Source organism: Streptopelia decaocto (assembly GCF_964273445.1).
Source record: "Streptopelia decaocto genome assembly, chromosome: 21".
NCBI lineage: Eukaryota > Metazoa > Chordata > Aves > Columbiformes > Columbidae > Streptopelia > Streptopelia decaocto.
Genome location: NC_138676.1, coordinates 895,699 through 1,150,008, shown reverse-complemented (window position 1 = coordinate 1,150,008; position 254,310 = coordinate 895,699). Strand labels below are relative to the sequence as shown.

The following is a 254,310-nucleotide window of genomic DNA, read 5'->3' as shown; positions in this document are numbered from 1 at the left end:
TGAGATGAAATCTTACTGATGCCCCTATTGCTGGGACAGACTGGTTGTTGTTACGAATGAAACCGCACTACAACATCACCTCCTCTCCTGCAAATACTCAATAGCTTTGTGACCCAAGTGACACTGGACAATCGGAGAGGACGTGGAGTGCTCTCATTAGGGAGCACGCTCTGGTGGGCTTAGGAGAGTGTTTCTGGCTTTAAGCCAGATGCCAATGTAAGTGTTCCCTTCATAGTGTCTTCTTCCTTGCTTAGGAGTGAATCTCAACAGCCCACAGAGAAGAGCTGATGGTGCCACCGCTGGCCAGGGAGGTTCTTGTGTCATGGAGTGGGTTTTGTTCCTTGCGGTTTGTAGCAGCAGCGGAGGCTGCTGCCGTTCTCCCTTCAGACCCTGGAGGCAGCCGGGGTGCGGACAAGCCCCGTGTCAAGAGAGGGGACTGACACATACACCGTAGGTTTCTGCTTTGCTGAAGTGCCAGCAAGCGCTGCTAAGCCTGAAGTGAGCACTGACTGTGACGTTGTTAGGTATGACAGGCTCCAGGTTCCTGGAGCTCCTCACGTGATTACATGAGATTTCAACTCTTCGTAGCCAAATAAAAGTTAAAAAGGGAAGAGAGAGACAGAGGGGAAGTTCCAGGACTTGGAAGAGAATCACAGATGACGCAGGACACATTTAATCTGCATTACAGTTGCTCTTTTTCCTATTTAGAGGTCAAGAAAATACATTTTTGAATCCAGGAGCTGAGAGAGTTGCCAAGGAAAACTCAGTGTTCTAGAGGCAATGTTGCTATTACACTTGAAAAACTTGAAGTTTCTGTAACAACTAAATGTAAAACAAATGTGACATAAGGAGGAGGAGGAAAGAGTGGGTGGGAAGACGAGGAGATGAAGTGGAAAGTCAAATGAGGGTTTAGCACAAAGTCCTGAAGTCAGCTACGTCCCTTTAAAGCACAGAATTTACAACGTTGAGTTGCACAGAATGCAGGTGGAGAGCTCGGTGCTGGAGGATTCCCGGGCCAGGGACTGCGTGTTAGGCTGATTTTGTGCGGCACTAACAGTCAGTAATAACGAGAAGCCATGATAAAATAACGTTCTCAAAACGTGTTGAGTTTCTAACTATACCAAGTACATTTACATGCTGTTTTGCTGGCAGACATGAGTGTGTGCTGCTCGTGTTCCAGCTCATGAGCCTGGCCCAAGGCACAAACGAAGCAGCTACGTTCAGAGGCACTGAGCTCACACCAGTATTCCTCCTGTGCAATTCTTGTTCTCGGGAAAGGCTGTCACTGCTATTCATAGAATTATCATTTGATTTTTGATTTCCAAGCAGAAGAAAAAGGGCGTTTTACAAACAGCTGAAAGGATCGAGTCTTACACAATGAGAAACGTGTACTCCTCCTTGTGCAGCCTATACGTACAGTCCACCCGCACACACAGTACACAGGCACTGAGCTGCTCTGGACAGGTACTTGAGAGAGAAGAAATTGAAAGTATATATAAATCTGCAAGAAGGCAGGCTCTACTTTCCTCCTCTTTTAAGGTATGTGCCAATAACAACACTGTCCGGAGCATGTATGGAGCGAGGGAGCAGCGATGCTTGCTCAGCGGCCACCCACAGGCTGCAGCAGCTCCAAAGGAGTCAGCCTGTCCCCCTTGGCTTTCTGCAGCAGCCCTGGCCTGGGCTGAACTGTAACTCTGACTGTCCCCAGCAGCCTGTGTGCCCTTGTATAGGATTTAAGAGTCAGCACTCCAGGTAAGAGCATGCAGGACAAAAGCATGAACAGAGGATTGGTCCCCTCTGCTCACTGTGGCCCAGAGCCTGGGAGCTGGGGCAGTCTTTACCCAAAGGCAATATACTGAATACACGACAGTATTTTCCATTCTGTCACGTATCTATCAATTGATTTTCACTGGCAACAAATGCTCTGCTTTGGGGTTGGCGTTAGCTGCGAGTCGATGGGGTTCAAACGTCAGCAGAGAGATGGTTGGATGGCACTGCACCTGCACGCCAGGACTGCTCTGACTCACTAGTGGTTGCACACGCGTTTTGCAATTTGAGTTCTTTAGCCTGTCTTGAACTCGTTATCGCGGCCTGCCTGGCAAAATGACTGTCCCCATGGTCCCAGCTCTCCGACAGAGGCTGATTACTGAAGAGAGATGGGGAAAGTGTTCCCGAAAGGGCTGATGAGAACACTGATGCTGGCAAGTGAGAGGGGGCCTCCTTTCTGCAGTTGTTCGGGTAGCACAACATAAATCATAGGACCTACTGCAGATATACAGGACAAATTTTAGTGGGGCAGAATGTTTTTATCAAAGGGGCGTGAAGTTTTAGTATATTTGACATAACATTAAATTTAAAAAATTATTGACTGCTTGTAAGTGCAAAGAAATTAATGTATGGTTTTAAGTAAGAAATACAGGATAGGTAATACTGCCCCATAAACACTTCGTTTGGGCACAGAGAGACTATTTATTTTCATGATTCTTCATACCACAAGACAGAAGAGTAATTGTTCGAGTCATGTATGATGAAATCTAATGTTGTGGTATAATTTTTTCCCATCGATTGGGTTCTAGCCTATCCGGGATGATTTATAGGAATAACTAGGGGCAAGGACTTCCTGCAGCATCGCAAGGGCCAGTTAGGTTTATGTGCTGTACTGGTGTTCAGAGTTAATAGATTTTAAATTATAGTCTGTGTAGTACACGTAGGGATGCGAGTGTAGCTGGAGGGTCTGAGCAGAAGAGGTGGTGGAGCAGCAGCTGGCACAGCTGGCAGCCACCTCACCCTTGGGAGCCGCGTTCGGATCACTTGGGTATGGCCAGTTATGAGCAGGAAAACAGACCCATCTGCGCAACTTCTGATTATAGCAAAAAAGGACCAGAGCTCGAGGGCGTAACTCAGCACTGCGTAGTTAAAAATCAATGGAGTTATAGTGACCTATGCTATGGAGGGTCTGGATCAGAAATTTGAAGGCAAAGAGGTTAATATTCCCTTCCTTTAACACAAAGATGGAATACAGAACCAGTGCAGCTGAGCAGTCTTCAGAGAAACCAAGTTCCTGTAATCAGACCTAAAAGACGGCGTAGAAATTACAGCCACTGCTACCAGCACCATTCACGCTTGCAGCTGTCACCTGTCAGACGTACCGTCAGCCTGACAGTGTGCACACACGCACACCTTCCCAACGGGTGTGTGTTTGCACTGCCGTCTCTTCTAGCACTGAGTCAATCTAACATGCTACAGAATCAGAAGAACACTTTGCACAGGATAAAATGCAAGAGAGAACGGAACATTTTAAGGCAACAAGTGGGGACTGAGAAAGCTCAACAATAGCACCTGCATACTGAGGTATCTCTCTGCTCACTGGCCCATCAGCAGAAGTCGGTGACGTGTCCAGGGAAGGCAGCTCAGTAATGCACTGTAACCCATGACCCTTGGGAGAAAAGATGAGAATACTAATTGCTCGGAAACACACCAGAGAAAGTGGACTAATGCTGAACAGCAATGGGAATTACAGCACGGACATCATCAGGATCCATCACAGCTAATGAGATTAGAGTGGCTACCACAAGCATTTATAATGATCCACTCAGTGCCCCCAAATTTTTGCCAGCGCCTCTGAGCCAGGCTTTGCTCTTCTCCTGCCCTCTGCTTGCACACTTCGAAAGTACAGACAAGGGAGGACCCCGGGAGCCTTTCATCCTGCTCTGTACCTCTCTTGTACAACCCTTGTTTCTAATTGTACGCAGGCACAACAGCAACAGCACTGACTTCATAGCAAACCCCCTTAATGAATAAATCATCCCAATTTCAAGGCAAAGTTAGTACAACCATCACTGTGTCATTTCCATGAATCACAGTGATAAAGGACCATGCTTGCTGAGACATTGCTTATGCAAATGCCATACAGCACTAATGAATGTAAGCAAAGTCCTCCAGTGCCAGGACAAGGCGGGCTGGTGCCAAAGCTCCTAGGAAGCGGCTGTTCCTTTGTTCAAAGGAATAAGTGATGGGCTGGGGCAGAGGGGCTCTCAGGAGCCTGGGACTGTACTATTCAGTCATTTCAGATCCAAGGTTATGGTCCTTGTTCTTCAGGGACATACTTTCACAGCAAATATTTCTGATTTATGAGCAGTGATGCCTCTCTTTGTGTTTCTGGAAAATTGCGATAGGGGAGGAGGTATTGTGAACCAGGATGATTCCAAGATCAGCTCTTTTATGATGAGATAGCAGCATATTGGGAGCGCAGTGTAAGGCACTGGAAAAGACCCACAATACTCTGGATTTCCTTCATTATTCTCCAAAGCCCAATCTAATTTAACACCTCACAAAGCGGGGCTTTGCTGAAGAGGTGTCTCTGTTTTCAAGCAGATCTCTTTGCTTTTGTATCTGTGCTGACGTTCGGAACCTTGATGGTATTGTTTGTATTTTCTAGAAGCCTATAAAAGAGGTCTAGAGCCAAACAGGGGTTAGTCATGCGGTGCTGGATGATTTATGAGTGAAGCATGAGAAAAGGCCCTGCCGCAAACAGCCAGAAGGACAAAATAGATGGGCGAGGGACAGGACAGCGGAGAAAGGCGGAATGATTTCCTCGGGGTCACACGAGTCACCGTACGAAGCTGGGAACAGGCTCGATGATTCACAGGGAAGGGCAGCATGTTGTACTGCTGATGCACGAGTCTGATATCCCTGACTAACACACCACAGGAAGAAATTATCCCATGCTCCAGCATTCTCTGGCACCGAGTATCAGCCAAAAAAGGTCTAAAACAGTGAATGGAACTCAATATATGCCACCAAAGGTTTTCTGTTCCCAACAGGTGCCAAGCACAATTGATTTTCATTTACAGTTGCTTTCTTTGTTAGATGATGTCACAGATTATTTATCTCTCAAAGCATTAAATGATACAAAGCACTTGATGAGTCATTGGGAAAAACGGCCTTCAAGTCTAGCTGGTGCAAGAAGAAAGGACCATAAATTCCCCAGCCTCGGTGTTTCCAAGACTTGAAAGCAATCGCATCAGTCTCATATAGCGAATGCAAGGAGAGCAGCCCTCTCACTATTCCCAAGTCATGTAATTGAACAGCTGGTTCTTCACCGCTTGGTATTTCAGTTCAAAGCCCAACAGTGTCACTTGATGCTCCAGAGATGGGCACGTGAAGGCTCCTTGGGCTGATGCTGTTGACTGTGCCTCGGTGGGCCAGGGCTGGGGCGTTAGTGCTGTTCAGTCTGCAGCTGAGCCAGTGAAAGGCGTCATTTCCCCAGCGGGTAACGCTATTGGAATGCTCGACCTGCCAGGTTGGTACCCCCTACCATAGTTCTGTGTTTTATTAGGTTCATGCAAACCCCTTTTGCAGCCTCAAAAACAAAAACATGCCTCAAGCACACTGATAAAGGGCTTTTGAATGGAGACAGATGAATCGCGTGTCACTTCACAATTAGCGCTTTAATTTTGAACAGTAATTAGGGCGCTGGTGGTTGGAGAGTTTCGTTCTCATCGACCCACTTACATTGTTCAGAGGAGGCCTAAAGAGATACCGAAGTTTGCAAACAAATCAGTAAGAGAAGTGAAAAGTCAGTAGCAGCTGCAGCTGATGGGCTGAATAGTGGTGACCTGGGAAATGCTTCACAGAAAAGACTTGGTCACTAGAGCATGGAAGAAGCAATAGTTCAGTTACAGTACGCAACACTATAGGTGGGAATCCACAGTCCAGCTTTGGTTCACCAGGTAGTTCTCTAGGCACTATTACAGTTATCCTATCAAGCTCTGACATCCTCTGATGTAACTTATTTGGTGGTGTAAACACAATAACTAAAGCCAAAAGTCTGTGAAGAGCCTCGGGTGTGAATTCATTACGAATACACTCTGATTAAATGAGATTTACTGGCTCTTCTTTGCATAAGGAAGTGGAGTGAAGTCTGGAAATAGAGACAGATGGATATCAGCACATTCCAGCCGCAATATAAACAGGACCCGGACAGAGCTGCTCTCCGAGGATGTGACCACGCAGCTGTGGGACGTGAACAGCTCTTCCTAGAGGCAGAAAGGAGGTGACAGCTGAGGTAAATGCGTGTTAAATCAATAGTCGGCTCTGGTAGAAGCGAAGGCAACTATTTTGCCTGTATGACTCATATAAGCCAGAGGCCTCTTCCTAAATGCCAAACTTCACGTCTTTCTCAGGGTCAAAAGAAAGATTTGTACTTGTTGCTTTGATTCTCATTCTTTTCTCAAAAGTTTTGTATGATCCTGCTCTGGAAAGGGATATATGGGCAAAACCGTGTATCTGATTTACTGTCTCCAAGAGCACAGATATCAATGCAAACAGGCTTATTTGTTTTACAAGTGCCTGTACACGTAATATTAAAATCAAATATTGGTTCTGAAGTGGCGACTCGTAATGGGATAGAGTTTTACTTGGCAAATATAGCTGGGATGTGTGGGGATTCACATCAGGCTCCGCACAAACAAACCCAAAGTAAATGTTTGCTGATCTCGCTTGGGACTCCGGCTGCTTCACCTCTGGAAACGGGACAAATCCTGCACCGTGGTGTGGGTTCACCCTGTCCGTTCGTCCCCTGGGCAGGCGCAGAGAGCAGGACCGCCCGAGCGGGGCGGAGAACACGGCTCATCCTTGCGCTGGATCAGTGATCCATCAGGGAACACAAACAGCAACAAGCGAGGCTGAAATCAGCCGCTCGGCTGCCTGGAAGAGTGAATTTCCAAAATATTTAAGTTCCTCCCAGAGCCAGGATGAAAACACCTTTTGCTTTAGTCCTGCTGCTTTTCTCTTTTTAGCTGGAGAGAGTTTGCAAGTACCTGAGAGCAATGTCACTATTCTGACGCCATCGGAGAGACTTTGTGCAAAATGAGCAGCAAACCGGTTCTATAATCGTCCCAATACACCAACCTACTAAAATGCATGGACCAACTTGTTAATTAAAACACACATGGCACTTGGACTTTCTTTAAGAATGGCTGTATTACTTGTTTTAAATGTAAAAAACAAGTGTCCAGAGGAATCTAAGGTCTGCAGAGAGGTGGGCTGGAATTGAACTCCAAGACGTTGCAAAGGGAATACGCTGCCGCCCTAAAACTGAATTCTTCCATCTTCATTCCTAAAGATTACATCCATTAGGGCCTTTCCTCCCACTCTGCACTGATTTTTCTATACACGGATATATATATACATATACACACACATACAGTTACTATTTTAAGTGCCTTTTAAATACAAATGTTGCCAATTAGCCCATGTTTTGCACAGTGTCTGGAAAATATAAAATCAAAGTATTCATCCAAATCCACATATGGCCAGATCCTTGGTTGGTGTCAATGCTTGCAGCCCTGCTAATTCTTTTTGGAGGGGGGCCACTTTATGCCTGCTAAGGATATGGCTGAGTGGAATCCAACTGAGAGCCTCTCCTTGGCTTCTCTAAGATATAGATCTGGACCATTGTTATTACAAAAGCTTCAAAATATCTGGAATATGTTAAATATTGGGACAGTTACTCTGGTAAACAACCATATGTTGGAATATTCTCCTAGTACCTCAAACCCCACGAAGCAGAAAATGCGGAGCCTGTTTCCTCTCTTCCTGTTTATATTTGCACCAATAATACTCATTTTCAAATTCAATTTAACATATGCCTGATGGCCCCAGCCAAAAATCGCAATTGGCAGCTCCGGTTCCTGGCACGGCTGAGTTCAGAGTGGACCGTGTCTGCAGATCGAATAGAAAGCAGCACCATTGGTGAGGCTGGAATCCAAGTTGTTCCCAGGCATGTGCCCAAATCTTGGGTTAATTGCAGCACAGGTCAGGAAAGTGTGTAAGGAGCAAATTCTGCTACCTATTCAGTCGGAAATGAGAAATCACTCTGAAGTATGTGATGTTACAGGGTTGTATATAAATAGGAGTTTAACAGAAAGTTAAATTTGTGGAAATTAAGATTCAAATCCATGAAAGTTTAAAACACACGGTCAATTCAGATGCTGTGTGCCTTTCCTTAAGAAGTATACTCTCTAGGCAGCATAATTTGGATAGAGCTTTTCACTGGACCGTGAGGTGGAAGCGTTCCTGCCTGGCTTCAAACACAGGCTTTGCAACTGTAGGAATAAATGAAGTTGAACAGTAGCTGAACCCACCGAAGGGGCATTTTAAGACCGAGAGAGGCAGGAAAATGAAACATAAAACAACAAATGGAAGGACAAATAGTAATAATGCCAAAGAAGCATGAAGAATCACACAGTGATAGGTGCTTCCTTACTTCCAGCCTGTTTTGGCTGCAGAGGGTTCAGCAGGGATGCTGCTATTACCTGATCCCCGATGCCGTGGTGATGGGCAATGTCAGCCCAGCTGCATTCCACCAGCCTAGAACCCCGAGAAGGGCCGGGTCTCTGCTGCCAGGTCTGCAGCGCTACCAGTCTAACGTACGCAGACACAAAGGCGCACTCGGACACCTGAACGGGAGGTGGGTTTGCTCCCTTCGTGTCACACACAGCAGCTCATACTCGGGACGGGTCCCTTAGCCTGTCCTCTGATATCCTTTGGCTGGGAGGCATCTCTGCCGTGCCTGGGTTGAGATCAGAGGTGCTCAGCAAGTGGGAGGGAGGACAGTATCTCTTGGGAGATGGTCCAGCACACTCTCCTCATTTACCACCCCTCCGAGCATCTCAGGAATCCAGCTGGCAGCACAATAGCTGGCTGCATACGCGAGATTTAATGGGGCCAAATGAGAGCTAATTGCGTCCCTGCTACAAAGCACAGGAGGCTCCAGAGGAAAGGTCAGGCTGTTGAAGGCTCCAGCATGCTGGGTAGGTAGGAGCTATTTTCAGTCAGATACGGAGATTCCAGCACATCTCTCGCTGCTGCCTTGTTTCTATAGCAATACAGGGGCCCGGCTGCACAGGGACTCAGACAGCGAATGGAAATGTAGCTTCATACAAACAGGAGCGTCGCTGCTCCAGACCACCTGTCCTGGGGTGTGGGGATGTCTTGGGAAGATGCTGCACACTGTGCTAAATGCTCGATGCGGAGAGCTGTTCTGAGTAAAGAAAACGTGCATCTACCTGCCACATTACAGAAAAAATGCTTTAGTATGAATAGAAGGCAGGAAGGGAAACAAGTATCCCAGAATGGTAACGATGATAGCTAGAAGTAATACAATCCCTTCTATTGGGTTTTTTAAAGATATTGATGAATTTGATGCTAAGGATTTCAATATCTGAATACGAACCATCCTGAAGCTGGGTGGTCCAAGCAGCCCATAGAAGAGCAGCTGCAGCATCCCCAGGAAACGTGGGGTGTTTTCCCTCCCCTCTCCCTTTTCTCGTCTGTTTTCTGGCGTGACTCAGCACCTGCACGATGTGTCAGCGCCCGAGCACCATTTGGGGAACTTCAAAAGGAATCAGGAGAGCTGTCAGTTCATCAGATACGCACACACCTAAGGGGCTGTTCTCTTACCACGCAGAACTCCGACTGTGCTGGCTGCTGCGCATTTAGAGACAGTCTCTGCCCCAAAAAGAACACAGCATGCAATTAGGAAAACCAAGGAAGGCTGAATGGCAAGAAGTGCTGCTTTTTCAGCTTAGGAGCTGACATGTACAGGGGTTAAAGCACGCTATAGGCATGCACAGACCCCTATATCCCCGAAGCAGGGGGATAGGGCCCCCAGTTTCATGGGTGTCCCACTCCCTCCAGCCTACGCCGTTATCTTCCTGCAAGCCGCAGTCCCTGCGCTCTGTACATGTTGTTAGAACAGCAGCATTCCCTTCCCAAAGCAAACCGATGTCTGAGCTCTCTGTCACAATTAGTGCTTTCCTGGCACCAGCTGCTCCAGGTAGGAATTCGATGAAATCCACAGGGTTTACTTGTAAGTCACATGGAGAATTACTTGGGGTTTTTTGGTGGGTTGGTTTGTAGTTGGCGTGTGTGTGCTTTGTTTTGTTTGGTTGTTTTCTCTGGTCCTACCAGTAACACCCAGTTCGGTATGGGAACTGGCTTTGTTTCCCCAGCCTGGCAATACTGCAGCATCTGTTCTCACGTGGCTTTCTTATCACCTCTCTCTGTTTCCTCCTCTCCCTCCTGTCATGAACCGTCACATTATGTTTTGTTACTTCTCAGCAGTTCAGCCTCCAAGTCCAAACGTATCCGCACGCCTGGGGACACCAGAAAGCACAGAGAAATTTATCTAAAGGTCTGACTTCGATGAAATTCACCACCAGACTGACCACTGGTGTTTCGGACCAGTACCCTCCCAGATCTGTGGCCACACACAAAGTCTTCCAGAAGTCCCGAGTGGGGGTGTTCGTTGTCCCTCAGCCAGCAGTGCCAGCCTCACACCAGCCACCACCAGCTGCAGCTGCTCCCTGCTGTCAGAAAGGCATTCAAACAGTGGTCGTCACTGCTGATGCTGCTTAATTACATGCCCCCTGTTATATCACTGAGGCTGGAAAGAAATATCTTTTCCTATGCCTAGCATAGCACTATGCTCCATTCCCAGCTGATTCCCATTTCCATTTCCCCTTCAGCACTGCTTTTCTGTTTCACTTGCTTGTAAATGCCAAGCACTTTAAGTGATTGTATAGGGGAGATTGCTGCGGGAAGAGCCTGCCTTCCTTCTGGCTTCATCTCCCAGGGGTTCACAAGCAGCGCTTCAAGGTGAGCACCGGACAAGTTGATTAATATGAGCAGCAGAGGACGATGCTGGCAACATCTAGTGTGCATGACATATGTGGAAGTGAAAGGTCTATTGAACAGTTGCCTAGCCTTGCACCAAATGCCACCCATCACATGCCTCGCAATGCAGACGAGTTCCACCTGTGTGAGAACAACAAACATTCATGGGGCACCACTGCAGCAGCTTCTCTTCCTCACCCCTCTTAAAATCCTCCAAGCATGACATTTGACAGCGTTTTTCATTCCTCAGGGCTGGATGCTAGCATTTCTCCTTATCATAGTGGCTTCTCAGGAATGTGTATTTTCTTCGCTTTGTATATTGTGCTTTTTGAACACCTGTGTTTTCACTGGTGTTGCCCAAGTCCAGCCTCCTTCCAGTGGCTCCACAAGCTGTTTTCCTGCAAAAACCTCATCTTTGGGAACCTCAGTTTATAATTTCGTGATAAACTTCTCTACAGAAACATGCTGTTGGTTTACATCGTGCACTCAAGTCACAAGACAGAAGGCAAGCAGCTTAATGTTCACTGCGCGCAGCAGAATAGACCGAATGAAGTGGTATTGGGAGCTGACATAAAATTTGCACAGAAGTGAAAAAAACAAACAAGAACTGCTAAGAACCAAGAGCAGATCTGCTCCTTTACGTCCTCCACCTCCACTAAGAGGAAGGAGGTGACTTGGGTACTTGAAGTTGCAAAACATGGAAGAAAATAAGGTAGCAGCTGGGAAATGCAAAATCCTCAAGCCTATACTGTAAGTGTAACTTGCATTGCCACACATCGTTCTCTTCTCTAGGGACCAGGTTGTTTGGCTCCAGCCTCACAGCACTGCTTCATTTAGACAGGCAAGGGCGTTAATTAGAAGCATGAATCACCTGAGCCCACCTGGGTTACGCCCACACTCAAACACGGCTCCTGAAGGGTTAGAAGCCAAAAACACCCCCCAAAATAACAAAAACCTAACCCAGAAAACCTGTGCTTATGCCCCACTGTTTGTTATAACCTTCCTGGCAGATAAGCTGGAAACCTTTACTTAACAGGTGAGTCTTAGTCCTGTTTCCCTCCGTTGAACCAGCACTCCTGGAAGAGAGGAGAGGTGAAGCAGTGGAAGAGCAGCATCGAAGGTTAGCTAAAATAACGCAGATTCTTTGGGTTTACTTTGTGGTACTTAAACCTGTCTCTATTCTAGAGCTTTCCATCGTATGCTTACAATTCTTGTGCATCCATAAAGATTCCCAACACCATTTCGGAGCACACGTTTTGTTCTTTGTGAATAAGCGCCATACCCAAAGGTCTGCGAGGCTGCAGACGTGTTGTGCCAAAAGTGACGTGCTGGTTTGGACTCCTGCTCTGCTGTTTCAAACATGAACCCCTTTCTGTGTTGCTGGGAGGGCTGTTCTTTGCTGTTATTGATCAGGAAGCATTCAGAAGTGTTGTGTGAAGCCCTGCCTCTTGTTTCAGACCGAATCACTTTGATGGTATAGGATTTACTTCTCATTATTATTGTGTGTCTGTAGGCTGCAAGTCAGCCTGGCTCCCGAGGGTACTAGGCACACATAGAAAGTGTCCCAAATAAATGGATAGACCAAGCCTTATTTCTGTTTCCTCAGTGTATTTTCTAAACACAGTTAGAAAATAAGTTGATAAATGTTTCTTCCATGAACCTATAAAGTGCATAGTTCACAGACATGCAGCTGCCATGTATTTATGCTTCTTCGAAGATTCAATGGGCCATGGAACAAATAATGCGAGTTTATCAGCTTTACTTGGAGCTAGGTTTTTGTCTTTTTCCGTATTTAAAGATCAAATTCTCTCAGTGTTCACCCTGGCCAAAAATACCTTAAAATCTCCCTGAAACAGCGCTCGAATTCAGCCGTTCTGCATGCGCAGTCTGTAAGTGGAACATGTCTGGAGGTCTCCAACAAACTGGAACAAAATAAAGAATAGAAAGCAGACATTTACCAGCTCAGCTCATTCCTAATAAAGTATCCAGCCAAGTACAGCATGTTCCTCCCTCTGCAAAGCAAGCTTTCCCCCCTTCCTTTCCCAGCATGAAAGGGCCTGCCCACCAAAGCAAACCGAACCGCTGCCTTGTTTGAACACTAGCAGGCAGCAGAGAATGGCCCTTCTGCTTGATTTGGCTGGATCTTTGCAATGGGAAGATTTGGGAAGGCGTAACCGCATCCAGGCCTCTCTTTCTAGTCCAGATTTCTTGCCCCATGCACGCTGGTAGCTGCAAAATTGGTGGGACTGAGTCTGCAGTGAGTTGCTGTGTGGGGAGGGGACTGCCTGGCTTTTCTTGAACAAGGGGCTGATGAGGACGGGGCATTGGGGCACATGGCAAAGTCCGGGGCCTGAACAGTCTATTTGTTTTAAAATAAGCAGGATCCTACTTAAAGCCCTGTTTTAGAGATGGGTGCTAAGTGAAGGGTCCAAGCCTGCAGGACAGGGTAAGTTAAGGAAGATTTGCTTACACTTGCTTGTTCGTCTGTTACATGAACACTTCAGGGTGAAACGAAGACCAAAGGTGACTGCTGGACTGATGTTAACTGGAATAGCTGTCTTTGGGAAAAGAGCAAATGTTATTGAACCTTAAAACCAAGCCTGACCGGCTCTAAAGAGAGAAAACGTGATTGGGGTAGCAGCACACAGTGCTGCTCAGGCACAAACCGGGAGGCTGTCAGGGTGATTAGAGTTTGGGAAAAGGAGCCTTTTAAAAGGTTCCAAAGTACAGGGAGGAAGATTGCTGAGCAACAAATCTTTCCTTGCAGCCACATGCTGATAATGGCCTTTGCTAATGCCCATCTGGGTTTGCATCTCTCCATAGCAGCTCTCTCAGAGCTCAGAACCCTGACAAAAAGCAACAGGATCAGATCAGGAGAGACTGGGCAGTGCTGACAGGGTAACAGGCTGCGGTGCGATGAACCCTGGTCCTCCTGCTACTCTGGGATAGAAAGCAAAATAAGAGTTTTGCCTGGCAAAATGCTTAGCGGTTCTCACCGTATGTGTGTTAGGGAAGTGACTGACAAGCTACATGGTTTACAAGGAACTTAGAGGTTCTTTTGTGACTTGTGGAAGTTCATCCATCCTCCCCTAGGCTGGCCAGGTGAGATGAGCCCAAAGCCAAGTTCTTTCTGCAAATAGGGACCTTTTTGGCTTTGTCTGAGTGGAAACTACTGCCCTTGTATGCAGTAGAGTCTTGTAGAGCTGCCCTGAGCTAGCAGGGCTTTAGCCCTGCCTGAGCCAGCACGAATGGTCTTCAGCTCCTGTTTTCAGCCTGGACCTGATCCGGACAGGGAAAAGCTGATTCAGTTCAGTGGAGGAACAGAAAGGGGATCAAAGCTGTAGCCGCTGAATTGGGCTGTGCCAGAGCCGCACAGCACAGCGTGTGCGTCGCGAGTTCCGTCTGTCTGTTGATACGTACACACAGGCCTCCCTGCGCACATATGTTTTGATCTTAGTTTTGTACTATCAGCTCTAGGAGCTGGTCCAACAAGCTCCGGCTGTGTTTCCATTCATATGCTGTACAAGCTATGCTCTCGTTCGAAGTTTCTGTTTACAACAAGGGGATGAAAAGCCAGGGGTAGTTTTCATCTCTTTTCTGCCTGTCAGTACCATTATTAATTTGGACTCTGGCCCATTCTTGGTCATAACTTCTCACTAGAGAAGACAGAGAAACTGGGACAAGGGGAGCCCCGAGTCCCGCGTTTACCCACTGCTCGCTTGCTTTTCTGGCTGTTGAAGACCTGCAGTCTGGCAGCTCCACTGCTGCTCGCTCCTCGCTGGACCTCGATTTAATCAGGACGTGTCACTAGTGCTGGGAGTTATTAGCTATTTCACCTTCCCGAGCGCAAGAGCTTCCTTGACAAGAACCTGCCAGTGCCACATTTCAAAGGCCTTTAGTCCAGATAAGACTTGAAGGGTGAAGAGGCAACAAAAAGCAGCTAATCCACTTAACTGCCAGTGGAAACTTCACCAGCGAAAAGAGCAAGTTATTTTTTGGAATGACTTCTCGTGTAGTCAGATACTGGGGATTTCCAACAGCTGCACAGTCCTCCCTGCCTGTGTTTTCTAGTAATGAATACTAACGATCCTTCACTTCTATTTTAATTGCCCGCCTATCAGACTTTGTTAATCTTCCCCATTTTCCTTCATCTTTCATCAAGTGTCACTTTTTTTCTGCGTTTCTTCTGGGTTGACAAGGCATTTAAACATTTCACTAAGCATTAAAAATAAAGGAAGGAAGAAAGAAATCCTCCCCTTTGCATCTGGAATGCTAGTTTCCCAGATCAGAAAATAAGTGGCTGTGGTATCTAATTAAAACTAATAGGTTAATTACAGAATATTTAGATCCCCATCCTTTCAAACCAGGAAGACTGTAGACTGCTTCTAAGTCAGACTGTGCTCATAAACCAACCCACACTTAAGCTCAGACAGGGTTTCTTTCATCAACGATGGTTCAGGCCATGCCATCAGTGCATTTTTATCCTGTAAAAATGTAACATCATTTGAAGCAGCAGCAGATTTTCGTTCAAGGGGAAGGTGGGAGCAGGGTGTCAAACAAGCCCTGAGGCCAGCCCAGCTTGTGCACTCTGCCCCAAAGAAAGGTACAAGAACCCCCGTTTTAGAAGGGTGTGAGACAACAGACGCTGCATGTCAGGTCCGCTCATAGTTGCTGGAAGTTGACAAAGTTTTTAAACAGGACACTAAATACCCTTCCTCAAACGTGGGATTATATTGACAAGCGCAGATTCCCATCCCTTGCCGAATCTTGCCGTATTCTGGACTTACTGTGAGGAGTCCGCCAGTTTATCTGCGTATTGTGTAAAACAATATTCCTGTCTACAGCTTAGACTGTTGCATTTCTTCACTGGGCTCTTCCAAAAGGAAAGTAACAAAGGCTCCCGGGACTGTGTTGCTGGCCAAGCAACCTTGATTTTGAGCCACACAGAAACCAAGGGTTACTTTGGAGACTGACACTCAATAGCAATAACTATGCAGATACAGAACTAAAGTTACGAATGCTGACTGCATGAAGACCTGCCAAAAGAGTCCTTGCAGGGAAAGGAGCAAGCAAGGGAGGGAGCTGAAGAACACCCAGCGTGCATCCCCCTGCCATTAATCCTTGGGAACACAGTCTAGATTTCCCTTATCCCATCCCCTGCCTCGCTCTGCGTTTGAGCTTCCTACAGCAACCATGGTGACTAAGGGATTACTTCTCGGTTGTAGCTGAACAACCTGCCTCCTTCGGCATGGAGTCATCTGCCGCCTCACTGTTTACATTGCACTTACAGTTATGTTGCATCAACAGTCAATCTCAGCTCCTGCTTTGTGTTCACGTGGATGTGCTCCCTTCTATGCACAAATGCTACGGATAGCTTGGTTTCCCAATTTGGTGAGGCATCGGAAATTAAACCAAGAAGAAAGAGGTTCACAGAGGAAGTGGGTCAGCAGGCTGCGTGTTGGCAGCTTTGGCAGAGCAGTGAACAAGCACAATGAGGAGTTGCGGGCAACTGCTATTAAGGACTCTCCATGGAGGAATTTGTTGAATGCTGCTCGCAAGGCTGCCGGGGAGGTTTGCACCGTCCCTCCCCGCTCTGGCAGCGAAGGCAAAGCAGCAGCTGTGCGAAGGAGGAGCTCAGGGCCAAAGTGAGAAACGGGAGATTTTGAAATCAGTCACATATTTAGGATGAAAAATCTGGAGTGTTTGTGGCCAGATCCCCGTTCTGCAGAGTTGCAGTGCACGCAGCCAGGTGTGCTGTGCAGGGACAGCCTGCGCTGAGCACACAGTGTGATGCTGACGAGCCGCCGCCTTCTGCTCCAAAGGAGATCTCAGTGGTGGGAGTGAAGAGTGTGGGGAAAAGACTCCGCCACCTCGAGATCCCACAAGAAGGTCCATGGGGAGCAGCGCCTTGTTTATGCACATCTGCTCTGCCCTGAAAGGCCCCGCAGGTACCAGCCTTGTATTCTTACAAGCTCCTGCTGCACTTGCCAGCCCTGGGAGCCTCTCTAGACAGGCAGCTGCTGCTGGCTCGATTAAACCTGCTTTGACCAGCTCTTTAATGAGGAGTTTAAAGCAACGGCACTTCCAAGCTCTTAATCCATTTCAACGTGGGAGTGGAAGACTGTTTGCTAACAAAAATAGTTCTTCAAACTGGGCCACAAAGCACTGAAAGGAGGATCATGGGAAGAGCAAAGAAACAAAGTAGGTGATAATGATACAGATGGGGCTGGTAGAGCAGAGCATTCATCTTGCCGTGCAGAGTCAGTAGTAACAGCTGGCTCACATTGTCAGCTGCTGGAGGTCCGGGAAGTCTCAGTTTCATCTGTCAATGAAAGCCTGTACTTGTAGCAAGCTGATAAACAGCCAAGATCCATGGTGCCCCTAAAGAAAGGACTGAATATTTACAGAAAATTGTAAAATTTACTCTTCATGTGTGTTTCCTCCCTAATTTTTGATAGTCCAGTTTACCTTGGCTTCTTCCACCTTGGCTTGACTTCTGGACAATAGCTCTGGCTTTATACCTCTTGGGTATCACTTGCAGCAGCTAGAAGTGTTTTCCTAACCAGAGTTACTCAGTGACTATTAATCCATGACTGAGCCATTCTGCCAAGCGTCTCTTTCACAAAAGCAAGTCAACGTAACGTTCAACAGGCAAAGTGTGTTAGTTGATGGGAGAGGCAAGAAATTCCAACCATTGAATGATGATTTTGTAGTTTAGATATTTAGAAAACATCCAGAATGTGTGTGCGCTCATATTGAACGTGTCTACTGCAGACCTTCCCAACCTTCCCAAGGTTGGGTGGGAAGGGGATTTGGCTGCACATTTACCTTTGGTTGCTATTTAAAAAAAGAAGAGCTTCATTTTATCTTGTTGATACATTGCATTTTAATTAAAAAACGCACTCAAAAATACATAGAAGGTCTGCTCAGAGCTCAAAACAGTGACGGTTAAAGGGAAAAAGTCCTGATTTACAGTTATTCTCACAGCAGCTGAATGTCAGCAAAGGTCTTTGAACAGTGTTACACCCACTCTGCTAACCTGCTCCACTTCAGCTCCTAATGTCCTACATCAGATAAATTACTTAGTGCCACAATTAAATCCCTGCCAGCCCCGCTGGGACTTGTGTCACAGCCGCTTTAGGAAAAAGGAAGGTTACTTTGAGTTTTTCTTTAAAAACTAAATTACATTAGGAAGTGATTGCAAATTATTATTATTATTTATAACTTGTATAACAGGTAAGGTGTGCACGATCCAAATGCTTTCAAACCTTCCCTGCACTGAAAGGTGAGTTCCTGCAGACTGGTTTATCACCAGACGTCTCTGTGAGGAAGAATACATTAGAAAAACGCCAGTTTTATTGCTAGTCCTTTGTTTCTCTCCCCGAATGGATTCTCTGAGCTTTGCATTTATCATGTGGTTGTAGAGGCAATTAAAGTACAGCTAGAAGGAGGTGAGTAGTCACCCTATAAAACCCAGCGAAGAAGACGACAAGATGTTTGCCTCCCCTGCATCCTCAGGCAGGATGGGAAGCAGAGGAATGCTCTGTATCCTGCTCTTGGTCTGTTCGCGTGGGCAGACATGGCCTTGACCCCATGAGCGAGCCCTGCTTAACCCCAAAAAGAACACGGCACGGGACACCAGTGCCAACAAGGAGACGGATGACTGGGTGCACAGCAAGGATTTGGATCCAGCAAAAGTATTTCCAGTTAAAGGCTGCAAGATTAAACCTGCCAAATTGCTTAGACTGGGTAATTCCCATCCTGCTTGGGTAAATGTGGATCCTGTCCCATCCAGCCTTGTGAGAGGCTGGACTAGAGTCTTCCAGAGGCTTCTTCAAACCACCGCAAGAAACTGTGGCTCTGTAGTTTCTCTGCCGAGACTGCCGATGAAGAAAGCACTAAGCACCGTTCAGCGGGCATTGCTGGTAGCCAGGGACACTGAGAACCACCCAAGAACTGCCGAGGGTTTGAAATGCTTGTGCCCATCTCGACTTGCAAAAGACAGCTTATTTTCCCACGATAACAGCTCACCAGACATCATAAAGTAAAGCTTTAGCAAATCAGCATCTCTCTGTGTAGATAAAAGAGCCCAAGCCCAAAAGGTGTGGGGAGTCATTCATTAAATATTTGAAATGTTTAAGGTGTGGAGGATTAACTGGGTCAGCAACACAGGGCTGTGCACTCCCACCTCTCTGTATTCTCCACTGAGCTTTCTCCTGCTTTCACGGGTATTTCTGATGAAGGCTGGCGCTAGTAAACATCTTCCACTTCAATAACGTCCATTCCAGCATCTGCGGATTTGGGGATATTGTCCAACAAGTTGTTCTCTGAGAGGGGACAAGTGGGACACATATTCCTCTAGGTCCTACACAGCTCTGCTAGTTACTTCTATGTCTATTTGCTTGCAAACAGAGAGTTGCATTCCTTTGATTCTTTAAAGCTGTAGTAATTTCTAACCATCTAGTTTGGCAACAGCATTTTTCTTACCAGTATAAAACTCCCAGACACCTTCCTGCCTCCCCCATTGCTGCCGCAGCTGTTGCACATCTTGAAATGCCATTTCAGCTCTGACTCAGGCGGAATTCCAATGCACCACCAGATTTCGGCAAGTGGACTGATCCCTGCAATACCTACAGCAAGGATCTGAGATTGCAAAGAATGGTTAAACCCATGGCCTGAGAGAAACGACCTGCAAGCCAGCGTGAGAGTGGAGGTGAGACTGTTTCCAACACCCACCACACGTGTGTAAGCAGCGTTCCCGTTGGAGCTCCATCTCGATGTCAGTAAGCTGTGCCTCTTACTCAAGTCCTGGCAATTTTCTTGCTCCAAAATAGTAAACGCTTTTCATTCCCTCCACTCCTACTTCTTAATGTTTCATTTTGAATTGCGCTCAGGCTATTCTTGTTGCGGCGGCTGCATCGTTTCAGAATGCATCTGGTTATTTCTGGTCCCCTCTCAGTTACAAGTGCTCTGCAGTAAGAAGAAGACACTTGTGTACAAGCTGTCACTTCCCTGGTAACAACAGCAGATAGGTGGCTCCAAAGGGAGCCGCTGCGCTCAGGTGTGCTTTCCCAGCACAACATGAAATCACTTTAGATCTGGCAGAAGAGAGGAACAATCGTGCTCTTTTGTTGCCTCGCGCTTGTTTTGGCAAAACGCTTCACTGGTGCTCTCAAACACTTTTTAGGGGCCTCATATAGGGCCATGAGCACATTTCATGCGCTGTGATGTTCAAAGAATTTCTGCTGCTTCTCTACTGATCGGCTTCTGTCCCACGGTCTGAAGTGACCGATAAAAGGGTAATAAGTCTGCAGCTGGCAGCAAATGATGCTGCTTCTGAGGGGATGGATGCTTCAAAAGACTGGGTGGCGATGCAGATGTTAACAGTGCCATGCCCAGCGCTGCCGCTGGCTTCTGCGAAGGCTCTTGGTAAAGCACGCAGCTCCTCTGGGACTCTGTCCCTTTCTGTGACACGGCACAGCTCCCTCCTCTGCCAGCCTGATGCTCAGGATGAGAGCTCTCACCATGCAGAAGTTCCAGTGAAAGGGATCTGACCTCTGCTGTGGCTGCCAAGAGTAACCGTAATATGGGAAATAGTAATGAGTCCGCCTTTCTGCCCTGCCTGGGAACTAGGTGAGGGATATCATCCCATTGACACTCAAAGAGAAAAGCAAGCGCAGAAAGGGGACGGGATTTGTTCCAGGTCATGCAGCAGATCAGTGGCCAGGAACAGAAGCCAGCTCCCACTTCCCTTCTCAGCCCCTCTTCCTCCTGCTCTCTGCAGATCTCTTCAATGTCTGCTTTAATCACCAGACCGTGTTTGTTTTCATGGTCGGTCGTTCCTCCCATAAAGCACGCCCACGTGATATTGGATCCTCGCTGCCTTGGTGGGGCAGGTGGGTGGATAGATGGAGGAAATTATCAGTTCCCCAAGGCAGGAATCCTGCCTGACTTTGGCACCGGAAATTTCTTGGGGAGGCTTCTAAACTTTTGGACCCTTTGTCCCACTAATGCTCCCTTGTCCTGGGGGAAAGGAGGCCCGTGGGGCACCCTAAACCTGAACTGGCAGAGGGAAATGCAGCGCACTGCCTGCAGAACACACAAAGTGATAAGGGGCTGAGATCTGCAGAGTCCTGAAAGGAGGGAGCAGAATAAAACCCTCCTCACACCATGAGGATACATCTGTGTCACTGTAGTTCAGCATGATGTGTGCTGGAAAGGCCTGTGCACTCATTTGTTAGACCCTATTTGAACTCTAGGGGAAAATGAGTTGACAACCTCCTCGCACATCTTGCCGGGTTCTGAGCATAACTTTCAGTTTGAAAATCTAGCACCTTGTGCAAACAGGCTTCCCGTATCTGCAGCACGAGGGAGAGCAGGGGGTTGTGTTTGGTTCTGACACAGCAGCCTGCTTCAGCAAACAAAGAACCCATCTTTGAGAAGCAGGAGGCTGGGGAAGCTGCACCGCGCCGGGGACGCGGCCGAGGGAGCAGAGCAGGGCAACCGGCTTCAATGGGCGGCAGCAGCTCCGCTGCTTCCATCGCATGAGATGCGTATGACAGGACCAGCCCAAGGAGCAGGATGTGGTGTATCCCACCGAGAGGGGCCCTTGGACGCTCAGTTGTATGAGTCAATACCTTTTTAATTTAATAATTGGTTTTAATAATACATACTGTCTACTTCCCTGCCAATCCTTTGAGCGGATGGCATGTAGGCTCTGTTTACTTCACCTCTTCCAGATCTATCCTGCAACTGCAAAGACTCAACAAGCTATGTTAACGGAGGATAGCAATCTGAACAAAGAAAACCCAGATTTAGCTGAGCTGAACTTTATCTCTGAGACCAGTGCCTCCTGTGACACATCGCCATGGCAACGGGAAGGCCTGTCCTAGAAAGGGTGCTGACTGCTTTCTGCCCTTCATCTTTGGCTTAAACCATCACTTTTTCACCAAAGCTGAAGTTTTCTGGGAAAATAAGATGGGGCAGGGCCATGGAAAGAAAGGTGTTTGCAGAGGCAGAGCTTGGCAGGTGTGAAGATAACCGTGCCTGTCCCTGGCAGTCCTGCGCACCCTGTCCCTCAGATGCCATTTGCGCAGTGGTACCTTGCTTGTTGTCAGCTCTGGACTCTTTTATTTTAAATTCCTCGTGTAACTTACAATTCATTTCAGAATGGCTGAGGATGAAACTCTTGTCATCGTGTGTTTTCCCTGTAAAATGGAGCTCGCAGGCTTTGTGGCTCGGCGGGTCCATTCCCCAGGGCTGAACTCGTGCAGGTGGGCTCCCGGTCCCATCGGCTGCCATGCTTATTTGTAACCGAACCAAAGCTAATAGAGACACTTCACAGAGCTCGCTTTTGTGTTGTTTCCCTGGCTGATGTGTGCATTTAGAAATCTGGACCAAAATTGCCCTTTGACAACAGGGAGGCTGCATGTTTTCTTGAGATGCACACTCAAAAAACGTACAATCACCGTGACATCAGACACCGTCAATATGATATGTCTCTTGGGTGCTAATGCCAGCAACCCATTGCAATTAATCACAAGTTCGACTTGCAGGCTGTAAATGACGAAATCTTGCTATAAAAGAGATTTCAGATGTAGGGCACTACGTAAATATTTATGTTATTTCTGTGGAGGAATGCCTTGCAATCAGAAAAAACCACACAAAGGCAAAGGAGCTCATCAAAAGAAACCACAACTGAAAAGCAAACATGAAAAGAAGAGAAACGCCTGCCTTGGAGAACCAGGGCTCCAGGTGGCACCGGGTATTGTCCTCAAGAGGATATCCAGTGTTCAGTTTGCAGGTGCTTCTAGATCATTAACAGGACGGGAAATCTGGCCCAGCCCACGTTAAATCTCAGGGCTCTGGTTTTCCTGGGGGTGCAGTGTTCCTGTGCCCCCCAGCAGAAGGCAGCCTTCATTTACTGGCTTAGCTGTTGCAAAGCAGCGAGGACATAATCACCACTCGCACTCAAACACAGCGACTTTCAGCTGTTGTCCTTTATAAAGTGTAGACCTGCTCTGAACCAAATATTTTGTCTCCTGGTCACAGTTTACAGTCTTTATTCCCAACTAGCAGCAGAAAAGCAAAGTCTGTGCTTTGACAGTTATGGTTCCTTTATTTGCGTTTTATTTTTGCACTTAAGTTCCTCTTGGGACAAATACAACAAGCAGTACAGTAGGACCAGGATTAAAGCAACAGCACAGGAAAGCTGACGTCTGAGCCCAAGTATCTGTATCCCTGCTGGAAACTGGATTTCACCATGGTGATGCGAATCATGACGACCCTTCCCTGCCAAAGGCCTTTGGAAAGAACGGATTTCCAGGTCAAAATACAAATGACCCTCATCTCCGCGCGGCATATCAGGCCGCTTTCGTTCTCTCAGTTTAGGACCCTACCAAGATTATCATACACATCTCAGAATCTGTACAATGATGGATGAGCCTCTGCTTGTGTGCGGGTGAATTTGAGTTAGACCAGGCGGAGCTGTGGTACAGTGGCTTAACTGATTCCCAGGAAAGCGCAAGGAATGTGCTCAGGTGCTTTGAGAACATGAATGATGGGTTTCTGTAGAAAAGCCTGGAGAGTAGAACAAGAGAAGGCGGGGAACTGGAAGGAGCGGTAGGCACTGGATGGTGCTGTGGCTCTCCAGGGAGCCAAAAGCCTGGAGCCACCAATCCTCAGAAACACTTGGAAAAGAACCCACAGAGCAGCATCGGCACGTTTGGCAAACACTGAGACAAAAACGTCACCATCTTGCCAAGCTGGCAGAGCGAGGCCTGATGTGTGACCATTATAGTGAACCCTGGCTAGCACCAGTGTGTCCTTAGTGCAGGCTGGTAAAGGAACAAGGGCCGTTCCTCCGTTCCTCCGCACCCTCCCAGCTCTATATGCCGGCTGGCAGCGTTTCTTCATGTATTATAGTTTCCATACCTGCCGCATCCCAGCCCAAATCAAGAGCTGAAATCTCTTGACTCAGAACAGAACATTTCAGAAATGCAAGTATGAAATATGGGTCTTTTTCTCCCATGCCTCACCTGCAATGATCGTATAATGCTTGCACAAGTCATTGCAGAAGACTGGCTCGGAGTTTCCCTCTGCTCGTGTCACCTCCAGGCGGTATTTTCCTGAACGGAGAGCGAGCTGCTTTTTCCTCCCAGCAGCACATCCCTGTGCCGGGCGCTTGGAATGCTGCGCTGCAGAGTGGAACAGCCAGTTCCAGCAGCACCGAGCGCTGCCATTGCTATTCACCGCGCATCCTGCTTTATTTTCCTTTATATAATAGACATAATGCGGGAAGCAAATGCCACGGCCAGACCGCTCTAAGGGCTCTGCTTTTTACTGATCTGAATGTCACAAGTTTGCTGCGAAAAATTTACACTGGTCAGTCCCTGAAGCAGTGAATGATATCGGCAACATCCTGAGCGTGCAGCGAGACAGGCAGCCCATGCAGCAATCTCCTTCCTTCAGTAAATTGGTGGGAACAATATGTTAATCAGCTTACAGAATAAACTGCCTTTCTATGAGCGGCACGGTCTGAATGCTCGCCTGTCCACTGGCAGCGGCGTGTTTTGAGTTGTGACCCTGTCCGCTCTTGCAGGTTTAGCAGCCAGACGAAGCTCATATCAGAACACCGGAATCCTTCTCAGGCAGCGCCGAGTATTTTGGTAGTGATGTGAATAGCACGTTTTGCTGCCATATGTTGACCTGCTATCACACTGATGAGGCTAGAGGTGTCAGCCTATAGGTGAAGAAGAAACCTTGTGTTCTTATCCTACTAAGTGACTGTAATAAATTAATAAAATTAAAACTCCCATAATGTTATACATGACAAGTACAGTGTTGATATAATTCTCTTGGCAAAGGCCCAAGTCAGGTAATTATTACCCTGTGCCTCCCTCGGTTTGCTCTGCGCGGGCAGTGGCTCGGACGTTTCTCTGCGCCGATGCTGGTAGGAACCGTCAGCTATCGGGACCCTCGCAAAGACAGACACGATGCCTTTATGGTTTGTTCTCTTGTTTACAGAAAACATCTTCGATTTCAAATGGCATCTTTGCTCAAAGATCAGCATTCAAGGGCGAAATGTGTCGCAGCACTCATCTGTGATCGTTTACGTCAAGCACCGACCGAGCGGGGACAAGCGCCCTTTGTGCTGCAGGGACCGGGGAGGGCGAGTGCAAGCGCTGCGGCTGCTCCCCCCGCTCACAGCAGCCCTGGAGTAAAGTGAGTGAGTCCTTCAGTGCGTCCTGCGGGATTTAAAATCCTCCTTGTTTTTGAAGTCGTCAGGGTCACCGTGTTAGAGGAAACCCCCTTAACAACTGTCCGCAGCAAAGGAAAAATGTAACACTTGTTGACCTCAGTTGGAAAGCTATTTCTTAATGGCACAACCCTAGACAGATTAATCCTTCCTCGCTGTGACTCAGTAGTTTTCAGTTACCTTCCCTTGATAAGGTGTGGGGGCGGGTAGAGGGGCCATGGGGACAGACAGGCTGGGGGGGAGGCAGCAGCGTTCCCTGAAGCCACCAAGGCAAGAACAGAAGCCACGCGAAGGCTCCGCGGACATTCCAGATTTGCTGTTTTGTGGGGGTTCTCCACGTTTTCTCATTATGTAGATAGTTACTCCAGCTCATGGGGAAAACAAAGAGAAAATAATCACCTTGCTGATAGCTGGATTGTACCAAAAGAGTTTGGGGACTACTAGTGCCTACAAGTCCCTATTTTGTCCACCCCTATTACGGGTCTGTCCCTCGGCCACTGGCGAATGACCGCACTGCAACCTGCACACAGCGTGGGGCCAAACATTTGTAGATGCATCTTCGCAAAGGTTGTGTGAACCTATTATTCGCGTCCGTGTTATCCGTAATGCCCTATAGTACAATACCAAGGAATGCAGTTGCAACGTTTTGAAAGCCAAACAGTAAATTCAAGTAGATTTCAACGATTTCTTTCATTTTACACAGGTCTCCAGGTAACTCGAAGGGGTAGCTCGGAGGACCCGTGTGAAATGGTAAGTGCCCTGGAGAGTGCTGGCTTAGCTGGAATTTTGCTTGTGTAATGTGGCCCTTTAGTATTTGCTGCCACACAGCTGCTCTGTTAACACTGCAAGCATGCCTGTGTACATTTAAAGTCAAATACTGCTAGGGAAATATCAAGCAGGCCACAGGCACATAGTCGTTGGCTGTCTTCAGGACCAGGCTTTGTTGTGGTAGGATTATTTTAGGAGTGAATCTTGGTCAGAAACATAAGAGAGAAATTTGCAAAATTGGCAGGGAGATTTCCTTGCCCAGTGCAGCAACTTTCATAACACTATTACCTCTTATGAAGTAAATGCTGACATCAAACTTAAGCACATTACAAATGGCGATATTTAAGGCCCTTATTATATAGACATATCTGACTCTTAGTGGTGCTGTGAAAGAAATGCATTGCAGGTATTGATTGCTGCTGTAATTATGAGTCATCTCCTGTGACACAGCGCTCGTGCCAATGAAGGTTACGGTGCCCAAGGGGCTGGTTTAGGCTTAAAAAAAGGAGAAAGGAGCGTGCCCTGTAGAATGGCAACGACTTTCATTCAGAAAACATCATTGCGGGATAGCTTGTCTTTGAGAAGGGATTTACATCCCCTCTAATGCGGAACTGAAATAATAAGAAACAAAACTAAAACTGGCAGAAGAGAGCAAGATACCATACTTCCAAAGGCCTTGTAGCATTTGCTTGAAAGAACAAATCACAGCTTAGATTTGACTGTTACATGAAATATGACATTTAATAGCTTTTAATACAGTGTGACCTAGCACCCCCAGGACAGCCAGTACACCCTGTGCTGCTGTTCCCCTCAGGAGATACTTTTCCCAGATAAATATAATGTCATGTGGACCCAGTTTTCTCCTATGGAGCTTCACACATCTCTTCTAATTGTTCTATCAATGAAAATAAAGCTTTTGACTTGGTGTGTAAGAAAACAAAGGATGCTGTCAGGCAAATCACCTACACTGCTTATGGTCCTTATTAGGATGCTGAAAACCAGTAGTCATGCTTGCAAGTGGTGATCCAGTATGGACTTAAAAGCAAAACAGCTCCTTGATCTCAACCAGACCACAACAGATCCTGTTGTAAACTAATCCCTATTGCAAAAGTCGCTATGGTGAGCACGTAGATAAAGAAAGGGTAGAGGGAAGTCAGTCCACGTTCCCTTACGAGACTCCAGTTTCTCTGTAGTCAACCTCTTAATTGCTCACGTTATTGTACCAGAGCTTTCCACAAAGTGGGGGAGGAGAAATAATGTTTTGTTGTTCTGGCATTTAATTCCATCCTACTGCTTTCAGGATTGGCCTTTTGGTTTACGGTTTAACCTGAAGCTCAGGAGCTCTGTTTGCAGTTCCCTGCCGGTCACAGATTTCCTATAGGGAAGCACAAGGCACGTCACTAAATACAATTTGTCAATGTGTTCAGTTTCATCTGTTCAGATTGTGTGCTGTCCTGGGCAAGACCTCTTTTTTACTGTGCTTTTCAAAATTACTGAGTTTGGTTCTTCTATGCAGTCCGTTAAAATAATAAGGACTTTGGGAAACCGTGTTTTATATTGGCAATCATCACCAAGAGCAAACTAGAAATACAAAATAATATAAAGGAGGATGCTGAATTACGCTACCTCGCCAAGATTGCTGATGGAGTGCAGTGGGATCTACACAATGTATTTAGGTGCAATGATACGTTTATCTTCATGAGATTTATCAAAATGAGCTTTATACCCTAGGAACAAACTGGCTGCCAAACGCAGTGTCTTCCCCTGATCGTCCTACCTGACCAGGATCTCAAAGGCTTCCAAGAGGACTTGTTAGATAGTCTCCTCGTTATTTCCCTTCTCTCCCCGCTCCTCCCCAATGGGCACAGCCCTTCTCCAAAACCAGCCGGTGCTGCGGTGCAGATGGCAGACATCTGCAAAATAATGCAGCGTCTTAGCTCATCTGGCATTGCTCACGTTATCACCACAGGCACAGAGCCAATTACGGGTTACCTAACAACTACCTGGTTAGAGACGAGGCTTCTTCTGCGAAGAGAGCTAATACCACGCACCCAAGACTCTGCCCTAATCCTATTTTGACAGCTTGATTAGCATTTGTGCTAGCCTAAGACCTTTACCTATAAGCGTAGCTACAACCTGCCACATCTTTTAATGCAAAATGCTTTGTATAACAAGCAATGCCCTGCAAAGGGATGAAGTCCCTGTCTACATTCTGTCATTGAGCGTTCAGGAGATTATTTAATATTACATTAATTTGGATTGGAGATTTATGGTACAAGAACAGCAGTGCTAAAATCTGACTGCAAAAATCAAGGAAGGATTCATCAGGCAAACCTTCGGGAACCATAATATGGATTGAATGGGCAACGGCTGCGTTGGCATCACTTGGTGAGTCTCACAAGTGAATCTGGCCCTATGTGTGCTACCAGAATGGCTACGGCAAAGATTGAAATACTGATGTGCTGCCAAAATACTTAATGGCTGAACTTAAACACCCCGAATGAGGCAGCTACCCGGATGTCCCTGGTTAGTCGCCTCAAATCAACCTGATCTGATTCCAGGGTATTATGTATCCCAGAGCCTAGATCCCTCCTTTGGTAACAAAGCAGAGTATATTTGCAGTTCAAGAACAATGATTCTGCCTTCACAGCAAGAATGTTTCAGGATCTTTTATTTCTCACTGCATTTCCATCTTAAGACCATTATGCAAAAATAGAGGCATTGCTTTCCTCATATTTTTAACCTATCTACAGTATTTTTAGAGAAACATAAGGCTGAAATGACACGAAATCAGAGACAGAGATTCTATTACTAGCCTCACTGTTCTATGACTTAAATCTAGTGGCAGCTAAAATGTTGAGGAAACTGAAGGTGATACTGAAAGGCAGGAGAAAACGCTGCAAGTTGCAGTTCTATAGCTGGTGATACAACTGAACAAGCTGTAGGATGACAGAGGACAAAGCCTCTGATGGCTGTTTAAGAGTAGGGTGTAAGTGACACAAACGAAGGGGGACAGTGGAGACTCCCGGTGGGACTGCAGTGCAGATGGGTCTTCTCCAAAAGTTATCAATGTGCACTGTGTGACAGTTATGAACCAACAGGAAAATTATTTGCAGGGCTTCTTTAATGCTGTGTTTTCTTTACACGACCATATTTTCAATATCTATTTATTATCTATTAGTCTACTTTGTCCCTCTAATGAAGACAGATGTTTGCACGTCAGTTACAACTCGCACCCCTCCCCACCCATTGCATTCTGCTCTCATCACCTACTTGTACAATTTTCTTCCCCAGAAATGGAAAGCATGGCAAGAGGAATGTTCTGGAGCCTTGGCTTGAAAGGAATCACCTCTGCCCTCTTCAAACGGAGCAGGTACCACTCTTGAATGTTCCCGGCAGGCATATTTATACTTTTTAAAAAGAAAAGCAGTTTGAGGGCTGGATTTTTCAAGTTAAGATAACCTTTTATTGCTTGCTACCAAAGGTTTAGCCAGAGACACCCTAGCGTTTCAGTCTCCTCTATTCTAATTTTATATATACTGGTTTTACACGTGCATTACTCCACATAATATGGTGATGAGTCTTCTAACTAACATTAGTATAAATAAAAGCAGAACCAGGACAGCTGCTCTTTTAAAATAGGTATCAGGGGTGGCTATGCTATTATTTAGAGGCACTGGGTGACGAATGTGCTTTAGATGCCTTGGCTAATCAAAATACTTAAAATTAAAACAAATACAAGTGATACCATGGGAAGAGTATAAAAGAGCAGGCAATTAATCCTGATGTATTCTTTACAGCCCCCTTATTTTCTGTGGTTCTGATCACGGATATCAGCAGCTATCGTGGCCTTTGATTGCTAGCTGGGATTAAACCATGGCAACTGGATAGATTAAAAAGGTTAAAATGAGACATTTACTGCACACTGTAAGTGTAATGATCTTATATATGGGAGCATAGACATTGAATTGCAAGTTTTTACCTCCAAAGATGGAAGATTTCTTTCACTTCCAAAGCTACATGGGAAGGAACTGCCAGATAACTTGTAGGAATGCCATTAGATCGTTGGTGACATTTCCGTTGTGGGTCAGACCGACAGGACACCTTCATGGAGCGTCTTTCCCTGGTTGACAGCACCCACGGGTGTATTTTCTTGGCTCTGCAGATGGAACAATCCCCTACTCGCACAGGTGCAGCAAGAACAACCCCAGAGCAGCACGAGTGCTGAGGCCAGTGCTGGAGTGTGTTCCAGGTGTGGAGATAGAACACATACGATTTAATGCCAAGATTCTGTATTTCTGGATTGTCATTTTATCTCTCCAATCCTGATGACTTCATCTTCATTCTTGTGGTTTATGACATCACCAGAAGAGCCTGCACAGTTTCGTGAGCGATATTGCCCAAAGGAGGAAGGGGAGATACCAGTATTTTTTTCTTTATTAAGATTTCCTTACAAAGAGAAGAATATTTTAAGGGACTATCCTTGTATTGCCTGTCTGTGAAGAAGAATATTGATTTGAGGTGCATTTTGCATAGTGTTATTATCCATCACCATCAATATCTACAGAGCATGGAGTAAGACTTTGTCCAGAGATCCCACTGGAGTGCGTTTGCTCTGTGTGCCACCCATGGGTGCCCATTTACAAATAAGTAATAAGTCTGCTTTGTGGTTTATAAATCTGGATCTAATGTCTCCCACAGCAAATCCCAAATAATTCTTTGCAGACTACCTCTCCTTAATGACGCTACCTTAAGGGGCACGTTGATGAAAATAATTCCCGTTGCTTTTCGATGATCAGCAACATACAACACCTGTCATAGCAACGGTTATTACGGGCCTGTTGCATCAGGTTTGGATCTTGGGATTTGACCTCGGTGGTGATTTTAGATTGTAGATTTGTCTTCTCCCAGACGGAGCACGAGGCATCGCTGGCAGCTGGGTCATCCCTTTCTAGCTTGGCAGCTGAAGTCCTCTCTTGACCCCACACAATTCTTTAATGTCTTAGAGAATTTCCAGTGCATCCGGTAATAATCCTGCCTCAAACGCCCACCAGTGAGCAGTTATGTCAGGAGAAAGGCAATGCCAGCTGCAGACAGCGTTATTCTACAGCCTTTGTGGGGCGTTGAAGCTGCACCTACTCTGTGTGGTTAAACCCCTGGATCGCTCACCCTCACGTTTGCACAGTCGAAGTAGCGTTAATTTGATAGATACAATTGCTGCTGGTTCTAAACCTGGGAGAAAACCCAATCCAAATATCCTGGTCGCTTTTACGCAAAGTACCCAATGAGGTCAATAACTGAAAGTTGCACTGTCATTTTTGATTTGTGTGTTTGCCCTTTTTATTTCACAGATTGAGGAAAATAAGGGAATGGGCATGGCTCGCAGATGTCAGTTAACGACAAAACAGGGGAAGTGTTTCAGGTAATGTACTTAGAACACCTCATTCAATGTGGATATGCTGGATGTGCTTGGGACCTGTCTCTATTTGACTTTGGTCATAAAATCCACAATTTTGTTTTAAAATTATTCAGAAGCTTTTTGCTGTTCTGCTGATTTGTTTTTTTTTTTTAAGATGACTGAGATTTCATGGAAAAATATCACCAGCGGCTCATAAAAAATGGACAGTTGCATCTTATCAATTAGTGTTACAGTTTCCTCATTCAATTTATAATGACCTGTGCACTGCCATGATCTCTTATTATGAATGCTATAAATGTGACTTTTATAAGGTGTTCGTGTATCTAGACGCTTTTTGTAGCAGGGAAAGCAACGGACACTTGTGTAAGGCCTCTGGGAACTAGAACTAATTCTACAAACTATTTCTGACAGTACTAATAACAGTACGACAACTCACTCTCATAGGAAATGACGGGGCACTAATCTGGCTGAGTGCAAAGGAGCTGGTCTTACTGCTCAGGGTAGAGACTCAGGAATTCCATAGTGCTTGAAATTCAGCTGGTGGAGCTGTAAAAAGAGCACTCCTCATGACGCCGTGTTTCGTTATCCTTTGGGGTCACTCTTTATGGGGCAAACCCATTGGGACAGCTGACGGCAGAGGGGACACCCAAGGAGAAGCAGGTGGCTTGCCGCTATGTTCATCCATGTTTGTCAACCAGCAGTTGAAAGGGTGAAGAAACAAGGCGGGACTCTTCCAAAATGTTCTGGTTTGATGGGTGATGGAGATACTGCCTCTCTGAAACAGCTCGTTCATTTAATCCGCTAAATTTGTGTAATAATTTATGTAAACTCAATGCGCTCTTTCATATAAGAGGGAAGGTATTTAATGTGTACCCAGAAGTCGCGTTACTAGTTCAGGATACTCTTTCTCCTTGGAGTTTTTATCCCAAGCAAACACACCTGGTGAGAGGTTGGCTTCCTATTCCCAAATGCTCCGAGCCAAGCATCCGTATGACCTGAAAAACTTCACATTAATATTGGCATCTTCCCGGCTGGGTGACCTTGTGTTGGAGGGGGTGGGACGCAGAGCTCAGGAATGCGCGTCTGCAGGGAGCGGGGACGGGTGTGAAGCTGGGGGGGCGAGTTGAGTAATAGCACATGGCACGGCTGAGCAAGGTTGCTCTCTGCAGATAATCAATCCAGCATGGGGCCGTGGGCCAGGCAGACCAAAGGAGGCATGTTTTCAATCACACTGCAATAAGTGATTTTGTTGTTTCTTTTAGAGAAGGATTTTTCTAAAATGAAAAGGGGGAAGGGATTTCTCAAGCAGAAAAGGATAAAATAAAAGAATATGATCTGGCCCGGAATGATCCTTTAGACCACTAACAGCAAAATACTGGAATGGATTGACTACATTGAAATATTGTTGGCAATACTGTTATCAATTGTACTCAAAGGGTGTTGGCTCTTTATCTAAGCTATCTTCTGCTTGGCAGTTTGCTGTGGCATTAGAAGTCCTTACATGTTCACAACTACTCCGGGTATTCTGAATTTCATTTTAAGACAGCAACTACAATTAGCCACCTAAGCCAAATTATTTAGCATGTTGTGACGAAGATCTACTTCAGTTGAAGTGTTTTTCTCTAATACTAATGAAATGAAAACACAGACGGTGTGCCATGCATGAATAAAATAAATGCTTAAATGTTCTTTTTTTCCTAAGAACTTTCTTCCCCTTGTTCACAGATCGCAGAGCAATACTGTACTCAAGTAATGAGGGCGCTCAGCAGTTCCTGCAGTATGGGAAGGTACAGGAGGAGCACGATAACCTGAAGAGGACAGGCTTTGTGGATTGCGGTGTAAATCTAGTTAAAAACTGGCTTTTTAGCTTTAATTATCCTGTACACCCAGTACTGAATTGACATCGTCTTTCATACCATGCCTGAGTGCCCACTGCCTCTCAGATCTTCAAGTTGCTGCTGTGGGTGTTGGTGTAGACAACACGTTGAGTGACAAGATATTCTGTGCGTATGTGCAAACACACATGGAAGTCGTTAGCACGGCTCTGGTGTGCTGTCAGTGCGAGCTGGGGTGGCTGGAGGGATCTGCGGAGCCGTGCGGAGGGAGGCTTGGGAGAAATGGTCCGTAAGGCGGCCACCCTCTTCCTTCATCGCTGCATCTCCACGAGCATCTCTTGACCCGCAGTTCCCGCCCGGCTTTTGCCACAACTCTTGGCTGTGACAAAATGGTGCCTGTAAAAACTCCTGCCCCTGGGACTCCGGTGATTTCTGAGCAAGTTCTGCCCCCTCATGCAAAAATGGAACAAAAGATCAACCCCAAGAGCAGGGGATTGATAAAATGATGTTCCCCTTGCTCTCTTCACCTTGCACCTGCCTCCCCGCAGGCATGCTTTCGGCTCGGCGCCGGCCAGACCGGCACGGAAATCCCTTCCCAAATTCCCGCACGCCGGTTGATTCGTTAATTTCATTTTTGGCACTAAACTAGCCCCGAAGCCGCCGCCGCCGCCCTGCCCCGAGCGGGAGCGCCGCCGAGCCCCGGGCGGCCCCGCCGCAGCCTCAGCGCCGGGGGTGCCGAGCCCGCTCCGCGCCCCGCAGCGCCCTCTGCGCGGGTGCGCTGCACTATTTGAGGCGGGCGCGGGTGGAAGAACACGGCGGTGTGGTCTGCCGCGCGAGAGCGGCGGCGCAGGGATCCGGGCCGCGGTGCTGAGGCCGCTGTCAGTCAAGGCGGCGGTGCCGGGACGCGGCCGGGGCGCAGCCGGCAGAAGGCGGTGCGGGAGCGCGGAGCCGGAGCGGCCGGCGGCGGGAGCGGCGGCGAAGGGAGACGGGGCACAAAGCGGAAAAATAACCGAAGGGAGCTGCGTTTCTTTCAGGCTGCAGGAATAGGCTATTTCGCAAGCGGCTTTCCCTTCCCTAGCTGGCTGCGATGCTGCTAGCCACCGTGCTGCCCTGGACGTTGTTTTTGCTTGGAGCCGCAGGTACGTGCGGGGCCGGGGCTGGGGCGCTGCCCGGGGCTGGGGCGAGGTAACGCCGGGACCTGGTGGAGCGAACAATGGGGTCGGGCAGCCCCCGCCGCCCCTGCGCCCCGCTGGGCTTGTGGGGGAAATAACCCATGGTGGGGTCCCCCCCGAGCCGCGCCCGGTGTGCGTGACGGGGCCGCTGATTCGTGCACATTGTTCGCTGTCGTGGAAGCCGGAGGGGAAAGATGGCTCGAGCTGTGCGAATTTGACAGGAGAAAGCGGAGGGGCGGGTGGGTGGGGAGGGTGTGAGCGAGCGGCTCGATCTGCGCTCCGGTGCTGCCGTTCCGCGGGTGCGACAGAGGAGCGGCCCCCCCCGGGAGCCCCCGGGCTGGCGGTTCGGTGTGCTGGGCGTGCCAGACAATGGAGATGGGCACAGGGGAGGCGAGCGGAGCGGAGGGGATGCTACGTGCGCTGTGTTCATGGTGCCGCGGTGCGAGGAGGCGGCGGGTTTGCGTTGTCGCGTCCATTTCATTGTGAATATTGAGGATGCTACTGCGCTACGCAGCGACGCCCACACCCTCCCCTCGGCCGCCGCCGCCCGCCCGCCCTCATTCTTGCAAGCGGTGCATGTGCCGGGCAGAAATTGCAGCGCGGGGAGGGGAGAGATGCGATTGCAATTGGAGGCGGGGGTTGGAGCAGCTGTGGGCAAGAAAACCAGGGGAAAAAAAAAACCCACAAAAAAAACCGCACCAGCAACCAAAATACAACCACAAAAACCCCACCACCGCCCAAAAAGCGGAGGGGAGCGGGGCGGCTGGCGGGGATGGAGCGGGGACGGCGCTGCGGGAGGGCGGGGGGCGCCGGGCGGGGGCGCGGGCCGCGCGCCGCTGCCGTTAAGGGAGTGGCAGGCGGGGCGGGGGGGCTGGAGGGGGCGGCCCCGCGCGAGCGCGGTCGTTAGCGCTCGGGTCACCAACGGCCATAACGGCCCCGCCGCCTCACCTGCCCGCGGCACCACCGCCCGGTGGGTGCGGTCCGGGTCGGGCCACACCTGTGCTGACACCGCCCCCTCGGCCAGCGTGGGCCGCCCCGCGTCCCCAGCGCCGTCCCCAGCGCCGTCCCCAGCGCCGTCCCCAGCGCCGTCCCCAGCGCCGTCCCCAGCGCCGTCCCCAGCGCCGTCCCCAGCGCCGTCCCCAGCGCCGTCCCCAGCGCCGTCCCCAGCGCCGTCCCCAGCGCCGTCCCCAGCGCCGTCCCCAGCGCCGTCCCCAGCGCCATCCTCGTCACCCCGGAGCCGGTGCGCTGTCCTTACCCACGCACACCGCGAAGTGTCCCCAGGGCCTTCTGCACCCACTCTTGGCTGCGGCCGTTTCCTCCCTGTCCTACAGCTCTCTTCCCTCCCCTTCGCAAGCATTTTGGCCTAAAGCACCAAGCCCAATTGTCCCTGTTATCTTTACCTCCAAACTGCAATTGCCTTTACTTCTTGCATTCCCGTCTCAGCTCATCATTTCATAGCTACTTCCCGATCGCTGCTCTTGTAATGCCAGTGAAGCTCTCTGTCCAGACCCCTGCTCTCTTGGGGTAGCTCCTGTGTCCTTGCAACGTACCCCAGGGCACTACTCATTCCCATCACTGCTATTACAAACCTTGCTGCACAGTTTCTTTTCACCCTTCGCTTCGGTTCTGTCCTTAACTACCGTAACTCCTCATTGCCTCACTCCCGCCCAGGTGATTCCTTATCTCCTTAAGCAATTAATTCTGCTGTAGCTGAGTCTGCTAACAGAGTACCAGTGGCTGCTTTGTCGCGGCTCTGCTCAGCTCCATCATGGCGCACCATTGCCACCAGTGCGCCAGAGTCTGTTGCCCAACCAAGACACCTGTTTAACATCAGCACAACACCCGTTCTTTACACCGCACGGCTCTCCTGCGTCATATGCACTACTATATAGCTTCTCTTCATTATAATCTGAGAAAAATGCGTTACTGCTTATTAGAGGGTGTGTATGTAACAAATAAGGGGGACTTGCCGTCCGTTTTCAGCACAGCTCTGCATCTGGCTCGGCCGCGCCCTCTAATCGCTATCTCTGCATACATTCTTAATCTCAGCCGCTCTAAGATGCCAGACTATCTGTGGCTCTGTTCTGTCGCCTCTCTGACACCTTCACACGGGCTTTCTCGGCCGTGGGAGGGGAGAATAAAGCGTTTTTTACAGGGGAAATAGATGGGAGTAAGCAAAGAAGAATTATCTGCGTATCATCTGTTGCCCCACTCGAACGCGTGTTTATCCAATAATAACAATTATGAATTCATAGAGTGCCTAGGGAGCTGCACAGCTGGAACCGGACTGTTAAATCAGCATAAAATGGAGAACAAAAAACCCAAATAAAATATTAAAAAGCTAGAACAAAGCAGCAGCGCTGTTTATGGTGAAAGCAGCACCGAGCACATAGTTAAGCTTTCCATGCTAAAGGATGCTTTGGTCTGCTAAAGCTTGTACCTTTTTTCCCAGCTGACCTCACCACACTCTGATGTGGGGGGAGAGAGGCTATTGCGTGTGGTTTTGGAAGCTGTGATGTTGAAGGAGATGTCAGTGAAAGAAGGGGAGCAGCTACAATGATGCTAATAAAGAAACCCTAACTACAGCTTTACAGCGCCTTAGGTGTAAGAGGAGACACGAGATAGATGCTTGTTAGTGAAGAATCCCTGGAGAGCAATAGTTACTTCTAAGCAATAGTTACATGGAAGGTTCAGAACAAAAGAGCGCCTTTACATCTTCTAGAATAATCCTATATTCCATGGCCTGTGGTAGTGATAATTTATTTAATCTACTGTTAAATTATACGAGAATGTTTTAATTTAGAGGCTGATTTATAGACACAGCAGATGGCTCATCTTCCATTTCCATCCTGAGAACTATGGTTTCTTAAATAACAGAGTATATTGTATAAGCTTTATCCTCTTGACATGTGAACTTGAAGAGTCCTGACTTTTGAGGTTTTCTGGGGGTGTTTCATGTGTGTCGTGTGGTTTTTTCACATTTGGTGTAATAGCAATTTAATGAATACCCCGTTTTTAAGTGTTAAAGATTGTGGCTGCTCTCCAGACTGAAAGTGCCTTCACTTGCCTTGGCTCATCTCCAGAAACTTATTTTAAGGATAGACTCTTTTTGCCATTGGGTATAAGTGATTGTTTCTTGTTGATAGAGGATGACACGGGCTTTTGGGTGTTTTGCTTGCTTTTGGGCGGCGGGAAAGGGGGGTAGTGCCGTGGATTTGCCTCGTCGGGCTGGCAGGAAAGCAGAACCAATTGATGGAGGGGGGAGCGCTGCATCTGCTGCCATCAGTCTTCAAGGAACAGGAAAATAGCTTCAGTAAGAGACAAAAGCACATTTATCTTCTCCTTTAAAAGGCCATCCTGCATTTTTACTCATTATTGAACACACCTGGTGATACTGTTTATATGCAGAATGCACAGTTCTGGTTTTTCAGCGGTTTTCTCGTGTGGCTTTGGAAGCACTGGTGTTGCGGGGCAGCATCCTTCAGCATGGTTTGATCTGTCAGGAACAATTCTAACTCCAAACTTGCAAATAGTAAGATATTGTGAACTTCTCTAAACGCCTGTATGAGCAGACCGGGAGCAGCTGTTGTCTCTGCGAGTGCGTATCGCAGCTTTTATAAAGAGAACGGGCAGAAAATGCAAGTAGGGGCCATGCCGATGTTCTTCAGGTGCAACGGAAAGCTGGTGTCACTTTTGTTTTCCCATTTCCATACCCTGAGGAAGATCTGAAATGTGAGACAAAATACATAAACCGACTAAATTGTAAATATGGATGTTTGAAAACATTCACAAGCAAAACTGTATTAATATCTTTCTACAATATCCATGTGTGCCAGGGCGAATGTCTGGGAGCAGCCTGGCCGAGGGGGGGTCTGTAAGAGAACTGCAGCCCCCAGGCGTCCCCACTTTGCTGAACGTGTCCTTTGCGCGTGTTTTCCAGGGCTGATGTGTTGGTTTTCATCACAACGCTCAAGTCCTGGAGGGGAGAAAAGAGCCACCAGGCAGATAGACTTTGAGGCAGAAATTACAGAAGCAAATTTGAAGGTCAGATCTACGCTGTCTCTGGTTTCTTTTGTTTAGGAAAACACATTACCATGGTTTAAAGCCCTTGCTGATGCAAAGGGATGTAAATGAGGTGGGTTTGGCGGCAGTGCCATTATGCCCTTTCAGTTCATGGTGTTGAAATGCAGCTGCTCATTAGGAACGTTGCCTTTTGAAGTTACTGCGAGAGCCAAGGGGCGGGTTTTGGGTTCCTTGGGACACGTTGCACTCCGAAGTGTTGAGGCAGTCGCTGCTGAGTACCGCAATGAGGTTTTCCTCTGGTTTTTAGTTTGCGATACGGATGCCTAAAGAAAGTAGAATAGATACAAATCAAGGATAAAATTCAGATTAAAATAATTATTTTGCTCCCAGTGGAAGTGCGATAGCTTTCGCTCTATCTAAGATGATGATGGAAGGCATAGAATTGCTGTCCATGCAGTGAGTCATACTTGCGGCTTCTAGAGTTCCAAGGACAAGAGACAACGGGCACAGAGTGGAATACGGGAAATCCCGTCCAAACGTAAGAACGCAGATCAAACCCCTTTATTTTTGTTGTGGAGGGGGTGGCGGAATCCTGGAGTAGGGTGCCCGGAGCGATTGTGGAGCCTCTATCCATGGAGCTATTGAAACCCATCTGAGCAGACCTCTGGGTGACCTCTGGGAGCTGCTTCCCCCTGTTGGACTGGATGATCTCAGGAGGTCCCTTCCAACCTCGGTTCTGTAATTTCAGTACAGCTACTGCTATAAAGTACTTATAATAGACACTTACTGAAGTATTTAATTTACTTTTTCATTTCTGCTTATATTAGCGATATGTGTCAAGGTTGAAATCTTTAAGACAAACAAGAATGTTAATTATTTGCTTACTTGTTGACGCTTAATAATTTACCACGTTTGTTAACTCAAAAGGCCTTTCCAAAGACCTGGCCGGGAGTGTTTAAACCCGTGTGAAAAGGTTGGAAAGTGTATGAAATCAAGGGCTGGAGTAAGAAATGGGTCGGTTAACATATTCAGTCTGCATTTTGAGCTCATTTGGGACAGAGCATGGTAATATATCGGCACTCGAAAGGTCCTTTCCATAGGAGCATCCTGGCTGAGTTGTGCACAGAAAGTGCAGTTGACCAGGTGATCAATTATGAGAAATAGCGCTGAAAATTGTATACAATGGAAATAGAAAATCAGCGTCTTCAGATCTGAATGGGCCTTTCTGGATGTCTTGTGCATTCTCTCTCTTACCCCAAAAGCAACTATATAAAAAAGTACTTTAAGTGTTACTGGAACTGCAATATATTCATACAGAAGTTAGTTAATTGTTACTGAAATTAGTTTGTAATACTGTAAACTATCTTGTTTTGTATTAAAAAAATCCTCTAAATATTTATCTAAAAAAAAGTGCAGTGAGGTACTATGGGTTTAAATGCAGTCTTTTCAACGTGCAGATTGATATACATCAAGGAGTTGAAAATTCAGGTTGTTTTTTTGCCTTCATAGCTAGCATATTCAAGGCTGCATTTAAATATGATACAAAAGATGAAGAGCCAATTTGGTATTGTTTGCACAGTATTGGCAAATTGGTCTTGATGCGTGGTATTATTGCATAATCTCATGTTGAAAATAAACACTGGAAATAATTGAAGAAACCTCAGAATTTGGAAATGCTTGTTGGTGGTTCTTCACATCCACTAAAAAGCAGGCTGCTTTGCATATTAATCACCCTTTCAAAGGAAGTTTGCCTTATTTGCATTGTGCGTGCACTGAGGAGTCCCATAGTGTGCCCGAGAAAAAAGGGGGGCGGGCGGGGGGAGCTGGAATTGTTGTTCTCAAAAGGGTTTTTATTCCATTCAAGTGGAAGGGCTGAATGCGGGAGAATTAGCGCAGTGTTTTGTGGAAGAACGGTCCCATTTGGTCCCCGCGTTTCATGTGGAGCAGCCCTGGCTTGTCAGGAGCCCGAGCGCCCAGGGCGGGTGAGCAGGGGAGCGACCCGCCGCTGTGTGATGTGACCCGCAGGACGAGGATACTCTCCATTAGATGTACAAATACTCCGCATTATCGGGCAATTAGCATTTAAAATGAAATATTGGTGAAAAGTTGAGTGTTTGCCTTTTATGAGTACGGTGGCCAAAACTCTGGGCCCCGATACCTTTGAAAAACACGTGGAAGGTGTAAAGATTGGGGAAATTTTCAGGATGGGGAAGTTTTGGAATGACAACACTTTTTTTTAGGCCTCCATGGTTGCTCTGGTAATGTGGTTTGACGTTACTCCAGCTGTTACTTCGGAGCAGCGTGGGGTGACGTGTTGGTGTGTCTTTGCCTGTGTCTGCGCTCTGTCTGTCCTGGCTGCAGGTGCAGGAAGGGTGAGCTTTGCTGGGACTGTGACATCAGACATCCCTGTGTAATCATGGAAGGTGCCTGACAGTCTCAACAAAACCTCGAACGTTTTGTTCTGAGATATTGAAACGTGAACTTTAGGGAATGATGGAGCTGTTTCAATGAATGAGAGCTCTCAAGCTATCTTGCTTGGTATTATAAATGAGAAGATGTACAGATAAAAGGGGTGTGTGTCCATATTTAAAGTACAATGTACTGGGAATGCGATTTTGAAAGGAGCTGTGGCGTAATAAGTAAGAGTGTTGGCCTGCAAATTGAGTCCGTTTGCGGTGGTTATGAGAAGTTTCTTCTCAAATTTAAGCTGAACCTCCTGTGTTGCAGTTTGCACCCATTACCCCTTGTCCTGTCCCTGGTTGTCACCAGAAGAGCCTGGCTCCATCCTCCTGACACCTGACACCTGACATCCTCAATATGGAAAGGGGGACCTTTCCATATTGATCCCCAGGAATGAGTCCCCCCTCAGTGTCCTCTTGTCCAGCTCCAGAGCCCCAGCTCCCTCAGCCTTTCCTCACACGGGAGATGCTCCACTCCCTCCAGCATCTTGGTGGCTGCGCTGGACTCTCTCCAGCAGTTCCCTGTCCTGCTGGAACTGAGGGGCCACAACTGGACACAAGATTCCAGGTGTGGTCTCCCCAGGGCAGAGCAGAGGGGCTGTGGGACACGGTGTCAATGCCTCACCCAGGTCAAGGTGGATCACGGTGTCAATGCCTCACTCAGGTCAAGGTGGATCACGGTGTCAATGCCTCACCCAGGTCAAGGTGGATCACGGTGTCAATGCCTCACTCAGGTCAAGGTGGATCACGGTGTCAATGCCTCACCCAGGTCAAGGTGGATCACGGTGTCAATGCCTCACTCAGGTCAAGGTGGATCACGGTGTCAATGCCTCACTCAGGTCAAGGTGGATCACGGTGTCAATGCCTCACTCAGGTCAAGGTGGATCACGTCCACCGCTCTGCCACCATCCATCCACCGCGTTATGTCCTCGTAAAAGTCAATGGGGTTGGTCAAGCACGGCTTCCCCTTGGCGAAGTCATGTTAATTTCCATCTGTGATGCATTTTAATGATAGGTACCTTAATATTTAGTCATTGAATTGTTGTGCAAGCTGTGGCATTGTTATGATAACACAATACACTGATACGGTGCACTCCTGTGTATACTTTCAAAGCCCTATAAATAACCCTTTCTAAAACTTCCTCTCTAGCTGTGAGTATAAATAACACTTAGCAACGTGCTTTAAACGCTCATTTTCTGCAGTTCAGGATCTGGCATGCAGAATGCATGCTCACAGTATTGGCTAATTATAATTTTTCAAGAACTTCAAATTGTGTTTTTGAATATGTTAATACAGAGAGAAACAGTCATCAGACATTTGTGTATACCATTTCGGAAAAATATAATCAACAGCTGCTTGTCCAAGTAATATATTAAATTATAAGCCTGCAGAATTCAGAAGAATGGAGTGCTGTAACTGTATTTCAGTTCCTGTGTTTTCAAAAGATAATCCTTTACAAGTATAACGTGCTTTTAGGGGTTGTCAGCAGACGTGCAGAATCGCTCTATAGTCCCTAAATCCTTTTGGAGTTTAATTTCTTAATGATCTGTAGGATGCAACTTGAAGGCATTTAGCTTTTATTGTATTCTCCCTAGTGGCTGGTATTCGATAGGAAAAAATAAAGGCATAGTAGAATACTCTTAAGAAAATTTAATTTGTGCGCGTATTTATTGTGGATCTTAGTCGAAGAAGTAACAGGTACTAAGAAATGAAAATCTTAATGAATACTGTGAAGAGGTGTGAGTCCTATTTAGCTTTTCTCCTACTGTCATCACTCAGACTGCGAGCGGCGGTTCCTCTGTCGCTTGTGCCGCGGTGGGCTGTAGCTGGGTACGTACCCTGGTTCAGACCGGGGAAGCTTCTCGAGCTGTCGTCAGCTCGCTGGCGCTGGTTCTGTTGTAGCTTTTGTCTCTTCACAGCTGGGCCCATCTACAAGAAGAAGAATGAACATTGTTTATCTCTCCGTTCTGTAGCGACCGCTTGTTTATTATTGTAGGGCTTCTGTATCTACAGCTGACTGGCTGCGGAATTGTTCCAGCCTCTGTCTTTAAGCTGGGTTTTGCTTAGGAAATCTCGTTGGCTTGTAAGAAGAGGAAGAGCATATAGAATAGAGATTCAATTTCATATGGATTCACTTCCTGGCTCTGACATTGGGGTTTTTGTGAATGCGCTTTGGCCAGTCAGCTCTATCATTTTTCTCAATTTCTCTCTAAAGTCAGTATTTCATAAAACACTTCATTTGTACAAGCAAATTTTGAGTAGCTTGGGCTTTACGGACAAAAATAACGCAGAGAATGAAGTGCTGCAGTGTGCGCTTGTGTTTGGATCTGGAAAAAGACTAATTTTCCGCTTCAAGCCAGCGTGAACGTTGGCTCTAGATTAGGGGTATACTGCGAAATCTTTCTGTTCAATGGAATAACAGTTATTTTGTCTAGATACTTGGAAATGAGTATTTCTGTTCGTAGGATGCTTTAATCCTAGCAAAGTGTGGGTTTTTTATGCTCATGCACTTGTCCAGTTTGCTTTTGCATGGCATTGGTCATGAGGAGGTAAAACCTGCACTGAGAGCTGTTATCGCATCAGTCGGAGTCGTGTCGCCTGGTCTGATACACTATACTGAGGGGTCCTATCAAACGGGCACCTTGTCAGCGTGATTGCTGTGGAAGGTTCAGAGTGGTCACTTGGGTAAAGACGAATGGATTTCAGCAGGGCAAACTTGGGCCTTTTCAGGCAATTGCTGGGGGAAATGCCATGGGCAAGGCTGCTTGAAGGTAAAGGGACCCAAGATAGTTGGTTATTATTCAGGGACTGTTTCTACCGGGCACAAGATCAGAGCATCCCGACACGTGGGAAGTCAAGGAAGGGAGCAGGAGACCTGCGTGGTTAAACAGGAACTGCTGGGTGTGCTCAAGTGCAAGAGGAGAGTTTATAGCTCATGGAAGGAGGGGCTGGCCACCTGGGGAGAACATCAGGCTGTTGTCAGAGGGTGTAGGAGGCAACTAGGAAAGCTGAGGCCTCCTTAGAATGAAACCTGGTGAGAGGGGTCAAGGACAACAGGAAGAGCTTTTCCATGCAGTGCAATCCCCCATGGAGCAGGAACACCCAGCTGAGCTTACACAGAAGGTGTCCAGGTGGGTTGGAATGTCTGCACAGAAGGAGACTCCACAACCCCCCTGGGCAGCCTGGGCCAGGCTCTGCCACCCTCACCCCGAACAAGTTGCTTCTCAAATTTAAGCAGAACCTCCCGTGTTCCAGTTTGAACCCATTGCCCCTTGTCCTGTCACTGGTTGTCACCGAGAAACTGGAAAGCTATTGAAAGCTATTGAAACAATATCTGCAATATGCTTACCTTGTATTTTTCCTGTGCTCTGTGCATAATCACAGGGCAAACACACTGCAAATATTTATCCTTTTATCAATAACAATGAATTGTTTGCTTATCAACAATAGTAGAAATAAACTTGTTAGACACAAGCTCGTTGGTTTCGTGCTTGCATCATTTTGGTAAAATAACACCTTGTAAATGACTAAAATCTAAGTGCTGTACTATTCTCATAATAGCAATAAATGAAAGCAGTCGCTTTCTTTGTAACATGTACACTTAGGTTTCTGATAACCCGTCTCTCTGTTTCAGTTCTGTCCACCTTTTGAAAATGCAAATCCCCAAAGAAATGACTGAATATGCCAATTATCTACTGATGGAAGTCCTAGTGTATTCTGATTTCAAAGCTTATTCTGGTTAAAAGAAACGCTGTATTTGGAGAATACTTGTTTTACGAGAATGGATCAGGATTTAAATGGAATCACAAACCAAATGTATAGCAAGTTGTTAGTGATTTTTATTGCAGCGATGCGAGTAAGATTCCGGTTTCTTGCTTTTGTGTATTTCCAGCGTGTTTCTCATGAACCTAAATCAGTACATACCAATAAGACTTGAGATAAAAGCAGCAAACCCCACGCTGACTTATTTCGTGTGTTGAGGCACTGCATTATTTATGTATTCAAGCAATGTCTTGTGTGTGCAAATGCAGTTGTGATTTACTGTTTATTAGGACATACAGTAGTACCTGCAAATATTAAAACATAAAGGATAAAGCTATTTTCTTATCAGGTGAATGGTTTTATCTTATCTCCATTTTCTGGAGGGCTGCGGTGAGCAGGGTCCAGAAGAATTCAGCTGAGGTGGCGAGTGAAAGCAATGCAGCTGATTCCCTTGGAATTTAGCGCTTTAAATGGATTAGAACTAAAAATATCTCTGCCTGTCATTGCATCAGGCCCGGAAGCATTTTAAAGTATCTGCATTTACATATTTGATGTAAACTTTAGAAGTGTTGCGCATTTGAGCCAAAGGGCGGCATGGTGAATGTCAGCTCTTTGGTCGCCAGACAAACGCCGTTGTACTTGCCGTCCGTTTCTATAGGTGAGATCCGGCCCTGTTATCGCACAGGATGCTGTGGGCAGCGTGTTCTGAACGCGGGGTAACAATCCTGCTTTGTGCGTGGTTCAAAGCAGTTCTGGACGTGAGTGTTGACAAAGTCAATGTGCAGTCTGCTGGGCGCTGTAGCAACAAATCCCAATCTTAAGCAACATTCACATGAGCTTCTCTCCTCTTGACCTAACTCACAGGTGGGTGGATTAATGATAAATGGTAAATGATCTTGATGCCCTTGCAGAGGGCCTGGAACAGAGAAACACAGTCACACAGTCATAGTACATAATTTTCTTTAATAAGGTGCAATGATACTGCTATGTTAAACCTCCCTATGCATTCTTATTTTCAAAACTGCTGGAAAAATAGTTGTAAATCAATGCAATATTGTTTCCATTAGACCAAATATTTCTGTTGTGGTTTTGGCCCGTATTTGTTGTAACCGCAGGGCTACTGGCTGCATGTTCAGTAGCTCTAAACAGGAGTTTCCGCTGATGTTGAAGAGTATTGGTCTTTATTTGTTGCTTCTGCAGACTTCTAGAAGTTGAGGAAGGCTGAAGTGCGTGTGGTACCGATGTATTTGGTCAGCAGTGTGCGCTGTAGGGAAGACTTGTCCAGTTGTTTCTGCTTTCATTAATGTAGATGTTTGCGGGGTCATGAATACCAGCCAGGTGTGGTGTGGGAGCTCCGGCCAGGTTAACGTCCTGAACTCCACTAGGTGGCACTAATTTATTGTTCTGTTGATCAAGTTGCTTTCTCTGGAAAAAACACTAAATGCAGTTTGTGTTTGGGAACAGGGAGCGTATATAAGACAATGAAGATCAGTGGTACTTAGCTGCTTATCTTGCGTACACATATATATCCTTCACGACCCTGTGCTTCTGAAGTGGAGCAATGGACTGATATTGTGGGTGGGACAGGCAAATCCTAAGTGTATTTTTTAAATATTTAGAACTGTCAAGGCGTATCAGAAGAAATACTTGCCTGGTGTTTGGGTATTTATCTGCTTTGCTTAAACATCCTCTGCCAAGACAAGAAGGCTGCGGTGGATCATTGCGGGCAGTGCGCGATGGACAGCTGGGTTTGCCATAGCGGTGTCCCAAAACATGTCAACGTTGAGAAGCTGGGTCTGACAAGGAGAATAAAGGAGTATTTCTGGTGGATTGTGATTGTACAAGTACTGGCTTTGGGTAGCATCAAAGGGATTTCAGTGTGATAGTGCTGAAGGGCATGGGTATGACATGAGCATATTTTATTCCAGTGCTAAGGACAGAAATAGCAGTGACAGTTTATTTTGGTGAAGTTGATACACTAAGTTCTCAGTGATGATCCCTGTGTCACGCTGAGCCGAGCTTTACGTGCGCTGTACAAAACAACAACCCAATCAGAGCAGCTGGACTGGTATGTTCCCTTGCCATCCTTGAAAATATTATTCCGAGAAACACGGCTGGATTAGTCTTTGACTCAGTTAATAACTGACCGTTTTTGGGTGGCCGGGAAGAAATTTCCCTTACGGCTGGTAGACTATGGCAGGGACAGCAAGCTTTGGAAAAGCCGTAGGCGCTGTGTTGATCGGAGCTGTGGCAGGGTAGAAACGAGCCGGGAGATCCGCAGAGCCCAGCGGGCAGTAACCTCATCCTCTTGTCTTCTCTCCTGCATTGGCTGTGCCATCAGATACTGCCTGTGGCTTCGTAGATGCCCAAGTCTTGGTTTCGAGGACATAGGGGGGATTATTAGGATGCTATATGAGGATAAATTTTGAGTAAGGCTTTGTTCTACCAAACAGTACCTTCTGTTCTTTATCTAATCTTGTTTTCCATCAAGCTGAGGAGGAGTTACATGCAGCGCTGCAGTTTTGCTTCTCTTGACTTTGAATCCAGAACTGGTGGGTGTTTTAATGTGGTGCTACAGGAGAGAAGCAGAGCTTCTTGACGTCTGGGTCTGAACTCAAGAGCTCTTGTGCTTACCGAGTGGCCCTCCAAAGGAAACAGGCTCCCCACTTTGCCATTAACAATATCTTCTCTCTGGCCTTTATTCGAAGGGATGAAGTTTTTCAGGAGGACCTGGAGTCTCAGGGAGGTATAAAATCTGATAGTAAACCTCCAGCCATTCCTCAGTATTGTAGGTGTTGAATGATTTATACCGTCAGGCTTCTGATCCTTCAGTTCTAGCGACGCAAGGATTTTCCTATGAATTGAAATGGCATGTAGGTAAACACTGTAAAAATCCCACAACACGTATCACAAATCCAGTCGTAAATCAGCCAAAAAAGGGGAGATTTACTGAAGCTGATCTAGGTCTGCTTGATTTGTTTTGGTGGGATGATCGGTCGGGTCTGATGACAGAGGTGGGTAGAGACACGCGGAGGGTGGGACAGGACGTGAAGAGGAGTCCAAGGGCTGTTTTCCAGAACAGAAGGTGGAATAGTAATTTATTATCTGACATTCTTTGAAAACAGATGGAAAATACTATGCTCATAAATTTGCAAGGGATAGCATTCTGGAAGCAGGCTTTGCATATGTCCTTTTTCACATGCTTAGAAAAACAGAACAGTTAAGTCCTTCTTTATTATTGCAAGCAAACTTGCATGGTGCTGAGTCCTGTTGAGATGGAAAGCGACAATCCAACCTGAATGTGTTCGATAGGCTGGTCAAGTGTGAACAAAACAAGAATGGCCTAGAAGTACAATGAGTTCCGTGAGCTCTGCATCATTCTCATAGTACAATTAGCATTTTATTAATGTGACACGGGCAGTCGCAGGGAACTCTCCACCAGGGATAATTGTCTCTTGAGGAAAGAGGAGCTACAGTGCATTTCCATTGTAATGGAAGGCTTTGCTATCAACCACTTGTACTGTCATTCTTCTTTATAGCATATTTTTATCATTTGAGTGTTAATTTTAACCTCCCAAGCTCTGACTTGCTCTGTTTTTTTCTTCTTTCCTATATTTCTTTCTCTTTTGCACAGAAAAAGTACAAAAGGGGAAAGATGACGATGCAGTTATTTCTGGTTGGAGGCTAAGCCGGTCCTATATGAGCCTTGTCTAATTCGTTATAGATTACTGCTGCAGAATTAGAAAATGGTGTTACAAGTTGTGATGTCATTTCCAATTAAGCAAATTGAGGCGGGAGGTCCCGTGTTGCTGTGGGTGCCCGCCCGGTACCAACAGCTGCACCGTGGGCTGCGATGGCTTGGGCAGGGACACTGCGGCCACTGCTGTGGCTGCAGCTGCTCTTCCTGCCTCTTTCCTTTGCTTAGCATTAGGCTCATGGTATTGCAGAAGACACAGGGAGAGCAGTCTCTGTAAGTCTTTGGCAGGAAATTGCTGAGCAATCTGTCATCTAACCTTCAATCCTGTGTCAGGATTTTAGCAGAGATGCATTTTGAAAGCAGCAGACTTTTCATGCTAACAAATAAATGAGAACGAAGGGAAGAACAGTTCTTGAAGGGGGAAAAATCCAGCTTGATTCAGAGAGACTCGAGAGGGGAAAAGCTTCTAGTACAGGTTTCAGGAAAACTTGTAATCACAGCGGCAGTGCTTGTGCTTCAGAAATGTGAGCTATTGCTCTCTGGTATTTCGGAGAATGTGCATGTTTCCTGTGGTATTTTATGGACAGGCAGAATCTGTGGAGAGAACTGGGTAATTTACTCTTGATTTGTGCACGTGAAGGGGGTTTCTCTGTGCAGAAGGTTGTTATTTCTTGCACTCAGAGTTAGGCCCCTTAAAAACAGCAAGAAAACAGGATATAATGGATCTATCGGTTAATTACGTGTTTATAAGAAGGGGGAAGCGTCGCATCTGGGAGTTTGTAACTGGGCTGCTGTGTTGTGTTCTACCTGCAACTGAGATTCTCTGACCCTTATGCACCAAATCATTTTCCGCCTAATTTTATGATAGCCTGAGTAGATGTGTGCTAGAAGAATATGCCCCCAGATGTTAATGCTGGGTGTTAAATTGATTTATGCTTCCACGGTTAAAGTTCATGGTTTTCTCTGTTCTGCGTTGGCATCTGTCCTTGTTCTTAGTCCAAGTTGGAATGGTGTGTGAGTCTTCAGCAGAGTCGCTGGATCTCAGCGGCATGGTGCTGCTCCCAGGCCTTGCTCAGTGCTTGTTTGCATTCCTCATGTGCTGTTCTATAAAACAATGGCATGTTGAACAAAGTCAGAATTGTTTGTAACTGTTTGCAGTTTGAATACAGGAGAGGCTGAGCTGTGTCATGGGCCTGTGAGCGGGATCTGCACACACACCTGTGGCTGAGGAGCGATGACATCCACACCCCGCTTTGTACCCTTACTCTGGTGGCCATTGAGAGCGCGAACAGCCTCCGACTTACTACATAGAATAGAATATTTCAGTTGGAAGGTATTTCTGTTTAAGGCTTCCCAGAAGTTTAAGACTTGCTGTTTAGGTCAGAACTTAAGCAACTTTTTCCTTGGACGTGAAGTCCTAGTCCAGATCAGTATCACACTATGGTGACCAGCACACGAACTGAGCATTGCTGGAAAGGCCTCTGGACACACAGCTAAGTTGAGATTGCAGAAAAATTCTGGCCCTGAAGCCACCTGCTCCTGCAATCCTCCCCTTATGGGTACCTGGGTGTCTTGTGTTTGCTGTTCCTACAGATCCTGGGTTTAGTTTACACAGAATACACAACAGTGAGTGACTCTGCCTGCTGGTGAGGGTGGCAGCTGGAAAGATGGTGCTGAAACTCATGATGAGTCTTTTTAGGAAGTCTGTCTCTAAAGTCTGGCAAAACGTTCCACTCTGGTTATAAATCCAGACCACTCTTAATGTGGTGACTATTTGGGCTCCTCAAATTCCAGTTTCAGACATATGTCCCCAGCCCCGAGAGGAGTAATGCTGCAGTATTGTGTCAGCACGTGTCCAGATCCATGGGGAGTAACCGTGTCTGTGATTGTCGTATCAATGAAGCCTGGATGTTCTGCTCCATGTCAGATGTTATTAGCTGTGCTGAGTGTCTTTCGTAGAGTGTTTCTAATTGCCTCCAAATCCATTGGCTAATCCATTTGTTTTAAGAAAACAATAATTCTGCACAGTATCAGAAATCTTTGTTAATATTTCTGTGTATGTTGTGTTGTTCCTCATTGCTTTGGTTTTCACTTGACCAGCCTTAAGGATGGTAGTGTTTGCCAGGATCTCAGGGAGCTATTGAAATGACGTGGGTGAAGGAGTTAAACCAATCTAACAGCGACAGCTATAGAGCTGCTGGTAGTAATACGCTGAATCTTAACAAACGGAGCATTATTAATGTGCAAGAGGTGGTATGTATCATGAAAGCTTTACTCAAAGGAAAAGAATGAGCAATGTGTAATTGTTTTTAAAAAAAGAAAATGCTTGCAACCCCTCGCTGGGTGGTCTCAGTATGGAAGCCATATAGTCTGGAATTTTAATAGCTGTTTAATAAAGGAAAGACAAAAAAGCTGTTAAGACCTGTTATTCCCCTGTAGTTTCTGTAGGAGATGCCTGTGTACCTTACTGATGTGCTCGTAAGAGCCATCCTTTAACAGCTACGAGCTACGCAGAACATCAGAAGTACCTTATTGCAGTGTTATTTAGTCCTGAGGTTTCCTGAGCAGGAGCTCGGGTTTATCAATCCGAGTTGCTGTGCCTGTGGGTCTGTCAGCCGTCCTGTCCGTCTGTCCCGTATGGCAGCAGCCGGCTCCAGGGGTCTGTCCTGGCTGATAAAAGCAGGATTTCCCAGTAGGGGCAGTGTTGAATTTCAGTGGAATAGATGGGTCCTCTGGAAATGCGCAGCAGTCCGGTAAATAACACCCCCACTATGGAACCTAAAGGCTTTTGTCTCGTCTCACGAGCAATTGCGGAAGCTTTACTGAAAGACGTATTTTCTTGAATGTGCACAGATGATATAAAATGAACATTAAAACACTGTTCAGTACAGATGCCCTTTTACAGAATTGACATTTCTTGTGCAAGTGAAGCTGTCATACGCAGCCAAAGAACAGAGAGACGGAAGTAACGAGACGCCAGCAGCACAAGTTGTGTCGCTATCCATTCAGCTGCCTGCCCACAGAGCCCTTCCAGAGAACGTTACAGCCAAGACTCCACTTGGCAGCAGCTGCTTGATTTCTTTTTTTTTTTTAATTATTTAAATGATTGTCTCCTGTAGAAAACTCTTGACTAAATTTCCTTATTTTAAGACTTGTCAAAACTACGCACACAAGATCTTTTACATTTGATGTGAACGGCTTAAAAACATGTGAATTCTCAGCTGTGGGTAAGATTTTGTCAGTACTGTAATTTTTCATAACACCGGTAACTATAGACCGGTAACTATAGACCCGGTCAGCCTCACCTCCATCCCTGGGAAACTGATGGAACAACTCCCTGGTGCGTGCTAGCCTTGTTTATATGGGACCTGTTGAAGGTAAAGTAGATTAGGCTAAGTCATGTATAATCCATTCCCTGTGGAGTTCTAAAAGCCCGTTCCCTACTGTATGTCTATTCTTGTTTGTTCATTTGGGGGCTTTTTTGGTTGTTTTTTCTTTCCTGACTGTGTGTCCAGCCCTGGGGTGTTTTCCCTGTCTGGTCTTTTAGGGCTGCACTCTTCATTGAAGCAAAATGAGCTCCTTGATTCTGTAGAGATAACAACCACGTTTTAATACTTCATGCACTAGTAGATATTGCTGCTCTTTTTGTTGACGACAAAAGGAACTGCAGTGGGGGAAGTTCGAGGAAAGGGCCTGTGTACATCTGAGCTGCTTATGAAAAACTTAGATGCACTTTTGCCTCTGCGTCACCATGTTGTTTGTGATCTTTGGGCAAGCAGGAATACCCTTATTGGATATATACCTGCAGTCCGACCTGTCTACTAACAAACGATCCAAGCTTATGATAAAATGTTTGGCTGCTGGCTGCCATCTGAGCGTGCCCTCTTCTCCTTTGGAGAGATGCACAGAGGATGTGCCTATGGAGTACAAGTTCAGCTACTTCTTTCTCACGTGATTTAATGACCAGTCACATCATGTGCTCGTAACTGTTCCAATTATAACGTGTAACAATGCAGAATCATCTCGGAAGGGTATAATTAATGTGGGATTCAGATTTAGAAAACTGCTGCATCCATTTTGGAGGTCTTTAATTATAGATGCCAGCATGCTGCGTCAGAGAATGGGATCATTTATTTCTTATTAGAAATGTTCTCGTTCCCACACAAATACTCATTTTTAGGAAAAAAAAAAGAGAGGAAAAAAAGCTGTCAATTGTGAAATCCACCTTGGATAGTGCAGTGGAGACAGCGCGTGTTCCTGTCGTTGTCAGAATTCCTGATAGAAATAAAGCACATAGGAGTTCTGCATGCAGCACAGTCATTGTGCAGGAGCTTGTTTTCCCCTCTCAGCCGCTTGCATTAATTGGCTGTGAATGTACACCGTTTATTTTAATGGTTAATCACTAATTTCTGATGTGGCATTTTGCTATGGGGTCTTAAATCATTTCCTTCAGCTCCACTATAATGCCGCTGGCTTTTTGACCGTTCTGATCTGAGAGCTTTTGTCGTGACTGTTTCCGTGGTTGTGGCTCCGTGGAGGATGCAGCACTGATCTTGGGGAGGTTCCAGCTGTGGCGGTTGGCTTGGCCTTTGGCCGCGTGTGACCTTTCGGGAGGCTCTCCATGGATGGGAAGCTCATGTTCAAGTGTCAAGACATCAGTCACTTTGTGCAGCAGCGCCGTCTGATGATCTTCGGTAGCGCTCCCCGACTCACCAGGGACGTTCACATGAGCATTTCTAACGTAGTCTTACTGAGAGTAACAGTTCGTATGCAAGACAACCTCTGTAGTGCTACACCAACCCGTTCTGAGATGGGCGCTGGCAATACTTGGCAACCAAAGATATTCCGGCACTGCAGCGTGCACTCGTTGGCTTTGACTGATGATGAGATCTATCTGATGGAATAGTGGGGCAGGGGTTTTTAGCTGTATTGATCCACATCACTGGCGATTGTGTAATTGGCAGTATTAATAAAGATAGAATTACTTCTGGTTTGTGATTTTATTCTGCTGCTTTTATGTTCCAGTGACTCCAAGGTGAACCAGGGCTCTTTGGAGGCGTTCTTTGTTGGTGAAATCGTGTGGGGGGAAAAGGTTACTCGTGTTTGCTTATAGGTTGTCAGTTCTATCTCTGCTTGATTTTCAGCTGCTTTACTGGTTCTCTGAAAGGTGATAAAGTAAGGCCAAAAAAATCCATTTTCCTTTCTAAACCTCCTTTCTCTGGGCTTCTGAAACATATTTATGCACAGGCCCCCATCCTAACAAAGGACCCTTTGAGGGTCTTACGGTAGTCCAGCATTCCCTTCTTTCACATGAAATTAAGGGCCGTGATTTACTGCAGTGACCCGAGTGCTCTCATTTACAACTAGTACTCCTCGGGGTGCTTTAGTTATGCTAACACACCGTGTGGACGTGAGCGATGGCCAGTGGGTGAAATTAAAGGAGTAGGTGGACTTGGTTTGCCTGTTCGGTTTTCTCTCCCCTAGATTCTGAAGTCTTTTGCTTTTCACTGCGTGAAGAAGGGTGCACAGATTTATTTTTAATTGGCTGTTAGATAGGTTTAGTTTTTGTCTCCGGGTGGAGGTGGAGGGCAGGCGGTGGGAAGGCCCTGGCGGCACTGGAGGCCTGTGGGCAGGCTCTGAAGTGACTGTCACAACTTGCTGCTCAGCACTCTTAGGAAATAATGATTTCTCTTCCCAAAACCCAGGCAGCATGTCCCAGCTCGGCTGCCCAAGCCATTTCTGTTACCGTGGGAAAGATTCTCAGGAGCACAGAGCTGCTTAGTAGACATTGATCTACCGAGATCAGGGGATATGCCACTCAGTTCCCCATCCCTTGTTTCCATCCTTTCCCCTGTAGCATTTTTGACGTGCACTTGCTGTCTTTGCTCTAATTTTGTACGTATTCTTGTGGCATTTAGTGGTAGATTTCAACAGAGCATGTTTGGGGTTTTACTTTGTAGCTAGAGATCTTAAAATGTTCTGCAACAGACATTGCTTAGGGTGCAGTTTCATAGAGAATACTGTTTAAATCAAGGGGCCCCTGCTATTTTTTCCTGTTACTCTGAACATGCAAAACCCCACAAGCCTTTATTTTTTCATGAGGAAACTGTTGGGTTAACCACAGGAGAAACCTGGCAATGCACACGATACCCAAAAGTACTGAGCGCAGCACAAGATGGAGCTTATTCTGCAAGACTGGCTGAAACACATACTGGATGCTGTTGGACTTCTTGCAGGAAAATCTTTTTATAGGGGGATTTGGCAGGAACTTGTAGTGTATTGCACAGTATGGGGCTTCTTCCACTTTTATCACATCCTCCGCCGCCACCTCCTCCTCCTGTCACAATGTTTGTTCCAACAGGTGGTTACTGTGGAAGGCCCAGGAATCTTCTTCTCATGAAACATGGTATTACGACTTATTTTAAGGAGAGTGGGGCAGATAGAGCTGCACAGCCTTCCCTGTCCCTCTGAGGTTTCCCTCTTGGAAACGTTTCAAGACGGAAGCACAAGTTGGACTGAACCAGAGTCTTGTTCATGCCCCCCCAGGAGACACGCGGCGGCTGCCGTAAACGGGTGCGCTGTGACATTCCTGGTCGCGGTTTAACCGCGCGGCCGCTGGCTCCCCCACCGGTGGGACGGGGGAGAGAACTGGGAGAGTAAAAGTGACAAAACTTGTGGGTTGCCATGAAGAGGGTTTAAAAGATAAAGTGAAGGCTGCACACACAAGCAGAGCAGAACATGGGATTCATTCACTGCTGCCCTTCAGCCATCTTCATGAAAGCAGGGCGCCAGCACACATGACAGTGAGGGGGAGACCAGTGTAACTGTGAACATCGCCCTCCTCCTCCTTCCCCCAGGAGATGTACTGAGTACGACACGTGCTGTGGAGCATCCCCGTGGTCACCTGGGCTCAGGTGTCCTGGCTCTGCCCCCCCCAGCCTCTGGTGACCTGGTGCAGACATTGCCTGGCAACAGCCAGTTCTTTAATCGCCATCAGGTTTATATTGGATCCAGCTCCCAGCCTTGAGCATTGCGTTATTTTTCTGACATTGTGGACAGCCTTTAGCTGGATTCGCTTCAAAGTAAAAGGTGAAGATGCAGGTTCTTTTGGAGAATATTGTTGTGAAATACGGTGTGGCAGCGCAGCACAGAGACAGCAGAGGGTCTGCCTGAAAATGTCTTCCTGCCTTGTTCCTATTTATTATGCTTGGCATACAGTATAAATGTACTGAAAAGTCATGGAATTACCCTTGGCAACGTAATTCCTCTGCTTAGTGGTCTGTGGTGCTTGCCATTGTTTTAATAGCTTTTCCACTCAGATTTTCGGTGGGATGCTCCCGTCAGTTGGGCGTTACGGTTGCAGTGCTTTGTCATCTGCTCTTTTTTTCCCCTCTTATTTTTATCTGTCCTTGTCTGTCTTGTCCTTCACTTTACCAGAAACAAAACATCCTTTGTGGCTGTAAACTCAGCATGCCAAATAGTTTGAATAACTGTAGCACTCCAAGAGCGAATGTAAAACATAAAAGCGACAGTAAATTCCTTTTAATGCCGTCCTATAACAACAAGAATTCCCAGTTCAATAATTGGGGCAGCAGAATGGTTGACCTCGTTGTTTGATGCAACCATTAGCTTGCTTGGCTTGGTTCAAAGTCTGCTTACATTCTGTGCTTAACTTTGCAGCCAGTAATTTAGTGTTAATGATGCTGCATTCATTAACATCGCAATGAGACCTCTTTTTCATGCTTTTCTTCGTTAGGGCAAATCATTCAGTTACCTGAGTCTCTGGGTTAACACATGCTAGCGTGGAGCATGGGCTCTTTTACTGCCTTTGTTGTGGCTGCGAAGGGAAGGGCCCGAAAGCAGGCGGGTTGGTCATTTCTGGGGCTGCAGGCTCATTAAGCCTCTGTCACACACAGAGCTGAATCAATAGTTTGATGTTAGAATATGAAAAGGCTAGTTAGCGTTATCCTTAAGGAGATTCTATCGAGGTTTCGTTTCATTATTTTCAGACATATTTCCTGTTGTGAGCTCTTAAGTCGTGTTCGATTCTTTGCGAGAATTCCCTTCGCTCGTTGTCCACGCGCTCTGGTTTGCTTCTCTGAGGTTGTCTGGTTGTTGCTGTGGAGTTGTTTTGAGCATTGGATAGGTTTCCTCCTTAGAGATGGAAGAACATAGATCACACATGAGAAAAGGGAAAATAAAGAAGGTAAATGATTCTGTGGGTATTTCAAAAAAAGGCTGGACTTGAGTAACCGGGTTGAATCTGGGACCACACAGCCCTTCTGGATCCGAGGGGAGAGATGCACAGTGGAAACAGGGCAGCCCGGCGTTTGTGGTGCGTGTATGGTTTTCACAGGCTGTTGACTTTCAGGCCATAATTGCATTGTCAGCTCCGTTCTACTGATTTCTGCTGTGTGGTGCGGGTCATTTCCAGGGGCTCCAGCAAAGCTTTGTTTTGTATCTGAAATAGCACTGAGGCGGGGGAGACGGCGTGAGCAGGCTCCGAGGGTTTAGGTTAGTACGTGGAAAACCTGCTACACACCAAGATGGTTTGTTCTTAGGATCACAATTTGTTCTCTTATCAGGGAAATGGGGATCCTGCTGGCGCTGGACGGTCCTGCTGTTTGTTGGAGCCTTGCTGTGCCCTGGCTAAGCACGTCCACCTAGACACCAGCTGGCCGCGCTGCCAGACAAAGCCGCCGACAGGCCAATGTAGATCAGGTATTATCTGGCTCCTCCTTCCAGTTCTCACTCGAGTGTGCTGGAGATGTCTGTGTGGAAACCGGAGCTAGCGGGTGCCCTTAGAGATCTCAGATGAGTGCATAGAGCACTATGGCCGTTGTTTGAATGGTGGCTTCTGCTCCTGCCTGCGCCCGGGGCTGCTCCGTCACGTCACAGGCGCCAGCTGCGTCTGTTGGTATTTCAGATCATTCATCCTTTAGGATGGCTTTCAGCGTGTCATCTGCACAGAGGCTTGCAATCCCGATGCTCAATAAGTAATCATAAATAGCTCTAAGAACACAGGCTGGGAAAAGAGAACCTGTACGTTGAAATGGAGGCTTTGTGCAATTGCAAGATTGCAATCTGCAAATCTGCGGGGAGAATCGGGTGTTCGTAGGTTTGGTTCCTAGTGGCTTGTTAGTGCCCAGGGCAGCAAGGAGCTCCTGGCTAAAAAGGTTTGCTGAAGCCTTATTGAGGTTGAACAGGCGGTTTTGCAGAGACGTGCTAAGCTCTTCCTTTGAGGTTCCTCTCTGACAAGCGTCTTGTAGCTACTGACATGAGTGAACTACTAAACATGAACCGTAACTCTTAGATAGTTGCTTGTGCACTCATGAAAGCGCATTGGCCAAATTTGTTTGAATAAAGAACTGTCATCAGTTTCCTCGTTTTATTATGTAGGATGGGGAAGAGACGCTGACGGACAGAACTAGGGATGACAGATTTCTTCACCTAATATTAAGCCTTTAGATTTTGATCGGACTGAAACCGACCTCATATTCAGCAGGCGGCTTGCCCACAACTTGAACTTGGTATTTATCACTGTACTTCTCTGGTCCGCATTGTCTTCGTGCTTCTCGCAGCCTGTACTCGCTGCTGCTGCCCCTGACTTGTGGGGAGGGGAGGGTCATCTGGCACATGCACATAGCATTTCATTGTGGAATACAGAAATACATTGTGGCTCAAAATAAACCCATCCATGCTCTTGAGAGTGGAAGAAAGCTTTCCAGACCCACTATGGTCTTCATTACAGCAAAGAAAGCAGTTGTTAGTGGCAGGAGATTGCTATTTCTGCAATTTCAGGGCTGTGCAGCTGTGTGGGGGGACTTGATAATATACTAGCCGGGGGCCCCATCTGTTTCTAATAAAACACGTAGGGGAAAAAAATGCCAGAGTGGCAGGCAGGAGCAGTTGTGGAGCACAGATTGGGAGGCGAGGCCCAGCAGTTGGCTGCCGCCACTTTCCCCTCCCTCCCTTTCTGCACCTTCATGATGAGAAATGAGCGTCTAAGGAGGGATGCGAGATGCCGCAATCGTTCTTCTCCCTTTCTTGTTTTTACTGGGAATATGGATCGTCCCCGAATGCCGTCTGAAGGATGAGCTGCAGGTTGCGTGGCCGCGGTCCCGGGGAGCCCCGCGGGGATGTTCTCTGCGCCGAGCACTGCTCAGCACGGGGCCCCAGCGCAGGTCCTGTCCTTGTTCCTACAGATGAAAGGAGCAGATTCGTTGTCTGCTACTGAACTTCTTGAAGTGCCCGCTCATAAGATGTACCCAAGCGGATCAGGTGGAAGCCTTAATGCAACGTTTTTCACCTTTACAGGAGTTCAAACATGAAGCGGTAGAATTTAAGGCATAAAATAATGACATTTTTTTAGGAAGAACTCGAAACTCTTGTTCGCCTTGCTTTCATATGGCAGTCACGGTTCTTCCTTCCATGTGAAGGCATCTTGAGACAGTGGAAAATGGGGACGTTAAGACCCCTCCTTGCCCTTCCGTGGCTGTTAACCTGTTGTCTCACTGAGCCAAATCCCTGGCTGAGTTACAGTGGCAAGCGTGCTCGTCCTTGACTGCAGAGATAATGCCTCAGTGTGTGTTTGTAATGGATGGAATGTGTTTATAGTTGGACTCCCAGGAGACAGGATGGTAACAGACTTGAAAGCACCCCAGCTTTGATTTTTTGCTTAGAAATGGATGCTATGTGAAGATTAGGATCTTGGTATACTAAGTGTTATGTGAACATATGATAAAAATAACAGGTGGTGCTTTTGGAGAGCGTAATTTCTCTTGGAGCAGAAGAGGGCAGGGTTGGGATGGGTTGAGAAGTGAAAAGAGAACAAGGAGTGGAATGGTTGGAAACAGCCTGGAAGTTGAAGGGACTCTTCATGTTTCCTCATTGCAGAGTGCAGAAGGGAATTGTAGCCATTCACCTTTCCTCAAATGGAATATTGGTGACATTGTCTCATTGCTGTTTAGGCTCCTGCTCATTTCATCACAGTGAACTTGTGGTCTAGAATCCGAGGTTTCATTAGATGAAGCATAACGGGCAGAATGGTAACTGCTAAAACAGGCCACTTTGGGAGCAGAGAAGTGTCCCAGTGTCCTTTCAGTAGAAGGAGGAGCCCAGGCCTTGTGCTGGCTGGAAATGTGTAGGTGAGATTGGCTGAAACGCTGGTGCACGGAGGTGGAAGCAGCTGCTGCTGGGTGCACGGCAGTGACACTGAATGGCACCGGGAGTCCAGCCAAGTGATTGATAACTGCGTGTGCTTTACGTGCTGTACAGCTTTACACCATATAGATATTTAAGGAAATGCATTACTGTCTTTGCTTGCACTCTGTGTCATACCAGCTCTGGTCCTAGTTTGCAAGGACTTGGAAGCGTGATTGTATAATCGTGAATGATATCCCTTCGTAATGCCGACAGCGAGCCACTCCAGCTGCAGTGTGTGCGTGTTACGGGTGGCACAGGGAAGTTATGTTTAAGTTCACTGAAATAAGGGCGGTTTGTGTTTGTCATGCAGTATCCGAATGGTGTGATCTGTGAGCAGGTGGCTCCTGTGCGCAAATTGAAACGGGAGCAAGGCTGCTATTGTCAGAGTGATTTGTGACATGATGCTCGGGTGTCTCAGTGCCTGCAGGAATCAGGGATGCGCTTGAGAAACTGTTGGCTGAGGCACCATTGACACACGAAGAGGGGCAGTGCTGGAAAGGAGGAGCAGCCATTTGTGAACCGATACTAAGCATTCCCCTCTCAGATGAAGCGTTTGCTCGTTCTAATAACCAAGGGATTGTGCAGCTTTCGATTTGCGGTGTGGGTTGGTGTGGGTTGGGGGGGTGGTGTTGGTTTTGTATGTGGTTTGTTTGTTTGTGTTGTGTGTTTTCCTTGCTCCCTCCCCCCACCTTGGCTCAGAAGTCCACAGGTAATCACTGATTGCAGCCTAGGAACCAAATTACTGGGCCTTTGTATGCTAGATCCAGACTAAACAGTAATGTGGCTGAACTGAGCCATTCCAACAGATTCTGCTGTTCTTCCTCCTTGGATCCTTCGAAGGGGGAGATAAGCATTGTGGTCCTTTCTGACCTTAAAATCTATGGATTTAGGAGGGAAAAATAAATCTATATGTAATGTTTCTAGGTGTAATCCAGGAAATTGGCCTGAGTCCTAGTTTTCGTGGGCAGTGACAAAGGATTATTTCATGAGCTTGGTGGGCGCAGGATGAGGGATCTGAATACACGTTTCTCTGTCCATGGGAGTTTTTTCTCGATATGCACGACTGGCACGGCCGTTCCTGTCACAGCTTTCTGCCAAGTCTCTGAAAACCTATTCTTTACAACTGCCATAAAATAAAAATACTTCAGAGGAAATACAAAATAGCAAATTGTGGTGCTAAGCTGGACAGGCTGAATTCTGATCTATTGATTTGGAACGCTGTACATTCCATGCTCTTGAGGCAAATGTTACTATGGTTCTTTTTGTTTCAGTAGGGTTTGCGGAGCTCACAACGTCCTCCTCTCGCTTGTAACAGGACGCACATTCCGCTGCTTGGGGAGCGTTTGAAACAGGAGTCTAGGCACGTTTGATTAGTGTTACTTGCAGGCTCCAAACAGTGCATCGTGTGGCTGCAACAGCAGCATGAGGGGTGCGAGACGTTTATTATAGGAGGGGCCAGGCACATCTAGCACGTGTTATTGTGGTGGATTGCAGCTGATTCGTCTTTGGTTTTAGTACCGTCTCGGTAACAGGATGAACGGGGATTTGCCTTGAGGAATGTTCAGTTCTCTGCATTCGTTGCCACTAAAGAATCACAGCATCCCAGAATGTCAGGGGTTGAAGGGCCCTGGAAAGCTCATCCAGTGCAATCCCCCATGGAGCAGGAACACCCAGATGAGGTTACACAGGAAGGTGTCCAGGCGGGTTGGAATGTCTGCAGAGAAGGAGACTCCACAACCCCCCTGGGCAGCCTGGGCCAGGCTCTGCCACCCTCACCGGGAACAAGTCTCTTCTCACATTTCAGCGGGACCCTCGTTGCCCGTCCTGTCACGGTTTTCTTCTGCGGCGGATCTGCTCCGCGTGCTCCCGCGCGGGTTCCCGCGGCCGTTCCCGCGCGGGTTCCCGCGGCCGTTCCCGCGCGGGTTCCCGCGGCCGTTCCCGCGCGGGTTCCCGCGGCCGTTCCCGCGCGGGTTCCCGCGGCCGTTCCCGCGCGGGTTCCCGCGGCCGTTCCCGCGGCCGTTCCCGCGTCCCGCGCGCGGGCGAGTCGCTCCCCCTGGCGGCCGCGGCGCCGCGCGCTGCGCTCCAGCCGTGCGGGAGCTCCGGGAGGTGGATTCCACGCTGCCAGTGGAGGGTTTGTTTGTTTGTTTGTTTCAAAATGCAAAACGAATAGGTAACTGATCTACCCTTTACTGTTCATTCAGGCAAATAAACCAAGTAGATTTCTTTTTTTTTTTTTTTCCCTTAATTTCTCCTTGCAATAAAAAATGTTTCAATAACTGCTTTGGTTTCTGCTACAAGAATTTCTAGTGCCCGCAGTGAAATGCATTTTGTAGGCTGTAAGTTTCTGAGACCTTTTCTGAGGAGGTTGTTGTTTGGTCCTTACTGACATTCTGTAGCCGTGCAGGGCAGAAGAGGCTTCATGGAGAGCAGAAATAAGGCTTCTGATGTTTCTTCATTTCACCTCTAACAATTAGCACAAGAATTTAAGTGTAGAATATAGCAATTAGTGTAGGATCCTTAGCAGAGAACTCCAGCATGGGTTTTTCTGCTATTGCAGTGCTGCAAGACCCTCCTTTGGGCAAGATTTGTGTCCATCCTTTGCAGCGGAGATCTAGAAAGGTTATTGTTAATGTGGTAGATCGAAAGGCCTCCCAGTGCTACATGTAGACTGTGGTGAAATCAGTTCCTCCACAAAGATGCTTGTTTTATTTATCTCGCATCATTTCAGTGGTGGAGTAATTGCTTCCCTCCGTCTGTCTGTCCGCACAGCTCATTCCATGGGCCGGGTCCCGTGTCTCTTTGTCCACCCCTGCAGATACCCATGGAGGTTTGTGGGTCCTATGGCAGTTTGTGGATGGGAAGTTAAAGGTGCTTGGACCCCAAGAGCTGGCCTTGCTGCAGGGAGGCTCAGCTGCCCGGACACACGGACAGCTGCTGCGGCTTTCAGAGCAGATTGGTAATGGGAATTATTGATCACCTCTGACCATTTTATTGTATCCATTTAGGTTTTATGTAGGACATCATTCTGAAAGCTTTGTGAAAGCCTGTTATACCCTTCCTCCCTATAGTCTCTGGGGGGCTGTTTTTGCACCTTGCTGCTCAGCTGTTTCTCATTCTGAAATGAGGGCAAGAATTGGATGGGTCGAGACTGACCCGTGTTAATTTTTGACTCATGTTGCTGGTGGTTTTTGCAGAGCTGTGGATCTGGGTGAGGTCAGGAGATGCTCAAAAAACAAACGTTGGTTCTTGACAACAGGCAGAATATTGTATCCGGGAGATTCAGACATTGCACATCTCGCTGCTCCCTGGGGGCTTTTTATAGTAAAGAGCAATTAATAATGGTAACAATCATTCTAAAAGGGTTTTTAGTGGTATGTTATCTTTTTCTATCTTTAATCATGGCAACACAATGATAGGTTTGTTATTTCAGCAAGCGTCTACATCGATTACTTTGTGTGTGTCGTCTTTTCTGTTTGAGAATGTTTCCATTGCTCCTGTATTCCCGGAGGACATTTGTCTTGTGCGTTTTCTGTTCTGCTCTATGTATCATATAACAGTGGTGGGTTTTCTGTGCTGTTATTTCCCGTGGAGCAGAAGGCCTGTGGGAGGAAAGGGATTCAGCAGGGAATCCTCAGGTAGCCCGAGGGTTTTTGCCCTCACATGTCACTGAAGCCAGTTTGGGTAGAACGTTCCAGCCGATCCTCCAGCCCTCCCCTCCCTGCTGCCTTTCGAGGTGTTGTTCCTATGCTAAAGTTCTCATACAAACATTTTAAGTAGTGGCAAAATGTGGTAAAGCTACCTAGACCAGCCCTGATACCTGCCGTGTGCCAGGTGTGTGAGACACAGGTACAGTGTCCCCGGTTGTGTCAAGCAGGACAAGCTAAGACAAAGAGAACACAGTGCCAGCGAACCAGAACGGATTGTGAGATGGCAAAGTCTGTTTTGCACTGACATCGGATCGATTCCAGTAAGATGTGGCGAAGAGTTAATTCGGATGTGCGCGGCTCAGAGATGTACACGCAGAGATAGGGAAGCATCAGAATAGATGGGAGGTCTGGGGTGCTCTGCTGTATGTTAGACTTGAGGTGAAAAACTTGTTACTATACATCCAAATAACCGCTGTGCTGAATGGTTGGCCAATAATTCTCCATTCAGTGCTAGTCAGATGTTTAGTTATATTACCACTAATCTCAAGATTTGCCAAATGCAAAGCGAGATGAAAATAAAAGGAGTGGAATGTGGCTTGACCAGGCTGATTTTGCTTCGCTAGGATCATAGATTTGTGCTTACATTTTGGCCAGTAGCTTTGGTAGAGTTGCAGAGGCTCTTGCACAGATTAGTTAGCCCTGTTTTATAAAGCTTTTATGGTTTTAATGCAAGGCTGCCTCTTTGTAATCTCAGTGATTAGCTGTGGGTTAGGCCAGGTTTTCGTAATTTACAACCTTCACCTGTTATTTTCCTTTCCATCAAAACTGCTGTAGCAGAGAGTTCATTTTTTATGGGCTATTTTATGTGTGCAATATAAATTATATGTGCTGAACACCTGATGCCTGAAGCCACTGCGCTGACTGAAGTCATTAAACTCCAGCCAGAGACCAATGTACTGAGATGTGAGTTAAAGTACAGTACTGGACAAGTAAAGGTAACCAACTTTTAGGCATATTTGTGCCTTGGCCTAAGTAATCTTTTTTCTTTCCTGTATTTGGGCTCAGAGTAGTGAAAGGAAAGTTATTTAACTAAAGTTGTTAACTAAAGACGTGTTGAACTTGTGACATTGTACGGATGCTCATGTGCTTCCATGTTCCCGTTAGAGCAGCCGCTGGCTACACCAGCTGCTGAGTTCTGACGGCCTCTGGGCAACAGAAGGGCAACTGGAATTCAGTGTATTCCAGGCATGATCCTGCTGTTAAATTTGGGTTCTTCACACCACTATTGCAATGTGCTGGTTTGACCCAAATCGCTGTTGTGACACAGCTTGTCTGTTTTGCGATAGAAACCTGAAATCATGTGCTCATCGAGGGAATAAAGCAGTTTTTGTTACAGTTAATTTCAAGAGATCAGCTTAGTCCTATTTGTAAGGTTCATGCTGGAGATGGTGTCATCTGCTGGTAGAAATCCCTTTTCTCGGGCCAGCTCTCTTAATTTCTGAAGAACAAATGCTCAGCTAAAATGTTCTTTGACTTGCGTAACTTAGGAGTTGCAGAGATTCAGAAGAGAAATATAACAAGACCGAAGGCAACGGTTGCACATACCCAAGGAGAAGAGCATCAGCATTCACTGAGTTAACTGGCTGATGAGGCCAACTATAACCCCTTAACAAATGGGATTGTCCCAGTAAAAATCAAACTAGACGTCATATGTTTTTTTAAAGCCGAGGTAACTGTGGAAAAGACCCCAAGCGACGCAGAACTGAGCCGTGTCATTCCACACGAATGAAGCTGCTCATGTTTGCTGTGGTGAATTCTCGCTGCGTTTCCAGGAGACTTCCCAGAGGACAATATATGAAACGTTTTCTTGCCTCCTGGCAATCGGGTTACTGTTTATCCTGTCGCTCACAGCTGATGCTGTAGGACATTTAGAGACATCGAGGTGGCCAGGGGCAGGTTTGGTTGGTTGAATATTCTATTTGTTTCTTCCCTGGGATCACCTCTTTTTTAGCTGCTTGGAGCTTGTGTAAACTATTCATCTTCTATATGTTGTAGTGCCTGAGTGAGGAGGGCCGCTAATTTATTGCTTGTAATTTGACATTAGTCTGACAACTAAGTAGTTAAAGTAGTAATGCAGTGGCAGAGAGGCAGTAAACAAGCTCATTTCACTCTTGCCTGAAGGCATTTTCACTCCTGCGCTTGTTGAGCAAATAGGCCAGTGTATTAGTATATTATGCCTCCTAATCCTTTGGTTTCTGTTTTCATTGTATTAGCGCTTTAGGTTTTATTCAAGGGAAAGATGTCATAAGGATGCTAGCAGTCCCAACCATTTTCTGAAGTTCTGGAGGTTCTGTCCATGTGGTAGTTGCAAAGGTCTTCCCGTTAACACACTACTTTAGGTGTCATTACAGCCTACTCACAAATTAGTGGTATTTGCAGAAGCCCTGGGTTTATTTAGGTGTTTCTGTGAATTTGGTGAGTTACTAATGGTCTGTCCTGTGCCGGCGCTTTGTCCCCGGTGTGGAGGTGCTGGGCTTTGTTCACCATCACCGAGGGCTCGTTGCACAGTGAGCGGCGTGAGGATTCCAGCGGCGCTGCGCTGGCTCTGCTGTCGTTGGGAAGCGCTCCGGTTCCCCTCGTGGGGCAGCAGGTGCTGTAACGAAGGAGCTGCGACACACCGATGCTTAGCACGCTTTACACGCTCTTCTGGCTGCTCCCGTGCATTGCCCCCAGCTGTGGCCTTCAGCAGGGAACACGCTCCATAGACACTCTCACTCTGCCGTGTGAAGTTTCCACTGTTAACGTGACGTGGGTTTAGTTGACTTCTTCCACAATATAGGTCCAAAGCGCTTGTGTGCCAAGATTCTGCCAGGGTGAATTTTTATGGCCAAATTACAAATCCTAGAGGCTACAAGTTGATAAAGTAGATGCTGACACAGCACATCCCATACAGCAAGAACACTGCAATGCATCCGGAAAATGCTTTGGGTTACAGATGTGCATCTATGGACTTTACTGGATGTAAGCCAAATCAAGTCCTGGTGTAAGACTGCTGACTTTGCTCATGTTACACTTGCACTCTGTTCGGCCCTCTGGCACTGCACAAGACTTGAGTGGATGTCTCTCTCTTCAAATGGTATGCAATCTTTCATACCCTCCTCCTGTTTTCTTAGGGCTGGCTTTGATTATGTTCTGTGTAAGCAGGGCTTAACCCAGGCCTGATAAGGCTTTTGAAGTGTCCTCCTGTCTGGGGTAAATAAATTTGAGCAGAAGGCATGTATTCTTTGTTTTTAAGATGAAAAGTGTCTGGTTTTGGCACACACTGGTACAGGCAACTAATAGGATTTTTTTAATGTTGTGTCGTGCAAAACCAGTGATCCCCTGTGACTCCTGAGTCCACTCTCTGGCCACTGAGGGAGCTGAGCCTATTAAGTCATGCTGCATTTGAATCTGAAGTGCCGGGTCACTGCTGGAAGGAGCTGTGGAGAGCAGCTCTTGTATTCCAGATGCAAAGAAGATTACAAAAACATGTCAACAGAGAGGCCAGATGTTCAGGTCAGCCAGCATAAGCTGTGCGGATTCCTGAGTGCGGCACGAAGAACGGAGCCGCGCTAACCACGGCTTCTCTGGGACCCGGCGGGAAGGTGGATGTGCAGCCGGAGCACAAACACCCAGGGTCGGAGCCCCCCTGTGGCGGGGAGCCCTGCGCTGAGCTGGGGGGACACGGGGCCGCGGGGCGCCCTGCGCTGAGCTGGGGGGACACGGGGCCGCGGGGAGCCCTGCGCTGAGCTGGGGGGACACGGGGCCGCGGGGAGCCCTGCGCTGAGCTGGGGGGACACGGGGCCGCGGGGAGCCCTGCGCTGAGCTGGGGGGACACGGGGCCGCGGGGAGCCCTGCGCTGAGCTGGGGGGACACAGGGCCGCGGGGCGCTGGCTGCACCGCGCTGTGCTCAGCACCGGGTGCGGAGCATCCTCCCGCACCCCAGCTGTGCTGGAAAGCACTGCGGTGTCCCCTCGTGTGGCAGCAGGTGCTGTGACGAGGGAGCTGCGATACACCAGTGCTTAGCATGCTTTACACGCTGCTTCTGGCTGCTCCCATGCATTTCCCTCACAGCCCCTGGGCCGCTAGTCTGTGGTTTGGGGGTTTTGGTGTGGTGTGTTTCCTTTTGTTTTGTGTTCTCTTTTAATCATTTCTGGGTTTTTTGTCGTTTGTTTGTTGTGTTTGGGCTTGTGTGTGTTTTTGTTCATTGGTTTGGTTTCATTTTTAGGTAGTTTTCCTCTAAATGTTGCTTTGGTCATGTCTTTCTCTTTGCATTTTGTCGTGACGCTACAGTAGGCTGCTGTTTGCTTCCTCTCTGCATCTTTATGTGCTGATATTCCCCCAAGGTATCACCAATCCCCTCCTCTGATCCATGGCAGAATTACCGAGTGGTTACCATGGCAATGGGGAGGAATTGGATCTGCAGCCCAGCTGAGATCAATCCCAGCCTCCTACTCCTGAGCAGTCAGCGTATTTTTAATAAAGTGACTGTGTACGGGAGGCACGGCTTTGTCTTGTTAAGCCTTTGTTGTATATTAAATCCTGAGGGCTTTCACTGTAATCTGCTGAACTCACGAGCTTTACAAATCCTGCCCTGTGGGCATTCGAGCCAGTAGATATTTTTTCCTGATCAATTTTGCTTATTTCTGGAATTTGGTACGCACTGCAGAGTTCAATTGGGGAACCGTTGCTAGAAGCGAAGGAAATTAAAGGCACAGTCTTTAAGAAGTAAAACTAGGGTTCTGCATTTAAAACTCATTTTATCCATATTTTTGTTTGCCAGAAGGCGATGCGTTTTCTCTTCAGTTCACTTGCATGATGCAGGGGAACGTAATGCAGAGGAGAGCAGGTCCGGGCTGCAGCGTCTCCGGCTGTGCTGGCGCGGGCTGTGCCGCAGCTGGATATGGAGAGGGGGCCGGCTGCCCTGCATGGGGAGCTGCGTCCTGCTGGAGGCTCCTGCCGCGGCTGGCAGCCACAGAGGAACGGCAGACTTGTCGCGTAGCACGTGCCGCACATAACAATTCACGCTGTGAAGTCAAAAGGATTTAGTTCTTTCTTTATTCCTGGAGCTCACATCAGAACCTCGAGGGTCGGTGGCAGAGTGGCAGGAGGCTAAAGGAGTCGTGGTTCTATGGGGGAGGAAGGCTGGGGGGTGGACTCGCGTTTATCCCAGGGAACCGTGATGGGTGTAACCCCACGGTAAATTTGCGTTGATGCAGATCTGCGGTGAAGCGTGTTGGGTGCGTTCTGTTTGCGCGGCCCCAGACGCATCTTCGACAGCAGAGTGTGCGTGTGCTGCGTGTGCGGGGGGCGGCTGCAGCCGCCGCGTTCATTCACACTCCGCTTCACTCCTTTGAATTCAGGCAGATATGGAACCAATACCAGCAATTAACACACTTTCCTCTGCTCTAAGTGGCAAGTTATTTACTTAACAGGTAAAGCCTGCTGTGTTAGCCTCAGTCTTAGCCCAGCAGGGACACATCCTCCCTGCCTGTTACCAAAATTATGGCTTAATTTGAGCTCATTTCTTTTGTTGAAATGCAAAACTAATTATATTTAACTACAGATGAACAGGAAGTTGCATTAGCAGAGTTTTTCAGATCAGTAAGGAGTTATTCAGCATTATTTGGGGGCTGGGGAACTTTGCAACCAGATAAAAGATATGGGGGAGGGCAGAGCTATAAAAAGTGTTATTGTGTGATGATGAAGAGGCCTTTTAATGCAGTTATTATGTGATGCTAAAAAGGCCTTTATTGCTCCAAGTTGGAAGTGGAATACAAATGAGCTCCCAGTCTCTATTAAATGAAGAGTGGGAAAAATAGTCTCAGTTTCCCTGAACTGCCAAGCAAAAATAACAATTAAGTAGTGATTAAAATCCATGGCAGTTCTGGGTTTGTTAGCTTGATCATATACTAAGCAATAAAGTTTAACAAGTAGGGAGCAATTGTTTGTGTCGTTTGAAGGCGTAGTCCCTTGTTATGATCAACCCGTTTATCCAGGTTACGAGGTCAGCAGATTGTTCTACTGATAAAGGCTGGTTGAAACAATTAGGGTTGGATTCTCCCTGGTGTAAAATGAGTACAGATGAGCTCGATGCGGATAATTCGGAGAAACGTTTCTTGTCAGATGGTACCTGGTTTCCGTAGCTCAGTGTCCCTGGCCGAGGGCGCTGGACCAGCCCAGCTGTGCCCCCTCCCATCGCGGGCTCTGCCCCCCAGCCCCTCGTGAGCCCCGTCTGTAGCCTTAACTGTAGTGTGCAAACACATTGGGAACAACCACCAGGGTCCAGCCCGGAGCAGACCCACAGCCTATCTGATCTGTTACTGGGCTCCTGCACCAGAGGAAAACACGAGAGACTGAAAAAAGCCAGGTATAATTTTGCTCCTAGACATCTATGGAAGAATGGAAATGTTAAGATTTCTTAGAGTTATGTTTTGTGCCTTTAATAACTATGAGGTGATTGCTCGCTCCACCTAGTGATTATCAATCAGAAGTCTTTCTGCAGGGAGGGATTGCTGACGGGGTTTAAGCAAAGACACGGCGGTCAGATGGTACTTTAAGGTTCTTGTGGCCATTTCTTAGTGTAGTCTCTTGGAGTTCCTTGTGCTGGGTGCAGTAGAGATGCAAAACAAACGCTGTGGTTGCTGCCTAAAGACAAATAAAGGAAGAAAAGATGCAGTTGAGTGCAGGCAGATTTCCTGAGAAAAGTGTTGATGCCTGTTGAGATACTTTATGTGACCGTAACATCCTAAATTATAAAGAGGTTGGTACAGATGCACAGATAATTCTGTGAGAGCGCTCTTGATAAGATGGATGGGTCGCTATAGGAGACCTGCTACGCGCAGCCCTCTGTGCTTAGAGGGTAATGAAAGTGTTGGATAGCATTTTGGAAGCTGCTGCTAAGGATCCCCCATTTCTGTCATCTTGGCAGCAGGATCAAAGTATAGCTCTGTGTTGGTGTAGAACACTCACAGTGTCAGTCATGGGGACTGGAAGGCTGGCAAAGCTGTTTTTGTTGAAGACATGATAGTCTGACCATATTCCTTGTGCTCCTTTCTTTTCCAGCCTCTCTACAAGTGGACATTGTTCCAAGCCAGGGGGAGATCAGTGTTGGAGAATCTAAGTTCTTCCTATGTCAAGGTGAGTGGTGGCTTATGGCATCAGTTGTGTCTGTTTGCTGGGAAGCCCAATCAATGTACTATGGGATAGAAACGCCACTGCCAGCTCTAGCTGCCAGACCTCCTGCTCCTTCTGTCTAATATACCCCTGTGGTTTATAAGAGTGAGCAGCAAAGGCAACACGTGCCGTTTACTGGAAACAATAAATGTGTTTTCCCTTAGGAGCTGGCAACAGAAAGCAGCTCCAGCAAACGGGTTTTAAAATGAAAAAGCAGGTACTGAAGTGTGGTCTCTAAGCTTGAGCAATAGCCACAGCAATGGCACCGAGCGTCATTCCACAAGCCTTTGGTCTTCTGAGTTTAGAATTAAGCCTGTCGTTCTTCCACATCATTTCTTCAATCAGCTGCTGATAGCAGAGATGGGAATGCTGGGTGACTTGAGAGCTGCTGCCTCTGCTACTGAGGATCTTAATGCTGCTAGAAACCTGCATTTCTTGTGACAATTTCCCGTTTGCTGCTTCTCGGGTACCAGAAGCCCTTTCCCTGGGTCAGTCTCCTGCATAGTGCTACTGCTTGTATTTAATTCCCCCTGTGCAGCTTTTTCGGGGCACTCATTTAAATTTGCTCTGTTTTCTTTTATTGTCCCCAGTGGCAGGGGAGGCCAAATACAAAGACATCTCCTGGTTTTCCCCTAACGGTGAGAAGCTGACGCCGAACCAACAGCGAATCTCAGTGGTGCGAAATGATGACTTCTCCTCCACTCTCACCATCTACAACGCCAACATCGACGACGCTGGCATCTACAAATGCGTTGTCAGTAGCACGGAGGAGGGAGACTCTGAGGCCACCGTCAACGTGAAGATTTTCCGTAAGAGAGCGTCTCCGAGGCTCTTTTCTGTTCTATCTTGTGCATCTATGAGGCAAGATTAGGGAGGCAGCCGTTCCCAGAAAAGGCCAGTTCTAAAGGGGAAGGAGGAGGGTGAAAAGAAAGGGGATGGTAAGGAGATGTAGTCATCTCCTTTCTTGCTTTTGAGGGGAAGGTGGGAACTGGGACCTTGGCCTGTCAGGGCATTACCAGCACATCTAGTGCTTAAATTCTTCTGAAAGACAGGAGACCAAGGGATAGAGTGCATCTCTAGTGCATCGTCAGTGTCTGGGAGGAGTAAGCAGAGAGAGCAGCTTTTGTGGATGGCAGGCACGCTGTGAGATAAGACTGCTGTTCGGTAAAGAGGATTGCACGTTCAGAAGGGTTCTAATAAGCCGTCAGCATGTTGTCCGGCAGAGCCACGGCAGCAGCTCCTCCCCTTCCTTCTGGGGAGCTGAGCAGTCCCGAGTGCCCGTTTTCTCTTTGCAATATGGACAGTGAGCCAGGTGAGGGGTGATTTGGTCACCGGGAGCTCGGGCGCGGGGCTGGAAAATGGGGTTTCTGTGTTGCGGTGCATCGACCCCAGCACACCGGTGTCCTCCCCTCGGGAACACGGGGATTTCTACAGGACACGTCCTTTGGGGTTTCTTTGCCGTCCTCGGGCTCGAGGAGCACGGCGTGAGGTGCACCGGAAAGCTGCAGTGACTCTCATTCCCTTGTTTGCAGAAAAGCTGATGTTCAAGAATGCTCCCACTCCTCAGGAATTCAAGGAAGGAGACGATGCGGTGATTGTGTGCGATGTGGTCAGCTCGCTGCCTCCTACCATCATCTGGAAGCACAAGGGCAGGGACGTTATCCTAAAGAAAGATGGTAAGGCACAAGAGGTGTCTTGCTGTTGTCCGTTCGGGGATCAAATGTCCATCTCCCATCAGGGCTCAGATAAGGCTTGCGCAGGGGGTTCAGGAGAACAAAATGGTGGTGGTCACAAGGGAGGAGAGAAGCGATTTGTACCTAACGGTAGGTCTCAGGATGTGAATTTAGTTATTTGAGGTGCTGTGGTTTGGCAGCGGCAGGACAATAATGTTCCCGCAGAAATGGCCGTCAGGCTCTGACACACTTAGAGCAGCACCTCCATCAAATGAGGGGAGCGAAAATTCTGGTACACTGAGCCTTGTCTCAACCTAGAAATGACAAGGAGAGAAGTACCTGTTACCTGCGGTGACTGTTCGTGGGGATCCTTGGATGAACCTTCCTTTTGTCTTTTCTAGTTCGATTTATAGTCCTGTCCAACAACTACCTGCAGATCCGGGGAATCAAGAAAACGGACGAGGGGACGTACCGCTGTGAGGGGCGGATCTTGGCTCGCGGGGAGATCAACTTCAAAGACATTCAGGTCATCGTAAACGGTGAGCGGCTTGGAGCGAGGCCGCTGTGGGGGCAGCGTGTGCAGCACCTGCACGCCGGGCTGCCGGTGGAAACGGTGCTTTAGCTTCACAGCCACAATGTGCCATTAGCTTACTAATCTTGCTCTGCTGCATCGAACAAAAACATCCATGAAATCGACTGTTTAACAGATATTTACAGCAAATATTTTATGTCAAGAGAAACCTTAAGTGTCTCATGACTTAGAGGGAGGTATTGATCTTGTTAGGACTCCCAAGTGGTTTTGTCCACAATAGTGATTTTCTGTGCATCTCCCCACCCCCTGCCCGTCCCTCCCTGTGCTGATTGTTTGGAGAGCTCCTGCATCAAGCCTGGGGATTGAAACCTGCAGGTGATGGCGTAAGGGTTTGAATGAGCGGTGTGTACTGCAGAGATGTACAGGGAGCCTTCCAGGGCTCACTGGTGCTCGCATCCTCTGTCCTTTCTGACTGGGTGTGCATTTCTTCTCTTCCAGTGCCTCCTTCGGTGCGTGCCCGGCAGAGCAGCATCAATGCCACTGCCAACCTCAGCCAGTCTGTCACCTTAGCGTGCGACGCTGACGGCTTTCCTGAGCCAACCGTGACGTGGACCAAGTAAGATGCTGTGTTCGGGTCCTGATGGTGTGTGAGCATGGGTGTTTTCACCAGGCTGGAGGAAAAGCAACGTTTTCACTGGAATGAGATAAATTTATGTTTCTTGCAGGAGAGAGAATGGCCTCAAAACTAGATCACAGTTAGATTCTGTTGTGCATTAACCTGGGTGGGCGGCTAAAACACCACGCTCACTACATGTCCCCCGAGTGGGATGGGGAAGAGAATCAGAAGAGTAAAACCCAACAACTCATCAGTTGAGATAAAGACGATTTAATAGATAAAGCAGAAGCCGTAATGCAAGCAAAGCAAAATAAGGAATTGATTCACTGCTTGCCGTTGGCAGGCGGGTGTTCAGCCAGGTCAGCGTCCCAGCGGTGCCCCCCCAGCTCCCTGTGCCCCCCCCCAGCTCCTGAAATTGTGCAGCCGTTGGTGAATGTTACGAGGACAAGTTGTAATGTCGAAAAAGCTGATGACAACTTGGAATAGTGCCTTGACACGCAAGGACATAAGCTGCCTTCAGTCGTGCTTATAGCTCTTGCGTATAGGCTACGATGTGTGTCAGGAGGTGAAAGGTTCAGCTGCCAAGAGCCCTAAGGCAGGAGGGATTCAGAATAGATTGAAATGTCAGATTTGTAGCCCAGGGGGAAAGGAAAAGGTGGTGGGCCCTCTCAACCTGAGGAGTTTCAGACTAGTAACGCAGTTCTAGCATTAACAACCAGCCTAAACCAAAGAGCTTTTGGTTGCTTCTCCTCCCCGCCCAGCCCGTGTGCTTTGTGCCCGCAGGGATGGAGAGCCGGTAGAGCAGGAGGATGACGAAGACAAATACAGTTTTAACTACGATGGGTCTGAGCTCATCATCAAGAAGGTGGATAAGAGTGACGAAGCAGAGTACATCTGCATCGCTGAGAACAAGGCTGGCGAGCAGGATGCCACCATCCATCTCAAAGTCTTTGGTAAACATGCTCTCACCGTTCCCCCTTTCCAATCCACTTGGCTGTTGGTGTAGGTCCCTAGTGTAAGCTGGAAGTAACCTACTTATCCCAGTTAATGCCTGATGTGCACCTCTACCATTGTGCCAGGCAAAACAGATTCTGTTTGTGTGTCTGCAACAGACGCCAACTCCACTTCCCCTCTGCTAAAAGAAATTCAGTCCTGTGCAGGAGATGGTGTGAGACTCACATGCTGCTCGAGATGTCTTCCAGGCCCAGAGGGCTGGATCCTGATCCAACCAAAGCTGCTATTGAAAGGGCTTTAGCACTTCAGTGGGACTTGGTGTAACCTGGACCGGGAGGTGAACTCCACCCCACCTCTGTATGAATGACCTGAAGCTTGCGGGAATGAATCAGCAGCTTTCCTGCCTGCCCTGAGTCTGGGAGTGTTCAGGAGTGTAATTCTCCCTGTCCCATCCCTCTGCAGCCGCTTGACAAAGCTGCTTATCCAAAGGCTCATTTGAGGCAGAGAAAGTAGACAGGGAGGTGAAAGACTTGGCTGCTAATCCCGGGGGCTGATCATTTGTATGATGATAAATGGGGGTTCTGCTTCAGATGCACCCTCTTCTGGTCCTCTCTTACAAACCTCAGCTGTGAGCATGTGTAGGAAAGGTCTTTAGTTCCCCAAGGAGGTACCTCTGGTCAGAGGGCACTCTGCTCCTTCCCTGCCTGGCAGGAAACTCGTGCCAGTTGGGGAGCCTTTCTCCCCCAGTGTTCCTGTTTCAAACATTGCTGTTTACAGACAAGCTCCATTCTGAGCACCCACTCAATGAAGGTTGCTTTTTCTTTTCAGCAAAACCCAAAATCACCTATGTGGAAAATAAAACAGCCATGGAGCTGGAGGATCAGATTACACTGACCTGCGAGGCATCGGGGGACCCAATCCCTTCCATCACTTGGAGAACTTCCACCCGGAACATCAGCAGTGAAGAGAAGGTATAACCCTTCCCGAAATCACGGGCTCGTTTGCGGGGATCGGTGCAGCTGTGTCCGCCTGGCTCTGGTCCGGAATGCAGCACCGCTGTGCGCGGACGCACGTGGGAATCACGGTGGTTCCCCGCACTGAGAGCACGTGCGGTCCTGCACTGGCTCCTAAAGGGGCAGCTCCGCAGCTGAAGTGATGCCATAGATGTCCTTCTGTACAAAGAGCCATCTCAGTTTATAACAACTGAGGATATACTTTTTAATTCCTGCTCTTATCGCTCTGATTTGAATTAACTTGAAAAGCAGTAGGTCCTGGACCCTATTGGGAGAAGTTTCCAAAGGGACCTGCAGCTGCAGGGAGCTTGTGGAAGGGCTTATCCCCTTCTGTTTCTGAGCTGAGAGCGGGGAATGAGCACCCTGATTCCAGTGTTGTGCATGGTGACATGGTCTGGGACGCTGGCACGTAGAGAGGTCTTGGCTGTTATTTCTCAAAGATGCAGTAGACCAAAAAGAGCCTGTTAATTCCTTCTCGCCCTTCTGTACTGTATTCTATTGCTGCATGTACCCGAAGCACAAAAGCCTGGCTGCCTTTGTGTTCACCTGTTCTGTTGATCACATCAGTGCCATTTTGTTCTCAAAAAGCAAAAATAATTAGCAGTTTTTCTTTTAAAAAAGACTGGGGGGAGCTGTTGTTTTGTTTGGGTTTTGGTTGTTTTGGTTTGTGGTTTTTATTGCCCACAATTCTCCATAGCTGGACAAAATTAGGATGTGGTATGTTACTGCAGCCATTTCATAACAGTTGCATAAGGAGGCGTAGTTTAGAGCCAAAGAAAGCCTGGGCAAGAGTTGGAGTAAGGAGTTGTTGCTTATTAATAATCTTTTAATGCCAGGATGCTTCAAGGCTCAGCTAAGCTGGGCACACTGGGGTTCTGATCCAGACAGACTGTAAAGCCACAGAGGTACCCGCTGTCGGTCACCCATACAGCTGCCGTTCTGCACCACAGCGTTCCCAGTGAGCTTCTCCGAGTTGCCTTCGTGATGTCAGCTCTTCACCGTGCTGTTAACGTGTAACTTATCGAGCAGGGTGCCAAAGCTTTCGAGCCTTAGTTCTTTCTTAATGTCCTTTGGATCCTAGGGCTAGTGTAAATCCCTGCAATGTTTAGAGAGATTTCCATTACCTTCAAAAGCTGTTGGCGTGGACTCTTCCTGCAGCCTGACTGGGGACGTGTTTTGACAGGATAAGGTTATTCATGGTCTTTGACAGGGAGAAGAGTGTAAGAACTGAAATATGACTAAATCAGGTACGAGTTGGTAGGAGAGCCTGTTTCAGAGTCCCGTATGTCCAGCCCAATGAAACTAACAAGACCTCAGTGGCAAAACTGCTAACCATTTTTGAGACTCTCATACATCCTGTTTGATGCTGTTAAGTTGGTGATCAATACTAAGGAAAACGTTAGTACTCTGATAGTTTCTTATATAGGTGGGAAGAAAATCCAAGGTCTGAGGTACTACTACGTGTCTCACACACCGGTTCAAACCTCAGGGCAAAGATCAGTTTTGTATCTCATCCCATGCAAGGGGCAGGAGGTGAGCTATAGCCCCACACCAGCATTTCCACACCTCCCGTAGAGACCTCATGATATCCTAGCACGCATAGCTAAAGCTTCTCCCCTCTATGGCTATGGTCACATAACATGGGACAATGTTATATATATATATATATAGTCACATAACTTCTGGGACAAAAACCCCTTGTGCTCTCAGGGTGGTCTGCAAAGGTAAGTGGCTGTGACTGCGCTCCAGCAAAATCAGATGGTTGGTAACCGTGCACCAACACAGAGGAGTAAACCCAACTTCCAGATAGCGGCATGGTGGAGGCTTCCTCTTACTAGTAAGCTGGCAGCTTGCATCCTCCTGACCTGCAGAAATGCAATTAGAATTAATAAAATAGAATTGCTTATATGTGATTTTGGTTGTAAATGTAGGAACACACTTCTTAGGAGAAACTTTTGCCCTGGCAGCCTGAGATTCCCGTCACTGCTGCAGAACATTGCAAAAACTAACAGACGTGGAAAGTCATCAGCTGGAGTCGAAATGGTTTGGCCTTTTCCTTCCTCGAGTATTTATTTCTGGGCCGTGTTGGGAGGAGGAATGTGTTCTCTGAACGATCCCAGATGTAAATGTTCCTCATTGCCTCCAGTGCACTTCATGCCCTCTTAGGAGTCGTGTTTCTTCTATTGCTCTAGCAGAATACTTACCGTGAGTCAGCGAACAGAGTTTTGATCTGTTGTGTATTGGTGTGTACGAGTTTCCCAGTGTTAGTGCAGACATGCTGTGCTTCCTGTCAGATTTTTGGGTGAGGCAATCACTAACTACTCCTACACACAATTTCATGAAATACTCTGATGTGAACGAGCATTGTTGCAATTCCTTCAGCAAAGTGCTTCTAGATATGATGCAGCAGATCTAACGTCAAAATTTGACTCAAGTTTAGTTTCCTGACTCTTTGTCTTTTAAGTGGATGATATACCTTGAATACAATTCCTTGTCTTAAATTTGTGTTGTACTTTGTACATGAGAAAACCTTTGGATTTAGTGATGCAGGGGATATCAGGCTCACGGTTCCCCCTCTGTTCCCTGCGTGGTGCCCGTAGAGCTTGGGTATCTCTTGGTCTTGGTGAAGGGGAGTTGTTACGAGTCTCTGTGGGATGGAGAGCGTGGTTCTCCCCATACCCGTGAGTGCCGTTATGGACGAACAGCAAACTCCAAGAATGCGGGAACAGGCTTTTTTCCTCCTCCATCTTCTTTTAGGTTGACAGGCACTGAACACCAAAGAATAAAAATGGGTTTTATGGAGGGTTTTTGTGGGTTGGTTGGTTTGTTTTTTGTTTTTGTTTTAATTTGCTTTTAAATCTCTCTGTGCTGACACCGTAGAGACTCAGTGAATAGGACTGGAAGGGGCCTTGCATGGGTCAACTCTTTGGCTCTCCTGGCTTGCTCAGGTACACAGGATGACTGGGACATCCAGAAGGGCTGGTGCTGAGTTAGTATGGTTGGCTGTTCAGCCTTCCAGGAGCTACTGCACAACAGGATATATACAGAAAGAGATGATGAGATGGTGAGAGTGCTGGCCCATGCAGGTGTTGGTGAGCCATTCTTCATGTGGCTTCACTTCAGGCCTCTAGTTACAAGCAATTAACTTGCTCTTATCAAAGGCATTCTAAAAGGAGGCTGTCTGTATCATATGGTAATATTTCGGTCTCTCAATGTTCACTAGAAGCACTGTGGAAGCAATACTGTGGGTTTTTATTCTCATTTCCTAAGCTTTCATCTCCATTTCTGTAACGTCACTCGTGTGTGTGCTGTCATATCCACACATCAGCAATGCTTGTGCCTCGTGTTCAACAATGCCATCGTGGCAGTGACATTAGCAGGTGATTTTTGACTCCTGAACTGTAGTGGATCAGGTTGCAATTAAACTAGAGACCAGAAGAGAGAATATTTGAAAGACAAATTTTAGTGGAAAACCAGAACCCAGCAATTTTGGTCTTTCCGAACTACAGTGAATGCGGTCCAAGCTGTTGGTGGCTTTCTCAGAATGAGACATGTATGTTTGTTAAGGTTTGTGCATGTTTCACTGTCCCAAGCCCAGTAAGGACTGGGTGCACATGTCCCTGAGCATAACGAGCTGGACGTGATGAGCTGGTGCGAGGTTCTGCCTGCTGTCTCCTGCCTGGGGGTGACGCTGTTCCAGTGCTCTGCAGCTCATGGGCACAGTACGCATGCAAAAACGTGTGCAAATGCATGGTCGCATTAACAGTACGTTAATGTTAATCAGTGTGTGCGGGTGGCTAACGAACCAGTGTTAGAAAACCAGTTCCGTAACTGTTCTCGCAATTCAGTGCCCGAGCTCATCAGAACCCCTTCTGGGGACAAGCAGAAATGGTGAGATGTGACGAGGGACATAGTCGCTCGATATGTAGACACAGGAGCAGTCTTTAGGTATCATTAGCCTTTGCTGGACCATTTTAAGATCAATTTATGGGGTACTAAATCTTGAATACAAATCTAAATTGAGGTTGTATTGGGAAATGGAAATTGTGATCACCCCACACACGAGATGTGCGACGTGGAGCCTGCATGTGCACAGAACGCAATGTGCTGCATACACCATGATACCTAAAAGCAACCTTTGATAAACTTTTATTGCTTTTTTTCTGTTGTCGTTGTGTTCTATATCTGTTCTCTCCAGGCTTCGTGGACCCGGCCCGAGAAACAAGAGGTATAAGATTACCAGACCTTTAGCAAACTTCTTAGTTTTTTGGGTTTGTTGTTTTGTTCAGCATTACCGATTAACAAATCTCTAGCCCAGTAACCACGCCAACTAAACCAGTATTAATAACATGAACAAATTAAGTATCAGTACATAAAAGAAACAGCTACTAGAGTTAGAAATTGCTTGGCATGTAGAGATACTTTTTGGGATGAGCAAACCAGCTGTGTTGGGAGTGAGTAATTCTGGTTGTCACTTAAAAGTAAATAAATAAAGACACTTAAAAATAAAAACCAATGTAAAATATGGCAAATCCTGCTTTCAGCATTTTCTTCTGTGCTACCAGTGTGAATTATAGCTCTCTTTTGGAGTTGAAGCATTAGCAGCAGCACGTGTTCTGGGAAAGTGGTCATTTCCAAAGATGAAATCTTCGCTCCAGCCAACTCATCTGGTTGCTCATGGTGCTCCTGAAGTTTGACCTTCTCTAAAAGACAACTGCATCATGTTCCATTTCAAAATCAATGCAGAGAAACCTTTCACAAGTTATCTTTCTCCAGAAAACGCTCCAAATTGCTGAGTTGTTATTTGTCTTTGATTTTCAGGGGTCAGTAGAGGGTGTGGGACAGAGCGGGAACTCACTTTGGTGCAAATGTGCTTTGTTGCTGGTTTATTTCACATTCAGTGCTGTATTTTAAAAATAACAATAACCTACTGTTACACGCACCTGATTTGTAGCATTCTTCAAAATGGACCAGAAAATAAGATTTCAAGCGAAGAACAGGGGTCAGGTAGAGAACAAAATTAGCTATCAGAACTGGGTGACTTGCATTTGTATTCTTAGGATGAATTTTTGGAGGCTCCCAGGTATCCTGAATTCTTTATTTTTAAGCTCTCTTAAATCCCAGACTGGTGTGGTGGAAACACAGCGAACCTCTAACTTAAGTACCATCCACCTTTGTTTCATATGGGGCTGAGAAGATACGGCCAATCTTTTCTTCATAATAATCAGCTGGAATAGGTGAATTGTGGCGAGTGAGGGCACTGGACGTTTAGACCAGTTTGCGTTGAATTTGGAATTTGAGTAGCTGCAACTCTTCAGGCTTCAAGTTACTTCCTATTACATTTGTCTCCATCTCCCCTCGCTCCTGATAGTGTTTCACGGTGGTCCCCGTCTCAAGCTTTTTATTAATATGAGCACTAATACAATTAAGCTTGCTTGCTCTAAATCTCCTACTGCATCTGTGTCTTAAAAGTATCCAGCTGGGGTTCTGTGAGAATGTTGTTGAAGCCGATGGTTGCAGCTTGTGCAGACGCATCTTTAGAGCAGTTAGCGTGGTCTTTCAGCAGCGTGGTCCAGTTCAGCTCTCAGGAAGCCGAGTGAATACTCGGCATTAAGTGTTTCACTCTTACTAATGCATTGTCTGGTTTAAAGTAAGGAGGAAGTATCCACGAGCTTCCGTCATAGCAGCATAAACGGGTGTTAAATCTCACCTTCCTTGCTTTGGAGGCACAATTGCAGTTGGTCCCTTCTTCCTCTAGACCACAACCAGCTCAGCTTACTGTGCGCAGTCCATAATGTCTCAGTTCACCATTCTTGTCCTGCTTATACTGGAGAGCTGCTGGAGGTCGTATTAGCAGCGTGCTAAAACTTAAAATAAAATAAAATACACAACACCACACATCACCAACAGATGCAAAGGAGCACAATTACAAGGAAAATTAGATCTCAGTTATACCACATTTGGGGTGGTGCATTTGTGGTAACTGGAGTTAGTGCAGCCGTGCAAATAGGAGAGGCTGCAGCGGAGTTCTGGTTCGTGCGGTGCAGTAGTAATTGCTGCTATAGAGAACCATCATATCCTGTTCTATAGGGTGGCAGTTGCTATGGCATGAGTTATTGCTTGTGTCCCTTAGGTTGTCTCCCCATTGCTGGGAAGCATTTTGTTACCCAAAATCCTCAAAATCGAGTCTAGGTGAAGGGATGGCAGCGTCCACATCTGGCGCTCAAGTTTCTACCTTTCCAATGCCTCCGATAGTCAGGAATTGTTAGCATCTGAAACATCAATAAAGAAAACTGGTAGCATGCTTTCTTGGGTAGACATTTTTCTCTTCTTTGGGGTGTTTTTCCTGATCTTTCTTTTTCGTTACCGGTGCCTTTGCATTGAGGAACAGAGCTTCATCTTCAGAACCAGCTGCATTACTTGTAAAGTTTGTCATTCTACTGTGACTGCCCGTCACTCTGTTTGTGTTGGATCCTGACGGAGTGGGGAAAAGGCAGATTGACACTGGGTGTAAATTACCTTTGCCATAGTGATCAGGTGCTGGTAGTTTGCCGTGTGTACACTCTTGCCTTCTGATGGGTTCGTAGAGATGAGCGTTTAGAATATACACCCAACTAATGAGCTAAAAGCCAGTGAAGAAAGATAAAAGCAGAATTTGGTTGTGTAGGATACCACAGCAGACAAATGTCGTGTTAAGGGACCCTTCCCTGCTTCCAGGACACGGTGCACACAGCGCCACATGGACACGGGATACAGAACTGATCCCAGCAACACAAAGGACGGAGCACAGGAGACGGAGTGGAGTCAGTAGCTTGTGGCGTTGGTCAGGGATTGCAGTAGTAGAAGAGAGAAGAGAAATACATATAATTGCTTCTGTGTGATCCAAGGATACTGGGTTTGTGCATGTGAAATTTGACTAGCACTAATATTTAGTACTAAGAGAGGTAATCGCATTTACTTGTAGAAACTTCGTCAGTCTCAGAGACTGAGACCACTAGCTCAGAACAGAAAGAGGATTCAGGCCCAGAGGATCTGATCACTTGAGATACCAAAGATACTTTGTGCTACTGTTCAGTGCATTTGGCTGCTTAATATCCCCAGGATTTTTACTCATAAGCTCAGTACTTGTCCTGTATCTTGCAAGCAAACGAATGCTCTTGGAGCACCGATGGCATTAAGTGCGGCAGCCGGCACAGCCCGAGGGCAGCTCTTTGTTTGTGCCACTTTGGGAACCAGATGAGAGAGTTGGTGCTTTAAAGCTCCCGAGCTGAAGCACAAGCACCGGGTGGAGGAAGGAGCCCATAGTCCTCTGTGTTTCTTATATTAAGGGAGCCCTTGGGCTCTGGTCACAAATTGGAGAGGGGGGAAAAAAGTGATGTGGGATGGGATCACTGTGGGGGCTGCGATCCCTTTGAGCAGATGGCAGCCCGGGTCTTGCATTCCTTGTGTCTGCCATTGACATCCACACACTTTCTTGCATATGGGAGCAATTTCTAAACTGGCACATAACCGATGCAGATTGCTCTAGAACTTTCTTGAAGTATCACAGGACTTGGAGCAGGGTTGCCTTTAGAAGGGTCACGTAGTTTTCTTGCTCTCTGCAGTGCCGTGTTCAGGTGAAAGCTCTGAGCTGTCATTTTTGCCTGATTCAGCTCTGAGATCTGGATCTGTTCTCATTCGTGCCGTTTCACGGACATTGGAATAAAACCAGAATCTGAGAGAAGAGGAAGGCCTGAATTTTCTGAGCAGAAGCACAGTGCCAGCTGGGGAGGTTTTTACAAGCTCATGCTGGCAAAAATGTTGTGCCCGTGATTTCACCTGGCCTTGGGTGGTCACCTCGGAAGTGCTGAGGAGCAGAGGGTGGTGTGTGCTAGACTCGCATTCCTTCCCATCCCCTTAGTCTGCACCGCAGGCTCACGGCTCAGCCTCTAACTCTATTTTCCTTTCCTGCCAGACTCTGGATGGGCGCATCATAGTCCGTAGCCATGCCCGGGTGTCATCCCTGACTCTCAAAGACATTCAGTACACAGATGCAGGAGAATATGTATGCATAGCCAGCAACACCATCGGACAGGACTCCCAAGCCATGTACCTTGAAGTGCAGTGTAAGAAGTGGAACACGGTGTGGGGAGGGTGCTCGTGTGTTTAAAAGGGGGGGCTGTTTGATTTCTTTTTCCTGCGATGAGACGGCGGCACCTACAGCTGGGGGAATGTGTGTAGTTTACGTAGGGGGCACAGGCGGAGACATGTTGCTGTGTGGATGGATGCAGATGTTTGCTCTGGCTGTCTCCAGCTGGGATGCTGTTCACACCTTGGGAAGATGATGGGCCACGAATCTGTCACAGTCTCATTGCTGGGTGCGTCTTCCTTGGAGGAATCCCTGGTGCGCACTGCCCCGGGTGCACAGCGCGCTGCCGCTGCTCCTCCCGCGCTGCGTGAGCAGCCTCTGGGGCTGGAGCAGGTTTCCTCCTTCCATCCTTCAGCAGAAGACACTGCCCGTCCCTCCAGATGACAAGACAGCTCCCGTTTCCTGTTCTAGATTCCCTTCCCCATATTAAGCTGGACCCCAGCCAAGAGATCCTTAAAGTGAGGCTGACTGGACTACTTTAGGAGATTTTTCTAGCTGAAATCACCTTGACAAATGTGTCTGTCTTTCAGATGCCCCCAAGCTTCAGGGCCCTGTGGCTGTCTATACCTGGGAAGGGAACAAAGTGAACATCACCTGTGAGGTGTTTGCTTACCCCAGTGCTGTCATCTCCTGGTTTCGGGATGGACAGCTGCTTCCCAGCTCCAACTACAGCAACATCAAGATCTACAACACTCCATCAGCAAGCTACCTGGAGGTGAGGAGGAGGCACGTGCAGCCAGGAAGGCTCAGAGCTATCAAGTGATCTGTGTTCCTGATGCTGAAGGAGTTAAGTCTTTTGTCAGGGCACGCTGTTGCTAGACAAGAAGTTAGGAGGTGTTTCTGGCATGCAAATGCTGAGACCGTCAGGTAGTAGAAGACACCACCCCCTCTTTGTGTTTGATCTCTCTGCCCGCTGTGGTTCTTCCCTCTGCGGACAGCCCTCAGTGTTAGCACGCGGACTTCTATTGCATTCACAGAGTGAAAAGAGTTTTCTGACCCGAGAATGAGCCTTCATTCCTTCCACAGGTGACACCAGACTCCGAAAATGACTTTGGGAACTATAACTGCACTGCTGTGAACCGCATTGGCCAGGAGTCCTCCGAGTTCATTCTTGTGCAGGCAGGTGAGCGTCCCGGGCGGGGAGGTAAGGAAATAGATATTCAGCTCTTGAGCGGAGGCGACAGAACGACCGTCGCGTTGGCGGGGCAGCGGGAGAGCCAGCTGCTGCTTAACAGCCTTCCCCTCCAGAGCGGAGCCTTTTCTCCTCTGTGAAGCCATGACACGGGTGTCTTTAATATTCCCAGTTTTCTGGGATCCTTGTTTCCTGCTGCTTTCTGTGTCACTGGTTGTTTTCCCTTGCTCCCCCAGATACCCCGTCCTCTCCTTCCATTGACAGAGTGGAGCCCTACTCCAGCACTGCCCAGGTGGAGTTCGACGAGCCCGAGGCTAACGGCGGGGTGCCCATACTCAAGTACAAAGCAGAGTGGAGGGCGCTGGGCGAAGGAGAATGGCATTCAAGGCTGTATGATGCAAAAGAAGGTAGGATGATAAAACAAGAGGTTATCTCGCCCGCTTGCAACTCAAATCATATTCTTCCCTGTAGGCAAAAGCCAGAGTGGAGGCTTCCAGAGCTTTGCAATTTTAGCTCCTATATTAAGGCCTTGGACAGGTTTTTAAACATTTGCTTTGCGGTGACACCTTGGATTTTCGGTTGCAAATGTGACCCCAGCTGTGCTGATAGGCTGTCACACACCTACAGCTTCTCTGCTTACAGAGTGCGTTGTAGCACTGTGCTCGTCTCTGTGTCCCCTCCTTGTTCACACCATCCTGGCTGAACAAGGTGAAGAGCCCTGTGGCTGGTACTGAACGAGGTTTCACCTGCTGGCTGGGCAGTGACTGTGCGCTTCCCAAAAGGGCTTTTGTTACCCTTCAGCTCCCCCTGGAACATAAACCCTCCTATTCCAGAAGCAAGTCCAACACCCATTACACCCTGTCCCGTTACAGCAATCTATAGGAATACACACTGCTTAAAATGGATCTTTAAGTCCAGTAAAACAAAGGAATTTAAATTCGGGAGGACTATGAAGAGGAGAGTTGTATTTCAGAGCTGGATCTTGCACTGCTAATCCTGGCTGGAACTGAAGTTGTTCTTTCGGGTCCCCCCGGTCCGCTGCATCCCCTCGAGAGATGCTGTGGCCACACGCCTTTAATCGTCTGTTGGTCACAGCACTGGCAGCTCTGACCTTTGTCTGTGTCTGCAGTGTTTCTGCAAGGCTGGAAGAGAAGGGCTATTGCGTGGGGGTGGCAAAAGTAGATAATAGCAACATGGTGTTTATTATTGACTTAAAACCTGAGCCTTTTTTTGCTTTTCCCCCATTGTTTCCACGACAGCGAACGTGGAGGGCATGATCACCATCACTGGCCTGAAACCCGAAACAGCCTACTCCGTGAGGCTGTCCGCGGTCAACGGCAAGGGCGCGGGCGAGATCAGCGCGCCGTCCGACTTCAGGACGCAGCCAGTTCGTAAGTAAAGCTGAGCCGTTCCTCTGCTCCTCTTTCCTTGCATCTTTCCAGGGAATCTCTGCCACGCATGGATTAAACCTCCTTCTCTTGCAGACCTCGCTGCACCTTGTGTTGTTGTTGTGGTTTTTGATTGTAGTGAATTTCCTTACTGACTAAAAATCTTCTTTGAAGGTAGGAGGCGGAAGAACTATTTTGTTTGCACTAGTTTGTGCCTTCAGTTTCTAGTGTAAACTTGGTATTGTCAAAGAGAAGGGGCTATGCAATGGAGTTTTAATACAAAATTCTGCAAATCACTGCTTATAGCTGCCCATGTAGCACATAAGGTGATTCCCGCTTTACTTGGGTGATCGTCCGCTCCTATGGCGGGATGCTCTGCTGTGGCGAAACCCTTTCCCTCCTGTTTCAACGAGAAACAAAGAGAAAAGGATTAAAAACCAGGGGGTTATTCAAGACAGAAAGGAGAAAAGGAGAAGCAAAGGTGTAGAGTGGGTAGGGGAGATATGACAAAGGCAGGCAGGGCAGAGCAGGACCTGGTACACAGCCTCATCCCGGCACTAGGATCTGTATTCAACTGCTCCCAGTCCCTGGAGTTATTCTTTCCCATTCCCTTTGCGTTTAGATGTACAGCGTATTCTCCTTCCCCCCATCGCACCCATCCTGATGTGCCTGTTCCCCAGCTCTTCTGAAGCAGCTCGGCAGGACCTTCTCTTGCCCGGGGCCGGCGGCGCTCCTGGCCCTGTGCGTGCCCTGAGGCGCTGGAGCCGCGTGTCCTGGAGCCGCCAGCCTCTCCTCACCCCGTTCCTGAGCCGTACGGGCAGCACACGCTCCTGGTGGCGGGAAGTCCCAGGCCCACCCTCGCGATTGACGTCCCGTCTGTTGGGATAACTCCTGTCACCCACCCCCTCCATAGGGCTGGGTTTGAGACGGCTGGTGGTGTTTTGATTGTCCAGCTCCATGTTCTCTATCTCCTCACCTCTTCTACATTTTTTTTTTTCCTATCTCTGTCATTTCTTTTTGTCTGTGTCCATCCATGGGAATCCCGCAGGCATCCCTCACTCACGTAAGTGCCTCTCTGCATTTCTCTCACTCTTTTTGTGTTCCTAGCGTGTTCCTCTAACACACATAACATGAGCTTTCCATCTAGTTCCTTTTTCCTCTCACGGTCTTTAAAAATGAAGTAACTAGTGCTGTCCATCTCCTAACAAGACTGACACTAGAATAGTCATCCTACGGTGGGTGATACTGCACTTCTTAGAACAGAATTAGAGCCTAACATGTTTTTTCCTTGTTGTAGAGCATGCAATTCAAATATGTCATGTAGTGATTGTCTAATAATCATAGCTTGTTGATTACAGAATGGAGTAGTGGAAGGCTTTGTGTTTATGAATCCGTAAAAAAATCTCGAATTTTAGCGAAATGTGGATAATTCAGGAATAGAAACGCAGACCTAGTTCAGACCAATTAAGAGCCAATGAAAAGCCTCAGAATTTTTAATATCTTCACAATTTTTTAATATTTTCACAAAGCTAAGACTTCAAGAAAAAAATGACATTTTTTGCCTCTTCTTACTAACACTTCTACTGTGAGTGGCCTTTGCACAGTATTGCAGAACTTGCATAGACTGGATGCTCAAATAAACAAACCTGATACTAAATAAAAAAATGCATGTTTCCTCATTCCCAATGGAAAGTTAGTTAGAGAATCCAATGGATGCGTTTGTCCGTTGGGTTCAGTGGAACATTGTGTGTTCCACAGCTTTGTGCATTTCAAATGGGAGTTAATCAGAGGCAGCTAAAAGGAATCTCTTTCTCTAAGTGAGCATTGCTGTGTTTATTGAAGTACATGTCCCCGTGGTGGCTGTGTCTGTTCCCAGATTGCATCCCAAGCTTTAGGAAGCTGCTGTTGCATTCCTTGGTATTTTTGAAGCCAAAGTACCAAAAGGAAATATTTTGGGTTTTGCCCTAATTAGAGGATTTGAATCATGCTTGTGCTATTTTTCCATAAAGATTGTTTTATACGAAAGCTTAGACTTGGTGGGATGAACGGATGGATAGTCAAGATGGACGAAGGAACGGACAGATGGACAGACAGCATTGCAAACTGCAGTGGTTACAAGAGTCAGCCGGGGGACGTTTTTCCAGAGCATATGTGCGGTCTGTTGCCTAAAATTGTTTGGAGCCTATTAATTTCACTAGAAGTCATACATCCTTTACGTGAAGTTGGCCATGGTTAGTATCGTAGCTCTCAGGCTAACGCTTTGGTAGGCCCTTCTGAATTGGACATGCTGCTAAACACACGAGGGAGGTAAGAGCTGGGGTGTTGGGTCTGTGTGCAGATCAGCACCGCAGGAAAAGGGGAGAGATCCAGTGAAGAAGAGAGGAAAAAGAACATTAAAAGCTTTGCTCCTCAGCCACAGAGACACCTCTGTCTGCCAGCCCTCCCGTGCATCACTTGGGAACAGGTTCGTGGCTTTGAAGAGCATTCAAAGCCACTTAGAGGAAGAACAGTCACGCTCGTAGTAGAGTTTTCTGCAGCTGTTTCTTGCTGTTGTGCAGGTGGGACTCAAATGTGTGTGAAACCGTGACAGTCTGCGTGTGCATCGTGTGTTTGGTTCGGATGTCAAAATACCTTTATGCAGGTCTGGCAAGGTGCACGCGCTTCGCTTGCGCTCTGTGTCCAGAGAGGATTGATCTGACAAAATCTTACCCATTTGGTTTTAGTTTTCCGTCTTTTGGCAGTGTTTAATGGGATTGACCTCTCCTCCTCACCTTCCTTTCTCTTTCTTTAGCAAGTACTGCTGCCCCCACCTCCCGTATAGCAGAGAGTGAGTATGGTAGAAAACGCTGTGGTTCCGTTTTGCTCTGCATGCATCTCCTCACTCAGTGTGCTGCAGTCTGCCTAACATCCTCGGCTGTTTTCCTTCTTTTCTCTCTCTCTCTTTCTATATATATAGATATATATTTTTTTCTTTTCCCCCTGAGTGAAAACTCAGTCTTCACGTGGAGGAGCTACAGATAAGTTTGATTTCCAGGACAGAGCAGAGCCACAGGCGCTCCCAGGTGTGCCAGGCTCATGGAAGCAGAGACATCAGGAGATGTGCAGTGGACCCTTGCCCGTGTGAAGGCTGGTGGCTGTCACTGGCCTTTGCCGTTGAGATTTCTGGCCCCTTTGTGTTCCATTCTTGCCGACGTGTTGTGGGATGTGCTCAGCTCTTGTGGTATGGAGCTGAATTTCATGAAATCAACTTAGCACAGCAAATAGAGAGTTTAGTTTCTCAGCTAAATAGAGTGGAAGATACTCGTGTGATCAGCAGGGAATGGCTTGTGCTTCCTGTTACTAAGACGCCTTCTGGAGCTGTATAAGAAAACTCATTTCTTTATATTCTACTTCATAATTTTTTTAAAATCTGCATAATCAGGTTTAGGCTGCAAACCACATGAGGGTCTGTCCTGTTCTACCCCCACACCAGCCGCACTGATACCACCATGGGAGGAAGAGAATTCATAGAATCATAGAATATCTGGAGTTGGAAAAGACACATAAGGATCATTGCATCCAACTCACTGTCCTTGCAGGACTGCATAAAACTAAATCGTATGGCTAAGGGTGTCGTCTAGAGGCTCCTTGAACTCCAACCACATCCCTGGGGAGCCTGACCGCCCTCTCAGTAAAGAGCGTTTTCCTGCTGTTCAGTCTGAACTTCCCCTGGGACAGTCTCATTCTGTTTCTTCCTGTCCCATCGCTGGTCAGCAGAGGAGATGGGCACCTCCCCTTGAGGAGGGTGTACACTGTGACGAAGTGCCCCCTTGGCTTCCTCTTCTCCAAGCCAAACGAGCCAAGTGACCTCAGCCACTCCTCATAAGTCTTGACTCATACCTTCCACCATCCTGGTTGCCCTCCTCTGGACACACTAGTAGTTTGCTGTCCTCCTTCTCGGTCCTTCTGTCGCAGTGATCCTCGTGTTGAGTGCTGTGCAGTCCGCTTTGCTCTGGGACGGGAGTGCTGCGCAGGGTCCCCGGGCGCTTCCCTGTCGGCTTCTCCCAGAGCTGCCTGGTTCTCGAGGTGCTCCCTCCCGTTTTCCTCCTCTCTGCCTGTGCCCTGGCCCTAGCGCACAGAGCTGAGAAAGAAGAGTCACTCACGATGCCAAGTTCTCATTAGTCCCTGCTCCTTTGTCTCCTATAGTTGGGCAAGAGCCAGCAAGCAGGTGCTGCTGTAGGGGGCCTCCCAGAAACTCCAGTACTTAATGGGCTAGCAATATGTGAACCTAGGCTGCTGTTTGAGCCGAAAGAAGGGAGAAATGCTGTAGCTGTCTCTGAAATTAGATTCAGAGCTTCTCAGCTTTTCAGAATGAAAAAGCATCAGCAGGGGACCCTTGGAGCTGTAACTTGCTGCAGGAACCACCCGGTGCCGGCTCCCTGTCCCCTGGTGAGGCCGCCCCGGTAGCACAGCTCCCCGGGAGAGGGCTTGGGAAACAGCTCCCTCCTCATTAGACATCACCTCTACCTCTTATAACTTATTTATGTGGTACGCTTCACCTTTACATGTCCTATCTGCCCTTCATGTTTCCATAGCAACTCAGCCTCTTGCTGCATCTGAAAGCTCAGAGCCGCCAAGTGAGTAGAAGGCAACTGCTCCCCTTTGCTCCGGAGTGCTGTTTGTTGTGCTGCAGTCCTTCTATCGAGGGAATTAAAGCACTGTACTGCCTTATTTTGATGTCTCTTAACCAACAGTTTGGCATTAATGTGTTGTGTGAGCATGTAGGTGTTATCAGAACCCAGCATGGTACCACTTGTCCTCCTCTTCCCATCATCCTACCAAGCATGTGGTAAAAAGTGGAAATAGAAGATTTAGAAGAAACATAGAGGGGGAGAAAAAAACCTTAGAATTTCCAAAAGGAATGTTTCTTTTCACGATTTCCATTAGTGATTTTAGCGCTGAAGCCTGCCCTCGCAAAAGGGACATAGACTAAATAATCTTTGGTTGATATTACAACCATGGATGCTGAATGTTGAAAGGACCAAACGAGGAGGCAGAAAATCTTACAGGCCAGAGGACTGTGGGAAGGGGGAGGATCGCCCATCTCACCACTCCTGTCCCGCCTGCATTGAGAGGGGTCTCAGAGTTCACCAGAAAATGGGGATGGATGCAGATTCCCTCCGTTCTTGCTCACTACCTGGTTGGTTAGGTGCCCGTTCCTAGAGGTGCTGCTGTGCTGCATCTGAGCAGTCCCAGGGAAAATAGCTCAAACTTGATTTGTATGTGAAAGAACAACTTTGCAATGTCTGGTTTAGACGTGCTGTTATGAGCTCACTGGCACACCATCCTGACACTGAGCGGATATATCAAGTGTGAGATTTTAATCCCTACTTGTAGGAGATTTATAGCCAATCACATGCCAATATAGGAAAGGTGAGCAAATATTGGCACCACAGTCCTGGAAGATGAAGAAAAACCCTTAAGGAAGATACAGGTTTACATGGTGCATATGTGTGTTTTGACCAACTAATCATTTCTACAAAGCCAAGTGCTTTTCTTTTGATTGGCAATAATACAAAGTATGTGTTTGTGTGAGTATGTTCTTTAAGATAACTACCTGTGTGTTTACCTGTAGTGGGTGAGAAATGGTTCATCACTAAGTGGAAAACACTAAAAGCATGAAGTATGCGGTTGTTTGCGGTTTGGGCTGGAGAGGACAGTACAGTGCACGTTGTTCTTGCTTGGCTGGGGACGTGTGTGTTCCAGGAGGGCTGGGGGTGTTTATTGTTGGGCGGTGAGGCCGAATTTCTTTACAGGTAAACATCTCCATTTTCACCTGCGTTCAAATTCCGGCTCTTACACTGAGCAGCAGCAGATCCGTCTTGTTGCTGCATCATTGTCATTTGTGTACACAGTCAATTTATGCAGACAGACACATGTTTTGTATGCTGAGTTGTTCTCAGCATGTGAATATGATACATTCAACAGCAGAAAAGGGCGTTGGCACAAGGCAGATGCTCTTATAACTGCATCATTTAATTAGTGATGCTGCTGCCGAATGATCCTGTGTCTCACCCTGATCTCACCTCAGCGCTTACATGAATGAAGCCAAGAGCAATTAGAAATTGAGAACTGCTGTGTAGCATCACAAATTCAGGAAAATGAAGAGTGGGTCCAGTTGGATCCTAACGAAGCTGCCGAGTTTCTTCACTGACTTCAGTGGGCTTTTGACTTTGTGATCAGTAACGTATGGGAGGTGTCTATAGTTGCATAAGACATCTAGAAACGTGTCTTTTTGACTTAATCTTGTTAGGTTGCACAGATAAAAAGTTCAGTATTAGTGGCAGCAATGAAGAGTCGTGCAGTGGGCACACCGTTTCACCTCCTTCAGCAGCGTTGTCCTCCTCATGCCATCCTTGTCATTCATTTCCAGTGCAGAGCACTTCATCCTCTCCTCATTGGCACAAAAAGCCCTTGCACACGTGGATCGTTGGTGCAATTCATTGTACGTGGCTCACGCCATTCCTTGAATCCTCAAGCGTGGACGGAGCTTGTGCGCCCCGAGCGACCTCCGTCAGTCTGACCAAGCTCTGCTTGCAGCTCTATCATCCAAAGCTTTGTCCTTGGAAATGTGTACGAAAAATAGGTGTCTTTCTCTTTTCCAGTTACCATTGCTGTTGGTATTTAGGAGGCGTCTGTTTCCGCAGAAGGGAGAACGCGTCGGTGTGAAGTGCCGGGGTTTGCCTTCCCCGAGCTGCGTGGACTGTGATGTTGACCGTTTCACCTCCATTGCCTGGGCTGTTTGTGAATAACAGTGTATTCCCTTTTCTTTCCAGCGGTCTGTGGATCCCGAGTCCTGGCGCACACTCTACAATAACTCTTGTTCCTTCTCTGGCCGGGTATTAATAAGCAGCATAGAGCTCACAGGGTCATAACTCAGCGCTTTCTGTGGTTTAATATTCTTATTTCCAGGCAATTTTACTGTCTCCCCAGTGTTTCTGGTATATACTGGCTAATTTAATTTGTTTCTATTTTATTTAGTCTGTAATTCTGTTGTTGATTTTTTTTTTCCCTTGCCCATTGTTTACATCAGTTTTTTAATTTTTTTGTATTTTCCATGTGACCTCCTCCACTTTCCTTTCAACCAATCATGTGCGTGCGTATCATGTGACTTTGTCATGTGGCTTGCATGGTGCTGATGATGTCGTCCACGCTGGTGAACAGAAGGTAAAATACTTTGTTCTGATGGGGTGCCTAGATTGGGGTGAGGATTCCCCTCTGGTCAGTGACCAGGGACCTCCACGTTCCATCCCTCCAACATCCTCCTACAGCCTTTAGGAGAAGGTGCTCACCACTGTCTGCACGTGGGAACTCAACCTCAGGCTCCCACACTGAGCTTGAATAAACTTGGAGGGGAGAACAACCAACCAACCAACCAACCCAACAACAGAGAGCAACAAAAAGACCAAAAAACCCAACAGAAATCCTGCGGCTCAGTCATTTGCTTCTTGCACTATCGGAGTCCAACAGTCAGCGTCGTAGTAAGGTTCTATAACGCCGGCATTAACACCAATGGCAAACATCCTTTGGCCTTTTGGGGTACCAGTGTGCCAACTACAGACAGCTGGTTGGTGGGAGATTGTGGGTAAGATGCTCAGATAATGTGAACCCTGGATCTCCCGTTGCGTTAGCAACGTTTCAACCCTCTACATTTATATAGATATATATATATATACACACACATTCACACTATATGTATTTAGTAGCCTGTCAGAAGGATCTGAAATGACTTGTTTCTGAAGTTCAGCCCTTGGTAAGCATGTCCCATTATGATTTAAGAAAGAAGTGTTTCTATCATGAGTAAACCTTAAACACAGCTAGAGCAGGAACTATGCTTCTATAAAGTAGTGTATATAGGCACACAGAGAGTGTGTGATGGGAGTGAGACTTCACACAATTTGCATCAGAAGGTGCTACTGAACCTGTGCTGCTAGGGCACCTTATTGCTCCCACTCGGCATCTCGGAGCCTGGCGAGGGATTTCATCAGAACTCGTTCACCAGCAGCAGTTACAGGAGCTGCTGATCTCCATGAAATCAAGAAGCAAATGACTGACCCCTGCAGTTTATGGAGATGAAATCCGTCTGCAAGTAGAGTGTGTGGCGGTCAAAACAACTTCTGCAATGTTAGAGCTTCACTTAACACTCTGTGCTTAATCTGAGGGGGTGGAGGGAGGGAAAGTCCTGCTTTTCTGCTTCCCCAGTGAAACGAGTAATTTAGAAAACCAGGAAGCAATTGGCTCTTCTCAGTCTGTGAGTTCTGAAATAACCGATTGCCTTGGGCCACCACCAGGAAGGGACTTAGGCTGGCGTTTGCCAGGAAAACAGAACTAACAGCAGTAACTTCCCACAGGACTACGTGCATGGAGGCAGCCCCTGTCCCCTGGTCTGTCCCCTCTCTGGCTGAAATCCAGGAGGGCTGGAGACCTGGTTGTCTCGTTTTTGCATGTTCTTCTGGTTTTGTTCCTTATTTGGATTGTTGATGTTTGCTTCTCTTGTGTGCATTCTGCAGACTCCCTACCTGTTCTTTCTCACCCGTGTGTGTTTACCACTTGTGTAGACTTTCCACGCTGTAGGTCACAATCTACTCCTATTTACATGATGTTCAAAAATTGCAGAAATCAGCTACTTCTTTGTTGGTGTGTTACAGAAATCACCACGGATTGCAGTTGTGTTCTGTAAGCAGAGCAAGGATGCAGGACCTTTCTTCGGTGCCAGCTGCGCATGGATTTAACTCATAGTCTGAAGTGCCGCAGTTGTCTGGCAGCGATTTGAGCTGCTTTTCAGAGCTGGCAGAGGGAACACATTGGATGGGAGCAGAGACGACATGATAATGGTCTGTGTTATCGGCACTTTTGGGTCCAGCACCCGTCCAATGCTCCGCGACCTGGGAAAATCTGTGCTAGTTCACACCACCTCAGGTTCTCACTACAGCTGCATCCAGTCCGGAGCTTGTGGTCCGCACTGGAAACCGATAGTTAAAACCAGTTAACTTCTGAAATCCAACTGCATCAGACTGCTATTAGATCAAGGAAGCACTTGAATATCAATTAAACAAAGATGAAGGGATACCAGGAAACATTTTTGTGCTTATTGGTGCCAATGGCTCCGCATTCTTTAGGGACCGCACATTGTGTGGGTGGAATGGGCAGATTTCTGCAATGCCTCCCGTCCGCTGGTGTGAACGGAGATCCCCAGGCATGCTGCACACCTTTGTAATGCGCTCTTGCTTTTCAGCCCCTCCTGTAGCGCGGATGCATGTTCTGTGAGCATGAGCTGCTTCTCTAACCTCCTGACAACCACCTTTTCTCTTCAGCTACTGACACTTTGACTCATTAGAGAGATGCTGATCCTGCTGGACTAAACTTTACCCGCTAAACAACTTCTTCCTTTGTTTGAAACTACACACTAACCCGGTTTTATTTTTACAGCCCTGTATCTGGATTACATCTGCCTGCCTAAGATAAATTCAATGCCATGTATTTATGGAGGGGAAACTAAAGTATTCTCCAGCAGGGTTTGCAGTGCTGCACCGTTGTGTTTTCAATGTGCTGTCGCTGCGGAACCTGCCACACGGTGGAAACCAGCTCTGGAGTGTGCAGCTTGTAACAGGGTACAGGCAGGGGCAAGGATTTGGAAAATACAGCATGGTTAAAGCTATTATTTCCCTCCTTACATGTTTAAGAGAAGTTACTATGGTGTGAAATACAAATGTATGTATCTCACATTAAAGAGCTCTGTGTATCCATGGGTTGAAATGGCCTTCTTGGAACAGTTGGTGCGTTAGAGCATGTGTTAGCCACAAGACAATCGAATTAATCTTGAATTACTGTTTCAGTCTAGTTTTTGCAGTTTGCTCATTCTTTGCAGGAGAAAGGGGGTGGGAAATGGCTTCAAATTACTTCTGAAGATTAACTTTGAAAGATATTGGCAAATTAACCTTTCTCTGGCCAGTCGGAGATGCAAGTGCTCTGTTAGTGGCTGTGGATACAAATCCAGACCGAATAGATCTAGAATTGAGAGGGTTTTTTGGGCTGAAAGCAGCTCCTGTAAATTCCCATGGCTGACGTTATCTTTCAAAGTTGATCTTAATACAACTACTGGCTTGTTATTTCCTTTCCGTTTTAGTACAACGCCACAGAACTGAGTCTCTTGAACGTTCTATTCTAGGCAGCAGCCCGAGCTTTTGGAAAGTCACAGAAGTTATTTCAGTGTCCTGGCTTTGTTCTTATCTGGTTACATTCAGGCTCTTAAGCCATCAATGTCGCCATTTCAGAGTTTGGTATTGGTCTCTGGGATATATTTGAATTGGCTCATGTTTTAGTTGTATTTCCCCACACTTTGGGGTATCTCCGAGCGTGCTCCAGAGAGCCCCGAGCTGCTCTAGCAGAACAGCAACGTGCGTTCGGCCTCACAAACCTGTGCGAACGTTTGGGAGCGTGTTTAGAGTCACCCTGCGAAACGCAGGATGTGCAGTGTCTGTTGTATCCTCTGTGTGTAAATTTCCTGCAGTCGGCTCTAAATGAGCTATTCGCCATTTAGATAAATAAATAGAAATACTTCCCAAGTGCATACGATATACAGAACTGTGGGTCAACAGAGGTGTAGGGTTGTTTTGCCCCACTGTAATTGTTATATAAAATATCTGTAGAAATTAGGACCCTGTAATGAGACCAACCAGCAGAGTGCAATTAATCTCTGGAGTCTGCTGGAATTGCCAACTGCAGCCGATTTCTAAGTTCTAACTTACAAATAATGGCAGCGTTGGCTTTGCTCAAATTACCCATGAAGAAATCAGGCAGAACAGCAGCTCAAGTGTCCCAAGCCCAGAAAGCCTGGCTTAAGCATCACATCTTAACATCACAGAGCTGATACTGAAGAAGTCAGTAAGTGCTGTAAAATGACCTCGTAAGCTTCGGCGAGATTTATGATGAATTTTGTCAAGTCTTACTGACTTTGATTAGCATTTAAACTCTCGGGACACTTCAGGGCTGTAGAAGCAATCGCTCCAGCTCCAGCCTCAGATGGGCATGGGCACAGAGGAGCATAAGCCTTTCTCTGTATGTAAAACGGAGCAAAGCGAGTGTCCAGGCACTGACAAAGCTGTTGTGATCTGAGCTCTCTTGTGCTCTAGTCGCTTTTGAAATGGGAGGCCGGTGCTCCTTTATCATATAAGTTCTTCTGCTAATTTGACGCTGATGTTGTTGGGGACAAGGGGTTATTTGGTTGGTTTCTTTTTGCACAAAAACAAGTAGGTAGGTACTAATGCCTCTTGCGTAGTAAGTTCCCAGGCTGTCAGAGCTCTTCAGAACCAATCGGTCCCTGGGTCAAACGAAAGCGGGAGGGGAAAGCACGGCTCTGGAGCAATGTGCTGCAGCATTGATGAACGGGCGGGGAGATGTAAATATGTAATCGGACAACCTATGGATTTGGCTTTTATTAGGAGAGGTGCCATAGGGAAGGTGCAGGAAGGAGGTTCCTGAGCTGGGATTGGGGACCCATCCTCCGCAGGTTGTGTGTGCAGGGTGTGGAGCAGCAGCTGTAGATGCGAGAGGGTGTGGTGGTAAATCAACGTGCAAACGAGAGTTCGGTTTTCTGCTGGTGTCAGGGATGCAAACTGGGGAAATTTGTATCCTGGATACACTCTGGCCGCCGTGTCTGGGTCACGGTGAGGCCGATATCCCGGCAAATGACTGTAATGAAGTATTTTTCTGATTTTGATTAGTACTTTTTCCCTAATTTTAAACATAAATCCCCCATTGTTTCAGGGGAACCCAGCGCGCCCAAGCTGGAAGGTCAGATGGGAGAAGATGGAAACTCCATTAAAGTGAATGTTATCAAGCAGGATGATGGCGGCTCCCCAATTAGACACTATCTGATCAAATACAAAGCTGTAAGTATGACTGACGCTCCAGCCTGGTTTGTAGCTGAGATCTCGTAGGCGGGCCACTATGGGAATATATGCTGAGTAGATTGGTGGAAGGGTATAGGGTATGAGACATGACATGCACAGAAGCTACATACAAAATCTATGTCTCGTTTTCTTTCCCTTCATTTGACTGTAAAAGATTATTTCTCCATGCTGTCTTCTGTAGAACTGTGAGCATGTGGTAATTACACACGCTTAGTATTATTTCATTTCAAAAACTTCTGAGGTGGGATTGCCAGCAACAATTCAAACAGCTGGGACCACAGGTTCATAGTGTAGAGCACTGTCCACCTTCAATCATAACTGTCCCGTGGTCATTGAAACTGCCGTATTTGATTGAGTACCTTTGGTACCTAATCATTCTGCAGATTATTGATATTCAATGCAGTCAGTATAGACAGGGATAAAGTGACAAATACTATTGGAAGCAGCTCCCCTTTGGGCCTAACTTATTCATCTCTTATGGTAGATCAGCCAGGACTGCCAAATACATGATTCTCCGAGCAAATCATCTAGCCCTAGTCTTGGGAAGGAACATCTCTGTGATCAGCAGTTAGTATCGTTGTAAGCTGAATGTGGCCCTTTTTTGTGTTAGGTGGTAGTTCACGTGATAGGAAAATCAGGAGAAAAAATGGTGGCAAAGATGAGAGGAAGATTCTGAGCAGGAATGTGGCTGCTTCAGTGTCTCTTTCCTCTCCGCCCCTCGATGAGCTGAGCAGCATCTGCTCGCGCAGGGCGCTCCCGCGCTCCCGTTGGGCGGCCGTTGCCGCGTTCCCAGAGCCGAGCTGACGCTGTGCTGTGTTTGCACCCCTGCTCTGCAGAAACATTCCTCGGAGTGGAAGCCGGAGATCAGGATTCCCTCCGGCAGCGACCACGTCATGCTCAAGTCCCTGGACTGGAACGCGGAGTATGAGGTTTACGTGATAGCCGAAAACCAGCAGGGGAAATCCAAACCGGCTCACTACGCTTTCCGCACGTCCGCTCAGCCCACAGCCATCCCAGGTACAGCCGTCACAAGCTTTAGCGTTGTTTTCTGCTTACAATTAATGCAACAGTGCTGCATCCTTTAATGTGCCTGAGTAACCCTGACAACTTGCTTGCTTAAAGCCATTATCACAATTGGTTACCCATCCAAAGCTTAGTTTTTGCCGTGTACATACCTGTACTGTAGTCCGTGTTACAGTATGTACCGCGTTAGCAGAACCGGTGGGAACGCTACACGAGAAGCCTCGTCTGGCTGTTCACGAGGAATGTCGGCTTTTGGAATGAGGATAACAGGATTGCTAGATGGGAAAAGCTGCAGATAGAAAATGCTTTCTGAAACGGAGAGTAGGATTCCCATTTTAAACTAAAGCAAAAGAGACCTTTCAGATCTCCGGGGCGATGCTTTTCACAATGCAGATCTCCATTCCCAATCCGCTTTGGGCTTGCTCACTGCTTGTTTGCCCATCCAGCTCGGCCTTTGGGGAAATAAAGGCATAAAGAGTTTGCTGGTGGTTGGAAAGGGAGGGGGTTAAATCTTTCTCTGAAGGTTTTTTATTTAATAAGATGGAGTACAGTATTTTTAAAACAGTATTTTTAAAACAGCACTGTTTTAATGTCGTCTAGAGCATTAGGGAAAAGTAAATAAATAGCATGAGAATGCTGCTGGAAACTCTCGTTTCAGCCAGACTGTACTTGTTAGCGTGCTCAACAAGCAAGATGGAAGTACAAGTGCTATAAAAGCAAGGTAGGGATTTAGCAGATTGCTGGAAGGTGTTGAAAGGACAGTAGTATTGCTTTTCTGCACATATATTAAAATAACAGTCCAAACCAAACAAAACCTCAGGGGTGAAATTGCTGGACTTGTAAACCGAGGCTCTGGTTGGTTAAAGGCAGATGGATGAGCTTTAAGCTGATGGGTGAGTCAATCGGAGTCCTCACCGCACAGGCAGGGTTGAGCGTGTTCACGCAGGGTCGGTGCTGACGGTCCGTGAAGGGAGCGGTTGGTTCATTCTGCGCTCTGCATTGCCGGCTTAGCCTCGTGTTTTCCTCACAACGACTGGGGGGTTTCCTCAGTCGGCTCTTGCCCTGGGGTTCAGCCCTCGGTCCCCCCCGCGCTGCTCCTAACACCCGGGACCCCGTGCGGTTTGGATGCTGAAACCCCATTTGATTAAGCCAGATAATGTCGTTGAGCATAAAAATGAGTGACCTAGATGGCTTGGATTGAAAAATGTGTGTGGTAGGGGGAAGATGAGGATAGCGAGGAGGGAAATGGGGCAAAAGATTGGGATGCATGTTTGAACAAGGCTGTAGTTTTGGGTGGAAGGGCCCCAGTAACTCATTAAGCAACTGATTCTCATTTTCAACAGCTCTAATACTTACTGCCCTCCCGTATTTGAAGGACAACTGTGGCTGCTGTGGCAGGACAGGGTGGGGGTCATTTGGCAGAATGCCTTGTTTCGGTTCAGAGCTGAAGGGTCACATGCGGTGGGCTGGGGACAGCAGGCGCTGGTTCCTTCTGCACTGTGACACGTCTCAGGGACACTTACGAGTTCCTTCACACTCCGTGTGCAACCGTCGTTGCCTTCCTGTGCTCATATTCCCTTTTAGCTTTTGTTCCGTGTCCGATGGGACAACAAAGCAACTGGGGACAGGTGTATTAGCAAATTTGGGGAATGCTGTCGCCTTTGGAATACAGTGTTCATGCTGTACTCCATGGCAATGGGAGCAGCAATGAGCCCGGATGCCACCGAACCCATGAAATCCAACAGTAGCATGGGCGGGAACCCTCTAAAAATGGTCATTAAAAAGAAAAAAGGTGCCCAGTTTGTTATCACAGGTGTAACTTTGATTTCACTGAAATTATTCCTCAGTCTGCTGTGAAGCATGGGAGGGATCAGTATTGGGGGCTGCCCCTCAGATGTGCACTTGGCAATGGCAGAAGCCCGTGGGAAAGCGCTCGCTCGGCAGGTTTGCGCAGGATTGGCCCAACAGAGGACGCGGCTGGTTCCCGGTGCAGCGAAACTGCTGCTGCCTGTGCTGCGGTTGGGACCCTGTTTCTCCAGATCTTTCCCCTTTTGTTGGGCACTTTGGTTTCTATTAGACCTCCCAAGGTGTTTCCAGACGCTTCGATTCCCTCAACTGATCCCCAAACCAATTATGTTGGGGAAAATATTTCCCAAGCGCAGGCAACGTGCAGACCCGAGGCCTCCGGTGAAATGGGGGCAAGTGTGCTGAAGTGCAGTAGGGAAGAGGCTCTGCGTATGTACTTTCCTTGAGCATCTCTTGTTGTTTTCATGGCATTTAGCTTTTACATTTTGATTTCAAAATGAGCTACACAGGAGGAGTCAGAGTCAATGCTTCTAATGTGGCGTTGCTCTGCTTGACAGTAATAGCTGGGAATTGCCTACAGAAAAAGTCCGTTTATTATGGAGAGTCCTTTGTTACCATCCCTTGCACAGTGTCCTTAAAGTGGTTGGAAAGATAAGGGTGTTATTTCAGTAATAATAATTGTATTAGAGTAGCGTACAAGCAGCCGGAAGGCTGCATGGAAAGTCAGTCCTGTATTCTTGAGACCTTCTTGTTTCTTCGGTGTTGTAGTCACCTGCTCCTGTTACCCAGGTCCTGGTACAACAGGCTTTGGGAAGGACTCGGACAGGCGGGTAGATTGTCTGCTGCACAAAGTGTTGTCCTTCCAAATACCAGATAACCGTTCTCTTGTGCTTCTTGCTGAGCTTTCTGTTCCATCATTTTTAATCCCATTTGCTTGCGAACCCCCTAAACCCTGACTTGGACCCCGCTCTGTGGCTTTGGACGTTGCTGAGCTTCTGAACCGGCCCTTTTGTCGGCGTGAATGTGCTAATGCTCTTCTTTAACCTTTAGCCATTTTAATTTACGAAATCAAATAAACCTTTGATTCTTATGTTTTCTATATTTATGACCTAATTTTTTTATCTATTTTTCTCTCTTTCTTTCTTTTTCTTCCTCGTCCTTCCCCCCCTCCTCCCCGTCCTCCTCTCCCTGTCTGTCGTCATACATGTCACCTTGGATCTCACGGGAAACATCCACGCTTGCCACATGCACCAAATTTGTTTTTAAACAACCATCTTTTCCCTCCTGGGAACCATTGTCTGGCGCCTGCAGCGACCCTGGGAAGCCCATCAACGTCGTCCTCCTTTGTCTCATTGCTTCTCTCTGCAGTGACTCTGCTTTTACTCTGTTAGAAACTCGAAATAAAATAAAGCAATATTTGCTAGTGAGAGGCCCGGGTCCCACCGAGGTGTGGAACAGAATCCTTTGCTACAGAGGATCAGTTCAGAGAGAAAACAAGAATTCTTTAATCTGAAAGAGTCGCTATTTTGTAACAAGGAGAAAGGGTTTAAGCCAAGTTTTTTCTCTTTAACATTTTTTTTTGTTACTTGTCATGAATTTGCCCGTTTTAATGGATGTAAAGAAATATTTTTGCCGTTATTTGCGTGCAGCTTTTCATCAGCGGAAGGTGCGCAGCCCTCAAAGCCTTTTGCTGCTTTCACTGATCCCTCTGCACATCTGGTGCTGATCACCACTGTATTGTGCAAAAAGTTCCTAAAGCCCCGTCCACAGATCTAAACCCACAGACTGTAAAGAGAGAAAGAAGATTTGTCCGAGATAATCCTACTGGTGGCTCGAATGTCTCTGTGGGCTTATGCGTGTGGTTGCCACTCCATGGCCGCGGGGAGGGTTCCCGATGGGGCGGGCTGAGCGCGAACAGCTGCGGGAATGACGCTGAAGAGATTTCCTCATTTCTTATTTATGGGGTCGAATCCTTGCGACTTCATTGGCCCCTTGTGTGCGGTCAAGTATCTCATGACCCGCGGTGGATCTGGGGCATAATAGAGCCCATGGGCATAAGCAGTTGCAATGGATGCTTGTCTAACATTTTCTGGTTTTCCGCTACTGTATTATCAATTTCATTGAGAGATCCCGTTTCTTGCCATTTTAACAGAGAATATTAGCTTTTATCAAGTTACCTGACCAGCTAAATTATCATTATTATTATTATTATTACTGATCATTAACAATATTCATGGTTAACTGTGCATGTGACACTACCAGACAGGATTAATCCAGGGTGGAAATTGGTGCAACATAATCCACCTTTGTTACCGAGATCTGTGTATTGCATTTCCTTGAACAAACTTTAGTTGACTTCTTTCCTTTTCTCTTGTTCTTCCTTAAAAAACAAAAACCAAACCGAAAAACCTGTGCCCCTCATGAATTGTCTGATGGCAAATCCATTGGGCTCTGACACTAAAACGAGTGTTGCTCTCCCCTGTGTCTCTTTCTCTGTGGGGCTGAGGTTGCCAAGGATGAAACTGCTGCCGGAGCCGTTGAACGGCCTGTTCAGAGCTCTCAAATAGGAGCAGTTGTCTGCAATGGGATCAGCCTTTCTAACAAAACTCTGATAGGGGCAACCAGGAAACTCTGCCGTCTGTCTTGTCTAACGATGCATTTTGTGCTCTGCACATAAATCTGCTCTGTTTATCCAGACCTTGTTCATTATGACTTGTGAGCTGCTTTTCTATCGAAATTATAAATGAAAACTTTGTGCAGGTGTTGCACACAAAAGCATGTGGATTTCTTCTAAAAACCCCTCACCTCCAGTGTTTGAGAGTATAAAGAATTTGTGAGATCTCTTGAGTTTACACCTTAGTCTTACTGCAGTACAGCAAGAGTACTAAATAGTACTAAACTGAGTACAAAAAGAGTACTTAAAAATAGTACTAAAAGTACTCTTTGAGTACTAAAATAGTACTAAAAACTTGTGTGACCTGTTTATTAAGTTGAGCCGTAGATCTGGTATCAGCTCATGTTGTGGGTTTCCCCTTGTGCACAGACAGAGTTTACGAGCCGAGGTTGAGGTGTATCTCACCCTCACACTCACAGAGTTTGGGTAGGATCTTTTCAATAACCGTGCCTTTACCCAGTGTTGCGTGGAGAGCGAGCAGCACCTCTGCAGGCCGGTCTCGCCATTCCAGGAGCGGTTTCCAGCGCACACACGCAGCTTTGCCAGCGCGTGTTCCCACAAACAGTCACACGTACAGGCAGCCTGGAACCCCAACCCTCGGAAAAGGTGTTTCCGTGTGTGTGAGGAACTGCGGAGCCTGGTAGGATCTCCCATGGCCCGTGGGGTTCCAGCCACCCCGCCCCACGGAACCCCAGAGTGTCAGGGGTTGAAGGGCCCTGGAAAGCTCATCCAGTGCAATCCCCCCATGGAGCAGGAACACCCAGATGAGGTTCCACAGGAAGGTGTCCAGGCGGGTTGGAATGTCTGCAGAGAAGGAGACTCCACAACCCCCCTGGGCAGCCTGGGCCAGGCTCTGCCACCCTCACTGAGAAGAAGTTTCTTCTCAAATTGAAGTGGAACCTCCTGTGTTCCAGTTTGAACCCATTGCCCCTTGTCCTGTCCCTGGTTGTCACCCAGAAGAGCCTGGCTCCATCCTCCTGACACTGCCCCTTTCCATCTTGATACCCAGGAATGAGTCCCCCCTCAGTGTCCTCTTGTCCAGCTCCAGAGCCCCAGCTCCCTCAGCCTTTCCTCACCCGGGAGATGCTCCACTCCCTGCAGCATCTGTTGTTAAGTGTCTACATATTTTCAAAGACGTTTGTCAAAGCATTACTTTGCCTTCATTTTAGAGGAGGGCTGTGTCTGGTAATGTTCTGCTCCACCAGGATCCGTGGCATTTGTTCATACCTCCTAGTTTCTGCTAGATAAACAGCAGTTTTTGGAGCTCTCCCGCTCTTCACAGTCTGGTTTACTTCTGAAAAGAGTTTCCTCATTACACCAATGGCAGTATTATCCCTCGTAGCCCTGGTAACAGCAAAAGGGAGTTGTCAGAAAGCTTCTCGTCAGGTTGAATGTGCTCTGGATCAGGCCAGAGACGTTCACCATCTATTTCCCACGTCAGCTCTGGCTGGGGATGTACATGTACCCTCGTACACCGAGCATCAGCAGCTGATGCTCAACCTCCTTACTTATACACTGCATTTTTTAGGCCCCAGCAAACTCATTAGGGATATTAAATGTCTAAATATTAGTTTGTTTAAATGCGACATAAATTTAGCTACAGGATGGAGTGAATAGTTCTGAAAGTATTCGTAGATCAATTTAATCAAATATGCCAGCCTGTGAAACTGAATAATATGCTACATGCTTCCTGCATTTTATAGCAACAGCAGCATTCCTTTACGAAATATATAAAGAAAAAAGAAACGCAGCACCAACAGGCTCCAAGTTCATGAGGTCTTTAAGGATTCTTATATTATTCTTCCTTATTGCTGGTCTCTGAAAGATGTAGAATATCAATTCATGTGATGAATTAGAATTTATAAAGTGAGAGCTAGTCGAAGAGATTGGAAAGTTACCGAAAACTGCAGGGCTTTCTTACTAAATCAGGCAACGACCTTGGCCCAGTTTTATGATCTGAAACATGGGATCTGAGAACACACAAAAGCGAGGGCGTTCCTCTGGGGTTTGCCCTTGTTCTCCCGTCTCCGCGTCCTGCGGGCTCTCCCGGCACAGCCTGGAGCCCCCGGGCAGAGCGGGACGGAGATGGCTGGGAAGGGAGGAGGAACCAGGACGGGAGGCTTGAACCCATTCTGGAGGGAGGAACCAGGAGGGAGGCTCGTACCTGTTCTGCAGCTCTCTGTTGGGTGGTTACAGAGAACAGAGGGGGCTTTTTGTAGCTATCATAGCAGAAATTGCATCTTTGGGAGCAGTGAAGGTGATTTCTATTCAACCATATTTGGCAAAGAAAGATATGACATTTACTTTTATTTGGGGATTTCTGTTAAAATTTCCTGTGTTATTCCTAGCCTAAGCTCATCCGTCCTCTGTTTCTGGATTTTGAATCTTGTTGCATCTTTGCTTGAATAAAGTGCCTTTACTGGTTGTACTATTCTGCTCTATACAGGGATAACGACCTCATTAATCCCTGCACGTTTCTTTTTTTAACTTACGTTGACTGACTTTTCCAAGTCATTTTTTTAACTCTTCAACCACGATTGTGAGATTTCCTGAATCGTCACCTTCCCCGGTGTCTCCTCTGAACGTCTTTCCCTCGTTAGTCCCACTGATGCCGAAGACAGCGCTATTGTTTCATTTCCAGCTCCCTGCACCCCTGTTCATACATGTGCCTTGGTGTTGCCACAGTGAAATGGTAACAAGCTGGCCCAGGATCCCATGGGAATGCCCGAACCTTTTGATCCCAGCACAGCAAACCGACTCCTGCACAGGGAAGAAATTGGGTCCTGACGGGTTTGCGGTTTTTGCGGTTCACGTGGGCCATGTGCAGCGGTTCACAGGAAAGGTGTGGGCGATATGGGAGGCTGTTGATGCGGTTTATGCCACAGATAATACCCTTAAGGGGCTTATAGCTGATACTGACAGGTCTTGTAAAAGCTGGTGGGGAGAGGAAGAAGAGAGTAGGACTGTGATTCGAATGGAATTTTCCAGAGGGTATCTTCTAGCACATGAGAAAATCCCATCTGTCCCAGGACTGTTCTGTCTCGCTCCAGCTCTGGTGACTGAGACGAGGTGTATTTTGCAGGCACAACAAGGAGCTGTGATCCTGTCATCCTCTCTCCGATACTCTCCTTACTGCACCTGAACCAGCCTGCCAAGTAGCTCGTTCACAGACAGATGATGTAGATGAGAAGAAAGATGAGAAGAAAGACTGACACACTTTTAGCTTTTTCTCAGGAGCTGGTGTGAACAGGAGCATGTTAATTATTGAATACGCAAGAATCCTGAATACATTAGAAGAGGAAAAATGCATGACATCCTCACTCCCTGATTAATTAATTAATTTAATTATGCAGCTTGCTGCATGGTGCTGGCAGGCATCTGGTCTGTGGCACAAATGTTCTGCTGGGCGTTTAATGGACTTGTGATATAAGTGTCGGGTGCTGTCCTTGTGTCCAGCTGGCAGAGCCGGAGTCGCCCTGGAGCCTCCAGCCCTCCAGCCGGGTTCACGCTGCACTAGAAGAGGTTGCTGTAGTCTGCGTTCCAGGCCTTGATCCAGCAGGGATGGGAAAAGCCCCGTTAGGTCCAAGTCAATCTGTCTTTTCAAGCAGATTGCCCCAAATATCTTTATCCTAAAGTGTTGGTTATAACACAAGGCTGCTAGAGAGAGAATGCACCTTCTGTAAGTTACCCATGCTTAGAACCTAAGCGTAGCCAAATTTGAGCCATCACTAGCCCCAACTCGCCTTTTAACTAAAACGCCTTCTTCTTTTTTTGGTCTCTAAAGCCAGCACTAGCCCTACATCAGGCCTGGGGACTGCTGCCATTGTAGGCATTCTCATTGTTATCTTTGTGCTGCTCCTGGTGGCTGTGGATGTTACCTGCTACTTCCTGAACAAGTGTGGCCTCCTGATGTGCATTGCGGTCAACTTGTGCGGCAAATCCGGCCCCGGAGCCAAGGGCAAAGACATGGAGGAGGGCAAGGCCGCCTTCTCGTGAGTACTGTCACGGCTTATTGATCCTTCTGTTGATCGGTGTGTCCCTTCAGCAGCTCTAGAAAAGAAGCTGGTTCAGGGCGTTCTGGGTTCCTCAGCTCTGATGGGAAGGGACTGAAAAGATCTGGGGCCGCGCTGGGTTAGCTTTATATTCCAGGAAGGGAGCTGTTCAGCTGTTTCTCTGGGGTTTTGTCCCGTTCCTGTTAGTAGCCACCAAATGGCTGGCCCAAATGCTGGATGTCATGGTGGTCTTCCGTGCTGTAGGTAATAACTGGAAGGGGGAGTGACAAAAAGAAGTGATCTGCTTTTTAGTGCAGTCTGTTTCTGTCATTCGCTATTGCCATTTGCAGCACGTGTTTGCAGGAGGATACCCAGTGCGAACGGGAAGCAATCTCCATGTCATTCCCTCGTTACAGGAAAGATGAGTCCAAGGAGCCCATTGTGGAGGTGCGGACCGAAGAGGAGCGGACCCCCAACCACGACGGAGGGAAACACACGGAGCCCAACGAGACCACCCCGCTGACAGAGCCAGAGTACGTTGGCAGGGGTCGATCTTAGCACGGGTTGTTCAGCCTGGAGAAGAGAAGGCTCCGAGGAGACCTTATAGCAGCCCTGCAGTACATAAAGGGTGTCTACGAGAAAGCTGGAGAGGGACTTTTTACAAGGGTGTGTAGTGAGAGGAGAGGGGATAAAGCCTTTAAACTGACAGAGGGTAGAATTAGATTAGCTATAGGGAAGAAGCTCTTCACCCTGTGGGGGTGGTGAGGCCCTGGCACAGGCTGCCGCAGTTGTGGGTGCCTGGAAGTGTTCAAGACCATGTTGGACAGGGCCTGGAGCAAGCTGGTCTAGGGCAAGGTGTCCCTGCCCACCGCAGGGGGATGGAACTAGATTATCTTTAGCATTCCTTCCAGCACAAACCATTCTGTGTTTCTTTATGCGTGTGCGTGAGAAAAATAATTCTGTTCTGTGTGGTTTGATGAAGGCCTTAGACTTGCAGGGAAAGGGATGGGGCCAAGATGAGGGACTGGATTCAGGGGTAGCACTGACCTTGGTGCGTGTTGACAGATGGCACAGGGCTGCGAGCTCAGGGAACTGGTAGAAAGCTTCCTTGTGAGGTCAGGTGGAAGAGGCCGAGAGGTAAGTTAAGCTAAAAGAGAAGAGTCTCTGTAAGTTGGCAGGGTTACTGTTGGCTGAGACTTAACCCAAAATCTGTGTGAGCAAGCCAGTCCTGAGGGATGTGTCCTCTTTACTCTCTTTCTCTTCCTAGTTGTCCTTCAGGCATCCTAGCCAGTCCTTGCTGCCCTTCGCACATCTGACCTCCGAAAGGGTTCTGCTCCCGCGAGCGCCTCTTTGTGTCGTGTGTGTTGTCCCCACGTGCCGTGCCGCTGCTGTGCCACCCCCCTTCTCACTCTTACACTCTGCTCCCTGTTCCCCTGCCGTCGTTTACGGGCTTCATTGTCTCTATTTCTCTTCTACTCCTGTCCCGTTCACAGGCACCCCGCCGATACCGCAGCTACCGTTGAGGACATGCTGCCTTCTGTAACCACGGGCACCACTAACTCTGACACTGTCACTGAAACCTTTGCCACTGCTCAGAACAGCCCCACCAGTGAGACCACCACGCTGACCTCCAGCATGGCCCTGCCAGCTGCGGCCGTGCCCGACTCAAACACCATGTCGCCTGGCCAGGCCACTCCAGCCAAAGGGGGCTCAGTCTCCTCACCACCACCCTCCTCCACCCCCAGAGTGGCCCCCCTCGTTGATCTCAGCGATACCCCAAGCTCTGCTGTAGCTACTAACAATTTGTCTTCAAGTGTCCTGTCCAACCAAGGCGCAGTGCTCAGCCCCAGCGCTGTTGCAAATGTGGCCGAGGCCTCCAAAGTGGCGGCTGGTAACAAGCCAGCTGCCTCGAGCCCTGCAAACCTCACTAGCCCTCCAGCTCCATCAGAGCCCAAGCAGGAGGTCTCCAGCACCAAGAGCCCCGAAAAGGAAGCTGTGCAGCCCAGTACAGTGAAGAGCCCAACAGAGACAACCAAGAACCCGAGCAATCTGAAGAGCGAGGCTGCTTCAGGCAGCACCGCAAACCCCTCCCAGAACGAGGACTTTAAAATGGACGAAGGGGCCTTCAAGACACCAGACATTGATCTTGCAAAGGATGTTTTTGCAGCTCTTGGCACTGCTACTGCTCCCGGTGTGGCTAGCGGGCAGGCTCACGAGCCCGCTCCCTCCGCTGCAGACAGCTCTGCGCCCGCCGCGCCTGCAAACACCGAGTATGGCTGCCTTTAATCTTCCGTTGGTTGTGTGCTGTGTCTCTTGTGCTCTGGTGCTTGTGCTGTGTTCTTGTTGGATGTTCTTGTAACTAATCTCATTGTTTCCTTAGCAAACTAACTCACCTTGAACCAACTAAATAGGACGTGGCTTTAAAGGTCCAGGAGGAAAGCAGGGTAGGCTATGCCAGCGAAGCAAAGACAAACCCAGGAATTTATCAGAAAAGTGTTATTCTTTAGACTTTTATGCAGCTTTGTCTATTATAGGTTATTCTTTTATGAGAAACAGGGCAGTTTGATGCAGAGGAAGCGCTGGGTTCCTGCAGTTCAGTGAGCACAGTGACCCAGATTGGGTTTCCTAACAGAGCAGAACTTATTTCAGCAGAAGGCAGGGCAGGAACTGGTGCCACGTGAAACTGTAGAAGCGCGGTACCTCTGGTTTGTCCCTAAACTGGCTAAAGGATATGGCAACATGTCTGTGGCATGTACATGAATTCTTGGTACGGTGGGACGCAGAGCTGGGCTCTTTCTGCCGCTCCAGCCCCTTCTTTTACCTGCGCTGCCCATCTGATTCCCTGGGGGCAAATCAGTGTTGCAGCCACAGGCTGCTCTACAAAGGCGAATATTTGCTCATTTCCAGAAACACATTCCCTATCACTAATTCAGCAGTTGGGTCTGTATTTCCCTGTCTCTAAACGGTGCCGTTTTGGTGGTTCTTCCTCAGGAAAACCCCAGTAGAAGACAAATGCGAAGCGCAAGCGACGGACACGAAGACGCCTCCCGCGGAAGTGAAGACGGTTCCCAATGAAGCCACACAAACAAACGGCAGCGAGAGCAAAGCATGATCGGCGCCAGGTGGAAACAACGACAGAACAACTTCACCCGAGCATTTAAAACACAAAACACAACACCCATCTCGTTCTTCTCGTGTCTGTTGCCTTTTTTTAAAAAACAAACAAAACAGGAAATGCATAAATGGGGGGGCGGGGGGCATCTCTCTTTTGCTTTTCTTTTGTTCTTTTTCTTTTTCTTTTTTTTGTTTTTAAAGATTTCTAGAAAAGTTCTATCTGTTGTGCACTTGCTTTTAAAAAGTAATGCATTTTAAAACCGGGGTTAAACCCAGCACCAAATCAGGGCTTAGCTGACCCTGTATATATTCCAATAGAACAAAATTGCAAATACCATTTGCAACGTGATTGGGACACTCAAAATCAACTAGTCCTAGAGAAAGAAATAACCCCTGTTGTTTCCTTCATTAGTATAGCAGATATAGCTGCTGTATCGCTTGGTACAGCTGGTACTTAATGAACAAAGTCCACAATTTATTTTTATACTTTTCAGTCGAGTTTGAACTATGTAAAGCCTCATAAATAAGTTATAATTTCTGTTCACCTTGTATTTGTTCAGTATGCAAAGTGTCCTGAGCTCTTTGTGACTGAATTCCGTTCTCCACGTTAGGCATTTCTTTGGGTTTTATCGTTATTTTTAGGAAGAATGCCAAAATAGCAGCTGTGGGGGGGATATATTTCGATTTGCAGTATTCAGACTCTACATTTCTTTAAATTTTATGTTAATTTTGCCAACTTTTGTTCTTTCCAGTGTTTACAGTTGACATTTTTTTAACTTTTTTTGTGTTTAATTGTATGTGTAAAATAGCTGCCTTTTTTTAAAAAGAAGTAAATACGGTCTCTAGATCCTAGGGTAGAGCATGCTTGCTTGGCAAAGGGAGACATTTGAAACCATGGATGTTTACAGTAGTTGTTTCCCCTTTATCTTTTCTTAATTATTGTTCTTATTATTATTATAATTATTATTATTATTTCTTACTGGAGTAAGAAGAGAAGTAACGCTGGGGTTTGCGTGGGTTTCTGTGGGTGGGTGGGGGTATCCAAACCACTTGTCACCAACCAAGGTCTTTATCCAGCAACCCCCAGAAACACATTAACTTGGAATGAGAGAGTTGCTGGTGAGAGTCCTTCTATTCTTAAATTTACCACGAGTTTAAGTCCCTTGCTGGACCTGGGCCTGACTGCATAAGAGAAATATCATCTCTGCTTTTTTAGGACATTCTCCCCTTTCCTTCATGGACCCCTCCTGGAGCTTTGCGAAGCAGAAGGGAGATTGTACAGTTAGGGCTGGTCTGGTCTCATCTCAGATGTTTGATTGTATCAATTCCTCCTTAGTATGTCAGTAAATACGATTTCTTTTGACCCTAGAAGTCTTAATTAAAGGCAAAACCTTTTTGCACGAGGGTGCTTGGCAGCGTGCAGGACCCGTCCTGCAAAGCCCCATCAGCACTGGGACCAGATGGTCCTTGGGGGTCCCTTCCAACTGAACTGTTGTGTCCCATCGCTTGAGCTCGTCCTGTGCAGGGACAGGAGTTGGACACGATGGTCCTTGGGGGTCCCTTCCAACTGATTCTGCTCTGCAGAATCAAACCCATGAAACGAAGAACAAGTGCTTGGAAATCAACGCCAAGACTCCCGTTGATGTCACTTGTCTTTGCATGGTGTCTGTAACAGCTGGGAAAGGGGGCTGATGTAGTACATGTGTTATCAGTGTGGACAGGGGAGGTTATAATTGGGAGTCATGGAGTTAACACTGAGATTTTGGGGTGAAAAGAAGGGAGGCTTGAGCAGAAGGAAGGCAGAGGTATATAGAGGAAGACCAGCCCATTGTATAGAGATGTTCCTTCTGTTGGGCTTTTGCTTTTGTTTTCGTTTGGGTTTTTTTTCTCGGTTTTATTTTCGTTGGGTTTGTTTTCTGTTTTAATTCTACTTTAGATCTGCAAGCTTGTGCACTGTGGGTGCGTGACTATTTTAGTGTGAAATGTGTTTTTCGTCATAGTATTGAAATAATAAAAGCTTCAACATAGATTGGATGTGGAAGGTGTAGCGATAGTTCAGATTAAACAAATCAGGAGGAAAAACAAAGAAGAGAACAACTCTTAGAAGGAACAGAAGCCTTTAAATGACAAATCAAAGCAAGCTGAGTGTGGCACCCATTCCGTGTGCTAAGGCGATGAGCAGGGGATGGTGAGGGCAGGGCAGACTGCGGGTTGGCGCGGGTAAGTTGAGCCCCGTTTATCGTGTATTATTCTGAGTGCGCAGTCTCTTACAGTGGCATCGCGTCACTTCGAACTGTGAAAAATAACGGTCTTGCCACTTGCAGAGTGTGCGGGTTGTTCCTTAGCTCCTGGATGCGATGGGGACGGCTGGATGCGCGGGCACAGCGCGTGCAGCACCGTCCTGCGCAGGGCGCCAGGGCACGGTGGGTCCGTCCTTCAGAGCCTCGTGTCCAGTTTGGCCCTGGCGTGACCCATCACAGCAGCACCAGTGTGACCACGGGTAGTTGGGCCCGTGGTGCCTGGGATTTTTGTTTTCTAAAGAATCAACCCATGAAATACGCTACAAATGCTACCATGGGGTGTCCATGGCTGGGGGAGGACGGGGCAGGCAGCGTGTGCCCCGCTCCTGTGGCTGAGCACCGTTCCAAGGCGTTGCCGGAACCCCGGGAGTGCCCATCCAGCTCCTTTTCAGTGCCCTTGCGACACCTCCCAATATCAGAGATCAATTCCGGGAGAGGTTTTATACTTGGCCTCAATGGCGAATAATTTATTTTAATGTAGAAGTTCCCCATTTCCAAGGTAGTTTAGACTTCGTTGCTTTTGTTTAAACCTTTGAAGAGGGACCAACCTGATGCCGTTTATGCTGTATATGTTTATATATGTATCCATACCATACATATATATCTATATGGCAATGTAGACTGATCAGCTTCTAGTTGTGGAGTGACTACATTTCATGCTGCCGCATACGTAAAGATGATAATAGTGCATCCAGTTGTTCGGCTTTTAGAGTGGGATTTTATTTTCACACTTTTCTATGGAGCCTTCAGACCCCAGGTTTTCACACTAGGCTGTTTTGACAGTTGTTCTCGGAGCTGCCATTGCCATCCTCACCCAGCGTTCCCCACTTTGGGGCCTTCCATCTTGTTAGAAAAAAAGACAAAAACAACAACAAAAAATCAAAAAAAAAAAAGAAAACAGAAAATCTTTTTACCAAGTGAAACATCGATTCCACCTTTATTCCCATTCTCACTGGTGTAAATACTGATACTAACTGAGGATTTTGACTTTGCATTCTGTCAGAATACTGTGTTCAAATAAAAATTACAAAAAACCAAGCTCATGCATACAGTCTGTGCCCTTCTTTAGCTGCCCCACGCATGCAGTCTGTGCCCTGTGTGCCCTTTAGCTGCCCCACGCACGCAGTCTGTGCCCTGTGTGCCCTCCTTTAGCCGCTCCGCGGGTGTTGTGCGCAGACACGGAGCCCAGGGCTGCATCCACGCGTGGGCTTAGCGTGGAGCGAGCGGTCCCACGCTGTCGTGCCCGCGGCTCAGGCTCTGGGCGGTAGACACGGGAACGCGGCTCTCGGCTCAGCAGTGTCAGCAGAGCAGTCGTGCTGCGGCGGCCAAGCTGCTCCAAACTGCAGAAGGAACATCGGTGATTCCACCGACGGGCTCTTCCGAAGTGGTGAGTGTCCCAAAGAGGGGTTTATGGTGTGGTTTAAGACACTATTGCAGCAAAGCTGCTGTGATGGGCCCCGTATGACTTTGGTGCTGCTGTTCCTGTAGCGTCTTAATGAACCATGAGGAGCTCAGGTGGTCTTTCCTCCTTTGTCAGAGATCAATAGAGGGTCCTAGAGCACTTGGCCTCATTTACTGCTGCTGCAGAGCACGTGCCCTTGTGTGAAGAGGGACGAGTTTTCTTTTCCTGGAGTCAGGGTTGTCCCCCATGCCGAACAGAACTGAAAATTCTTTACTAGATCTTTGTATTTCTTCAGCCGTTCACCAGCCCTCGGACCTGCCTGTCTCGGTAATTCTAACTGAGCCCATGGCACCGACGGTCAGTGTCAGCTCGGCCGAGCAGGTCTCCGCCCACCGCAGGCTGGGCCCAAGGGTGAGTCTAAGCTGGGGGAGCTTGAAGGAGGTGGCTGGAGATCTGCTGCAAACAGTTTAAGAGTTGGACTCTATGAACTTCAAAGTCTTCTCCAACCAAAATGCTTCTCTGATTCTTTCATCTCTTCTAGCCATGCTAGATAGTTGGCTTGTCATCCGTTATAAGTGTATGAATATACATGCACATGCTTTCAGGGTAGCATTTTACGTGCTTCTTTACTGAATTGCATGGAAGGCATTAGGCACCGTTTCGGTAACGGTGGCTCTCCCCTCTGCACGTTTGCCCGTTACGCTCCCCACCGTTCATTGCAAAGGGCAGGAACGCTGGCGCAGCCTCGCGGGGGGCGCAGCCACGCTCGCTGAGGGATCAGCAGATCTTCATTTGCTGTAATGAAATCTCCACCCAGCTGCTAAATGAATTCCAGCTCCTGTTTTCCTCAGCTGCATTATCAGCCTCATCGTGCCCGCGGAGGCTCAGGCCCTGCGGGTCTCTGTTCCTCTGGTGCAGCCCACAGCCCCTGGCTGTGCCGGGGATGCTGCCCAGCAGGAGCCCAGGGCGGTACGGCACCGCGTCTGCTGCTCCGGGTGACTCTATAGCAGAGCGGAACAGCGTTGGGAAGCAGCAGTGGCTCTCCATACAGCACTAGCGAATGACGCTCTTTCTCCTGTAGCCCTCCTGCAGAGCCTGATGAACAGGAGACATAAACACTGGATCTGATGGCGCAACGAAATGCAGCCTCTTGAAAGGAGAGAGAAGGGGAAGCTGAATGGGAGGCACACAAGACTATTTGGACGCAGGGGAGTAGAGGCAGGATTTGCCTATAGAGATGCTGCATCTTTAAGCTGAAAGGCTTCCCTCCCGGACACGGAGCCAACGGGGCACCCGGAGGCCGGAGCGGAGAGCGGAGCTGGGGAGCAGGAGGCTGAAGCGCAGCAGCCCGTGCGCCCACCACGACGGGAGAGACGCGGGACCCCTGCTCGCTCCATGTCCCACCAGCTGGAGGTCACTGCTGCGGACTCACAGCCTGGGGAGAACCTGCCAGGCCGGGTTATAACGTGCCCGAAATCACAAAGTCCCGGCAGTGCAGCAGGAACTCGGTGAAGCTCTGACGCTCTTTGGCGACTCACAGCTTCCAGTAGCTGCCACCATCTGGCTATTGGAGCCACGGACGCGCGTGTGCGTGTCCTGCTGGGAACGTGCTTTGTGGGAAGCGCTGGTGCGAGGAGACGCTGGATGCAGCGGCTGCTTCGAACGGCCAGCCGGACCCATCCAGGGCTGCGCGGTGGAAAGGAGGGCGAGGCTTCTCTCGCAAGGGCCTGAAGAGGCTGAGAAGCGTGTCTGTGCCACCGCACGTCCTGCTGGAGCGCAGCCCGGCCCTGTGTGTCATCCCCCGGGCAGACGCGCAGCTCGGGGCGTGCTCAGGCGGGCAGCGCCCCAGCGGCTGGCGGGAGCACGGGGGCTGCTCTGGGGACACAGGCGACAAGGCGGGAGAAGCCCTGAAGTCCCAGCTTTGTGCTGGAGGATGGTGCCACCCTCTGGCTGTGTCGCTCTTGCGCAGGTACCAGCCCCCTGGGGGCTGCAGCGGGGTTCTGACCCGCGCCGGGAGAGGGACCCCGCGCTGCGGGGCGAGCGGGGCTCGGCAGCGCCGACCCGCACGGGGCGGAGGGAGAGGAGCGCACCCCGCGGCCCCCCCCGCACGGGGCGGAGGGAGCGGAGCGCACCCCGCGGCCCCCCCGCCGCCCCGACTCCCGAGGGTGGGCGCGAAATGGCGGACCGCGACGCCCCGCCCCCTGCTTTGCATAACCACGCCCCCTGGCGGAGCGTGCCCGGCGGCCGTGGTTCCCACGGCAACGGCGCGGTCGGTGCGCGTCTTCCGGCGCGGCTGGTCGCGGTGGGCCCCGCCGCTCCGGCCATGCTGGCCGACCGGGAGCAGGAGGAGGATTTCCAGCGGTTCCTCCGCCGTGTGGACGATATCAGTAAGTGACCCGCGGGGGAGCCGCCTGTCCCCGGCCGGGAGACTCTGCGGGGGCGCGGTGGGGACCGGAGGCGGTCGGACATCCCCGTTTTCGTCGGATGGGGTGCCAGGGACTGAAAGAAAAAGGACGTGAGCAAAGGGGAAGCAGAAAACGAATGGAAAACAGGAGAATTCCCGCCCTTCCTTTCCGAGTTTGCTTTATGTGGAGTCTCCTTAGGTGTCACAGGCTTTGCGGATGCCAAGGGCTGCTTTCTAAGCCTGGCAAACTTTAGAATACAGAAGCTGTAGGTAGCTCTCGGAAGCCAGATGGAGTTGTATTTGTAAAGGTTTCCATTTATAGAGGCGCCCCTGGTCACCTGTGTTTTCAAACGCCTACGTCGGCAGAGGCACCACGATCTCCTGTCCTCCCAGGGTCACTGGGAGTCATGTGTATCTCTTATTTGTTCATCCCCGTTTTAGGCAATTTAGTGCAAGGCTTGAGCTCCACAGACCCAGCTGTCCAGGAAAAAGCTATTGCCGAAACAGAGAAGAGGCTCCACGACCAAGAAACCTGCAAGGAGGAAGAAAGCAAGACTGTGGTGAACAGAACAGTCATCAACACACGAGCTTCCGTAAGGGGTTTTTTCCCTTTGAAGTTGAAGCTGCATGCAGTTTTGGGCTTTTAAGTAATACTAATTCACATTCCTGACCGAGGAGAAAAAAAAAACAATTCAGTCCTCACCATCCCGTGTTTAAGTGTCGATTTGCTGTTCCCAATATGCATTAATCTGGATATTTCAGAGACCGTGTGGCTTTGAACAACTTAACCAAGTGTTCTTTGCTGCTCTGGGTTGTGGTAAAATCTTCGTACGTATACATGCGTGTGTTTCTCTCTTTTTAGGATACGGCAAATGCAGAGGCAGCGAACAAAGGTAGGACAGTGCTCCCTAAAATATTTAGCATCTCTTCAATCGATTTTAGCAGCATTGCTGTTACTTCCTGCAAGACCTAATAACATTTCTGCCAAAGCCTTAGAAATAACTGTTTTCTCTACCGTAGATTGATTTTAATGAAGGTCGCTATCTCTCTCTTTTTATTTTTTGAATACCACCAACTCTCCCGATGCCAACAAGGCTTTCTGACTATTTTGGAAAAGGATGCGAAGGAACGAGCTGAACGAAGGAAGAGGAACGAACACTTAGCAAATGGTAATTGCCAAAGGTTTTTTAGCTAATGCCTTCACATACTATTTAGCAGGATGTGGGCTGATTTAAGATGCTGTCGAGCTACTCTGTTATTGCCGTTCTTACACACGCTGAGACAGCGCTCTGGTTATCTGAGACACAGCATTGATGAGCTGTTTTGATGATTATTCCAATACGGCCTCTGTTTCCTCAGTCACCATTTGGGCAAATGAAACACAGATGTTGTTTTGAGTGCCTGTGTGTTGTTTCGCAGCTCTGAAGGAGAAGGGAAACGATGCCTTCAGGAAAGGAGACTATGGCACGGCCATCGAGAGATACTCCGAAGGTCTGGAAAAACTGAAGGATAAGCAGGAGCTTTACACCAACAGAGCACAGGTCAGCACGTGGAAATGAGCTGCCCCTAGACCGCTGTGGGGTCCTATTCTGGCAAAGTAATATTGTTCTATTATCTAAGTGGATTTCGTAAAAGGTCATATATTTGGCAAATTTACACAAAGCAGATCATTAGAGGTGGAACTTCTGCCCTGATGATCCAATGTATCTGAATCCCTGGGGCCTCAGTCCTGCTGCGGCTGCTCCTTCCCAAGGGAGTGCTCGAGTCCCCCCCCTTGGACATGGCACAGATGGACCTTTGCTCCTTCAGAATAAGGAGAGAATAATCATTCTAGGTCATAGCGTTATTTGAATGCACTGATTTTTGAATTATTTCTTTTAGGGGTCACTTTTATAACTGTAGCTTAATAATTGTTTTGCTTTCTCTACTTGCTTTGTATCATCCATATGTGCGTATTGAATTTTGGTTTATTCAAACTCCAAGGAGATGCAGGAGGAATTAAGGAACAGCTGGTAATTATCCTGCAAAATCAATGGCTAAGCAAATAAACCATCTAATCTTTTTAGTATTTTTATTTACTTAACCGATGTGTGTACAGTGGGTGGTGGAAGCTGTTTGCAGTATTCTGACCCCTCTGCCTAGACGATCTTGGTTTATTTCAGGCCTACCTGAAGGTGCATGAATATGAAAAAGCCATTGGTGACTGTGAATGGGCATTGAAGGTAACTGCAGGATCCTGTCTCTAAGCTCCCAAAACCAGATCTGGTGGGAAAGGGGAAGATCATATAAAACGCCAAAGAGCTGAGCTGAAATGTAGTTGCGTCACATCAGCGGTGCCAATGGCTACAACACAATTAGCAGATTATTAATAACATTGGCAGTATCATTTAAAGAAATCAGTGCTTTTCACTTGTAATGGAGCTGGAAAAGATAACCCGATCTGTTAGTGCTGAGCTGGATGTTTCCTCTCTTTTTTCTAATGAAAATTAGTACCTGTTCCTGGCAGAACTCATCAAAAGACATGGAAATCGTGTTGCTGTAGGAGTTCTGCCATTGTAGACTTGATGCAGGCCTTAATGGTTACCTCATTGTATGAGAGTCTGCTTGTGTTGCCCAAAGTGCAGTGTTCTGGGCAGGATATTAGCACCAGCTGCTTTCCACCCTGAACCAGAGCAACGCCTGCGTTCCTCGCTAGGGAGGTGATAATTATCACCTGGAGGTGATAATTCACCATATAAACTTGAGGTACCTCTAGCAGATGGTATTAATGCTCCTTTTCGTGCTCGCAGGCACTTTGGGCAGCTAAAACTATTAGTCAGAAGGCTGGAAAAAAGTATTTAAAGGTTAAAATTTCTAAACACATAATGAATAGTTCCTTTTTAACACAGTGCAATGAAAAATGTATTAAAGCCTATTTTCTGATGGGGAAAGCTCACCTGGCACTGAAGCACTACAGTGAGGTAAGCTGACTAAATCTTGTGCCCCTGGGACCGTGTTTTGTTCTGCGTTTGCCCCAAAGAGACAATCGAGTAAAATGTGTTTCATTTTTTTATCCCGAATTGCTCTGTGCGGCGCATTAAACTGTTGCTGCCTATAACTGAGAAATGATTGCGTGTTATCTGTGCATGACAAAAATCTCTGCATAATTCAGGTTCAGTGAACTGTTAAGATTAAAGATGCTAGTGAGAGTGATATAGATATATATATATGTATATATATATATTCCCAATATCCCAGTGAAATGAATATCAAACAAAAGATCTAGTTCTGCATTTCATGTATGAAACCCTAATGGAAGCGTAAATACTTTTAATCATGGAAGTTTTGACTTGTGCGCCTCCATAAATGTGATTTTTCACGCTTCAGTACCGTGGGCCAAGAACTTTTGAGCTTAACCGGGATGACTCTGCCTGGGTTATAATTGTTATCATCTTCCTATTTTATCTTCCATTGAGAGAGCTGTTCTTTTCCCTGTGCAGTCCAGGCAGTGTTACGAGAAGATCTTACAAATTGATCCCCGAAAGGAAAGCCTATTCAAAGGTGAGAAATTAAAATCGTTACCCTGCCGTCCCTTGTTTTCTGATCAAGACAGAGCTTAATCAAACCCCTGCTCAGCTCTTCGGAACTTTTGGTGGAGTCTTTTCCTGCAGCTTTTGGTTGCGGTTGTTTCCTGTTCCCGCTGTTTCCCTCCCCAGAGCTGTCGCTCGTCCTGCACATCTGCGTGCAGAACATCGTGCTCTCCATGGAGTCTGCTTCATTTTTCACTTGAAACTTGACCCTATCAGAACATTCACCTGACACGCTTTGTTTCCTTATTATTTCCAAGATTGTGTCAACGAGGTAAACTTGGAGGAAGAAAGAACGAAAGACGAGGAGGCGGCAGGGACGGCGGTTCGCTCTGGGGAGCCGGCTGCGCTGTCCGTAGCACAGCTGCTGCAGAGGCTGCGGAGGCCCCGCCAGCACGTCCTCTACTACACGGGGGGGATCCGACTGTTGACAGGAGCCGTCAAAGGCCGTAAGTGTGTGACGCCAAGTTTGTTGATCACGGGAGTCCAAGTAGATTAATACAAGTGGAGGAGTTTTTAAAGGGGCGGAAAAACTATCCCTATATTTTAAACATAAAATCAGTAACGTTTGAAGTCCAAATTTACCGCCAGTAGATGTTTGCATATCATTTTAGAACTAGATGGATGTTGTAGCTGATCTGTTAAGACTTCTTACGAGGTGTTTCATTTGTTTTGGAACACTTGTCATTCTCTGTTAAAGCACACTGATTTGCAAAGCCACTCTCACGTTTCAGTGTTCCTAAACAGCCTTTAGCTTGAAGTCAATCGTCCGTTACAGCATCAGGCATGGGTTAGAGGCCTTTAGCTTCAAAGCTGTTTGTACTTCACGCAGCATTCCTGGAGTCTTTCCCCAAAGCTGTGGACACAGTGACCTTCTCCTTTCACACCGTGTTACAGGAGAGCAGGAGTCTGCCTTCACTGCGATGTATCAGCCAGATGGGCCATAGAGCTCATTCATTTATCTCTGAATTTTTCAGGCACTGAGCAAACTCTGTTTAGAACAAACAATGGATTCAGTATCCTCAAAGACAACGAGGCTGTGAGACGGTAAGAGCTCTCCCAAGGAGAACAGTAGGGTGTTACAGCATGAGAAAATGAAGGGATTGTTCTCAAGAAAGACAATCGCATCTTGAAACGCACATGGAATTATCAAAAGATAATGTAATAACAGATGTTAGTGTCTGAGTGCACTGACTCTTACAGGAACAGTGGTCTCTTAGACGCAGTGAGCAGAGTGAATGAATTTCTGCTTGGGTCTCCTATTTCCGTACCGTTGTCCTTCCTGTCACGGGGAGAGCAACTTTGGGGGAAAAAAAGCACATGCACACCAAAAAACCCAACACACTTTAGCATAAAAGAGCATCTGAAAGCACTTGTTGCTTTAAGTACACCTGGCCAGACTCCCTGGTGCTGTTGGTGCTGTCAGTAAATATTTGGCCATATAGCTCTGTAGTGTAACCCGTGAAACTCTCTAATCCTGTGATCAAGGATGGGGATCATCTCTGGGGACCTGTATCTTCTGCTGCCGTGCTTCCTTGGCTGCTGTCGTATTGTTTTGGTAATCGGGAAACAAATCTGACTAATATTTAGCCATATTGCTTCAGGGTCTGTGTGTGCTGAAGGTAGACTAGATCCTAGATCTGGTCTTGGGGAGGTTCTGGAAAACGAGTCTGATTGTTCTAAAAACGTGTCACCAATGAGCTGGGTTTAGAGCTTATGAACTCCCGTGTTCCTGTGGCAGAGCCTCATCTCTGTGGGCCTTTGCTGATGTCCCTTGCCAAAAAGCTAATGGTTTGATCTGTCCTTTGCTCTTTTTATGAGATAACATTTCTAATTCAGGGCCTTCTGTACAGAGACTAAAAACAGTGCTGAAGTGGATCTGTCTGTTTCTCTTCTCTTCCTTTGGCAAGCTGTCTGCACCGGCAACGGTAAGACTATATAATGAGCGTTAATCATTGCTAATGTACTGTTAATATGGCACTTATTGTGTCTGGAAGCGTCGTTTGGCATGAACGTCACTTTGCCAGAGCACTTGGCTCTAGACACTGTTGTAAACCAAGTTTTAGAGGTCAAGGGCAAGTGTTGGAGGTGTTCTGCTGGCAGCACACAGTTTGGATGGTTCTGTGCGTCATGAGATGAAGCTCATAGTCTGTTTCTGTGGGCATTTTAAATTTGCTGAAGGGGTGGCAAGGAAATTCCCTGTGTTGCGATGTTCGTGCTGCAGGGCAGGGGGAGGCCCGTGTCGTGCTCTGCCTGCGGGTCGCCGGCAGTGAATGCAGAGGGATGCGCAGGCGCTCGTGGGTGAAATAAAGACATTAAACATGTTAAATCAGCACCTAGAAATAAAAAAATATAATAGTAATGGGGGCGCCATTTGTGTGTGACATTGCTCTTAGGTCTTCTCTTTTTTTTCAGAAGAAAATCAGCATCTTCTATTGACTCACCCTGATGTGAATGCACAGCTGCCAAAACTGCTCTCCTCCGGGGTGCCGGAGATCCAAAAGGAGACGTTGGCACTGATTTCTCTTTACTCAGAGAATGAGAACGGGAGGAGGCTGCTTGTCAGGCACCAGGACCTATCAAAGTAATGGGCACTACTGCACCTCAGAAAACGTCCTCGCTGCCTGGGCTCGCACACGTTCAGAACCCGTCCCACAGGCTTCTTGGCAGTGGGCTCGTCATTGGAATGAGCCGAGCCTAGAGCTTCTCTCTCTCAAACTCTTCAGTTGCATTCTGCTTGTCCATCCCCAGGATGTTTGCCAGCAGCAGAGCAGCTCAGCCTCCCGTGTCTGTGGAGCCTGCACGCTGATGAAATGTTACAGTGCTGACAGAAATGGGCACGTGTGTTAAGATTGCTCTACTTGTGCAAGGAGGGATATTGTGATGTTGGCACTTGTGCAAGGAGGGATATCGTGAGAGGATCTGGTACTAACACACGTTCTGCTGGCAGTTGGGTGACCGAGGGTGTTTGAAAGGCCTGGCTTATCCAGCCTGGTCAAAACCCTACTGAACACAATGAAGCTCAAGACCACAAATTTTGTTGGTGCACTTAAAATACGATTTTGATCTTTAATAATTAAACCAAAGTGGACACAATTTGTTTCTTTTTTCTTTTTAATAACAGATGGCTGCAGATTTTGATGACATTTGTCAACCACACTGATGCCAGGGCTAGCAGTGCCATGAACATACTCTCTGATTTAACAGCAGAGGAAAGGTAACTTACATTTCTTTGTTCATTATACTGTTCATTATACTGTTCTTATCTCAACCCATGAGGTGGTTTGGTTGTTTGTTCCCTTTCTGATTGTCTCCCCCATCCCACCGGGGAGGCAGTGAGTGAGCCGCTGGGTGCTCCTAGTTGCTGCTGGCATTAAACCACAACTGCTTGTTGTTGTACCTTGTCTTTATGTTGCTGTTGTGTTGCCTTTATCTGTGATTTTTGTCTAAAGCTTTACACGTCCAAATATGGCTTTCTTTATCCCCCGACAGGTTCAAAACCCAGTGTCGCGTCATGCTTTCCACAGGTGTTTTACCTTTATTCACCCAGCTGCTGGTATGAAAGATCTGTTTCTATATTTCTGGTTTACTTTTGTGTGTAACGTGTCTTACGACCACTCTTTCCAGTTTTACAGCCAGTTGCTTCTAGACAGAACCTCTCTGTGGTAGAACCACAGTAGTTACTGTGCCCATAGTTCTGTTCCCGTTTTCCGTCGCCAGAGGGGTGGGAGCATGTATTTGTGTTTCCTTGTCCCTTGTTCTTGATTCGTTGTTCCACTGCTGTTCTCAGGCCTCTGCCCGGCTGGTGAACCAGGCAGCCCTCGCCCGCTGCATCGGCGCCGTGGGGAGCCTGTGTGCCGACGCGGCCATCCGAGCGCAGGTGGCCGGGTGCGAGCAGTGCTGGCGAGCCTGCTTAACCCTTCTGGTAAGGAAACCTGACGGCTCCCTAGAATAGTGTTTTCAGGCCTGTCTCCTGGGGAAATGGTACTTGTGTGATCGTGTTTGTCTGCCTCGCCTAATAGCTTTGAACCCTCGACTGAGATCTTTCTAATCTAGTAGTTGGATAAAGGTCCGTTGTTCACATAAGGTGCAGATCGATAGATGGGTGGGGGAGAGTGAATGGTGCCTTATTTTAAGTGGCCCTGTTCGGGGTAAGGATGCAGCATGAACTCAGTCCTCCGAAACTAAAGAATTCAGAGGATCTTATTAACTGCCTAAACATCAGATGTTTGGAGTGTGCAGCTTTAGATACCAAAGAGGAACAAACACAGGGATGAATCTGTATTAAAAAGGCACCATTTGCTCTGGTGCTTACAAGACTTTTTCTTCCTTCTAAGTTCCTGGTGCACCAGGGGAACACCGAAGCACCGTGTCAGCAAGCGCGTGTGCTGAACCCTGAACTGATGGCGCTCTGCTCTCCTTCGTGCACAGGGTGAATACTCGGATGTCAGCACACCCCAGTACCAGGAGTGTGTGTTTGCAGTCCTGGGCCTGATGATGAACTTACTGCTTGAATCAAATGTGACCATCCAGGTATGCAAGATCTGTAAACGTTCTTTGGTAGCTGTCTTCTTATAATCACTTTCTCAGAGATGCAGAATTGCCTGAGCAGTTAGAGCACCCTCCTGCCTTGGCACTGTCAGCGGGGCTGATGCAAGTCACTGAAGTCAAACCAAAGCACTCAGATGGATAAGGTTGACAATGTAAGTAATGTAAGTAAACTAAGAAGTGAAAAAATTTACAAAACTTTCTCTTCCACCACCACACCCCATATACACACAGTTATGAGAAAAATACAGTGTATAGAACCTTTCTATAGTGGTATAAATGTTTTGTTTGTCATCAGTCTCCTGTTGTGGAATATTCTTAGATGCTTGGCACATTCCAAAATTGTTTAAGGATTCCCTCAAGAAGGAACAATTTCTTCAGTCAGGTCTGGGTGGTGCAGTGTTAGTGCCTCGGTGCCATGTGTGCCTGCTCTCCCTGGGTTCTCCGGTGTGCGGTACTGTGTGTATCAGCCCGTTCTTCTCTCGACACTTCCAGCAGTCGGCTGGACCTGCCGTTTCGCGTTGTTGTTTCAGTGCGTTGCTGTGGACGTCAGCGGCAGGTGCATGACTCTCCTTGGGGACAAGGACGGGAGGATTGTGACAGTAAGTGGAATATCTACGGACTAATGAACACCTCAGTGCAAACTGTGCAAGTCTGTGCCTTAGGCTTTGGAGCCTAAGACGTTCATAATTGTTAGTAGTAAAGAGATAATATACCCCTTATATTGCTCAGTTTTTGGTATTATTTGATGCAAGAGGTGTTCAATGTTCTCTTGAAATAGACTTAATAGAAGCTCTTACAAATAATTTCATCCTTAGGATTGTGTTCAGTATAAAACTCTTCAAAATCAATCTAGAAGCGAAGGAGCAAGAATAATTTGGGTGTTTAGCTGCTGTTTCTTTTTACAATTGTTGTATGTGAATCAAGCCTGGGAGACTGGACTCCTGTATGTGTGTAAGTCCCACGGACAGCGGGTGTTCGAGGCAGATCGGTGGGAGCAGACGTGGACTCCGCGTCCATTCGCCTCTCTGAACTGACATGAATTCTCCTGATCTGCTTTATTTGACTCAATAGTGCTGGGCTGGTTCCTACTGGGAATTTGTTTCAATAAAAAAGCACACAGGGAGTTGTCCTGTTGCTTGTTGTTCAGTCTCATCTCTGTCTACACTGAGTCTTTCAAAGCTGTGCCGTGTCCTAAAGGGGTTCTTTGTTATGTTTCTGTAAAATTCTCCTTTTATCACTTCAATTATTTGGCTTTGTTCTGAAAAAAACAAAATAATTTGAAAACTCCTGAAAGTTGTCTGGACGAATAAACTTTTCCTTTCTCCCTCGCACTGTTCTGACGCAGAGAGCCGTGGGAGTGCTGAGCCGCGTCCTGCCAGCATCCTCCGCGGCGACAGAAGAGGCGGTGAAAGGAGGGGTGGTGAAGAAAATCATCAAATTCTTGAAAGTAAATGAATTTAACAAAATTCCCTTTATTTTTGCCTGTGTTGTCCCTTCAGAAAACCATAGTTGCCTCTGTGTTTAGCCTCTTTTCCTTAGGAGAAAGACCTGTGCAGCCACTCTGGCTGCCAGTGTCTGCGTCTGTTGGCCATTGTAACTGCTCTCGAGTTTCATTTTAGGCTAGGTAAGCAGGTTGGAAATTAGACCTGGCTCCTGTAGGCTGGTCTGTAGTCCAGCTCTGCTTGCAGGGCCCTGCCAATTCCAGAATCAACTACCGCAGGCCCAGTAGGTGCATTAGAGCTTAAAGTTGGCGTGATCTAATTCGGACCACTGGAGAGCAATGGAGCCCTCGCCACTGATCATCAGTGGCTGCTGAACCAAGCTGGGGAGCAATTTTTCCCTGAATAATGCGTATGTGAATCTGCAGGCACTGTTCTCCCGTGTAGCTGTGGACCTGGGAGAACGTGTATGTACCCAGCCTGATGTGGATTTGAGATGCAAACAGGCTGTGGCGCTCAGCCGGGCTCGTGTCACCAGTGGGCACCAGGGGAGTTGATAGTGGGAAAGGAACTGGGCTCCAGAGATTCAGGGACTTTTGTATGTTTGTTGCTGGCAGGAAAGAGATGGTTCTTGTGTCATTTTCAGCCTGTGTCCATCTCGAGATAGATATGCTCTACAAAGGCCTTACTTTGGTATTTGGGCTTAGGCGTAAGGAATACCTAACTATCCCCTGACTAACCTAAGCTGTTCTGTAAGCTTGAGTAAGTTGGCGTATGGAGTGTATGTTTGTTAATGCGTGCTTTATTCTAATCAAACCCAGGCTGCAGGACAGATCACATCCAGCTATGGTATAAAGACCCTTTCCATCTGCACCAGAAGTAACAGACGAGCTCAAGAAGATCTAGTGAAGGCAGATAAAAGTAAGTGCCAACTTCACTGGAGTCTGAATGCAGAGGTGGGTTCTCAGTATCATCCAATTACTTTCTTCCCCTCTAGACTGGAACTGAACACGGGGTTTAACTCTTGCAAGACTTTAGCCATGTCTTCTAAGTAATGTGCTGGTTCGCCTCCTGAAATAGTGCTTAATGGCCTTAGCTCTGTGTGTGCATGGGAATAGGCACCTCAGATAATAAGCCTGAGATAGAGAAACTGCGCTTTACTCCAGGAAAGTGGCTTGATACGCTTTTTCAGAGCCAGAGAAAAAGTGCTTGTAAACTGTAACAGAATTGGGTTGTACTTCCCAAGGTTAGTGGCTAAAATAAGAGTCTTCATTTAGGCATCTGACTTCCAGAGGGTGAGGCTGTTTATATTTTCCCTCAATTTACAAGTGGATATTTGGCCTGGTATTAAAAGGAAATAGATACGAGACAGACTGATTATATCAGATCAGATGTCTGAGGGTATTTGTGAGTATTTAGCTCTAGTCATGTGGTATAACACTACTTAGATTGCTTTAAAATCTAGGTTCAATTAACGCTAATGTAACTACAACAGAGAATGCCTCAGTTTTATCTAAACGGTTGAACCTGTCAAGAAACTGTCAGCTCATGTAGTTCAACTTGAACCCGAAGGATTTCCACTCGCTAAAAGCCTCTCGGAGCACCGTCTTCCTTTTGTATCCCCCATATTAGTGGCACTGTCATCTGCAGGTGAAGCTTTCGTTTCCTCAGATTAGTAAAAACACTTCACTCTTGTTCTTTCCACCACAGCTCACAAGGAAACTTCACGCATGTGAAAGCCATGGCTGTGTTTTATTTAGAAAGCATTCTGTCCAAGTGGTTCTAGATTCTGTGGCCCGAAAAGTTGCTGCTGCTTGCAGCTGCCAGCGAGAGCTGCACCGCTCTGCATCAGGAGCACACACGGAACACTCCGGTGCTGTACATGAGTGTAGGTTACAGAAGCAGGAGAGCTGAGCCGCGTTCTGTTAGCTAAGGATACAGAGAAAGCTTGTTTGTGTTCCTTTAGTTCAGCTATTCTTGCCACAACAGCATTTCTGTCTTAAAACAGAACCTTAACCTAGAAAAGCACCCGACACAGAACAGTGCTCACTCTCTGGGGGTTTCGGTAAAGACAGGAGAACAAAACTGCGTGCGTCTGTGCCATTAACCTCTCTTTCTGCAGGGTTCAGCGTGCTGCTGAAGCTCTTGGACTCGGAGAATGAAATGATTGTGGGAAACGCCGCTTTCTGCCTTGGCCAGTGCCTTGGAGTCCCTGGAGCAGCAGCGTCCTTGCTGAACTCCAACGTCGTGATGATTTTGTTGAAACATGCTGGTGGTGATGCTACAAGAACTTCAGTGCAGCGGAACGCAGCCATTGCCCTGGGGAAGCTTTGTGTCGCCGAACCAAGGTATTGTAAAAGAACGACTGTTCTCCTGCGCCGTCGGGCTGTTATCAGGTGGTAGCTCTTGAAAAGCTGAGCAGCGTCATATACTCCATGCAATCCATCGCTCTTCCTCCAAGGAGCATTCCCACTTCTGGTACTGTCCCCACAGCTCTGCCTTAGGGTTCCTGTGTTGTTAGGTGTCCCTCGTAATGTGTTTCAAAGAGCTGCTTTCTGCTGCTCCCTGTGCTGGAAGAATGGAAGGAGGAGGAGTGATGGTACAAGTTTCTAGAGGTCAGAGCAATGACGAGAGCAAAACAGAAGTATAAATGTCAGCAAAGAATGTCTGCTGCTGCCTGCCAAGAGTAAGCCAAGCCCAGTTACCTGCAGAGCGCCAGCTGCAGCGAGCTGCATTCCACACGGGGAACTGAGTTCGGCTTGTTCGTACCCATCCTCACCCACCCACGGCAGAGGGCAAGGGATGACGCTTGGCTTCCAAAGTTTAAGCACCTTGCTTCTGCTGGAGATCCCAAATGAACGATAAAGCATCTGCTCTGAGGTTTACAAAACACTCCAGAGATATAAAAGGGAAACCCTTTAGTTACTTTGTTTTGTTAATTTGAAGTATCACCTATTTGAACAATTGTCAAGTATTATTTAGAACTTCCGTTTTCCTTCTTTGGGGGAATTGTAGTCTAGAAACTCTGTTTATCGTGCTGCTTTAGGAGGAATTTATCAGAAGTCGCACTCAGCATCCGTGGCGGTTTTGGCGGGGGGTGCAGCAGAGCAGTGGAAGTTTACACCTTGCTTTGTTAGTCACCTTGGACTCCCCAGCGACCTTTCTGTTGTCTTTCCAGGCACCTTCTTCAGCTGCGGAAGCTCAACGGGCTGGCCATCCTGAGCTCCTCCATGAAATACCTGCAGAGCGCCTGAGCTCTTCAGGAGAGCTTCCAAATGCGCTGGTAGTGTCACTGGCCCTTGAGTGTTTTCTTCTCTAATAAAACTAACTCAAAGCACATCAGCTTTTCAATCCCTTTTCCAAGTGCTTGCTGGTCCTCCATAAGAGCCAGTAAAACAGCATCAATATAAGTACCAAGAGAAAGAAGTTAATTTATTATCTAGGCTAACAACTAAAATAACAGCCTGCGTTAAGCTTTGATAAGTGATGTTGCCCTTTCTCGCTGGTGAGTTCTTTGCTGGTTAACCACTGACCTAGTTGTCTAGTTTACTGTCCAGTTTGGGTCCGGTACCCAGGGTATTAGGAGAAAATAGAAATAAATTGAGTTGTGACATTGAAGAATCGTGTGGGTGTTGTTTGTTTTTCCCCCATATAGTGTCCTGTGCTGGCTGGATTATGATTCACTATTGCACGTGTGATATCACCTCACGCTTTACTTAAACCTTAAACTTCATACTTAGCGGCTTAAATATGTTGGTCTTAATTGGACTAAGCGCTCAGTCTAAATGATAATTCGTGACAATGAGGCTTATTTATCAATTATGGGCTGTTTATTTTAGTAGCATTGCATTTACTATACACTATATAAATTCAATTCTATGCCTTGATGCTCTACTTTTGTGTGGAGTCAGAACAGTACATGACCTTGCTGATCTTAAGCACTTGCTCACGGCTCCTTCTGTTCGTCTCTAATCCCTTTACAGTTATTTGTTCTTTAAACAGCAACACATGGCACATCCTGCTAGTGTTTGTGTTTTCTGCAGAGATCAAAAATGAATTACTACCAATGGCAAGTGTAATTTGAAAAGAAAGGCAGGAATGCGTTGCTCCCACCTCTTCTGTGGGCTTCCAAAGAGGCAGTTTGAGATGCTTCTGGAAAGCGAAGCTGTTGAAGACTCTGCTGGTGGTGCAGCCGTGGTGCTGCCTGTCACATCTAACACAGGCTCTTTGCAAATAAACGGATGCACATAGACACAAATCGATACTAAAAGCTCGTAGAACTTAGGCTAGACAAGGACTTTGGCCATAAGTACAATACTTCTGCTTTTTGCTCGGTTTTGAATGCGGGGAACAAAGGAATATATTACAATTATATGAAGCAGCACAGGCCAGTCATGTTTGACTTTAAAATGACTCTTCAATTTGCCTCCCTGACACCTGTGGGTGTCTATTCTGTATGTAATCTTGTCCCTTCAGAACAGTGGCTGACAAATTATATATCACCTCCTTTTCAAAATAGCAGCTGAATCATCTTCCCACTTCAGGAGAAGGAAATTCTCTTGCGCATGGTTTTTCTCCCCTTGCAGTAAAAGCATATAATTGATAATCCTATTTTAAAGACTCCAGCATCGCCTGGGCAAGTATGTAACAGACACTGTGTGCAGGGCTCAAGTCCAAATAAGTCCTGCGCTCTAAACCTGACAAACACTAAGCATTGTCTTAAGGAAAAAGGTGACAGCATCTTGTGTTAACAGGGGCAGGATGTCAGAGGGAACAGCGGGTGCCATGTGTCACCAGAAAATTACAGGAGAGTTCAAATCATCTTACAAGCCTGAAAGCTTAAGATCTTTCTTGGTTTTGACTGACAAGCTGGGTTTTGCTTAATGGAACCTTTCACATACCAGTTGCTGTTGTTCCCAGAAGAAAACGGTGATCGGGTGACAGGATTGCTGCTGACTTCCTTTCCCAAGAGGTGTTTGTGAACTGGTTTGTCCTCCTCCGAAGGATTGCTATTGCAGAATTCTTCCGAGCACACCAGGTTACCAGCGGGATCTATTGCCATTTGGGGGATGAGAAGTGCACCCCAGCAGTTACAGAAGGGGCACTGGGCCGTACAAGCTGTAGTTCCACGTGAAAAACAAAGAACCTGCCAGCAGGCCCATCTGGGAGTCGCTAAGGACTTACGGAGCACTTTTGTAGCATCTCTGTGCTTGTAAAACCACCGCACTAGGCTGGATGGTTCAGGACTGTCTTGACTGGTATTCAGGTAGGATGGCTCATGCCAGTCTGTGGGAAGAGGTCCGTGCCTTCCAAAGGGTATGTGCTCTGCGGGGACTGTGGGTATACTGACCACTCTTTCTAGGAGAATTATTGCCTTTATTATAATGTTAAAGTTTCTTGCTATTTAGTTTTAACAGTGCCAGGTCTGGTATCCATGCGGATGTACCATGGTACTTTCTGCCAACAGTGTGACGTGGGTAGAGTTGCAGATCAGCAGCTTTGGTTACAGTCCCTAGGATGCAGCAGAGCACGTGTGTTATAATGTAGGTGACACAATAGTACAGACTTGGCCTCACTCTCAGCTATGTGAAACAAGACCAGGCAATGGACAGACCATCAACCAGTGGAAGAAGCAGAACACAACCTGGAGAAGTGGAGCCTTTGGAAACAGCCTTCTCGAAAGCGTTTAACTGTCAGCTAACGTGACACATTCCTGCGTGCTGGTTTTGGGTAGAGGCACCGACACAGATGGGGCCCTGTGTGCCAGGTGCTGTGCAAATACCAGCTGGGATCATTTGCTTTCCCAGACAACTGACAGAGTGGGAAAACAACAAAGTGACCTGACCTTGGTCACCACGTTCAGGTGAGTGACACGGCTGGGGCTGGAAACGACATCTGTCAGCACCAAATCTGCTGTGTTATCTACTAGACTACTTTATCAGTTTGCTGAAGGATGAATACTAGTTTATTGTTATTTCTCCCGAGAGCAATCGCCCCGTCCTCCGTGTCTTTTGCACTGCTTTTCTGAGCTGTCATTACGCTACTTATCTGACTTTTGCTTATTTTTTAACATGTGATTTCCACTGTGCTTGCAACAGTTATGGCCATGGAATAATGTTCTCTCCTGTCTCCTTAATGTGTATTGCTATAAATTTCCTCTCTCCAAGAGTTTTGCTCATTATTTTGGGGTGGGGGGGCAGGGGTGTGCCTGGCACTAAACAGATGCCTCATGTAAGCTGCTTACTATCTTCAGGTGAACATCTGCAAGGACACTGGGGCCTTATGGTTAAAGGTAAAAGGGGTGTAACTATGACCTTGCCCAAGAAGCTTCTGGTTCCTTCTTTGATTGTTATCAAAGTTGAAATTGTGTGCTTGTTGGGCATTTGTTGGGCTTGTTCTTTCACTATGGTTCTCGTTCTTGTCTCACCAAAATGTTGATTGAGGCTGCTCAGAGCCAGGTGGGGTTATTTGCTGTTATAATCTGCTTCTCCCTGTGTGTTGTGGCTTTTGTCCGAGACTCTGGATTTAAGAACGCAGCCAAAGTTAACGCAGGTTATTAAGGACATTGTCCAAATGCCTTTGGAACAGCGACAGGCTTGGTCTCCGATCAGCTCTCTAGGAAGCTGTTCCATTGTGTGGAGAGCCAGGAGGTCAGCCCTCAGCCTTCCTCCAAGCCAGACAAGCCCAAAGTCCTCAGCCACTCCTCATAGGATATTCCTTCCTATAGGAAATCCCTATAGGATATTCCTTCCTATAGGAAGGAATAGGACATTCCTTTCACCAGCTTTCTTGTGCCTCTCTGGATGCTTTCAAGCATCCTTTCCAAACGGTGTGGCCCGAATCCACAAACCGTACTCCAGGTGGCCTTTTAACTCTTTCTTCAGAGACAAAGAGCTGCCTTGCCCAGGAAACCTCTCATGTTTACCATCCCGCTTTCCATCTTTGCCATGAACACACTCTCTTCTTTTGTTGAAAATCAATCGATTCCAATTGGTGCAGGCTTTTTTTTTCCTTTTTTTTTTTGGAACAGATTATTGGTTACTGTCTGGCCAAAGATCTTATAAAGTAACCCAATCCTCTGCCCTTCCAGAACAGGCACAGCTAATGCCCATTGCTGAGAGGCAGCAGCGACTCCTGAGGGAGCTGCTCCCTGTCTGAATACGCTGTTCTTGGGTGACTCGGGAGCCGCTTCACAAGATGCAGGATAAATTCCCCATCTGTATTCTGATTGCAGCTGGACTATTTGATTTATCAGGTGAGTGGTGTGTTTTGTTCTAATCTCAACTGCTGCCTTTTTCCCTTCTTTGCCTCTGTCATCAGTGAACAGAAGAACTGTGCTCAATATTGTGCATCAGCCTGGGTGTGTGACAACAATGGGATGAGGGAGCAACTTCTCTCTGCTTGTGCAGCCGTGCTGTAAGGCTCGAGATTCAGTTTAAATGTTGTTTTGTGGGGGTATCAGTGGCCCCAAACCAGGACACAGCTCTGCTGTTTACCCACGCTGAGACAGCCCATTCCCCTTCAGCTACAAGGGGAAAGCAAAGGACAAACACAGTCACGTTTCATAGAGTAGGGCCATCGCAGCACTGAGGATCAAACTCGCGTCTGCTGAAGTGTTGTTCAGAATATACTTTTCCAGACACTGCACCATGCGATAACACAATGTTCTGCAATTCCCATCCCAAACATACTGTGATACTGTGATTTCTTGGGGAGCAGCTGTGCAGCCAAATATTTCTTGACAGTATGAAATCAATGCTGTTTGTAATGCTGTCGTGGTTCAAACAGTTCCTTGGGCTGCTGTCGCTCATTGCAGGGAACCAGTCTTTCTACCTCTTATTGCACACCTGTGAGCACAGCCTGCAAGTGACCAGGACATTAACTTGGCTAATGTGTCTATGGGCAGACAGTTCTCATCGTGAAGATAAACTGGGGTGGGTGGTGTCAAAGACTTTTCCACCTAGTTAGTAATTCTTCATATGACCCCAATACAGACAGCAGAGGATCAGATTCAGAGCAGCTGGCTGCAAGAATGGCAATGCCAGAGCTGCCCGTCTTCCCTCCTCTGTGGTTCTGGATGGAGTCGGTGGCCACTTCACGTTCTGCTTCCCGCTCAGCCTGTTGCAAAGTGCTGCTGCAAGCTGTTCAAAGTTTGTGTAAAACTGAATAGGCAAAGGGCTTGTTTTCTGTTCATTAGGTGCCTCTGGGAATGAACACCACGTCAGGGAAGCATTAGGCTGGAGCCTTCCTGGAGAAGCCCAACCAAGAGCTGAGAGCAGCCCAGTGCCCAGCCAAGTGTTTGCCATTACGGAAGATAACCTGGATGAGGTGACCTTTAATTTGCAGAGCCCAGCAGTGGACTCTGCCAATGAAATGACGGCTGCATTCATTCCCATCCGCACAGAGACAGCTGCAAACAGCACAGCTGTGCTGCCTGAAGAGTCGCGTAGGAACGCGGAGCTGCCTGAGCAACTGCACACAGAAACGGCAATTTGGAAACCCCAGGATGGACACACATTTGCTAGCAAGATGCTGAGCAGCGTAAGCATCCCTGTCTCCACACAAGCATCCCAGGCTACCACACATCTGGAACAGCCAGCCAGGCCACAGCAAGGAGAACCAGAAAATATTACTGAGGCTGGTGTCAATCCCACCAGCTCCAGTGCAGGGCTGCCCCAGCCCTTTCTCAGCGGGGGGACACATCGAGACTCCCCCGCGCTTACGGCTGCCTCTTCTGTCCCTGTTATCAAGCAGGTGGAGGTGTCAAGTCCTAAAATGCCTCTTCTGACTTCAGTGGTAAATTTCCATTCTTCAAGAAAAGAAACAACAGCATCTTCATTTTCCACCGGAGTTAAGAGTGCTCTCAAAGGGGCGAGGATGGATTGGTTACCAACAGGAATGCCTCCCGCTAGCAAAAGGCAAGAAGACACAAACGCACAAGTCCAGCCTGACAGCAAAGCTGGTGTGACACCTGCGTACGTGAGGAAGACTCAGAGTATGGATGCTGAAGTTACAACTTCTGCGTTCCTACAAAAGCCAGCTTCAAGGGACCTTGTCGCGCTCTATTCCAGAATGACACAGACAAGCGCTATTCAGTTTTCCCCTACTTCATCTCTGAAGCAAGAGACAACAGGCAGCAGAGCCAGAAGCTCAACAACAGCTGTACAAAATGGTTCTGGACAGGCTCCTCAGACACTCCCACAAGGCAACGTACATTCTGCATTATCATTGCATCTGGGAGCTCCAGTTCACGACTTACTGCCATCTCCGTTTCAAGGGCCCGCTAGCACAACCAATAAACAAAAGCCCGTCTCTTTGTCCAGGACTGTCAATTGCACTAAACAACACGTTTCCCAAGAAACCAAGAGGAGCTCTCAGGAAACCACTGCTCTCGTTTTGCAAAGAGATACCGATCATCAGACAATGACAAACAAACCTGAAAAATCCAGATCCCCGGAGAGCCCACAGGCTTCTGCTAGTTCATCCTCATTAAGCCAGTCATGGATTTCCACATTAAAACCTTCCCAAACTACTAAAAAGCTAAGAGGAGCAACATCTGCACTCTTTGCAGGTCCATCTGCCTTTGAGAGCGCATCCCTTCAGCCTATAAGCACGTTGGATGCTGTCCCTGCAGGGCTTCAGCCACCAGGTACATCTTTTCCTGCTTCTGTTGGATTGTGGCTGATGGGTGTCCCCACCTCTGCTGAGAAAGGACTTCACACACCAACTTCATCCACACCTACTGGTTCTGCGTCTCGAGTTCAAGGCATTTCAGCCCATCCTGTATCTCAGAAAGCCTTCTCTATGACGCTGCAGATGAGCACAAGGGAGGACTCCAAGAGAAAGAAAAGTCTCCCGCAACAGATAGGGAAAATTGGTTCTCCCGCACTGACTGCACAAGCCGGCCCGGTCCCCAGCCCCTCCGGACCGCATGACAACGGCAACCAGAGAGTTCCTGTGCACAGCTTTGCTCCTTCGGCCTCCCGCATCCCGCCAGCTGGCAGCCCGGCGGCTTCTGCTTCCCCGGGCAGCCAGTCCAGCCCAACACCAGCACATCCCGGACCGGTGGTGCCCAGGGGCTCAGGTGGGATCCCGGCATATCTGGCACAGCCGTTTGGTGCACATAATGCAGCCACCAAAAACCTCAGTGCCTTTAGAGGCGAACAACTTACGATGCTACCAACATCCCCAAACTTGTCCTTTCTGCTTAGAAGTACTAATGGCATGATCTGCTTGCAGCCTATGCAAGGTTCTCCTCTACCCCCAAGCTTCCCAAACACCAGCATTGGGGGTCTGGTTTCCATTCAGCAAATCCTGGCAGCAGCAAATTCTTCAGCGCTGGACCTTGCAAACCTACAAAACCTGAGTCCTTCTAGCTTAATTCTCGTCAGGCCTGTATTTATCCTTTTGCCCTCTGACAGACCAGATTTACAGGTGGTGACATCCCCTGAGGGTGAAGATGACCACAAAGCTGCCCTCTTCTTCACAAAGAAGCAAGAACCGAATTTGGGTACCCCTGAAAGCAGCCACGATATCCCAATGAAAACCAGCTCCTCTTCTCCCACAAGTAAGTCCCTGAGGCCTGAAACCGCCCTCTCCACTCTGTCCAGCCAACAAGCAGAGAAAACAACAGTAACTTCTCAGCAAGCGCTAACTAATCCTAGTTCCACAGCCCCCAGTGCTTTGTTCCCAGCCGTTGCCTCAGCATCACGCGGTTTGCTGGGCGCGGGGGCCAGGACCAGCGCCGCGGCGCAGGCCGCACGCCGGCTGCCCCCAGAGCTGCAGCTGCGCGCTCCCGCTCTCCCGCAGGACCAAGGGGCTGATTTGCTTTCACTTAACGGTGTGTCAGCAGGGCCCTTCGCCTCCCCTGCGCCACCATTAGCGACCACTGCACAGCACGGCCCCCGTATTTCCCCCAGAGTGTTTGTCACCACTGAAAAGCCACGTTCTTCTGTGATTCCTTTACTGTCAGCAAAGGGACTCCCTGATATTCGAATGTCTGCCCGGCCTCCCTTCACTATCGCTGGGACTGCCGACGGGGTTCAGCACAGTAAGAAGCTGACGTTGCAGACTGCCAGGCAGCACCGGGGCTCAGCGAGCACGTCTTCCTCTGCCCACGCACAATGCGCGGGGTGCTCGACCTCGCGCGCAGCGAGAACCACAGGACACCCAGTGAAGATGTTCACAGGCATCACGCCTTTGCAGTCCGGGTCGCAAGGTCTCCTAAGCACTGAGGCACTTCAAAGGCTGCCGTCGCAAACTCAGCCTGTACCCAGCACACCATCAGCTTCCTCGGTGCCTCCGGCTGGAGATGATCACAAAGACCCAGCAGCAGGCAGCACGGCCTCCTCGGGAGTCACTGTGCACGCCAAAGCTGCACAAACCCGAACCGCTTCTGTAAAACCTGATCTTACCGAGCATTTGGAATTCACTCCCATTGTGCCTAAGCCCTTTATAATGACAGAGAGACCGACAACTAAACCAGCGCACACTCCATTTTCAACAGTCCAAATGAAAACAACAGTTTCTGGGAAACTTCTGGCTCCAATTACCCATCCAAGGATGTATAGAGACTCTCCTGCAAGCCCACCTTCACCTGTGTCTACACATGTTCCCCTGCTATCAGCCATGAAACATGACCAGGTCCATCGAGCCCCAACTCAGCTGTTCTCACAGGCCAACACAGGAGAAAGTACAAAACCAACTGAAATCAGCACAAGCGCAAGAAAAATAGGAACTGGTAAATTCCTGGGAACAAGCATGTCTCTGTCAGCCGCGTTTAACACGAGGACACAGCGAGCCCCCACTGCAGTTCTTGGGAAGAAGGTTGTTTTAACTCCAGTACAACCATCTGTGGCTGCAGAATCTGTTATTGCTCTTGAGAGACAGCCTAAATTGACTCAAACCACATCACAGTCTCCGTTAGCAATGTCTTCTCTCTCTGCAGTGAAGGATGAGTATGTCACTGCTTCACTTAGAAACAAACAAACGTTTCTCCTGCCAACATCAGCTGTCCAGTCTGATCCCAACGTGGTGCTGCCCGCAACTGCCGGAGTGAGCAAATCAGCTGTGGTCTCCAGAGCAATGGGGAAGGGTGAGGACACAGCAGCGCAAGGAGATGCAGCCGCTGCCAGCCGGCTGCCCACCCACTCGTCCTCTCCACATCAGCCATCAGCAAGACGCCCTTTGGTGAAGGTATCACCGGACGATAACACTGCACACCAGCCTGGTCATTCCAGCCCTGCCGCTCTGACGCATGCCACCGGGCCATCTACAACAGCAGCATTTTCTGTCTCTGCTAATAGGCTTGTAAACAAGGTTACTAATCAGTCAGCTGTCTTCAGCAAGGCAGCTGCCAAGGATGCTGAGACGCTTCTAGCTAGAGATGTCATCCTATTCCTTCCAACCCCAGAGAGCCCTTCGTATTCTGCTCAGGGTCTGGTAGCGCTTACGCCACAGCGGAATTCCTTGCTGGGTGTTGCAAACACCGGACAATCTGAGAGGCTGTTCTTGAACACGGAGGCAGAGGAGACGCTTGGAACAAACGAGGTGACGGAGGAAGCAGCTGAGGGCTCAGTAACTGCTCTAACACTGCTGGATTCGGAGCCCAGTGCGCTGCTGAGGGAGTCGCACCCGAGGAGGGGTCTGCAGTCAGATGCTGCCGTTCTCAACGGGTAATTATCTCACTGTAGTTCCTGTTGCATATTAATGCTGCATAATTTAAGGGAGGGAGTTCATATCCAAATTGCTCCATGGGCTCAGTAACATGACTATGCTGCGTTGTGGTTTTATAAACACTTAGTTTGTTCAGCAATGACATTACATTAAAAAAAGGGCGGGGGTGGGGAGTCTTTTCATGTTTTGGATATTAATACTGTCCTTCAGACCTAGTTTTCTTTTTCACAATAGCTTTTGACTCCCTGCCTCTCAATCTGCTTGCCATTCTGCAAGCGGAACATTTGATATTGCTCAAGCGATCAAATGCACCGGCTGAGAAGGTAGATATTCCCACACAGGAAAATGCTTCCAAGGTCCCCTCGGTTCAAATTACTGACTGTGCAGAGAGGCAGGAGGTGATTCTGATCATGGGCAGCTCTATCATGCCAGGATCTACATATTGTTTATTTGTTTCAACTCCCTGTTGAGTTTCCCTGGGAAAACTCACCCTGATGCTGTTCTGTTCCTAACAGGCTGTGAGCCGCTGGGCCTCAGCTTTGTTTCCTTCTTTCCCAAAGCCTTGCAGTTGTGAGCGACGATGCCTGCGGCTCCGGCAACTACAGCGTGCAGCTGAGCCTGCGCCGCGCCGCAGAAGCAGACCCCGCAGCCGAAGGCTCAGCGCCTTCCCTGGAGACCTTCCTGGCTCTGCTGGCCGTGCAGAGCGACGGCAGCCAGCCCGCGCTGCAGGTCCGCTCGTGCTGCGTGAGCCCTTCGGCCAGCCCGGGGGGACCGGGCGCCGCGTGCTGCCCGTTCCGCAGGTCAGGCGCGCGCTGCGGCGCTGGGCACGGCGCCACGCGGGTCTTGGGGCTGGGCTGGGAATGGGCTGATCCCTCCTGCAACCTCCTGCACTTCCTGCTAGGGGACGTCACAGTGGTCCCAGGATGGGAGACGGGCTTCTCCATGGGCCTCCATCTCCTCATCAGCATCTCATGGCTATTCTTGCCAAACCCGTCTGGGTTGAGCACAGGGAAACTGGAGGATTCATGAGCTGATGTTTGTAATGTGTGTTAGAAGTGCTACACATTATCGTCACCAGTAACAGAGCTTTCTGATTTGCCCATATGGGCTATAGCGGGAGATCACCTCTGCAGTGCTTCTGAATTAGTCCAGGGCAGGGGATGGCTATGGCACTACAGCAGCCATTTCAATGGTTGTAGCAAAATCACCCTCCACGAGTCAATCCTGCTGCTCTGCGGCTGTGGCCTCCTCAGCAGGGACAGGCACGGCCTGGGACACCGATACTTGGTGGATTTCTGTTTGGTTCTGATTCCGTAGATGCAGGCACCTTCTTCAGACCTTGTGCAGAGCAGTGTCAGCAGATCCCCTGCTTCCCTGCCTGCACTCAGGGAGCGCTGCCATTTGAAACCCTTTGCCTTTTGTCCTTGCCAGGGTGCCATTTGAATGCAGCCACATCCAGGTCCTGCCGAGCAGTAACTCCGGCGCTGCCAGCTTCACCATCCAGCTGTTCCAGATGCTGAATCATTCACTGGCCTATCTGCACTGCGAGCTCAGTGTCTGTGTGCACGGCAAAGCAGGCTGTGAGCAGGTACGTGTGACGGCTCTGCCCTCACTGGCCTAAGGAGCTGTTGGAAAGATTTGGTGCTCCCAGCAGGCACAGCTGATGCAGTGAAGAATGGTGGTGGTAGATCACCTCGCTCGGACAGTTCGTTCTTAATCTCCTGCGTACTCTGTGTCTCCTAAAGGCCCAGCTCAATTTCTGCTCCCTGTTAGGCTAAGCTCACAGTGCTATGTTTTCACTTTACGACCGCAATTTACCATTGCTTTGTGCAATCAACATAAGAAGCATGTCAACAAATAAGCAATTTGCAACCTCAGAGTTGAATTGCAAGGAAAAGGCTCAGCAGAGCTATAATAATTTCTCACTGTGGAATGACGTGAAAGGGCTCAGATCTGCCTTTTCAAATGGTTTTCGTGTGTGTTTGCCAGAAGTGCTTTGAAGGCGTGGAGCCGCTGCTGCAGCCGAGCGACAGGAACAGCCCTGGCAACCTGCACAACCTGGTCTCATTCGGTCCGGTTTTTAGAACGAGGAACAGGTTTCTATATCAGCCTATGGAAGGTGGGTCTCCTGTGTTTTCTTCTCTCTGTCTCTCTCTTGCAGAAGTTTCTGTTTGACTTTTCCTGCTGTAAGAAAACCAGTACATTTTAACAACCCTCTCGACAGCCACCTGGCATGACCAGATTATATCCCAACGACTCCTCATCTTTGTTTTGGCCTTCCTACATCCCAATTAGATGTTGACCAGCTATTAGAAAGAAGTGACACTGAACCCAGCACATCGTGAGCATGAGAGACTTCGGAAATCCACTGGCCCCATCCCTGACACACCTAATTTCTGTGCATTTACTTGTGGATGCAAAGAATATCTACTGCTGGGATTTTCTGGCAGAGAAAGTAGTGTGTTTGAAAAGACACTGCCCATCCGGATTACTCTATGGAAAGAAACTTAGCCGTACCTGCTTGGCATGCTATAAAGATGAATAGGAGTTTAACCTTCTCTTTCTTCTCCCTCCCTCTCTTAATGCTGTTCACTGCTTGCTTACTTCTTTCCTTATTTTCAGGTCCTGGTTCTGCCATGCTGGTGCCCGTTCTGCTGGGATCCCTTACTGGCTTTGCTGTGCTGGGCACTGCTTTCATAAGCCTTTGGCTGCATCATAGACAGAAAACCAAACACACACACTGTCCACAAGCTGCAGAAATCCATGGCCTGTGACCCACGAGCAGCTGACTGGTCCTGAAGATCCCGACCCACTGCTACACTGATCTGAAAAGCAATCGATTTTGCTTTGCACACTGTATTGCTTTTGTAGAGCTTCTGCTGACCCAGGGAACAAGACACCCAGTCTCTGCTTCAAGCACGTCTCTCCTTCCTTTCTTCCCAGCTGCACGAGCAGTTCCACGAACTACAGGGCAGAGGAAGAACTGTAATAGTGGTCCAGCTGTAAGGGAGAGCGGAGCTTACAGTGCGGTATGTGCGAGCACCAGCACACGGGCTGCTCACAGAAACGGGAAAGCAGACAAGAAATCAGGTGGGATCCATCCAGTTAATTTCCAGCAGCTGGAGACTGGATGGAAGAGCCGGTGCTGCGGGCTGGGCTGTCGGTGCTGGGACAAGGCGCCGAGCCTCCAGAAGATGGCAGAGGTGCAGCTGCTCTGGCAGAAGGAAATAACCCAGCGCTTGCATGTAGCTCTTCAATAAAGCATCGTATATTGTTTTCAAGTGCTCGAGCAGCATCTGCACTTGTTGCCAAGCTGGAAAACATGGCCTACATCTTGTTGGACCTAATGCCGTGTGGACTTCAAGTACCTGCACGCATTCTAAACGTGGAAATTCATGTTAATGAAGACTCAAGTGTGTGTGTAATGAAACTTTATTTAAGAAGTGGAGCGTTTCTTTGCTAGGGTCCCGTGAGTCTGGACTTGATCTCCTTAGCGATGCCAATTCACTTTTCCTACTCTTGCTTGTGTTTGCCCAGTGCCTTGTACTGGTAGTGACTGTCATGAGTACACAATCTGTAGGATGACACTGCGGAAAGGTACCCGTAGTGTGCTGGATACTAACAGGTCTTTCTTTTGACAAGTGTTAAAGATGTGAGGTCATTGCTGAAACTATAACAAGTCCTAAATTGTCCTAGGTAATTCCTGGCTGCCATAGACCCTAAGAAGTGCTACCAGATGGTTCTGTTAGACTTTTCTACTGGTAAATAGTTCTACAGCTGGAAAATGTACTCCTGCATTCTAATGGAACACTTAGAGCCTTGGAAATGAAATAAAAACCTTCTAGTAGCAAGCGCAAGGGTCTGGTGGAGCCGAAGGAGGGTCGGTCGGAAACTAACTCACCTGGTCAGTTGCAAACAGACGGGGGGGGGCGTCTGTCGCCCTCGTGGGGACTGTCCCGATCGTCTGGGGCGGGTGGGGGCGTCTGTCGCCCTCGTGGGGACTGTCCGCGATCGTCTGGGGCGGGTGGGGGCGTCTGGCGCCCTCGTGGGGACTGTCCGCGATCGTCTGGGGCGGGTGGGGGCGTCTGGCGCCCTCGTGGGGACTGTCCCGATCGTCTGGCGCGGGTGGGGACGTCTGTCTCCTTCGTGGGGACTGTCCCGATCGTCTGCGGCGGGTGGGGATCCGCCGTCCCCCGCGGGATCCGGGAGCGCCGTGGGAGGGCTGGGCTCGGGCCGTGCGGGGGCGGCGCGGGCAGCCATCGCCCAGGGCTGCGGAGCGGGCAGCGCCGCCGGGAGCGGCCGGGAGGACCGTTCGCAGTCGCCGCTGCAGAGAGCAGCGAACAGCAATTCGGTGAGAGAAGCCGCTCTGCAGCCATGCGGTGTTTTCCTCCACTTCTAAAACACGGGCATTTCAGTAAAGGTTTGTCCTGCCTGTGCCTCCACTCGAGGGAACGGAGCCCCATCCTGCTTGTCCTTGGCTTGGAAGCTGCGTTGGCAGGTGGGCACCAGCAAGTGGGAGGGCAGGTGGCCAGGCTGGTACCTGGGCTGGAAGCATCACGCTTGGTGGGCAGCTTTTGGGGAACGGCAGGAAATCAGCAGCAATCACGTTAGACTCTGATTCATGTGGGTTGGTTTGTTTGTGGTGGTGTTTATTTCCTAAAAGTGTTTTTTTTGCCTTTTCCTTCTTTCGGTTGTGAGTGATGGGCCAGAGCGCCTGGTGGCAAGTGCAATGGAGACATAGCTTGCACTTCCACCTGGATCACTCTCCCTCCGCTTTCATGTGTAGCTAAAAATTCCAGGTCAAGACACCATGATAATTCCCCTTCAGAAACACTAATTACTATTTGTATTGCAGTAGCACCGGGGAAACAAGCACCACATTATATTTGACTTATCTACAGAGACAGTGCCTGTGCTAAGTCATCAAAAGATATATATATGCACAAGACCCAGACGAGTGTCATTAAACCCTTTCTACAGCTGGGGAGTCAAGACATAAAGCAACTAAAAGCATGCATGCAGTTCCTGGTGCTCTCACGGTGAAACCGCTCAGACCAGTTCTTCAGTATTCTCCTGTTTCTTCAAGTGTCTCCTGCAGGCATTTGACAGCAATGCTTCAGCCCCAGGGCAACTGCTCCAGCTCACTGCGTGTTGTCCTTTTTCCATTGAAGCATTTTCTCAGGTTAATGCATTCATGTTTACCACATGTTAGTTCTGGGGTCTTCTCTGTTTTACCCTTCTGGAGTGTTTTGTGCATCTCCCCCCAGCTCACCCATGCAGTGCTGCACTGTGGGTGTCTCTGGGTGTGAGACCTGCCTGCCTTTGAAGCGCGGTCTGCCCCCCTTTCCCCCAGCCCGTAGTGATGCCCCAGGCGAGGGATCCCATCTTCAGCGCCGTGCGATGTGAAGGGGTTGTTGCATTGCGCTGGTTTCACCTTGTACTCTTTATTTGCTCACCCAGCGCTTGGTATGAGAGAGAAGGGCAGCCTTATGGAAATGTGGACATACACCCCGCCTGGCCAAGCTCGACGCCGTACCTGGAATTAGGTAATGCAGCTCTTCTGCATATCAAACAAGAGTGACACCGAGGATCCACCTCTTAGCAGCAACATGCTCCGCCACAGGTAACTCCCCACCTCCCCGTGCAAGTCCTTTGTTCTGCTCTGATCCGGCCAGAGCGGGAGGCGGACAGACAGACTGCCCTTGCTACCATGGCTCTGGAGAAGGACAGGCAGCTGGGCAGCTTAACGGTCTTTAACAAGGAGGATTTTGAAGAAGACTGGGTTAAAGTGGCCAGCGGGGGCTTCGGGCACGTGTACCAAGTCAAGCACAAGAAGTGGCGAACAGTTTACGCGGTGAAGTGCTCTCCGTACCTGCTGCAGGACTCCGGCGCAGAGAGGTAACCGTGCGGCCTTTTCTAGCTCAGCAGCCCAAACGGGCAGAGCGATCGGTGGTGATTCGGTGCTAAAGCTGAAGGAAATATTCACATGGCTTCTTCTCCATGGGAGGTCAAGTTTCTGGTACCCAAAGGAAGGGGAAAAAACACGAGTGATCCGGAGTTCAGCTTCTGTCTCTTTCTTTCTTACGTGTGTATGTGCAAGTGGGAAAGGAACCCTTTTTCAGGGCAATTAGCGTTGAAATAGGAGGCTGAAATAGACATCTTGAACTAAACATGGGCATGTGGATGAAAGCAGCCTGGTTACTTATTTGCAGCTTTCACTGGACATTAGAGCTAACAGGTACCTATTAGACTAAATGAACCATTTTAAGATCCAGGTTTAAAGCTGGGGGACAGATTTCCAGCTGGTTTTGCTCACGCGGTTCTCTGCTCCCTCGCTCGTACCCTCGGCCACGCTCTTCTCTTTCCACGGTGCATCCGCACCTTCCGTTGGCTTTTTGCTTTGGCTCTCACCTGCAGAGGCTTTTCTGCTGAGCACCTTGGGGCTGGAGACAAAAAAGCCAGATAATTACCACCACTACCCATACAATACAATATATATACAATATAGGCAGCCTTCATGAAGAACAACCAAGTCAGTGAAGTTATTTATTCTAAAATGTTCTTCTCAGGTTGGAAGGATTCTGCCTGGTTAAAATCACATGCTTATATGACTTTTCTTGTAATCTGACAACAACTGAGATGGTTCAATCCAAGCAGTGACTGTCCTATTTAGTTCGCACTGCTCACGCTCTTCAGATGTTGTTTGCATTTAATTCTCTTTGGGGAAATAAAGTGAGCCCAGTTAATCACTTTTGCTCCTGTATATATCAATTCTGGTAGATTTAATCATATGGCTTTCATGGATTATCTCAGCTCCTAGTGTGCACTGCAGAAGAATGGTTGAAAAGAAGAGTTTATAGTGTCACTTCTTTCTCCATGTTCATCATCTTCTGGGAGGGGGAACAGTCAATCCGCACCCTGTACGCCGAGGGCTGCAGCTGCGTTAAGCCTGTGTTAAGCCTGTGTTAAGCCTTTCTTCCACAGTGGGGAATGCAATTCCTGAGATTCCGCAGTCCAGGGGAACGTTTTACAGTGGGGAGCCTGCTAGAGAAGGCTGGCAGGAGGATTTGCTTAGCTGAACTGTGTTTAGAGCTGTCAGTGGCCTGGAATAATGTTGTTGCAAGCCCAGATTAATTCCCAGCGTGTTCTTTTTAAATGCAGCTTCGCCCCTTTACTGCTTGGCTGCAGTCAGCACGCTCTGGGCACCCCGACTCGTTCAGCAGGTTGGGAAATGTAAAGATTTAGTGAAGCAGGTTTATGGACAGACATGTCTAGACTCCTTTTGGCACCGGAATCACCGCGTTCATGGGCAGAAAGGCAGAGGCACAGGAACAGCGATGGCCCAGGGAGCCCTCGGGCCCTGCAGCTCCCGCTGCTCAGGCTCAGCCGGTCAGTGTGCCGGGGACCCTGCAGCTGCCACCGGGGCTGCCCTGGGGACACGTGAATGGAAAAGGCTTTGAATGCTTTCTCTAGGAGCCTAGTGCTTGAATTTTGCCCAAGCAGTCCTCAGCTCATTTTGAAAAGCCATAACATGCTGTATGTTAGATTTTAGTCTGCAAAAGATCACAATACGGTTGCTTTACCACCAGTTCAAGGGACAGAGTGGCATGCACGTCTTTGGAATGGGCAGAGCTGCTTGCAGAGGCTGTCACCGAGCTGCTGTACGCTCACTTAGCCTGCGAATCCACTGCTACCAATTCTTGGTTTCACTGTTTGTTTGGTTTGGGTTTTTTGGGGTTTGTTTGTTTGTTTTCCAGGACCAGTATGAACTGTCTCATGGAGGAGGCAACCAAGATGGAGAAAATCAAATTCCAGCACATCGTCACCATCTATGGGGTCTGCAACAGCCCTTTGGGGATAGTGATGGAATATATGGCAAGAGGGTCCTTGGAGAAAATTCTTCCCACTCACAAAATGTCGTGGCAGCTCAAATTCCGGGTGATCCATGAGATGGGCTTGGCTATGAATTTCCTGCACAGCATGACGCCTCCTCTGCTGCACCTCGATCTCAAACCAGGGAACGTTCTCCTAGATGGGAATATGCATGTCAAGGTACGACCTTACCGCTGTGTTTGTAGGGGCAGGCTGTTTCTCAGATAAGAGAAGGGTTATTTTTGCAAATGACTCCAGAATCCTCACAAGTTAGGACTCAGTTAAAACCACTGGCTACCGTTTTACCAGGGCTTTGTCAACCTTCAGCTCCGAGGCACCTCCTCATATCCCTGGTCACGATGGGTAGAGGTATCTCCCAGCTCATACAGGGGGGTGGGATTGTGAGCATTGCGGGGGGAGGCTTTAATGTTTTCTGCTTGCAGATCTCAGACTTCGGGCTGTCAAAGTGGATGGAGCAGTCCAGCCGAATGCAATACATCGAAAGCTCTGCTTTGAGAGGCACTCTGAGCTACATCCCCCCCGAAATGTTTCTGCAGAACAGCAAACCGCCGGGAATCAAGTATGATGTGTACAGGTGAGGGCTGCCTTGCTGGTCAGAGGTCGCACAGTGTTGCCACCTGGCTCTTACACAGCACGTTGCCTCTTTTGGGTTATATTCTGGCTCCCTGCCTTGCATAACTCGACGTGAATAAAGTGGAAAGAAGGCACAGAGAGCCTGACTTCCACAGGAGATGCTCTAGGCCACTCGTCCCCTATACCAATTCTTTTCCCGAGTCACCAGAGATGCGTGTGATGATTCACAAGACCTTGTCCTTTTGGTATGGGGGATGAAATCCTTTCATCTTGAAGAACTTGTTTCCTAATTTTCCCATTTCTCAAGAAGATGAAAGCAATAAGCGAATTTTATGTTCATGTACATATGGGAGTGATTGCTCATGATCTCTCCTTGCCTGCAGCTTTGGAATTGTCATTTGGGAGGTGCTTATGCAGAAGAAACCTTATGCAGGTAAATATGGACGCTTCTTGTGTGCTCTGCACTTCTGCAATGTCTATTGCAGCCGCCTTCACAGAGAAAAAGCCCAGTGCACGTTGCTCTTTTCCAGGAGCCAACATGATGGCCATAATAGTCAAGGTTGCCGCTGGGAAGAGGCCCTGCCTGGAACCCATCAGCGACGACTGGCCAGGGGAGTGCCAGCAGATGGTTGACTTGATGAAGAGGTGCTGGGACCAAGACCCTCGGCAAAGGCCAAGCTTTACAGGTGCGGCGCTGATTGTGCTATGGATTAGCCGAGGGTCTGCTGCATGGAGTAAAAAGCGGGGGACAAGCTTGCACACGACACTTTGCCAGTTAAATCACCTATTGCATGGAAAAGCTTGGTAGCCATTTGCTGTCAACACATCCTCCTCCTCCCTCTTTCCTTCCTCCTTGCATGGGCAATATGTGGAAGACTCCTGCAGCCTTGGGTTCTCCACGTGTGGGTGGTGTGCACCGCTAACGGTCTTCTTGCTCTGGCAGATATCCCCGTGGAAACAGACATGCTGCTGTCGCTGATCCAAAGCCTCGTCGTCGACCCAGAGAACGAGCGCCTCGTTAGGAAGATGTCCCACAAGCCGGCCATCTCCGGGAACCAGCAGGTGAGGAGGCTCCCGCGCCGCTGGAGGGTCACTGTTCTCACCCTTCTCGAGACTGCTCCTGCCTCCTCACTGTTCATCGTCAGGCAACACGGGCACGGCAGCAGCCTTTGCACAGTGTGTTTGCATAGGTTGTACGTCTGTAATTCATTTTTAAATCCCTGTGTTGCTCTGACTGGAATTAAACAAAACAAACCCCACAGTTTTCAAGATAGTCGCAATTTTAGCCCAGCTACTGGAGGGTAATTTTATCTAGAACTCAGCTTCATACAGTGAGAAGTAGCTGTTGATCACTGTGGCTGTTTTGAGGTTTTGCCTGGTTGTGCGAGAAAAGAGACGCCCGGGTACAGGGTATTGAGGAGGTGGGGACGTTTGGGTTCCCTGTACCACGGAGAAAAGGACCAGCTGGATGCTGCCGTGGGTACGTGTGCGATAAGGAGGGAGAATACATGTGCATTTGGGAGCAAAAGAGGAGGAGGAAAATTTAATTGATATCCAGAGATCGTGTTCAGGCTCCTGCATTCCTGTTAGGGTCGGCATTTCCTTTGCTGAGTTTTGGATGCAATAACAGCATTGGTTAAAAACCCCTCAAACTACAGTACAAAATTCTGCAGAGAAGAACTCTGTGCAAATGCTGTAGAATGCAAATAAACAACTTTGTCTTACGGCTTTTTCTTTTCCCCTTCCTGAAAATGAGAGTGATAAAGAAGAGTTCACCTTCCCCCAGGATGCTGGAAGTGGTGGTAAGTAGGGGACTTTCTTTATAATTCAAAAATAAAGCAGGGGAAGCCTACCAATCAGCCTGTTTCCTCGCTTTCCAGGGATAAGCGTGTGGCTCAAGAAAGTTTTTAATGTGGATGACTTTTTCAGTTAAGGAAAGTGATCCTTGCAGGAAATAGCAGATACAGCTCCTGTGAGGGAGTCCAAGCGTCTCGCTGCTTTCTAAGAGGCTGCATGTAGCGCTCTTGCCTCGTTTCGTCTTCCTTGTCTCTAACATGCCTTTTGTTTCATTTCATCCTGTGAAGATTCAAAGATTCTCCCTCCCGTCTGGTGCACACCAAGCTATTTCACTTGGTCTTACCCTCTCCTGTTTTGTTTCCCCTGCCTTTAGAAACTGATAATCAGGAGGTTCATATCCCACCTTCTTACAGTGAGACTGAACATGCAGAGGACATTCTGCCTGAGGAAATCTGCAGAGTCCATGAGAATGGCCTCACGTTGCTTCACCTCATGGTGATCCAGGGCAATGTGGAAAAGGTGAAGTTTCTCCTGAGCCGCAGAGCCAATGTGAACAGCCAGGTGGTGTGTGGCTACACCCCCCTCATTATGGCTGTTCAGAAGAGGTCGCCGGAGATCTGCTCACTGCTGATAGAGCACGATGCAGACGTCAACATGCCTGATGACGATGGTTGGACGCCTCTTCACTTCGCCGCTCAGAATGGGGACGACAGAATTGTACGGCTCTTGCTGGACCACCAGGCGCGGGTGGATGCTCAGGAGCACGACGGGTGGACCCCCCTGCACTTGGCGTCACAGAACAACTTTGAGAACGTGGCCCGAGTGCTGCTGTCTCGCCAGGCTGACTCCAACACCCAGGAGCTGGATGGCAAAACCGCCCTCCACGTGGCAGCTTGCTTCGGACACGTCAGCTTGGTGAAGCTGCTCGCCAGCCAGGGGGCGGACCTGGAGAAAAAGCAGAAGAACCACAGAACCCCACTTCATGTTGCTGTGGAGAGGGGGAAGTTCAGGGTGGTCCATTATCTGCTAAAGAAGGGAACCTCTGTCAACAGCCTGGACCAAAACCATTACAGTGCCCTGCACCTGGCTGTGGTGAGGGGGAAGTACCTCATCTGCGAGAAACTCATCAAATATGGAGCCAACGTGGAGCTGAGGACAGACAAAGGTTGGACTCCGCTGCACTTGGCGTCTTTCAAAGGACACATTGAAATCATCCACCTGCTAAAAGGCAGCCACGCCAAACTGAACGCCAAGGGAAGCATGGACTGGACGCCGCTGCACTTGGCCACTCGCTACAGCGACGAGCCGGTGGTGTGCGAGCTGTTGAGGTGTGGGGCAGACCCCAACATCGCCGAGAAGTCGCACTGGACCCCCCTCCATTTTGCAGTCCAGCGGGGCTCCTTTATGACCGTCATCAACCTCCTGGAGTGCAAGGCAGACGTCAATGCCAAGAACAAGGTGGGCTGGACGCCCTTGCACCTTGCTGTCCTCAAGGGCAATATGGCCATCATAAAGACGCTGATTAAGGCTGGTGCTCTGCTTGACGTGGAAGATATCACGGGCTGTACAGCCCTCCAGTTGGCGATTAGACATCAGAGAGAAAACATCATTACGCTGCTTCAAGGCAAGGACTCGCTGAGGAGCAAATCGGGGACTCAGACTCTGGTGAACGATGCTAAGATTTCAAGACCCAGATTTGTTACAGGAAGAACAGATTTGTAGATCCCTCAGTCTGGCATTTATGATTTATTTAATATCAGGTTCTATGCCTTAAACCCCCATAGCTTGGTGATTACAGGAAAATACCTTTTTTTAAGAGACGTTTTTAAGCACAAACACTAAAAGAGTTAAAGGAATTGGAGCTGCGGAAGGAAGCCCACAGCTTATTTTCCAGGGTCTGACAAAGCTCATAGAACATTTTAGCTTGGTGATGCTGCCTTTAGGCAATGCTTTCGTGTTCTAACGCGAACTGTGCAGGGGTGGAGATGGGTATATGTATGCTTCCTCTTCATATGGGCAATGCTGAAACTGTGCACAGCAACACACATATGTGTCTTCCGCAGATTTTATTGCTTTTATTTCTTGTTTTCCTACAGAGCAGATTGGTGTAAAATGGCCTTGGCACAGGTGGGAATTGAATCATGATATTCTCACCTGCTGCTGCAAATAGGCACTAAGCATATGGTACGGCAATGTGTCAGATTTTTTGACATCTCATTTGTGAAACAAGAATAAAATAAAACAGGGAAGGAAGAAAAATCACTGGTAGAAAGTATTTAAATGGATGCAACACAGATGAAAGCAATTCCAGAATAATTCTACTCCACCCCGTCAAAAGAAAAGAGCCAAGAGCTTTTATCCTAAGCGTTCAATTTACTTATTGACTGCATCTCCACTTCAGAGTTTGAACACCGAGGCTGTCATTAGAAACATGGCTATAAGGAGAAGCCAAAAAGTGGGTGCAGTTCTGAACCTCGTTCCCTACCATGAGCGCTACTGGTAATCCCCAGTCTTAAGTGCGAAATGCTGCTGTGGGACTTTCATAGACTGGTTGGAAAGTTTCTCCTTAGAAAAGCAGCATCTGTTTTGGGTTACCCCGAATTCTCAAGCACCTTTTCTTTTTTAACGAGCACCTGGGAGGGTTGTCAAGCAATTACTGTGTGCAAACAGGCGGGTGGGGCTCCCAAGCCCAGCTGTGGGTATTGGCTCAAGAGGCTGGTCTCTAGCGGGCTTTGAGGGGATGGCGTCTTCTGGAAGCAGATGTTGAATTCAGTTGCCCCGATTCAACCATTTCTGCTGAAAATACGCTTCTGTTGGTGAGTAGAGTAGAATTTATGACAAGTATATCCTGGTTTTATGTGTGGTCCTGCTTGTGGGAATGGTTTTTGGAGAAGGAGAATGAGGAAGGTCAGGGAGCGGTGTAGGTCTGTGGGTGTGCTGCAGGGTGTTCTGGAGAGCAAGGAGGCTCGCTAGAGAAGAAATCATCACAACGGCTGATACCCCAGAGAGCTGGCTGTCTGCAGGTGAAGTTTTAAGTCATGTCTCTGCTGGGAAATAATTCTTCATCTTCATTGGAAGATGTTCTAGAGCTTGAGTATTTCTCTAGAGAACGTATGGTCTTCATGGAGGTGGAGGTGGAGTAAGTAGCACTTTTGTGTAGCCGGTGGCAATGCTATGGTAATTTGCTAAGCACTTCCAAAACCTGCCTGAGATGATGACTTCCTTTCATCATCTTAACTGGAAAGATATAATCCACAACTCTGCAGGGGAGAAGATGCGTCTTTCCTGATGGACACTGTTGACTGGGAGTCACCATTTTAGCAGGTGTTGCTTTTTATCCTTTATAGATGGAGAAACAGCCATGTGTATTCGTGCGTGCAGTGCACTTCAGGTCCCGGCACACACACCAAAGCAGCAATGCAGACGTGTCATTTGCCTCCCGCGGTGAGGGAACGGTGGGTCCGGACGGGCGGGCTTGCCGGCTCTGACCAGAGAGCTGTTACAGCTCCAGCGCCCGCGATGGGCTGGAACACGTGGAGCTGTGCTGGAGCCCATCTCCTCTAGCTGAGCAGCAGCTCTGCTGGCATTCCAGTGTTGTCTTTAGTGCTTTAGCCGCTCAGAAATGTCCCGGTTCTTCATTTTGTGCAAACAAGGATGACATATGACAGAGACGTCCTTTTCAGCTCTGGCCAGCAACTAGAACTGCTCTAGTGCAGGGCGGTTCTGTTCAGTGGCTTCCTCTGGGCTCGGTGTGTCTGAGAAACGCTTATTGTCCAGACAAAGCTGGCAGTTGTTCGATCGAGACAGCAGGTTTAAAATGCTCTGTGAGGGCTAAGCTGTACTGTGACGTGTGAGTTATAACTATCTCTCATTATTTAATACAGCAGACCTGTTTTTCTTCTCCTTCGCGTTAAAGATTAGGATGATCCTAAACTGGACGTGTGGCTGGCGGTGGCTCCTCTAATTAAAATGTCGTATTTCTCGTATTTAAACAGCCTGGAAATCTCTTGCTGAGACTGAAACTGTTTAGCTGTTGTTAAGCTGTCAAAGGCACAGCATTAAAGACGTACGAGGCACAGACTGATAGCTCTCCCAGGGTGTGACATCTTTACTGCAATGTCACTCTGAAGATGTTTTTCTCAGTGTGATGCTTGAAATTCTGCAAGATGATGGATGTGACTGGCAATGGGGATACTGGGCTCCCTGTACCAGTGACGCCTTAAGAAAAGAAATCCAACAGCCCAAACAACAACCTGAAACCTCAGCGGTAACTTCAGTGTGTCCAGGGAGGGGTTTTGTGGTTTGGGTTGTTGGTTGTTTAGTTGTTTTGCTCTTAAGTGAGTGCTCTCAAGGGCTCGAATTTATGACAGGAACCTCTGGTGTTCATTTTACTTCCCTGAATCCCCAGGTAGCAGATGGGAGGCAGGGGAGGCGAGGCGTGGAGGACCAGCTCCTGCCTGCTGTGCGCAGCGTTTCCTGGCTCGGCTGCCTTGATCGCAGTTGTTGTTTTCACCGGGGTGTAGAGCATGAGAATGGAAAGCAGCGTGGTTCGCTTCCCCTGCCTTCCCGGCTCTGTGCAATTCCCTGCTGATCTCCGTGCACTCCTACATGTGATGGCATTTGTGATAGATGATGGAAAAGCAGTTGAGGAACACGCTGATATGATATGGAAAAGGAAGGACTTTAAATTCTCCCTATATATATTTTTAAGTACCAGTATATGTCAGCTAATGTCACGCGATGCTTTCTTCCTTCCTCCTCTTCTTGGGAAGAGTTGTTGAAGGGTTTAAGGTACCAGAATCCCTCATAAATGCTGAGCAATGTCAGGCATTAAAGGTGTGATTGCTCAGTAAAGATGGTTTGGGTTCTTGATGTTCATGTCCAGCTCTGAAAATTCTGCAGCTGAAACACATTGCTCAGCGTCTTCAGATCCATTCATCAGCGGCTTCTTTCCTTTAGTCTGGCTTAGAGCACGGCGTGCAACCCTTCTCTCTGCACTCTGCTACTTATAACCCCTCTTTCTCTCCTTTTGGGAGGGAAAAATAAGTGACCTAGAGTTTAGTCTGTATCTTCCTTTCTGTAGTTTAAATAAGGATGTAAACAATTACACCTAAAAATGTCAGTCCTGAGTAGAAGTACGCAAAACATTCTCACTTTATGTTACCAGCCTTGGATCACGGGCCAGACTCTCCTGCACAGGCGATTTACAGACTGAGCGAAATCCTCAGAGAACAGAATTAATTCCATAATGATGCAGCGAGGCGGTTGCTCATTGTATCCGTGTTGAAAAGTGTGTTCTGTTTGGTTAGCAAGAAGGGCTGCTGATGCTTTCATGAGTCACCGAGGGCTGCTGTGATTAACACATTGCTCTGCTTTTGCGAGGACGCGATGCGGTGGCTTTTTTTAAAGCAAGTGTCCCAGATTTACCCAATGGAGTTGGAATTTATGGACACGGGTCACCGCACGGGGGTTTCGGGTCCCACACTTGCAAGTGTGCGACAATTTAATGAATTAACCTGTATTTACGAGGAATCACTGTGGTGAGCTTAACCCTGATTTTATTCCAACACTTTTCTGTCAAATGTCACTTAATAATGTGGAAATGTGAGCTCCTGGAATAAATACCTTCACATTTTTTTTGCTCTATTGCAATATCTCTACAATAAAAATACCCCTTTTTAATATACTGCATTACAAGAACATAATGCAGTTAGCAGAGGCAATTTGTCAATGTCATAACTAACATGTAGTTATAATTAACTACCATTTATTTAATGAGTAAGTGTTTAATTTCCATTTTAAAAAGTCTGGTTTGAAAAATCAAGAAGGTAAAAGATCAAAATCATGCTACGGACAGAAGAGTCATCCAGCCCCACAGAACGTGACTTAGGGCTTCACCCTAGAGACAGGTGAGAATGGTGCTTCCGAATTAAATAACGAACAAACAAACACAGCAACAAATCCCACCCTTCTGCAGAAAGACCACGGACTTGCCGTTGGAGAGCAACGCGATGTGAAACACGTATCTGAGCACCCGTTAGAGTGAGGTTGGGTCCAGAGAGCCCTAAGCCAGGAGGATGGTCGCGGCAGCCATAGACTTGACCTGCCGATGGGCAGGACTGCCGGAGCCCCCGGCGGCTCCGCTGGCTGGCGCTGGCGCTGGCTCTGAGCAGGTGGCACCAGCGGCACTGCGGGGGAGTGCGGTGACTGGTACTGCATGGTGACAGCTTTATTCCAAGGCTTTTGGGTTTCGATACCTGTTTCTGAGCACCCTGTTTCATCCAGACAGCTGTTCTGTGTCAGACTGGCTGGGTGAAGAGCATCGCAGAATCACTCTGCTTCCTGGGAAACTTCCCTTGGCTTTTTTTAATTAAGAGGAAGGTAGAATTTACCGGCGTTTTCCCTTTCCCTGGTATCTCTGAATCACATTCCGGTTCCTTATGCCTCACGCTCTGTAATCTTCTTGAGTGATTCTGTTTTCATCTTGTAAGTAATTTACTGAGCTTTCTTATCAAAGAGGCAATCAGGCATGTTTCTTGCAAGATGCCCTGAGAGCTGCCACACAGACCGGAGTGTCTCCTTTGATAGGTGGGCTCAGGCACACAGGCTCGTCTCCACCGCCAGACAGGTTATCACGCATTCACTGAGCCCCAGTAAATCACACTTCGCATCATCTCAACTCGTGGCAAGTGCCAGGCAGGAATGGTAATGTAAACATAATGAAGGAACGTAACCTAGAGCGTTTTCCTATACATCTGCCACCCGCTGAGAACATACACAAACTCCATCACCGTAGCACAGTAAATTGCCAAGCCACGATAATTCAGTCATAAATCTATATCCATAGGTTAATTTGGAGTGACTACTGCATCTAGACTGCACATATATTGCAGAAGATGTTTCTCTGTTCTGTTCTCGTACTGTCATTTATAGCAAAACGGGGTGCAGAGTGGGTATACAGTGCTACAGAGGCACCAACATTTTTCCTGATGTCTATGCTTTTAACCAGCCTGCTTATTAGATTTACATTCTGCAGCCTATTTCCAAACTCATCTGCCTCACTGTGATCAGGGCTCTGTCTGCTGTTTGCTTGCTCACTTCAGCAAGTCTGGCATAAAATCATGCGGCTGATTAAGTGATGTAATCTTTACAGTCTCATCAAAGCTATGGATGCAGCGGCTTGCGTGCAGCAGGGCAGCAATGCTAAGCTTGGCTAATGTGCTCACTTCTTTCCATTACCCCGTTTTTTCCCATGGGCCCAGCATGGCAGCTTGGGAACACAGGATGTTATTCCTCACCTAAAGAGCCCCGGTTTTGCTTTGCTTCTTAACTCTCTTTAAATGCATTTCTAGGTTTGTTAATTATTCATTATACCTTAATAATATTTAGTCCACCCTCATCACACTTTCCTTGGTGAAGAAAGTTGTTATTTATGAGTCAAAAGCTATTTATGAAGCAGACAGTCTGGTATCATCAGAAAGGCGGGAGTTGGGGGGAACAGTTTTAATTATTAAAAGAAGCTTTGATTAAAGAGAGTGAGTTAATGTAACAAGTGCAACAGGTTTTCTTGTTTTTCTGCTAGATGTGCAGAAGAAAGCACATCCATTCATTTGGCAGGCCTGACCTGAGACTGTAGAGCCGGCTCAAATGCTCCGGAGATGGATGGATCAGCTCAAAAACAAGGCTTTGCTGTGATAGAACGTCATAGCAGCTGGACTTTAATCCTGGCAGGCTGGGGCTGGGCAGGCTGAAAACAAGCTCATGTGTGTCCTGTTGTTCCATCTTGGAATAGAATTTACTCTGTGTTGGGGGGACGGTCACCTGAGCACCTGATTTTCTGTTGGTCACGGTGGCATCAAGCGGGATCGTGCAGTGAACTGGGCAGCTTTGGAGATTCACTTACCATACAGACTGGAGACTACAAGGCAGGGATTATCTTTCTGTTCTGTGTTGGCTCAAAACAGAGTAGAGCAAGACCCTTGGTTTGTGCCAAGGATCCAAAATGGCATTAAAATGAGATTTCAGTGTGTTCTTTCTTGGAGACAGATCGTTTTCTATCCTAGCAGTAGGAAAGATTTTTTTAAGAACTTTTTTCTTATTTTTTTCATAAAGAAAATCTCAGAATTATCCACAAATCCCAATAGTGTGGCAGCCATCATCCAGTCCTCCAGATCCTACAGTAATTTCTAGCCAGACCTATTTCCATGTCATTTTATTCATCTTACTATATTTTATTTACAGAGATACTACAAAATATGTTGCGAACTGAGTACAATTAGTAAGTACAGTGTGGATTTGGCAACGCCAGAGTCAGCGTGGTGAAGTGATGCTGTTACGGGTTTTCAATTGTTTCAACCCATGAAAGAGACACATCGGAGGGTAAGGGATGCTGGGAACATCCAGACCTTTCCACAGTCCAGCTTGGACACAGGAGCAAGTCTGGCAAGGGGCTTCCTTGGGATTTTATTCTGGCTTTTTCCAAAACACACAGTTTTATCTCATTTAAATTAGGCACGATGCTATTCTGCACTCTCTCTGAGAGACATAAGCAAATCATATCTGAGGTGGTCCTCGTCTTCGTTAGGCGAGAGCTGCACCGAACTCAGCTGACTTGTTCAAGTTCACACCTGAGACGACACGGCTGCAGGTGCCTCACCTGGCACACTGTCCAGCTGGCACACTGTCCAGCTGGCACACTGTCCAGCTGGCACACTGTCCAGCTGGCACACTGTCCAGCTGGCACACTGTCCAGCTGGCACATTGTCCTCGTGTTTCCGCGGTCACCGCACTGACACTCCTCACCTAGTCCTGTACATTCTTGTCAGAGACTGGAGGTGAAATGCTGGTGAGCAGAAGTCACTGCTGTGCTGGCTGATGAGAGATGGCGGTTGGTGTCCAGTTTATCTGAATGTACACCATGCAATACAAGGTATCACTTCTTTAGTTTCTCTCCATCTATTTTTTGGTTTGAGCTTCTGTTCAATCCATCCTGTTTATTCATATTTACACTGATGTAGTCTTCCACATGAGACTTAGGTTCCCCTTCCTCCATCTGGCCATTGCTTATAGGCCCACATTTTTGCAGGGATTGGATTTGTAGGCGGCAGAACCTTCTTAGCCCACCTGGGGATCTCTTGAAGCTTTTTCGCGAGGCTTCAGCAGTTTAATACTCGGTAAGTCAGCTCGAGGTGAAGGCAAAGCTATTGCATGGAGTTTCCGCAAGCTCTGTCTGGCTCCTATTGCAAAGCGGAGAAGATGGTCTTGTCTTTGGTGAGAATTGTGTCGATGACGTTAACACACAAGCCAGCAGCGGCAGCGACCTCTCGCTGCGTTCCCGCGGCTCTGCGCCTGCCCGTGTTTAATGCACTCCAGGTTAGATGGCCTCAGGCAAGAATCAAGTCAGTGTGCCTTGATTTTGCTTCCACTTTGAACACAGTGTGAGGGCAGCTCTGAAAAGTGCCCTTGGGATTGGTGTCCCAGAGTCCAAAGGTCACCTCGAGGCATGAGAACCTCCCACACGAAGGTCCTCTTACATCCCCACCAGGAGATGCAGGGTCATGGCGCTGCTCTAACACCGTAGGCCTCGTGCCCAGCCCAGCAGCTCCAGACCTCCCCACAGCTGCCCCATCGTGTGCGTGAATGACATTGGTTTCTTTTTTTCTCATTCTTAAAAACGTGGTTGCTGATTTTGCTTTTAACAGTGGAGGATCTTCATGAAAGCCTTGCGAAATTCGATGTTGAAGGTGGTGTAAATAATCGGGTTGACAGCACTGTTGACGTACCCGAGCCACGTAAAGGCGCTGTACATTGCTGGGGGGATGTTGCAGTCGCAGTGCATGTTCAGGATGTGAGTGATGAAGAATGGGAGCCAGCAGATGATGAAAACACCTGGGGGGAAAGGAAAGAGACAGATTTTGATTACTGAAAGCTGGACAAATGTTGAGACCATAAGAACAGTAAGGTTCTTTCGGGTATAAAGGAAAAGGGTTTCCCTGAGGAATCAGCTTTCTGCTTGCCCGTTAAGTCTCATAGATTATATTCTGACTACCCAGGTGCTAATGAACTTCTTTGCTGATGTAATTAGACCGGTTTCTTGCTGAGCTCTGCTGCCTTTTGTGCTCTAGACACCCATGGGCTCTCTTGCCCCTGCACCCAGCTGTCCTTTGGCAGTCCAGCCCCTCTGTACAGCACCCGAACCGCTCCTAGCGGGAAGGAGGGAGCCTTCCTACCAGCAGCCTCTTGCCTACATATCTTCCAATGGATCCAGTGAAATGACTTCTGTGGAAGCCTGGAAATACGGCGGCATTCAGACTAGCTGACTAATCCTGGGTAGCTACTGGTTTCCTGCAGAAATAGGAGAGGAAGCCAACGCGCGCTCTCACCGAGTACGATGGCTAGCATCTGAGTGGCTTTCTTTTCCTTCTGTTGTGACAGTTTTCTCCTGTTCATGGCCTTGAGCAGAGAGGTTCTCAGCTTGCCGTTGGGCATAGACTGGATCTCAAAGACCTTGGCTATGCGCGGGGTTTCTTTGGCATGTCCGTTCTTCTCTGCTTTCCCAGGGCTGTCCAAGGGCGCCTGCAGGGTTGAGTTGGTGCCCTGGGTTGAAGCAATTGGCACAACCAACCGATGGTTACTTGGTGCCGCTGGTTTGATGGTGGTTTTCTCGAGGGGACTGGTACTGGACACCATCTCCATCTCTTCTATGTGACTCTCCACCTCCTGGACAAGAATCAAATGTCCACAACATAAAGACAGATAAATATACAGAGAAGAGCAATGAACATTCCTTACAGAGTGAAGCTGGATGATGTTGACGAGCAATCAATCCCCCTTCTCCCTCCCTACATTCTTGGTAGACGCCTGGAGAAAGGTCTGTGAAGTGTTTACAGATAAAAACGCTTTGGGGTAGATGGGATTGACAGAACTGGAGTGAATGACTCTCCTTTATTGCACAAAGAGGCTTAGACATGGGAGAGCCACCGTCTCCACTTCATGTAGATTTTTATTTGGGTTTTCAGAATATAAATAAAACTGAAATCAAGAAGCAAACCTCAACACAAACAATGCAGTCCAACCCTTAAATAACAGACAGGAGGAGAAAATCGAAGACTTAAAATGTCATAGCTCTCATAGCTGATCTTTAGGTGAGCTTAGCCTGGCTTTTTGAGCTCTGATCTTAAACCCCTGCTTCACTCTAAGGAATGGGAAGAATATTTAAATTTTGAGATGGAATGGTAACCTTTGTTCTTAGTTTATTTTTCTCCCACCCTATATAGATTCATTTTGTGTCCTGAGAGGAGAAAAAGGGAAAGCTAAATGCCCTGAAAAGCTACCACTTCTCTTTAACACTCACCACTTTGCGCTTATTAACTTGGAAACTCCCATTGGACTTCACAATAACTGTGCAGAGCTTGACGTCTTCTGGATGAGTGCATTTGTCCTAAGGGGCAAGCACCAGCTCAGAGGTTACACAAGCAGATAGAGACTGGGAAGGGAAGGGGTAAGGGAGATAGGTGGAAATACAAAGAAAGGGCATGAAGCGGAAATTAATTGGCGTGACTAAGGTGCTAAGAAAGACGCAAAACTACTCAGATGCAGCAGTAATGGAGGCGAGTACCGCTCGGCTTTTCACCAAAGGAAGGAAACCCCAAAGATCTGCTTATGTCTCAGTGTATCCCTGTCTCACTGGCCCCTTGCTCGATGTGACACTAGCCTCTCGGGTGATGCAGTTTGCAGGTGTTGCCTCTGGGACTATACATTCCTACTGCTTGTTTTGCAAGTGCTCCAAGAGTAGCACTTGAATGAGTGGTCTCGCACTTAACACGCTCAGCCGGACTCCACTTATATACATATTGCGTGCTTTGAGAGGCCGCTATCACTGCAGAGGATCTTTACCAGCGATGTAGTTTGCAGCCCCGCCGCACAAAGCGTTGCCGTTGAACCCCTTTGTGAGGATGGGTAAAGGATGGAGGCCCGTGAGCGCAGCACGGGGGTCTGGTTACCTTCAGCGGGGCTTGTGTGTCCGAGTCCAGGCCATGGCTGCTGCGCTTGGTGTTGACGCGCTTCCTGCGCTTGCGGAGCACTATGTAGATCTGCACGTACACCAGCAGCGTGACAATGAAGGGGACGTAGAAGGAGACGATGGAGGAATACACAACAAAAGCAGGGTTGGCAATGATGCACTCATTCTCATCTGGAAGACAAAAAGTTTTAGGCTTGTTGTCCCTGTTGCTAGGAGCTAGCACCGGCTTCCCCTTCTCCCTCCCTCTTTCAGAAGGCAGAGAGATACCTAGAGAGAGAGGGGTTGAGGTTCTTGGGGGACCACCACGTCAGCTGGAAGCGGTACCAGAAAAGCAAACTCCCCTTGGGTCGCACGTGGACCCGCATCCCTGGCTAGTGCTTGCCTGATCAGTAAAAGCCTGCCAGTCCCATGCTGTGTACAGTCCAGTCTTCCTACAGTGGCTGAACAGCTACTTCTGTCTCAGTGAAGCTATTTGTCCCATGCCTTTCATTTTCACGTGTTTTAATATAAGAAGGATTTTGATTTTGTAGTGGACAATGTCAATATAACATATTGACATATATATATAATATAACATTGGCAAGTGTTGTGTAAAGTTCTACAGAACCTCAGTTCTGATGTGTTTAAAACACTGGTCTGGACCAGCAAGTAAGAAAACAGATCCAGAAGCAGCTGACAGCAATAGTCCGGGATGACACTGGGAGAGGACATCTGAAACGGGGATGGCTGCATCCTCACAAACCGAAAACCTGATCCCCATGTTTAATCCTGACTTGTGACAGGAGACCCCCTGGGGACTCGGTAAAGCCGGGGAGATGCCAATAGCCAACTGCAGGTGGCATAACACTCACCTGTGTTGTTGAGGCCGAAGAGGATAGGGCAGGAGATGGCAAACGAGAGCACCCAGACCACAGCGATCATGACCGTGACCCTGCGCTTCGAGCTGTAGCGGGTGTTATACAGCATGGGCATTGCTACTGCTGTGTACCTGCAGTGTGGAGACACAAACGCGGTTTATTGCCATTCTGCCCGTGCTGACAGGCTTTGTGGGCAATCACCCCCCGTTACTGAAGCCCAGTGCAGCACGAGAACATTGGCCGAGCTGGGAGGTGTTGGAAGGCGCGAGGCTGGGGCCAGCTTAGCGTTTCTCTTCACTCGCTCTGAGCTGCTGCCTTCCCTCTGGCGTCTGCTCCATCGCTCGGCTCTGCAAACAGCAGGACTGGACTAGTGGGCATGTATACAGACAATTCTGTTTATGTTCTCCAGACCAGTGTTTCTATGTCTGCTTCTGACAGAATCCCTGCTCAGACCTCTATTAGTTCCCCTACAAAAGACGTCCGCAACACTAGCTCTCAGCATTTTCAAGTTTCTGAGTCACAGGTAAAATTAGACAATATAAAGATGGGTGTGACTTGCTGCCCTAGATGTGACATGACTTGCTGCCATGGAGCCCTCACCTGTCAATGCTGATGGCACAGAGGTTGAGGATACTGGCAGTGCACATCATAACATCGAGGGTTACAAAGATATCACAGTGGACCCGACTAAACCTCCACTCACCGACCACCTGCAAAGAGAGAGAATAAGCTCAGTGAAGGAGTTTCCTGAGGATATGCTATTGAGAGGGTCTAAAGGGAGAATTTTGCACAAAGATACAGATTCTTGCTGGTAGCTGGAGTTCAAGAGGGTTCAAAATTTAGTCTATGGAAGTTCCAGCTGGAATCGGGTCACACGCGATCAGTCACACGCTGGGTCAGGTAGGACTGTTTGCCGTTGAGCGCCCTCGAGGACTTTGTCCTGTCTAGTCGAAGGTCTCAAGCTATGGCACGGCCACAGAGGAAGCACCCTGCTCCGTCCAGACTGTTCTTTAGAGGGTTCACCCGAGGGCTGGTGTGGTTTTGTCCTTCCCAATTCCGTCCTGCTGTCCTATATTGAGTTGGGCAGCCCAAAGAGCAGCGCAAACCTGGGCTCGTATTCCAAAGGCATAAGGGAGTGCAAGTCTCCTAAAAGTCAGGGTGAGCTATGTAGGAGCTTAAACAGGTCTCCGAAGCGTTGCAAAGAAGTATTAGAAAGGAAATGCATTAATTTTATATCCTGACCTCCTTTAATTGTGCTTCCAGCTTTTTATTAGATGTCTTTTTGCAATTAAACCTCGGAAAGGTCTGCAGTAGAGAAGCAGGAGCTCTCCTTCGTTTCTTAGTTTAAAAAAATGGTGTAGAAATTCCTCGCGTATTTTTTAATGTGAACAAAATGAATTTGGTTTAGAGTGAAAATTCTTTGACACGCTACCTGTTGTGACGAAGAACTAACGCTAACACTTCCAGTTACCGGTAGCCCTTTTCTCTTGCTACTAAACCAAACTTTGCCAATTAACTTTAATAGCAATTATTAGGACTGCTGTATTTGACATGTGATGAAAAAAAGTATATTTCCCTCTAATAAAAATAGAGTCCTACAGCATTTGAAAATAGAATGAATAAGATATCTATTCTTCAGTTATTTCTGCTCTGATATACATAACCATAGGCAGCATAAAGAAGGAAGAATGACTGCATTGAAGCCTGAGTGACAGATGAATACTTAGTGATTTCAAAAGCAGCTGAGAGACAGTTACATCGGTAACTTTCATGAGAATTTGCCCAAAGGCAAAGGTTTCCAGCCAGATATAAGCCAAATCAGTTTCCCGAATGCATAGCTCAACGTTCCATAAACCACAGCAAAAAGAGAAATCCTTTTGTTATGGGAAATTCAGGAGGTCTCGGAACAGCTGGTGTCCAGGGCGCTAAACCTTCCCTCTCGCTACCCGTTCACCAGAAACACCCAGTACAGCAGGAGAAAAGGGGGTCACCCACCTCCAGATAGACCACCCACGGCATGACCAGCGTCGCTACCAGCAGATCTGCCACCGCCAGGCTGACGATCAGGTAATTAGTGGTAGTTTGAAGGGCTTTTTCCCTGGACACAGCCATACACACCAGCACGTTGCCAAAAACGATGACGAAGATGAGGAGGGTGAGCAGCATGGCATAGTAGTTATACTGAGGCTTCTGGTCTACACTGGACTCGTTGAGTGGTTTGCTCCAGTTCCTGTCACCGGTGTCACCATTGTACCAAGAGAGGTTTAGGGGATCCATGGAGGTGAAAGTGCCAGGCTCCAGCTTCACTCTGACAGACACAAAGGTGTTGAAAAGACAGTTAGACCAACGTGTAAAATGAAAATAAACCAAGAGTAGCTGTTTTGAAGTCGGGGCTGGATTGTGCCTTCTGCCGTTCGCCCAGCGAGGTGCCGGTGCGAGGGGAGGATGGCGGGGGCAGGACTGGCTGCCACCCCCGAGCTGCTCTGTGCCGAGGAAGCTGTGTGAACAGAGCTAAGTGTGCGCTGTGCTGTGTGAACAGAGCTAAGTGTGCGCTGTGCTGTGTGAACAAAGCTAAGTGTGCGCTGTGCTGTGTGAACAGAGCTAAGTGTGCGCTGTGCTGTGTGAACAAAGCCAAGTGTGCGCTGTGCTGTGTGAACAGAGCTAAGTGTGCGCTGTGCTGTGTGAACAAAGCCAAGTGTGCGCTGTGCTGTGTGAACAAAGCTAAGTGTGCGCTGTGCTGTGTGAACAGAGCTAAGTGTGCGCTGTGCTGTGTGAACAGAGCCAAGTGTGCGCTGTGCTGTGTGAACAGAGCTAAGTGTGCGCTGTGCTGTGTGAACAAAGCTAAGTGTGCGCTGTGCTGTGTGAACAAAGCCAAGTGTGCGCTGTGCTGCGTGAACAGAGCCAAGTGTGCGCTGTGCTGCGTGAACAGAGCCAAGTGTGCGCTGTGCTGCGTGAACAGAGCCAAGTGTGCGCTGTGCTGCGTGAACAGAGCCAAGTGTGCGCTGTGCTGCGTGAACAGAGCCAAGTGTGCGCTGTGCTGCGTGAACAAAGCTAAGTGTGCGCTGTGCTGTGTGAACAAAGCTAAGTGTGCGCTGTGCTGTGCGGAGGGGGGGTCACCGGTTCCGCTGTGACGCTGCACTACAGCTGAACTGGGATCTCCTGGGTCATATTGGTGTGGTCCAGGCTAGCGAAGGTGCGTGAGCATCCGTGAAGTTATACAGATTTTACGTCAGCAGTTGATGCAAAGCAGTGCTATCAGGACTCTGCGTACCCCCAGACCATTGCAGTCCACCTACACATATATCCACCTTATAAGAAACTGCCTAAATGTTAAGCCACATCGTGCAGACCGAGCTTGGCAGTAGGTGTCTGTGTTGGGGTCTTTGTCTGGTGCCAGCATATGAGAAATAGAAATTCTATATTTGCAATGAGGCTGCAGCATTTGGCCGCTGGCTCTGGCACGCTGGGAAGACCCGTTCGTGGCTGTGTGCCGAGGCTCTTCTGCTCTCCTTATGGGCTCACTTATGATCCCCCAGGCAGACAAATGGTAACACTGAGCAAGGTGAAATACAGATCTGTGCCATTTGTTGCCACACAGCGGCTTTGTCAGCTGGTAAATTAGTGCGGTGAGGCCAGCAAAAATAGAGTTGTCATATGCTCAGTGGCAGCCACAGCTGCAGAGGAGCTCCGGAGTGGCACAAACCCACACCGATCGTTCCAGCCCCCTGCCAGGCCGGCTTGTGTGGTTAAAAGCAAAGTATGGAGATCTGTAGCTGGGCCTGAAGTGGTCGCTGCATCACGAAATGATGCGTCAGAGGGCACGACCGAAGAGTAAAGGCAAGAGCTGCTTAAAAGCAACTGGAGATTGTGGGGATTGGGTCTGGGGTTTCTGGTTCCCACGGTCTCGAAGGGACACGGCTCTCCAGACACGTCTCCATCAAGACCACCGTGATCTGCACATCCGGCCACGTTCTCAGACACCCCTGAACAGGCCATTTAGTTCTTTTATTAAAAGACAAAGTGAATTCAATTTATTAAACCACGTAAGTGATCAAAATAGCAAAACATTTGCAAATATCAAATTCACCTGGGAACAATGGTTTCTTTATGTTTCACTGAGCTTTTGTGTGCTTTTCTCATTCAAAGAACAATTTGTATAATAATCCTTGGAAATTTGTTGCATATGGGTCCTTAATAGCTGATAATTCAAAAAGTGTCTGTCTGACAGTGCTATCAGCAGCACTTGATAGCTCTACAAATGTCTTCTTAGAAGCTGTCAAAGTGTCAGAAATTAATTAAATGTTAGCTTCTGTGACTCAGAGTGAAGGGGAAAATCAATGCTAAATGCAGCAACGGTTTTTTCTTTTCTCCTGGTGCCCTTTGCTAACGCAAAGCTATCTAGAGAAGGCAGGAACATGCAGAAAATGCAGGATGAGAAAAAGAGCAGAAGTATAGAAAAGTATCTTAAAAAGCATAAAAGGAGTTGAGTGATTTGATGGGTGCAGGATCAGCCCCTTGGTCCTATTCCGGCTCCTCCTGGGCTCTGACTGCAGTTCACAAACCAGGCTTGTGCTTCATGGGGAAAAGGGCAGAGACATGCAATTAAAGACTGTATCTAGTACATAAGCATATGACATAGGCATATGTACAAAACATGGACAACTCTGGTACTTCCTAACTTCTAGGAGTTTGAGTTTTCAGTCCTAAAGATAATACCAGTTTGTCCAGAAGCAGAACTGGCATCGTCTGGAAGCCTTATGGTGGCCATTAGAGCGACTGGCGAGTCTTTCAGCACCGCCTTAAGGAGTTCTTTCTGTTTTACTGCTGACAGTTTCTCAGCAGAGAAGAAAGAGGCACTGAAAGAGCTGACTAGAAGAGAGAGTGCTTTCCACCGTGTTTGTCCAGGTACCTGCTTCCATAGGGAGGCAGAGCGAAGGGATCACAAACACACAGGAAAGGTGGTACAAATGGCACCTTCCTATGCACTGCCTTTGTGGGTTTCAGCATCCCTGTGCACTGCTGCCCGAGGCAGAACAGAATCCCAGTTTTAGCTGGGACTTTGTATGCAGATGTGGGTAGAGACCTGAAACGGAACAAATTCCTTGGTGAATTAACTGCAGCAAAGCCACTTTAATTCCCGCACAGAGTCCACATGGATTTTTAGTGTGGCTGAGCTAATCCAGCTATGGATTTACTGCGGGGTCAAGGGCAGGACAGAGCAGCAAGGTCGCAGCCTTGCGCCTGCATGGGAGCGTTGCTGCTGCTCCCCGGCGCTGGGTCGGGCGCACACCCGGGGCTGTGCTGGTCCCTCCTCGGGTGCCCTGGTCACGCACGGCCTGACTGGGAAGCAGTTTGCCCCCCAGAGGGAAACAGCCTCTCCCAACCATTCCCCATGCTTTCCGGATGGCTTCCAGCAACCGAAGGAGATCTGCTGGCTGGCTGCTACTCCCTGCTGGAAATGCCAGGGAAAAGGGAGCCAGAATAGAGGCTGTAGATGCAGAGCCAGAGCTCTTCTCTCCTTTCTGGTTAACTCCCCGTTCTTTTCCGACAGCAAACTGAAAAATGTTTGTTTGCAGTGCCAGTATTTCTACTTGGCTCCCTGTGATTGATCATCTCATTACATTTGTGGCAAACAAGCACGACATCTCCCTGGCAAGTGTGTAACGTTTACGACTGGCGGCAAGAAAACTGCTCGTCTTTCTGGCAAGATCTAAAACATGAAAAGTGTACTCGGTGGAGTTTTGTCTATAATATAGAGATAGATGTACCAGGCAGCTCGCTAGGAAGCAGGAGTTAAAAGGCTCCAGCAGGAATGCATACCTACAGCGCACCTATGTGGGGCAGTATCCTGGGTCAGCCTCCTGCTTGTCTCAGTTCTGCGTTAGGTCAGGGATGCCCTGATTCAGTGCAATTTTTTGGTTTTTCTCTCAGAAACAGCAAAGTGTAACACTCTTTTTGGTCTTTGCTTGCAAACACCTTCAAGCATAAAATATTCACAGGCCTGATCCTGAGGTAGCACCGGTGTCGAGCTGACGCCATGGTGCGTGTCATTGCAGCATCTGGTTTCTGTTTGGTACAGATTTGTGGCCTTCCGAGATAATCAGGGCCTGGCTGACAGAGCATGCAGTCAGCCCTCGCGTCTTCGGAAAACAGTACGAAATGCCCTAAGGATTTGGCCGGGATGTAACGCGTTGCGGACGAAGTTGGGAGCTCAGCCTGGAGCAGGCTGGGGGAGATGGGAGCAGGAGCTGCAGGATGCGGCCCCGGGCAGGCAGGGGAGGGCTGCAGGATGCGGCCCTGGGCAGGCAGGGGAGGGCTGCAGGATGCAGCTCTGGGCAGGCAGGGGAGGGCTGCAGGATGCAGCTCTGGGCAGGCAGGGGAGGGCTGCAGGTGCCATCGGGGGACATGGCCGGGTCAGCTGCAGGGAACAAGTCTCTACCTCCCTTTCCCAAGGTATTTCTCGCACCCAGTTCTTGCCGAGTTGCCTATTTCCCTCTGATTGCTGCTACCCACACGTACCCATCAGGTTACTGACATTCTAGCCAAGGACTGTGTGAGAAAGGTGATTAGAGACAGATTTGTTGCCCAGACATTTCTGTTTCACAGATATAAATGTCTAAGTGAAATTTGCACAGTACAGTGCCTTCCTGAATATTGTCATTTTCCTCTGAAATTTGGGAATCGACGGGCCACAGGAAAGCTGTCAAACTGACATCCTTTCTGTCCTGAAAATGCTTCTTGATGCTGTTTACTGGGCTCCCCTGAGAATGCAACTCAGACATTCTAATCAGAGGAAGTAGCACATCCTTTGGGAAGAGGGAGGTGGTGGGAGAGAAGGGGAAGGGGCAGGTGTCCCTGAGGAGCTGGGGCTTCTTCCCTGCTCAGGAGCACTGTGCTAAGGAAGCGGTTTCTGGAGTAGATTCACTGCTTCTTGCATATAAGCTCAGAATTGATAATTTATGCTGTGAATTCCCAGTCATTGTTCACTGGAGAGCAAGGAAGGTGTGTAACAGCAAGCAGCAAGAACCTCTTCCCATCCATTTCTATGCAGGAGACAGCGTCTGCAAATATTGAAGAGGAGGAGGAGAGGTCAAGAATTATGAAAATATTGTAAATTCTTTCTTGACCTGAGAACTGCAGTACCCGCTGCCGTGCCGATGAAAAGCCCCCGCCGCCCACCTTGGCACCTGACACTCATCCAGTGCACTCCACGCAATAAGCAAAGCCCGGAGGCTTTAAATAAAGCGCACTGAGTGGGACACTGAACACGGCAGGGGCTGGGCAGCGTGACTGACGAGGTCCTGGCAGCAATTACATTGGAAGCGGTTTGAGCGCTGCCTGCATCTTTTCAGGAGGCGGTGCTGGGCAAACTTGCCTTTCTACCCTCACACTTTCTTCATGCTAAATCTCTAGTAATATGTAAAATACACCAGCTTAGCTACCTCTGCACCTAGAAGCAGAGAAATTAGAGGCAAAGATCCTGACAAGAGTGGTTTTATTTTGGGGGTGGGGGGTGGGGGGTTAGATCTTAACCCTCGCACTGTGCAACCTTCCTCTCTATCCAATACAACAGTTCTTCCCACCAGCTTCTTGCAAAAGCCTCTTGAAAATCTTGCTCCTCTCCTGCCGTACCGTGTGCCTCCCCATTCTTCGGGTCCTTCGTTATTCGAAATACAAGTGCAAGGCATTTTAATGGCAGTTATTGCTCGCTTCTGATTCAGAAACATTGCTGCGTTTCACTTGGTCTTGCATAATATCTAATTGGATCTTCCTACTAGAAAGCGAGCATATGTCCCCCGGAGCGTGTTGTAAAGCACCTAATCTAAGTGCTTCCTCTTGTGAGCGCTCAGAAGTGCTATTAGCACGGGGTTGGGATATAATATGCTCCTGCCACATAGGCCTTTGAGTCACCAACGTCAACCGTTCTTCTCGCTGATGCCACAATATTTTCTTTTCTCAGCGCTTTACTTCTCAATAATTGCACCGTTCAGAGCTCTCTGCGCTAATTCTGCAATGTGAATCAGCACCTCCTTAACGGCAGCACCGGGACGGGGGTGAGGAGAACCGCAGCAGCCCGAGCTCCTTTCGCTGGACCGCAGACCTTCCTCCCTCTGAAAGTGGGGGACAGGATGACATTTTTGCAATAGCCTTGCAGGGTGACCATGAGCCAGCACTCAGCCTTACGATACCGGTGATCTTTCTTCCTTTAGAATTTGCTATGTGTCAGAGATCATCCACCAGTGTGTGCAAATAACCCTTAATCAGCAGTAGAGCTAATTGTATTATTTTTGAGGAATTGCAAAGGTTGAATCTATTCACTCCAAATCCCCAGCAGTCATATGCAGAGGCAGCTGAAACTTGAACAAAATATTTACTTGTAGGTTCTGGTTAGCATGTGGCAGGTGGTTCAGGATTTGGTTTTAATCTGTTTAATGTTCGCTGTACATTTTGGTGCTTGGCATTTGTAACGTATAACTTAATTTGATTGCAGAATTGTGTTAATTCCTTAGCTGGATGGTTTTTCCCCTCCAGTCGGGCTCCTTGTGCAGCACCCAGCACAAGCGTGTGTCAGCTCCGAGCCCTTCAGCCAGCCTTTATTAAAAGTAAATAATATTCAGATTGAGGAGATCAAATATTTGCCTTCCATTTATATAACGTAACATTTGTTTAACACCTGCTCTTTTCGTTGCCACCACTATCACAGAGCTGGTTTGCAAAAATGTTTGCCAAAAGAAGTGAATTCCGGAGGAAAGGAGAGCTCAGTTCCCTCTCCTTTCTTTTTCTTAGATGTCGTGGGTGTTTGCCCCCAACCATATCTGACTAATATTTGCCACGAATTCCCTTTTAATAGATTCTTTGTAGAAGGTTTGATGAAGATGTGTCAATCAGCACAACATTCATGTGACTCCTTCTTGCTCTAATTGTCACTTCCCTGTGTTGGAAACTTGAAGGGACCATCAGGTGAGTTGGTGCCGTCCCTCCTGGCCAACGGGCACGAACATGGGCTGCCATGGGCACAGGGGAGGCTCTGTGCCTCCTTCTATACAGATCAGCCAATGCTCCTCAGATTTCAAATCCTAATGATCTTTAATCATTTAATCCCTGACCCAAATCAGCTCAGCTTAAATCCTACCTCTGTCATCTTTGCGAGCAAAATGTGAATAAGAGAAGAAGCTGTCTCTAATTCTGTACCTGTTATTCTGCATCTCCTCCCACGGGGTGGGCATTCAGCCCTGGAGGAACTGGGCTGGATCATCAGCTTCTTAAATCGGTGTCTGGTTTTGTGGCCATAGTGCTGAAAAGGGCTTCAAGAGTCATATGGTTCCTGCTTTACCTCGTGGCCGTTCCATGACAAGTGTCTGTCTGAACTTCTTGATCTAACCTTAAGTGCCTTCCAGATATGCAAAATGGGTTTATTACCTTTTATATATATACATATAAATATATATATATATATATATATACACTTCCTCTACAATTTGTCTTTCGTTCTCTTGCTGTTTCATCGTGTCCCCTCTTTGCTCAACTGAGTCTGCTCACAGAGGCAGAAATTCACTACGCAGCAGATCTTTCTCACTGCTACTCGTGATACAAAGCGCACGTTCCTAGAAGAACTGTTGCCCCCAGGCCTCATCTTCTTCCCAATGGCAGTTTTGTTTTCGAACAGATTTGGCCCTCAGCTCGCGCAGCAGAGAGACCGTGTGTATTTGGATCTCAAGCAGACATGTGAGAAAGAACCACATGCAGTATCTCAATAAGACCCACCTGGGAATGACAGGGAACCAATTAAAAATTTAAAATAAAATCCAAACCCATGCCATAGAACCTATTTCCTGGTGCCACTCACGTTTTGGAGGGTGGGGAAATTCGCAGGGCTGTCCTGCTGTGACGATGGTGGTGACTCCTCACTCACACCCTTTCCCCTGGGGCTCCTGAGGACAGGCTCCCCCCTTGGAGCGCACAGCAGGGCAGCAGACTAAAAAGGAGCCGGCATCTTTCCCCCCTCCAGCCTTCTGGCTGAGCTAAGGAAAGATGCGATGTGACAAGAAGTGTCAGATGGGATCAGACAACCCCATACGATGTCGGTGTTGCCCTGGTCTGACTCACCGTCAAACGCCTCATCGGGATGGCGAGGGCCAAGCGCTCCCTTCTGCTCCGCAGCCCTGCCCTCGTGTGCCTCTCGTGGAGACAGAGAGGAGGAGGAGGAGCTGCCCTTCATCCTGCCGGTGTTTGAGGACAGGGGTTTCAAACGTGTCTACATAATAGAGTGTCTGCTCTTACTTGCTTTTAGTTGTCGAAGCTCCTCAATGTTCTATACAGGCTGGTTCTGGGTGCTACTTTTTGAGCCCTTCACCAGCTAAGTGATGTCAATGGTTTTATCCTGGCTTCCTCAAGAAAGATGCTCCTCTGTTTATACTGAACGGGGGGGAAGTTGTTGTCTATGCATCTGCTGGGTGTGTTTTTCTCTGCCTGGCCTTTGGAACTGGTGTCCTACGAGCAGAAGGGTCTTACGCTACGTGTTAAGTTCTCCCGCCTTTGGTGAAGTCTGGGAGTGGAAGGAGAAGACAGCCGCCTTGTTGTGCCTCTTCAAAGACCTCTGAGAACCCGTAGGGGGATTCAGCCCACAGGAACGCGGGTGTTTTGCCCCACCACGTGTGGTACAGCTTGTTTTCCAGGTGAACGTGTGCCTATTTTGCTTTGTCCTGAGCTAAGATGTTACAAAAGTGGTTTAAGATTTTACCTGTTGACTTTTACACCGACAGCAAAACTTGCAGCCTGCTGTGGTGCATTAGTATACAGAAAGCTCTAGTATACAAAATACAGTCAGTTTCAAAGGGAAAGTTTATAAGTGAAATCCACAAAATGAGGAGCAGGAAGGAAACATCACACATTGGGCTTTTGTTGTTGTTCTTTGCTTTGTTTTAATACTTTTTCTAAAGTATGTTTGTTGTTTCTACAAACAACGCCTCCAGTGGTGAGGCTTTGTGGGTATGTTTCTGAGGTCTTCGGAATCAGAAATTCAACAGTATTGAAGTTGCAAAATGTAGCCCTAAAGGATCTTAGTTTTTGTCGTTTTCTGTTGCTGTTGTAATTTCCTAATTGGTTCTTCCTTCACACCGAGGAAATAACCTCAATGGAGATAGTTTGGCCATGAAGCTTCCAGCCCCCCCAGCTCCTCCAGCTCCCCAGAGCCAGCGTTGCGGTCAGGGGAAGCAGAACAAGACGTTTTAAAAGTGCTGCTTCTCCCCCAAAAATGTGCTCTACACACACACTTTCTTTTTCAGCAAGGACTGTACAGTTTTCCCGCTTTCCTCAGATCTTGCTCCACAGACATCTGTGCCCACTGAGCTCTCATTCTGACGCGGTTGTGATTCTCAGTGTGATACCTTGTCCTGCAAAGTACTTGTTGATTCCTCCAGTCATTTGGAATAGAAAACATACTGCCCAGTGCCACAGACACAGGCACAAGGGGCCAGGACAGATCTAGGGAAGACTTTATGGACTGACACACACAAGCCGTCGCAATACGGAGCTGTGTAAAGCTGCCGTTATTTTGTTTAAACCAGTGAGCTATGTGCTGCTAGTCCCATACCCAGCGCTGTGTCTGAGAGCCCGACCAGCTCCCAGGGGGGTCCCTGAGATCACCCCTGCCTTGCAATTTAAATGCATATGATACATGCCAGGAACATCTATAGGCAGAACTCGCTAGCACACGCCTAGCCCGTTCGCTCGGTCACAGTGGGATGAAGCATTCCTATACAATCACAAATAATGCTTTTAAAGCATCCATAAGCTCACAGGGACGATAAATGATTCATGTTCTGGGACCAGGGTGATTTTTACTGTTTAATGATGTATATGGGGGGTGGTGTTTCTATTTTTAATGGTTTTTTGCAAGCATAGCTTTTCAAGCATGGGTGACTAAAACGAGGCCCCTAAATCCGTGTGTAAGTGCCTACAGGCAGCAGGCTGCCCGGAGACCCCCCGTTCCGCCTGACGGGGGACAGCGACACCCCCGAGCCGGGAGGTGAGGCCATGGAATGGTCACCAGAGAAAACAGATTAACAGGTTAGAAATCTACGTTCAGTTTTCATGATCCTGGAGGTGATCGCATTTTTCTTGACTCTCATACAAATACGTCAAACCTGACATACACAAATACAGAGGTAACTGGAGGTCAGACAAGTGCCTGTTACAGCCAGGATCTTAATCTGCTAAAACTCCAAATTGTCTGAGATATCTCGATAGCGTTTGGGGTGAGGATTCAGTTTAGACAAGTAGTCCGCAAGGTGTCATGTATTTGGCAATAGGTTTAACTTTCCGATACGCTGTCTCAGCTGCGGCGCTCAGGGGAGTGTGATTCAAACCCACGAGATGCTGGTGAAGAGTTCATTTTTCCATAAAGCCGCAAATTGCACAGCGCATTCTCAATAGTGTTGATTTTGCTGATGCATCCCCAGCGTTAGCAGTTGGCAACCTGAAGCAGTGAGCAGAATCAGATATGTGTCTTTATCAGCTCAGGAGTGTGTTTCCTGGGCCACCGCAGGCAGAAACAACCGAGGCTGGTGAGCCCGAAATTTTGGATAAATAACAGAACGTGTACAGGAAGGGAGATACAAATGAAAATGAAGGTTGGCTGTAAGAGCTCCACCGCCGCAGTGGGTTTCACTTACTCCAGCAGGACTGGAGAGCTCCTGATTAGCCGTCCCCAGGCAGCAGTGCACGGGTTCAGCGTATTTATTTAGCTCCATTAGAAATGTGAAGTGTGGATGTCATTGTGATGGTCCAGGCCTGTCTCCAGGGGTTAAGGCCGTGTTCTATTATTGACTGCGTTTATTGTTCCTCACAGTCTATCTCTTTTTCTCCGGTGCTACATAACACATAAGGCTGCATTTACATTTTCTGAATGGACTAATCATGGCTCTTTGCTTTGATAAAGAATGTGCAGCCTCCCACATAACCACATGGAAACCAACAGGGAAGAGTAAACCAGGAATAAATCTGTTCTAGGGGGCTGAAAGAAATACCCACCAAGATAATTGGGAGAGATGTACTGAGAGAAGGGACTGAACACACAGTCACATCTTAAAAAAAAATATATATATATAATGCTAAAAATATCCAGATGAAGGACAAGCAAGAGAAAACACGATTGAAGCGGAACAATTGGTAGAGGAGTTAATACTTATTAGCAATCATTTCAGATTGAATATAGGTTGGTTTTGTAACAGCACAAGGAATGATGCATTTGACAGGACTTAAACAAGTGCCTCCCCCTTTCCCAAATAAATGAGTTAGCAGCACCTGGCACAAGCTGAGGGGTCTTGGGTGCTCCTGAAGAGCCAAAGCCAAGACGGTTGCTAAAAGCTGTTATGCGTAAAACACGGTGAAATCAGACCCCAAACAAATTGTTCAAAATCTTTCCTCCCTATATTCCAAACCTTAATTTCTTTTAACATCCAGCCTATGTATTTTGTCTTTTAGCCTTAAAAAAATAGCCCTGAGAGGTCAGATAAAGTTCATCCAGTGCAGCACCTTTTCTCCAATGGTATCCAAAATCTGTTGCCTGGGCAAAAGTGTTGGAACAGAGCGAGTCTATGTGATACCTACGCAGGTGCTGCTCCATCGTCCCATTTTTTGCATCTCAGATATTTCCTGAGCCAGCGTGGTTTCTGTGCTTTTATTAATGCCCAGTGGTGGCGATTCTCTGGGGCATTTTGAGGTGCCTCTGTGAACAGAGGCTGGGAGGGTAGAGATTTGCTGATTTAACAGCAAGGATGGACTTTAGAAGACGAACAAACAGGGAATCGTACTTGATGTGCTGGGCCGTTCTATTTCATGATGGTGACATAGCTTAGTCCCATAGCTTAGTCCCATAGCTTAGTCCCATAGCTTAGTCCCATAGCTTAGTTCCATAGCCTAGTCCCATAGCTTAGTCCCATAGCTTAGTCCAGTTGCCTCTACCAGCATGTCCATAACTTGTGTTATCAACTGACCAGCGCCTCGAGCCTTTGCTAACGTGGTAACAGCCGAGTCTGCCAGCCCAAGGGAGTACAGGGAAGAACCCACTGAACCAACAATGAAGTGCCATTAAAGGAAAAGCTGAGTATTTTTCCCAGGCGGGTGTCTTATACTTCAGCAAAGCTGGAAAAGCTTAAAGTGCAATCTTGGTGCCTGCTGCCTTGCATGCAAGCGGTGCATGCAGAGTGAGTGGATGGCAAGCTGTGATTCCCTTGTGAGAGGAGTGCATCTATATGAACCACCTTTGCTTCGCGGGTTTATGTGGCTGCAGCCTGCCCGCTTCGGCGGGCTCCGTGGTGGCTTGGGATGGGGTGTGGGAGCAGCATCAGGATGGGCATGAGGGATGCTATGGGACCAATTGTCTGATCAAAATCGTGACCTAGCAAATCATGACACGGAAGCAAAATGTAAAGGAAAAAGGAAGCTGTTGGTTCTGGGTATGAGCCAGGTTAGTATAACCTATCCATAGTATAACCTATGCTAGTAACCCGGCGTCACCTGGCTTCTGATGGTTCACATGCTTCTCTCTCAAGTCCGAATCACGCACTTTTGCTTTATAAATGCTACTGTGTACCAAGCTGAAGCTCTTTTTTTACACAAATGCAATCTCAATGCATGCATGCCTATGGAAGCTATATGCAAATGTAATAGCATGGCAGGCTTTACACAATTGGTTTGCATACATGTAACTGCATGAGTTGCATTTGGGTGACGTTTTGTGGTTTGTGACACATCGTCTAAGGGATGTAATTCATGTCAGATAACTGCTGCATAGCTATCTTGAGAAATACTAAGGGAAAAGGCAGGGCCCAGGCTCACACCTTGGTCATTCTGTTGATGTAGAGTTATTCCTCTGGTGTTACCATTTCAAATGACCGGGAGGTCTGTAGTCTGCCCTTCTCTTGCTCTCTCTCTCTCCATCGTGTTTCCCTGTGGTGCCACACACTGTCTGTGTGAGCAAAAGGTAATCGCATGGTACGTTAATCGGTGGAGACTACTTGTGCAAAACCTCTGTTCAGAAGGATGGGAAGTAAAGAGTAACAGCTCTAATGTAATAGAATTTCTGTAGCATGAAAAATAAGTTAAATTGGAGAAATACACAAAAACTAGAGCGAGAGTGTTCTCTGCCCTTCTCTGGAGTTAGCAGTATTGTCAGCAGACTGGTTTTCTAGATTGCTACAAGCAATCCATGGACCTCTACTTCGAAATAAATAACTCACAAGCACAGGATTATGAGTTCTCAAAACCATTGTGTAGCTAAAGAAGAACAATTGCACCAAACACTGAACATCCAAGAAACATAACCCATGCTGGTTTGCAGCGAGTGGCGTGTGTAACCTATTTGACCAGCTACATTACAATCTTGTGGCTGGTTATTTATAAAACAATCAGGTTATTCTTCTGTTTGGCTTTGAACTCTACTTGAAGAAGAGTGATTCATGCTCCACATGCTGTTAGCTCTGTGGCTCCGTGCTCTGTATGTGGGAAAGTCAGGCTGAGAGAGACTTGATAATTAACATGTGAGGATGTATTATCTGTGTAGAAACCACCTACAGTCAACAACTTTAAGCACAAATGCTTCTGCACTGACCAGGACCCAGCGCAATCCCCGAGTCCCTGCTTTCCACTGCTTTCAAAAGGCCAGATGAAACTTGCCACTGAAGGGCAAAGGGAAAATATCAAGATATAAAGAAGAACAACTCAGACTTCCTTCACGCCACAAAGGTTGCTGAAAACCTTGCACGGAATCTGCTTGTGACATTCAGAGGAGTATTTCTGAAAGATTTCTGTCCAGGGCTTCTTCAAGGGTGACACAGCTCGTGTCCCTCACTGCAAAGATCGCCCTGCGGCAGCCCTGCTGCTGGGGGGAAACTGCAAGGGACACAAGTTTTGCCATATGTAGAAAAATGAGTAAGGGGAAAAAATAGTGCTCTCCTTCAAACAATCTGACTGAACAGTCTAATTCTTTGGGGAAATGGAGTGTGCCCACATCATGTCCTATCCACACATCCTCCTACAGTTTTCCCTGTCACTTTTTCTATTGCGTCTATGCCAGAACAATGCTCAGCGTCAAACTTCTAAAAATGACCGTAGCTTCTTAGTAAACCTAAATGCCTCTTTAGCATTTAATAACAATTGTTTAGAGGTTTGCAGTTAGTGTTTTAGACGAAAAACAATAAGACAGTCTGCGTTTTTAAATTTGAAAACTTGCTTCACCTGCTCTGTTTCCCAAGAGAACAGCTTAATGGATCATTTGATATAACGATAAATATTTTCTTTCCATGCTGCCTTTATTGACGCTACCAGGCAGTGGTGATTACAGTAGCTACTGTTCTCTCTGGTCTGTTGCGGGGATATTCACAACATTCATATTTTCTGAAGAAAAGCATCAACGTGTATTTCTTACCTTCAAGCCATATGAATCCCTGGAGCAGAGGTGCCAGCACTTTGTGTCAAATATATCCGAACCACCACAGCTCTCCTCCGTGGCTTTTCTCAAGCTCTCCCAGGCTTCCAAGCAGACTTTCTGGTGTTCAGTATTCACACACGCATAGGGGAGGAAAAACAAGAAATCACCTGCTTACCCCCTGCAAACTGGGACTCAGGCGGGTGGAAGTTGCTGTGGTTAACCCCAACCTGAGCCAGCGGCTGCGGGAACTTGAGGAGCGCGGGGAGCGTGTCGGTTCCCGGGCAGAGGCGATGCGGGAGCAGCGCTTTCCCGCAGTCATCCGCTGTCCGCTCCCTTCAGCACATCGCTGGGTGGAAAAGCAGCAGCTCCGTCTCCATTTCCCAGAGCTCGGATTTGGCTCGCTGATAATCAGAGCCGCCCCTTCCTCCCACGACGAGATCCCCAACAACCTGTTTCCACTACAGCTCCCTTTGCTGACCGCGGGGCGCGATTTCCCGCAGCGCTCCCCTGTCTGCCTCGCCTGCTGGGGGGGGCAAAGTTTCCTCCCGCGGATCCCACCGACTCACGCCGGGTTCGGTCGCTCCCCGGGGGCGGCTCCTCTGCCCCGGCTCTGCGGGGCGACGGGCACCGTCGGCGGCTTGGGCAGCGCCGGCAGCTTGGGCACCGGGAGCCGGACGGTGCCGGGAGCGGGCGGAGCGCGGCCCGGGGCTGCTCGCACGGAGGCGGCCGCCGCCGCACCCCGGGAGCCAGCAGAGGCCCCGAGGAAGCCCCCCGTGGAAACGAGCCCCTTCCTGGCCGCTCCGCACGGAGCCCGGCCGCTCTGGGGGTGCCGGGCAGCCCGCGGCTCCGCACGCACGGCCGGGGCAGCGCCGTGTCTGCCCCGCGGGCTCTGGGCATCCACGCAGCCTCCGGACCGCGAGGTGACTCGGTGCCCCCGCATGTGCCCGGTCTGCGCGGAGCTGGCGGGTTTCGCAGGGAAGGCAGGGACAATGCGGAGTGACGCTCCGGTGTGGATGGGATAGCGGAGGAAGGTGGAAAATCTTGAGTAAGGAAGCGGAGTGCAGTTGTTATTTCTACAGTAAACAGCTTGGGTATTTTATTTGTGAAGAAAAGGGTCAATGCTAAGTAAGGGTGTCACCCACCCGCTTTCGTCCCCAGTGGAAAAGTCCCAGCAGGGTTCTGTGTATGTGCTGACTACCCAGGCTAAATTCTCAACAGTGCTGCTCATTTCGACACTCTCTGTAATGGTAAACAGACCTTTTTGCAGTCCAGACACCAAGAGAAACCATTTCCTGAAATGACAATGAAAGCGTATCTGCTGTTGCAACATTTTCATATCTTCTTATGCTTTAATGTCTTTAACACTATCTAACTTTCAAGGCATTAGGAGTCCATAATTGGAAGTCCATAATTAGGAGTCCATAATTTGAAGCTTTTATTTTTTTTCCAGAAATGGCATGATTTGCTTTTTGAATGTATTTTTTTATATTACCAAACAACACTAGACAAAGAGAAACCAGACTGAAACCCGTGTCTATGGTCAGGTTTCCTGGAGGATTTTCTACAAAGGGGTGGCTCTAGAATAGCACTTTCAACCTTTCCTGACTGTGGAACCCTGGACATTTTACAGCAGAGCTATTGACCCATTGAAGATATTGCATACGTGGCTTACTGCAAAAAGTACATACACCTGTCTTTCTGAGGCTTCTTTAGCATTAAAGTCAAATGGAATTATCTTGAACTTTCTAAGCGTTGTTGAAATAGTTTCCTTCTCATCCAAGCGTTGTTCCATTGTGAGTTTTGCAGTTCCGAGGTAGCCAAATGAACACTGGAGCTGACTCCTGCAGCACAAACCCCAGAAACAGCCCCGGGAGTTGCTGTAACATTGCAGTGAACCACAAGTATATCTCTGAAGTGCTGAACTGTTGCTCAGTGCCAGTATAGGAAGTATCACACCTTATTGTTTTGGTATATGTAGAACACTGATTTCTCCTTGAAAGCGGGACAGGAAAGCGTTAGTACATATGACACTTTGCTTGCCTAAAGATAAATATATCTACCTAATGGATAGACAAAACCTCTTTGAGATGTTCATGTTTTCTTTCAGGCCAAGCAGAATCGTATCCTCCCCCAGCCCCTTTGGGCTGTGTCACTAGTGAGCTTTCCATCCAAGTCAGGAAAGCAGTGATTTAGTAATTAATAACCAGGTAAGCTAGCTAATGGGAGAGCTCTGAGTCTCACTGACCCTTTGCCACCTGCCTTTTGGTTTACAGTGAAGATACGTTTAACTGCTTGCAAGAGTCATATCCCTGTGTTGCTGCCACCGTATTCTTTCACTCCTACTAAAAATCAGGCCACCAGAAACCTACGAATTAAACCAACAGTCTGATGGTGTTACAGATCCCATCCCTTGTCTGTGCTAGAAGTGCACCTGGTCTGTTACTCCGCAATGTGAAGCACTACATCCTCAGCGGATGAAAACTCTAAGAGTTTAATTGGGCTATGTAGCTGTCCTTATGAAGTTTGAAGTGAGATTCATTTCCCCTGAATTTTGTATCAAGGATTTCAACAGATGCCCTAGAGTTAGGTGAATCATGGCAGAGAACAGAGCACAATAACAAGGAAAACTCATGTATAAAAAAAGCCCCAGCCCTGAATCTGGAGCCAGAATAAACGAAACCTCAAAACCACAAGTAAAACCTTCTTATAGAAGCAATTTTTCCCCCCTTCCCAGTGCATTTTCGGTTTGTGAGCGCTCACTGAGGCGGCTCTGTGACCGGCTCTTTGGTCAGACTGTTCAGCAGCAGCTTTGTGCAAGCAGACAGCCCTGCAGCTCCGTCACTGGTTGATCTGGAGCAGAGACATCGCTCCTGGGATATTTCTCCTTGATTTTAGGGATGGAGTGGAGTACAGTTCCTGGGGCAAACATCATGAGTGCTCTGCAGTGTTTCCTCAACACGCTCCTGTCAGGGCTCCATCACCGTGATCCCCCCATTCAGTTGAAGACACTTGCTGAGCACGTGCACAAATGTCCCAAATTTTGAATGCTAACTAGGTTATTTTAAACAAGAGAAGGAGAAGAACCTTTCTGTTCTCCCAGCTCTTTGTCTGGTGCCTTTTCTCTGCTAACAAAGGCCCTTGGGAGCCTTGAGTGTTGGCAATCAGCTTGGAAAAATTCACCTGGATTGCAAGAGCCTCTTTTCTGCCTTTTCTTTTTTTTTTTTTCCACCTTCTTGTTATTTTTCCGAAGCTCGGCAGCCAGTGGAGACGTGTAATTAAAGTTAATTGTGATTGCTTGGTGATGCAGCAGCTCCCCTACAGCCCAGGCCCCAGGGTGCTGAGTGGGCACCGGTGGGCACGCTCCAGCGGCTCAAGAAAACTCCTCCTTCCTTCCAAGTGGCCCGACAGTCTCCTCCGGTGTCCGGCCGCTGGCACCGCTCGCCTTTGAGCACCGGAGGCTGCCGCTTGCTTCTCCCCCTGTTCACAGAGGGAGCTGGACCACCTCCCCTCGCCCCCCAGGAGCCTGCATTGGTGTAGCTATCAAGTCACAGCACACTATGGGAGCAGGTGAGTTCGGTTTGCTCAGGGTTTTCAATGCCCACTTTCCGTGGCTGGCTGTGACAGGTCCGTGGTGGAGTCTCTGGTGCTAATCAATACTCCAGCTGCCGGTTTTCTTGCCTGCGGCAGAGGAGGAGACTGACAGCGCTTTGATTTGTGATCAAAGACACCCCTGTCACATCCCACAGTTATACACCGAATCCAAGGCTGGCTTCTGCCTGCTGTTCTGATCCAGACCTCACTGGGAGTTTTGCTCCGTTGTGCCTCTTTGACACATCTTGATTTCAGAAGTATCTGCGTTAAATAACTTGTCTTGGTTTCTGGTAAGAAAAAAAAAGGCATTTCAAAACAGCCCTCAGTGTATCTAACTCAGCATCGTTACGGGCTGGTGTAGAGGCTACTCAGTGCACTGCAATACAGGCAATGTTAGGAGGGGCAGCGCTTCAAGGGTGCTTTTCCCTGCTGACAGCAAGTACATTGGCTTCTGCTGATGGGTGAATTAATTGATGGGTTCTCATGTTTTAAACGAGGCCCTCAAGTACGACCCAAATCCCATTCTGACACTAGAATGAATGTTTGATGGCGATGTTAAATTGCCACTAGACGAGCTATACATGGTGCCAAATCCAGACTCTGCTGCTGCTTCATGCACCTCTGAATAATGTGATTGTTGCATTCATGGAAGCGTTGCTGGAATTGCCTGGTAGGAGGCCCAGGTAACCTGGGCAGTGCTGTGCACCATTCTGGGTTTACATTCTTCATTTTACTGTGAACTAGGAAAGAGCAACTTGGTGCCACACACACATCATTGAGTGTGTAAAAGCAGCAAAAGGGCTGGGAGTGCGAGCTGGGGGTGCAGGTCAGGAGCCACAGAGCTGAGTAGACTGAGAACACTGGGAAAGGCCGATTCACAATGAGGCAGAAAAACTGCAATTGTTCGATGTTGGTAAAAACTCCAGGGATGGATGGGATACCCACAGGTGGCCACAGTCTGCTTCTAATAGGCTGAGAGATAAAGCCCATCAAAACTTGGAATATATTAAGGTTTTCTGATCCCACGACAGACTCAGTAACTCACGTTGGGAGCTTCGTGTTGCACACAGAGGCAGCTGGAAGAACACGTCCAGGCTCCCCCGAGACCTCTGCCTGTTCTCACCAGATCACATGTCAATAATATCCTTTCTTACCCCGACTCGCCTCTGTTTGCTGTAGGTTTTCTTCCCCCAAAACGCCTCTTTACCAGTTTCCCCTCAGATCTATTCAGGATGAAGTTTGCATTAATCATGAGGATCGACTTCTGTTGGTGCAGCAACGCCTTGTGAAGGAAGCAAATTTTGCCTTGATGCTTTAGAATCAATGGTCAATCTGTTTAATTAACAGTCTGACTTAGCAGAATTCTGTTTCCCTCCCACCTGCTTCACACCCAAACGTGCACAGCTGGCTCAGAACGCTCTCCTGCCCTTTCCTGGGTGGCAAAGGTGCTTTCACATCCTTAACTCTGTGCTTCCCTTTCTCTTACATGGAGGGCGCTCCGCCAGCTCTTTTTCAGAACAGATTCACAAGCTACCTGGATCCTCTTTGCCGTTAAGCAAATAATTACTTTACGTGATATAATTTGCTTAAAACCATGACAGTTTTAACTATAGTTTAAGGCTAAATGACTGTTCAGCAAGACAGCTGGTAAAATTCACCCTGTAATAAGACTGAAGCAATGTAAACAAGCCCAGCCCATTTAGGGCTTTGAGTTAATATAGATGTCAAATACTACTTTCAATATCTCTAAATTTCCCAAACCATCAGACATTTTCCTCCACTATAAATGTACTTATAATAGATCTCATCCTTTATCACCGAAATGCACAACTTCTGTCTGTCCTGCATCCCTATAATTGATAAATTTCAATATAAATTAACCTCAGAAGAAACATAATCTATTTTGTCGAAATACTACAGACACCTGCGACACAACGTGATGAGGAACACGTGGTGCAGCGCAGCTTTAGGAGCTCGGGCCTGGCTCCCCGTTACACCAGCTGTGGCTGTTCCAAAGAAAACAGCCTGAAACAGCCCAAAATAAGAGTGTTTTGGCCTCTAGAATACAACATGCCAGGGGCTTTTCCCTCTGCTCTGCCTGGCGCCTGTAGTGCTCGGTTTAAATGCAAGATGTCATCGGAGTTTGCCTTCTGTGACATTGAGGAAGAGTGGTGCTTCCCAGGTATTTGCATAAGGGAACCAAGTAGAGAAAGCTGAGATGGCGTTAAGTTAAACCTGCGCTCGCAGGCTCTGTTGAGCCGTGCTCAGACCTTAGAGAACTATAGCCAGCTAAGGGTGGCAACAAAACTGGGTTTAGGCTGGAGGGACTGAAAGAGTTTTTCAGGTTTGGTCGTGGTAATTTGAACACATGGAGGGCTTAGGTCTTGGCTTTACAGATATCAGCAGAAAGGCTGCTATTCACTTCCATGTGCTTTGTATCAGGCACGTGGATTTGGAGAATCTGAATCAGCCAAACACCAGAACAGCAGGCAATGGGGTTGTAGAGCAGCAGAGTCAGATCACTGACAACTAAACCGCTTTCCTTAGGGCCGCCCAGCAGGCCAAGTAGTGCCAAACAGTTCTGATTTAAATCACAGCCACTAGGGGAGTGTCTCTGGGGCCTGCTGTACTCTATCCTTCTCAGTTAATAATAGCAATACAATTGCAATTATGGTGATAAAGCTCAAAATTCATTTGCCGTTGCTTGGGTTGTGGTGATTTATTGTTTGGTAATTATCTTGCTGGAGTCTTGAGGATGAAATAATCTCCCCTATTTACATAATCAAGGCATCAAAGTCTTCAGAGCAGGGCATACTATCAGCAGATGGCCCTACCATGTGTGCTAGGATGCCTTCGTTTTTTATAGCTTGCGGTGCATCCAATCTCGGCATCAATTTACCTACAGCAAAAGTTTGCTGTGTTCTAGTAATTAAGTGTAATTTACAGAATACAGAGAGCTCTTGCTGCGTTACCGTTAGCCTGTGAGAGGCCCGTTCGGGGTCAATCCTGACCCGTCTCTGTGGCTGAATGGGTGCTGGAGGAGGCAGGATTGTGGAGGGGAGACAGGGCTGGAAATCTGCCCTCTGAGGATGTGACCACCATGGGCTCTGTGCACCCCGGGGAGAAGGAAAACTGGAACAGTGTCTTTGTCAAGAGCTGTAGAACACGACGCAGAAAGAATGGAATTGATGGGCAGAACACGTGTGGAGCTTCTTCTGTGATGGGTTTGTTTGTTTAACTCCCTGCGCTCCCAGAAACCACAGGGCAGGTGTTTCATTTAAAAGGAGTCTGGGTGTATCTATTTCAAACACCACCAGCTACAAAAATCCTTCTTCGGAAAGTTCTTAGAGCTCCTCCATCCCCAGCACGAGCCTCACAGCAGCATCAGTCGCAGAAAAAGAAGAAATGTGGTACAAAAACCCTGATAGAATTGATAAAAGAAAGCTGTTTTCTGGAGTGCAGGGTTCCAGCTTGTCATTAGACTAAAAGGCATACATACATACATAGAAAAGGCTTGGAATTGTATTTCACAATGAAATTTCAACTTGACACTTTTGAGTCTTGTAACTCTGTGCCTAAAAAATGACGGGTGCCAACGGCTCCTTTACACAAACCGCAGAGTTGGGCTGTTGGAAGCTTGGACTCTTCCCAGAGTGGCAAATAACATGCCGAGCGTCTGGGTTTGACTGCCTGGGTAGGGCTGCCAAGAAAGTCCTCCCCTCCTAATCACCGGTCTTTGTGTTTGCAAGGCTTGGAACTGCAGCCAGTTTGCAGGGCAGGAAGGGGTTACAGGGCACGGGTGCTCAGCCCCAACACGCGCGTTGGTTTCTCCACTGGGAATCTTCGCAAAGTTCAGCCGGAGCCAGGCTGTGTTTGCAGAGCTGCCGGCCGCGCCGAGCCGGGCTCGCGCTGCTCTTAAATGAAACCCCGCAAAGGTCAGTGCTGCACGCCAGATTAGTGAGGCTGGAGCTTGCAGGATTTAGCCCAAGAGACAGGAGCTGACTTCGGCTCTCCTGTGTTTCAGGCCAGCATCCTGGAGACCAGCGTTTCCTTTTATTCTATCTCCCTTAATTTTTGTTGAAACTCACAGCTAAACTGTAAAAAACCAGCATAGCTAGGAAAAAACATCTCAAGAATGTTCGAACCGTTTACTCATTCCTTCCCCCTCCATTACTGGCAAATGGTTCTTTCATGAGTTAGTAAATCAGTTTTAATAGGCAAATTAATGCTTAAAGATTATCTACACATTTTTCATTTTGCATTCGTTTCAGGCCAAAGCATTGAGTGTGCAGAATGTATCACTGCTGCAATCAGAATACTCCTGGTATTGAAAAAAAGGGGGGGATTTAACTGCTAATTTCTGAGAGATATTCTGCTGCATGTATCTCACATATAATTTAGATTAAATTGGCAGATAAATATGATAACAGGCTTCTTTTTATCGAAGCACCAAACAAGAAAACTCCGTCTTTAGGAGTCAGCAGCAAGGCTGTGCGAGCATTCAGTACCCACTGGACAAATATGAATCTGGCTGAAAATTTTAGGCCAGTTTCCAGAAATTCTATGTGAGAGAAAGGGCTGCACATCGCTACAACCAACCCAGCCCTCTGCTCGCTCTGCCCCTCCGTCCTCCCACCCGCACCCGGCCCGCGGCTGCAGAAGGTGCCATTGGTCCTGGGGCTGGTGAGCAAATTACTCTGTGTTGATTTCAATATGGTTATATCAGTCTGGGAGATGGTTATTCAGTGGGAAGGCAAGGAGAGGGAACAAGTAAACGAGCTCAGGTAGACACTGAACTGAAGAGAACATTACCAGAAGAGCCAGCAGCTGTTACCTAAATGCCTGTTCCTGGCCAGGATTTAAGCAGCTCTGAAACACCGTGACAAGGTACACACAAACAGTGTCCTTCCATCTGTGACTCACCACCCAGAGTCCGTATGTGCCCTGCATCTCAACTACAGAATCGCCAGATTTTAGCTTTTCTTTAGCACAAGGTCAATATAAGATAATCTCTGCTCTGCAAACCAAAATGCTCAGGTATTGGTTTCCTTGTTGGCGTTAATAGTAACTTTTGAAGTCACTTTTGAAAGCAGAAAAGAGGAACGGAGAGACAGGCGAATGAATAGGGTGGATGCTGCCCTGCCTTACCCGAGCTCATGGAAAGGAGCTGCAAGGGCTGAAGCTCCCGGCGCTTCCCCAGGAGCTGCGCTGGGGCGCCTGGCGGTCCTGCCGTCCCACGGGTGAGCAGCACTGAGCATTGCGGGACTCGGGGGACCCACACTGTCCCCTGAGTGCCCCTAAACGGGCCGCAGGAGCTGCGGGGGTCTGGCAGTGTTCGGGCAGTCCCGCCGATCAGAGTTCAGTTCTGAAACAGCAGTCCCAGCCCTCACTGCTTCAGCTGCTTCTGGGTTTAACACGGGGGCAGTGCTGCCTTGGTGAATTGCTGTGGAAGAAGGAGCCTGCATGGAGCCACGGTTTGGGTCAAATAGGTTTGACACCCTGCTCTGACACAGGCTTTTTGTGTGTTCTCTGCCCTGTCACTTAGCCCCTCTGAACCTCAGTTCTGCACTGATGAAGTAGCAACAAGGATCCTTTGTTCCTGCTGCAGATCAATGCTGAGCAGATGACAGACAGGGCTGTGAGGCATTGGGATGCTATGGTAACAGCTGGATAAGTATCGTAGATGAATGAAAAATTGCTTTAGTGCTGCTATTATTTGTGGAGAGACAAGATGCCCTATTTCCGCTTTCAAGTGCCCCTTGCATTAAGATTGTCCATATATTGTAAGAAGAAATCTCAATAACATGAAGTAATGCATGTAACAGGCTATATGCATATGGGTAGCAGGTGTCAATGAGCTTAATTAGAAAAGTACTTTCCTCTCCAGATTAGGACTGTAAGCTGGGGACTGTTATTAACCCGCAGCAGTCTACCTCTGCCCAGCATACTGAGCAGGCCATCAATGAGAAAATATCAGCTTGTTGAGCCAATAATGTAACTCGTTCTAATGATACCTGCTGAATATGAAGCCATTCTGCAGCAGGGCGTACAGAGCGCGTGTGACTCCAAGTCATTCCTGACCGCTCGGGGCACTTTTCTGCAGACATAGCACGTAACGTTCGTTCCACAGCTTTGGCAGTTCCTGTCTCCCCGTTTCTCTGTTCATCCTGCGTTTTGCATATAGTCAAACAAAATATAGTTTTGCATATGGTCAAACAGCAGTTGCTGCTGATTCTTTTACTCTGGTTGGCTTTCTAGCACCTGTCCTAGCATGGACTACCCCCAAAATGCCAAACAGAGAGGCGACTGTGGGGCTACACAGCATCGGGCACAGCAGAACCACTGACAGGAGCTGATCCGTCCACGTTTCTTACTGATATAACAAGATATCCCACCTTTAAAACACTTGGTGTGTGCTCTGCTGCTGCAGAGCAAATCCAGCAGTGTTAGAGCTGCAAAAGGCAGCTCATGACTCTAACCCTGTGAGTGACTTATTCTGTTAGCACAATAAACACACGCTGGAGAGGAACAGCACTAATTATGACCCTGTCACCCTCATCAGCTCCCCACTAATTGGCTTTTTTTAATCTCGGTGCTTGGAGATGAAACATGATGTTTGGTTCTGAAAAGATGTTGAAAAGAGAAGAAAGAATCACATTTAAAATAGAAGCATCAGGTAGATCTTTCATTTGGATTTGAAATTCAAATGACAGAAATTATAACTATTTTTTGTGTTATTGAAATAAGACTTGTGAGTTTTTCAGAGGACTTTGTGGGGCTGCACACACCACAGACAATCTGTTCATAGAGGTTTCTTTCCATTTGCAGCTCAAAAGTATAAGGACTGTCCTTCCACTTGCTTGGCATATACTTGGCAGATAATGAAAGTAAAATAAGAACAACATAAAAAATACATCTTAAAATTCTCTCTCTAGGCAAAGTTCAGCGCTGCTGAGTGCGGCAGAAAGGAGAGCAGGGTGATCTCTGTGATACGGCTCATTAACTAATGGCAATATCCTTGCCTTGTTCTTTTCTCTCTAAAATCAAATTAGAAGTGAATCGTTATATAAACTGGCAGAATGGGAAGGACAGATGAAGCTCGACACCAAGCAGACCTGGTTCTCCCATTGGGACTGTGCTTTGCAGGCAGAAAGTCGGCGGCTCTCCCAGGCTGAGCCTGGCTCGAGCACCGGGCTCTCCGACACCGGCAGCAGCTGCCTGCCACGCTTCAACCAGAGCATCTTTACCTCTGCAGAGGCGTGGATCCCATCTCTTAGGCTTGTGGAGGGATGAGGAAAATGAGGAAAAGGGCTTTTGCTATGCACCATTTGCAGTACAACTGATCCTCCTCTGGAAAGGTCAAAGCGATTGCATCTGGATGGAGAGAAACCACGAGTCCCGGTCACTCAGGTTAATTCTACTCACCTGACTGCCCACGGAACCTGGCAGCGCTATTTCATCCATATGGAAAATAATGCCTGGTAAAGCCATCTATAGTTACGAATCTATAGTTTCATTAATTTGGATGGTGGAAACTAATTCCCTATTTCCTATCACTTCTTTCTCATTGCCTTTGGTGGCCAACCAGCAAAGCAAACGAGCTGCCCTCTGATTTTCTAAGAATAAACCTCTTACTCTGACTAAATCCAGTTTAGTGCCCTGAGCTGTGAAGCCACCTAGAGGTAAAGGAAATATACTTGACGTTTCCATAGGTCAGGCGGGGGTGGCGGAGCAGGGTTCGCACCCCTCTCCAGCGGCAGCTGTCTGTCCGTCCGCCAGCCCCAGGCACAGCGGGCAGCCCCTCGGGCACCCTGAGCTTCACTCTCCTCGCCCGGGCTTGTGCTGGGCCTGGCCTGGCCAAGCTGCACCACGGGCTTTGCCTCGCCAAGCTGTACAACGGGCTTTTCATTTTGAGGTCACGTATTTACATTTGTGAATGCGCTAGAGGGTTTGCTGAACTTTATTCTTATGAAATGTCTCCCAATGGCTAATACAGGGAGCACCTGAAAATTAACTTCTTAGTCGCAGCCTAAACCACAAGCTGGACTTTTCTCTCTGGCTTGTTGTTTGGTGATATTTCGGCAGGATATCTGAGCTCCCTTCTTCCCTCTCCCTCTTGGCTCCTGGCAAATTGATGTGGATCTGTTCAGCACCACAGGCAAGCCTCAGGGGGAGGGGAAGATTAATTGAAGACTTAATTTCTTCTATTTTCATTTGATTAGCTAAGTGGAAGAGGCATAAGTCCCTGCTTATGTACTACTGGAGGCCTTGTGTCGGCCATGAATCACAGCTCCCAGCTGCCACAGTCTGGTTGCGTGTCAGGTTAATTATAATGTTGTCGTAAATAGTCTTGCAGGCAGAGCCCATCAATTATAGCCCTCCACATTCGAGCTGCACCACTCATTTTCCATCACTCAGCCAAGACAGGACAAAGATGAGAAAAAGGAGCTCGAATGAAAGTGCAATGGATCGGGGGTTTATTTAGGATTGTCTCTGGCAGGAGGGTTGGGAGACAGGAACAGGTCGGAAGGGTCCGGCTCCCCAAAGAACAGCAGCCGGCTTGAGCCAAAGGGTCCGAACGCATTGGCCAGACTGTCTTGGGTACGGTAAATAAGCCAAGTTAGCTAACGACTGATGAAATGAAATGTGCTTGCACAGAGTCCTACGGGAAAGCTCGATAATCCCAAACCTGCGAGTTACCAGCAAACGAGGAAACAGATTCTCCTCCTCTCCAGTGCTGGCAGCCCGATGTCGGGCTGTCCTTACCGCCCTGGAACCGCGGTGCCATGCGGCTCCCGCCCTCCCCGGCTGCTGCAGCCGAAATACCCCGCAGCTCCCCCCGCCTCTCTGCCCTTCTGCACCGCGGGGTGTGTGAGCCCGGCCTGCATCCCAGGAAAAACATTTCCCAAAGATTTATTTAAATCGGGCCACCAAGAGACCCTATTTGGCAGCATTTTGCCCCCTGGAACTCCCTCCTGCTTCCTCTTTGGTCCATTTGCTCCTCTTCCCCACCAGCAGCGGGTTCTCCACTGCAAGAGACCCCCAATCCTCACTTGAATTGAAATTCTGGAGAGAGGCACTGAGCACATGCACCCCCATCCCCACGAGAAGGCAGAGGCTCCAGCTGGCACCAGAAATCCAGGCTGAGAGCTGCCTGAGGCTTTCTTGGAGATCTGGAGTAATTACAGGGAACAAAAAGCTTAGCACTTTCAAATGTCAAGCGGTGTTTATCTGAAATTCTTCCCAGCTAAGGGGAAATGAGAGAAGATGCTGGAATAAAAGGGAGGAATGTCAGTGCCTGCCAGACTGACCCTCTGGTCCGTAATCCATACGCTCCATTGTGCCCTCAGCGGGCTGAGAACGCGCTGACTTCCAGGGAACACGAGACACAGCACTCTGCAAACCCCCCTCTGCCTCAGCTTCACTTTGCACGGGAGGTCAAAATCCCCCATTTATCCACAGGCATCAGGAAAATGAGCCTCTGCAAGAAAGAGCGAAAGGCCAAGGTGTTCTACGTCCCTCCTCATCCCGAGCCGCGCGGTTCAAGGCGACGTGAACCGAGCTCCAGGTGCTGCGTGACATGAGACGCGATGCACCCCTCGTCCGGACCGAAAGCACACGGGCGCAGCCCAGCCCCAGCCACAGGACCTCCCCCGATAAATCTCTTTGTCTTTGCTTGTATCTGCTCCCAGCCCTTGATCGTGTCCATTCATCGCTTCCAGCTCTGATGAAACAATGGTTCTTCCAGTTAAAGTCTTTTCTTTGGACACAGAGATGGTTTCAGCATGGAAGGACAGCGAACAATCCTTTTCCATTTATTTTCTGTCTCCTGAACCATCACCTAAATGGCTGGAGTTGAATTCTGATTTAATATCTGTGATCGTGGTTTGTTTCTGCCTCTACCACCCTTTCAAAATTAAAAAAGCCCCACAGCAAACCTGTGCTGCTTTCAAACACGAAGCACCATTAACCAAACGCAGCAAACTTCACCAACAGAGAAGTGACAAAGCCACTGCAGAAAATTGCATGGTAGGAACAACTTATCGGCAATGCCATTATTAACGAGTAATTATCTGCTGTGATCAATAGAGCTGTTTTACAAATAAAACTTAAGAACCCCTTAATAACTGGTGAAGGAGCAGCTACTGCAGCCTGCCTTTGTATGTGAGAAATGCCATGATTTGCCCTAAAATGAGAGGCTAAAGTATCTTTTTGATGCGATGATGCTCTGAAGATGTGCTCTGGTATTCTATTCATCTCTGGAAAGTGGAAGATGGTGGTTGTGCCGGGCAGACCTTGCTCCCCTGGGTGCATCCCCTGCCACTGCAAAGATGGGCCAAACCCCCTGCCCCTCGGAGCCACAGCTCAGCCCAGCCTCTATTTCTACACATGTATTGACCTCACAGTCCTTTCTAATGGGAGCATCAATAGCCAGACACATTTAGTGAGAGATGAGAATCACTGTGACCTCTAAAGTGTAAACATGAGCACGGAGGGCAAAAAGGCCTCTTAGTGAGCGACCTTGCTTTATTCTTTGGCGCTCGCTGTGCAAAACATGGCCATTTGTCACAGCCCCTTCCTTCTTTTTGCTCCATCATCATCTTCAAATGATTTACGAGGAGACAGCAGTGAGGGCAGCGTTGACCGCGGGCGACGAGCAGCAGAGCAGATCGATTCCCAGGCCCCTTTGGGAGCTCTGCTCTGATCCCCAGCTGCTGCGCTGCAGACCGTCTCTGATGCTCCAGAGAGCTGCCAGAGTATTTAACCTGGTCCTTGTGCATCCTTGCTGCTATTTTCATTGCTATAACAATCAAAATGAACACAGAAAATGCACGTAGGAATGTGCACATTTCTTTTTACAGTAAAACGTGTGATTTCTACCTGAGGCTGAGAAAGAACAGCCAGGACACACAGAGGTTGGCTCCCATGTTTTGGACTTCGCTGCAATACGCAGGAGCCTGGTTCCCCCGCTGAGCAGCACTTCTTGTCCTGTTTGGCAGATGTGAGATGAACCACCTGGACCATGGAAGGAATTAGATCCTTCTGCGGTTGGGAATAGTGCCATTTTGATCATCTTCAGCCTCATAACTTGCTTTTCGGGACAGAGAACAGTGGGAATTAAGAGCGGCGGTGGAAGGTTCGTGTGGGTTGTCACCCACCAGGATGACAGCAGAGGTGCAGATGTGTCACCGCTGCTGCAGAGCTGGGCACCGCAGGGTAAATGAAAGCCAGCATGAAGCTTGCAAGCGTCAGCTCCCTTTGTACGAATTATTACATCGTCTTTGTTATGTGATTATATGGTAGGGTATTTCTTAAGCAGAGAAGATTATTCCCAGCGCTGTCTAAATTTTGAATGTATAACTTTGAAAGCTTAATCATATTCTTTTCACAATGCCTTATGGTTTATATATATTTGGGGTTTTGTTGCTTTTTTGTATTCACTCATTTCACTGTCAGTTTAAGCTTTATATTATTAAAATTGCTCTGGTTCACTCTACTTAATATTCTCCCATTACAGTCTTTTTCGGAAAGAAGTCCTAAGTCAATTTCTTTCTCCTATTTTTTATTTGTCTCTAATGACTCATTAGATCAGCACCTTTGAAGCTGCCAGCAGGAAACAAGCAGCCTGCTATCAGGAAAAGCCTTGTGGAAGCCAGGGGCAGGACGCTGTGCAGTTTAAGCCGTGCATTGGGCCTCTGGGCCTGGGAACGGATCTTTTCCCAGGACATGAGACGGGTGACACGCTGGTGCTCCTGAGGAGATGTTGCGACAGGCAATAGTGAGTTAAAGGCAGCACCCGCAGCCTCTCCTTGCGCAGCCAGGATCAAAGGCTTTTGCTCTTTTGCCACCTGGCCCAGGGGACGTGTGTGTTGCTGGCCGGACAGAGCAGAGCAAGTTTGACCTCTGCAGGGAAGCCAGGCAGGAGGGAGCAGCAGGTGGCAGAGGTGCCGAGATGCTCATTGCCCCCAGCTGTGGCAGCGGCTGCACCAGGGCCCTATGAAGGCGAGGGGGAAGGAGCCCCTCTCTTTCGGGCATGGCGGAGCTGGGGGCAGGGGTGACTGCAGCTGTGGGGTGTGTTCTGTGCGGCTGAGGGGGGTCCCTGAGAGGTTCAGGGGGAGCCCTGCACTGCCTGGGCTGGGGACCAAGTCCCTCTTGCTGGTCCTCAGCCTGGCTCTGCACTGGAATGACTGGGGATGGAGGCAACCCTTCAGTGCACCCTGCCAGCTCCTGCCCGCAAGTTTAATCAATGCTAAAAGGGGAAAAAAAACATAAATAAATATATAAAGCAGCAGGTGCTTTATTGGCAGACAAATATTTCCCTATCGGGAGGCAAAACTGACTTTGCAAAAATATGTGGTTGTACGGGATGTGGCTTCTGGCTCTAGGGAAATGTCGTTTTTCAGAGGGTGAAAATAATGGTGCTCCTGTAGCACCAGCTGCTGCTCTTTTCCCTGGGGTGCCTGGGACAATAACCAGCTCGGGTCTGTGGAAAACATGACAAATGTCAAAAGTCTTTGTTCGTTGCCTCTCTTGCGCTTCACAACGACTGACAAATCTTGCCAGGGTGAAAAGGAAGGAGACAAGTCTGTTGACAAGTGAAGGCAGCCGGAACTGCACTGAATTCGGGGAGCAGAGTCGGAGCTGACCCCGGAGCAGTTACGTCTGGCAGCAAAGGGACGGGGGGGTCTGAAATTCACCGTGCAGCTCCGTCTGTGCTGCACATATCGCCACAGAAAAGAGCAGCTCCCCAAAGTATTTGCAAGTGCAGATAACGAACCCTTTTCTTCCTCGCCTGCGAACATGACGCTGACTCATAATCTCGGGGATTACAAAAGCAAAGTTTCCCCTGGCTTTAGGAAAAATGATGTTTTCTCGCATGTGCAAACCATCTCTCTGTAAAACTGGGGATTCGGTGAGAAGAACGATCTCTACGCTGAAATAACAGTAAATTTGTTCTGATGTTCTGCTAGGGGTGATTTATTGGCTGCTTTTCAAAGCTTAATGTCTTTAGTGAGTGAGTTAAAGATGCAAGGAACGCTTGCTCTGTAAGTGGAGCCTCGTGAATCACAGCTTCTCTTGCTCGATTGGTGTCCGTTGCAGAACAAGCACCAGCCGCGCTATTGAAGTAGTCAAAATACTTAATATTAATGCCCTCTACGCGGCTTCGTACTCGCTTTAGCTGAAAGGCAGCTCTGCTAAAGAACAAAACAGCCGACAAACATTGTAGTGAAGAACGGTGTTGCTGTCCTTTGGCCGCTTATGAGTTGTTTACAGCCGGCAAACGAGTTCCCGTTCCGTGACTGACAACCTCGGGTTTCAACACTTTGCCCTCGGTTCATTAGCATCTAATTAGGCGCTAACAGTGAAGCTTAAGAGTGAGTTTTACTGAGTCACAGTCCCCGAGCTGCCGCAAACTGCGGGTCGGCTGCCAGCCCGTGGCTCGCATCCCCGTGTCCCGCTCTCTGCGGGGACAGCCCGCGGGGACACGGGCACGGCCGGGGGTCGTGTCTGCGGGGGTGCCCGGTGGCCAGCGCAGCCCGGCCCGGCTCAACGCGGCTCCCGGGGGGCTGCTGCTACCCCGGGGAGAAGCTGGAGCCGGTCAATGACATGTGCATTACCATTGGCACCTCGTGGGTTTCACAGCTAAGCTCGGTTTTAAACTCTTTGGCTCAGAAATTAAGCGTTTATCGCTTGTTGTGACTTCGTAAAATAGGTGTATTTTGGAGCGCTGCAGTGCCCGAAAGGTCCGCTCCCGCCCCGGCAGCAGGAGCCGAGCCGAGCCGCACGGAGCGCGGTCCGGCCGCCCCCGCGCTGCCCGGGGCTCCCGGGTAGGATGGTTGTTCCTTCGTTACGGCAAACAAACAGAGGGCAGCGGTCCATGCTCACAGGTGCAGTTTTCTTTCCTCCTCCGCTCAGTAGTTTTTGGAGTAATTGTATAAGAATTATTAGGGTTAAAATCTGGCAGAGGTTTTTATTGTAACTGTGGTGGCGTTACTATTATTTGTGGAAAATATCAAATATCCATTGTGGAAGTATTAACATTTGCGGTGATGCGTTCTCTTCCCATAGCAGAAAGTCGTGTGAAGAAAGATTATGGAACGGTGTGCTACAGTCCATGCACTAAAGCCTGGCCATCGTGCTGCTCCTACTGAATGTTGTCACTTGGGTAATATCTAAAGCATAAGACTTGCCATTTCTGTTAGCCTGGTCTGTTCGTGACTAATTGGATCCCAAATGGCTTCAGTAAGGAGAACTCAAATAGGAAAATAGGTGCACTTGCTGATAAGCCGTTAAAAACTTTAAAATCTGCTTACTCTGACTTTGGCCCATTTGCAAAGCTGTTAGCAAACGACGCCCAGTGAAACTAACGTGCTAATTAGCCACAGTGGAAATAGGATGGAAGTAATAGCCCATTTTTCTACACTTGTGCTATTTATGCCACGACGACTCCCCTCCTTTGCTGGGAGAAGTGCTGAGGTCGAGTTGTTGTCTGGACTGGATCTTAGTGTTAAGGCGATGGGAAAAGATGTTTAAGAAGACGAACGGTGGCTGGTGGTGATAAAGCCAAGATGCAGAGTGCTGGGGTTGGAGAGGGGTCCTTGTCCCCCACACCGGGCCCCGAGTCACCTCTGCAAGTGCTGAACGTGTTTGCTGCCCGCAGAGTCAGGGAAGGTCTTAATTGCTTACCTGGGGCTGGGGCTTGTTGCTCATATTTGCCATCTGCACCTGGACTATTCCCGTCTCACCCAGGTGTGTTCCTTGGCAGCACAAACTGCATTTCGGCACGGATGGAAAGTGTCTGTGTGTCCAGATGCACCCAGAGATTTTTCCTAAGAAGGAAGCTGGGTTTGGTAGCCTCTCACTCGAACTTCTCTCAAGACAAGGCTGGCAGGATTATCCGCCTACTCATGGAAATGCCTTTTTCTTGCTGATTGAGAAGCTGCTGAGCTGAGGAATGACGGATTTACATGGGAAACTGTCAAGTTAACTGGACAGAAAAAGTGAAAGCTCCCCTTGAGTGCGCAGAGTTAATTTTATTGGGTGTTTCACAGGCTCTAATGAGAACCAAGAGACCTATATATCTTTGCAGGTGAATAACTCTCTGGCAGAACCTTGATTGCAAGTAGTTTTTATATACTCTAGACCCAAAGCCCTGCCAAGGTTGTATCCTCAGGGAAGCACACGATGCAAAAGGTTTTGGAAAATGCAGCATTTCTCTCCTTGGTCTTTAGAAGGAACCAGAAATGGCAAATTCTGCTGCCCAGGATGGGCTCCAGTGACCCCCTGGGGCTGCCGCACAGAACTGCCGTGCGCTTGGCACACAAAGAAGGGACGATGCAGCTGCCAACAGATCTCACCGAGCCTTCATCTGCACTCGGGCATCAGACTGAAGCAGCAGCCTGTGGAGACGTCTGACACTGCTGGAATCTCCTCTACACCTGCAGTTTTCCCCCAGTCCCAAAGCCCACGAGCACAGAGTGAGTTTGCTCCTTTCTTTGTTCATTATTCAGGACGTTTTGATTCAACCCTTCAGCTTTGCTTCTGTCGGCATTTAACTGCCGTTCTCAGGGGGTATGGCACGTGTCCCCGCACAGCCCCAGCCAGCCCCCTCATGGCTCTTAGTGTCACAAAAGGGTTTATTAGCTAAATTCTAATCCTTCTGCAGTGTCCTTGGTTACTCTAAATAGTTGCTCTGTAGGGGTCTTTCACACACCTGGGTTTCCTCTGCAAACCTCGGCAGGGCAGGGTGTGAGGGTTACTTGTATTTCCCCCTTGTGCCCCAGGCCAGACCAAGCCTAAGAAACCACAGACAACTCAGAAAACTTGAGAGCAGTTGAGGTGTTTTCTGGTTTGTGGTGGGTTTATTTGTTCGGTTGGGCGGTTGTTGTTTTGTTTGTGTTTTTCGGTGTGTGGTTTTGGTTTGTTTTCCTAACGTAAGGAGCCGGAGGAGGAGGTTCGGCTGCCAGCAGGGCGGTGATGCTGTGCTATGGGAGGCCAGACCACAGCCCCTTAGCTGCCGTTACATCAGCTGGTGATCTCATCTGGGCCGCCAGCAGGGAGCAAACGGGCACCGTATTTAACGGCGTGTGTGACGGGCTGCCGGGCCACCGGGTCGCAGCGTGTCTGCCTGCGCTCCTTCTGCTCCTCTCTCTGTGTTCTTGGTGGCCAATTGCTGCAGCGAGCAAACGGGAGTTGTTGTGATGCTGGGCTGTTTCCTGGGGGGGTAAGGGGCTGTAAGAAACTCCCCGGTGTGCGCTGCGGAGCCAAAGCAGCACAAGCTCCTTGGGCTGTGATTGACCGCGGGGGTACGGCTGCCACCGGGGAGAAACGCCACCCAGGCTTCCTGGGATTTAGTGTGTCCTCAGCAACTTGCAAGGGCAAAGAGTCAGCCGACAAAGTGCCAAAGTGAGCTACGTTTGGGCATGGAGAAGAATGAACATAATACTAATTGCTCTTTAACAATTATTCTTCTTTGACTCATCTCCGAGGAGAAATCCCTCGGGGTGTTTTTGCACTGGAACATGACACATCTAATGAAACCATTCCGTCCCTGACACCTTGAAATTCTGCATTTAGCAGGTGATTGATGAAAAGGCAGAGCCCAGCCTGTCCTGTCACTGCTGAGGCAGCACAGAACCGCAAGTATCAAACAGGACTGCGTCTCGCGAGTCACCCGTGAGGGTGGCAGAAGATGAAAATACCCTGCTCAGGGTTCGCATTGACAGTCTCCTGTTGCTTCTCGTAGCTGCGGCATCCAGTGGAGTCAGGACGCACTTCTCTCAGCTCCTCTGAGCAGCAGATGGGAAAGCAGGCTGTAAAACCAACTGGTCCGTGGTGTTTCTCTTCTATAATAGTATTTTTCCTTTCCAGGATTTAATTTAGCTTGGTCGCTGCCCTTTTGCTTTCTATACAGCAGGATGTCTGTTCTTATGCGGGAAGCACGAGGTGTCTGAAAGGAATGACTGTCAGGAGACCTCACGTTCCCGAAGACACGGGAGGGTGGTCAGGACCTGTGAACTGTCACCCCTTCTCTTAGAAGCCTTGGTATTGGCTTATGTGGAGGAAGAGCCCCCGGTGCCCAGGGGGTGCGGAGCTGCCGCCCGTGCCCCCACCCAGCAAAGGGGCCGCAGCCTCTGCAGAGAATCATCTCAAAATTGCCTCTGTTTGCTTCATGCGGTGCCGGCTGCTTTTTAAATAAATGATTGTATCAGGTTATTATAGTAGCTCCTCTATTCAATTCCTTCTGCAGAGAAACTCATTTCCCTGAAATTGCCTTCGCTCAACTCTATAATCGTTACATAGCAAATTGCCTGGGGATGAGGCTGGAGCAGCGCAGGGTTTCTGCTCCGCATGTGCCTCCATGCAGCGGGTGATGCAGCGGGCGCATCCGCACCAGCCGCCCCAGGACGGGGGGGCTGGCACCAGCCGGCGTTGGGCCGGCAGGACACGCGGGGGCTCAGGGACATGGGGAGCACTCCCCAAAACCACTGCACATCCCTCCCCAAAGGCTGCACCTTACCAGCCTGGTACTGAGGCAGCAGAGCAGGACTTGGGGAGTGGGGGAGTACTCGCTTTACTGGATGATCGCTTCAACGATAGAGGGTATGACATAAACCATTACAATGAATAATATGGTGACAACATGTCAAGTTTAGAGTAACAACTTCTTACTCCATGGAAATGTCCAAATAGGAGTGGATATTTGTATGAAATATGGAAAGCCGTGCAGTTCCATTAAATGGGGTAAATACATGCACGATGTAGACCATCTTCCTTTGTGTCAGTACATCCCGCTGCCTGGGTTGAAGAGAGTCTTAGTGAGCAGTTTCCCGTTCCCAGGTTTGGGACATTGGCCTCTGTCGCAGACGAGTGATCCAGGTCTGCTCCGGCCGGTCTCATTTCTTAAGGTGACGTGAGTTCGATGTTTTGTGAGACTGAGATTGTACCCAGCGTGACCGCAATGACAGGTCGGGCCCCCGTCCCCCCTTCCCCCGGGGATCGCTGAGTCCTGCCGGGTTTGCTGTTGTTTGGTTAGTGGGTTTGGGGGATTGTTTTTTGCTGTTTGGCCTCTTTTTTTTCCCCACAGCATCACTGCTGGGAAAACACAATCAGGCCGTGCAGGGCTCATTACACATTGAGACTGAGCAGACTGCTCCCAGGATTAGGCAGGTTTTAGGCTTTTCTTTTGGCCATTTCTCTCATTACAGGCTCGCAGTGGCTGCCTTATCTCATGGAGAAGCACTTTTATTAGACAGGAGACTAAAAGAGAAAGAGAAGAAATGAGGTAAGGAAGGAACTAATCCAACGAAATGATGTCCTGAGATGGCGGCCACGTTGCCTCGTTCCGTGTCAGCAGAGCCCCGCAGAGCTCAGGAACAGCCCCGTTCAGGGGGTTTAGCAGCCCAGGAGTGTGGGATTGAGTGCCCCTTCACTCTAGACCAACTGAATCCTGCCCTGCGTGATGTTTACTTGGCTGGTTTTTCTTGGGTCTTCTCTTCCTGAGCTCCTCTGGGTAAGTACAGAGACTCTGCAGGTTTCTGCATCGCTCGTCTGCGACTTCACACTTTGGTGCTTCATGTGTAAGAACTTAAACACTGGATCTCCCTCGGAGCACAGAACAGGAGCTCACATCTTGTTTTTCCACTTGGCCCCTGGTGAGCATCAGGCACCTCAGCCTGGATGTGTTCTGAGGCTTCGAATCCAGCAAATATTGCTGGGAGCTCCCTGCTCTAATTAAACCTGCAGTGCGATTTAATCCTGTTCCTAGCAGGGCTGTCGGCTGTGTCAGCCGGAACGGGGAGCTCAGGACTGCGGGAAGGATTCTAAAACACCGCCCTGAGACAAGAGGCAGGGCCTGTATCAACAAGAGGTGCTTTAATCCTGAGCAGCAAGCTGACTTTTCTCCTTCCCTAGCACTGTTTTAGAGGCTTTGGGTCCATCTGGCTGAGTCTCCAAGGAGGAGTTCAGCTGTTGTATGGGAAAGGATGGAGAAATCTGAGCACAGGCTAACCCAAGCCGTTAAAATAAGCGATACTGAGCTTTTACAGCTGCTTTGAGAACTTCACGTGCTGGGCGTGTGGGATAAAATTCACCCAAGGGTGACCACTCGTTGGGACGAGAGCAGTTCTCCATTCATTTGTCCAGCACAAAAGGATGCAGTGTTTGCTCCCACAAAACCAGAGGCAGCAGCTACAACACGTTGTGGATTCACAGACCAGCTTGGGAATGCCCAGCAGCCTCTGTGAGCTGAGTTCATAGGACAGTGTGTCGGGGTCAGGTTTTCAATATGCAGTTTGGTGCTAATTAATGACCCTTTCTTCCTAATGTCAGCAGAACAGACTTGAATAACTGAAGCTCGTTATTGCACAAGTTCAAAGGACATCGTTTGACAAGCTGTAGGCCAGACCTTCCATTGCCATGCAGAACCATGACTGTCAGCTTTGCTACAGCAACCTGAGCCAACCTCTGGCTTGTTGCTCCGCAGCCTGCGCACTGCTCCCAGCTGGGAAAGGGAAAACTGCTTCAACGGGAATAAGGTAGAAAAAGACAAAGGAAACGTCTTATCCTTCATATCTCTGCCCCTTGTCGGGTATTCATGCAACAGGTGGGTATTCAGTGGCCAGCAATGTCTGTAATCACTCCTGCTTCTTTCATTTTTCTAAAGAAGCACAGAAAAATGATGAGACATTCTCTTTCCTACCTTTTACAACTGTGTGTCAATGTTTAATTTTGAAAGCTCTCTCATTTTAGTCGCTATTTTCTTATTGCAGGCAAGCAGAATTGATAGAAATATTGATCTTCTTTTAATGAGTTTTAAAAGAAAACAGAACGAGCGTGACTCAGAGTAGCGAGGTGTTAGACTGACTGTGTCCTGGTTTTTAACCACTACTGCTGTATCTTTGGGATTTGCTGGATTTTATCACTGATACTCGCTCACTGCGGTTTGCTGCCTGCAGGGAGGTGTTGGTGTGTTGCTGGCAGTGGTCACAACCTGCGTCTGCACTTGCCGTGTGCGAGGTCAGCGTTCCGGCAGCCCCGGGGCGCGGGATGCTCGAGGGGGGACGTCCCGAGCGGCTCCTGCAGCCGCCCTGGGCTGGTGACGCAGCGGCGGGAGGTGCCGGGTGAGTCCTCCCCTCCAAACACGGGGCAGGAGTCAGCAAAGGGTTCCCGGGCTGCTTTCTGCAGCCTGGGCTGTCGCCTGGTTTCCCACGGGTGCTCCTCAGCCCTCCAGCACCATCTACAGTCCTGCGGAGACCAGACGCTCCAGCGGCACCGGGAGCGGCTCCGCTGCTGAGCCAAGGTTGGGGCTCGGGGGTGTCTGCAGCCCTGCTCACCTCCTCAGCTCTCCGGCCTCATCGCTGAATGAGATCAGTGGTCTGGAGGATAAAAAGTCCACCCCCGACCTACAGCCCTGTGTGTTACACAGACAAATGCCAATGCCAGCACCCGATTTCAACTCGCTCCTTCACTGTCACTGTCACACATGAACCCCTGGGACAACCTCTTGTATGGTACTGATTCCCTTTTTTCTCTTCTCTTTTTTTGGACTAGATCTACTAGAAACAAGGCAAGGAGACTTCACAGAGCAACGCTGTGCTCTTTCCATGTCCTAAGTAGAGAATGGTCCAGGACTAATCCATACAGTGTTACTATAACCCTGAGAGAATCCCCAGACAACACTAAAAAAACACATTCAGTATAAATAGTTTATTAAAGAAAATAGCAAATTATATTTCTGTGAACAATCCGTAGAGGAGAAGTGGTGGTTTTTCAAAATGTGTTTTTTTGGATTGCTGTGTGTGAAGAGGGAGGGGGTCCCAGGAGATGCGGGCGCTACGGGAACACGCTCGGCCTGCAGCCCCGCTACTGAAGGGGAAGGAAAGGCTGGAGGTGTAAGTGGCAGTCAGATTTCACTTCACTATCTCCCTCCCTTGCACATTCCCATGTGCTGCCCTCAAAGGGCCAGTTTGTCTGCATTTGCCCCTTCCCCGTGCCAGTTAAAGCCACAAAGAAGAGTCATCCTATTTGTCCTACAAGCATGGAGACAGGAAAGATAGGAAGCAGTTCCCCAATGCCAGGCTTTTTTTACACCAGTACAAATAAGAAGAGTCAAATTCAAAAAAATATTTGAAAGACTCGGTTTGCTCTTGCTTTATCAGAATATACAACATGTAGGAGCAAACACAGTTACTTAATTTTGGCCAGTGCCGCTGCTCTCCTTTCCGTGTTCTGGAACAAGGCTCGGATCAGACTCTTCACTTCAGCTGCAGAGAATTCAGCTGCAAGAGGCCCCTTCCCATCCGCCCACCTACAGGGGGAAGAAAGAGCTTCATTTAACCAAACGGCACAGAAGCGTCACGTTAAACAAGCCTTCCAAGAACTTGGTACAGTAGTAAGTTCGAAAGCAAACCAAACCCAGTTAGCAACCTATCGGCTGTACGCAACTTGAGTCTAGAATTGCCTGCCTGGGTATACAAACTAACAGGCTGTGAGATTATTTTTGTGCTTCTGACAATTCATGCCAACTGAAGTAACAGAAGTAATTATACAAATCCTCAGGTTTAATTCAGATGAATCTCCCTTGCAAGTTAAAAGCAGAGGCCGATCGTAAGGAGCGCTCGCAGCAGCGAGGCACGGCTGGCAAACACAGAGGCAGGAACAGCCCCAGGAGCAGCTACCTGCTCCTCACTAATGCTGCCCTGCTGAGGAACCCGCGCAGCTCCTGCCCCGGGGCGAAGCACTGACTGAGAAGGAAGAGAGGAAGACACCTACTGATCTACGATTTCTTGGAGGTTGGCTTGCAAGATGATCATCAGCTCTTTGAACGTCATCCACTTCTTCACGTAGACTGGAACTTCCTCTTGGTATTTCTTATTTTTGTCTTCTTCAGGTAGTGGGGTGAAAACTCGGGGTCCTTCCTCCACCATGATCCTGCAGAGGGAGTACAACCGATCCGCATCTTCCGCAGAGATATCCTAGAATTGAACAAATTCAGCAGTTAAGATACGGCAATGGTTGTGCTTCTGAACAGCGCATCTTAGTGGAAGAGCAAGCATTTCACTGTGAAGCAGAGGTGTCATGGTGACGGTCTGGACAGTTTACAAGGGGATTGCTCAGGCATTGCCAGCCCAATGACACAAGCCAAGATTTTTGGTAGGCACAGCCTGAGCGAGCGCCCCATAAACTGGCTGGTACAGGAAAAGAGGGCTGGTTGGCTTAATGCACAGCGGGAAGGCTTTTGGGTGTAGCCTACAACAGATGCACTAGCGTATTTCTGTAATTTGCTGTGAAAACATATTTTCATTAAGAAATGTAATAGGGTAGTTGTACTTGACCCAACGTAACCTGACAATCATTTAAACACAACACTGGGAGTCAAAGGGAGACTGAAACAGGTAAGAATTTCAGTTTGCAACACCACAGGTATTTTGGCATCTGGTGCATAGACAGGATGGAGAGGTTCGTTAGAGATGCACAGATTGAAAATGTATCGGAATAGATGGGGTCTGAGACAACAGTTAACCCCTGTGCCCTGAACAGAGAAAGAGACCAACACACAGAAGTGGTTGTAGTGGGAGTGCCACGCCAAATTCCAAATTATGATAAAAACGTGGCCACTTCCCTGACTCTGCCCTTGACTAGAGAGTCATGGTATCGCTGCAAGAGTATATATGGTCTCAGCCGGACGTTACTGGTATTTTAAACATTTCTCAGAGACAGGACCACACTTACAATTTCTGGGAAAGGTACCTGTTGCCCTGAAACCTGATTTTGGAAAGAACTTGCAGAGACTGCAGCTGCTGCTCGCGGCAGCTGTAGCCGACACTCACGCAGTTACCTCCAGGGCAGCAATCCTAGCGATGATCTCCGCGAGAGCCGTGTTCAGTAGCGTCCCCATGGCCTTGCAGTAAACAGTCACCGGAAGGACGTCTTGCCAGACCTTTCCCAGTCGTTTCAGCTGATGCAGTACCTGGAAGAGAACAGCTCTTTGTTACCTACATGGTACCAAGAGAAAAACAATCAGGCCAGAAAACTGTTGTTTTGACGAGTTCTACTCGGCTGAGATGCTGCACAGTTCTCAGGACTGAGGTGACATCCCGTACCTACCCAGGGACAACATGCACAGACAACAGGATATCTGGCTTTGACTGCTGTGCTTACCTGCCTTATTGCTTTGTTTGCTGCAGAATAATTATCTTCATCATCCATATTAGAAAAATTCCTGGCACTTGACAGCCTCTCTAGGATTTCTCCTTTCTGTACTCGCATCTGGGCCAGAAAACACGCTGTCCCTTTAGGAGCAAAAACAAACAGAGAGAGGCAATTAAGTAATTATTAAATTTGCTCTGCCATTTCAAAGACTGTAATTGTTGAATAATGAACTTGCTCTAAATTAGCTTTATTTTTAAAAGAATTTCTAGTCTCTAGACAGTCTCACAGAGCAAATTTAACCAGGCCTGGTCACATACTTGGTAAGCTCTTGTGCAGCTTGTGTTGCTACAGCACTTTTGAGAAGAAGCTGAGTAGCAGCATTAGCTATGGATGACAGGCTCCTGTTAGGCTCTTCAGTTCTGAGAGAAGGTTTCCACAGAATAAGCTAAAAACTGAGCAGCAGATCTCAAAATATGGTGCCAACACACCTCACTGGATAACGATCTGCTTTTGCAACCATGTGCTGGACAAGAAGAGTTGGGTTTCAAAGAGTCAGGCCTTAAACAACCACCTCACGTAGAGTTGTAACGCTCTGTCAGGCTTCCCATCCTAGAAAACGTCCTTGCTGCTTGTCCAAAACTCTTAAACAACAATCCGCTGCTGGGGTCAGTAGCCACACATTAAATCATTCAGCAGCAAATACCAGGATTAATTACCTTGTCATCCATCAATATATTTCAATACTGAAAGGTAAAATTACCAAGTCTCCTGAAGCCAGGTACCAGATCTACAAAGGTGGCTGCTCCGTCGCATAGGATGTCAGTCAGGCGGTATCGGAACTGGTGCCCCAGGGTGAGCAAGTGGTGCGCGATGTACATGCAGTTGTTGTGGTGAATGGCCGCCAGCTGGGGTAGTTTCTGAAGGTTCTCTCTGTCCCAGGATGGAGGAAGAGCAAAGGAAGAAATGTATCTATTTAGACCTGGCTCTGTTAAGAAAATAGTCACGCCTACCCCAGAGAAACTCAGAGTGGAGAAGTCTCTTTCAGTAACACCCCAGTGTTCTCTGACAGGTTTGTATACTTTTGATCTTCATTGCTGCTCTATTTTACAAGAAAAACATCAGGAAAAATCTCAGCATCAGACCTGGGGTCAAAGTTAAGTGGCTGGATCCAAATCCAACCATTACAAACAGCAACTATCTCCTGGTCAGGAGTCTGCCAACTCAAACTCTCCAGCACCTATTCTGCAGCACGTATGACTTAATAATATACCAAGAGTACTATTTTTTGGCCACTAGAGAAAGCCCTTAGTAATCTCTGGCTGTGGTGGACAAACCGGGGACAAGCAGGGCTGTTCCAATAGCATTGGTAACACACACGCACTTACTTGTGGTAAGTTGGCACTACATCACAGAACAGCTGGAATATGTTCCGCACAGAGTAGAAGAGCTGTATACAGCTACAAGGAAAACGAGGTTCACGTTAGTTTGTCAGTGGAATTAACGTCTTGTTCACAAGTGACCCTTAACCTCTCCAAAGGTTAATGAGGTAGTTTCGGTTTTTCTAAACAACTGACAGCTAACGTATGATAAAACATTGAACGCTGCAGTAGTGTTTTTCCCAACTAAACGACCGAAGCCATGAAGTACATTGTGTACATTGTTTTCACTGCTTTAATAGCTAAAACACAAGAAAGTGTACCTGAACCTTCCCTGAAAACAGAAGCCCAAAAGCTGCTGAACCTGAGCATTGCAGGGAGCCAAGTCTGCAGCTGCTCCTGCTGCACCAACCCAGGGATCCGCCAGCCAAGTAATGATCCATTCTCATTTTTAAGTATCTTCTGTTCTTTTAAAGTTGTTTTAATCTATTAACAGATCCTTGGCCTTGTCAAAGGCACCCAAGAGTTACCCGCTCATAACTAACTCCTACCACTGATCCGTGCTGGCTGTGGCCTCCAGCAGCGTCTGATACGCCAGCTTCATCAGCTCCTCCACCGACGAACTGATGCGGCAGGCGGGTAGAGAAAACATGTACTGGGTCAGTTTAGTGTCGTTCTCCAAATTCACCACGTTGTTATGCAGAAGTTTATTAGTTTTTTGCATTTTTAAGTGATCTCCTGACCCAGGATCAGGAAGCCTTGGAAGGGCTACACTGGAATCAGGTGTGATCTAAGGGAAAAGAAGAGAGGTATAATATAATTTAGAGCCAAGAGAAAGGAGAGTGTGCAGGACTACAAGACGCTGAATGACAGAGACTTAAGATAAATGCAAGGCTGCAAGTCTCCTGCCTTATGAATAACTCTGCAGACCACTAAACAATTTATACAGCCTTGCATGCCTTCAAGCAACTTGAAAGTAACCCTTTAAAGGTTCTTAGGCTTGTGACACTAGCCAGAAAAGCCTATGCAAGCACAATTCAGTAATTCTAAAGAACATCTTGTTAGTGAAATAACCCACTTGAGCACCATTAAACAAGGCTTTGAAGCTGTTGTTGGCCAAGATGCTCAAATAATCAAGAGTACTCAGTGCTCCACAAAAGAAAGGACTTGACTGCTCTAGACAAGCCTTCTTTACCAGCTAAGCTATTTTTCCCACACAGAAAACCAAGAGTCACCTTTACAGTATTGTGTATTTCTGAGGTCATCAGGTTTCTGGCTGCCACAATCACATCCTGGCACTTCTTGTTAGCAAAGTGGGAATTGACATTACGGGCGTATTTCAGTAAATCAGTCGTGTCTCCTTTCAAAATCCGCATGTTCTTCAAGGCTTTTTCAAATTCCTCTGCAGATTTAATCACCTGAGAAGAGCAAGCACGTATTCCACATTAGCACAGTTTCCCAAAATCAAAGAACATAATTAGTCGGTCCACAGGAAGCCAGCTGGGCAAGCAGCAACCATCATCTTCGGCTCACACACGCGCCTTACATTGCACACCCTGAAAGTCTCCAGGTCTCAGCTAAACACGGCCCAAGTTCCACAGATCAGAGACCTCGTACACTTCACGTGACGAGAAAAATAAGCCACAGCTTAACTGAGAGAAATACACAATTCTAGATCAGCAAGGCAGCTTTCTGCTGAAGCTGCCCATCTGGCATTTCTGCTGCATAGATCGGAAAGATTGGGAAACCTACCTCTATATACTGCTCCAGTTTGCTGCTGTTGGTTGGGATTGAATTCACCAGGCAGTTCTGAATTAGGCAGTCTGATAAATCTTCCCATATCACATCACCCAGCAGTTCCGGGAGTATAACCCTGCAATCCTTTGTATCTTCCGCAGGCTGCTCAAGAGGCACATCTGAGTTCAAGAGAACAGAAACAGGTTTTACTACGCTTCGTTCCTGGACCAGACCCTTCGGCAGTTCATTCAGTGCTTCCTGTCTGATCATCGTCCATTAGCTGTTCCATAATCCTATCATGGAGGGATTCTGCTCAGGCAGGCCGCGTGCCAGGCCCGTGCCATCGCCCACCCCACCAAAAGAACCGAATTTGTGTAAACTGAGCCCAGCTGCATGAACACCAGGTACCGATCTCAGCCCAAAAGGGAGAAACTACCTACTCAGCAAATACTTGTGAAGAACTTCAAAAATAAGCTTGATCTTGTCAAAAACCTCTACAGGAGAAGAATAATCCAAGTGAGGCTCCTTGGACTTAAAACGCAGGATGAACACATCTGACTGTTCCTCTGTGAATGGCTGAAGAGATGGGTATGAAATCAGTGGCTTGAGGATGTATTTCAGCAACAACTGACCTGAGAAACAAACAAACAAACAAGATGTTTTCCAAGAGCAGGGGACAGGCAGTTCGCTCCAGTGAGGCCCAACCGTGACTGTTTTGGATGTGGAGATTCCTCATGTGAAGCGGAAGAAACACTCTGCAATAGCTGTAGCACGGACCAGCTAACGAGGTCAAATGCTGGGTTTGGCTTCACTAAGGACCATTTTACTCATGTATCTGTAAAGCTATAAATTGAGAACTGTTAAGAAAAGTCAGCTCAGCCTGGCTCTGCTCTCGCTGCTGACAAGAACTTTGTCTGTGCGTCTCTGTCTGCGCCTGTATGTGTCGTTCCTCATCGCCACACAGTATACTAGGGTAAACTGACAGGCAAGGATAACTAATTCTGGATAAATAATAGGATAAATAATGTCCTATAAGAAGAACCAGAGCATTAACCTCATATTCACTGGAAACACAAGCCAAGGAGAAAGAAGTCTTCCCGTGTACTGCTGAAGTGAACTGGATCTCGATATCCATCCTAAACCAAGTCTGAACTTGTGTCTACGCAGACCAATACAGCTATATGTTTCTTTGGATCCATCTTACCAAAACTTTTAAATTTGGTGTGCAGTTCTCCTAGGACAGCAAATGCCTGCAGCACAGAAGCAACCGGGGGGCCAGCAGTCTCCTCCTCTTTTGATGACACAGTGTGTAAGTGCAGTTCTGAATGCATCGCTGACTCCAGGCTGCTGCTTTCTAGAGAAAAAGAAGAATCTCTCTGAACGGGGTCTGAGAGATACAGCAGATCTGAGAAGCTACTGCAAAGAACACCGGCACTTATCGCTCCCACTCATTAGGTTATGCAAACAGCAGAAAGAGCTCCTTAAACCAATCTTAGTTCAACCATGTTAATGCATTTCCTATCTTGTAGGAGCCTGAAACCAGCCACTTCAAATAGTGAAGCAAAACCAGTGAAACAAATGGGAATTGTGAGTACCTTTCGAAGGAGGAAGCTTCCATACAACCAATTTCTGCCATTCTTCTCCTAAATGATAGAGCATGTTCTCGGTCTGCACTGTGAGCTCCGTGCGCAGTGCTTTCAGGATCTTCAGCTCAAAGCCCTTGCGGGATTCCAGCATTTTCAGGTTGCTTCTTGTCTGGTGGTAAAATCAAACACAAAACGTTGGGTAACTGTTGTCCCTGCTAAGGAAAAGCATCTGGTGAAATGTATTGAAAGTATGCATGAATGTTATTGCATATGCTTAAGAAGTCATTATTACCTTTTCCAGTTGTTGAGCTGCTACAACGTACTTCTTTTCCAGCAAAGCAGTATTGTACTCTTCCATAGCTGTATCAAACTGCAACAATCAAACAGATTCATATGTCACGGTATATCTGCAAACAGACTACAATTTCTTGAACAACACAGCTAGAGCCAGGGGAGCTGCAGACAGTTACTCGCAGGAGAAGTCCAGAATAACGCCACAGACTGAGAAGCAGAGAGGACAACTACTGCTTCAAGATTTTAAGCTGCTCCTCCACCTCACCTCCTGTAGCTTTTTCAGGATGCTCAGAACCAGCGTGTCTCGCTCCAACTGCTGCTTCAATTCAGCAAATTCGGCAACAGCGGCATTTGGGTCTCGCTGAACCTAAAATAACAAACTTTTCAGTTCCTGCACAGCAAGCAAATGTCACCAGACACACTTCTTTCTAAAAGTGGTAACAATATGAAATTTAAAGTATTTCTGTTACTAGAATAACCAGGTGAGGAGAAAGAAGGCTCCATCCATTTTATTCCTTGCTAGGAAGATTCTTGTAAGCATTGAAAACACTTATAAACTGATTTATCTTTAAATGCATTACAGGTTTTTTTAAGGCACTGTAAGGATATTTAGTCTTAAAAGGACTTCAGCGTTCCTTTAACACAGCCACCTAAAATGCAAGAATGCTTGAACTGAGCCAAAAGTTAATTCACAGTTAACACTGTTACAGATCCCCAGATGCTGGAAAATGGATCAAAGAAGGCAAAACCAGAGTGGACCTGCTGTCCAGCTCACGGGAGCTGCTTGCACCTCCTTACAGGCTCCACTGAATGTGCACAGGTGCGATTCGGGTTCCCTTTCTGCCTGCAGTCAGGGTGGCCCCAGCACCGCCACACCCTTCTGCAATTTACGAGGCTGATCCTTCTTTTGGAAGGAGACCTGCGACACACTGTACAACAGAGCAAACCAGCGCCACCTCTTAATGACAGCTCTGTTCTCCCAGCCCCGATGTGACACACGCCTCTGCAGCATGTGTCACCTAAAGGCATTTTTTAGGGGTGAAATCATCCAGGGTTTGTAGTCAGGAAGACGATTTGGGGCGGGGGGGTGCTACAGGTTTGGGGTGAAGCCAAAGCGGCCGAGCAGCCCGGGAGGCGCCGCTGTCACCTCGCTCCCGATGCCCGCCCTCCCGCTGTCACCTCGCTCCCGATGCCCGCCCTCCCGCCGTCACCTCGCTCCCGATGCCCGCCCTCCCGCCGTCACCTCGCTCTCGATGCCCGCCCTCCCGCCGTCACCTCGCTCTCGATGCCCGCCCTCAGCAGGTCGATGTTCCCGGCCAGCCCGTCCACCTGCGCCAGCAGCTCCTGGGCGCTCTGCATGCTGGGCAGGAACTCGCTGTACTTCTGGTTGATCACGGCGCACACTTCTCCCTGCGGCACAGAGGCAGCGCTGGCACCGCCGCTCCCGGAGGCAGCGGGAAGGGGCCGTTCCGGGGCAGCCGGGGCTGAGCCAGCTGCCCGGGAACCGCAGCGCAGAGCGGCCGGAGCTCAGCGCCCGGGCCGGGGACACCCCGCGCCGCCCCCGGGCTCTCCCCAAGCCCCCCCCCGCCTCCCCAGCCCCCCCCCCGGCCCTGCCTTCAGCTCCTCCACGCGGCGGGAGAGCCGCCCGATGCGGGTGCCCAGGTCCTCCTTGTCCAGGCGGCCCGAGCTGGCCAGCACGGCCGCCACCAGCGAGCCCGCCGGCGCCGCCATGGCCGCGCTCCGCCCGCCGCCGCGCGGCACCACGGGACGGCGCCCGAGCGGCTACGGCGGCCGGAGCGGGACAGGCTTGTGCGGGGCGTCGCCAGCGCCCGCGGGGGAACACGTGGCTGGGTGGACCTGTGTGTGCGGGGACACGGGGGTGCGGGGAAAATTCTTTTGGTGGGGAGACATGGCTGCTGGGGGACACATGATTGCTGGGGCTCTGTGGCTGCGCGGGGACACGAGGCTGCTGGGGGTCCCCAGCTGCTGGGGGCTTCCTGGGTGTCTGAAACTGCTGGGGTCCGTGGCTGCCGAGGCTGTCTCAGGCTTAGCTGTGCCCCTGCCTCCCCACGGGCATCGCGGCTGGGCGTGGGGCGCCTCACACACCCCCGGCTGCTGCGGGAGGGAGGGAGGAGGCTCCAGCCGCCAGCATCCGGCACCTGACAAAGCTCTCGGGGCGGGTGGCGCGTCGTGGCGCCGAGCTCTGCACGTCCTGCCACCCGAGCGGGACGGGGGCGCCGCCGCTGTGCGCCATGCGGAGGGGGAGCGCCCTGCGCACCTGGGCACTGCTGGCCAGCCTGGCCCTGGCCAGCTGGGCCGTCCGAGGTGAGTCCCTGCGCGTCAGGCGCTGCCCGCGGGGCACTTGCTGTGGTCCCTGGAGACTTGTCACCCGTATTGCCAACCCCACGGGTGTCTCTGCGGCAGTGGGAGGGTGGCTGGAAGCAAGACCCCCACGGCTCAGTGGGGTCGTCCATTGCGGCATCTTGATGTGAGGTTTGTAAATGGCGTTAGGGAACAGGGAGTGAATCGGTGCAGCGGTTCTGAGGACGCGATGGCTCCGATGGCGCTGCCTGCCCTGACCGGTGCTGTGACAGTCTGGAGCTGTGTGCGTTCACTGTGGTGGCTCAAACCCGCCTTGCAATGACAGAGAATGCAAAGCTGGACTTGGTAGTCCTGTGGTGTTAGACCAGAGTAGCCATGGGCTTTGTGTCTGGCACAAATGTGCAAGCAGGCGAGGCTGTACCCTGCTCCACCGTGCTCAGCAAATACAACAGAGCATTTACTCTCCTTTTGCAGACTCTGAAGGTGATGCCTTTGGGCCAAGGAAGCAGTTCTGTGCAGTGTTTTGCATGCTTTTCTCTAAAAATATTGTTTACTATTAAGTAAAAAAACCAAATGGGTTTTGGCTCCCCATTTGGGCTCAGCTCCTGTTCGTGCTCATGGAAACATTTCACCTGCTGCTGAAATGTCTCTCACTGCAGCTGAACTTCAATACCAATGGGATCTGTGTGGGGGGTGTGGGTCAAGCGTGTGCAGTCTGAACAGAGTCCAGGTAGATGCCCGAGTCCAGTTAGTTTTAACTCTAACGGATTTAGATCTAAACTACCAAGACCTGTGTTAGCATAACCACCAGTTGAACACCCGACTACTTTTCTGCTGAGCGGGCTGCTTTTTGCAGAGTTTTTTGTTTGTGGCGTCCTTTCCACCGCTCATGGGACAGTCTAATGTGACGCTGTCTACCACAGCCATCTCCGTGAGTGAGACCTCTGAGCGCTGCGAGCGCTGAGAACTCAGCTCTGGGGCTCTCTGCTCTCCTTTTCTTTACAGGACAGAAAGTAATCCTGAAAGAAGCCAGTGGGAAGGTGTTCCTGCAATGTGCAAGCGGTGGAAGTCAAGTCACGTGGCGGAAAGATGGGAATGAGATAGGAAACACAATACGGCTGGACTTGGGTGCAGTTTACGATGATCCCAGAGGAATCTATACATGTGAAACAGAAAACGGACAGAGAAGCCCCCCGCTTCAGGTGCACTATCGAAGTAAGTGTTGCAAACCTGTTTTCTAGAGCCAGGACTGCTTGGAGTTTTCACCCAAGCACATTTTTGAGGGCGCTACTGATTTTCCAGAGTTTAAGGGTGGTTCCACCAGTTCGTGTAAGTCCTGACGGCTCCTGTGCTGGGTTGCCCTTGGGAACAGCCAAGCTTCACGTTCCCCTGCATGCGGTGTCCCTGGGAGTGTTTTACAGCCCCGTTTACTGCCATAACCTGGCAGTCACGCTGCCTTGTCACTAACCGCTCGCTGGCCCTGCTGTGCCTTGCCCTGAGTGCTGGGGACACGTGGCAGCTTGTGCTGCCGCTCTCGAGTCACGCAGCAAGCCAGACTTCATCACTGGTCTCTGTCGCCCTGGGACTGGAACCCGCCTGAGCTGGGCAGGCGCTTGGGCTCAGCCTGGCCCTGGCGACAGGGGCAGGGTGCTGGTCACGGCCCTGCTTTCAATGTTTGTGTCCTTTTGGGCTTCCAGTGTGCCAGAACTGCATCGAAGTGGACGCTCCCACCATCTCGGGGATCGTGGTCGCAGATGTCGTCGCCACCGTCTTCCTGGCGGTCGCCGTGTATTGTGTCGCTGGCCACAACAAGGGGCGCATGTCTCGAGGTGAGGGGCCAGCCCCACTGGCTGCCCGCGGGGGGCACGGGGAGTGCCTGGGCGTCTTTAGGAGCTGTACGGTACCCCAGGACTTACCATCGCAGCCCACAGAGTCGCTGCAGGCAGCGTGTCTAGGGCAGGGATCCATGTGAGCCTTCCGTGCACCCTTCCTGGCCCTGGCTCGGCTTCCCAGGAGAAGCTACTGAATGCACAAAGTTCACCAAAGCATCATCACAGGGACAGCAGCCGGTGGCACAGTGACATCTGAGGCCTTGCAGGGGCTTTCCCCTGAGCCTCCCAGAGTCAGCAGAAGCCCAGGGCTGAAAGCAGACAGCCGTGTGCATTTGTTGGCGAATGTTCACCGTACTGCCCACCATCCTTAACCACTTTCTTTCTCCATTTAGCTTCTGACAGGCAGAACCTGATTGCCAATGAGCAGGTCTACCAGGTGAGTGTGAGCTGCCTCTTACTCTCCGGGGTAAAGCTCTGTGTCCGGGACATGGCAAAGGGAGGGCTGGGTCCGCATCCCCTGTACCCTCCCTCCCGGGGCTGGACAGACACGGCTGTAGCTCATCTTGCCTGTTGTTTTTCTCCCAGCCCCTTGGCGAGCGGGACGATGGACAGTACAGCCGGCTGGCACCTGCCAAGGCCCGCAAGTGAAGTGGGAAGATGCTGTAGCCTGTGATTCCTTCACACCGGGAGCGATACCACGGCGAAGCCAGCGCCCAAGAGTGCTGGTACCCTGCCCTGGCACTGCCCTCATAAGCTCGCTGCTTTCAGAACACAGCACAGGTTTTTGCGCAGAGAGCCCTCCAGCTCCTTGCCAGGATGGGCTGCTTGTAGCACTCCGCTCTTTCCATGACCTCTCGTGCTTCTATATTCCTCTCATTAAAGATAAGCCTGTCCCACAGCCTCCCGGCTCCATCGCTTGTGTTGAGTCCTGGGGAAGGTGAGCGCTGGATGCGATCTGCCTGGATCCCTGCAGAGCCGTAAGGTCCCTGCCTGTCCCAGTAGGACACTGCTCTGCCGCTGCAGGCAGGTGCCCGTGGCTGTGTCACCTCTCTGTGCCAGGATCAAGATGACATCCAGGTCCATTGGTGAAGCTGAGGATTGGGGACCTTGTGAAGGAGAGGCAGCAGAGGCTTTGTCTCATTTAACTCCCAGAATGGGGAGCAAGGACGCCAGGGGCACAGTGACACTCAGCAGGGACTGTGTCATTCCTGCAAAGCGCCTGCGTGCCTCAGTCTCCTGGACAGAGCGGGGGGGCTGGCAGGACGGAGGGCAGGAGGACGTTTCCTTTGCATGTGCAGGGCTTTGTATCTAATGGCAGTCTCCAAACTGCAGGGGCTTGCCAGGCCCCTGGCACCCAGGGAGCTGCCTGGGTGCTTAGGGGAGTGAAGCACAATAATATCTTGGTGATTTTTTTCTGCTCTAATCTGCTCCAGTGAAGGCGAAGCGTGATACGGCCATTGCAGGTAGGATATGTCAATACTCACTTTTGGTCTGCAAAGCCATCTCGGTAGGACCTTATAAAAAAAGTGCCCATAGTGCTTTCAGATGTGAACGCAGTGAGCAAAGGTGGCTAAACACACCCAAAGAGCAGGAGAACCCCAAGCTGAGTGGGTGGATGTGCTCTGCACAAATCAAAGACGCAGCAAGGGCAACATCTACACCTCCTGTATTTGCGAGAGGCTCCTCAGCGCCCCGCTCTCGGAAGGACAGAAATATTTCTGTAGTGCTGCTGAGAGGCAGAGAGATGTTGTCACTGCGTGGGCGCTGATCGCACTGAGATAAGGGGAGCAATGGGGTGGTGCTGGCTGGGGCAAACGTGCAGCCCCATAAATGGTGACAGAAGCACCGGGGTGTAGCTTGGAGCAAAATTTAGACCTTGCACACTCAGAGTGGTCCAAGTTATCATGTCCCACTTGTGGCCGTGGCCACATGGCTGGTGTGAGCACATGTCCCTGGAGCTGTGCTGTTCTGCAGAAGCTGAGTGTGGCCCGGAGCTGTTTTAGAGCTGGGGGCGTTAGTGCTCTTTGTCTCTTGCATCTCCCTCCTAGCTGTGTAGCGCCTTGTATGGTAAACCCAGCTGTGCTGCCCTTAAAACCACATCCTGCAGGGTACGCACAGCAATCCGAAGCGTGAAACTTGCTGGGTGTTCGTGTCTGCACACTGAAACTCAAGGGTTAAACCACCCCCAGCCCCCATCGTTGCTGCTGTTTCCTTTCTTCGGAGCTGTTGCTCTGCAGAGCAACAGAAATGTTGGTCCCAGGCACCACAGCACCTCTCAGGCCCTTCTCAAGTTCCTACCTGCCCCATGGCTGCTGCTCGGGAAACCGCAGGTGTGCAGTTGCACTTCCCCTGAGATCCGGAGCCCTCAGGGGGGCAATCGGCTGCCCAGAGCGGCACGGGGAGCACGCGGAGCCACTGGGGGTGGAAATGAAATGGGAGGGAAAGCAGAGCATTCAACTGGAGCGGAGCGTGGCGGGGAAGCGTGAGGACAAAGGAGGCCAGGAGCCGCCAGTGAGGCTGCAGGTCTTTAATGAGAAGGAGAACTTCCGTTGCCAATGTGCTCAATTGTTGCTTCTCCCTAATGTCAAGCTGAAGGAACACAGCAGGGTGCCTGTCCTGGGCAGCTGCCTGGTGTACGACAACACGCCTGGGCCTCAGCAAGCCTGCAGAGAGCTGGAACCGAGCTGGGAAGAGGCACACGGACCCTCTGCTGCTCCTCACCAGCCCGTCATCCGTGGGAACATCAGAAGCCCCTGGGCTCCAGGCCTGCGTACACTTCCCGCTGGCCTTTCCGGATGGGCTGTGGGAACAGCAGAGAATCCTTGTTAACACACCATCACAGAACACCAGGCTCTGGGTTCACCCAACCCGTGGAGAAAACGACAACAGGGAGAGCAGCATTGGTGCTGCGGTTCTGCTCCCGGCCCCCGTGTCAGCACCAGATGGGGCTCCACCCTCACCACCTCTGTCCTCTGCTCCTGGGAAAGCCTGCAGGCTGACTGGATGCTTCTTGCAAGGAGGAAGAAGGATAACTGCTACCCATTCCCAGCTCTGCCTATCCCTCCCCAACCAGCAGAGAGAGATGGAAAAAAGTGCAGCTTCTCCATACCTCATAGTCCGGGTTTGGAACTGGGGGAGGACGCTGCATCTTCTGGGCTGCAACAGAAGCAAAGAGAGGTCATCCTCGGTGATGCAAGTGGTCTTCGTGGAGATGATCCCAGGGCAATGCATACCATGGGTCAACTCGCATGGCTTTGTTATGAGCTTAGAGCTGCTGCAGGCAGGATGCAGGATCATTTAGGAAGAAATCAGATTGCTTGGAGCAAGGGTAAATTTCTAGCTTTCCCAGTTGTGAAGAAATACATGAAAACAAGAAGGCCCTGTGAGCACAAGCCCAGGCCACAGCTCCACAGGAAACCTTTGACACGGCACAGCGGCCGCCCCCATCCCAGACAAGAGGGCAGCCCAGAGCAACAGATGCGGCGAGCGGGAGCATCACTGGGCAAGGTTTGGGAGGCCTGGGGGAGCAGAGGAGGCTCTGTCACTGAGGAGAGCAAGCGCTGGTTTAGTGCTTAGCACACACCGTGGAGAGCAGAGACACCCGCGCAACGGCTCTTACCTCGTGGGCGACCGCCAGTGCCAGCGCTCGCCTTCCCCTTCCTGTCTTTGCTGAAGTAATAGACCAGGATCAGGACCCCGAAGGTGATGAGAAGATCTGCAGTGACGATCCCCGTCACTGCCAGGGCATCCAGCTCCTGGCAGTTTGCGCACACTGCCGGGAGAGAGGAAAGTGTTCTGAGATGGGCGCCCTTCCCTCGCGGCAAGGAAAGCGCGGGTCTTGCTCGTCTGCTGGGTGCCAGCAGGGAGGATACGGTTCTGGGTGGAAAGGAGAAAGGAGCAAACAGAAGGGGCCAGCACGGGCTATTCTATCCACGCCACCATTTCTGTCTGCAAACAGACAGAGCAGGGGCTGGTGTGTGCACCTTCCTCCGCTGTCCTCTGCTGTTTGCGTGGCCTGAGCCCCAGGGTGCAAAACATCTCCTAGGCCATTGCAGCCATCCCATGCTGGGCTCTGATTACTGAATACAGGGCAGCTGCCCTAACTTCAAATGGCTCAGAGGCTTAAATCACTGCCAGGGTGGAGTAAACTCCAGGCTGTGTGCTCCAGATGGGAGTGTTACACTCTGCAAGGTAAGAAGTGCCTCTGCAATTGGGGACAAACATTACTCTTGCCTCGTAGCATGGCAGAAGCTGTATGGAAAAAGAGATCATGTACCGTATATGTGGGAAGCATTGCTGTGCAAACAGCTTGAGGACGGAGCAAGGGGAAGGCGAGGAGAGCAGGGCAATTTCATTCGCCAAATGTGACTCTTTTATTGGCCACGCAGGGTGGGAAGAGCCTCAGCAGAACTGTGTTCACCCAGAGCAGCAGCGCTGAAATGGAGCTCTCGGCTCCCAGTGTCTGTCACTGAAATGCGCAGACCCGATGACCGAGTGCCTTTCACTCACCTCTGACGTTCAGGTACATCTCATGCTTCTTGCCCCCTGAGGTACAGCTCACGTTGGCAGGGGAGCTGTCGTGATTCTCCATAACGTACTTCCTGTCCCCGCTGGTTGGTTTTGTCCCAGTTATTTCCCAGGCTATGCCGCTCTCTTCAGGCGAGGGACATGTGATTGTCACCGTGGTTCCTGAGATCTCCACCAGGAATTCTTCGTTGGAAGGTGGGCCAATGAGAAGAGAAACCAGCATTACAAATGCCTTCTGCTTGGAGACCACTAACAGTAATTAGGGGTGACGCATTATAATTTATTTTTCTGATAGGTGATAGCGGTAGCAACTAACAAACAAGAAATTTTTGCCTCCTAAAATACTGCTTGAATAGAAATATTTCTATCTACCTTTTAGTCCACACCTTCGAGGTCTCTGCAGTCTTTGTATCACGATAAATATTAAGAATGCTGGTAAAACACTTACCCTCCAGTACTTCGGTATCGTCTGCAAAGGAGAGAACAACACGTGTTAACGAATGTGCCTGCTATTACCTTACCCCTGTTTCTGCTGAAAAATACCCAATCCTGCCTGGGGTCATTTGCAGTAATTAGGAACAATTAATGACAGATGAGTTTTCATACCAGTGAGATCTGTAACAACTAATGAACCGGGAATTTTTCCTATCCTGCAATATTTGCAAGACTCAAATATTTCTATTTGACTTTTAGTCCTCACTTGTGAGGCATAGTTGATCTTTTTCTCATACTAAGCAGTTAAGGATGCTGGTAAAATACACTTACCCTCCTGGGCTGCGATGTGCACTGCAAAAGAGAGAATAATAAGTGTTAAGTAATTTAGCTACTGATATCATCCACCTTTCCTACTTCCAGGGTATCTTTTCTGAACTCAGCTGCCTGAAAGAGATGTTTGTACTCCTGTATTTGTGCTAAAGGCAGGAGAAGCATTCTGGTAGCTGAGACAGGATGTTGTTCTGAGATGAAGGCTTTTCCTTTGGAAGCCATTTTTAACACAGAATAACACAGAATGGAAATTTGACTAATTTTCCGCCCCGGTTTAGAAAAAGGGTCATTGCAAGCTGTACACACAGCAATTTTGCTTGATGGGCATGGACCACAGATTGCTGGAAAATCAAGCCTGGTTTCTGCAGTAACGTGGAAATCGCTACCACTCCCATGATATCACGGTGAATCTGAAGTTATTTACCCATGGTCGCAAACAATTGTAAGAAAAGCACATGAATGAAGAGTAAAGATAAAATTAAAGTCAGAGAACCGCATAGTTCACACCGCTGCAGAAAGCAGGGAATCGAGCTCTAGCCCAGCTACACAAAGTTCAGAGACCCGGTGTCCTAGTGAATTGAGTAGGAACCAGAATGCATCGGGGACCTTGGGTGCCTTTCTCCAGCCCGAGCGGCTGGATTCTGTTCCTCTGCAGTGCTCGCTCTGGGGAGCAGCAGCTCCATAGGTGCCATATGTGCCAGCCGCAGATGTGGCTGCAGGCGCTTTGCAGAACCAGCTGCGTGTCCCTGCGCCCCCGTCCCCGCCGGACTCACCCGCACAGAGCAGCAGCGCCAGGAGAGGCAGGGACCGCTCCAACCTCATCCTTGTCTTCCTCCTCCTCTTCCTCTTCCCTACCACATCAGATGGGCATCACCGAGGCTGGCTGCGAGGGAGGAAAGAAGACAATCGCCTTTTCGAGTTCTCGCTTACAAGAAAGAGGCCCAGGACTTTTTTCCCAGAATCGCGTGTGGCAGCGAGCTGAGCGGCGCTGGGGAGGCTCACTGTTTCCAGTGAAACCTGCAAGCAGCCAAGAAAGACACAGAGCACGTATGAGAAAATAAGCCCATGTCAGGAAGTGCGGAGGCTCAAAACGTGTTCCCGGAACGTCACCGAGAGCGAGGGGTGGCTGCTCTGCACCAGCCCCGTTCAGATCTCGGGAGATCTGTGGTAACTGCTCTGGGAGCAGCAGGAGAGATAAATGAGCCTAGACTAGATTTGCCATCAGGACCTTCCTAACAACTTTTCAAAGTGTTCCTGAGTTCAAACTGCCACAAGCAACACAACGACAGAACAAACAACAAAGGAACCTGAAACACTACAAGAAGCACCTTGAGACACTGTACGGCCAGCAGAAACGAGTCTGTAAGTGCCAGGCTGCAAAACCTGTGGGTTTTAGTAATTGGTGATGCGATCTGGACTCTTGTTATCCTGCTCTAACACATCTCGTTCACTCCTGCTGCCTCTCCAAGAGCGGCATTCGCCAGGTCCTGACCCAGACTCTCCCCTGCACACGCGGTGACAGCGAGGGGTGCAGCGCAGGGTGGCCAAGCACTGCAGCCCCTCCTGCACCCCCGACCTGAGCCCAGTGCTCTGCTCCTGGCACAGAAGCAAAGACACGCTCTCCTGGCAGGAGGGAACTCGCTTCACCGCGTTGCTGTTTCTCTTCCGTTTCAATATGAGGCTGCAAAAGCAGCATTCAATTGCACCTACAAGAAGACCATCCTGGAAGCCTGCGGCATCCTTCCATGTGGGAGGAGTCCAGACCCTGTGTCGGACACCTCTGCCCATGGCCCAGCCGGAGGTCTCGCAGTGTTTTTTGAGGAGTCCTCCGTGCACCGTGTCCCCTGGCTTTGCCAAGCCCGGCACCAGGGCTGGTTCCACTAGAGGGGGCTCCTGCCCCGTCCACCCGCTCGGCTCCGCTCGCCTCGCACTGGGAACGTTCTCCTTCCAAACTGGTGCTTGGGGCCGGCAGGGACCCCGCGGCTCCAGGGGCTGGGGCCCTCCCGAGTTTTGCCTCCAGCAGGGATGCTGCCATGGACAAAGTGGGAACATACCATCTTTTCCTTCTGCTTGAAGCCACAGAGGTGGCAAAGCTGCCCGTACGGTTGTGAGAACAGTCGGGATGTGAGGGCACGTGTCTGAAGAGACATTGCGAAGCCAACCAAGGGTCCCTCCTTCCACAAGGACACTCTGTGTCCCTGTACCTGACACACACATCTCAAGGGACTCCTTTCCAGATGCCTGGAAGGATGGAACTGGCTTCTTGCTCCTCCCCAAGAAAACGACACTTAATGACATGGCTAATGACAATGCTGTGGGTCCTTATTTCATTTATCGAGGTGCTCTCTTTAGGTGTTAGATCACTCTTCTACTGATTTCTGTTTCAAAATGAGATGTTACTAGTAAGGGTGCTGGAGAAATGGTCTTCTCTTAACAGTTGGAGTCTTTTTCAAACAAGATGCTAAAGTTTAGTAAAAGTGTGCAAGTAAAGCTCAGAACAGCCCCTCTTCCCAGTCCTGTGCATCACACAACCGTGGTCTAAAGCGAGAGCCGGTGGTGTTGCCACATGGGCAGTGACCGAAGTCACCGCTATGCAGGACCAGCTCAGCGTCCCCGTCCCAGCCTTGGCACCACTGCGAGGAAAACTATCATGGGTCACAACGAAAGTTCGTAACCGGGGACGACTTGAACCTGGACCACAGACCGGACAGAAGCTCAGCCGCAGCCAGCGCGGGTTCTCTGTTACAGTCATTCACTGTCTTCAAATGCAAACATCCTTATTTTGTCAACACACGCGCACCACTCAGCTCCACGCTCACAAGGGCCATGTGCCACCAGGAAAATATTTTGACACAGCGCGTTTCTCTAGTACCTCGTGCTGCTTGTTTAGCACAGCGGGGTTTCCCCAGCCCTGCCTGCCTGGACTCATGGCCGATGAAATTGTCTTTCGACTTTTCCGAGAACTCCACAAGCACCGCTTAGCGCAGTGTCCCAGTTCTTCTGCGGGATGGCTGCAACCAGGTAAAATCATAATGATCACTTCAATTTCCTGTAGGTAGCTGAGTTTCAGTGGGACACTTCACGCTCCGTGTGTGCCCACTCCGCCGCCACAGCCCCTCTGCTTTGGGTTGCTTTTTTTTGGGTTGTTCGCAGGTTTTTGCCGAACAAACGGCTCTCATTGCTCGGGGCTGGCTATGAACACCTCCAGGCAAACTTTCTTTTAAGAGCAAAATTACCTCCCACAAGAGGGGAGTGGTTTGAGGTGGAAGCTGGGAGGAGGGATGATTGCAACACAAAAGAGCAAAGGAATATGGGAGTCAGAAGAAATTAATCTTACCTTGAAAAATCTCTGTCTGCCTGGAGCGGGAAGGAGAACTCGCGTTGCCTCGCCGGGGAAGCCGAGAGGAGGGAACCTGCTCCGCTGTGCGGGGAAGGCTCCGGGAAGCTCGTCTTTCAGCCAGTTGTGAAGAACCTGCAGGGTTTTCTCTTCCCGAGGAGCGCGGACGTGTCTTCCCGATGCGCGTCCCCAGCCGGGCGGGCGCTGCGCTGTCCCTTGGGGTACAGCTCCGAGGTAAGGAACCGGCCCCCGGCCTCCCCGCCGCCTCCACCGCCTCTTCTGACCCCTCATCATCCTCCCCGCTGAGGCGGCCGCTGCACAGGACTCTCGCACCTTGTTGTGGGCGATCTCTGTGATTCTTTCACTCCCGGGTTCACTGCAGGTGACACGAAGCGATTGAGTTTCATCGACAAACAGGTTTAGGTGTGTTCGCGCGGAAGAACAACACCGATCTCATTCTGAGCTCTGGTTACACATCTTTTCCTCCCCCGCCAGGAATCTGGACTTTACTCCTAGACTTTTTTTCCACTGTCTTTGTTCCTAGACAATCAGTTTGTTAAGCAGCACCGGGTTTAAATCCTTTACACATTAATGAGTCCAGACCGACAACAATAAACTCGCTTGGATTTTCAGAGGGTTATATATCTGGAATTGAAGACCACCATGTCCTCCCCTCCCAAATGCATCGGCACATGGTTACGCTCCATGATCTATCTTGAAAAAAGTGTTTTACACTTATTTCCCACAGTTGTTTTTTTAAAGGAGTTTAAAATGAAAAGATTTGACCCTGAATATTTGGATGAGAAACATGATCTCCGGTAATGAAGGTTTCCAAATGCAAACACCTACAGTGTTTTGGCAGGTCGGATATTTTCTCCTTTGAGGAAAAAAACTATTTGGCAAGGAAGTGTTTGGCTATAAATTGTTTCCAAATACCGGCAATATATTGCAAGTCTTTATTAGGAAGCGATATTTTACAACCGCAGATAAGGTGGGTTTTTTCACTTGGATCACACTGGGGTGCGTTAACCCATTTTCCTAAAGTGACAAGAAATCAATATTTTCTTTTTCTGCTGGGCTAGTTTAACCAGTGAGTGAAAGGAAAGCACGGGGTGCACACGGCCAGCACAGGGCACCGTCCCTTCCCGCAGCAGCGAGGTGTTCGCTCAGCGCTTTGTGGAAACTGCCCCCAATCCCCTAACCCAGGCAAGTGATTCAGTGATCACAGGGAAACCCAGCGAGAACGTGCAGCACCGCTTTGCCAGCGCCTGAGCTCGGTCTGGAAGGGCAGCACTTTGGTTTTCCCATTTGTCTTGATGGTTGTGTCTCTCGCTGGTTGTGTCTCTCGCTGGTTGTGTCTCTCGCTGGTTGTCTCTCTCGCTGGTTGTCTCTCTCGCTGGTTGTCTCTCTCGCTGGTTGTCTCTCTTGCAGGTAGCATCAATACTAACTTATTCCTGTAGGGGCAGCTGTGGTGGTCCGGTTAACAGCGGATGTTTCTTTGGCAAACAAATGCTTACAGATTTACCTTGAGGATTTCCTGAGTTCCTCAGCCTGCCTGTATTTGCCTGTCGTTGTCTAGCTGGGTGGTTAACCTCCTAACAGGCGCCACTCACATCAACAAGAGCCGTTTTCACCATGGTGTGTGTGACACTTAGGCTGATAATACAAAGCGTATAAAGGAAAGTTACAGCTCAGGGAAGATAAATTGTTAATTGGGGCTCAGCAGTCCCACCTGAAAGGGGGAAATCTGCTTGGGGACTTGAGTGCAATACAGTGTAATCACTTGTGAAAATGTGACCAGAACAAGCACATGAAAAGTTACACGGGACCTTTAGAGCCGGTCAGGAGCAAGTATATATTTAAGGAGGGGTGGCATTTACAACAGCGTGGAACCTTCTAGGTGTCAAGTTTACTCATGCCTGAAGAGAGACATTCCCCTCAAAACACAGCCTGTTGTCCCGGTAGGCAAGTCCTTCTCAGCAGTCTTCTCTCAACCAGTTATTGCATTTGGGAGTGTTTAACTGTGCAGCCACAAAACTACAAAGAAAGTACTGAACCGGCCATTGGGATGAGAGCAAACTCCCCTGAAACCAGCACTGTGCAGCTCGCATATCCACGACAAAACCCACGAGGCACAGGGGATCTCCTGGATGCTGCACAGGCAGGATCACCCCCCTCGGTAATGATACATCTGCTTCAGACGGTCATTGACGGGGACAGATAAGGAAGGCTCCTGCCTAGACTAAATGCAGATAAGGAAGAGTAATGATCCTGCTCCTAGACAGTAGTTTCCATGATCTCTAACGCCGGCTCTTTTCCCTGCAGTGCTGTGGCTTGCGGCGGCCGTGGAGGTTCACACTTCCAAGGAGGTGGCTGCTGTGAACGGCACGAACCTGCGGTTAAAATGCACCTTTTCCAGCAGCAGCCCTGTTAGCCAGCACCTGTCAGTAACCTGGAACTTCCAGCCCGAGGACCTGAGCTCTCCTGAGCCCGTGAGTGAGACTTTTACGCTCCATTTTGTGTACTCACACTTGCCCAAACCGACCAGTCCCAAGGCCCATAAGCCCGGTGACTGCAGCAACTCCAGCTGCGGGTATGGGCAAGCACAGCTAGAATGCACAAGTATGTATATCTTGGGCCCTTTCTCTACGACTCATAATGATTATTGTGAGCAAGAAGTTCTGTTTAGAGAATCTGGTGAAAGAAATATGTTTCATGTTTAGTTTAGGGTAATCAGGGTTAAAGTAGCTGGAGCCTGGTGAAACTGTGCCTGCTGAACCCTGTGTCGTAGCTGACATCCCACACCTGATGCCGCTTACAAAATGATTTACCTTGGCCAACATGGCAGGGCACGCAGCTCAGCTCATGCTGCTGTATTGCTGAAGGACAGCCCAACAGAACTCAGCCCAACAGAGCCTTGGCTTTAGCAGGACAGAGCTCGCGCGGCTGCTGGAGCAAAGGCACCATCTTTTCATAACGGCTTCAGGGTTCACCTGAGAGCGGCTGTGCAGACGCAGCTCCCGCAGCCCCTGTCCTCCGCCAGGGCCGCTCCGCTTCCACGGGCTCCTTCCATCGCAAAGACTGCCCGGCGTGTGGCAATAACAGCTTCCTCTCTTTTGTGTAGGTGTTTTATTACCTGAAGGAGCCCTACAGGCCATCCACTGGACGGTTTAAAGAGCGAGTCACTTGGGACGGGAATATTGCGCGTCACGATGTTTCCATCGTTATCTGGAATTTGCAGCCCACTGACAACGGGACATTCACTTGCCAGGTGAAGAACCCACCGGATTTTCATGGCACAATTGGCGAAGTGCGACTCAGAGTTGTGCAGAAAGGTGAGAGGCCAAGAACCCCACCAGAAGGCATGTGAATTTAGCCAGTGCGAAGCACGGGCACGTGTTCCTCCACATTTGGGAAAATGTGTGCAAGAAAAGGGATTATAAAGAGAAAGCATGAAGGTACTTAATGGATACAAAGAAAAAAGGGAGCCTGAGGAAAGGTTCTATTCACAGATATAGGCTCCCAGCCACATGCCGAGAGCCCCCGTGTGTCCCTCCTGCTCATGTGTTTCTCTCCATGCAGTGCACTTCTCCGAAATCCACTTCCTGGCCGTGGCCATCGGGTCTGCTTGTGTTCTGATGATCCTCGTGGTGACAGTTGTGATTGTCTGTCGGCACCATCGGAAGAAAGCACAGGAGAAGAAGATCGAGGTGGCAGACACTGAACTGTAAGGACAGAGGGATGGGAGAAAGGCTTCTGGGAAAGCTTGTCAAATATATCTTAGCAGCTCTTTTGAATCATTGGCTTGGACTCTGCACTAAGCATTTACAATGCAAAACTGCCAAGACAATTAGCAATAATTGGCTGCTTACTGGCAGTCAGAACAGAGCCCCAGGAGGAACAAGTCCTCATTTTGCTCCTGCCCTTTGCAGCGGCTCCTCGCTCGGGGAAGGCAGTTGTGGTAGCTGATTGCTCTGTTCCGTGAACCTGACGCTGTGGTCTCCATGCACCTAGCATTCTTATGATCTTGTCCTGTGACTTGTTGTTATATGTTATGTATGCCATATGTAAGTCAGAATGCAACTTTGCTGCTCAGGATATATGATGCTGATTTGAGATTTTTTTTTTCCCCCCCCCACCTTTCTTAATAACAGCAGAGAAAAGGAGAACCTGAAGAGGACAGAAGAAAAGGAAGCCAGTCCATTGGAAGACTAGAGGTCTTTGATGGTAAATACAATACAGGTGTCCATTCAGACATTCCCTAACTGATGCCTCTGTGCTACTGCAGACTTTCTAAGATAGTTTTACTTGTATATGTCACTTTTATTCACCGTCAAGAGGCCACGGCAGCCATAAGCAGAAACAACTGGGACTACAGTCACCATTTGCTTTAGAGAGGCCTCCAGAGACTGGCAGTGGAGGCAGAGCTGCCTCTCAGCTGCACAGGAGATTCCCCACGCTGGTGTTGGGGATCATTTGCTGGAAAGCTGCTGTTGCTGCTTTCCCTGATGTGCCCGCTTTGTGGAGAAAGAGGAGTGAATTAATTTCCTTTCACCAGTTTGGATTCTGCTTTTTGATTCATTCAATCTTTATTGTTTTAAAATTGCTGCAGGAGGACTGAAACTGTTTCCAGATGTGCCGGCTTTGCTGCAGCATTTCAGCATAATTTTTACCCGCTCAGTTTCAGAGGTCAGCAGTTGCCTCTGCTGTTTTTGTTTTCAACAGTAACCCTGAGTAATGAGCCTGTTTTGTTTTTCTTATAATCTTTCTTCTTAGGTACTTCTAACGCAGATGGTGAAAGCTTGTAATTTTGGATGTTGGAACAAAGCTCAATTACAGACGCCCCATGCTGCCTGTGTGGTTTCTCTGCTCAACGTGAAATTCCTGCAAGGAAAGAGCACAACACAAACATCAGTTGTAAGTTGCCTTCATTGAAGCAAAACGGGAGGACTTGCCGCATGAACAAGCTTCACACCTGCAGAAGGTGCAGAAAGCTGCTCTGGAGATGAAAAAACGCCAAAAGATTTGAACAAAATGCCAAGAGAGCTGACTGAACAGAGGTTCTCAACACGTCTGAGCAGATGCGTTCTTGCACCTTAAAAACCGCAAAGTACATTTGTGTTGCCCTGTTTGGCCTCCCTCAAAGTCCTCTTTGACATCGTGAGAAGACTGATTACCTGAGGGATCAGAGGAGCAGCCACTTGCTATAATGTACTTTAAATCTCTTTGCTGCTTGAAATGGGAAGTATTACCGTTTGGGAATGTATGGTGTTTCTTCTGAGGGATAATGTTTACTGGTGGATGTGTGTTTCACATCAATCTCTTGCTGTTTATTGCTGCACTTAGCATGTACCCCGTACTTCCACAGACTCAATCTCTCTAAGGCAAGTGAAGCCCCAAATCACGGAAACTGCAGAGCTGTTACATTTTTTTTTTAAACCAGCACCCAATCGAAACATCGGCCCGTTTGTTTATGCCCGTTTGAGTATGTTTATGACTTTATAACTCCACCTGTAATGTGCTGGCCGCATTATCTGTTTGTACGTTTTTGTTTTCAACCACAAGTGTCATAAATAAAGGTGCCTTGTAGAAAGCAGCGTCGGTGTCGGGTGAGTGCTGTGACACGGGAGCGCCCTCGGCACCTCCAACGAGGGTTTTACCGCTCTGACACGGACCAGAAGAGGCACGAACGGGCCCAACCAGGAGCAGACCGCCCGGTGTTCCCGGGGAGCTGCTCCCGGCCCCGCGGTGCCGCCCGCGCTCCGGGGCCGAGCAGCAGCCACCGCAGCCGCCTGCCGACTCGTCGCCATGGCGACGCGGGGCGGCCATCTTGGGGCGGCCATGTTGGGGCGGCCCCGCCCTCACCTGCGCTGCCCGCAGGTGAGCCGCCATGTTGCGGCTCTGAGCGGAGCGGGATGCGGTGCGGGGCGGCAGCGGCCGCCGGCCGCCTCCTCCTGCCGCGGGCCGTCCTGCTGCTGCTCGGTAAGGGGAGCGCTCCGCCTGCGGGATTCCCGCCGCAGCGGCGGGGTGGCCCAGAACCGGACCGCCGGTGCGCGGGGTGCGCTCCGCCCGGTTGGCGGCTGCGGGGCGGTGGCCGGCGGGCTCGGAGCGCCGGGGAAGGGCCGTTCCGGAGCGGGGCGGCGGCGCCGGCCGGCCAGCGAGCGCGCCGGGCCGCGGCTTCGCTGTGCGGTCCCTGCGGGGAGCGGGCTGGGGAGGGCGGGGAGCGGCGGCGGCTGCGGGGAGCGGCGGCCTCCCCTTCCCCGGGCTTCCCTTCCCTCCCTTCCCTCCCTTCCCCTGCCCGCACTCAGCCCCCGCTGCCCGCACTCAGCCCCCGCCGCCCGTGTCCGCTCCGCGCGTTCGCCGCGGTCAGCCAGCTGCGCTCCGGGTTCCCACGCTTTCCACTCACAGCAGAAGGAACGCGTTGTTAAAATCCCTATTTTTTTTTTTATATGGGTAGCTGGGGAATAAGTGTGCGACGCCAGGAACCCTAACGGGAACTGGCAGATCCGTGCCTGCTCCCTCTGAGCCTGCAGAGCAGGGGCAGTCGGCTCCACACCTGGAGCAGAGCTTCACCTGGTGCGTGTGCGGGTCCCTGTGTGGCTCTGCTGTGAGACGCAGAGCCAGAGCTGCCTGGCAATAAGCTGAAGTTGGCACTTTGCAGCTCATAAGACAGCCAGCTGATTCAGTTTCTCAGCTCGTTATCTCCAAATCTAAATATCTGTAGGCTCTTTTTTTGGATAAACACTTTAACTGGGACTAGTTCTAATCCCATGGAGAATAAGTGAGGGAAGTTGTCTGGTTTTCTTTAAATTTCAGTGTGGAGGAGGTAGTCACCACTGTGCTTCAGTCTTTGGACTGTGGTAGAGCTGCACATGCATCGATACTTTTGGGACATCATCACTCCTGTGACTGTCCGATAACAAGAATCTAATCGTTCTCTTTTGTGCTTGTTCCATCAGGTGTCTGCAATGCCCTTTCCCTGGAAATTAAAGCCAATTCTAAAGTGCAAGCTTTCATTGGTGAGCAAGTGTCGCTGACATGCTCATTCAGATCCAGTTCTCCCATCACGGAGAGCCTGACAGTGGACTGGACATACCAGCCCCTCACGGGTGGTCAGATGGAGACGGTGAGTGGAAGACAAAGTCTCTTCTAGTGAAAACTGATGAGATTTTCCCTGTTTGCTTTGCTGTGCTGCTTCTTCACTTCTGGCTTTGGGACTCTCATTGTTGCCCTCTTTCCCTTGTCAAATTGCATCAGTGTTCTTTGAGCAAAAAATATTCTATGTAATGCATAATATGAGTAATGATAAAGTGGATAAACTTTGGGTTTTGACACAAGTGCTGCATTGTGCACCGTAGCTATGCTTAGGATGGCTGTAAAGCATTGATTCGTAACTCTCCTGAAGGCAGCTGTACCCTACATACCGTACGCTGCTGATACATCTTGGAGTGGCAAGAACATGTGTGCATTGACAGGCTGAAGACAGTGCAGATAACAGCCCCCAGGGTTTATGGGATGCCACTTGCTGTTTTGCTGGCAGCATTTTGAAATATAAGCGTAAATATGTAAGTCTGAGAGCCCACTGAAAAGTATTCAAGGTGGAAACAGAGAATGCACATCTTTCCAGGTTATCAGTGACTTTTGCTGCTGGAAGAGTTTGAACTGTTAGGAGCATCCTTGTACCTGGAACAAGGAGGCGCTGCTTGTATGAAATGGGGTCTGCTAGACCTCTGCTCATAGAGCAGCAAGAGCAAAAGTGCAAGAAGCAAAAGCTGAAGAACTGTAATGTTCTGTCTTGCACAAGATGAGAATCCTACTGTGGTTCTCAGCTGAAGATCTGCGGAAGGGAACAAGCTGGTCAGAGTGGTGGTGGTGACATCTGATGGCTGAGGCTGGTACGTAAAAGCGCTGGAGATCTAATGAAATAGGTCTGACCCAGAATTATCAAATAGGAACCTGAAAAAGTCTCCTCTATAACAATTCTTCCTGCCTTCTTAATGTCTATTCCTTTATGTTTACAATGCAAAGAGCAGTTTAATTTGCTTTCTTAGCTGAGTGTTTTATTGGTTCAGTTATTGTTTTTGCCTCCTTTCAGATTTTTCATTATCAGTCTGTTCCATACCCAACAACAGTGGGAAAGTTCAAAGGCAGGATATCCTGGCTTGGGAACGTGGCCAAGGGCGATGCTTCCATTGCCATCCAAAGCCCAGCAGTAAGTGACAATGGGACGTTCATCTGCAGCGTGAAGAATCCTCCAGACGTGTACCACAACATTCCTCAGACAGTGCTGATAGTTACAGAGAGGGGTAAGTCTCCGTTTCCACAGCAATCCTCATCTGTGCGGTACCGCTGTGTCACAGGCTTGTTGGGGTCTTAGAAGCCTGAACATCACACGTGAAATGGGTTCACTGCAGTTCCACATTAGAATTACAGCAAGTTCTCAGCCTTTCTGAGCTAAATATGTTGAGAACCATTGCATTTATTGGGGACAGGAGAAGCTGTGGCCATAAGAGAAATCAAAAGTGTGCATTTGTTCAGGAGGTCCTGTCTCCATATATTGCAGCAGTAGAACAAGCTGAATGCTTAGGAAATAATGGTCTAAAAACAACTTCCATATCACAAACACTGGTTCTCCGTGATACGCGATTTTCTTATCTGCCGTGCCTGTCAGGCCTGCCCCAATTTGCAGCTTAGACGTGCTGATAGAACTGTGTCGTGACCTGCCTGCCTTTGTAGTTTTCTGCATATAAAGCACCTCCAGCGCTGGGTACGTGACGGGAGTCCTACAGGTTCAGTGACAAGCTGTTTCAAATCTGCCAGCTCTGTGCTTTGTCTGAAAAGGCGAGCAGCCTGTGTCCTGGCTGAACATTTGCACAGAGACTTCAGAGAGCCGTATTTACTGCTGGTACAGCTGGGCTGCTCTTTGTCTTTCCTGCAGGCCTTTCCTTCCAGCTGACTTCGGCGGCGCTGCTGTCCATTTTAGTGTTTCTCCCTTCCATCATTGTGGTCGTCCTGCTCTTGGTAAGGATGGGAAGGAAATTTGGAGTCCTAAAGGAGAAAAAAAAGCCTGGCTGCAAGAAATCCTCCATTGAAGTGTCTGATGAGTAAGTTCTGACTGGAACCTAAAGCCTGTATTTCTGCTTCGGCCTGTTGAGACAGGCCAGAGGACAGTTTCTGCGCTGGCCTTCGTTATATACCTCCCAGCACCTGCCGCTTGGTCACGAAATCTGCTTCTCCAGGAGAGAAGAGTAATTCAGGCTGTGGTCAGAAAGCTTTGGAAAATCCCCACGTTGGAGCATAAACTGAGTGCTCTACATCCCCTTTTTCTGTCATTTGCGTGAGGCCAGGGAACTGAAGCAGTTTTTAGGGTTAGATAGTCTTTCACTTCTGTAATCACTTCTTATTTTGGCCTAAATCAGCAAGATATTTTGCTTATGTGGGCTTTATATGTTACATTTTGGTATGAGGTATCCATAACAACAACACAAACTGAATAATGCCAACTGCTCCCCCTGTGGCATCCTGAGCAGAGATGCCAGGGACTGGATGAGCCTTGGAGACCCAATTCCCTTCTGAACTGGAGAGGATTCTGTTCTGGAAAGGTGCGGTAGTGAGAACAAAAAGGTAGCGCTGCTACTGCTTGAGCTGCACCTGGTCTTGCAATGAACTCAGTACTACGAGTTCTTGCAGAATGGGGTTTTAATAGTGTTCCAGTTAGCATTGTAATATTTGCCAGCCAAAGAGCAACTCTTGTATTTTTCATAGCATGAGTGAAATGATGAAAAACTGCCTAATGAGTGTGGTAGAACTAGAATTCACAGTCCATAGGAGGTATCAGCATCTGTGTTGGGGGAAAAGTCCAACCTAATCCTGTGCTTTTTCTGCAGGCCTGAGCAGGCAGAGCCGGACAGCTGCTTGGGGAAGCTCAAAAACTGGTGTCTGAACTGCGTGGTAAGTGAAAGCTCATGTTTTCAGGAGTGGTTTTGTCAACTTTTGTGCTCAGAGGAGGCGCTAAGAGCGGCAAGTGCTGCCCGTCCTAACACCTGGATGTCAGAGAAGTGTCCCAAATGGCTGGGCTTATGCTCCGTGGTGTTCTTGACATGTGGGCTCTAGGCGGTGAGAACCGCTGGTGGTTCTGCGTTGCTGGTGGGGGAAGCTGGCTTGAGCTCTGCCAAACTGACTTTTCATTTCACTTCCTAGAAATGAAAGCTGACATTTCAGGATGCAAAATCAGAATTTGGAGTGCTAGCTCCTGTGCCCTGTGGTTTCTTACAAGGCTCTGCAGAACCAGGTTGGGGCTCAGCAGTGTAGCAGTGTGCAGCCTCGCCTCTTGTTTGGAGATCTTCCTACTTACACTGTTCATCACAACATACCTGCTAAACTCCTGTTGTTTGTTTGTTTCTGGCGTTTTGTTTGGTTTGTTTTGCAAAGTGGTGGTTGCCTTCTAATTGTGCCTGTCGCTTGCTGCCCTATCACAAGCTTCTGTTAAGGAGCTGAAGCTGCTGCATGTTTTTGCCACCTGCTATACTCGTTTTGTACAATGTGCCCGAGTTCTGTGTGCTGGCATTAGCAACCACAGCCGGGAGTGTGGTGCATTCCAGAGTAAGCTCACTAACACGCCTCATTTGAGCATGTTTTCATTTTTCCCAATGTCCTGCAGAGCCAGCTGACCCCAGACACACCTTTATGTCTGTTGTACACCGTCAGGAAGTATGTTAAGGAGGATTTAAATATGTGTTGCTTGATTCACTATTCTAATGCCAGTGATTCAAACTGTACTAAATGCATGAGCCGCCAGACAGGCTTCTACACATTATTAGATACAGAATGAAAAATAAGCAGCTCTGCAGGGTGCAGATGAAATGTTTACAGCTGTATAAGGCGCAGCAGTTCCGGTGCAGGAGCACCAGGAGCAGAGCTGGGGGTGCAGAAGGGACAGTCGCCACGGGGATGGAGAGGCTGCTGTCGCAGGTGACGTGCGGGAGCAGGGAGGCACCAGCGCTGCCGGCCGGTGGGCGAGCGCTGCCAGACGTGCAGATTTAAACAATGGAAAAATGTCATCTTATCCTTTGAGAGAAGGCAAATCTGAATGCTGTAATCCTGCTGAAATATTTAGCTTACAAGGGCTCTGAATATCCCATCTCACTCACTTTAATGATTCTACGTTTTTGAGGTTTTTGTAATGTACTTTTCTGTGCTTAAGATGTTATCAAATAATTAAAATTGCAAAGCCAGTGAATGTCTGTTTGGGCTGAAAATGGCTGGAAAGTGAGATTCCCCACAAAGAGCTGTTATGTTTGAGTGTTGTTCAAGCTGAGAGCTGCAGAGCTGGGCTGCAGGGACCTTATCAAATGATCGCTGTGGTTCAAACAACGGGCAGCAGTGATCTGAAAGTTTGTGGCTGCTTGTAGCTGAACAACAACAACTTGTGCTGCTCTGGGCATTCTCTGTAGAGACTGGTGGTGATTTTTAGGAAGATGGCTGTCTGCGCTTTGGGGTTCATCTGTCTTGAGCTATAGCTGCTACTTCCCTCAAAACACACTTCACTTGTTGGTTATACGGTGGCAATGCACGTGTCTATCTGTGATAAGTCTAACGGATTTAGCTGCAAGTGCTTGTACAACTACAAGCCCTTATACAACTGCAAGCCCTATGGCTCATTCAAGCACCGCAGCGTTTTGGAAAGCATTTAAGCTCTTGACAGAAGCCTGGCGCACTCAAATGTTGTTGAACTCCTAACCTGGTTCATGTCTTCATACATAGTCTCAGTTTCTCTCTCCGTACTCCCTGTTTAGGACACAGACGAGGAAGACCCCTACTGATGAAAGACTGAAGCTATGGATGGATAACGAACAAAACTACAGCACTGAAAATCATGGCTAGATAGGTATGAAGGCTGCTGAGTGACCAGTGCAGGTTGAAGGACCCGCTCTAATCTTGGTAGATCGGAAGAATAATGGCGATGGGATAATTCTCCTTTATTCAAGCACAAACTAATGATTTTTTAAAGTTCTTACCCTCACTTTTCCGGTGCCTACAGACACCTCAGTGCCTACAACCCTTCAGCCTGTTTCCTACCAGCAGGCTGACAATCCTTGTTTCTTAGTTTACTTGCAAATTTGTTCCTATCACTTCTTCTCCGTGCACCTGAACTGGAGTTGCCTGAAGCTCAGGGTGCTCCGGAGTGGCCGCCATTGGACATTGACAACGTTTTTTCTCTTTTTTTTTTGGAACATATCTGCTAAGGACTTAGACCAGTTTGATTGCATTGGTATATGGCATCCTTCGTTTTGGAGCGAAGAGAATCTGCTGCTTTTAATGAGTTCTTGCTTTAATCTGCCACTTAATTACAGGATCACCATTTTGTTCCTCCTGTTCTCTGATTCTGTTTTTAAGCCACCAACCGCTCAGTAGTGCTGCCTTGCGTTGTTGGGTTTTATCTTTCCCTTTTTTGTTAGTATTTGTCCAACAGCTGCATTACTAGGTACATCTGCTTCTACTTGTCGAAGTGAAGCACAATCCATATAACACTAATTTCTTTAAATCAGAAATGCAAATGGGGACTCTGTATCTGGGGAAACATAACCCCATCTACCTCAACCAGTGACTCAAGCAGTGTCCGAAGGAATGCTCCGTGTTTGGAAGAACAGTCATGTTCCTCCTCTCGTCTTCTAGGTACCACTGTAGGGAAGCAGCTAAACTGCCTGCTCAGAAAGAGGCCTTTCTCTTTCACCACCTTGTCCGATAAGGGATGGCAGAGAGCAGTGGAGTTCATGTTTGCTCGATGCCTAAACAGCCACTGTTTTCTGCTCCTCTGTGTGTGGCGTTGCTCACATAGTCTGCTCTTACATGTGTGTTAGAAGTTTACTGTTGACTTTGTGCCATTACCAATAAACTGCTTTGTTTCATTCTGGGCTGTGGATTTCTTTATTTGGCTAAACTCATAAAACCGCCATGCTGAGTTGTTGCTCAGTTATAGAAATTGTCATACGATGGTGGGTATAGGTGTTTAGGGAACAGATTTAGCTCCAGAGGGACAGGTACCGAGCGCCCCGTTAGCAGCTCTGCGAGGGCTTCTAGTTACAAGCGTGGTGAAGTTCCCGACCGCAGGGCAGGTTCGCTGTACCTGTGTCTCCAGATAATGAAATACTTTCTTTTCTCCTGTCTACATTAAAGTAATATTTGAAGAGTTTGTGCTTCCTCATGACACAATGTCTCTCTCAACCAAAAACCATCCTGAGAAAGGATGTTGGTGGGATACTCAGCCTAGAGGAAGTGGCTTTGTCGGTCCACATTCAGCAATAATGCATCATGCAAGTTATTTGTGGAAATGAATAACTTCTCTGCAAAACGTTTGCCTTCAGCTGCAACTCCTCTGCAAACAGTTGGTGAGATCCTGGTCAAATCTCTTGCTGGTGCAAAGCTAAATTGCCACCTTGAACTAACAGCATCCAGGATTGCGAATGGTGTTGAGTACGTGTAGCGCTGAACTTTCTGTTCCTTTACCAGCTGCACGGGAGTCACTGTGTGTACCATTAAACCCGCCGATGCTGGGCTGGGGAGCGGTGGCAGCTGTGGCGCTCCAGAGGAAAGAGGAAGAGTGAAAATACGCTTTGAAAGTGCCCGGGGATGAGAGGGGTGCCAGCTGTCCGTGGTGCGTATGGTGTGTGTTGGAAAGGGAGCAGGTGACGGAGCGTGTTGACAGTGGCCCCTCAGCCCAGCAGGTGCCCGCGGCCCCGGTGCAGCAGCAGGAGGGCTCAGCAAAGCCACCCGGTGCCACCCGCTGCTGCCGCGCCAGGACAAGGGCCGGTCTGCTGGAGGGGGGGTTCTTTAACCAACTCTGATCCCCAAAAACCAACCGCGATGGAGAAGAGCCTGCAAAAGGGAATCTCGCTGTTCCTGACGTCTCAGATAACGACGGATCGATCAGCCTGCTGGGATGGCAGGGCTGGGACTGAGCCACGCGTACCTGTGACGTGTCTGCTCCTACCAAGCTGCGTACCCACCATCTGCTCTCGTGCACAGGCATCCATAGTTGTTCTCACCTCTGTAACGCTCCCCCTGCATTCTGATTTGTCAGTACCTCAGTCTAGCTCTGAACTTCCTCTGCAGGCTCAAAGTGACCACCAAACCGAACCTGAAATGAGAGACTTGAAACCAAAGAGCGGTAAGTAAGACAAGTCTCGCACGTACAACCTCGAGACAATTTAGCAACTGATTCTTTCAGATACTCCGAATTAGTCACTGAAGAACCCTTCATGCAATAGACAGGTTGACTGCCCCGAGCCACACTAGGTGAGTAATTTTTGCTGTATTTACTTTTTATTATTTTCTTTTTTCTCCTGAAAAGAGAACTAAGGAAACATAAAAGTGCTGAGGATTCAGATAGCACGTGCAAAAGCAGGAAAATGTGAAGGGAGTATGGTATCTATGTATTTTTTTTGCCCATCTGCTTAGTAAAGGCAATTATCCTGCAGAAGGATTTGGATACGTCAGCACTGCAGTGTATCTGAGGTGAGTGGGTGCTGTCTTCGCTGCTGCGCGCACAGCACCCGCTTGCTGGCGCATGTCGCAGAGGGAGACCCTGCAAAATGTGTTCCTGGCCAGGACCAGAATTGGTTCTGAGGTAGAAGGTTTAAGTCCGGGAAGGATTTGATGGCAAATAAGGAGTGCAGATATCGCCACACACAGTCTGCTGTGTGCTGAGGCCTTTTTTAAGCTGGCTCTATTTTGGGTCCCGCGCGGGGGTGTTCCTGGGAGGAGGGTGTAGCTCCGCTTGAGTCCTGCGGCTCTTGGCAGTCGAGCTGGGAGGTGGATGCGCCAGCGGGCTGCGCTGAGACGCTGCACCAGCCGAGAGTTGGGAGCTGAGCACGAACTCAGCTGTTTGTAGGTCGCGTGTGCACAATTGCGGGTTGTACAGCAAACTGTGTCAGAGCTGCAGACGCAGCCAAACCACGCAGCTCCATCCTCCAGCACACCCAGCCCACAAATGGGTCATGGCTTTTGAAAGGCAGATTGGACATGATTCCAGAAGGCTCGCTGACACTCCTCCGCTGGTGCGTCCCCTCCTGCTGCCTTTTGCCCCGGTGTTCTTGTCACCATCGGTTCTGCGTGGAGCGCCAAGGGTGTAGGTGCCGCCCCAGGAGACCCGGCACCCCGGGAGCACACATCTGTCACCGTGGCTCCACGGCACCGAAGGGCACCGTGGGTCTCTGAGAGCGGCAGGAATAACGGCAGATGTTCACCTTATGTATTTACTCCTTTCGTGGCTGTTTCTTGGGGAGGAATATCTGGGACCTCTTCCCCTTCCAAGCTTTGCTGAAGCTGGTCTAGAGATCCGCCTGAACAGACCCCGAAGGCCTCCAGCAGAAATTCTCGCACCCTGCAGCAAGGGGGTTATTTCTAGAGTAAAGGGGTTTTTAGGTGTTCTTGGCTGTTTTTCAGATTTTAGGACCCAACGTCTCTGAGTATGTAGTAGAAAAAATGTCCCGTTGCTTTATGAGCAGAGTTAAGATCTATGAACGTCTTGGTTCACATGCTAGAGAGTTGCCCCCAAACCACCAGAAAGACTCATCACTTAGGGGGAAATGCGAAGGTGTTTCAGGCTGAGCCCTCCCCCTGCTCGCTCTTCCTTTCCAGTGCTCAGAGCAGCCTCAAACCAGAGACGTATCTGACATCTGCGCTTTGAAGAGTCTGGGCTCCCAGCTGGGACGGTGGCTACCTGGGGGATTGGACTAGATGATCTTTTGGGGTCCCTTCCAATCCCAAATATACTGTGATACCCTGAGAGCAGAGCTCGTGTCCCTCGCTGAGGAACTGAAGGAAGTCTGGTTTGGACCTTGGGGTTTGGTTGAGTTGCAAGTTGGTGGCGTCCTGCCCCAAGGAAAACTGGTGCATGTATCACCTCTGCTGTTCTTTTCAGAATAGGATGAAGGTGTTGCTGAGCCTGACTCTGGTGCTGACATGGCAGGGTAAGCTGTAAGTCATTCTGGTGGTTTCCTTTACCTTGTCTGCTTTCCCCTCTGCCTTTGCCTAAAGACCCATCGGTTCCTCGGTTCCTGAGTGGGAGCCCCGCGGGGTTTTGCGGGTGCGCGGGGCCAGCAGCACAATGGGGGCTCCTGGGCACCAGGAGCTCCTCTGCTCTCCGGGTGCTGTGCGTTCCCTTTCTGCAGAGCTTCAAACTGCGATGGCACCCCTGGATGGGTCCTGTCCTTGTTCTGCCAGGCTCCAAGGCTTTGAAAGGCGCAGAACTGCTTTGCTAAGTCTAAGTACAGGGAGTGGTTTCCAAGGTATTGATTTTGGCTCTGCTCGAGGCAACTGGCTCCCTTGGTCTTCTCCGCTGGCAAATATTTGTCATTTTTAGCTCTGTGGCTGGTCAGGAGCAAAAGAAACCTGTTTGGGAAGCTGTAGCACTTTGCATTTATTATTTACAGAGCATCAGATGAATAGTTGGTGCTTTGCCAGGGCCCAGCCCTCAGTGGCTCGTGGACAGGCTGAGCAGAGGGGCCGAGACACAGCAGAAGTGACCTGGCCGAGCAGCTCCCGCCGCGTGGGCTCACTCGGCTCTTGCCAAACCAGCCGGAGCCTGAGCCGATGTTCTTGCGAGGTTCCTCCTGGCGAGCTCCAGGGGCATTTTCTGCCCCGCTTGTTTCCCCTTCCTGCCGCACGTTTTGCCGCCCGCCGTGCCGGCAGCTGCTCCGCGCCGGTTGTGTCAGCTCTGCGCTCTTTGATGTTCCTCCGTTCTGTTGTTCTTTTTCTTCCCCACTGTCCAGCCTCTCTAGAACCCCTGAGCAGCAGTATGTGGCCAGACAAGTCCAAGCCCAGGTCAGGAGCCCATGAGCAAGTGGTAAGGAAGCCAAATGGGCAGGTTGTGAAACAGGAACTCCAGTTCATGTGAAGTGGTTGAATGATGTAGATGAGAGCGGCACCGGTTCTCCCAGCCGGTGACTCACAGGAACAACCCTGCAGGAGACGCGCAGGGCTGGGGTTGCGCTTCCCCTCTTCTGCGCGGCTCGCTCAGCGAGCACAGCACCTGGTCAGGCGCTGGGAGGATGTGCTGCCCCGCATCCCAGGCTCGCCAAAAGCAGGGCTCAGGGACAGGCTCCGGACCGGTCAGTGCCGCTAGCCCCAGGCTTTCCTGGAGAGGAGGAACCGATGGGGACAGACCGGCTGCATCTGGCTGTCCTCCCTGGACTCATCCTGCTGTCCTTGTCCCCGGCAGAGCGATGCAGCGGATCGGCTGGCTGGGTGTTCACAGAGCCTCAGCTTCGAGCCAGAGCTGGGGACTCTGTTCTGCTGCAGTGCCTCTTCCTAGAGCCAGCGGCCAAGGGCTGGACCATGGACAAAGTGGACTGGCTGCGCATGGCGGGACCCGGCGCGCAGAAGGTGGGTTGGGATGGGGTGGGCGGTGGGGCAGGGGAGGCAGCCGGCTGCTCGGGGGGGCTGTGGGGAAGCCCATCCTGGAAGGTTCCCCTGTGTGGTGGCACCTCCACCGCTCCCCGTGTCCCCACAATGCAGGGGAGCTGCAGCGCCGGGTGCTGTGTCCTGGGGCTCTCCAGAAGAGCACGGGAGCGAGCTGGGCTCCCGTGTGCAACCAGCGCTCCACGGGGAGAGGGAGAGCATGGGTCTGAGGGCTCTGGAGCAGGGAACGCACGCAGGGCGATGTCCTTCCGCTGGGCTCCTTTCACCTGTTCCTGTCTGTGCCCCGGCAGGAGGAGATGGTGTTTTATTACTACAGCAACCGTAGCATCCCTGTGGGCCGTTTCCGGGACCGGGCGCAGTGGCGAGGGGACGTCTCCCGCTGGGACGGCTCTATCCAGCTGCGGGACGTGCAGGTGAAGGACAGCGGCACATACGTGTGTGAGGTCCGGCTGCTCAAGCACAGCAGCATCTTCAAGAACCGCACGGTGCTGCACGTCAGCCCCACGGGACAGAGGGGTGAGTGCCCTGTGACTGCTCCCCTGTCCTGTCGTCCTGTTCGGCCCCACGCAGAGGGACTGCAGAGCTTCTGGAGGCTCTCGGGCCTCCCACCGCGGTCCCTCTGCAGCAGGTCCCTGTGGGTGCCATCCCCTGCCTTGGTGTCTCCCCAGCAGGACGAGGAGCAGCAGGTGCCCAGGACTCTGCGGCCCCGGGACACCCTGTGCTGTGGCCCGTGACCGTGGGCTGTGCCTGCGTGGCGGTCGTGCTGGCTTTCCTGGCCGGACTCAGCCTGAGGAAGAGGTACGACGCCAGCTGGGGGTGCATGGGGCTGAGCAAAGCATCTCCTTGCAGCCTCCCTGTGCTCTTCTCCCTGGCCGAGCACCAGCTGGACTTGGCCCAAGCAGGGCTGGAGCTGCGGGAACAGAGGGTTTCTCACTCCGGGGAATGTGGGGTGCAGGCTCCTGCTGCCCTCTAGTGTCACGCTGCCCTGGCCGGTCCCCCCCTTTTGCTCCCAAACCTCCTGGGCTCCGGGCATGGCAGCAGCCGGGACGGCCTGGCCAAGGATCATACAAATGGATCCCGGTGTCCCAGGAGAGGGTGTGCGGGGACAGGAGGAGCAGGTGATGCTTCTAGCCGGAGATGACGCTGCTGTTGCCTTCCCTCAAGGTCTGCAGCCAACACCACCCTGCAGAGGACCGAAAATGGAGTCAGCAAGAACAAAGCAGAGGTGAGAGCTGAGGTGAGTGGAGGGGACGTGTGCCTGCGTGGAGGGGACGGCCGCGACCCGCGGGAGCCAAAGAGGAGGCACTGACGGAGCGAGTCGTCCCGCAGCCGAATGCCTGGGAGCCAAGAGGCTTGGCAGGGGGAGATGAGGTCCTGGGCACAGCCGTCGTTCAGGGTGGCTGCTGTGTTGTCACTGCCTCAGGCTGTGTCCTTACGACACAGAGGGATCACTGATGTGTATGTGCACAGGGCTGGGGACACAGCAGGAGGGGTCCTGCACTGGCTGAGCACAAGGTGCTGTTTGCTGGGAAGCCATGGCCATGGCTCTTGGGTTTAGTCCTATGGCCAGGATAAGGCAGCCCTCGTGTATCTGGGGACCGCTCAGTTCCAAGGGTCCTGATCTCCCCCTCGTAGGAAGCGCTTTACTCCTCAATCCCTGGAGCTGGGGTACCCAAGGCTGAACAGGATGCAGGGAAGAAGCGGAAAGCCGAGGAGACCTATATAACCATGGTAAGGAGGCGAGCAGTCACCCCGAGCTGCGGCGGGCGTGGGCAGTGCCTTCCTGCAGCTGTGGGGCTGGTGTGACCTCCACACCCCTCCCCACGTCGGACGGCAGCATCCCCTGCCCCCTGCCCTCTCCAAATGGGCCCCGACACCTGCGGCGGGACTCCCTCCCCATCCTTTCCTCCTTGCAGCATCCCTCCTCCTTCCGGGAGAACGGCGTCTACGTGGAGCTGGCCAAGAGGGCCATCCCAGCAGAATGGACGGGAGAGGACAGACAGGGTGATGGACAAAGCGAGGAACCCTACAGCACACCAGAGGCAGCGCTTCCCTGGGCTCCAGAGGGTCAGAAATAGCTGTGCTGGGGGCTGCAAGCCCCTTATCCAGCAGGTGTGTGCAAGGCTTCTTTGCTCCTTTGGGCAGGCCGGCGTGGTGCTGCTGCCGGCCCTTCCTCCGAGGAGCGGTGCCACCCCACGGTGTGCTCCGCGCCAGAGCCACCGCTGGACACGTCCCCCCCCGTTGTCTGCCGGGGGGACCAGCGGAGATATGTCTCAGGCTTTTGTCTCGTGGCCTCTGGAGGGGGCGCGGAGGGCACAGCCTCCATGCTCCAGCTTTGATCCTGCTCGTGCAGCCGCAGGTCCCCAGACATCAGTCTCCAAGGAGGACCTGGCGGGGGGAGGAAGGAGGAGATGCAGCAGGAGCTGTGAAGATGTGCCAATGGTATCTTGTGAATTCAATAAAACTCAGGGATTCTATCCTGTTCCTGGCTTCCTTCTACCTCCTGCCGAAGCGTGTGGTGTCCAAGTGTGCCAAAACCTGCCTGGGAGCCCCTGCACCCACGTGCAGCCTCGCACACGGCACCCGCCCCGCCGGCTGCTGTCCCTCTGCAGCAGGAGCAGACGAGCCTGCGTGGTTGTATGGAGCCCCGCGAGCTGTCCCGGTGCTGCTGGGGCTGGCGGGGAGCAGGGCAGACCCCGGGGCCGTGAGGTGCCCAAGCGTGGGTGCTCACACGTGTCTCCCACGCACCAACCGCTCCCCGTGGGTGAGCACCTCTGCGTGCACCCCACACCTGGCACCCGCTGTGCTGGCCAGGGGGAGTCCAGCAACCCCTCCCGGGCCTCCGGGGCAACGTCTCGGCGTGTGCTGGCTCTTCTCCTGCCCTAAATATAGATGTTTGACACCTCCAGGTGCGGCGCTGGGGACCACCTCCCACCGCCCGCTCCGCTCTCAGCCTGCAGCGCAGCCCGCTCCGCCTGCACTGCTTCGTTTCACGTTGACACCCTACTCTCTTTTCCTGAATGAAGCCAAGGAATGGGATTACCGGTGGAAGCGGCAACTGAAGCTGGTTTTGGGGTGTTGGGGGATTACATGTGGCGTTTGGTGCCTTTGCAGGGTCGTGGGAGCTGTTCAAGCAGAGCAGAGTGGGCTTTAGCTGCCCAGCAGGGTTGGGAAATGGTGCTGTGTGTGCAGTGAGTTTGCTGTGTTCACCCTGAAACTTCTCTGATGCCTTCTCTCCTGCTGCCCTGTTTCTCCTCCTGAGGCTGCTCAGGTATTATAGAAGAGCACCTCTGTGTCCCTCCTGCCTCCCTGTTGCCCCGTCCCTTCCTCTCCAGGGCTGTGGTGCCCAGGAACTGAGATGTGCTCTGGCCTTTTTGCTCACTGATGCTGCCACAGCGACCCCCACCATCCTGCGTCCCAGGGCACGAGAACTCATTGGCTGAGCAGCTGCTGTCACTGGCTTTCTGCTTTCCACGAGATCACACCTTGTCTCCTTCCTACACCCGTTTCGGCAGCCTGAACCCAGGCTTGGAGACTATGGCTCAAAGGCTTCCTCGGCTGATGGTGCAAAGGGGACCAAAGCCCTTCTCTAGCCCTGTTACTGCTGGGCAGGGCGTCCCCATCCCGAGGGCTGGATGACGACAGGACGTTGCTCTGGGACAGCACTTTGCTGGGGAAAGGTGAAGGTGCCGGCGGAGTCTGGCAGCCCTGGGAAGCGAGGGGGCTCCCCTTGCACCAGCACGGCAGCGCCGGGCACAGCGGCAGCGCTTCTATCCACTGCAGGCTGGCTGCTCGCAGCTACACCCGCCCGGCCAGGCCGCTGTGCAGGCTGCCTCCTCGGGACCCTCTGCGCTGCTCAAGTCCCCGGCTTCCTGGAGGAAGAGCTACCCTGAGCTTTGCTTCCTCCAACAGTGAGTTTGCACAGGCAGAGGGACCCCCGCAGCACCCCGCTCCTGCGCTCAGCGTGCTGCAGGAGCCGGTCTGCGACACAGCCTGCGACCAGACCCCGAGCACGGAGCAGGAGCCGCAGGAGCCGTTGCTGCCTGTTCAGGGGAAAATTTTTCTGCCCTCCCACTTGCTCTGCTGAAATTCACCAACCATAGCATTTACGGCTGCCTCCACTCCAGCACCGCTCCAACCAGCCATATTGGGCTGTGGAAATAAAGCAGCTCTAATGTTATATGTCACCTGCAAATAACCCGGGCGTTCGAAAAAAGCAAACCACCACCACCAAAATCCACACCTACACCAGGTTCTCTCCATACACAAAAAAGTCCTTCAAAATGAGCCTGGAAGCCTGGCTCCCGCCGCCCACCTTGCTCCTCACTGGCCTCAGCTTGCTCCTCTCGCTGGGTAAGTGTCGATTGACCCCTTGCATGCACACAGGGGAGAGCACCCGCTCTGGCCAGGAGCCCCCTCCCCACATCCCGGCCCTGAGAAGCCCCTCCTGTCCCGGGGATGCAGCGAGCCAGCAAGGGATGCTGTGCTGCAGTGATGGGATGGAGGTGGTCTGATGTGCACCTTGCTGAAATCCGCCACCCGGCTGACCTGCTTCTGGGCAGGATGGGGGGATCTTACAATTGCATCTTCCCCTAAAAAAAACCAACAAAAAGCTGTGCATCCTGCTTGCTGGAGGTTCTGCGGAGGTGCAGGGCTGTTTGGCTGTTTGCGTGCCAGGCAGGGCTGCGGGCTGCAGTGGGGAGAGGGGCAGCTCTCCTTTGCTTGGCTGGGGAGGCGGTGGCTGGTGGGCTGCGGGTGGCTTGTCACCGTCCTTTGGCTGCTGGGGTGGCGGGCTCTGGGCTGACAGTGCTGCATGGGGTGGGGGGGACTGTGGTCTCTGCGTTCCTGCCCTGCCGTGGAGCCAGCAGCGTGTGTCAGCAGGTTTGGGTCTATATTGATTGGAAACAGGAACGTATCACCTCTTTGAAGAGCTGTCCACGCTGTCCTGGAGCTCTGGGTGGGCTGCCTGTGCTGCAGGAGAGCCTGGGAACGGAGGATGAAAAGCACAGCAAGGTCTGCTTTAGGGGCTACGTGTAATCTTACCTCCCGAGCCCTGGGTGCAGGGTGTAGCGTGACAGAGCATTTGGGACAGTGCGCAGCACTAAAGGACGCAGCCTGGACAGTTGGTCCCAGGGGTTTCCGTGGTTTCTTTCCCCACCTCTGTTGTCCCCGGGTGCAATGGCAGCGTTAGGACCTGCACACACAGGCACTGCCAAGGCTCACGGCAGCTGCCCAGCTGCTGGTACGAGCCGTCCCCAGGGGTTTGGCCACACCTGGGGGGCACCCCTCTGCCCCCAGAGAGCCACCTGCAGAATGCGGCTGGTTCCCTGTGCCTCCAAACAGCCGCCTCTGCGACTTGGAAAAGCCTCTTTTCCCCGGCTGCAGAGCCTGGCCCCTTTCCTGCCCTGCTTGCAGATGGAGCGGATTAGCCAGTGGAGCAGCCTTGACATGCAGCCAGCTTGGCCACAGGGCTGGACTCAGGAGCACCTCAGGAAGAAGGTTTGAGAGCAAAGAGCAGCCAAAGGGGAGAGGTGAGGTGACGGGAAATGCCCCAGCTGCCAGTGTCCCTGTCCCTGCCCTGCGGGTGCCACCGCCCGCCCTTACAGCTCCTTCCAGGGCTCTCCATCCCTGGGCTCCCTGGGGCTCAGCCTCACACTTTGCAGCTGGCTGCTGCACCGGAGCCGTCTCCGCATGCACATCCTCCCCTCTGCAGGCTGGGCAGAACATGCTGGATGCAGGCGCTGGGTTTCAGCTGCTGCTGGGGCAGCCGGCCGACCGAGCGAGCTGCAGGAAAGGAATGGAGCGGGAGAGGGAGCAGGCACAGGCCCCTCATCCCTGCCCGCGCCGCGGCTGAGCCGTCCTGCCCTGCCCGCTGTGCTGGGGAGTGCCCCATTTCCCTGCCACAGCAAGGCCAGGGCGCAGGGACCGGCCTTGTCCCCTCGGGAGTGACTGAGATCCTCACCCGGTCATTCCCGGCTAGAGAATCCGTGTGTGAACACACCTGGGAGGGGAGAGCATCTGCATTCCCCTGCAGCCGCGGCGCCGGCCCTGGCACATCCCAGCCCTCGCCGCTGCGCTGCGTCCTGCTGGGAGCGAAATCTGATGAGCGCAGCCATAAATTTCCCCACGGATGTGGCGCCGAGCCCTGCATGCTGATGCTGCATCCAGCCCTTTGCATCGTGTTTTCGATTCTGCAGCAGGAAGGCCTCGTTTCAGTGGCACAGAGCAGGGGTTGCCTGGAGTCAGCAGAATTCAGCACTGGGCACCGTTGGGGCAGAGAGGGGTGATCAGGTTTGCAGAGCAGGGCTGAGGGACAGTGCTGGGGCTGGGACAGCTCCTTGTCCCCTGGGCCTGGCTGCCCACAGCGCGGTGTGTGCGTGGAGGAGCCTGGACGGCAATCGCGGCAGCAGGGTGAGCTCTGCGCGGGGCGGGATGGGGAGGGGGCTCAGCCGGCAGGACGGCTGCTCACACCCGCTTTCCAACCCGCCTGTTCTCATTCTCCGTGCCCGCGCAGCGCCCACGGGGTTGGGCATGGAGGTCATGGCTCCCCCCACCATCAACGCCCTGAACGGCTCCTCTGTGAAGCTCTCCTGCACCTTCAACTCCTGCTACAAGGTGGAGAACAAGCAGTTCTCTCTCAACTGGACGTACCAGGAGTGCTGGAACTGCTCTGAGGAGCTGGTGAGTCCCGCTGGGGATCTGCTGAGGCGTCCTGGGACCAGCTGGAAGCAGTCGCATGCGTTCTGTGGGGTCCAGAGCCTTCTCCTTACGTTTGCTCCTGCTCTCCAGCCCTCCTCCGCCACAGGGAACGTTAGCAACTGCGGTCAGGGCAGCGGCAGGACGGGCAGGCGGGACTGGGAGAGGTGCCGTGAGGAGACCCCGTCCCTGGCCGCCGTGGTGGCCAGAGCTGAGCAGGGACCGTGCTGGCTGTGGAGCTGGCTCGGGGTGACCGCGCAGTGTGGGGTGCACCCAGGGCAGTGCGTGCTGAGCGGGGATGCCTGGCTGGGGAGGGGTGCGCATGGGGTGCCAAACGCTGTCTCACCTCCTCTCCCGGGCGGGCTTCCCAGTTCCTGCAGTTCCGGACGAAGATCATGAACAAGCAGCTGGACCGCTTTGGGAACCGGGTGGAGTTCACCGGGAACCCCACCAAGTACGATGTGTCCTTCACCCTCAAAAACGTGCAGCTGGAGGACGAGGGCACCTACAATTGCTATGTGCTCAACCCCCCGGACCGACAGCGGGGCCACGCCAGCATCAACCTGAAGGTGCTCACCCAAGGTCAGTGGCAGAGCCGTCCCCTCTGCCGCAGGCACCCACGGGTGCCGCCCCGCGCCCTGCCTTCCCTCTGCTTCGCAGCCGCAGGGTTTGCTCCCCGGTGCTGGGAGCAAGCCCTCCCTGTTCCCTGTTGCTCCCACTGGCGGCCCCAGCTGGGGCCGCCTGCCCTGAGCCCCTGCCCTGTCTCCCCAGAGCCCCCGAAGCACGACTCGACAGTGGCGCTCATCGTGGGCACCTCCGTGGGCGGCTTCTTGGCTTTGGTGATCCTGGTGCTGGTGGCGGTGAAATGTGTGCGCCGGAAAAAGCAGCAGAGACTTAACACAGACGACCAGAAGACGGAGGAGGAAGGGAAGACAGACGGTGAAGGAAACCCGGAGGAGGGCACCAAGTAACGCCCCCCTGCCCGCCCCTCCCTCCTCACCCCCTGTACAGTGTGACCCCCTTGATGTGCTTCCCAGAGCAAGGATTTCTGTCTCCCCAGAGCATCCCTCCTTCCATCTAAATACCCCCAGCCCAGAGCAGGGTGCAGACAGAAGGTCCCCAGAGCCCGGCCGCAGGGCAGGGCTGGGGAGGGTGGCTGAAGGGCGGCGAGGCTGAGCTGGGACAGCTTGTCCCCTGCTCCCCTGGGACACACTCTGTGTGCAGAGCACTGTGTGGGGCCATGGAGAGGTGGTGGGGACAGGGTGGCATGAGAGAGAGGGAGGACAAGCACAGTCCCCACGCAGGGAGGTGCTGGAGCTGGGGGTGCAGGAGGGGCAGAGGAGGGCTGGGCAGCCCCATGCCCAACCTCTGCGCCCTGTCCTGCTAGAAAAAGAGAGCAGGGGCCAGCGGCCGCCTGTCCCCGGGCCAGGTGTCACCGCGAGGTGCTCCTGCTGTGCCTGGGGCACGGGGGCTGGCGTACGCGTCCCCAGGGATCCCCGACTGCTGCCACCTCCTCCTTGCAAGTCCTGTGTGCCAATGCCGAGGGTGCTGCGACAAGAGGCTTGTGCTCCTCAGGGACTGTCCCAGCCCGCTCAGAAGTGATGGCTGGATATTGACCATTAGCCCGTGTGCTGTCTCTGAGCTTTGCTGGTTTTTGGAGCCTCTGATGGCTTGTGGTGTATAATGGATGTATGTTTCTGCCTCTTGGGCTATTTTTGGGCCTGAGCATCTCAGCCGAAGGTGCTGGGCTGACTTTTTTGTGCTTGTTTCTTTCTCGGGGTGGGTAATTCTAATGGAAAATGTTCTGCTGATGTGCCAAACCGAGGTGGCGGGGAGCAGCAGGGGGCAGCTACTGGGGAGGAAAAGGAGTTTTTGGGCATTTGCGGGGAAGGACTGGGCACAACCACAGGCTCTGAGGCAGGACAGCTCCGTAACTGCCGAACAACCCTGTGATGCTGAAACTGCCTCCTCCAGCCTCCCTGCAGAGCCCTGCACAACCTGTAACTGCCACGGCACAGCACTGCCAGCCAGCCCGGTGCCGGCTGCACCTCCCCAGCCCGCTCCGTGCTCCAGAGAATCAGAGAATAGCTTGGGCTGGAAGGGACCGCCCAAGCTCATCCAGTGCCACCTGCCATGAGCAGGGACATCGTCACCAGCTCAGGTTGCTCAGACCCCGTCCAGCCTGGCCTGGGATGTCACCAGGGGTGGTTCATCCACCACCTCTCTGGCCAACCTGGGCCACAGACAGATGACAGATGACGTCCAGCGTCTGCCGCGTCCCAGCGTGAGCAGCGCCCCGGCAGTGCCGCGGTGGTGCCATCAGGCCCTGGGGATGAAGGGACAGCCGTGCGCTCCCTGCTCTCCCCCATCGCTTTCTGCCCCGTCCCCACGTGCCGTCCCCGCGCCGCTCGCCCTCGCTGGGCCCTGCACCGCCGCCCTTCCCCTCTGCAGCAGGAATGCGCCGTGTCCCGCCGTGGCTTCCCCGCTCCCGGGGGCTTTGCTGCCCGGGAGGGCTGGGCTGAGCCTGCCTGTCCGCACAGCCCCTCTCCGGATGGCGTTCCCAGCACAGTGCCGCTGGGTGCCAGAGCCGCTCCTGCTCGAAGCTGGGCTGCGAGCGGCTCCATGCGCCACTGTGCTGGCAACTTCTGTGGCCAAAGGCCTGTGACTGTTGCACATGAGCAGTCTTGCATCTGCCTTTCATTTCTTTCACGCACTATCCTTGGATTGCAACTTGCCAATGCATCTGTATGTACATAGCTGTACACAGCAGAGAGAGTCTCTACAAAAAAATATATATATATACACACAGGAGGCGCTGTTATCGGTTATGACTATAGTTTGGGGTTTGCGCCTTCTGATGGGTTTGTTGTGCCAAACACTCTCCTGAGTGTAGGATGTTTTTATTGCTCTTTGTACAGTTAAACAAACAAAAGAACAACAAAACGCAAACTTTGCACTCGGTGCTTTTGTGCTGCTGCCTGCTGGAGGGGCAGCACGGTCCCTGGTCTCTACCCTGCCTGTGCGTCTGTCCGGGGGGATGAAAAGCTGCTGTGTGCCCGGAGCTTGGTCCCGGCAGGGCAGAGCTGGGGCTGCGGCTGGTGCTGCCCGAGTGTTCATGCACTGAGGTTTTGGGGTGCTCTATGTGCACCGCGGGGTCCAGCCCTGCCCCAGGGCGCTGAGCCCCGCTGCGTTCCGCACCTCTGCTCTGCAGAGAGCGGGGATGGCGGCGGCGCGGGGCACGGCCGGTGCGGCTCGGTGAGCTCCAGCGGAGCCGGGCACGCACCGCGTGATGGACACCCGTAACCGCGCTGCTGTCTGACCGCGCAACCCAGCAACGCCGCCTGGACGTGCCAGAGCGGCGCGCACAACTGGGACACGGTTAATAGGCACATCCATCAATTTACCCACCGTGCAGACGCGAGGGTGGGGGGAGCGCTGACAGCCGCCTTCAGCCGCGCCTCTCCCAGCTGCCCTTCAACCGGGGCCGCCAAATGCCTGCGCACCCCGAGTCCGCACACGGGCACGGTCTGGCCAGCGCGCTACGGAGCCTCCGTCTTTCCTGGGCTAGTGCTGCCCGCCCTGCCTGCCCCGCTCCCCAGCGACCCCACCTCAAGCCTCCTGCTGCTCCAGCAGCCGGGCAACAGCAGCAGCACCGGCTTTTCCACATGCCACCTGTGCCCTGCACACCTTGCCGTGCTCCTGCGGGGTTAACTCCTCTGCAGAAAGCTCCCACCTCTCCCTCCCGGGAGGAAGGGCACCAAAATCACCCCCAGTGCCCTCTGCTGACACAGCGCCGGGCTGGTGCTGGGGGCCACGGCCCCGCCAGGCTGCACAGGGCAGCCCATAGCAGGGAGGGGTGGCTGTTGCAGAGAGGAGCAGCTCCCCGGGGAGGGCGTGTGGGTGTCTGCGCACCTGGTGTCCGAGGGAGTCAGCCCGATGGAGGGGGGAACATGGACACGGACAGAGGGGACAGAGGGGATGGGGGCCCCACAGGTTGGCAGTTTGGAAATGCCTCTGGCAGAGCTGCTGGCAAGAAACTCGTGAGGAAGGGAGGCACCGTGGGATCCCAGAGGAGAGCCCTGCGGGACACGGCAAGGGTGAGTTCTCATCAGCACACGGGATCGAAGGCAGTCGCAAGCCCCCCAGTGCCAGGGCTTCATGAATTCTCCAGAACCGGGGACAGTCCAGAGACCACATACATTTTTCCTTTACAGACCACATAAATTTCCTGGGAGCAGGTGGGATTAGAGGTGTTGAAGAGCAAGAGAGCAGGTCAGGAGATGCTGGGGGCCCTTCCCTGTGCTGTGCAGAGCCACGGGGATCACTGGGGTGACCCAGTGGGAGCCCAGAGCTGCCGTCCCTGCGATGCTGCCTGGCTGCCCGGCTCCTGGGGCTGGGACCTAACGAGGGGGCACCAGGAAACGAGGGGGCACCAGGAAACGAGGACAGCCCGGGGCAGTGAGCCCGGGGGAGCTGGGAGTGTGAAGGGCAGTGCTGGAGAGCGGGCGCTGGGGCTGGGGAGGGCCTGGGGGGTGGGCTCAGGCTGTGCTGGGGCAGGAAGAAACTTCCTCCTGGGACACAGGACAGTTGTCTCAATGTTTCTTGCAGATGCCTCTGCAGCGGCTGCTGGGGGACGCTGCTCCTGTTTCCCTGCTTGCATTAAAGGGTCTGTGAAAGGGGGTGAGGAACCTGCCCTCGCCAGGGGCAGCCAGATTTGGTGGTGGGTGCAGCGGAGGCAGCGGGCGGGACGGCTGCGCGCAGGGAGAGGGAGGTAAGGAGCAGGGACAGCATTGCTTGGAGGGAGAGCTGCAGGGAGCCAAGGGAGGGCTGGGAATGACAAAGGCAGCCAAGCACTCACCCGCAGTCTATGTGTCCGCGACCTCTCGCTCAGCTCCCAGCCCGGCACGCCTGGCCCAGCCGGGACGGTCCTGCCGAGTGTCTGATCACCGCGGGTCCCTCCTGCCGCTGCCAGCTCCCGGGCTGCTGGGCCACCTTGTCTTCAAAGGTCGCAGCCAGAGGACCTTGCAGTAAATATAAGGTGCTGATGGGAAGCTCTGTTGCAGCGTTGCCACCTCCTCCATCAGCAGGAGGGCTCTGGTCCAGGAGCCCAGCATCCCCTGGCGCCGGGAGGCTCCGGAGGGGGCCGGGACTCTCCTCCCGTTCTGGGTCTGCCCCTGGCAGGATGCTCCAGGGCAGCGGGGCCAGCACAGCGCCTGCTGCATTGAGCCAGGAGGCTGCAGCCCAACTGCTCTGCTCAGCCCTACCCTGCTCCATACCCACGTGGAGGGAAGCAGGAGCCCTGCTCGGAGAGCAGCCTGGCATTTTAACCCTCCCAGCTCCGTTAGTGCGAGGTGAGAGGGAGTGAGGGGTACGCAGTGGCCTGGCAGCTGCTGTGATCCCCTGGCAGGTGGCGAGCCAGCTCGCAGGACCCCTGAGCCCTTCTTCCTGTGCCCCTGGGAGGTGACAGTGTCCGAGCAGAGGGTGCTCGCCTTCCCTGAAACCAGACACAGCAGCCTTGTGCTGCACTCAGCAAAACAAGTTTCCGCTGAGCCACAGTATCCCCATGTCCCACACCGGACATGTGAGCACCGTGCCAAAATTCCAGAGCCAGCTGCCGTGAGTGCCCTTCCTCGCCGTGGCACACGCAGCTCCCGAGGCCGGGCTGGGGGACGGCAGAGCCTGTCCCAGGCGACGGCAGCGGCGGGTGTCTCACCGGATCACTCAGCTGAGGAGACGGGCCGGAGCTGCCAAGTGTGACGGCTCCATCAGGCTCCGGGGACAGGCAGCATCCCGCTCCCGCAGGGCACGGCTGGCGCCGGGTGTGCAGTGGGGTGGGCAGCGCGGCCCCTGCCCCTGCGGAGACGCTCAGCAGGGAGGCAGAGGCTGCAGGGACAGAGCAACACAGAGGCAGCTGGGTACCTGCCTGCCCAGCACACCCTGTTTGTGTCGTGGTCACAGGAGCCCTTTTGTATTTCCGGGCCAAGTCTCCCAGGTGGGTAGCGCTGCTCTTCCCAGCCTCCCTGCCCCCAAAAGGATTTAGGGCCACGCTGGGGGAATTCACAATGGCAGTTTGGCCAAAGCCATCTCTACTTTACCCACTGTTTTGGAATTAAACTTGTCAGACACCTGAGCATCCCAGGGAGGAGTCCTCCACACTTAATAACCTTTCCCTGCATCGGGGTGTGGGTGCCACCCCCTCCCAATTAGCAAGGCTCCGGCAGCCGCAGCGCTCCCGCTCCTGTTTCAGCACACCGCTTGCCTGGTCCCCAGCTCCTGCAGCTCTGCTCGCCACGCCACATCCGTCACCGAGCCGTACCCATCCTCCCGCCCCGCTCATCGCCTCGCTGTACCCGCACAGCCGCCCGCCGAGACACCTTCTGCTGCGTCAGCAGTACTCTCCACCCGCTCCCGCAGCGCCGGCTGCCAGCGCTGCCCAGCCCGCTCTGCCTGTACTTTTCCTGCCTCTGTTGCCAGCTCTGCAGCCCTAGCTCCTCAACCCACAGGCGCTGCTGGCATCCTTTCAGGGCGCCCTGGGATGCCCTTGTGCCCTGCAAAGCCTCCTGATTTCCGTCTTCCTTCCCGCTTCATGTTCCCAGCCAGGTGGGAGGGAGAGTGAGCTGCCAAGGGGCTGCAGTGGGGCAGAGGGGTCCGTCAAGGTGCCCTGGAGCTGACCGGCTGTGGCGTCCCGGACACACAGCATTGCTGTGGGTGAGCTGTTCTCACACATGAAAAGAAGCAATCCTGCTCAGGGGAGCCTTGCTCTAGCGCTGTACCCAGCAAGGAGGTACAGCTTAGTGCCTTACCCGCTCCCCAGGGTGAGCTGTGCCAGGGCACGTGGCTTGTGCCAGCAAGGAGTACAGCCCAGAGAAGCGGTCGATGCTGTTCCTGTACCCTGAGCACAGCAGCTCCTCCAGCCCCTTCCCGCCATGCCTGTACTCGGGATGCAAATTGCTGTTCTGCACAAGGGTCTCATTTTCTAATGGACCTGGGCGCAAAGATAAACCTCTGTCTTTGTGCACCACATCCTCTGAGGCCTCCATTAGGAGGGCCCCTACCACCGCCTTTTTGGATGTGGTCTGCTGAAGGTTCGGTCTAATGGATGTGACGGTGAGGAAAAGGTTGTGGAGACGTGAACTTAAGTGCAGCCAATTATCCTGGAACAAGCTCATCGTGAGAAAAATAAGTTTTGAAGGTGTTCCCTTTGGCGTCGGGCAGATTGCCCCTGCAGCCTTGCGCATCGGTGTTGGGCTGTGTCCCCGTGTGCAGCTGCAGAGCTGCCTGCTGTCTGCGTTGGGGCTGCACAGGGACAGCGGGCAGGGGGATTGCCCGTGTCACCCTGCTCAGGTGCACCAAACGACCCCTGAGCCCGGCCTCGGGCACTTTCCTTGTCCTCCCAGCAGCAGCAGGGGAAGCCAACGGCTCAGTGCTGCTTTGCCCCTTTGCCAAGCTGGTGTCAGGGCTGCACCAGCCCGGCGTTCCCGGGCCATCCGTACAGGGAGCTTCACCCCAGAACCGAGCAGAGGCACCGGCCGAGGCGCCGAACGCAGCGGGGGGGCAGAAAACGGGGCATCTCCCGGGGGCGGGGGGTGCGAGGGCAAGAGCCCCAGGGCGGGGCGGAACAAGCC

General features: G+C 49.4%; 11 protein-coding genes across 23 annotated transcripts; 8 read left to right on the top strand and 3 right to left on the bottom strand.

Moving 5' to 3' along the window:
* The first annotated feature begins 33,781 nt into the window (after positions 1 to 33,781).
* Positions 33,782 to 113,341, top strand: NCAM1 (neural cell adhesion molecule 1). Of its 4 annotated transcripts, XM_082070218.1 has the most exons (23): positions 33,782 to 34,098; positions 70,030 to 70,104; positions 70,731 to 70,949; positions 71,673 to 71,816; positions 72,215 to 72,352; positions 72,844 to 72,961; positions 73,745 to 73,914; positions 74,744 to 74,886; positions 79,127 to 79,156; positions 82,883 to 83,033; positions 83,587 to 83,771; positions 84,083 to 84,179; positions 84,425 to 84,595; positions 85,448 to 85,579; positions 86,625 to 86,639; positions 88,368 to 88,403; positions 90,151 to 90,192; positions 97,382 to 97,506; positions 98,364 to 98,544; positions 106,815 to 107,022; positions 107,439 to 107,555; positions 108,516 to 109,292; positions 110,014 to 113,341. In XM_082070218.1, exons 1-23 carry the CDS (start codon positions 34,047 to 34,049, stop codon positions 110,132 to 110,134), a joined length of 3,447 nt encoding a protein of 1,148 aa, XP_081926344.1. In that variant the 5' UTR covers positions 33,782 to 34,046; the 3' UTR covers positions 110,135 to 113,341. The 4 variants fall into 4 exon arrangements, with proteins under 4 accessions (XP_081926344.1, XP_081926346.1, XP_081926345.1 ...); XM_082070220.1 differs by lacking the exons at positions 88,368 to 88,403; positions 90,151 to 90,192; positions 108,516 to 109,292; XM_082070219.1 differs by lacking the exons at positions 79,127 to 79,156; positions 86,625 to 86,639; positions 88,368 to 88,403; positions 90,151 to 90,192.
* A 2,716-nt stretch (positions 113,342 to 116,057) lies between these two features.
* On the top strand, positions 116,058 to 129,369 carry TTC12 (tetratricopeptide repeat domain 12). The gene is made up of 21 exons (XM_082070521.1): positions 116,058 to 116,225; positions 116,684 to 116,835; positions 117,105 to 117,135; positions 117,337 to 117,411; positions 117,662 to 117,783; positions 118,405 to 118,464; positions 119,131 to 119,202; positions 119,722 to 119,782; positions 120,069 to 120,257; positions 120,786 to 120,855; positions 121,648 to 121,736; positions 122,224 to 122,392; positions 122,933 to 123,025; positions 123,301 to 123,364; positions 123,599 to 123,733; positions 124,240 to 124,341; positions 124,890 to 124,958; positions 125,705 to 125,806; positions 126,620 to 126,719; positions 127,921 to 128,146; positions 128,977 to 129,369. The coding sequence occupies exons 1-21, from the start codon at positions 116,162 to 116,164 to the stop codon at positions 129,050 to 129,052; spliced, it is 2,121 nt and encodes a 706-aa protein (XP_081926647.1). The 5' UTR covers positions 116,058 to 116,161; the 3' UTR covers positions 129,053 to 129,369.
* Positions 129,370 to 144,183: 14,814 nt separating this feature from the next.
* On the top strand, positions 144,184 to 150,530 carry ANKK1 (ankyrin repeat and kinase domain containing 1; the record flags this gene model as incomplete). The annotated part of the gene is made up of 8 exons (XM_082070402.1): positions 144,184 to 144,371; positions 146,231 to 146,525; positions 146,789 to 146,940; positions 147,323 to 147,372; positions 147,470 to 147,625; positions 147,883 to 148,001; positions 148,696 to 148,741; positions 149,110 to 150,530. 8 exons carry the CDS (start codon positions 144,184 to 144,186, stop codon positions 150,456 to 150,458), a joined length of 2,355 nt encoding a protein of 784 aa, XP_081926528.1. The 3' UTR covers positions 150,459 to 150,530.
* Positions 150,531 to 157,525: 6,995 nt separating this feature from the next.
* DRD2 (dopamine receptor D2) lies at positions 157,526 to 163,892 on the bottom strand (the record flags this gene model as incomplete). 2 transcript variants are annotated; one of them, XM_082070299.1, is made up of 7 exons in its annotated part: positions 157,526 to 158,624; positions 159,119 to 159,455; positions 160,090 to 160,176; positions 160,739 to 160,929; positions 161,610 to 161,746; positions 162,216 to 162,325; positions 163,611 to 163,892. In XM_082070299.1, the coding sequence occupies 7 exons, from the start codon at positions 163,890 to 163,892 to the stop codon at positions 158,431 to 158,433; spliced, it is 1,338 nt and encodes a 445-aa protein (XP_081926425.1). In that variant the 3' UTR covers positions 157,526 to 158,430. The 2 variants fall into 2 exon arrangements, with proteins under 2 accessions (XP_081926425.1, XP_081926426.1); XM_082070300.1 differs by lacking the exon at positions 160,090 to 160,176.
* A 38,440-nt stretch (positions 163,893 to 202,332) lies between these two features.
* On the bottom strand, positions 202,333 to 211,544 carry ZW10 (zw10 kinetochore protein). 2 transcript variants are annotated; one of them, XM_082070226.1, is made up of 16 exons: positions 211,400 to 211,544; positions 211,061 to 211,195; positions 210,051 to 210,152; positions 209,784 to 209,861; positions 209,501 to 209,660; positions 209,110 to 209,259; positions 208,346 to 208,537; positions 207,921 to 208,084; positions 207,404 to 207,586; positions 206,720 to 206,958; positions 206,178 to 206,249; positions 205,553 to 205,722; positions 204,802 to 204,932; positions 204,479 to 204,610; positions 203,413 to 203,615; positions 202,333 to 202,948 (listed from the first exon to the last, which is right to left on the bottom strand). In XM_082070226.1, the coding sequence occupies exons 1-16, from the start codon at positions 211,514 to 211,516 to the stop codon at positions 202,828 to 202,830; spliced, it is 2,349 nt and encodes a 782-aa protein (XP_081926352.1). In that variant the 5' UTR covers positions 211,517 to 211,544; the 3' UTR covers positions 202,333 to 202,827. The 2 variants fall into 2 exon arrangements, with proteins under 2 accessions (XP_081926352.1, XP_081926353.1); XM_082070227.1 differs by having other exon boundaries at positions 211,115 to 211,195.
* A 384-nt stretch (positions 211,545 to 211,928) lies between these two features.
* CD3D (CD3 delta subunit of T-cell receptor complex) lies at positions 211,929 to 214,837 on the top strand. Its single transcript, XM_082070355.1, has 5 exons — positions 211,929 to 212,110; positions 213,113 to 213,322; positions 213,805 to 213,936; positions 214,332 to 214,375; positions 214,525 to 214,837. Exons 1-5 carry the CDS (start codon positions 212,038 to 212,040, stop codon positions 214,585 to 214,587), a joined length of 522 nt encoding a protein of 173 aa, XP_081926481.1. The 5' UTR covers positions 211,929 to 212,037; the 3' UTR covers positions 214,588 to 214,837.
* A 1,614-nt stretch (positions 214,838 to 216,451) lies between these two features.
* CD3E (CD3 epsilon subunit of T-cell receptor complex) lies at positions 216,452 to 220,291 on the bottom strand. The gene is made up of 7 exons (XM_082070463.1): positions 220,005 to 220,291; positions 219,232 to 219,252; positions 218,915 to 218,935; positions 218,449 to 218,649; positions 217,559 to 217,711; positions 217,049 to 217,095; positions 216,452 to 216,739 (listed from the first exon to the last, which is right to left on the bottom strand). Exons 1-7 carry the CDS (start codon positions 220,051 to 220,053, stop codon positions 216,683 to 216,685), a joined length of 549 nt encoding a protein of 182 aa, XP_081926589.1. The 5' UTR covers positions 220,054 to 220,291; the 3' UTR covers positions 216,452 to 216,682.
* A 2,344-nt stretch (positions 220,292 to 222,635) lies between these two features.
* Positions 222,636 to 228,120, top strand: MPZL2 (myelin protein zero like 2). Its single transcript, XM_082070520.1, has 6 exons — positions 222,636 to 222,802; positions 224,894 to 225,060; positions 225,693 to 225,903; positions 226,151 to 226,295; positions 226,723 to 226,795; positions 227,345 to 228,120. Exons 1-5 carry the CDS (start codon positions 222,748 to 222,750, stop codon positions 226,781 to 226,783), a joined length of 639 nt encoding a protein of 212 aa, XP_081926646.1. The 5' UTR covers positions 222,636 to 222,747; the 3' UTR covers positions 226,784 to 226,795; positions 227,345 to 228,120.
* Positions 228,121 to 228,454: 334 nt separating this feature from the next.
* Positions 228,455 to 235,443, top strand: MPZL3 (myelin protein zero like 3). The gene is made up of 6 exons (XM_082070363.1): positions 228,455 to 228,550; positions 229,528 to 229,694; positions 230,664 to 230,874; positions 231,507 to 231,672; positions 232,456 to 232,519; positions 234,364 to 235,443. The coding sequence occupies exons 1-6, from the start codon at positions 228,484 to 228,486 to the stop codon at positions 234,388 to 234,390; spliced, it is 702 nt and encodes a 233-aa protein (XP_081926489.1). The 5' UTR covers positions 228,455 to 228,483; the 3' UTR covers positions 234,391 to 235,443.
* A 1,276-nt stretch (positions 235,444 to 236,719) lies between these two features.
* On the top strand, positions 236,720 to 242,466 carry JAML (junction adhesion molecule like). Of its 8 annotated transcripts, none has more exons than XM_082070317.1 (9): positions 236,720 to 236,863; positions 238,491 to 238,539; positions 238,741 to 238,857; positions 239,790 to 239,953; positions 240,280 to 240,505; positions 240,658 to 240,787; positions 241,154 to 241,226; positions 241,625 to 241,720; positions 241,906 to 242,466. In XM_082070317.1, the coding sequence occupies exons 2-9, from the start codon at positions 238,497 to 238,499 to the stop codon at positions 242,065 to 242,067; spliced, it is 1,011 nt and encodes a 336-aa protein (XP_081926443.1). In that variant the 5' UTR covers positions 236,720 to 236,863; positions 238,491 to 238,496; the 3' UTR covers positions 242,068 to 242,466. The 8 variants fall into 8 exon arrangements, with proteins under 8 accessions (XP_081926443.1, XP_081926445.1, XP_081926442.1 ...); XM_082070314.1 differs by lacking the exon at positions 236,720 to 236,863 and having other exon boundaries at positions 238,323 to 238,539; positions 241,906 to 242,101; positions 242,343 to 242,466; XM_082070319.1 differs by lacking the exon at positions 238,741 to 238,857.
* A 1,760-nt stretch (positions 242,467 to 244,226) lies between these two features.
* Positions 244,227 to 247,754, top strand: SCN2B (sodium voltage-gated channel beta subunit 2). The gene is made up of 4 exons (XM_082070285.1): positions 244,227 to 244,342; positions 246,504 to 246,670; positions 247,057 to 247,267; positions 247,457 to 247,754. Exons 1-4 carry the CDS (start codon positions 244,273 to 244,275, stop codon positions 247,654 to 247,656), a joined length of 648 nt encoding a protein of 215 aa, XP_081926411.1. The 5' UTR covers positions 244,227 to 244,272; the 3' UTR covers positions 247,657 to 247,754.
* The last annotated feature ends 6,556 nt before the right edge of the window (positions 247,755 to 254,310 follow it).

Excerpts from the sequence above, each read along its gene's own strand:
- JAML (XM_082070314.1), top strand. The coding sequence starts at position 238,464 with ATGTATCACCTCTGCTGTTCTTTTCAGAATAGGATGAAGGTGTTGCTG. Across the intron at positions 238,540-238,740 it reads TCTGGTGCTGACATGGCAGG|AGCTTCAAACTGCGATGGCA; the intron begins GTAAGCTGTAAG and ends CCCTTTCTGCAG. Across the intron at positions 238,858-239,789 it reads TACAGGGAGTGGTTTCCAAG|AGCGATGCAGCGGATCGGCT; the intron begins GTATTGATTTTG and ends TGTCCCCGGCAG.
- SCN2B (XM_082070285.1), top strand. The coding sequence starts at position 244,273 with ATGAGCCTGGAAGCCTGGCTCCCGCCGCCCACCTTGCTCCTCACTGGC. Across the intron at positions 246,671-247,056 it reads GGAACTGCTCTGAGGAGCTG|TTCCTGCAGTTCCGGACGAA; the intron begins GTGAGTCCCGCT and ends CGGGCTTCCCAG. Across the intron at positions 247,268-247,456 it reads CCTGAAGGTGCTCACCCAAG|AGCCCCCGAAGCACGACTCG; the intron begins GTCAGTGGCAGA and ends CTGTCTCCCCAG.
- CD3E (XM_082070463.1), bottom strand. The coding sequence starts at position 220,053 with ATGAGGTTGGAGCGGTCCCTGCCTCTCCTGGCGCTGCTGCTCTGTGCG. Across the intron at positions 217,712-218,448 it reads GATGTACCTGAACGTCAGAG|TGTGCGCAAACTGCCAGGAG; the intron begins GTGAGTGAAAGG and ends CTCTCCCGGCAG. Across the intron at positions 216,740-217,048 it reads TTCCAAACCCGGACTATGAG|CCCATCCGGAAAGGCCAGCG; the intron begins GTATGGAGAAGC and ends CTGTTCCCACAG.
- MPZL2 (XM_082070520.1), top strand. The coding sequence starts at position 222,748 with ATGCGCGTCCCCAGCCGGGCGGGCGCTGCGCTGTCCCTTGGGGTACAG. Across the intron at positions 222,803-224,893 it reads CCTTGGGGTACAGCTCCGAG|TGCTGTGGCTTGCGGCGGCC; the intron begins GTAAGGAACCGG and ends TTTTCCCTGCAG. Across the intron at positions 225,061-225,692 it reads ACCTGAGCTCTCCTGAGCCC|GTGTTTTATTACCTGAAGGA; the intron begins GTGAGTGAGACT and ends TCTTTTGTGTAG.
- CD3D (XM_082070355.1), top strand. The coding sequence starts at position 212,038 with ATGCGGAGGGGGAGCGCCCTGCGCACCTGGGCACTGCTGGCCAGCCTG. Across the intron at positions 212,111-213,112 it reads GGCCAGCTGGGCCGTCCGAG|GACAGAAAGTAATCCTGAAA; the intron begins GTGAGTCCCTGC and ends TTTTCTTTACAG. Across the intron at positions 213,937-214,331 it reads CAAGGGGCGCATGTCTCGAG|CTTCTGACAGGCAGAACCTG; the intron begins GTGAGGGGCCAG and ends TTCTCCATTTAG.
- TTC12 (XM_082070521.1), top strand. The coding sequence starts at position 116,162 with ATGCTGGCCGACCGGGAGCAGGAGGAGGATTTCCAGCGGTTCCTCCGC. Across the intron at positions 122,393-122,932 it reads AGGCACCAGGACCTATCAAA|ATGGCTGCAGATTTTGATGA; the intron begins GTAATGGGCACT and ends TTTTAATAACAG. Across the intron at positions 126,720-127,920 it reads TCTAGTGAAGGCAGATAAAA|GGTTCAGCGTGCTGCTGAAG; the intron begins GTAAGTGCCAAC and ends CTCTTTCTGCAG.
- NCAM1 (XM_082070218.1), top strand. The coding sequence starts at position 34,047 with ATGCTGCTAGCCACCGTGCTGCCCTGGACGTTGTTTTTGCTTGGAGCC. Across the intron at positions 71,817-72,214 it reads CGTTATCCTAAAGAAAGATG|TTCGATTTATAGTCCTGTCC; the intron begins GTAAGGCACAAG and ends TGTCTTTTCTAG. Across the intron at positions 83,772-84,082 it reads CATCAGCAAGCTACCTGGAG|GTGACACCAGACTCCGAAAA; the intron begins GTGAGGAGGAGG and ends TTCCTTCCACAG.
- ZW10 (XM_082070226.1), bottom strand. The coding sequence starts at position 211,516 with ATGGCGGCGCCGGCGGGCTCGCTGGTGGCGGCCGTGCTGGCCAGCTCG. Across the intron at positions 208,085-208,345 it reads TCTTCACAAGTATTTGCTGA|ATGTGCCTCTTGAGCAGCCT; the intron begins GTAGGTAGTTTC and ends TCTTGAACTCAG. Across the intron at positions 204,611-204,801 it reads CAAACAAAGCAATAAGGCAG|GTACTGCATCAGCTGAAACG; the intron begins GTAAGCACAGCA and ends GTTCTCTTCCAG.
- MPZL3 (XM_082070363.1), top strand. The coding sequence starts at position 228,484 with ATGCGGTGCGGGGCGGCAGCGGCCGCCGGCCGCCTCCTCCTGCCGCGG. Across the intron at positions 228,551-229,527 it reads GGCCGTCCTGCTGCTGCTCG|GTGTCTGCAATGCCCTTTCC; the intron begins GTAAGGGGAGCG and ends TTGTTCCATCAG. Across the intron at positions 231,673-232,455 it reads TCCATTGAAGTGTCTGATGA|GCCTGAGCAGGCAGAGCCGG; the intron begins GTAAGTTCTGAC and ends CTTTTTCTGCAG.